The 269,989-nt window shown below is 47.8% G+C and overlaps 4 protein-coding genes across 5 annotated transcripts; 2 read left to right on the top strand and 2 right to left on the bottom strand.

Moving 5' to 3' along the window:
• Positions 1-17,502: 17,502 nt before the first annotated feature.
• Positions 17,503-45,774, bottom strand: KCNJ5 (potassium inwardly rectifying channel subfamily J member 5). The gene is made up of 3 exons (XM_006072384.4): positions 45,512-45,774; positions 25,258-26,196; positions 17,503-21,849 (listed from the first exon to the last, which is right to left on the bottom strand). The coding sequence occupies exons 2-3, from the start codon at positions 26,192-26,194 to the stop codon at positions 21,527-21,529; spliced, it is 1,260 nt and encodes a 419-aa protein (XP_006072446.1). The 5' UTR covers positions 26,195-26,196; positions 45,512-45,774; the 3' UTR covers positions 17,503-21,526.
• A 17,552-nt stretch (positions 45,775-63,326) lies between these two features.
• Positions 63,327-95,582, top strand: KCNJ1 (potassium inwardly rectifying channel subfamily J member 1). Its single transcript, XM_006072382.4, has 3 exons — positions 63,327-63,565; positions 76,267-76,419; positions 92,689-95,582. The coding sequence occupies exon 3, from the start codon at positions 92,710-92,712 to the stop codon at positions 93,826-93,828; it is 1,119 nt and encodes a 372-aa protein (XP_006072444.1). The 5' UTR covers positions 63,327-63,565; positions 76,267-76,419; positions 92,689-92,709; the 3' UTR covers positions 93,829-95,582.
• A 28,290-nt stretch (positions 95,583-123,872) lies between these two features.
• FLI1 (Fli-1 proto-oncogene, ETS transcription factor) lies at positions 123,873-257,700 on the bottom strand. 2 transcript variants are annotated; one of them, XM_006072380.4, is made up of 9 exons: positions 257,396-257,700; positions 187,641-187,852; positions 178,554-178,708; positions 174,382-174,585; positions 165,437-165,502; positions 133,463-133,528; positions 131,713-131,772; positions 127,113-127,160; positions 123,873-125,863 (listed from the first exon to the last, which is right to left on the bottom strand). In XM_006072380.4, the coding sequence occupies exons 1-9, from the start codon at positions 257,411-257,413 to the stop codon at positions 125,334-125,336; spliced, it is 1,359 nt and encodes a 452-aa protein (XP_006072442.1). In that variant the 5' UTR covers positions 257,414-257,700; the 3' UTR covers positions 123,873-125,333. The 2 variants fall into 2 exon arrangements, with proteins under 2 accessions (XP_006072442.1, XP_025142186.1); XM_025286401.3 differs by lacking the exons at positions 133,463-133,528; positions 257,396-257,700 and adding an exon at positions 222,666-223,613.
• Positions 257,701-257,793: 93 nt separating this feature from the next.
• LOC102390379 (translation initiation factor IF-2) lies at positions 257,794-260,053 on the top strand. The gene is made up of 2 exons (XM_006072378.3): positions 257,794-259,056; positions 259,603-260,053. Exon 1 carries the CDS (start codon positions 257,912-257,914, stop codon positions 258,671-258,673), a length of 762 nt encoding a protein of 253 aa, XP_006072440.3. The 5' UTR covers positions 257,794-257,911; the 3' UTR covers positions 258,674-259,056; positions 259,603-260,053.
• Positions 260,054-269,989: the final 9,936 nt, after the last annotated feature.

Here is a 269,989-nt window from a genome sequence, read left to right as displayed (position 1 = left end):
AGCCATGGTTTATGGGACTTCCCTGGTGGTCCAGTGGTTAAGACTCTGCTCTGCCACTGCAAGGGGCACAAGTTCAATCCCTGGTTAGGAAATTAAGATCCCACATGCAGCACAGCTCAGCTGAAAAACACAGCAACAACGAAACACCAAAGTCTGCTGATTTAAATGTCAGTTTCATAAAAAACAGCCTCACAGAAACTTCCAGAATAATGTTTGACCCAATATCTGGGAGCCTTAGCCCAACCAAGTTAATATATAAATTCACCATTGCAGAGACTTATGGGGGAGATTTCTAGAGTGAAGGGCCTGCGTTCGTTAAAGACCATCCTTTCCATGGAGAGAACACGCCTCCTCCTTTGCGAATTCCTGATGGGCTCAGGAGATTTCACAATAGTCTCTTCTGTAATCTCCACAACAATCCTGCACAGTAGGCCAGAATAACTTCATTTTTCAAGTGAAAAAGAATCTAAGGCTAAGTGTCTTATTAGTGGATACCTCTGGGATACTAGAAGTTGCCTCATTCAAGCCAGGTTTCTCTGACTCTAGCTCTTGCTTGTCAAGGGTTCTAGCAGTGTTTACTGCTTGCTATTGCATTATTATATGAAACACCAATGCTTACTTTGTTTCAGACACTGTTCTAAGCACTTTACATCTATTAACTTTCTAAATTAACTCAATTTCCTAATCTGCTCCTAGAATTCCGAAGATGGATGTGACAAACAAGTCATCTGGAGGTGAGAAACGCCTGCTGCCAGCATTGCCTGGGCATGGCCAGGGGAGGGCTCTTTGCTTCCTGGGGCTAGTTATCTCTCTCCCTCCTGCCAAGCTTCTTTCCTGCTATTTTCACTGAGCAACTGATTAATGCCTGTGCAGGGCAGGCATGCCTACTCCATGGTGTTCTCACCTCATCCCTTCTTTGCACCTTCTAATGGCTCCTGAGATTAGCTCCTATCTTAGTTTGCCACATTTAATGAGGAGTGGGGACGTTGACAGGAACCAGGGATGCCGTCAACATCCCTGGGTCTCCAAGGGCCACCATCCTGCTCTCTAGTTTTGCACTTTTTTTTTTGGTGGTGTTGTGTGGCTTATAGGATCTTAGTTTCCTGACCAGGGATTGAACCTGTGCCCTTGGCAGTGAAAGCGTGGATTCCTAACCACTGGACCACTAGGGGAATTTCTGCACTTCTTAATTGCCAGTAGCTCAGCCCTACCATCCTTCTGAGAAATGAGGACCTTGTTTGCAGGACCTCCATCTCTGAGCATCACTTAAGGGCTGGAGCCCTGTTGTGCATAGGGGAGCTGTGAGGTGTTCTCCTTACCTTGACTTCTATATGGGTTCATTTCTGCCATAAAACCCCTTTATCTTTCACATCAGACCAGAGTTTTGTGTTGAGGGAATCACAATAAAGGAGAAGATGCCTTGATGGACAGGCCAGCTGGTAGATATTCAGCACATCCAGAGAACAAAGTCATCATTTGGTGTGAGTGATGAGTGCCACACTCACGTAAAAGCCCCTGGCCATTACTTGGGATGAGGAGGATGGAGGTCTGGTTTGGGAGAAAAAAAAAAAAAAAAGGAAATTGCCCTTCATCTGGGCAATGAAGGATGAACAAGATTTTACAGGGGCGAAGGCAAGGGAGAAGAAGGCAATGGGAAAAATCTGGGAAGAGTCAAATGTCCTGTGAAGAGGGCTTCCCCACTGTACGAAGCATCCTGCTGCTGCTGCTAAGTCGCGTCAGTCGTGTCCGACTCTGTGACCCCATAGACGGCAGCCCACCAGGCTCCCCTGTCCCTGGGATTCTCTAGGCAAGAACACTGGAGTGTGTTGCCATTTCCTTCTCCAATGCATGAAAGTGAAAAGGGAAAGTGAAGTCGCCCAGTCGTGATCGACTCTTCGTGACCCCATGGACTGCAGCCTACCAGGCTCCTCAGTCCATGGGATTTTCCAGGCAAGAGTACTGGAGTGGGGTGCCATTGCCTTCTCCGACTAAGCATCCTGCTGCTGCTAAGTCGCTTCAGTCATGTCCGACTCTGTGCAACCCCATAGACAGCAGTCCACCAGGCTCCCCCGTCCCTGGGATTCTCCAGGCAAGAACACTGGAGTGGGTTGCCATTTCCTTCTCCAATGCATGAAAGTGAAAAGTGAAAGTGAAGTCGCTCAGTCATGTCTGACTCTTAGCGACCCCATGGACTGCAGCCTTCCAGGCTTCTCTGTCCATGGGATTTTCCAGGCAAGAGTACTGGAGTGGGGTGCCATTGCCTTCTCTGACTAAGCATCCTACCCTCCCCTTTTTTTCTGGGGTCCTCTGACGATCCCTTCAATGGTGGGCGTCCTCTGCTTTCTCTTCTTTGGTTGATGTTTCTCATCAGCATTTAAGCATGCTGAGTCTCTATTATCTTTAAAACAGCAGCACACAAATCAAAACTCTTAAACTGTCTCCCTCCACTCCTTTTCTCTCCAGACACCCACTGCCCTAGTTACCACTTTCATCCAGTAGCTCAAGCCCCAAAAGAGGGAGTCAGTCTTTACATCCCTCACTAGTCTGTCCACTTCTCTCATTCCTTACCAAGTCCTGCCAATTTAACTCTTAAATATCACTGGAAGCTGTCCACTTTTTATGGTGATGGTTAATTTTGTGTGTCCACTTGCCTAGCTACAGAAAGTCCAGATTAAGCATTGTTTCTGGGTATGAAATTGGCATGTGAACTACCAGACTCCATAACGTAGACTGCCGTCCCCAGTGTGAACGGACATCCTCCAGTCCAGTGAGGGCTTGAATAGAGCAAAAGGCAGAGACAGGAGGAATCTACCCATTTTCCCTGCCTCATGGATGACCTGGGACCTCCCACATCATCCTCTCCTGCTGTGGGACTGGGGTTGATGCCACTGGCTCCCTTGGCTTCCCCAACAGTGGACTCAGACCGAATCATATTAATATCACCAGCAGATGGCAGCTCATGGAGCTGCTCAGCCTTCATAATCACATGAGCCAATTACACGCACACACACGCACACACGCACGCACACACACACACACACGCAAGCACACACACACACACACGTCCCCTGCTGGGTCTATTCCTCTGGAGAACCCTGACTAATACAGATGTGGGTACTGCCAGTGGTGGTAAAGAAACAGTTTGAAGGATGGGTTTTCTGAATTGGTTGTGGGTTTCTGGAATTGGTTCTCTAATTTGATTAGAATTTAAAATGCTAATCACTCTACTTCCAGAAGTAGAGAGACAGCATCATGAGAGTTCATGATATGAGCTGTTTACAAAGATGTGCAAAGCATCTGCATTGGATACTCCTAGTCACTGGCTCAGACCATAAAGAATCCACCTGCAATGAGGGAGACCTGGGTTGGGAAGTTCCCCGGGTTGGGAAGATGCCCTGGAGAAGGGGATGACAACCCACTCCAGTATTTTTGCCTGGAGAATCCCCATGGAGAGGGCTACAGTCCATGGGGTCGCAAAGGGTCAGACACAACTGAGCGAATAAGCACAGCACAGTCGAGTAAGATACAGGATACTGTGTCTATGACACTTTTGAACATTTTTGGAAAACATTCTGGAAATGAATATAATAACCTTATCTGGCTGCTCTTAACATCGCTGGACAAAGAGGAAAAAGAAAAGGATGAGCTCAGGGCTTTGAATTCCCAGCTTCAGTGCCACAGGTAAACCTGAGAGTGTGTGGGTGTGCCCTGATGAGACCCTCAGCTCCTGGAGCTGCAGGGCAGAGACAGCTGGGAGTCCAATTCAGATCTTGTTCTGCTGACTTACTCCCTAAGCTGAACTCCCAGCCTCCTGGGAGTGTCTGCTATCAAGGTAAGGGTGTTGGTCGGGGAAGAATAGGATCAGGAGTTGGAGTGGAGGAGGTCTTCGTGAAGCCGGGACTTCAGGTCATCTTTACCAGTGAAAGAGAACTCCCCACCCCCAGCGGCAGTAGAATCCTCATCCCCCGGGTGTCAGTCTTTCTACTCCCATCTGAGGGGAGTCACCCTGCATTGCTTGGAGGAAGTGTGATGGCCTCCCCTGAGGCATTTGTCTTGCAAGACAATATGATCCTCTTCCTTCAACCCAGCCCCGCCGCATATACACACAACACACAAAGTATGTTGCATTAGTATATTTACAATATATTGTATATAGGTGTATATATGTGCATGTGCTCAGTAGCTGAGTCCTGTCCAACTCTGCAGCCCCATGGACTGTAACACACCAGGCTTCTCTACCCATGAGATTTTCCAGGCAAGAGTGCTGGAATGGGATGCCACTTCCGACTCCAGGGGATCTTCCCGACCCAGGGATCGAAACTGTGTCTCTTGCATCTCCTGCATTAACAGGCGGATTCTTTACCACTCGAGCCACCTGGGAAGCCCTGTGTGTGTGTGTGTGTGTGTGTGTGTGTGTACACACGCCTTCTGCATTCGCCCTCTGGCTGCCCTGTCCAAGTGGTAGGGTAGGGGACCCTTCCCCTCCAAGATCAACTGATGGTGGTGGCTGAACTAGCAAGGAGGTTGGACGGACCCAATGGGGCTCTGAGCATGGCTGGCCTCTGAATTAATCTGAACTGTAGAAACTGAGCCCTCCCTTGGACCTGTTGCCCTGTGCTCAGGAGCAAAGGGGACCTGAACCCTGTCGACCAGGAGGGGCCCCTGCCTGGCTGCCCTATGCCAGAGCATGGGTATGAAGCACGGCTGGATTGTGTTTCCTAACCCCACCCCAAACCCTGAGCAAAGACCTTGCACAGTGCCGGGCATGTGCTCCGTACATCCAAGGAGAATTAAGGAGTGAAGAAAAGCTTGAGATCAGTTGCCAAGAAGGAGGAAGCAGACAGGGGAGGTGGAAGGCCCTCACAGTCAGGGACAGCCCTGCTCAGAGAGACAGCCATGAAACAAGGCCCTCAGGTGCAGAAGCCAAAGGTACCTTGGCCCAAGAGGTTCTTGAAAGGCCAGTTATTGGGTGGAGAACACTGGGATGGGGAAGTAAAGGAAGAGGAAAGAGAAGGGAGTGAGTGAAAGGTGGGGGAGGCTAGGATGGGAGGCTAGCTCAAAGGAGGGCAAACCGGAGGGGACAGGAAGGTGGACAAAGAAGGTTCCCTTCTCTGCAGCTGGCCTGTGATTTCCAGGGAGAGGAGCCAGTCTTTACAGAGATGCCACTTTGAATGAGGCCCTTCCCAGGAAATCTCATAGAATTCTGTGACATTCCAGGAGGTGGTTATCGCTCTTCTCCAGCAGGGAAAGAGATGTGGAGACTTAATCTGGATGAAAAGGCTTTTCTCTTCCCAGGATGGTAGGCACACTCCAAGTTCAGACAGATATGCTTCCTGCATTCGCACCTCCTGCTCCTCGGCCGTGTGGCATTTAAAGATAATGGTGAGGTATTAATGCAACCACAGGATATTAACGTTTGTGCATGGCTTTTTTTCTATTTATAGCTCTCACTGGAATCAGTGAGTAAGGCGATGCTTATTATAATCAACTCAGAGGTCAGGAAGGAAAAAGTGAGCCAAAGAATTATGGCTGCAGATCTTGGAGGGGTGTATGTTTTGTGGATCTGTGTTGTAAATGGTGAGTGAAAAAGTCACCATTGTGGACTTGAAAAAATATCGACAACCTAAGAGTTGAGAGTTACGTTTTACTAGGTGGGGAATTTTTAGGACCTTAAGCCTGGGAGACAGCATCTCAAGTGACCCACTCCGAGGAGAGGAGGAGAGGAGCCAGTTGATATAAAAGTTTTGCAACAAAAGGCAGGTAATCTGAACAACAAAAGATTGTTAATTAAAAAAAACCGGATAACCCAAGGTAAGGAATTTAGCGTTTTTCTATGTATGGGAAGATGCAAGAGTCTGGGCTCACTGAAATTGTTCCCTTGATATGCACCTCATCCATCTAGGGCCAGTATCCTGTGTTTCCTCAGCACTCGACGTAGGGAGTGGCTGAAGTCTGATGGCCACTAGATGGCAGGTATTCTTCTTCCTCCTAAGTCCCCTCCGGGCTCACCAGCTCACCTTCTGTGGTGGCTGCAATCACCATGACTGTGACGTCCTCGTTCAGGATGGCGGGGAATATTCCATTTCTCACTACCTACTGGGATTTTTCCTAAAATATGCCTGAAGGATTTTGCTACAGAAATTTGAAGCACAAATGTCATGGAAATGGAAGTGTAATGATGGGTGGTCACCCTGGAAATGAAAAGCGTGACTCATGACACAAGAAGACCATCTTTAACTGAATAAAACAAATAAAATGGAACTCTTTGGGACAGTTCATTGAATTGCAACCAAGGGTTCTTCGGGTTTAACCTTCCAGAGTAGGCTATTCTAGGTATAGTGATTATAAATTAAGAGATGGGGTAAAATGAGGCGCAGTAATGTAGGAATCGAATTTTAGATGATGTATTGATCAAGTTCTCCGCCCCTAGTTAATTTCTTAGGTTTTCTTCCCTGAGGTCTCAGACTGCAAGAGAAGCCCATTGTTTCATTCCATGCACCTTTCGGCCTACCAGCTATTTCAAAGAATTCAAGGATCTTTTCTCCAGTTGATGTGAAAAATGCAAATCTGTAAGGAGAATATGGAAATTCACTCTTTTAAGCTAGCTACGTGTCAGACATCACAATAGAAAGCAGAGAGGTGACATGGAGCTTAAAAGGATGCTTCAAAAATGAAAATAGGGCATTTAAATGGGCAGTGGAAGTCAAAAGAAGTTGCAAAGCTATAGTGTGAAGAAGAAGTAATTAGGAGAGAAATTCAGAGCAATCTAGATCATGTGACACACAAGAAAGAAAGAATAACAGGCCAGATTCAGAGGGAAAAGAAGAGGTTATCAGCTTTGCAAACACATCATTTGTACCATTTTCCTAGATTCCACATATATGTGTTAATATACAATATTTGTTTTTCTCTTTCTGACTTACTTCACCTGTGTGACAGTCTCTAGATGCATCCATGTGGATGGATCTGCAAATGGCATAATTTTGTTCCTTTTTAATAGCTGAGTAATATTCCACTGTATATATGTGTCACATCTATATCCACACCTCTGAAAAAAAGAGGGAAAATATAGGAGTTTGGGAACAAAGCGTAGGTAGTCAAGAACATCAAAAGATTACCATTAATCAAAGAAACCAGATATGTCAAGTTAGGAAATTTAGCATTTTTCTATGTATGGGAAGATGTAAGAGTCTCTGTGTGTGTGCACGCACACTCAGCTGTGTACAACTCTTTGTGACCCCATAAACTGTAGCCCTTCAGGCTTCCCTGACCATGGGAGTTTCCATGCAAGAATACTGGAATGGGTTGCCATTTCCTATTCCAGGGGATCTTCCCAACCCAGGGATCGAACTCGCATCACTTGAGTCTCCTGCATTGGCAGACAGATTCTTACCACTAGTGCCACCTGGGGTTGGACCATCTGAGTCTGGGCTCATTGAAATCATTCGTTTGATATGCACCTCACCTATCTGGGGCCAATATTCTGAGTTTCCTCAGGGTTCACCAGCTCACACAGATAACTGTGGTATCCTTGTTTACTGCTATGGCAGGAAATATTTCATTTCTCAGTCCCATCTAAAACCATTTGGCATGGACCCTATGTGCTCATGAATATTTAGATAAGACTGAACTTTAAGGACCTTCTGGTATGACCAAATGGCTCATGGGGATTTTCGACAGGATGCAAAGTCCTGCAAGGACTTTGCTTCCATCTGCTTTTCTACCTCTTCTTGCTTCAAGGACAATCTCATCTGTGAACTCAGCTCCAACTCCCACATTTATGCTGACAGAATCTACTGTTCTGTCCTCTGGGCTCCAAACGTATATGTTCAAATGGCTAATTTTAGTGTCCTCAAACATGCCTTGAACTTCCCTGTAGCTCAAACAGTAAAGAATGTGCCTGCAATGCAGGAGACCAGGGTTCGATCCCTGGGTTGGGAAGATCCTCTGGAGAAGGGAATGGCAATCCACTCCAGTATTCTTTCCTGGAGAATTCCATGACAGAGAAGCCTGGCGGGCTATAGTTCATGGGGTTGCAAAGAGTTGGATGTGGCTGAGTGAATAACACACACAAATGTGTCTCAAAAAAGGCAAAGGCACAAATGTAGTGGTTTGGTCTTAAACTAAACTCCTATTCATCTGTCCCTTTCCACCACTACCCAGGTTAGTCGACTCTGAAAGCCAGAGGCCTGGGGCTCCTTCCTAACCTCCGTCTCCCCAGGGTCCCAGCCTTCTGTTCACTATTTCTCTTGTATTTTCTCAAGTCCACTTACATTGTTTCAGATCCTCCGCTGCCTTGTTAGTTCAAGGCGCCATCATTTCTCACCCCACTGGCTTCCTACTACATCCTCTTGCTACTCTCCACTCTTAATCAAGAGTAATTACTCTAAAACTGATCATCTTTTGATAGTGTTGTTATGGAGTCCAAGTTCACTCTGCTCACTACATGACAATGAATTGGAGATGAGGTGTTGAGGCAAGGAATATGACTCTATTCTCAGAGCCAGCTGACTGAGAAGATGGCAGACAAATGTCTCAAAATAGCCATCTTATTGGGGTCTTGATGCCAGGTTCTTTTGTAGATCAGACAGTTCAGTTCAGTCGCTTAGTCATCTCCAACTCTTTGTGACCCCATGGACTACAGCACGCCAGGCCTCCTGAAAATCACCAACTTCCAGAGCTTACTCAAACTCATGTCCATCGAGTCGGTAAGGCCATCCAATCATCTCATCCTCTGTCATCTCCTTCTCTTCCCTTCTTCAAGCTTTCCCATTATCAGGGTCTTTTCTAATGAGTCAGCTCTTCGCATCAGGTGGCCAAAGTATTGGAGCTTCAGCTTCAAATTCAGTCCTTCCAATGAATATTCAGGACTGATTTCCTTTAGGATTGACTGATTGGCTCTCCTTGCAGTCCAACTTCTCCTTGAGAAGACTCTCAAGAGTCTTCTCCAACACCGCTGTTCAAAAGCATCAATTCTTCAGTACTCAGCTTTCTTTACAGTCCAACTCTCACATCCATACATGGCTACTGGAAAAACCATAGCTTTGACTAGACGGATCTTTGTTGACAAAGTAATGTCTTTGCTTTTTAATATGCTATCTAGGTTGGTCATAACTTTTCTCCCAAAGAGCAAGCATCTTTTAATTTCATGGCTGCACTCACCATCTGCAGTGATTTTGGAGCCCCCCAAAAATAGTCTCTCACTGTTTCCATTGTTTCCCCATCTATTTGCCATGAGTGATGGGACCAGATGCTATGATCTTTGCTTTCTGAATGTTGAGTTTTAAACCAACTTTTTCACTCTCCTCTTTCACTTTCATCAAGAGGCTCTTTAGTTCTTCTTCACTTTCTGCCATGAGGGTGGTGTCATCCACATATCTGAGGTTATTGATATTTCTCCTGGCAATCTTGATTCCAGCTTGTGCTTCATCCAGCCGGCATTTTGCATGATGTACTCTGCATATAAGTTAAATAGGCAGGGTGACAATATACAGCCTTTAACGTACTCCTTTCCCAATTTGGAGACAGTCTGTTGTTCCACGTCCAGTTCTAACTGTTGCTTCTTGACCTACATACAGATTTCTCAGGAGGCAGGTCAGGTGGTCTGGTATTCCCATCTCTTTCAGAATTTTCCACAGTTTGTTGTGATCCACATAGTCAAAGACTTCTGCATAGTCAATAAAGCAGAAGTACATATGTTTCTGGAACTCTCTTGCTTTTTCGATGATCCAACGGATGTTGGTAATTTGATCTCTGTTTCCTCTGCCTTTTCTAATCCAGCTTGAACATCTGGACGTTCTCGGTTCACGTACTATTGAAGCCTGGCTTGGAGAATTTTGAGCATTACTTTGCTAACGTGTGAAATAAGCACAATTGTGCGATAGTTTGAACATTCTTTGGCATTGACTTTCTTTGGGATTGGAATGAAAACTGACCTTTTCCAGTCCTGTGGCCACTGCTGAGTTTTCCAAATTTGCTGGCATATTGAGTGCAGCACTTTCACAGCATCATCTTTTAGGATTTGAAATAGCTCAACTGGAATTCCAGCACCTCCACTAGCTTTGTTCATAGTGGTGTTTCCTAAGGACCACTTGACTTTGCATTCCAGGATGTCTGGCTCTAGGTAAGGGATCACACCATGGTGGATATCTGGGTCATGAAGGTCTTTTTTGTATAGTTCTTCTGTGTATTCTTGCTACCTCTTCTTAATATCTTCTGCTTCTGTTAGGTCCATGCCATTTCTGTCCTTTATTGTGCCTATCTTTGCATGAAATGTTCCCTTGGAATCTCTAATTTTCTTTAAGAGATCTCTGGTCTTTCCCATTCTATTGTTTTCCTCTATTTCTTTGCATTGATTATGTATGGTTATACTAACAACAGCAACAAAAAAGCAAGTCAAAGAAACAGTTCCAACTGTTTGGAGTCAGAATTGGCTTTTCCCAGCAACACTGTTATCTGCATCACCATGGAGCCTTGTTCAGCCCAGATTCTGCCACCCTCCAGCTGCCGACTCCCAGCACCTTCCCTCTGCCCCAGACAGTGCCCTCCGCCTTCCCTTTAGGTCTTCCAGAACATTTTTCTCTCTTCACAGTGTGAGTCTCCCTCAAAGCAATCCCGCCCTGAGGGCTTTTCTTCACTGACTCTTCCTGATTAAGTCCTTCTCATGCTTCAGATCTCAGCTCAAATGCTGCTTCTGCCAACCAGAGAAGATCCCCTGGCATATGTTTTTATTATTTGATTGTAGCATATACACAGGACAGACAAAAGATTCACACTTTGTGTGAACTCATTGGATGAGTGCCTGCCTCTCCGCTGGAATGGAAGCTCCTTGAAGACAAAAGTTGTGTCTCTTGCACAGTGTGGAGACTCCAGCCTTGAGTGCCATGCTGGGTCCACGGTGTCCTCAGTGCCTGGTACGGGTGCTCAGTGGAGTTTGCTCAAGTCTGGGTGTGTGCGAGGACTGGCTCCCTCTGTGGCCTTGAGGTTCCTGCTGGGAAACACTGCCTCCCTCTGGCCGCCCTCGGGGATGTGAAGGAGAGGCTGCAAGGCAGGGAGCAGGGTGGCCAGAGCTTTTCCTGGTCTGTAGAGGAAAGGCTGTCATTCCTGTTTTCACTTGTAGAATCAAAAACAACCTAGAAACTGTGCTCACAATCATAACATCAGAAAAAGAGGTGCATGGATCCAGTCCATGCCAATGTGTTAGCCTGGCGGAAGCCAAGAAAAATCCCAATACTCAGACTTGTTCCTTATAGAATAAACTGAAGACAGTGACCATGATCTGAAAGTGATCGGTGTGGAGGGTATGAAGGTTTGGCATGGAATGCCTTTTAATAGCATATTCTACATGTGCTAAATCATTAATACTCATTTAATGGCAAATCACTTATTTTATAGCCAACGCCTGCATTTGGAGTCTTTCGATAATTTTTCATGAATGTGTTCATGTATTTCACCTCGTCCTTTCCTCTAGTCACCAACATGGGCATTTCTGTTGGTCTCAAATCTCTAAACAGATTTGAGATGAGTGGTCAGTGAGATGAATCTGAGAGCAACTTCCGCTTAACTTGGCTGTGGGTTTCTAAAGGGCAGGAGCTAGTTACTGGCAGGATGCTCAGAACATAGGAGATGCTCATAGGAGGAAGTGATTATGAATTGTGTCTGGCCTGAAAGGATGCCTAGAAAGACTTCTGGGGACATCCGAATTCCACTCGTACAGAAGCATCTCCTAAACCCTTTCATCTGTAAAGGTTTCAGTTTAGTTGCTGTTTTAAATGCAAAGTTATCGGGATCATCATATGCAGAGAAGGAAGTAAGTTTAAGCTGGGGGCTAATATCCTTGGAGGAGCCTTTAGAGAAACAAATCTAGGGAGCAACTATGGAAGGGGGTGGGGAGGGTGGGCAGAGGGTGGGCGTCTCTGTATTCAGGTTTGAAACTGGGGAGGGAGAGCCTGCAGAGGGGAGGGATCTGGAGAGAGTGAGAGCCAGGTTTCTGTGGGCGTCACACATGCCAGTTTCTGAGGTGTTGCACGCATTTCATGCACGCGAGCAGCCCTTTACAGAATGAAATTTCCTTCTTTAAAGTGGAAACTAAAGGCTTTGAAAAGAGGCAAGTTTTCCCTTTCGGATGCTATCTGCAAATGTTGCAGAGAAGAGAGCCTGCTGTGTGCGTGAGGTGAATGGGAAGAGCTCAAGGACAGGGCCATGCAGGAGGACGGCTTTCTTCATGTTCTCTTTTTTCAAAAATTATTTATTTTTTTTTAATGTTTGGCTGTGCTGGGTCTTCGATGCTGCGCGCGAGCTTTCTGTAGTTGAGAGGAGCAGGGCTGACTCTCTAGCTGTGGTGCTCCTCTTGTGGGCCAAGGGCTCTAGGGGTGGGCTCAGTGGTTGTAGTGCATGGGCTGGGCTTAGTTGTCCTGTGGTAGCCACGTTCCGGGAAACAAACTCACTCAGAAAGACAATAAAGATAATGGAGTGTAGTTTATTACACCCGTGGGCCGAGGCAGAGTCTCCTCTTAGCCCAGGACCCCAACCAGTTTTTGTGAAAACCTTTTATATACCCTCAGTGTACGTGCTCAAACCCACCTCCCCAAATTCCTTGAAACTAGTCTGGACAAGGTAAAAGAGAAATACAATCAACGTTAACCCATGATTCATGTGTCATAAGCCTAGATGGTTAAACAGTGGACATTTATCAATAAGCCTGTGGTCATCTTCCGATAAACATAATGGAATTTATGACTTTGTTCTGTTACAGAGGTAATTAGCATATTCTTTTAGGCGACAGAGAGTCCAAGTACAAGTCCTGAGGCTCTTTTATCTAGGGGGGTCTGGTTTTCCATTGATATGCCATTTCTGTAGACACCGGGCACAAAATTCAGAGTCCATTGGGATGATGACTATGCGTGTAGCCTAATGTTCACAGCCTGGCCTAAAATGGAGTCCAGTTCTGTCTGTTTCCTCCTTCAGTCCCTCGGTATGTGGGATCTTTCCCGGCCCAGGGATCCAACGTGTGTGTCTGGCATTGGCAGGAGGATTCTTTACCACTGAGCCACCAGAGAAGCCCTGATGCATAGTTTTTAACCTCTAACCAATGAGATGGTGTTGGAATGCCTAGCACACCTCCACGGAGCCTGGAGGGAGTGGTCAGGATGGACCTGGGTCCAGATTTTCCTGCTCTTGTGGACCCACTGGTACTCTGGGAGGCTTGTGGAGAAGAACAGCTCCTCCACGGGATTCTCTTCTTTCCTAGTGGAAAGGCCACTGGGACCCCTGAAGGTAGGGCATGTCCACAAGGCAGAGTTCTCATCTGGCACTTACCCTGAAGAGAAGGAGGCTGAACCCGCGCTGTCCCTGAATGGGAGCCGCAGGCAGGTAAGCAGCCACGTTTCTGCCCATCAGGTACATCTGCGTTCGGCAAACATCCTTCCCCTGGTTCCCATCTGTCTCCGTGGGCCAGACCCAGCTGGACTCCTCCCCTGTGAGCAGACAGATGGTGGGTGAATTCCTAAATGACCACGGCTGATTGCCTCCTCAGCTTAGGAGAAAAAGCGGTCACTGCTGAGAAGGGTCACATCACACAGGGCTGACTGCATCTATGAGTGGGGTTAATACTTTTTATTTTTAAATTTTTTTTAACTTTCCTTTTTTTAAAAAAAATTTACTGGCATATAGTCGATCTACAATGTGGTGTTAGTTTCAAGTGTACAGCAAAGTGAATCAGTTATACATATCCATATCTCCACTCTTTTTAAGATTCTTTTCCCATTTAGGTCATTACAGAGTATTGAGCAGAGTTCCCTGTGCTATATAGTAGGTCCTTATTAGCTCTCTATTTTTATATATGTAGTGTTAATCACTCAGTCATCCCCGACTCTTTGCAACCCCATGGACTACAGCTCACCAGGGTCCTCTGTCCATGGGATTTTCCAGGCAAGGATACTGGAGTGGTTTGCCATTTCCTTCACCAGGAGATATTCCCGACCCAGGGATCGAATCCAGGTCTCCTGCACTGCAGGCAGATTCTTTGCCAACTGAGCTACCAAGGAAGCCGTATTTTGCATATAGTAGTGTGTAAATGCCAAAAGATGCTCCACATGGCTAATTATTAGAAAAATGCAAATCAAAACTACAATGAAGTATCACTTCACTGGTCAGAATGACCAAAAAGTCTACCAACAAGTGATCTAGTGGTTAGGGTTTGGCACTTTCACTGCTATGGCCCTGGGTTCAACCCCTGGTCAGGGAACTGAGATCCCATAAGCCATGGAGCATGGCAGCCAAAAAAAAAAAAAAATGTGAAAAAATAATCTACAAACAAATGTTGGTGACGGTGTAGAGAAAAGGGGACCCTCCTACACTGTTGGTGCAAATGTAAACTGGTAGAGCCACTATGGAGAATGGTGTGGAAGTTCCTTTGAAAACTAAAAATAGAACTGCCACATGATCCACGAGCATGGTTATTTAAGAGGAGATTTGGAATATGAACACGACATTTGGAGTGTGCCTGCAAAGGGATCCTTAATGCATGTACTTATCAACCACGTTCTTACGACCAGCAGCCTCACCCGTCATCCCTGGATTTCTCCACTTACATTGTTGCACTGGATAGACCAGTGATGCTCCAAGTACCATGTACCCAACCCTCATTAATTCCTCCCTTGAGATTTCCGATGTTTGTCTCCTCTAAGGGAATCCATGTTATTATACCAGCATCTTCTCAGTAAAAGTGAAATAGTTCCTAAAAGAAAAAGTCTTTTCTCTCAGTTCCTTAGAGAAAAATGTTTCTGTTTCTGAAACTCCTTCCTTGACACTGATCTGCCGTCAGGAAGCCAGAACCCTTTATGGCTGGCCTAAGGGACTAAAGGGATGCGCGGGCACACATCGCACGATGCTGCTCTGACTGGTACAAGCAAAGCCTGGACCTTCTAGACAAAGGTGAGTTTTTGGAGCATAATGTTCAGATTTTTGCTTTTTATTAGAAACAGGTGTGTAGTCCTCCTTCCCCAAATTGTAATCCAAGCTGTGAGTGGCAAACATGTCTGTCTACTGAGGGTTCTTGCCCCCCTAACTTGGAGTTTTTAAATTATTTATTTTGGGCTGTGCTGCTTTTGCTCAGGGTTTTCTCTACTTGCGGTGAGTGGGGGCTGTTCTCTTGCTGCGATGCGTGGGCTTCTCATCGTGGCGGCTTCTTTTCTTATGGAGCACATGTTCTAGGGATTTTGGGCATGTGGAATCATCCTGGGCCAGGGATCAAACCTGCATCCCCTGCATTGGCAGGCAGATTCTTATCCACTGAGCCACCAGGGAAGTCCTGCAGTTTCCCTTCTGATGCTGAACAATATTTACAGTACGATCCCCAGTGAAGAGGCATCCCCACAGGCCAACAGCCAATGGTTCCCAGGTCTTCCTGACCTGTGTGTGTGTTTTGTGTCACACCATCACCATGAGGCCGTCTCAGCCTCAGTCTCACCGGGTGCTTTTACCCAGGGCTAATTTAGAGGCCCTGCAATTGCTTTTGCCTCGGTCACATGCACTCATTTGCTTGTGCTTTGTTACAGACTGAATAGCTGTGTCCACTCCAGATTCATATGTTGCAATCCTAACCCTTAATGTGACGGTGCTAGGAAGTAGGGCCTTTGGACCTGACTAGGTCATGAGGGTCCATAAAGAAGCAAGAGCACCAAAGAATTGATGCCTTTGAATTGTGGTGCTGGAGAAGACTCCTGAGAGTCCCTTGGACAGCAAGGAGATAAAACCAGTCAATCCTAAGGGAAATCAACACTGAATACTCATTGGAAGGATGGATGCTGAAGCTGAAGCTCCAGTGTTTTGGTCATCTGACTCATTGGAAAAGACCCTGATGCTGGGGAAGATTGAGAGCAGAAGGAGAAGAGGGCAACAGAGGATGAGATGGCTGGATAGCATCACAGATGCAATGGACATGAACTTTGGACATGGCAAACTTCAGGAGATGGTGAGGGACAGGGAGGCCTGGCCTGCTGCAGTCCATGGGCTCACAGAGTTGGACACGAATGGGCGACTGAACAACAGGTCATGAGGGTGAAACCCTCAGTAATGACACAAATGCTCTTATCAAAGAGACCCTGAGGAGCACCCTCACCCCTTCCCCCATGAGAAGATACACTGAGAACACAGCTGTCTGTGAACCAGGAAGCAGCCTCTCACCGGACACCAAATCTGCTGGAGCCTTGATCTTGGACTCCCCAGACTACAAAACTGTGAGAAATAAATGTTTGTTGTTTAAGCCACCCAGTCCGTGGTATGTCTGTCAGAGCAGCTGGACCAGCCTAAGTCATGCCTGATCACCACAGGCAGGCCACAGAGTCAGACCAGCGAGATGCCTCTACACATCAGGGTTGCCCTGGCTCCCGCAATTTAAAATACTGTTTCTTGTCTTAAATCAAAGCCCCAGAGAGCGGTTTTTATCCTTTTGGAATGGTTTAAGTGAGGAATCTTTTTGTTAACCTCCTTTGTAGATCTGAGCTGTTCAGCTGCCATCCAGGGGACTGGAGCAGAAGAGAAGGCAATTCTAAATCCTCTAATGACATCCTCAGCAGAAACTGTTTCCTTCACTTGAAAATCCTGAAGTCCTTTGCCCATAAGACACATCCCAGCTTCCCCCGTCCTTCCCCCATCATTCAGTGATATCAGTCTGTGCTAATTAATGCCGTGAATGCAGACAGTCAGCGCAGGGACTCTCTAAGGTCGATACTTCACATTGTTGCTTAGTTGCTAAGTCGTGCATGACTTTCGCGACCCCATGGACTGTAGGCTGCCAGGCTCCTCTGTATCCATGGGATTTCTTTTACACACTCATTATTTAGGTAGTGTAGTCTGAATATTTAATGTAAAAACATGTGTGAGAATGATGTGGGGGATGGAATGAATGATCTAATAGGAGAAGGCACATAGCTTGCATGCTCTGGGTGATGGCGACCTCGCCCTGCTCTGTGTCTGGAGGTTGAGCCCTGATTCCTGTCTCCTCCTCCCCACTTTGCTCAGACTATCACCTCCACTCCAGTTAAGATACTGATATCCCTGGAGAAGGGCATGGCAACCCATTCCAGTATTCTTGCCTAGAGAATCCCATGGACAGAGAAACCTGGTGGGCCCATAGGGTTGCAAAGAGTAGGACACGATTGACGCAACTTGACATGCACACACTCAGTGTTTCTAGGGGCTTCCCTGATGGCTCAGCAGGTAAAGAATACACCTGAAATGCAGGAGACACAGAAGATGTGGGTTTGATCTCTGGGTCAGGAAGATCCTCTGGAGGAGGAAAATGGCAACACATTCTAGTATTCTTGCCTGGAGTATCCCATGAACAGAGGAGCCTGGAGGGCTACAGTCCAAAGAGTTGGCTCAAAGGGTCGGGCATGGCAGTGCACGCACTAGTGAAAACAAGAAGGACAAGTTTGCTTAAACTGGCAGTGAATTGAACGGCAACCAACGGCTATCTACTTAAAATGAGAAAGAGTTCTGTAAGATCAAATCCACTTTATTGGATGAATTTTCAGCAGTGCAATGCTGTTCTTTTTAATGAGAAGATTGACAAGTCTTACACAGGGAGGAAGAGATTTGACATAGGAGTTTAAGAAGATGTGTTTAGCAAAAACCAAGTTGAGCAGAATAAGTGGCTTCTTCCCCAAAGCAATAATTCCCCATCTAATCTCTTTTCACAGCTCATTAATTCCCTTGGAATCAGAAAAAGGTGTTTCCCAATTATCCTGCCGTGGGAGAACATTGCTGGTGGATGGAAGCTGACGTCTACAGCACAGCACACAGGGGTGGCCAGGAGAGGTGGGGCTGTCTTCCTTCCTTCCTTCCAGGGAGCTCAGGCACTGCCCTGGGGGCAAGGGGTTTATGCAGGATGATGGCCCGTCTGTGTTTGGGAGGCTCTGCTCTGGGCCCCATGGTCCTGTGACTATCTATGGCCTTGAGCAACAGAATTAACATCTCTGAACCTCAGTTATCTCTTTGGCAGCAATGGGTTCCTAAGCGTTTCTCAGCAGGCTTTTGAGAATCACGCAGCATCTTCCGGGCAAGGACCTAACCCACGGGCACAAAGCCGGTGCACAGTAGAGGGTGTTTACCCAAAGATGTGTTCAGGGCATATTTTTAGGTGACAGCAGGCAACTTAAGAGGGAGGGGGAGTTGTTTTAGTTTGGGGCAACTTCAATACAGAAATTTCAAGTGTCTGTGGCTTTCAACTCTTGGAAGACCCAGGGCTGAGGCCTGTATGGAAGGCAGGCATGGGGCCAGAGTGTGACAGAAGGTGCTGGCTATTACCGATCACGAGCAGGAGAGCTCTCCCAGATGGATGAGGGCTCCTTCTCCTCCGTTAAGGCCAGCTGCTGCAGCTAGGACCTCGACCAGCAGAAGGAAATGACAGGAAGTGGGCTGACTGCACAGGGAGGGTGGCGTCTGGAGGGGAGAGTCATGGGCAAAGCTTGTTCAACCTGACCTGGGAACGGGTGTCTTTGGGCAAGGCCATGGAGACCTAGCAGGTGTCAGATGGATGCTGCGAGGATGAATGGAGAGGACTTACCTTCTTCTGAGCTCCTGGAGGCTTCACCCTTACAGGGGACGGTTCCAGAGCACACAGAAGTTGAAGCAAGAAGTTAGCTCCCAAGGCTTTAGGGTCTGACCGATGAGAATGTTCTTTGGGATTTTGGAAATGCTGAGGCTTGTGACTAGCCACCTCACAGCCAGCCTGGCTCACCTCTCTGTGACCCATCAGAGGTGATATGTGGGCTAAGAACCATGTGGCTAGGGGCTTGGACTCATAGGTGGCTTGTGGGTAGATTCAGTGTTTTTAAAGTGATCCACTGAGGTTCCAACCTTCATCAGACTCTACATTGAGTGAGTCCATGTTGATAGAAGAACTATCAGAAAATTACTTGTGGAGTGTTTCAGACTTTAGTTTGATCAGTTGGTCGCCAAGAAGGATTGCCTAGGGATACAAAAGGCAGCCTTCTTGCCTTTGAATTTTCTTGAGAAACAGCAGCTAAGGTGCACAGTGGGATTGCTACCCAGTTCACACCAGTGCAGAGGGCTCTGGCCCCTCTGGGGGCTTTTCAAGAGGATGGTGCCGGTCTCTTCTTTTCTGAGGCTCCACCATGTCTGCAGTTGGCTGAAACATGATGTGGCCTGGATTTGTGGGGGCTACCACAGAGCTAGGACACAGGGGAGTGACTCACGTGGCCACCTGGGGTTGCTAGGTGCAGGCAGGTGTGAAATAGCCCAGGACCCAGCCCGGCTGCAAGGCCTGCTTCTCCTGTAGTTTTCCCATCCTTGCTAACCTGCCTCAGTGAGCGCTCTAAACCTGCAGGCACTGACGGGTTTTGACGAAGGCAGCATTTAGATCTGGTTGGGTGGAGGGGAGGGGAACAAAACAGTCCTGCAGTGCAAGCCTTGGATCTCATGGGCTGAGGATGGGCACGCACTTCACAGTTCCAGCTATAGCTCAAGACCCCCAAGGCATCTAGTCTTAGTGTGCCAGGCTGCCCGCTCTCCTTTCCCTGGAGGACAGGATTCCAGCCCATTCCTGGTTCCCTCCACGACCTGCTTCATTACAGAGGGATGCCTGCCTGGAGTCAGGACTCAGTGCCAACCTGTAGGAACACCCTGCTCCTCCCTGCTTCCCGGCCCCACCTCTCCAGATCCAGCCCCTTGCCTGAGAACTGGGTCCCCTCCCCTGAGTGTGGCCGCCTGCCTCCTCTTCTTTGCAGCCCCAGCACCTGGAAAACCCAGTCTGCAATCCAAACCCAGTCCACCTGGCTCAGCCTTAACGTCCTACTCTGACTCCCTGGGGAGGTGCTTTGCATCCGGGGCAGAAAGAGGCTTCCCTTTTCAAAGGTCAGCCGAGAGCTCTGCCATGGTGGTGGGGAGGCCTCCACAGCTCTGTGGCCGGAACTTCTGACATCTCTCCAGGTCTAGGTCAGCTGACTGGAAGCCTGTCAGCCTCCACACACCAGATGTGCCCCATCACCATGACAGCTGCAGCGTCTGTCCGTCCTCTTCCTGCGCCTCCTGGCTGAAAGGGAAAGCCTTCTGCCATTGTTGGTTTTTTTGGCAGCACCACTTGGCCTGTGGGATTCTAGTTCCCCACCAAGCGGGATCCAGCCCTCAGCAGTGAAAGCGCAGAGTCCTAACCACTGGGCCATTAGGGAAGTCCCATGCCTTGCTGTTTTTAAGGCTCTTCTCCATTCAGCGCTCTCTTAATGTCCACCCCTTCTCTGATTCTCCGCATTTGCAAGGTGAGGATGGCACCCACCCCCCTTTTCTGGCCATCCTTCCTGCCCTCCCAGTCCAGCCACCTCATTAGACCCCCACCTGTCGGAGAGGAGACCCAGGGCAGCAGCACCAGCTCAGAGTCCCCCACCTCGGCTGGAAGGTGGCACCAGCCCTGCAGGCGCTTCTCCCTGGGCTTCACGTCCCTGCTTCACCTGGTAGCAAAGCTTGAAGTCAGCGATCTTGGTGACAGCTGGTGCCACTGCTCATTTTAAAATTCAGGTTTTGTTTGCCTTTCTCTGTGTGTCTTCCCTCCCCCTCCCTGCTTCAGCACCGACTGGCTCATCTTGCCCTCTGGCCACAGCGTTCTCCCTGGATGGATCACATCATGGGCTCCGAGACTGTGCGGGAAACCACAGTGAAGGTGAGAAGCACTTTGAGATTCTTGGGGCCAGATGTCCTAGCACAGGTCCAGCTGCTGGGGTTCTCTCTTTGGTGGGAGGTGCAGGCACGGTATGGCTGGGGCGGCCAGGAAGTGACCTCCGACTAAACATCACCCTAAGGAGAGCAGTGGTCTGCAGGCTACATTGGACCCACAGAACACAGCAGGGAAAGCACACACTTCACAGGTAATGCTGAGATCCAGCGGTGAGGGCCTTAGCGCTCTGAGTGGTCACTGGTGGCAGATTTGCAAGGAATTCTAGACCCAAACCACCGAGGTCTGTGAGCTCCCCTGGGAACCAGGGATTGGAGCCTCCAGATTGGAGGAGTCTCCCACCCTGAATCCACAACAGGCTCCATGATGGCTGGAATGAGGGGAAGGGGGCAGCAGCCTTCTCTAGGTGTCAGCCCTCGGCGGGAGGGGGCTGCCGCTTGGTCCGTGAAACCCCAAGAGGAAGGTGATCCGGGCCAGTTGGCAGAGAGAGGTGTGAGGACAAAGGTCACCTGGGTGTTTCACTGTGAGACAAGCCCTCCTGGTCTGGCCCTTAGCCCGTGTGACAGAGGCCAGGGAGGAGAGACAGCACTGCCGTGGGGACCAGCTGGAAGCCACCTGCTCCAGTAGATCCTGGGCTGGGAGGTGCCAGGACTCGGTTACTACTCCTCCCTACAGAGCCTTAAAGGCTCCTGGCCACCCCCACCCCCCAAACAGCACACTCAGCACATTCACACAACCCAGCCCACTCAGCCCTTCAACCCCAGCCCCGCAGCCTCTGTGCTTGTGAGAAGGGAGCACAGAGGGGAATGAGGGGAGGTCACGGGGAGAGTGCCGTCCTCACGCAGAGCCCTTGGTCTCCTGGGACCCACTCAGACCCTCAGGCTCTTCCTCTCCTTCCTGCTCCGCCTCTGCACCCAGCTCTGCTCCAACGCAACCCCCCGGCAGTGGGGGGCTGGGGTGGTACTGCAGGAGCCGGCCTTCCCGCTTCATTTCTGCCAGCTCCTTGGCACAGCAGCTGGGCGTGTTGGTTTCATAGGTGTCGTGGAAGGTGTTGTAGTCCACCTCATAGAAGCCCTTTTCCAAGGTGAGGACTGGTGTGAACCGGTGGCCCCAGAGCACCTCGGTATCCATGTAGGAGCTCCGTGCTTGGCAAGTCATGCCTGGGTGCACAGAGGGCACATGTATTAGGAGTGGCCACAGCCTTCCATCCATTATCCATCCATCAGCCCATCATCCATCATCCTTCTATCCATCCATTCAACATCTTTCATCCATCTGTGCATCTATCCATCATCTATCCATTCATCCAGCCATCCATCCATCATCTTTCATCATCCATCCATTCATCCACCCATCCATTCATTCATTACTGATCCATCAATCCACCCACCCAATTATCCACCCAATCATTCATCAACCATATGTTGAATATCAGCTTTGTGCTAAGCACGATGGAGACATAAAGCTGAATAAGATACAACCCTTGCCCTAAAGAGCTCAAGGTGTGATGGAGGCAGAAAATTAGAAATTAACAATGCAAGATTGTGGAGTAGGTGCCTAGAGACGGGAGTGAATAATTCAGGAATGGACATGGTTCCTGAACATGCATTAAGTTCTAGAAGACCGAGACAAGAAAAGATGAGGAAAGTTTGAACAAAGATAAATTCAGAGTGGCTCAACCCAGAGAAGCTGACAGGCATTTAGAATACACAGGGTTGTTTGGGGTGGATCCATACGGGCAAAAGCCTACATGTGTGTACACACACACCCCCACGGATGTGTGTGCACACACACACACAGCATGGCTCCTTGGTTGGAGCATGCTCCAATGCCCCCATTCCCTGTCGGCTCAGCCCTGGCTTGCCTATGTTATTTTTAGGTGCTGCTTTCTCTCCAGAGAGGACAGCTTTGTTTATGGATGAGGACGCCTCTGTCCTCAGGGTCACAGGGAAGCAGTTTTCTGATATTTAATCTTTCGGCTGAGGAAGGTCCTGGCTTGTGCTCTTTGAAAACTGAAGGAAATGTCTGCTTAGCACCCCCTCTCCCCAGTTTAAATGTTCTCTGGCAGGGGTCTCATGCACCCCAGACCCACAGAGCGCCAGGTAACCCCAGTGGACCCCACGTGCTCTTGGCTCGCGGGGTTCCGTCTGCTCCAGATGTCTCCCCTCGGTCCTTGGACAACCCCCAGCTCAGCAGAGGTGTAGAAACCCATGCTGGGCACTGACCAGTGCAAACACAAGCCAAAGATCTGCAGGCTTGGGGAATTCAGGAAACACAGCGAGACTGGACCTCCGTGGACACTTTGGACCAAGCCTCCTGGGGTCTTCCTGCCCTTCTTCCGTCCCACCTCTTGGAAGGGGGCTGTTCTATGACTGGAAACCCACCAGTGTGCCTGGCAGTCAGCTTGCAATGCATTTGGAAAGGACAGAAGCCGCTCTGGGTGGCAGGCACTGTGCTTCACACACACCCCTCCGTTTCATCATTTAACCCCTTCCCTTGTGAGCCTCTGAGGTTTGTTATCTTCATCCTGCTGGTGAGTTGAGCAACCTGCCCAAACTCACATGTGCAGGCTGCACAGAGCTGCGCCAGTCAAACCTCGGCCTGAACTCATAGCCTGTGCTTGGTTCCATGAATGTGGCAACCAAGCTTCTAAAGTGGCTGAGATCAGAGCCCAACTGGGTGGCAGTCTCCCTCTCTTTCCTCCCTGCAGAACTAGAGTAACCCAGGCCATGGGAAGAGAGGAGGGCAACCAGATGGGGTAGGTCAACTGAGGGACCTGACTCTGAGGAGTCATGCTGGGAGAGGTCAGTGAGTGGCAGTGAAGGGCCGGCAGAGAGGAGAAGTATGGTAAGGCACTGCTTTCCTACCTGTCCCCACATTCCCGAGCTGACCTTTGTGGCCTCAAAATGGAGCTCTTTCCCCAGAATCTCAGCCCATGTTCTGGTCTGACCCTGGCTCCAAGGATGGCGTGACCTGCAAGCTCCCAGTGGTAGAAGGAGAGTCCACCCCCCTGTCCTGTCCCAAGGGTTCCCCGGCTGCCACCATATGCCGCCTGGCCAGCCTGGGTCCCCGGCAGATGGCTGAGCAGCTCCCCTTGCCTGGGTCCCTGGAGCCTGTTCACACCCCAGAGGTTTTGCTCCACTCGGGAAGGTCTGTCTGTGGCTGCCCTATCCGAGCCGCCCACCCAGCCCCCCGAGAGGCCAGGAAGGCTTGTTTGGCCACCTTTGCACCAGGCCCCCAAACTTATGGGGGGCAGTGTGGTGTGGCTGACAAACTCTAGATGCCTGAGTGACAGCCCCAAATACGACAGATCCTCCTGTCTGCATGAAGCAGCTTCCACATCTGTGAAACAGGGTCGCAGCCAGCCCTCCAGTGCCGTTGCCAGATTAGAAAAACATATATATTCTCAGCTCCAGTGAGTTTTCTATGAGTCATCCTTAGGGCCAGGCCAGGTGCTCAGATGCCTCTGTGAGTGAGAAAGGAGGGCAGGAAGAAGGGGGAAGCAGAGGAGGGCCCACAGTTAGCGGGGCTCCCTTGCCCAGGGAGTGTGGTGGGGATATGGGCTCCCCCAGGCCTTGGCTTCCCTGAGCCCCACACAGAGCTGGGAGGTGGGAAGCGCTCAGCTGCCATGAGTCAGTCGCTGGGCAGGGAGGTGCTGGCCGGACACGTGTGAGTGTGATACACTGTCTTCTGCACACACCCATGTTCACAGAGCCCCTTCCACAGGGAAGCTGAGGGACAGCCTGCCCCACAGGGGCCTAAGGGTGTGGGACTTGGGAGTCTCTCCCAGAAGAGGATTCTGTGACTTTGGGACTCACCCTGTCCTTGCCTCGGGTGGCGATTCACATGTAAAGACCTGCACATCCTCCTGTAAGAAGCCCGTTCACCTTTGTTCAATTCAGAGTTTCTCAAAGTTATGTGCTCACAGAACCCCCTTTGGATGACACCTCTGGGGAGGGAAGGACAGGTGGTGTAGCCTGTTGGAAACCAGGCTTTGGGTCACCTGGCTTTGGCCTGCATCCTGGTTCAGTGACTTAGGAGCACTTACCTCTCTCTGTCTCTGTTTCTACACCTGTACCTGAAGGAAAACCATCTCACTCAATAAGCTACTGTGCGCTTAGAGTCTAGACCATGCCCAGACATTGGGGGGGGGGGGGTTCAACACACATTTTGTGTGTGTGTGTGTGTGTGTGTGCGTGCATGCTTGGTTGTATCTGATTCTTTGCGACCCCATGGACTGTAACCCACCAGGCTCCTCTGTCCATGGATTTTTCAGGCAAGAATACTGGAATGGGTTGCCATTTCCTTTTCCAGGGGATCTTCCCAACCCAGGAATCAAACCCACACCTCCTGCATTGGCTTGGGTTCTTTGCCAGGGAGCCACCAGGAAGTCCTGACACACATTATCTGCTCTCATAATTCCATCCTGAAGATCACCATTTGTGGGGTGGGGCTGATTGAGCTGCCGCCTTCAGGCTGCACCTTCTGGAATCAGCAGGGGTCTGAACACCAGGGCCGGGGAGGGGATGGGGAGGGGCTGGGAAGGAGAAGGGGCTGGGGAGGCTCACCTGTGGCCTCCACCATCCCTTCCAGGATGACCACGACCTCGAACTCCTCCTGGGTCAGTTGGGCCCGTGACATCTCCCAGAAAGGGCTCTTCTCGTTGATCTCGTGACAGATGATGAGCGGGGAAACCAGGAAGAGGCGGTCGTCCCCCGTGTCGAAGCCCACGTTGATGTCGGTCTGGTTCAGGGGGATGAACTCGCCCTCCTTGGTCTGCCGGGACTTGATGAGCTTGGCGCGGATGGAGGCCTCCACAATGTGCGAGTTGCGAAGGTCGCCCACGCGGAACATGAGACAGAGCTTCTCGTCTCGAAGTGAGATGACGGCGTTGTTGGAAAACATGAGGGTCTCAGCTCTCTTCTTGGGCTGGCTGATCTTGACGAACATGCACCCCACCATGAAGGCGTTGACGATGGAGCCGAGGATGGCCTGGACCAGCAGGAGGACGATGCCCTCCGGACACTTCTCCGTGATCACCCGAAAGCCATACCCGATGGTGGTCTCCGTCTCGATGGAGAACAGGAAGGCAGACACGAAGCCGCTGAGGTTCTCTACACAAGGGATCCACTCCCGGTCCCCGACGTGGTCCAGGTCACCCCGGATGTAAGCAATGAGCCACCAGATGAACCCGAAGAACAGCCAGGTGATGGTGTAGACCATGGTGAAGACAAGCAGGTTGAAGCGCCACTTGAGGTCCACCAGGGTGGTGAAGAGGTCGCTCAGGTAGCGGTAGGTCTCCTGGACGTTGCCGTGATGGACGTTGCACTTGCCGCTCTTCTCCATGTAGCGCTGCCTCGGCTTCTTGCCCTCTGACAGGAGGCGCGTGCGGTCGGTGGCGATGGGGATGTAATCTCGGGCCTGTTTGGGAATCTTCTTAGGGTCCCTGGGAGTGACCCCAATCTCCATATCCTGGTTCATGGCATTCCTAGAATCACCAGCCATGACTGGGATGCATTGAATTTAAAAAGACATTGTCATATGGCCAATAAGCAATGAAAAGATGCTCAACGTTGCTAATTGTTAAAGACATGCAAATCAAATCTACAAAGAGGTACTACCTAACACCAGTCAGAATGGCCATTGCCAAAAAGTCCATAGATATTAATAATAAATGCTGGAGAGGATGTGGAGAAAAGGAAACCCTCCTACAAAGCTGTTGGTGGGAATGTGAATTGCAGCCACTATGAAAAACAGTATGGAATTTCCTCAAAAAACTAAACAAGGAGCTGTCATACGATCCAGCAATCCCATGCCTGGGCATATACCTGGACAAAACTAGAATTTGAAAAATTACATGCACCCCTATGCTCAAAGCAGCATTATTTACAATAGGCAAGATACAGAAACAACATAAATGTCCATCAATAGATGAATAAAGAAGATGTGATACACACACGCACACGCACACACACTCAGGAATATTACTCAGCCGTCAGGAGTGGAATACTCTTTTGCAGAGTGTAATACCATTTGCAGCAACATGGATGGACCTAGAGATTATCATACCAAGCAAAGTAAGTCATAAAGAGAATGACAAATACCATACCATATCACTTATATGTGAAATCTAAAATATGATACAAATGAACATATCTGAAACAAAACAGGGTGGTTGCCAAGGAGAGGGGGTGAGAGAGGGGTGGAGAGGGAGTTTGGGATTAGCAGATGCAAACTTATATATAGGATGGATAAACAACAAGGTCCTACTGTGTAGCACAGGGAAATATATTCAGTATCTAGTGACAAACCATAATGGAAAAGAATATATATGTATATAACTGAGTTACATAACTGAATATATATGTATATAACTGAGCTGTACAGAGGAAATTAGCACTCCATTGTAAATCAACTATACTTCAATAAAATTTTAAAAAGACATCCTCAGTGAAGTAGACTGTTCTCATTCACAGAAACCCTAAACTTCAAGGTCACTCTGCCTTTGTGTGCTCAAAGGGCTCCCCTCTACTATACACTGGACCAGTATATGTGGACCAGAGGCAGCCCGGGGAATGCTCAGGGCAGGGATCCTGTTTTCTGGATCCTATATTTGTTTTTATTCCAGGTGCCTAGTGCAGGTTTTACCATACAATGGAAGTTCGATAGTTATTTACTGAACAAATAAATGAACACATTCTAGATGCAAACTTCATGCTTACTGTTTAAAAGCTTTAAAGAAAGCTGGGAGAAATTATTTTATTTTATTAATATCTATTTATTTGGCTATGCTGGGTCTTAGTTGCGGCGTGCAGGATCTAGTTCCCTGACCAGGGATCGAACCTGGGTCCCTAGCTTTAGGAGCAAGGAGTCTTAGCCCCTGGACCACCAGGGAAGTCCCTGGGAGCAATTTTTTTTAAGAGTAATTGCAACACTTTATTAAACGCCTGCTGTGTTCCATGCTAGATAGGTACAGTCACTTGTTATCACCACGACAACCTGTTGAGAGCTTGTAATCTCCGTTATAGAAACACCACTCAGGCATCAAGTTTATTTCTAAGTCTGTCTCCCTCTTTAGAATGTGAGCTCCCCATGCCTCATGCTCAATTTGGGGCCTGTTTTGTTCCCTGATACATTCCAAGTACCCAGAGCACAGCCTGGCACGTATTAGACACTTAAAAAGTAGTTACTGAATAAATGGATGAACAACTAAGAACTATGAGTCCCAATAGTCCCATATAGCGAAGGACAGGGAAGCCTGGTATGCTTTGTGTCCATGGGGTCACAAAGAGTTGGACATGACTGAACGACTGAACAGCAAGAACAACATGAGTCCCAAACAGGAGAGGTGACATCTAGGTGGAAGAGCTGATATTTGGGTTCCAGCCGGTCGGGCCCAAAGCTGTGCTCTTTTATCCCTCCCTATTTCCGTTCTTTGGAGAAGGCAATGGCACCCCACTCCAGTACTATTGCCTGGAAAATCCCATGGACGGAGGAGCCTGGTAGGCTGCAGTCCATGGGGTCGCTAAGAGTCAGACACGACTGAGCGACTTCACTTTCACTTTTCATTTTCATGCATTGGAGAAGGCAGTGACAACCCACTCCAGTGTTCTTTCCTGGAGAATCCCAGGGACAGCGGAGCCTGGTGGGCTGCTGTCTATGGGGTCGCACAGAGTCGGACACAATTGAAGCGACTTAGCAGCAGCAGGATCTCCTTTCTCGTTATATGAGATCTTAGCAGAGGACAGAAAGGAAAAGGCAGCATGTGTCTGATTCACCCTGTGGTCACTCAAACCGTCTGAGCGGGAAGTCGGGCTGTCTGAGCACTTATTAATATAACAAATTGCTGTTTAGACTCGCCATTATAAATTCTGATACAGTAATTCCCTGCTCTATGAGAAATCGAGATAGGCAGGATGCTAATGCCCCAAGGCTTTCAAAAGGGTTGTAAAATATTTTTGGACTATATCTAGTGCTAAGTTGCTTCTGTCATGTCTGACTCTTTGTAACCCTATGCACTGTAGCCCACCAGGCTCCTCGGTCCAGGGGATTTTCCAGGCAAGAATATTGGAGTGGGTTACCACTTCCTACTCCAGGGGATTTTCCAGACCCAGGAGTTGAACCCAGGTCTCCTGCATTGGCTACCGGGTTCTTTACCAGTATGGTGCACCTAGAATCCTGTAGAACTCTATCTACAGTGTTTCTGATATGTTGCTCTCAGACATTAAAATGCTCTAACCCAGATGGGAAGGAAATCTAAAAGAGAGGGAATATATACATATGTAAAACTGATTCACTTTGCTGTACCGCAGAAACTAACCCAGTATTGTAGAGCAATCATACTCCAATAAAATCATACTCCATCTTATTTTAAAAGATGCTCAAAGATTCTGATGAACCTGGGCGGAACCATAAGACTCTGTAGCCAAGAGCAGCAGCTTCAGTTCCTGCCCAGTTCCTGCCCAGTCCTGAGCCAGTTATGAAATCAATATTGTTTGATTTCATTTAATCCTCACAATAGAGTCTCACACTAGTACTGTTATCATCCTCTGTTTTCAGACAAGGAAAAGGAATCGCAGGTGGTAAATGACCAACTTAGGTTTTGGATCTAGGTCTGTCTGGCTCTAGCCCAGGGGCTCACAGTACCCACCAAACAATGGCCTGCAGTCATTGAGAGTCTAAGGCTCTGGCTTAGACCAATGGGCTGTTCTTTCTAGAAAGTTCTAGGAGCTTCTAATTCTGGGGATATCATCACTCAGCCCTTCTTCTTTCTAAGCATGTTCTTGATTTTGCAGTAACTCTCCTTCCCAGAGAACCAGGTCCCCGATGGAACAACCTAGATGTATGTTCTATAAGCCATGAGCTAACTGCCTTGCTGACTGGTTGAGGAAGTTCTCACTGCTGCCTGGGTGGCTGCTGCAATTTCAAGATGACCTTTCAAATATCATATTGAAGGGTCCTCAGAAGTGCTGTTTGTCAGAGACATCCGCTGGCCATTTCCTATTCCGCACAGGCCACCTGCTCCCTGTCCTCTGTGTGGCAGTTACAGAGATAAATGAAACGAGAAAGAATGGTTGGTGCCGCTTTGCAAAAACCCAAGCATGATCTCACTCTGGCCCTTAGCTAGGAGACTGTTTACTAAGTCCCAACCAGAGGTGCCCAGAAACAAGGAGAAATGCTGCTGATGCTGAGGTTCCGGGTGCTCCTGGGGACCCCAGCTGCTGGAACCCAGATGGGGGGTCCACTGGGAGTGCTTCCTTTGGCTTCCCCAGCCTCTGACACTGGGCAGGGCGGGCTCAGTACCCACAAGAATGAGTCACGGACAAGAAAGCACACTCTCTGCCCTCAGCTCTTTCAGGAGGGCAGCCTGAAAACCACTGATTTTCTGCACTGTTTCCTTCTTTATTTTTAAACCTACTTTCATACGTTCTTGCAGGAGAAAGCCTTGTCTGTACTGGAAACAGAAAAAAATAAAAGGCTTTCTGGGACACCTCTACCCAGATCAGAAAACTTCTTGGGTCCAGCAGACAGGAAGAGTGGTCGATTTCTGATGTGATGCTGGCACCCATTCTCCAGGTGAGCGAGAATCATCACAGGAGGGATCACCCGCTCAACCCAGGGCGAGACCTGGATTCCAGCCTAACATCCAACACACCTGCTCTGGGATCCAAAGAGAAACAGCCTTAACTTTCTCTGCCTCAGTTTCTTTTTTAAAGTTGTTTATTTATTGTTGGCTGTGCTGGGTCTTCGTGCTGTGCACGGGTTTTTCTCTAGTTGCGGTGAGCCGGCTTCTCATTGTGCTGGCTTCCCTTGTTGCACAGCATGGGCTCTTGGGCTCTTGGGCTTCAGCAGTTGCAGCTCTCAAGCTCTAGAGTGCAGGCCGAGTAGTTATGGTGCACAGGCTTATTTGCTCCAGCGCATTTGGGATCTTCCCAGACCAGGGGTAGTACAAGTGCTCCCTGCACTGGCAGGTGGATTCTTTACCACTGAGACAACAGGAGAGCCCTGTTTGCCTCAGTTTGATCATGGACACTCAGGGAAAGAATATATGAAAAAAAAATAAATAAGTGTAAGCACAAACTTTCCTTGAATTGAAATTTAATGCAATTGCACAGTAACCTCATTTTATTTTATTTTTAAAGATTTTTTTTTAATATGGACCATTTTAAATGTCTTTATTGAATTTGCTACAATATTGTTTCTGTTATATGTTTTGTTTTTTTGGCTGCAAGGCATATGAGCTCTTAGCTCCGGGACCAGGGACTGAATCCATACCCCCGGCATTGGAAGGTGAAGTCTTAACCATGGACCACCAGGGAAGTCCCATACCCCATTTTAAAGAAGAGAGAGGCAGGGAGCATCTGAGTCTGATACTTTAAGGCCCCGTGTGCGATCTGTAGGGCAGGTGTCAGGCATGGAGCCTCAACTACCTGATTCCTACTTAGTGTTAGTGGCTAAGTCATGTCAGACTCTCTGCAACCCCATGGACCGTAGCCTGCCAGGATCCTCTGTCATGGGATTCTCCAGCAAGAATACTGGAGTGGGTAGCCATTCCCTTCTCTAGGGGATCTTCCTCACCCAGGGATCAAACCTGGGTTTCCTGCATTGCAGGCAGATTCTTTATCATCTAAGGCACCAGGGAAGCCCCAAATTACTTACAGTAAGCAAATTGCCCACAGTAGAAATCTCAGTCTCCAGTGCTGTGGGCTCAAGTCGAAAGGGTTTTCATGGACAATGAAGATTCTTTAATCAGATTTTCAAGATCCTCTGTATTAATTTATGCATTCACAGAACAAGCACTAATTGAAGAGCTATTTGAGTCCAACTCCTGCGCTCAGAGCTGGTAATAAAGCAGGAAGGTGAGTGCAGGCCCAGGCCTTGTATGCTTTGTATTCTAGCCTTGCCTCTTTGAACCCAGATGTCTGTGGAGAGAGAAGCAGGGAGAAAGCGTGGGCCTGGCCGAGGCGAGCCGAGTGTGGGCACTGCTTTCTTCAGGGCCAGGGAGAGGCCATGACGTGAGCAAATCCTATTCAATGTCATCAAGGCCAATATTGCTCTTCATCTTTCATCCTCTCCTACACCCTGAATGGAAAGTTGTGCCCAGACATGATTAAAGCTCCTGGGAGAGGCAGAGCTTCAAGTCCAGCAAACTGGTTTAGTCTCTTTGAAATAAAAACACAAGTGGAGAAAGAATCAAAAGAAGAAAACTCAAAGGAAGTTGTATTTCAGAGGATGCAGTCCTTAATCTGACATCCATTTAAATGCACCTCTGTATTAAGAATTTCAAAAAATATCTCCCACCCAACCCCCAGTGAAAGAAAACTCTGTGTCATTGGGTGCTTTAGGAAGTCGTGGACACAGCAGCTTGACAGAAACTGCAAGTGGGGACCAGCAGGGTATCCTGAAGACAGCTCTGGCCTGGGAGCCTTGTCTCAGACTCAGTTTCCGACTGTGAAACGGGCATAGCAGGTACCCTTAGCAATATCTTCCTTTCTCTCTTAGATGTGCTGGGTCAAAGTCTGAGTTCCCTCGGATTTGGGATGAGATTGGAGGAAGAATATTGGGGGTTTCCCAGGTGGTGCTAGTAGTAAAGAATCTGCCTGCCAATGTAGGAAATGCAAGAGACACGGGTTTGATCCCTGGATCGGGGAGATCCCCTGGAGAAGGGAATGGCTACCCACTCCAGTATTCTTGCCTGGGAAATCCCAGAGGAACCTGGAGGGCTACAGTCCATGGGGGGTCACAAAGAGTCGGACACAACTGAGTGAGCATTGGAGGAACAGTATTGGAGGGGAATATGTTCACTTCTCAGACCGAGATAACTGCATACTATGCTGTATTAATCTATACAGTTGTACTGCTTACTAAATATGAAAAGACTCCTAAATGGCTGATGAATAAGTTGCCCCAGTGCCCTCAAGGACCCTCAATGTAAGCAGGGAGAATAAAAAGTCTTATCAGCAGAGTACGCACTGGGAACAGAGAGGGCACATGAAAGCAGGCAGAATTCTGAGAGGGCCCCACGATTCCTGCCCCCAGACACTCCCGATGCATCCCCGGATGTGGGGACAGGATTCTCAGTCCAGTGATAGGGCTGTGTTCTGGTTCAGTTGACTCTAAGCAAGGAGGATCATCTGGGGTGGGCCAGACCTCATCAGATAAGCCCTTAAAAGGACTGGGCTCTTCCTGAAGCAGAAGCCTGAAAGCACAAGAAGAATTAGATGGACAGACATTCCCTTTGTGGCTGTAAAGATGGAGGAGGCCACATGGCAAGGAATGTAGGTGAACCCCAGAAGCTGAGTGCATCCCCTTGTTGGCAGCCAGCAAGGAAACAGGGACTTCAGTCTGACAACCACAAACAAGGAAATCTTGCCACAACCACAGGGGCTGGAAGAGAACCTGAGCTCCAGAGGAGATGCGCCTGCAGGCTGCCTGCCTGGAGCCTGGTGCAGAAACAGCAGTGAGACAGGCTGGGGCCAGCAGAGAGAAAAGTCCGGGGGAGCCTTGGAGGGGTTGAGGGGAAGGGTGGTGGTGGCGCTGGCTCAGAATCTGATGGTGGAGCCCTTCTTGGCCCGGAAGGAATCAGCCAGTGGTCCCAGCCAGTCAGAGCCTGGGCCCAAACTGCCCGGATGCGCTGGCTTCTCCCAGGGGGCCAGCCCTGGTTTCCCAGCTTTTGTAATTACTAACCTTAAAAGCAAAAAAAAAAAAAAAACAAACAAAAAACAAAGCTCTATTGAGTGCATTCTGAGACTTAATGGCAAAGAACTCAGAAGTAACACATCTTAAAAATACCCATCAGGTAATTTGTTTAAAAATCCTCTCATTTTGTAGCTATTTTTTTCTTATCAACTTAGGTGGGAGTCTATTTTTTATTTCCTGGATGCCTGGTGGTTTTACTCTTTGAGTCCACATTCAGAAAGTATCTGGGTGACAACATATGTGATACCACACGTGTGAAAGCCCATTGGAAACTGTGACGCACAAGATTCATTCATTCATTCATTTATTCGTTCAGTGAGTCGGTGACCCTCCACTGAGCATCACCTACAAATGCACATGATGGCTCAGGAGCAGAGGTTGTAGGGGATGTAGCAGCACATCACCCCTTTTCTTTGCTTTCCATGCACAAATGTTTTGTTAAAATGCAGATTCTGATACAGTAGGTCCGGGGTTCCTAGACTCTGCATTTTTTCCCAGCAGCTCCCAGTGACCTTGATGCTGCTGGTCCTCAGGCCAGTCTCCCTGGGTGCCCCCTGTGATCAACTGGGAGCTGGATGCCATGCTGACTGATGCCTGGAAACCCGACCCAGGCCATTCTAACGGGCAACAGAGACTAAGGACCCCTGCTCGATGTTCTGTCCTCGTGGAGCTTACGCACTGGTGGGGACTAACAGGCAAAAGATGCCGCAGAGAGTGACAGAGGGGCGAAGGCGGGGTTCCTGACTCAGCTCGGCCTGAGCGGCTGAGGAGGCTCAGGAAAGGCTTGGCGAAGAGGGTGCCCAGTGAGTGGAGTGAGGTGATCCTTCTTGACATGAGATAAAGGAGTGGGCAGTCACAAAAGCTCACTCACTGGGACTTCGCTGGTGGTCCAGTGGTTAGAACTCATGCCTCCAGTGCAAAGGGTATGCATTTGATCCCTGGTCAGGGAACTAAGATCCCACTTGCCATGTGGCATGGCTAAAGAATGAAAACAAAAAATTGGATCTTTAAGTAAAAATAAAACAAAAGGAAAAGAAAAGCTCACGTACTAAACATCCGTGACTGGCCATCTCTGTGCCGGGTGCCTTTTATGCAGAGTCTCATTTAATGCTCAAACACATCTATTAAGTCAGTTTTAGCAGCTTCATGTTCAGATCATAAAAGCAGAGTGATTAAGTAACTCGCTTAAGGCCGTTCAGTTATTAAGTGGCAGAATTGGGCACATTTGATTCCAAAGCCTCTAAACGGAGCTCTGAAACACCTGGCCGAGGAGGAAGCCGACGACACATCCTGATCCGTGCTTGGAAACCAGTTCATGATTTTGCCCAGGCTGCCGCGTAGAGCTGGGGCCAGCATCCCTCTCCTGCATCCACCCTCCGGCTTTTGTCCCCAGCTAAAAGCCCCCTGTTTGTGCTTACAGAGGCTCCTGGACTTTTTCTCACCACAGCAGTATCCGCTCACACAGGTCTCTAATTGCTCCAAGGAGACAGGGTGCCAGGCAACACATGGTATCCTGATACAGTCCCCGAGAGCTCCTTTGACTCCCAGAAGCATCTCTGTCTGGACTCCCTGGTCCCTTCCAGACCAGAGACCACGAGCTGGCAGTCACTGGTCTCACCTTGAACAACTCTGGCTGGATGGTACTTCATTTCAGGTGTGTCTGCCTCTGCCAGGAGGGGGGTGAATACCTGTCCCTCCTGAGTGAGGAGGGCACGCTGTGGTGACCAGAATCCAGGAGGCTGGTACCCAACTCTGCTGCCTCCAAAGGCAGGTGAGTGAGGTCAGTGAGATGAGCTGCTGCTTCTCTGACCACAGACACACTGCATGTGCATACTGACCAGACAACCCGCTTGCTCCTCATTGTTTTTGTCTCATCGTGTCTGACTCTTGTGACCCCACAGACTGTATGTAGCCTGAGGGTAGGGTCGTCTCCTTAGAAACCAAGAACTCCAAAGTCAGGGAGGATTCTTACTGTCTTGCGTGCATGCACGTGTGCTCAATCACTTCGTTCATATCCAACTCTTTTGAGACCCCATGGACTGTAGCCTGCTAGGCTCCTCTGCCCATGGGATTCTCCAGGCAAGAATACTGGAGTGGGTAGCCATTCCTTTCTCCAGGGGATCTTCCCAACCCAGGGATTGAATCTGGGTCTCCTGCATTGCAGGTGGATTCTTCACCATCTTAGCCACCAGGGAAGCCCATGGTAAATGCAATCACCAGGGAAAAACATGGTAAATGCAACCAAAACTTGCTCTGGGTTTTGGGGACACGATAGGGAGTGGTGGGGACTTCGGGGAGTACACATGCGCAGGGGGCAGCCTTACTCAGCTCCAGCTAATACTCTCGTGCAAGACTGCGGAGCTGCTGCTGCAAGATCTTCAACTTTCTTTTTCCAGAAAAGCTAGAAATGAAGACTTTTAAACAAGAAATCTGTTTTTCAATGTTGACAACTAATTGAACAATTTTTGAAACAGCAAGCGAGCCAAAGAAAATCCATCTGTGAGTCAGATTCAGTCTGTCAGCAGCCAATTCATACTCCTGGTTTCCCCATTCAGAGAGACTCCTCCCCATGTGGACACGTTGCCTTGAACTGAGTTAGGCTGATTGTGGTGTTAAGGGTTGTTGTGGTAATGCCAATAAATTCTCCTCCGAGCTCTCCTGTTTGCACTAAGGAGTCTGCCATGAACACAGCCTGTCAATCTTCAGTACAAAGGAGCCAGGAGGCCAACGCAGGTGTCACACGGGAGAAGTGGGAACTGGCTCAGTTCCCACCATTCCTAACCAGCCCCATCTCCCCGCCCACAGCTTTGTTCCTCCTCAGTCCCCTCTGTTACGCAGAGGGCTGCCATGGCCCTGCTCTTCTCACCATACATCCTCTGTCTACCTGCCTTCTCCTCCCAGTCACACATCTTGCAAATATGCTACAGGGAACAGGGACCCAGGGAGGCATGACATCCTCTGCTTCGCTGATGGCAAAAGTGGCTCCCAGTGGGAAGAGATCCTGACTATAGATGCTTCGAGAAGGTGGTGGGAGTGTCCTGGGAGGGTGCTATGGCGGTGGGGTATGAGGTAGTTTCTGGCTGGGCTGTAGTGGATGCTGATTACCAGCCACGAGGAGATCCTGGAATAGGAAGCCTGTAGGGCTCTGTGGGAGGAGTGGGGCAGACCTAGGGGCTGGTTTGTGCCTAGGATGTTCCTTGCTCTCTAGGGTTCACAGAAAGCGTACTCCTTTTAACCCTGCTCCAGGGGCTTCCCTGGTGGCTCAGTTGGTAAAGAGTCTGCCTGCAATGCAGGAGACCTGGGTTCGATCCTTGGGTTGGGAAGATTCCCTGGAGAAGGAAATGGTAACCCACTTCAGCATTCTTGCCTGGAGAATTCCATGGACAGAGGAGCCTAGTGGGCTACAGCCCATGGGGTCCCAGAGAGCTGAACCTGACTGAGCGACTAACATTCTCACTTTTCATTTTCAGGCCCAGTGCCCAGGAAAGAGGATGCCACAGCTCACTGGATGTTGGCACCCCTCTCTCTGGGATGCACAACTGTCCTGTGACTGCACGGGGGATGGGGCACGTGCCAGGAGAAAGGCGGGGGGCTCCCAGTGGGATAGGATGGAGGAAGAGGCCCTGCTGAATGGGACCCTTGGTCACTGCGATGACTTGCACATCGCAGTCCTGACTGCTGAGCTGCAGAGGCCACTGCAGAGGGGCTGCTGTGAAAGGTGGGGGCGCTCAGGTGGGGAGCACCCTGCTGCATCCCACTTTCAGGATGACCTTCCTTGGGTAGCTGTCGCAGACTCCCAGGTCCCACCTGCTCAGGCATCCCCGCCTCCCTCCCAGGGGAGCCCTTGCATCTGGCCCCTTAGCACGAGACTAAGGGGACTTAGCACGGGACTACCGTTTACAGCAAAGTCAAGGTGTGTGTGGTTGCAGGGTTGGGCTGCTCCCAGGGTAAGTCAACTGTCCCTAGGTTTGACTCGGACACACCCTGACCAGAGGCAGCTCCTTGAAGAGCATGTATCCTGTGTGGGCTGCTTCACCTATGCCCTTCATACTCATTTTGTTTTTGTTTTAAATATGTGTTCAATTTATTTCCTGCAGTGGGTTATACTGACTTGTTTCTCTGGGGACTCTCCCTGGAAGTTTATGTGTGTGTGCATGTACTCTTCTCTGAACCAGGAACCTTACATGTATGAACACACCTAATCATCTCCACAGCACTGTGGGGTAAGCACAATGCACCTGTTATACAGATAAGGAGACTGAGACTCAGAGAAAGTAGGGGACGTGCCCAAGGCCACATGGCTGGGAAGCTGTAGGACTCACACTCTCCCATTCTTCCACTTGATGTCCATCCAAGCCTGGAGCACCAGACAGAGTGCAATCTTGGTCCTGAATTATAATCCCAGCTCCCCTGGCCACACACCTTCCCTGAATTACACACTGTTTCATAGATCCCAACCCTGGGTCTCTTTCCTGTATGAGAAATGGAAATATCCTCAGGAATCATGACGTCAATGAAACACCTGCTATTTGACCAAGAAAACTGTACACCACCAAACACAGGTATAAGGGACTCGGTCCCCTAATCCAAACTGTAACTGGCTAAGGACAGGTACAGGCTTCCCAGGGGGCACTAGTGATAAAGAATCCACCTGCCAATGCAGGAGATGCAAGAGATGTGGGTTCCATCCCTGGGTCGGGAAGATCCCCTAGAGGAGGAAATGGCAACCTGCTCCAGTATTCTTGCTTGGGGATTGCAAAGAATCAGACACGACTGAGTGAGTGAGCAAGAGCAAAAAAGGGCAGGTATGAAGTATGAAATAATACCAGTATTGTTATTACATGGACTTATTATGGGATAATGATGGTAATAGGCATCTCCATGGGGCCTTTTCAGAACTCTTGGACTGGGCTCAAGAGAATCTAATGACTTTATTCCCACTTTGTGTTGGCTAATTGTCCAAGGACACACACCTGCTGGTTAAGTCACTCCCACGATGATGACGCTGTAGACTTGGAAATGGCCTGCAGTGTTTGGGGTAACACAGATGCTAGAAAGTTTAACAGTAGGTCTAGCAAGTGACCCTGGCTCTTGGCTGCACAGAGAAGGGGGTACTGGGTGCAAAATGGGTGAGCTGGACCCTCAGAACCTCAGGCAGCCCAGACTAGCATCTCATTCAGACTGTATCCTTGGTTTCGGGGTGGGGGAGGAGGGTGGGACTCCACGATTCCAAGGAAGAAATAAGCTTATGCATTAGTTTTGGGTAATTGGAGAGGAACATGTACCTGATTTGAAGCACAGTAGACTAATTCTAACTTAATTGGTCATTAAAGACACAAAAACACGAGGAGTTCATGATACAGATAATAATTAAAGAGAAAAAGATTAAATGGTGTTTCATTGAAGGGTTTTTAATGGAAGATGGAATTCTCATCTGAAACGAGAGTGGCATTTGAGTAAGGAGTTCAATCCTTTGGCAGAAATAGAGACAAAAATACATTCATTAATTTTTAAAAGGGCAAAAATCAGGACGAATTCGATGTATGGATTATGGATTTGAAAGGCTTAATCACATGTACCTCTCAAGCAATTTAACATTTTGTAAGTGCCTAACTGTTGGGCTGTGCATCTATGGAACTGGAGTTGTAACTGAGGTTCTTATTTGCTTAAGATGGAACATTTGAGCCTCCTTGGCTTGCTGCTGTGGGCCCTTGTGGGTCCTTGCATCTGTGTGTGCTAAGTTGCTTCAGTCATGACCGACTGTGACCCCACGGACTGTAGCCCGCCAGGCTCCTCTGTCCATGGGGAATCTCCAGGTAAGAATACTGGAGTGGGTTGCCATGTCCCCTTCGGGGGATCTTCCCAACCCAGGGATTGAACCTGCGTCTTACAGTGCGGGAGATCCTGCATTGGCAGGCAGGGTCTTCACAACTAGTGCCACCCAGGAAGCCCACCCTAACATCTATTCATCCTAATGCTCCGCCATGGCTCACTGGTCACAATCCAAATTCACCCTCCCAGCCCCCTGGAGTAGATGTATGAAAAGTCATAAATAAAAGCCATGAAAATCAAATTAATTGCTTTTACATTTTCCCCACATTTGTGTCTGTCCAGTACTTTCCCCTTTTAAGCTGGCTAGCTCTCTGAAAGTTAGCAGAATCGTGATAATACATCCTTTTCACCATAAACCTGCACTGTGAGGATACTGTCTGCATTAAATAATAAAGCAGATCAATAATTAAATCAAAATGAAAAGCCACTTGTTTCCTCTCAATAACCCCAGGGACAGATTTCCTGAGTTGGTGCCAATTTATCAGTGACGATCAGACAATGTGAGATACAGTCGGAGAAGACAGTATCAAGAAAGCAATATAATGTGAATACAAATAGACTTATATACAAGTGAAAAAGATGGGACCCTGACAGAAGGTGAGAGGACCACTGAGAAAGGACCAGAGACTCAGAGGGAGACAATAATAATCTTTGAATCCCACTGGGGGCGTATCGTGTACCAGATTGTATCCTAAATGCTGTGTGCTCTGTTGCTTAGCCTTGTCCAACTCTTTGTGACCCCATGGACTGTAGCCTGCCAGGCTCCTCCGTCCATGGGATTCTCCAGGCAAGAAAACTGGAGTGGGTTGTCGTGCCCTCCTCCCAGGGATCTTCCTGACCCAGTGATCAAACTCAAGTCTCTTACATCTCCTGCATTGGTAGGCAGGTTCTTAACCAGCTGAGCCACCTGGAAAGCCCTCTAAATGCTTTATACTCATTTAACCACTTCAGAAAAGATGTAACATAAGTCCTGCTTCCCCTGTTTATAAATGAAGAAATACAGGCATAGGGGAGAATGAATAAACTGCCTCAAAGCTAGTGTCATACATCTGGACGTGAATTCAGACTGACTGGCCATAGGATCACTTGTTATCTCTGAGGAAAGCAAGGAAAAGTGAGCTCTTACGTGATGCAATAAAGAGGAACAAGAAGAACATCACAGAAGGATTAGTGACCAGGAGAAGCGGCGAGAATAAGAGAGACAGAAAGTGCTGCAGAGTAAGGAGCTGAGCACAAAGGTGGCTAAGATCACAAAGGATGAAAGGAAAAGACGCAGTGATGAGATGAGAATGGGTGGGGGGCGGGCATCAGAACAAGAGTTGGGAAGAAGAAAAGAAAGAACAGAGAAGATAATCAGTCCCTGGGACATAAATCTGTCTTACTTGCTCTTTGCTATGTCATTATACCCATTTCACAGAAAGTAACATGAAGGTCTGAGTCACACAGTTAGTTGCTGGCAGATCAAAAAGAACTGTGTTAACTACAAAATGGGCTTCCCAGGTGGCGCTAGTGATAAAGAAACCACCTGCCAATGCGGATAGGTGTATGAGACACGAGTTTGATCCCTGGGTCGGGAAGATCCCCTGGAGGAGGGCACGGCAACCCACGCCAGTATTTTTGCCTGGAGAATCCCATGGACAGAGGAGCCTGGCAGACTATGGTCCATAGGGTCGCAAAGAGTTGGATGCAACTGAAGGGACTTAACACGCAGCATGCACAACTACAGAATACCAATGCAAGAAACCAAAGAACATCTTAAAAAAATGGAGACGCATCCAGTATTCACTGATGAAAAGACAACACAGTAAAGATGTCAATCCTCCTCAAGCTGACATATAGATTTCATGTCACTCTTAATCAACATCCCACAGATTTTTTTGTAGATACAGAGAAAATTATTCTGAAATTTAGACAGAAGAGTGAAGGAACTAGAATACAGAAAACAATTTTGAAAAAGAATAAAATGCAAGTAGCTAGTTTACTGAATTTCTCAACTTACTACGAAGGCACAGTGATCCAGACCATGTGGTTTGTGGAGCCCCTTGGAAAGCTATCCTTGGCCCTGTGGGCCCTCTTGGCCCCTGTATGTGTCTGGTGGTGCTTCCCCTTGTCCCCCTGCCCCGGTGCTGTGGCATGTCCACCTCCCCCAGTTAGTCCTGGGAGAGAGAGAGCTCTGGCCAGGGCAGGCAAATGAACCACTCTTCCATCACCAGTTCTTCACAAGGTCTGGCCTGTGACAGGAGCTCCATACACAGTTTTGCAGCAATCTATGACAGACTTTTTAAGTCCATACAATAAAGGGCACTTTCCGAAGTGACTGAAGCAACCTGACTTGGGGCTGGGGGGGTGGGGGTCTGTGTCCCTTGATGTCTGACAGGGTCATCTTCAATAGCCCAGGTGTGCCAGCTGTCATAGCCTTGCTTGTAAGATGTCTTGCACCTGGGCATCCGTGGACCTGATACCCCCGCTGGAGGGCAGCTTCCTTGGGCAGAGGCAGCACCTCGTCCCTGCTGGTCTTATGACTCTCCTCTCAGCTAGGCTCTGGCTATCAAGCACTCAACAGCCCAACCTCGGGAGAGGAGCAGAGTCTAAGCACAGGATGAGGGGCACGGGTTCAGCCCCGGATGGCACTTCTCCGCTCTTGACTTTCCCTCCCTTCATTGATGAGCAGCAAGAAATAACAGAGGATGGTAGCAGTAGGGTCTTCCTGAGTTTACAGCTGGGAACCTGAGATGCAAAAGAGGACACAAGGGCAGGCAGAACACGCAGCCCCAAACAAGCAAGACTCAGGGCGTGAGAACGGGAGCCTGAAAGCTTGTCCTTGCCACCATCGCTGTCTGAACCCCCACTAACCTCTCTGGCCACCATACGGGTTGCCCTTGTTGACCAGGAAGTGCTGTTGCCACCTGCCAGACCGATCAGACATCCCCAACCTCTGCCCCTCAGCCTGCTCTGGTCTGGAGTGACGATGGAACCTAACATGGATGCACAAGCCAGGATCTCCAGGGTCATGTGTTAAAGGTTTGGCTCTGACATTTAGCTCAGCACAGCCCTTGGCAAGTTTAACTGCCGTCCTGGGCTCTGTGGACTAGAATAGCTCACTTATCAGAATGTCAAGGTAGGAGGCACCAGATAAGCTGGGGTGCCCTGGCAGAGGCCAGTACCCAGTCCCTCAGCAGCCAGGGCTCAGCAAGGGGAAGCTGTCCCCTCTGTTTTAAAATTAGCCCAGAGAAAGCCACTCCACAGGTCTCTTAGAGAAATACATTCAGCTTTTTTTCTTTTCCAAATGTCTCCCTGCAATCCTTCACGTTTGAACTCCCCTTCTTCTAATCTTTAGGAAAAACAGAACAATTCCTTCATGGCTGACCAGTCTTCTAGACATCTGAGGATGGTCTCCCGGTTCTCAGCGACCCGACTGTAGCTCCGACATGGTGAAAATTTCATCTAAAAATGGCTCCTTCCAACCACCTAATGGTTTCCTGTGCCCCACCCTTCTCTCCATCACCCTCCCATCTGCAGCCTAAATATTCAACCAGGGTTGCTCAGAAAATGCAAACTTCTGCTAACATTCTCCTAAGTGGAAAGCACAACCCTTCCTGCCCCAAAGATCATTTTCCAAGGTTTTCAAAAATTAATTATTCCTGGCACATGCTAGGAGATCAAATCAATGGTTGCTGAACTGATTTAAAAACAAACAAACAAATAAAAAACAGACCTGGGTGCAGTTTTCAAGTATGTGAATGCATAAGATGTCGCTGATGGTTTTGACCACCTGAGTCACGGAGAGCCTGGCCATTTAGGGAGCAGACAGGAGGGAGGAAGACGGTGCCCCCACTGTCTGTGTTGCGCTCAGCATCCTCACGAGCCAGCTTGGCCCGCGTCTCCTGGACAGGAAACCCAGGCAGACGCAGGGAGAAAGCCCCAGAGGGTTCCCGCGGTACATCCTGCTGGTGACAGGACCACACTGATTCTGCTGGACCCACAGAAGAAAGAGCTCTGCCTGGCTCAGGATGTGCCCAAAGACTCAGGGGAGCCCAAGGTGGGGAGTCCCACTGGGATCTGACTCTGTGGTCAGAGAAGGCAGCAGGGGGCTCCCGGGATGCCCTGGGACAGTGCGGGGCCCTTCTCTCCCTCCCATTTCATCCTCACCTCCTCCTGCTGCTGCCAGCCGGAGCTCACCCATCTCTGCTTAATGCCGGCGGGCTGCTGTGCAGACAGGAGAGCCTGTATCTGAGTGATGCCCTCTCTGTCCAAGAGCCAGACAGGGAATCTAGAACACAGTTTGGGGAGGGTGGGAGCCCCGTGCTTTTGTGGAAAGCACAGACCATTTCTCCTTGGGATGCTTCCTCTTTCATCAGTGGCCCTGGTGCTGTTCTAATCGATACTGTTGTAACAATTTATTATCAATCTAGTGATTAATGAAGGGAGCCTGAGAAGTAGTGGACACTCGATAAAGCCCCCAAACATTCCTTCCCAGGTAAGAGAATGTTTGTCTTTTTTCTAGCCTTAGGTTCCAAGTGAAGTTAGTTTCAGATTGTGTGGGTTCAGAATGGTGGAGGGGGGTGGGATGCCATGAGGTCAGGGGAGGCTGGGAGGAATAGTGCGAAAAGCAATGAATGGAGAGAGAAAAACAGAACCTCATCATGCACCTAAAATGCTTCAGGTCACACAGGAAGTGTTCCAGACTCCCTGATATTATTGCCAAGAAGCATCCCCCACCTGCATCCCAGGACTTCCTCTGAGGTCCCTGCCTCGCGCCTCCACATTGGAGTGAGCCCATTTCAGGCTGGATCAATAGCTGAAAATCACAGTCAGGCCCACCAGGCTTCTCACATCAGAATCCAGCCAAGGGGCTTTCTCTCCAAGGCCCACTTCGTTCTCCCACCAGATTCTAGGAAGCCCCAGGGCCTCAGCCAGTCAGTTGATGGGATTTACTCCTGGGTTTTGAGAAAAGTGTGGATGCAGGAAGGCCAAACACCTTTCGGGCTTGGTGTTTGACAGTGGAAACCATCTGGATTTGAAGCCAGGGGACAAGCATCTAGAGGTTAACGGCTCTGCTACTTACTAGCGCTCCAAGCACTCGGTGCCTCAGTCTCTCCTCTAACACAGGTGAGATGAGCACATTAGCGGACTGGAGTCCAGGAGAATGCACAGGAGTCTGTCTAGCTCAGGACTTGGTTCCTAAATATTAGCGTCTTTTCACTGACTCCCTCCCACATGGAGAAGTACTTTGTGAAGCAAACCGCCCTACAGTGCATAGCTTAGTGATGAAATGGAGATACACGTTGGAGTCTCTCACCTGAAGGCATGTACCTTCGGTAAGCTACGCGGCCTCGCTAAGCTGCCTTTTCTCACCTGTAGGATGAGGATGTTAGTACCTGCTCCGTTAAAAGGCTCAGAAGAGGGCAGACAGCTGGGCACAGAGTGACATAAAGCCAACACCCAAGGGCCTGTGGATCTGCTGGCATTTAAAAGGACTCCCAGAGCAGGTGCTGGGCTGGCCTTGCCTGACCCAATGCCTGGCACAAGCCCTGGAACTTTGGGGGCCAGAGCTGGTCCAAGGGTCCAGCAGTGCATAGGCTGCCCCACAGGCCGGAGAGGAGAGCCCTGGTTGGTGGGGGTAGGGGATGCGCCACAGGTCTTCAGGGAGACACTCAGGGTTTGGGAGCACGGGAATAATGATGCCACTCTCTAGTCCCTAAACTTGACCTTGAAGCTTTGACCCCTGGCCTTTCTGAACAGTTTGAAAGATGTTTAAAAAGAGACAGGCAGGCACACGGGAAGTGACCAGGGTGGCAGGCGGGTAGAATCAGCAAGGCCCTGTTGCCAATTTGGCCAGAATTGAAAGAAAGCAAGATTAAGCCAAGGATCTAAGGCTGGGGGCTCACTGCCCCGCTGCGGGGACTCTTCACACCCCCACTTGAAGGCAGAGCTGCTCCCCGGGATGTGGGAGAGATGACCCCTTCCCACTGCCCCGGCCTCTCCCCTACCCAGCCGATGGGGGCTTTGGGAACCTGGGTATCGTGCTCTAGAACAGAACAGCCAAGTTCACAGCCCTCTGAGGGCTAAGTTGCCAGCCTAGGCTAGCCTGCCCGTTCTGGGGAGCTCAGCTCTCCTGGCTGAACTTTGGAGCCACCCAAAGCCCTTCCCAATCCCTGGAGCTGGCTCCCAGGACCACCAGGTGAGGGTGAAGCCAGCTTCTCCCCGCCAGTGGGCACCCTGGGAGCGTGCACCCCGCCTTCCAGAACCAGTGAGCTGGGGGAAAATGGAGGAAGAAAGAAGACAACTTACTTGTTGAGATTGGAGCTTCCAAGTCCCACTGATGCTAACTTCTAGGGTGTCCCTCCGAGGCGGTGCAGGGACGCTCAGGGCCCTGGAGGGGACCCTCCAGCACCAGCCATCACGGGCTGCCTCGGACTCTGCTGAGAGCCTCTCCCTGCGTGGGTCCTGTGGGCAGAGGCTTCTAAGCCATCCCGTCTCTCGCCAGCCCCCTCCAGTCTCAGCCACTAGTCACTCCCTTTCTCCAGCGACAGCGGCGGGAGGCGCTCAGTCTCTCTCCCTCCCTCCCTCCCTCCCTCTCTCCGTCCTTTCCCCCGTCCCTCCCCTCCGCCCTCTTCCCTCCGCGGCTCCTCCTCCCCTTCTGCCCCCTGTACAATGAATCTGTGTAACAATGTGTAATAACCTTTGTAAAGGACCACAGGCGACGCGGTGGGGGGTGGGAGGGCGCGGCAGGGCGGGAGTTCCCTGCGACGTGTTGGGGACACCATCAGTTCTGAATGAATCGGATGGGGAAGGCGGAGCGAGACCCGGGGCGGGGGGCGGCTGGCGGCTCTGCGCTCCGTTCCCCGCCGGCCCCTCTCCCTCCGTCCCCCCACCCCCGCCCCCCAGACTCCCGCCACCTCCCTGCCACCCCCACTGGTGGTACGGGGGCGGGGGAGCGGGATTGTGTTTCTGGTCGTGCAGGTGCCCAGGGCCGAGATCCGTGCGCGCGCGCAGGTGCGTGTGTGGGAGCGTGTGCACGCGTGAGAGCGCGCGTGTTTAGTGGGTGCGGTGCAGCAGACCGCAAGAAGGAAGAAACTAGGTGAGCAGAAATCTTGGTTCAGCTTTGGAGGGGCTGCTCTTTCACTCCCCGGTGCGTTGAGGGGGCAGCTGGCAAAATTTAGTCGCACTTCTTAGATGGGAACCTAGCAGGCCGGAGGCTTTCCTTGGGATGTTGGAGGGGCCAGAGTCCTTGGCGCAGCATCCACAGCCCGGAGACCTTGCTCCGGTGGGTGGAGTGAGGGTCCGGGGGTCCCCGTGACTCCACTGGAGATGGAGCGGGTCTAGAAACAGCAAACAGCCTGCTCATCCCTGGCAGTTCTCTCGCCCTCGCTGGAGGCAGGTGGCCTGTGGCCTGCTAGGAGTAGCAGGAAGTACAAAGTAGCCTTTCTTTGGAGCAGATAAGACGAAGAGCCATCACTTGATGGCCTCCTCCCTTCCCTCCCTTTTAGGTTTCTCCTCACCTTGGGGAAAGATGGGTCCCTGCCTTCTGTCTGTAACTTCTGTGAGTTGTTGGGAAGCCCCCTGGGAACCTCAGACCCCCTGGAAAGGGAGGGCTGCTGTCTGGGCAGGGGTGGCAGGCTTCTCTCAGGACTGGTCCATGGAGGTGGGGGGGTCCTCCCTGGCCCATCTCTGCCATTGCCCAGCCTTTGGGGACCCACGCCCCTGCCCTAGACCCTGAGAGTGTCTCCCCACCTTGGGGACAGGTGCACCCGACGGGGTGCATGAGACCAGCGTATACCAGGGCAGGGACTCTGTCCTGTGAACTCTGCTGTGACCCGCACCTCGGACAGCTCTTCCGTGAATATTTATCAAGTGAATACTGGCAAAAACAAGAAACCTATAAGGAGGTGACAAATGCTTGGGGCTGAATGCACCAAACCTGTCCCCTCTTGTAAGCATAGCAACACAGCAGCGGCTGGGCAGTTTAGTCTCACGATGGCAACCTGATGGGGGCTCCTCTTGCCCTGGATCAGTGTGCACACCGCCCAGGCACCCTCCCCAGGAACAGAGCTCAGAGCAGCCAGGTAGGTAGGTTTCCTGGACCTCCCTCTCCTCTCTCCTTACAGGGTCGTTATTGAGTGAGGCTGCAGTGGTTCTGACTAACCAGGAAATCTCATCCCTTAGCGGATGTAGCCTGTCTTCCTGCTCATCCATCACAGGTTGATCTTATGGTTTATCGCTCTGAGAAGAAAATTCTTCAGTCCTTCATTTTCTAGTTCTCTAAGAGGTCTTGGTGGTGCACTTCTGTGGACCACATGACACACACTTTAAGCATGTCCTGAGCCCAGGAGATGCTCTGTCCTGGGTTCAGCATAAAGACCATGGAATTTCTTCTGCCCTGATAGAGGAAGCCTGGCTGATTGTGAAGCAGAATGTAGGGTAATAACATGTTATTTTGTAAATGTTCTCACAGTGATAGACCTTGGGCCAGGAGGCAGAGAACCTGGGTCCAGTTCTCAGCCTAGACCTGAAAAAAGAGAAATAGGATTCTATTCCTGACTGCTTGTTACGGATTGAGGTGAACCTTGACTTTTTCATGCTCAAATCCTTCAAAGAGCACAGGTGACATTTGAGCACGGGGGACACAACTGAAGAACTACTCAGGGGGCTTGGAAGGTATAAGTGCATCCTTCATTGTCTGAAATTGATGAGGCCAGTGTTCAAAAGCAATGGAAAATTCTCGTGTGTCGTCATGGTAATTAGTGCACAGAACCACTGCCTCTGTGCACCCTTCCTTGCTTCTTACCTTCCTCCATCGAGCAATAGATGAATTCACAATTAAAGTTTTCTCTTCAGAGTATGACACACAGGAAATTATTTTTTCTCCTATTTATAGAAATTCCATTTGCATTTATGAGGCTGGTAATGTCTCATAAATATTTCCAGCCAGATAAAATATTAATTAAAAGAGTTTGTTGAGTTATACTCTGAAGTCCTAACTAAGACTCTTCTAAGACAAATATTTTAAGTATTTTTCTCTCACGTCAGGAGAATTCTTCGTGCATTAGTTGTACATCCAGCCCATCCACAAATAGCAGATATGTATCAGTCAATGATACGTCTCTTTCTCATGGTTTCTTTATGCTAAAACCACCACTCCCCATATATACATTTTATATGTGTGTGTGTGTGTGCGGGCGTACTTAGTCACTTCAGTCGCGTCCAACTCTTTGTGACCCTATGGAGCCCACCAGGCTCCTCTGTCCATTTTCTTTCTCCAGGCAAGAATAGTGGAGTGGGTTGCCATGCCCTCCTTCAGCAGATCTTCCCAACCCAGAGATCAAACCCAGGTCTCCCGCATTTCAGGCAGATTCTTTACTGACTGAGCCATGAGGGAAGCCAAGGAATACTGGAGTGGGTAGCCTATCCCTTCTCCAGGGGATCTTGCCAACCTAGGAATCGAACTGGGGTCTCCTGCATTGCAGGTGGATTCTCTACCAGCTTAGCTTCCAGGGAAGCCATATATATATATATATATATATATATATATATATATATAAATGCTTATATATATATATAATGCTTATATATATATATATATATTCAATGAATGAATATTGACTGTATGTAAGTTAAGGTCCATTTCATTTGGGAAACTTTGATAAGCACTAAAAAATATAATGATGAGCTTTGATCTAAAATACCTAACAATCTAATTGGGAGAGTCAGCCTATGTGCAGACAAATTAACAACTTGGGATTTTAATTCCCAGGTGCTAATTGATGGAATGGTGTGTAGAATTGATCGTAACTCTACCAGAGCCAGGGGGTGGAAGGCTCTCTGACTGCAGCGAGAAGTGGAGCACAAAGAAGACTAGAACTGGAATATGAGGAGGGGGCTTGAATGAAAAGAACCTCGGGGAGGTAAGTGCTTAGGGACCCTCAGCGAGGGAGCGATTGCTATCGGGATGAAGGGCAGGTGAAGTGTGGGAAGTGATGGCTGTAATCAACTGAGTGACTGCTATGTGCTAAGCTCTTCTGCTTCACAGAAGACAGTGCTTTTAAGCTTCTTAATAACCTCCTGAGGGGGGTAGTGTTATCATCATTCTCAGATGAGAAAAGGAGGCTCAAACAAGAGAAGTATCCTCTCATTGGCCCAGAATTTTTTTTTTTTAAAAGCAATATATTTTGTAAAGCCTTTATTGAGTTTGTTACAATATTGCTTTTGTTTTATGTTCTGGTTTGTTGGCCCTGAGGCATGTGGGATATTATCTACCCCACCAGGAATTGAACCTGCACCCCATGCATTGGAAGGCAAAGTCTTAACCACTGGACCACCAGGGAAGTCCCTCATTGGCACAGTTTTTAACAGTGAAGTTCAGAACCCAGTTTTGTCAGATTACGCCGTCATATTCCTAACTGCTAGGTGCTGAATTGTGTGTCTCTGCCCCAAATTCAGATGATGAAACCTTAAGCCCCAGTCCTGCAGACTGACTGTCTTTAGGAACAGGACGTTTGAAGAGGTGATTAAGTTAAAATGCATCTGTTGTAATAGGCCCCAATCCAGTGGGGGCCTGGATCTTTATAAAGAGAGGAAATTGACACACAGGGAGACACACAAGCATAGTCAAGGCTGTATGAAGACTCAGGGAGAAGACAGCTGTCTGCAAGCCAGGGAAAGAGGCCTCAGGAGAAACTGAACCTGCCCACACCTTGATCCTAGATTTCCAGCCTTCAGAACTGTGGGAAATTTCTATTGTTGAAGCCCCCAGATCTGGGGCGTTTTGTTAGAGGGACCCTAGCAAATTAATGCAGTAACATGATGGATGGAACGCTGCTTCTCACAAGAATGTTGCATGCCAAGCTATGGAATTTGAACTTTACTCCACAGATGGGAAGTATCTGTTGAAGATTTCTGAGTCACAGAGAATTATGAAAGCCATTTCTGTGAAGATTTTCCTGGAGGTGGTTTGCATATTATTCACTCATTCACTCATTCCAGTGAGCACCTATTTGGTGACCCCCACCATGGCAGAGACCACATTTGCCGGGGTCACCTCTGAGCACCACTGGTTCCCAAGCTTGCACAGCTTCTGGCACATAGACACTAAGAAACTAATAGCTGTCAAATGAAAGAAGCTTAGATTCTAAGAATAGGAAAAACAAAAAACACAAAAAGCACAGCAAGATAAACACAGAACTTGCCTTCAAATGGCTTCCAGTCTAGTGAGGAGAGCGGTATATAACTAGTTTCACAGTGTGATCAGTTTAGGTGGAGCAGAGATGAGACAGCATCATTCAATACAACTTTTGCAATGCAACTGATGTTGTGCATGTGTTCTGTTGACTCTGGCCCATGTTGAATGTGTAAGATGTGGTTACTGCAGATAAAAAACTGAATTTTTAATCTTACTCCATTTTCATTGAAATAAGCAGGATGGTTGGCGGCTACCATGTTGCACAGTCTAGGATAAGGGGCTGGAAGCGCATTTGTAGGCTCCACCCAGCTGCTGCCCTGTGGTGACAAGGGCAGTGGGTGATGGGACCTGAGGATGCACAGTGTGGTGCATAGTCCAGCCGCATCAGCACCACTCCCAGGACCCATGAAAGAAACGCAGAATCCCAGGCTCCACCCTAGTCTTGCTCTAAGAGAAGTTTCACTTTAACAAGATCCCCCGAGTGACTCCAGTATTTTTGCCTAGAGAATCCTATAGACAGAGGAGCCTGGCAGACTACAGTTCATGGGGTCGCAAAGAGTTGGACACGACTGAAGTGACTTAGCACGCAACCATACACACACACACAGACATACACACACCCCGAGGGACTCTCATGCACACTAGAGTTTGAGAGAGAGAGAAAGCTCTAGGTAGAAGATGCAGCCAAGAAAGATTCAGCAGACATCAGTGCCTATCAGGGGACCAGGGGGCAGAGCTGGGCTTGGAGCTGAGCCGGGCTAAGCTTCCTAGACTCTCTGGGGACCCTGAGACCTGCCTCTTCATGAGTGCACGGTACCCCTTCTACTCCCCTCCCTAAGGCTTTGATTACTGTCTGCTGGGGCTTCTGTTTCCTGGCTTTCCTCTCCACCTGCAACCTACAAGTTCCTTGTAGAGGTGGGGCGACCTTGCTTTTTCAAATCCTAGCAATCCCCAGTGCCCGGCATCCTCTCATTCAGCAAACGCTGAGTCTGCTGATGGGAATACTAAAGGCAAGAGGTGCAGGGTGCTTGGAAAGCATAGATACAGAGCGTGATTTCAGACCAAAGGCTGGGTGAGTTGTCCACTTGAAATTGTTGAGAAGAGGAGGGAGTGGGTGTCTGGGGTTGAGGGAGTTGGAGACAGAGGCATAGATTTTGGTATGCCATCTGTGGAGAGGAGCAGGGACTCTGAGGCCAGTTTAGACACCTGGAGCAGGGCAGAGAGGGAAAGAAGAAGTCAGACCTGGGACCGTGCTCATGGGGGTGGGGGAGGATGACTGGGTAGGGTTAATTTTAAATTCCCACTGGATCCGCTTCTGTGACTTTAACCCTTTTTTGTTATTATAATGCCCTGCCTCAGGGAGATAACCTGAGCCACCCACCTGTGAAGGACTGTAAGGAAGGGAAACTACTACATTCCCCTGCCATTCTAGGGGGCAGCTGCAAGGATCAAATAGTCTTTTTGCTTTGTTTCTTCACCTCCCCCACCTCTGATCCATAAAAGATCAGGGCAACCAGGTCTTGACATGATGGTTATTTTGAGGTGCTAGCCTGCCATCTTCTTAGTCAGGTGATTCCTAAATAAAGTCCCTCCCTGACCCTAACACCTCGTCTCAGATTCATTGACTTATCTTGTGGCGAGCCGAGAGAGCTTGGACTCAGTAATAGAAGGAGGCAGAGGTGGGTCCAGAACTGGACGGAGAGTTGTGATCAGAATGACCGGTGTGGTGGCCCCACCCTGAAAGGATGAGGGTGTCAAGAAATCAGAGTGGGCGCTGTACCCCATTCCATCTTTAATAAAGTATTTATTTAATGGTACTCATCTCATGCAAAGTGCTTGTGCTCAACACTGCAGGGGGATAAGAAACATGTGCCCACAGCTCCCTGCTTATGCAGAGCCAGAGAAATCAAGGACAGTGGAGCTGAGGGGAAAAGCCACTGCTCTGCCTACCAGACACACTAGTGACTCTGCAGGTCCTGCTGTGTGCCTCCTGCTCCTGCCTGATCACCAGGCCTGTGGCCCTGCTTCCCCAGGTAAGCACCCACCTGTTGGATAAGAATCCCAGGACACCTTTCATGGACTTTCATGGAATTCCAGTTGTAGCACAACCATAGCTTCAGCTTTTCCAACACCAGCTTCCCATTCCTGAATTTCCTACTCCTGAATCCAGGCCTAGGTGCCCCAGGTCAACATTTACCACAATTGGCTACACAGTCGATTTTATTGAACCAGCAGCTGTGCACCTAGGAGCCAGGGCACTCAACTGCCAGAGGAGTCTGGGTTTTGTACCCAGCATCCAGCTTTCAGTTACTGCAACACTAGGAGTGAATGATTTATTTTTCTCCTGCTCCATAAATAGGGATATTATTTGAAGATAAAAGAGAACAAACAACTTTACTTCTTTCTTAAGTTTATTGATCAAATCTCACTTTATTCTGTTTGGGGGAAAACCCAGTAGAATTACTGACCAGCAAGCCCTGGACGGGCACTGGCAAATTCCACAAGGGGCCAATAGCACCATCTAGTGGTTGAAAAGGATTTCTCGGTAGATAGAATACATTATTGCCTCATTGATCTCAAACGTTGGTTTTGGTTTTATTAAAGTTGCAGATACCTTTATTCAAAGCATCACATTGTTCTAACTAGTTTGATATGAAAAAGTCAGATTTCCTCCTCCCCCTTCTCCCAGAAGCTACCATCTTTCCTCTTTTTTGGTTATCTTTTCCCCGTGGTTTTACCCCTTGTGTAAGTGCTGCCTGCGTGCTCAGTTGCTAAGTCATGTCTGACTCTTTGGGACCCCATGGACTGTAGCCCACCAGGCTTTTCTGTCCATGGGGTTTTCCAGGCAAGAATACTGGAGTGGGCTGCCATTTCCTTTTCCAGGGGATCTTCCCAATCCAGGGATGGAACCCAAATCTCCTGTTTGGCAGGCGGATTCTTTACCACTGAGCCACTTGGAAAACCTAAGTGCTATGTCTGTAGTAATACTTAGATGCTTCTCTCTGAGAGACTGCCACTGGAGATGGAACTTTTGAATAGCTCTCTCCTCCCCATCCCTACCACCTGTGCACACTCTTCCCATCTTCCATGCTCCCAACAGGTATTTTTTCGATAAATACTCAGATTCAATGTTATCATGACTATACAATTCTACTCATAGCTGATCCATGCAGTAAATCAGATTACTTTTTATTTTCTGCACAACCTTTTGTTGGCATCACTAATTTTCTTGGTTTTCTTTGCTCTCATCATCAATATCAAGAAAACGTCTTCACCTACAGCTTCAGTCTCTTCTCAAAATGTCCAGTTATGTGCAGTGAAGTGAAAGTCAGTCATGTCTGACTCTTTGGGACCTGGGGGACTATAGCACGCCAGGCTCCTCTGTCCACGGAATTCTCCAGGCAAGAATAGTGGAGTGGGTTGCCATTTCCTCTTCCAGGGGATCTTCTCAACCCAGAGATCGAACCCAAGTCTCCTGCATTGCAGGCAGATTTTTTTATCGTCTGAGCCACTTTGTCTCTTGGAGAGATCTTGCCGGGAGCCATCCACTCCCTTTGGTCCAGATGGGTTACTCTCTGCTGGTGCACAGTTGGCCCCTGGCATCTTTTGTCCCTCAACCCCCCACCCTCCCACTGCCCCCACCCCCAACTGCATCCCCTGTTTCCTGTGTCTCCTGCATTTTTCTTTCTTGGTTCATGCTTCCACTTTGGAGGGACACATTCTGCAGCTGTTTCATGGGAAAGAAAGCATTCAAAGTGAATTTTTTGAGACTTTGCTTATGTGAAAATGACTCTGTTCTACTTGATTGACAGCTTGGCTACATATAGGACTCTAGATTGCAGATCGTTTTCCTTCAGAACATTTCACGGATGTCTTGGTTTCCTTTCACCTTTCTTGTTGAGATGTCCACAGCAGGATTCATGCCTGGACCTTTCACCCGTCCTCTCTTTCCTTTCTGAAAACAAGCGAGACCCTCCCTTTGTCCATGGTGTTCTGAAATTTCAGAGAAATGGGGCCTGGTTGGTGGAGAAATATTTATACCTGTTGTGCTAGACACGAAGCAGCTCTTTTCTTTTTTAAGTTTTTGGCTATTCTTCCTGGCATGTGGGATCTTGGTTCGCTCAGAACGGATCAAACCAGCGCCCCCCGCATTGAAAGCATAGGCTTAACCCCTGGGTCACCGGGGATGTCCCCGAGAGGCAGTTCTTTTCATCATCGCCTTGCATTCTGGGAAATGTTCTGGCCACATTTCTTTGATGGTTTCCTTCTTCCTGGTCCATTCCCTCACTCTGAAATTCCTCTCACTTAGAATTTGAAACTCAGAAAGCCCTCATTTCTTTATCTTTTCTCTCCCAATTTCATCTTTCTATGTTTTCATCTATGCTTCTGTAGATTTCCTCAACATTTTCTTTCACACTTTCTTCTGAGATTTTTGGTTTTGCTTTCCTATTTTTAATTTCTGAGAACCCCCGTCTCTGATTCTAAGTCTCACTATTTTGGCAGCATCCTTTCATTTGCAGTTTATTCTCCCTGTGTAGTCTCCGTTTCCTCCAAGATGCTTCGTCATAGCTATTTGTTTTATCTTCATGTCTATTTGTTTTCGCTCCTCAGACACCTGGTAACCTGGGCCCCGAGAATGGGGTCTGACAGCTCTCAGGCTCTCTGGAGGACGCTCTGTCTGGACCATTTCAGTGCAGGACCCCCTGTTAGTACTTTTTCCTTTTGGAGATATTCAGGTTCCTCAGGACCAACTCTCTCAGTCTCTGGTTTGGAAGGTCAAGTCCTGAGTGCTGGTCTCTGGAATCAAGTTGGGGACTAGATCTGGGGGCTTTGATATCTGGGTGTGTTTACTTAGCTTTGCTTTTCTCAGATATGAAAGCCCATCCCGATTGGTGTCATGTCAAGCCCTCTCCACCCAGAGGCACTTTGCTTTATCCTAGAGAATAAACCTTCAGTCTTGTGCCAGGGAAGCCAGGAGAGACTTCTTGCCTGGGGTCAAGTCAGGGAGAGGATCCTTCTTAAGCAGACTCAATCGATCCTCCTCCTTCTAGCTGCCTGTTCACCCTCTACCTCCAGTGGCGGACTGTGCACACTTTTTTGAATTCTGGTGTATGATTGTGCTGGTCCTGGATTCTTCCTGTCCGAGCATAGAATGAGTCCGTTTTCTGGTTTTCAAAAATATTGCTGCTATTGTCTCCTCTCTGGTTCTTTTTACTTTTGAGGGCTAACAACTGTTGAAGAACTGTTATTGGATTAGGATTTCAGATGAGAGTACAAGCAGAAGCATTTCTTTAAATCACTCTCTTTATACTCAAGTCATTCATTCATTTTTAATCATCCATCCTGCAGACATTGGTTGACCCCTTGCTCTGCAGCAGATACTGTGCCAGGTTCTGAATGTGCAGTGATGAAAAAGATCATAGCCCCTGCCCAGAGCGATATCTCCCCTTGTGGTAGCAGATAAATAAGTAGTGATGCAAGTTTATAGAGAAAGGGTACACGCTAATGGTGATGCTCGGGTGTCTCCATGGGTGTAAAGTCAACTGTCTTCCAAGAGACCCCAGAAAGTGACATCACTTACTAAGTGGTCCCCAACCTTTTTGGCACCAGAGACTGGTTTTATGGAAGATAATTTTTCCAAGGACTGGAGAGGGAGGATGGTTTGGGGATGATTTAAGTCGGTTACATTTATTATGCTCTTCATTTCTATTCATATTGTACCAGCTCCACCTCAGATAATCAGGCATTCGATCCTGGAGGTTGGAGATCCTGACTTAGAGCATTTGCCAAGACCCCCACTGCCAGTTCAGTCACCTGATTTTTGAGCACAACCATCTCCCAAGAACACTGGTTCAGGTCTGACTTCCTAATGTCTAGACCAGAACACTAACTCATTAATTTGCTGTGAGCACTCTGTGCTGGGAACTAGAAGTCACATGAAGTCAACACATCTCTCCCTACACACGGGGAGCCAGAAGGGAGGCCAGCTCGTGATGGGAACCTTGCTAGGTGAGCCTGGAATCCAGCAAAGGGCATGAATTGTAGATGAACTAGGTGATTATTGGTCTTGGCTGTTGAACAAGAAGCAGGTCATGGTCAGTGGACTGGAATGTGGGAGTCTATTGAATGAGCTTGCCCTTCCCTAGAAGGTGCATGCGTGACAGTGCACCTGGGGATGTTCTTTCATTCACATCCATCGGCTCACTCTTTGCATGAAGATTTTTCTCAAGGAGTTAAAATTCTCCCTGTACTCCTCCTCTCTCTGGCCGCACCTGCTCAAACTCTCCCCAGACACCCTGGCCACATGAGATTGTACTGAGCCAGGGAACCTCGTCCTTTGCTAGATGACAGGCTCTGAATGAGATGTCCTGAACCTCTCTGATGATGGTCACACCTTCTGTGGGATTGAAGAATCATGTAAGGGGCTGTTGAGCTGTCACAGAAAAAGACTGCTCTGCCTCCTTTTCTAGTGACCTCAGAAAACACCCACTGGGCACTTGTTGCCAGAAAATTCACCTCCCCTTATCCACAGAGAACCTGGCCATCATTTCGCTCCAGTGACTTTTTGTAAAAGAAGAAACCAAGCCCCGAAGCTGTTGGAGAGTGGTGGGTGGGACCTTTCTCCTCCACTGAGGATTTGCAAGTGAGGACTGGAGGGCACCTGGGGAGGGCACTCATGGCTTCTGGTGAGAGAGCCGGGGAGGAGGGGCAAGGTCAGGACGGGTTTGAGGAGGGGAGGCTTGCATAGATAGGGATGGTGATGAGAATAGACCACATCACCTCTATTCCAGGGCAGCTGCCGTATCGAGGACATGATTCTTAACTGGACACAGACGCGAGGCCAAGAACATCATTTGCCTTCTTCTGTAGCTACTTGCCCTTGTTTAAATGATCACACCAGGCCATGTTCACAAAAGTGCTTTGCAAAGGATCAAATTGAAAACAGGAGGCTACTGTGATGGTTGTTTTACAGGTAATGTGGAGATGCTTTTAAAGAGCAGAATTCATTGGGATTCTCTCTCTCTTTATTTTTTTTTTCATTTTATTAAGAAAGGGCAGAAATGGTATGGACCTAACAGAAACAGAAGATATTAAGAAGAGGTGGCAAGAATACACAGAAAAACTATACAAAAAGATCTTCGTGACCCACATCACCACGATGATGTGATCACTCACCTAGAGCCAGACATCCTGGAATATGAAGTCAAGTGGGCCTTAGGAAGCATCACTATGAACAAAGCTAGTGGAGGTTATGGAATTCCATTTGAACCATTTCAAATCCTAAAAGATGATGCTGTGAAAGTACTGCACTCAATATGCCAGCAAATTTGGAAAACTCCACAGTGGCCACAGGACTGGAAAAGGTCAGTTTTCATTCCAATCCCAAAGAAAGGCAACACCAAAGAATGTTCAAACTACCGCACAATTGCACTCATCTCACACACTAGTCAAGTAATGCTCAAAATTCTCCAAGCCAGGCCTCAATAGTATGTGAACTGTGAATTTCCAGATGTTCAAGCTGGTTTTAGAAAAGGCAGAGGAACCAGAGATCAAATTGCCATCATCTGTTGGATCATCAAAAAAGCAAGAGTTCCAGAAACACAACTACTTCTGCTTTATTGACTATGCCAAAGCCTTTGACTGTGTGGATCACAACAAATTGTGGAAAATTCTTAGAGATATGGGAACACCAGACCACCTGACCTGCCTCCTGAGAAAGCTGTAAGGAGATCAAGAAGCAACAGTTAGAACTGGACATGGAAAAACAGACTGGTTCAAAATCGGGAAAAAAGTACATCAAGGCTGTATATTGTCACCCTGCTTATTTAATTTATATGCAGAGTACATCATGCGAAATGCTGGGCTGGATGAAGCACAAGCTGGAATCAAGATTCCCAGGAGAAATATCAATAACCTCAAATATGCAGACGATACCACCCTTATGGCAGAAAGTGAAGAGGAACTAAAGAGCCTCTTGATGAAAGTGAAAGAGGAGAGTGAAAAAGTTGGCTTAAAACTCAACATTCAGGAAACAAAGATCATGACATCCAGTCCCATCACTTCATGGCAAATAGATGGGGAAATGATGGAAACAGTGACAGACTTTATTTTGGGGGGCTCCAAAATCACTGCAGATGGTGACTGCAGCCATGAAATTAAAGACGTTTGCTCCTTGAAAGAAAAGTTATGACCAACCTAGACAGCTTACTGAAAAGCAGAGACATTGCTTTGCCAACAAAGGTTCGTCTAGTCAAAGCTATGGTTTTTCCAGTAGTCATGTATGGATGTGAGAGTTGGACCATAAAGAAAGCTGAGTGCCAAAGAAAGCTTTTGAACTGTGATGTTGGAGAAGACTCTGGAGAGTCTCTCGGGCTGCTAGGAGATCTAACCAGTCAATCCTAAAGGAAATCAGTCCTGAATATTCATTGGAAGAACTGATGCTGAAGCTGAAATTCCAATACTTTGGCCACCTGATGCAAAGAACTGACTCATTGGAAAAGACCCTGATGCTGGGAAAGCTTGAAGGTGGGAGGAAGAAGGGACGACAGAGGATGAGATGGTTGGATGGCATCACCAAATCAATGGATATGAGTTTGAGTAAGCTCCGGGAGTTGGTGATGGAAAGGGAAGCCTGGCATACTGCGGTCCATGGGTTCACAAAGCGTTGGACACGACTGAGTGACTGAACTGAACTGAACTAACCATGCATCAGCATTCAGGTTACACAATTGTTCCCAAGCCTAGGTCAGGCCCTATCTGTGCTCTCTGTTCACTGATGAGTACCCCAGCCACCCAGCACCTCCATTCCCACAGCCCCTGAAGCCCCCCCAACCCCAGACCACCAGGGACAATGGTTTCTATTCACACTTCACAGTGTAGGGACCATGGCGTGACTTCTGCTGTGCATTCATTGGTGCAGGACTTAGAACTAAACCAGGATTCCTAGTTTCTCCTTCTATTTGATTTTAGTATTACACATAATGATGAAATAGTAAGCAGTGTTTATACAGCACTTAGCAATAACAAGGCACTTCCACTTGTAAGGTGAGTGCAATTTGTCTCTTTTTCAGATGAGGAAGCTGAAACTCCGCAAGGTTATGTAATCACCCTGATGTGACAGCCAACCTCAAATTCAGATTTTCTGATTCCAAGTTCAGTGTTTTTCCTACTACCTGAGCTCTCTGAGGCTGCACCTTGAACTTGAGGCTCTTATTCTAAGGCCCGTTTCGTCCTCCTGAATACAATCCTCATGACCTGGCACCCAAAGTTGCTGTGGGGCTGAGAGACAGCAAGGACCCAGGCTGGAAGGCCAGTGCCACCTGCTTTTTGGAATCCATATTTTTGAAGACTTCTCTGGCTGTCCAGTGGTTAGGACTCTGCGCTTTCACTGCCAAGGGCCTGGGTTCAATCCCTGGTGTGTGCATACTAAGTTGCTCAGTCATGTCCGACTCTTTGCGACCCCATGGACTGTAGCCTGCCAGGCTCTTCTGTCTGTGGGATTCTCCAGGCAAGAATACAGGAGTGGGTTGCCATTTTCTACCCCAGGGTCAATCCCTGGTGGGGGAATTAAAATCCCACAGGCTGCATGGCACAGTCAAAAAAAACACAGAAAAACAATGTTGGTGAGTGGAATCCAGGTTCTTTACATGCTGGGAGAGTTTGGGCTTCATGGTTTGTCCTGTAGGTACGACAGGTTCTGACAACCATGGACATGCATCGTGGGTGGATCTTTGAGCAATGAGGTGCAGGGCTGGTCACCCATGGTAGGAAATGATTGTCACATCCGCCACTTTGGCCACAAAGCCATCAACTTCAAGGTCGCTGGACTGGCACCTGTGCTGCATCACTGCAGAAGTCGGCAGTTTCCAGAGCCAGGGTTTGCGTGCCTGAGGCAAGAAGCTGACCCCCATAAATGTGCGAGCCTGGGAGAAAGTGCATGCCAAGTCCTGGCTTGAGGGGCATCTGCTCCCTGGGCAGCCCTCCCCGCCTACCCTGGGCATTCAACAAACACAGGGGTGACTGGCTGGGATCGTGTGAACTCATTTGTCTTGACTTCTGATTTTATGGCCACACGTGTGAGCAACTGAGAATCTGGAACAAAATGTCCAGGACACTGGACTGAAATCCTAGGAAACCTCAGGCCAGTGTTGCTGCCACATCGAATGAGGGGGTGTGTTGGGCCCTTCCCTCTGGGCTTCCAACAGATCTTGGAAGGACCCCTGGTCTTATGCCCACCCACATGCCCCCAACTCACCTTTGTTCTCCAGACTCCAAGCTACTTCTCCTTCATCCACTCCCTACCTTCCAAGACCACCTGGTATAATCCTACCCCTTCCCCTACCCAGTAGCATCCTGCTAAGCACCACCAGCTCTTGGAGGCTCCCTCAGCTAAAAGTAAAACTCTTCTTCCATTTATTCATGATGCTTCCCACGCATTTATGCCTTATTGTGCCCGTGATGTCTTTTCCTCTATAAAGCCTTAAACTCTTGAAGGCAGGCACCATGATTTATTCATGTTGTAACTCACCAAGTACCTGGTGCTGTGGCTTCTACAGAAAGGCCCTCAACAAGCCTTTAGTGAATGAAACAGAATTGTCAAAATTCTCCCTTTGTTCCATCCTTTATTTTTTTTTTTTTAATGTCCCTTGACCTGGTATTTCTCACAGGGCAGTGGATGTGCTACCCTCTTCAAAAGGCAGTCAGTGTTTCGGAGGAAAGCTTTTCATCTCTTGCACACAGGCTTCTCAAAACCATTCCTTGGGAAGCCCGTGTGACGGTGCTCTTGCCTTTTTGTCACCTCAGTGGGATAACCTACTTCTCTTCTGGGGCAGACATGTTCACATTGTACCATCTCTTTTACCAGACACTGGTTCTCTTAAAAGAAAAAAAAAAACCCAAGGCACAAAGATGAAAGAACATCTTCCAGCAGAAGTCCCTCTGTCCTCCCCACTCAGGAGCTGGAGGCTGGTCTGTGTTTGTTTGTTGTGGAATGGCCTTTCCTGCCCTTCCTGAATCAGAGGACGCCAGCCACATCTGTAGGAGGCAGTAGCCTGGGACACAGGGAATCCCCTCCCCATTATGTGCAAGGGAGACAGCTTGCAGGTTTATTGTTGCTGTTGTTTAGTCGCTCAGTCATGTCTGACTCTTTGAGACCCCACGGACTATAGCCTGCAAGGCTCCTCTGTCTATGGGATTCTCCAGGCAAGAATACTGGAGTGGGTTGCCATTTCCTCTTCCAGAGGATCTTCCCAACCCAGGGATCAAACCTGGGTCTCCTACATTGAAGGCAGATTCTTTTACCCACTGAGCCACCTGGGAAGTCCCTCCAAAGACCTACTGTTTATGTAAATTGCTCCCCTTGGAATATTAGTCATGAATGAAATAATATCTTTGCAATGCTCCAAATTTCTTTAAAGAAAAGGAAAAGAAAAGCAGTCCATGAGCTCTGGTCCCCCAGTTCAGGTGTGGAGGTTGGGGCTCCAGGCTGTGTTGGAGGAGTTAATTCCTATAAGCACCTGCAAAGTGGGACCTGGGTAAAGCCAGGGAGAAAGGCCCTCTGGTCACTGTCCCAGGCTGCTGGGCCAAGGAGGACTGTGTCTGTGACCACGGAGGTGGGAGAAGCAGCAGATGGTGGAGCTTCCCCCATGAAGGCAGGACGAGAGACTGAGAAAATGATCCATGTTGGTTCTATGGAAGATGCAATATTCCATCTAATTCACCTTCCCTAGCACATTATGACCAAGATGCCTGGAACTGGGAGAGTCAGCAGCCCTGCCCTCCTGGTTGCCTAGCAACACCCTCTTTCTAATTCCCAGCTGGTCCCCAGGGGCTGGTCTGAATGGGGGGCAAGGGGAGAGGGGGAACGGAGGTAAGATAGCTACCTGTTCTCCAAAATAATGAGATGCTCTGGCTCCATCCTGCAAGGGACCTGACTTGCAAATGAATGAGGCACTTAAGGAACCCTTTGTTTTCCTCATTTTGAGTGGTTCTGCACTGACTGGAGAATTAGCGTTTAGCTTTGCAAGAGGTGTGTGTTCGTGTTTTCAGTTATCTGGAGGCTGATTGGGAGAATGAAAGGCATCTCAGTGTGGCTCCTTGGCCTCCTGCTCTGAAATTGAAGATGAGAGCCCTGGTGCTGAATTGTGGAGGACAGAGGAGTCGGACAGGACTGAGTGACTGAACAACAACAACAGTCTTGTGAGGTGTTGAGTGGAGACCAGAGGGTGAAGGGTGCCTGTATTGACCTCCCAATACTCCATGAGTGCAGAGTGACAGTTTACTAGGGGGACCGCTTTCTGATGCTCCAGTGGTGACCAGCAGTGGAGTGAGTGAAGGCCCACAAAGACCACCAGGGCAGGGGGAGCACTGACCCCTGTGTCACACCCATAAGAGAGTATAAGACAAGATGTGTGAGCCAGAGTGAGATGACCCTCGAGGGTGGGATGGGAAGAAGGAAAGAAAGCAGACCCTGGGGTGTGTTGATTTCTGGAACATTTACTCAATGCCAAGTGCGTGCCAAGTCTGTCACCTCCATGACCTCACTCTCTACTCTAGACTCCAGGGAGAGAAGCTAGGACCTTGTCCCCAGGTGAACAGTTGGTGCTCTAGGGCTTCCTTCCCAGTCGGCTGCACTGTAAATCTTTGGCTACAGAGTTCTACACTGAACTGGAACTATGGTGGGAGATGATGGCCAAGGGATGGTCAGATCAGCCTGAGCTGTGACCACAGAGGAATCATGGAGCAGAAGCTTTGAAGGGCTCCTCCCCCACCCGGCAGCATCTAGCCTTCGTGCGTGTGTTTGTCTGGGACACTCAGACGCAGCACACTGGTTCCAGTACATTTCCATAAACAGATCCCTCATAATTAGCCCTGGCGGCTCAACACCTCTGCTGTATCCTGCCCACTTACCCGCCACGCCTCCTCTTGTTGGATCCGGTTCTAAGTAAGCTGTGTTCTTTGAGAGCCATTGCATACAGATGAGTTGGCAGCCAGTCTGAGCTGACCCACAGGCTCATAAAAACCAACAGGGCCCGGGGCCCCTCACCCATGCCATCCAAACTCTTAGGACAAAGGTGCAAGGACTCACTCACATCAAGGGCCTGGCTGCTCTCTCAGGACTGAGGAACTGAGCTTTTGTCTCTGCATTCATGCTGGCAATCCATGAGGTAAGCGGAGAAATGCCATACTGCCCCTTTGGGGAAAGAAGAAGTTAATTCTGGTGGAAATGTAATCTTCATTTCCCCATTTCAAATCTAGACAGGACTGTTCTCTGTTCCCAGATTATAATGGTGTGTTTTTAACTCCCTCACTTGATGCTGTGGGTCTTCTGTTTGCAAATAGATGATGAGCCATGAGCTCCGTTCTGGCCGCCCTTCGTGATTCCACAGCCCTGAGCATCATGCCTAGCTCTGCTGCCTCCTCATGGTGGTGGAGACCTGCATGGACTTGTGTCCCTGACAGCTTTAGCCCCTGCAAGGTGGACCTCTCTCTGCCTTTGCTGTCATTTTGGCAGAGGGTAAGGTGCTAGTCCTGGAGGAGGGCATGGCAACCCACTCCAGTATTCTTGCCTGGAGAAGCCCAAGGACAGCAGAGCCTGGCAGGTTACAGTCCATAGGACTGCAAAGAGTCGGACATGACTGAAGTGCCTTAGCATGCATGCACACAAAGGTGCTAGTGAGGTCCACTGTGGAAGAGGCTGAAGCCTTGTTTGAGTGGAACATGTTAGTATTAATAAGACGCTTGGCTTACCTGCACCCAAATGCCTTTCCTTCATTTGATGAAATGTTGCTTGATTCCAAGTAAGTCCTCTGGGACCCTCCAGGTTTGCTCAGCGTCGGCCGTATGGGCGCTCTGACAGTGTCCGACACCTGTTCCCCGTGCTCTGCTTTCTATGAGCCTGAGAATAAGCAGATCTGCAGTCCCCTTCTCCAAACAACCATGTTGTACAGATGCTGTGCATAGCGGCTCCAAAAATATTTGTCTTTAGCAATCGGCAAGGTTTAGGAAGAACGTGTTTGCTTTTTACTGTAGCTGGGCATGCAAATGGAGCCAGGCACAGTGACGGGAAGCACACTGTTTTTGACAAGGACTTAACTTAGTCCGCTGCATGATGCCCTTCGGTCGTGGGCTTAGCTTGTCTTGCCTTACTCTGGCCTGTTTTTTGAAAATGTATGCTCACTAAGTTAGCTTCAGTTTTTCCAAACACGGTGGGGGGCGGGGGAGGGGTGCTTTGTGAAGTAATGAACCATTAGAAAAAAAAAAATTATTTTAATACGTAAGGCACGAAGATGCTTCCTGCCCCCGTCTCTATCCCTCAGTAAGGAGGACCTCAAGTCAGCTCGGGTGCGGGCTGAATCTGCAGGTCAGCACAGGGAGCGGATGACTTGTAAATGATTCTCTGAGCTTTGATGCTGTTGGTGGCGTTTTTTCCTGTGTGTTTTTTGTTTTTTTTTAATATATAAGATGCTGTAATTGCCAAGAAATGCTCTGCAGAGCTGAGAGTCAGGATTTCTCATGCATGTCTTCTTTCCTTTTCCCAGCAATTCATTTTTTTCTGTGCCAGGTTACAAATCTACCCTGGACCTTTTCACAGCTCAGTGATTTCCCAAGGAATCAGCTTTGATCACATGCTTTGCCTCTTATTTGTCCCGTGGTTTCCATGGCGTGAATGCTTCTTAATTCTTCCTCTTCGAGTTCTCCCTGGGATTGCTTATAGGGCCTGAGTTTGACCCAAATCCTACTCCTCTTGGTTCTAAAATTCAAGATGCTCATCCTATTTTATTCTCTTCATTATTGCCCTCTTCATTACTATTAGTCTTAGACATACAGGTATTTTTTCCTCATTTGCCTTTTAACAAGCTTAGAATGAGCACCCATTGTGTTCTGGGAGCTCTGCAAAGTCCTGGGTATTATTGAATAGCCCTTGTTCTCACGGCAGTTACTGTTTAGGGCTTGTGTACATGGAGATAGACTGTTACACTTGAGTGGGGCAAGTGCCCAATGTAGTCATGATATAATCACTGCCTGTGTGGAAGGGTGGTCCTCAACTCCCTGTGTGGGCAGGATGGGACTGGTGGGGGCAAGAGGAAGGACATTCTTGAATACGAGGTAGTATTTACAAAAACACAGAGGCATGAGAAAATGTGACATCTTCAGGGGATGTGGGGCTAGTGTGGCTGGAGTGGGTGGACGGGGAGGGGAGAAGACAGACGAGGCTGCAGGGCGAGCACCCGTGATGAGGGACCTTGTGTATGATACCCACGAGAGCAGCACGGTCTTGAAGGCAGTGGGAAGCCACGTGAGGTCCTATTTACAACTTAAAAAAGCTGCTTTGTGTGCAAAGTGCCAGGTGAGTTGGGCTGGGATAAGACAATTTCTGGGAAACCAGTTGGGAAATTACTAAAAGGCAGAATGCACAAGATTTAGGGCACGCTGGCTGCAAGGATGAAGTATAGCCCTGGACATGGGAATCTGAGGGTTAGCTGGTCTCATTCTGGAAATTTCGCCAAAGTCCAAATGCTGAGCAAACTTTGAATAGAAAAAAAGCATTTTCTCTATACTTACCCTCAAGCACCCACCATGGCCTCTTGAACCCAGAGAAATAAGTTAACAGGCTTGGACCTCATGGGAGGTGGGCACTGTGTAGGCTAGGGGGCTGGCCTTTCAGGGACCCCCCACCTCAGAAGTGAAATCCCTGGTCATTTTTTTTCCTCCATCACCAAAATGAGCAACTGCCTGTCTGCCGAGAAAGCACGTCTTCAGCAAAGTGAGCCTGTGTTTCCTTCTCCTTGCCCCAAGTGCCCAGCCCTAGACAGGGCATTGCTCCAGGTCTCTGCTGAGCCCTGCTGTCAACCCTTAGGAGGCAGGGCAGAAAATGTGTCCCTCCCAACTGTGGAGCAAACAGCTGAGACAATATTAGAAATAATAACAGAATCACTGAGCATTAGAGGCCTCTGTAAAGGTTCTAAAAAGGTTACTCTATGCACCATTAATTGCTGCAAAGCACTCCCTACTCACACTGAGCAGATGCTGAAATGTCTTCCATGTGGGTTTTTCCTAGGCATACATGCATGCTAAGCCGCTTCAGTCGTGTCCACCTCTGTGTGATCCTATGGACTGCAACCCGCCAGGCTCCTCTGTCCATGGGATTTCCCAGGCAAGAATACTGGAGTGGGTTGCCATGCCCTCTTCCAAGGGATCTTGCTGACCCAGGGATCAAACCCATGTCTCTTATGTCTCCTGCTTTGGGCATCAGGTTTTTTAACCACTAGCGCCACCTGGGAAGCCCTATTCCTATGAGTCAGTCTATTTTCAGGCCCATTTTGCAGGGAAGTATGGACTTCCCTGGTAGTTCAGCTGGCAAAGAATCTGCTTGCAATGCAGGAGACCCTGGGTCGATTCCTGGGTCAGGAAGATCCCCTAGAGAAGGGATAGGCTACGTATTCCAGTATTCATGGGCTTCCCTGGTGGCTAAGATGGTAAAGACTCTGCCTGCAATGCAGGAGACCTGGATTCAATCCCTGGGTTGGGAAAATCCTCTGGAGAAGGGCATGACAACCTACTCCAGTATTCTTGCCTGGAGGATCCCCATGGGCAGAGGTGCCTGGTGGGCCACAGTCCATGGGGTCTCAAAGAGCTGGACACAACTAAGTGACTAGCACACAGCACAGCAAAATGATGGAGAGAAAGGGAGGGTAAGTGAAGTCAGAATTCCTGACTCTCTTTCCAACGGGCTACAGGGAACAGAATGACGCTGATAAGATGATTATCCCTTGCTGGGGTCAGTGGAGGCACTGACATCTCAGGCATGGTCACTCACTCTGGGCCCTCCTGGCCGTGAGGGGGACAGCATCTGAGTCCATGTGATCCCCATCCTATCACAGCATCTGAGATGCTCAGGGCTGGTCCCACAGGCAGTGAGTCCGTCTGACCCCAAGATCCACCAAACGTCCCTCCCCCTTCCACTCAACAGGCGGGTGACAGGCTGTGGAATACTGAGATCTCACGGCTCAAAATACCTGGAGGAAACAGCACCCTGGACTTTAAGTGTGGACGCACTCATGTCAGAGTAGCCACCTTCAGGGGCCCCTAGGACTTCTCTTCCTGGAGATGAAGTAACTCTTGGGGTCCCCACAAGGACTCAAAGTGTTTCAGCTTAGTTTCTGAGAGGCCTGAGAAGAAGACTATGCCAGAATATACTTTGTGTTGCAAGTTCAAGCCCAGTTGAATGAATTTATTTGCATAGAAATTAAAGTTTGCCCAATAGTTAACTGAGGATAGTTGACTATGTTAATCAGTTGTAACGGCTCTATTTGCCATCGTCACTTTTCTCCACATCAGCTCAGCCTTTTCAGAGGTGGAGGTGATGGTCAGCCTGATAAAGGCGTTAAGGAATAGCTCCAAGGGACCATCCATCTACCTTCATCTCAAGGCCAATAAGATCATTAAAATTATATAGGTTGAGAAGACAAAGTACCAGGCAGTGATGACTTAGTCTAAAGCCAAAAGTAAAAAGAAAGAACCAGGGACTTCCTGGGTGATCCAGTAGTTAAGATTCTTCCTTCCAGTGCAGGTGATGTGGGTTTGATCCCTGGTTGGGGAACATGCCAAGGGACAACTAAGCCTGCAAGCCACAAGAGAGTCAGTACCAGGAAAAAAAAAAATCTAAAAAAAGAGAGAAAAGGATCAGATCTTCCCAATCTGCTCAGTCTCCTGGATTATGTATGATTCATGAGTAATTCTAGCTCTGCTTCAGACAGCAAAAGTAATTTGGCTTGGTCAGGTATTAATAGTTCATAGTCTTCATGAACAAACAGGGAGCATATGTGGAAACTGGAAAAAAAATGGAATAAAAGCTGCTGCTACTGCTGCTAAATCGCTTCAGTCGTGTCCGACTCTGTGCAACCCCATAGATGGCAGTCCACCAGGCTCCCCCGTCCCTGGGATTCTCCAGGCAAGAACACTGGAGTGGGTTGCCATTTCCTTCTCCAATGCATGAAAGTGAAAAGTGAGAGTGAAGTCGTTCAGTCGTGTCCGACTCTTAGCGACCCCATGGACGTAGCCCATCAGGCTCCTCCATCCATGGGATTTTCCAGGCAAGAGTACAGGAGTGGGGTGTCATTGCAAAAGCAAATACCTTCAAAAAAAGAAAAGAAAAAAAAGATGAAGGAAAAATTCATGGGGAGACATGTAGGAGGTAGACCTAGAAAAGTTAACAAGAAACAAAACATAACCCAAGGTCATGGGGCTCAGAGAAGCCTATTCCCTGCTGCATATGGAGGGTCCTAAGCCATCCTTGCTGGCTTCGTGATGAAAGATGTTCAGAGAATTCTCCCCATCATTGCCGAGGCCTTGTCAGAATCCATGAGCAGACAATGGAAGGGAGGTCCTTATCCCTAAAAGTCCCTGGTTCTGTCTGAAGAACACAAAGAAGCCAAGAATAATGCAGACAATGGGCAAATTCAAGACCAACGAGCATCTAAAGATGATCCTATCAAGGAATAGTTCCTTCTCAAAAACTCTAAAAGGATTTTGGCTGTTATATAAAACCCAACTACTGCCATCCCATTAAAAAAAAAAAAAAAAATCATGGGAGCTAAAATTTTTTTCTTTTGGCAGATTTTTATTTTGTAGTGGTGTGTCGTTGATTCACAATGTTGTTCATTTTAGGTGTACAGCAAAGTAGTTTAGTTACACACATACACATATATAACTAATTTTAAAGAGTCATCCTAAGGGTTCAAATGCTCCAGCTCACTCATGGTAGGAAAGAAACTAAGGCCTAAAAGAGTCCAAGACTTTCTAGAACCCACAGGAAAAGCAGAAATCTGAATTCACCATACAGGGCTTTAGATTGATGACTTCCTCCCTCAAGGTAACCTGTCATTTTTTTCCTGCATTTGTTGCCCTGTGTGTGGTCTGCTCTGGTGGCCGTGTGTCTGCCCAGGCTCTAAGCTGCAGTTACCCAGACTCCTAAACACTCACAGAGGCAGGTCACCCCTTAGGCTTTAATAGAACATTCGTTTTGAGTACTCTGAAATACAAACCAGAAATTTTCATACATTCAGAATTTTCCGATGTCCATCTGCGGCCCCTCTCTCTTTTCTAACTGCACAACCATCGGCGTTTCTTGGCTCAGGGTGGGAATTTCATCTATGGGGGGCGGGGCGGTATATCCATGTGCTACTGTATCCCTAGGGGCAGATTTAAATATGCAACACACCACCACTGAAAGCAACAGGCTAAATCGTCTTTGCAGCTGGAACCAGCGCCGCTCTCTCAGGTGACTACCCTCGGGGGAGACTCATGCTCTGCTGCCCTTGATTAAATTCTTGGGAGCTTTCTGGCTCTGTCCAGATCTGCCACGCGTCCTTGAGGGGCTTGACAGAGCTCGGAAAGTATGAAGAACTGTTGCTAGCTTCTCACAGGAAAAGAATTCTGTGCGATGTGGCCTTTTGGAGTCCAAGTCACTGGTGAGATGCTGGGAGAGATAACAGTAATCCCAGTTTTGTGCTGGAAGGCATTCGACCAAGTCAGGGACCAGGGGATTCAGAGGCTGGCTGGGAAGGGTGGGACAGCTGATGAATCAAGCATGGAGTGGAGACAGTCAGAGATAAATCACAGGAGTGGTCAGAGGATCACCTAGGAAGACCTCTGGGGAATTCCACCATGTGCCCGACTTTTCCAAAGTGTGAGCACCCTGTCCCTTCCTTGCAGAAATCTCAGGCTCCTGGGAGTTCAGACAGGAAAGAACAAGGGAAGCATGAGTGGGGACACATTCTGTCTGAAGGGGCTGGGGTTTCCCCTCCCACCCAGTCTATTTCCTGGGCTCCCCAGTGAGGTGGGGGTGAGGGGGTCAAGGAGAGAAGGCTTATCCACTCTCCCAACTGCTCCATCCCTTTTGATGGAGTAGAGAGACATCTGATGTGAAGAGCTGACTCATAGAAAAGACCCTGATGCTGCAGGAGGAGAAGGGGGTGACAGAGGATGAGATGGTTGGATGGCATCAGCAACTCAATGGACCTGAGTCTGAGCAAAGTCTGGGAGATGGTGAAGGACAGGGAAGCCTGGTGTGGTGCAGTCCACAGGATTGCAAAGAGTCAGACATGACTGAGTGACTGAATAACAACAAAAGAGGGTACCTCTGAGAGATTCTAACTCAGAGTGCTTACCTGCACCCTTCTGAGCAACTCTTTGAGTCTAGGTTCTCAGACTCCTTTGTCCTAGACCACTGGGAGTGAGAGCTGTGCGGACGCTCACCACTGTCATGACAAGGACAAGATGAAGTCTCCTGGGGAAAGGGGCTGGCTGAGAAGTAGAAGTGTGTTGTAGGTTTGGATTTTATTTACCTTTTTATCGCACATGCCTTCCTCTGGCCTCTGAAGCTGTTTGTCGTTTGGATTTTTACAGACAAAGATGCTTCTTTAAGGAACTTGTGAGTGGGAGTGTGGGGAGGGGAGGGAAAAGGGCCCAGGCCAGGCTTGTGCCCAGAGCGATGTGAGCAGAGGGATTCATCACTCAGGGCATGGAGTGGGCAAATTCCTTCCAAAGGAGATGACTAGTGACAATGAAGGGAAGCTGAGAAACAGGCTGTCATTTGAGAAGGTCGATGAGAGATGTGGGCTAAAATTGCTTTCTAACATGGAGAGGGCTGGTTTTCTCACACCTGCTGAAGGTTAGGTGACAGTAGATTCAAATCTCAGCCTGAGGATGTGGGTTAGGCATCAGGAAGAAGCTGGGTGTCCAGGTGCTGAGCGGTAGGGATGGGTTTCAGAAGGAAGTATTTCTTTACACAGATAGGAACTCACACCTGGCTCTCAGGGGAGGGGTTCGGGGGCAGACCCCCTCCAGGTCCTGGGAGGGGGCAGTCATGAATCCCTCAGTCTTGATCTCATGTTCTTGCACCAGGTAGGTGAGTCCTCCACAATCCCGCTCTCTCTGATGTTTTGAAGGTGCAGCTATCTGCTTCTAAGTTTAAGCCTGGATCAGAGAGGAACAGCCACTTCTGACCATCTCCCTTGGCTTAGTTTTTCTTCAAGCAGCCTGGGTCTACCCCATAAATGAGCCACCTCAAAGCTTCCTTCCTGTCCTAGAGATCCCAGAGATGCTTTATCCCCTCACCAGCCCCTCACTGCCTTCTTACTGTTGTTGTCCAGTTGATCAGTCGTGTCCTACTCTGCGACCTCATGCACTGCAGCAACCAGGCTCCCCATCCTTCACTATCTCCTGAAGTTAGTGTGCTCAAACTCATATCCATTGAGTCGGTGATGTCATCCAGCCATCTCATCCTCTGTCGGCCCCTTCTCCTCCTGCCCTCAATCTTTCTCAGCATCAGGGTCTTTTCCAGTGAGGCTGCTCTTCACATCATCTAGCTGTTACTCTTGTTCTATTCCAAAGGCTCTGGGGCACTTCTCCCCAGGGTGCCAGCCCTGCAGACCCCACCCTTGCCTGGACCATCATCCCCCTCCTCAGCTCTCTGGGGATGCTGTTCTGGGAAGCAGGCCTCTTTAATCCCCTTGTCCACCTGCTTCACTCTGGACAGAGCTTGGGCGGGAGCTGACGGTGCAGTGGGTGCTGTCTTTGCCGGCTTAGCCCTGAGGATGAGGGGACTGCAGGGACACCAACAGCCAGACCACAGACAGGCTAATTTCCAAACGCAGACACTGTAAAGGCCATGCATATTTTGCTGGTGACTAGCGTCCAGATGCTGAACCATTTCCAGGCCCGGCTGTGATGGGGGACGGAGAGAAGGCAAGCACACACAGAAAGATGCTAGTCTTGCCTCTGCACTGTGGACACTCCCCAGTCCCCTGCCCTGGAGTTCATGAGAGTAACCCTGGGCAGTGGGGCTGTGGCGGGCGGGGTGGGGAGGGGCCCAGGCACATCTCCACGGGTCCTGTGTAACACCTGGTCCAATGGGCAATACCTTCACTGTTGCTCATATAGAACCTTCTAGAATCCCTGATGTACTACTAGCAAAGAGACTTCCTGATTTCTTTATGTTGCCTCTTCCTGCAAGTCATGTCTACACTGAAAAATTCTTCTGTTTCTTTGAAAGATTCTGCATTATTTTTATTAAAATTTTTAATTGAAATATATAGTTGATTTACAATGTTTTGTTAATTTCTGCAAAGTCTGTCAATTTCTGCAAAGTGATACAGTTACACACACATATATATATATATGTGTGTGTGTGTGTGCTCAGTTACTCAGCTGTGTCTGACTGTCTGGCACCTCATGGATTGTATCCTGCCAGGCTCCTCTGTCCATGGGATTTCCCAGGCAATATTACTGGAGTGGGTTGCCATTTCCTTCTTCAGGCAATCTTCCTGACAGAGGAGCCTGGCAGGCTACAGTCCATGGGGTCCCAAAGAGTCAGACACAACTTAGCAACTAAACAATAACAACATACATAAGAACATTTAAAAAGAAATATATATACATACATTTCTTTTTAAATATTCTTTTCCATTATAGTTTGTCACGGGATTTTGAATATAGTATACCATAGTATATTATACTATGTATAGTATGCTATACAGTAGGGCCTTGTTGTTTATCCAGTCTATATATAATAGCTTACACCTGCTAATTTGATTGCTTTTATTTTCAATGGTCCATACGGAAAAGATTCTTCATTGGAAACCTGATGCACATCGTATCACCCTTTCCATCAGAGCTCTTCTTGTGTCTAACTGAACCCTCCCTTACTACGATTCTAACTCTCATACAGCTCGTCACTCATCCACGTGGACTCTCTCAAACACTACATCATGTCGTTGCTATAATGGCCCGGGAGGTAGGTGTGCTATGATTGTCATTTGACAAACGGGAAGACTGAAGCTGGGTTGTGCCCATCCTGGAGTGGAGGTAGGCGAGGTCTCCTGGTTCTGCCTGAGATGTTAAAAGTCTCTGAGCAAAACCCTGGGCTGGAACCAGCAGGTGAGGTCAGCACCCCCCAGCCTGGGGAGGACCTGCACCCTCTCCTCTTGGCATTGCTACCCACACCATCTTGGGCTTTCAGTGGCCTTCTACTCGCTGCTAATGTCAAGGTCACCCCTTGTTGCCGCAGCTTTCTCAGCCCTTATCTCCATCTATAATGACCCTGTTTATTTAGTTCTTTTTGTTATCTGTCCTGCGCTCTCCACCTCCCTGAACACCAACCTTGTTGATGCTTTATCCCCACTCCCAGCCTGGAGCTGGGCATGTGATAGACTCTCAGTAGATATTTATTGACCGAAGGAAAACAAGGAAGGAATAAGCACAGGAAGAGCAAGCGAGGAAGGAAAGAGAGAGGGAAACGGAGGGTCTGTCTCTCCCCAAGCTCTCCTGCCTCTCCTTCCTGACCTTAGATCAGAACTCACTCAATCTTCATGGAACTTCCGGTAGGAGGATCCAGGAAGGCTTGGGTTCCCATCTCAGCTCTGCCCACCTGAGCTGTTTAACCTCTCCACATCTCAGTGTCCCCACCCTATAAAATAGGGACCATTATACCTATTTCATGGGGTTACTGTGAAGATCGAATGGACTAGTTTCTGCCAAGCCGCCACCGCAGGCTCTTACATGTGCAGACATGCAACAAGCATGTATTCTTTTCCCTCTGGGTTGGTTTCAACCTTCCCACCCCCATTCTGTAAAGCAAAGTCAAACCCTTCAGTGCGCCTCCAACCACATTAGAGAGGAGCGCTGCCTGGCTGGAATGGAGACCTTTTAGGGAATACACCGCCAGCTTTCCACCTGTGCAACAGAAAGTCACATTGAAAGAGATGCATTTTAATAAGTTTCTTCTAATTATTAAGTCAGTGGACACATATCACAACAGAGAAAGCTACAGTGAGCTGAATGCACACTTTCTAGGTCTGTGAACTCTGGTTTCCTCTGTGGCTCATTGTTAAAGAATCCACCTGCAATGCAGAAGAGTCAGAAGACATGGGTTTGATCCCTGGGTTGGGAGGATCCCCTGGAGGAGGGCACGGCAACCCACTCCAGTATTCTTGCCAGGAGAACCCCATGGACAGATGAACCCGACAGTCTATGGTCCATGGGGTGGCAAAAAGTCAGATACGACTGAAATGACTGAGCCCAGCACAGCTCTGTGAACTTGGGGTGATACCTTGGCTTCTCTGATCTTTTCCTCCTCTACCTGGGGAAAGGTGTCAGAGTGAGGAGAGAGAGAGACAGCAGGCTATTTCTATAGCTAAAGCAAGAGTGCTGGTGGTTTGGAGTACAGTGGGATTGGAGAAGATGGAGCCCAGAGAGCAGGGAGGTTCTGAATGTATTTTGTAGGAAGAGCAGAGAAGACTTGCCAATGGATTGACTGTGGGGATGAGAGAGAAGAATCAAGGTTGAATGAAGTTTTCCTTGATAGTTGTGCCATTGACAGAGCTGAGGAAGGCACAAATTCAACAAGATAAATATATAATAAGCTGTAGCTGGTGCTAAGAAAGAAAAGGGGATTCTAGAGACATTCTTTGGGAAGTGGAATGCCCAGTGGAGATGCACTCACATGCCCACCCGGGGGTCACAGGACTGACCCCCTGCTAAGAGTGTTCGGAAGAAGGACATGCCAGGCGTCAGTCACAGCCCTGCACCCCAGCTGCCTCTGCTTCTGGAAAGCTGGTCACGCTAACCTCAGAGGAAATTCAATTGGCCTGGCATAATTAGATCTTCGTGGTCTAATCTAATCTGATCGTTTTATGGGCAATGTTTTTCTTTTTGATCTTCAGTCCTTTCCCTCCAGCTTTGTTATTTTTCCCAAGCAGCCAAATAAACAAAGTCTTCTCCCTTTGGGCTTCTTGTGTACAAAAATGCTCCTTACAGGCCCCCTTAAAGCAACCCAGAGCCCACTGCCTCCTCCTCCCAGAGATTCTGAGGGGAGAGACTTCTTGAAGAGCCAGGGAAGACAGGGCTAGCAGAGGAAGAAGAACACTTCCCACGGCTGGCATCTCCCCCAGGCAGCACACCCTCCCGCCCCTGCATTTCCTCTGCAGCTCAAGGGGCCCTTCCGAGTCCGTCCTCGGGTCTGCAGGAGAGCCGGCCGCCTGCTCAAATTCAGACCTGGGAGTTCCAATTATTCCCCAAATGCCAAGTCAATCTCTGGCCGTCTCTTCGAGGAGGCTCCTCATCTCTGCCAGGCACGGAAGGAAGCTGACCTCATTGAGGTTTCCACGTTCTGGATCCGCTATGGGGTGCTCTTACCCTGGGTCTCATATCAGCCTGAGAAACAGGCGTTCTTAACTCCACATTCACGGAGAACACTCTGGTTCAGTGAAGCAAAGCCATTTATCCTGTTCACAAGTGGAAGGAGTAGGCTTTAAACCAAGTCCACATCACCTTGTAGCCTGACCTTCACTACCACAGGGACACCTGTTCATCTCCATCTTTGCTTTGCCAACCCCACCCGTTGGCCTTCTGCAGTGATGCTCTCAGTCTCAGCATTCACGGCTTGGGCCCCACGACCCCACAGACCCACAGCCTGCCAGGTGCCGGGGAGCTGGCATTCCGATCAGTGCTAAGCCCCTGGTCCATCTCTGGGCGATTCCTAGTGGCAGTCCTTCTGGCTGATCCCAGGGGCAGTGCAGGGGAACCCCAGTGAGGGGGACCAGACCAGAACTAAAATGATGTCATGAAAACCCATCGATGAAAAAGGATACAGCTCTTGGCAGTGTCATGGACAGGAAAAGTAAACCAGAAAACAGAGGCTTTGGCTCTGCAATTCAGGGCTAGACAGATCAGCAAGACAGAAAAAAAAAAGAAAAGAAAAGAAAGAGAGAAAGGAAGAGAGAAGCAAACATAGCTCACAGTAAGCCCCAGGGTCTGTATGGCTCCTAAACTTCTCTTAGTGACTTTCTGTTCTGTTTTTCTCCAGGTTTAATCGATTACCTTGGGAAATTCGCCCTGTAAAAGCACAAACAGTCGGCTCAGACAGGCATCCGGGCATCGCAGAGCTGGAACTCAAGTCTGACTCCAGATCCGGTGTTTCAAGCTCAGAGAGTCAGGGACACCTGCCTGTGCTCTCCAGGTAGACTGGCCCCCTTTTGGTTAGGAATTAGCATTCATCACAGGACAGGGGCTGTGCTTTAGTTTCTTTGCCCTCAAAACATCGTTTATTTATCGTGGTCCAGGCTTGGTCCTGATGGTACGTCATCAAAGAGGTCATTGCGATCTGTAGAGAGAGAAATGGCCCGTGTTCAGGAAGCATATAGGGAAATCCCACCTGGGGCCTGAGAAAGGGGCCAACCTCCAGGTCTCCACAGTAGGCGGTTTTCTGTCTCTTCCTTGAGAGGCCCCCTGAATTTGGACTCCACGCAGCTCTCCCCATAGCTGTCACCAAGAAAGCAGCCAAGAACCCCACCCATGCTTCAGCCCCCCTTCTCCACCCTCCTTCATGTGTGTGCGGGGCAGAGGGAAGGAATACTATGGGAATGTGGGGCCAGGAGGGGTTTATATGGTCCTGTGGGCTTCTGGCTAATCTGTGAGGTCGCCGCGTCTCCAGAGAGGTCAATCTAAGTAAGAATTTTATAGCTCAGGTTACTGACTCCAGGAACAGAGCAAGGACCATGGGCAAGGAAAAAAATTCCAGAAAACAATGAAGATTAAAAATGTACCAAGTGAAGGAGAGGGTGGGAAGGAATGGAGCTGAGTTCCTGTGAGTGTGAGAGAGAGGGTCAGGGAGTAGGGGCGGGCATGGCCTGCACGGTGGACCTCGGTGCAGCCTGACAAATTCAAGGCTCCATGCATCCCATCAGACAGCATCAGTCTGCGCCTTCCATGCTTCGAGGACAGCAGACCCCGCTACCAAGCCAAGTCCTTGGCTGGACTTCCAGCCCTGAGCTGTGCGGCAGAGTGGACAGAGCTGACGGGCTTCAGACTGAACTGCCAGGTCAGGGGCATGGTATGGGGAGCCCAGGTCAGGGTGGACGGTGGGGCGGTATCTCACTGTACCTAGGCTGCTCCAGTGGTCGCCACTGGCCGGGGTGGCAGGGGCCGAGGATTTGTTCCACACATGCTGGGAGAGGCGCGGTCCCTCTTTTTGCTGCCAGAGCCTGTGTTGAGGGGGAGGATCAGCAGAAGCATCTTTCTGTACCTCCAGGCTCTTGTGACCAAGGAAATATTTTGGGTGTGGTATCTCCAGAATCACCATGGCCACTTGCTGTAGGAGGAAGGGGCCAAATTCAGCCGAGGACCCATAAAGGCTCAGGGGGTGCTTTTGTCTGGTGCTGGAGGAGGGAGGAATGGGATTAAGAAATGGAGAGACAGGACATGGATGGTGGACAGTTTCCTGAGTCCCCGCCGAGCAAGAGGTCCTTGACGTGGATTTTTCCTGTACAAATTCTATTGAAATAATACAATAGGATGTGGTAGGATATGTTACGATACAATACAATACGATACGAATGCGTGCGTGCTCAGTCGCTTCAGTTGGGTCTGACTCTTTGCAACCCTATGGACTGTAGCCCACCAGGCTCCTCTGTCCATGGGATTCTCCAGGCAAGAATACTGGAGTGGGTAGCCATGCCCTCCTCCAGGAGATCTTCCTGACCAAGGGATCAAACACATGTAAGATGTAAGATGTCTCTTACATCTCCTGTATTGGCAGGCAGGTTCTTTACCACCTTGGAAAGCTGAGCAATACAATACAATACAATACAATATAATTCCCATACCATGCAATCCATCCATCTAAAGGGTTTCTGGTATATTCACAAAGTTGGGCAACCATCACCACCAACAATATTAGAACTTTTTCATCACCTCAAAAAGGAACAGGGTACCCATTAGCAATCACTCTCCACTTCCCTTCCCCAACCCTACTGAGAGCTACCAATCTAACTATCTCTGTGTCTAGATTTGTCTATTCTGGACATTTGTACAAAGGAAATAATACTATATCTGACTTCTTTCACTTAGTACTATGCTTTCAAGGTTTTTCTACATTGTAATATGTATCAGTAATTCATTCTCCTTTTATGGTTGAATAATATTTCACTGGGGGCTTCCCTGATGGCTCAGATGGTAAAAATCCTATCTGTAATGTGGGAGACCTGGGTTTGATCCCTGAGTTGGGAAGATCCCCTGGAGAAGGGAATGGCTACCCCTTCCCGTATTCTGGCCAGGAAAATTCCATGGACAGCAGAACCTGGCAGGCTACAGTCCATAGGGTCACAGAGATATGACTGAGTGACTTTCACTTTCACTTTTCAATATTTCATTGTATGGACAAACCTCATTTATTTATTGATTCATCAGTAGATGGACATTTGAGTTTAACTTTCTGGCTGAGACGAATAATGCCCGACCGACATTCGTGGAGTGGTTTTTGTATGGATGTGTGTATTTTCCAGTGAATCCCCTGGGCAACAAATAGGTGTTATAATCACCGATTTATTAGGAAAAGTTGCAGCTCAGAGTGGTTAAGTACCATTTCTGAGATGGAAAAGCTTCTTGTGATTGGGTTTGATTATGCTAGAAGGGCAAATAAGAGGAAGTAAGGTGGAATTTCACTTCACCTTTTGCAGGACATTATACACACCAGTGAGTGAAAAAACAAGAGAGGCCTGGGGGGATATGCATCAGCAGGGCTGCGTGGGCTCCTGACCTTCTGGGGGGCAGGTCTGGCCGGGCTCTGAGTCTGGGAGATGCTCTCCTCATTCTCTCATTCACCTTCTTGTTTTGGAGGCAGACTCTAGTCAAGAGCAGTTCAAAACAGCTGCCAGAGTTGCCTGGCAGTCTGTGAGGAGGCAGATGGGAGGTCTCTGTAGCCTCATCCCCACTCTGAGGGGGTCTCCTGGGGTGGGCCCTGCCCATGACAAGAAGAGCCCCAAAGAGAGGAATTCAGCAGGGGCCCAAGGGCGGTTCTAGGGCAGAGAGCACCCGGCTGCTGGCTCTGCTTCCCTCTGCCTCCAGGGCTTTCCCAGAAAGTTCCTGGACGTGGGAGGCTGGCATGCAGGCGTGCCGCCCCATTAATGCAACTCCTGTGCTTGGCGGAACCCAAGCCCGTGCTGGTAATCATTGACCCTCCAAGCTACCCCGGGCGGAGCCACGGCTTCCTATGGTAGAGCTTTGCCCTCCTCAGCGCCTTTTGGGAAGCGCACTGCTACTGCAGCAGGGATGCTGGGGCAGAGAAGCCCAGGGTTCAAGGCATCACGGATCATGATGCGTTGGATCTTTCGTTCAACATCTGGCTGTAACTTGAGAGAGAAATCGGAACTGGAGATCGCCTTCTTGAAGGTGTTAGTGGCTGGATCACTTTCCAAGTTCAAGGGCCGTCTGAGCTCTTTCTGTTCATCTGTAATAGACATGGATGGGCCCCTTTTTCAGATGAGGAAATTGACACACCGAGACGCTGGGTGGTACCCAGTGTTAGGGCCACAGAATGACTGACCAACTCCAGATTCAAACCCCACACACCCACCTCTTACATCCTGCCCGAAAGGCCCCTCCCCAGGGCTGTGACAGGAAACATAAGCTAGAATATGGGGCTGGAAGGCATCCAGATGCCCCCTCCAAACTCAGTTCTGTGCCTTCTCTTTGCGTGTTTCTTTGTGCAGGGCTGAACCCACGGGAAACCCTTCAACTGTGGTACCGCTTCATGACTACTAGTCCCGCAGGGCCAAGCTCTAGGCATCAGTTGAATTACTCCACTATTTTATAAGGCATTGAGGTTTGGGGTTCTATGTGTTTTCACAAAACCAAAGTGTACTTTCTTGATGCAGACACTCAGTAAAGCATGTTCAAGGCCCCTAGTCCACATAGAATCCATTCCTTTCTGGGCTGGAAAGACTGAATTGATGTGATACCAACCCAAACCATAGAGAACTAGAAGGATCAGACTAATAACAGGGTCTCTGGATACATAATAAATAGAACTCTTGGTAAACATTAAAATTCTTTTATTAAATGCCAGTGCCATTTGAGGTGGGTACTTGAGAGAGGTGACTTAAAAATCATTTTATCACAGATGCGTCTAGTTTTCAGACAAAACAAACTACACACCCCCACAACACACGGACTTGCACAAATCACATAAGTGAGAGGATGATGTTTTCATTTGCAAAAATGATTCTTTTCTTTATAAACTATTATATAATATAACATATGCTGCTGCTAAGTCACTTCAGTCATGTCCAACTCTGTGCGACCCCATAGACGGCAGCCCACCAGGCTCCTCCATCCCTGAGATTCTCCAGGCAAGAACACTGGAGTGGGTTGCCATTTCCTTCTCCAATTCATGAAAGTGAAAAGTGAAAGTGAAGTTGCTCCGTGTCCGACTAGTATATTATATATTAATATATAATATATTATATGATATATATAACTTATATAATGATATATATAATTATGGACAGAGGAGCCTGGTGGGCTACAGTCCATGGGATCTCAGAGTCAGACACAACTGAGCAACTAACACACATACATGTATAATAAAATATATTATAAAAACAAAATACATATATAATCATATAAATATAATGTATAATAATTCAGTAAAAGAGTCCTTAAAATGTCTAATATTCTCTGTAATGGCCTACATGGGAAAAGAATCTAAAAAAAAGCGTGGATGTATGTATACTTACAGCTGATTCATTTTGCTGTAAAACCGAAACTAACACAAAGTTGTAAATCAACTATAGTCCAGTAAAAAATTTTTTAAAATTCAAAGAAAAAAACAAACACATATCTATAGTATCCTAGTGCATATATCATATGTTACATGACTTACTATATGAAGCAATTTCTGTTCACATACTGTCTTTGTTTTTGACTGCTCAAAACATTTTGGGACATGTGGGACCTTACTTCCCTGACCTGGGATTGAATCTGTGCTTCCCCCTACAGTGGAAGTGCAGAGTCTTAACCACTGGCCCACCAGGGAAGTCCCTCACTATCTTTTGAGAACACCATCTATTGATTTTGGTTTCAGCAAAAGATTATATTGGTTTCCCAGGTGGCTCAGTGGTAAAGAATCCATCTGCAATGCGGGAGACTCCGGTTTGATCCCAGGGTCAGGAAGATCCCCCGGAGAAGGAAATGACAACTCACTCTAGTATTCTTGCCTGGAGAATCCTGTGGACAGAGGAGCCTGGTGGCCTACAGACCATAGGGTCGCAAAGAGTTGGATGTGACTGAGCAGGCACACACTCATGGGATTATATACCTAGACTTGTATAATGGTATTTTCATTGTAATGAGTTTCTTTTGAATAGTAATTAGAATAAAAGGCCATGAGACTAGAAATGCCTTTGGATCCTTGTGTTAACTTAATGTTCAGCTATAGGTTCACCAGAAACTAGAATCCAACATTTGGGACAGTGACTCTCAGGAGGTGTGGCCCGAGGGCATGAAGGAGGTCTGAGAACTGACCTTTTCACCCCGTTTGTCCCCTGTGGTTCTGGGACAGACTGAAGGGAATTTCACCTGGGATTCTCTAGGGACCCCTCCTCCCTCTAGACAATGACCATGCTTCTTGTGTGTTCAGTTCAGTTCATTAGCTCAGTAGTGTCTGACTCTTTGCGACCCCATGAAGAGCAGCACGCCAGGCCTCCCTGTCCAACACCAATTCCTGGAGTTCACCCAAACTCATGTCCATTGAGTCGGTGATGCCATCCAGCCGTCTCATCCTCTGTCATCCCCTTCTCCTCCTGCCCTCAATCTTTCCCAGCATCAGGGTCTTTTCAAATGAGTCAGTTCTTTGCATCAGGTGGCCATTGTATTGGAGTTTCAGCTTCAGCATCAGTCCTTCCAATGGACACCCAGGACTGATCTCCTTTAGGATGGACTGGTTGGATCTCCTTGTGTGTTACAAGGTATCTTCCCTACTGTGCTTTTACCCCCAGTCTGGAACCTGGCAAAGGCAACTTGGTGGATTCCAACTGGAATCCAAAACCAGCGACTCTTCAGTTCAGTTCACTTCAGTCATTCAGTCGTGTCCGACTCTTTGTGACCCCATGAATCGCAGCACGCCAGGCCTCCCTGTCCATCACCAACTCCCGGAGTTCACCCAGACTCACGTCCATCGAGTCAGTGATGCCATCCAGCCATCTCATCCTCTGTCGTCCCCTTCTCCTCTTGCCCCCCCCCCCCCCAGCAGCAGAGTCTTTTCCAATGAGTCAACTCTTCGCATGAGGTGGCCAAAGTACTGGAGTTTCAGCTTTAGCATCATCCCTTCCAAAGAAATCCCAGGGCTGATCTCCTTTAGGATGGACTGGTTGGATCTCCTTGCAGTCCAAGGGACTCTCAAGAGTCTTCTCCAACACCACAGTTCAAAAGCATCAATTCTTCGGCGCTCAGCCTTCTTCACAGTCCAACTCTCACGTCCATACATGACCACAGGAAAAACCATAGCCTTGACTAGACGAACCTTTGTTGGCAAAGTAATGTCTCTGCTTTTCAATATGCTATCTAGGTTGGTCATAACTTGCCTTCCAAGGAGTAAGCGCCTTTTAATGTCATGGCTGCACTCACCATCTGCAGTGATTTTGGAGACTCTTGGGTCACTGCAAATTCCCTTCACACATGAAGCTTTAAAATCACCTTCTGCAGTTCTTCAGACAGAGTCAAGTGGCTTCATGTCCACACAGGCTTCTCAGTAAACAAGCCAATTCAGGCTGCCCTGTGGGCTTCCTGACCCCAGAGGTTTCAGGGCACCGTTTTCATTGTGCTCTAGAGGGCGCTGTTTGCACGGGATGCCGATAGGAGTTCCTCCACCCAGTTCTTAATGGCCTTCGTGCACTCTGCAGAGGCTGTTCTCAGCCCTGGGCTTCTCTTCATTCATGTTGAACTGTGCATCCTCACTTCCCCCTCAGTTTATCCTCTTAACTCTGACTCAATCCACGCACACCCAGCAAAGCAATGCCTTCTCTGGGTAAAATGCAGAACTCCCTGAAGTTGAGAAGATAGACTAAGATAGACTACTTAGAAAATCTTTAGCATAAAAGGCAAGAAGACCCAACTCTGTGACTGTGAGTTCCATGAGTTCCTCTCATCCTCTAGGGCTCTCTTGCTCTGCAGTCAAAACTCCCCATAGCCCCCAGGGGTGTGTGTTTCCCTTCAAAACTCTGAGCCAGGCAGAGATGAAGCGAGCCCCTTTAGGTCTTTTTTTGCAGAGCTGAGACATGCTACCATTTCCAAAACACTTGAAAAAAATTTTTTTGAAGGACAGCAAAAAAAAAAAAACAAAATCAAAATTGCGCATAAAATTAGTGTCAGCTCCCAAAGTGCAGGTTTCTGACTCCACAGCAAAGGCAAGTTCCCACTGAAGATGGGAGAGACACCTGGCTTGGGGTGAGCCTAACAGACTCCCAGGATGGCTGGGAAATGTCACATCTCCTGATGCCTCCTGCTGGGTCCCCATCCAGGTGCCAGGAAGTGATGCAGGTCTTTGTGGGAAGAGCGGAATAATCTTAGGATGACCAACAGCCCTTATAAACTAGTTAGCTAGATAGAATTCAAAGCCTGAACTTGAACATTTGAACTCCTTTTAATAACTTTTTTTTTTTTTTTTTGCTGAGCCATGAGGCATAGGAGATCTTAGTTCCCTGACCAGAGATTGAACCTGTGCTCCTTGCTGTGGAAGTGCAGAGTCTTAACCACTGTCCCACCAGGGAAGTCCCTTAATGACTTTTCATATTTAAATTTGGTCCTTCATTTTCACATCCTGATACAAAAGCATGCACTGTGTACATATGTGAGTGTGACTTCTGGAAGCAGTAGAATGGAATCACTAATTGTTGTAAAAGTGGCTTTGTGACCTTCTCTTCTTGTGCTCTCCTGCCTTTGGGGGCATCAATGTCTTCCAGCCAAAGATCACCAGGCACACTGCAGTAGTTGAAAAGGTTGGCTTGTTGCAGCTAATGAGAACACACACCTCGAGGAATGGTGAGGAGCTCCGCGTGAAAGAGTTTTAGAAAGCACATAAATAGAATTTGGGCTTAATCTAGGTGATTTGGGAGAGTAAACGGAGCAATACTCTGCTCAGGATTCGATGTTAAGAAGTAGGGATAATTCCATGATTATGTTAATAAGTCTCATCAAGAAGGAGAGAAGAGTTGGTGTAGGGCTAACGCTGTTATTGGCAAAGAAGCAGTGATCACTCATAGTGCCAGGATGGGGGGGGACATTTGGTCGTTTTTGTAGTTTGGACCGTGTTCATGTTTCTGTGTGTTCAGACATGATTCTGATGTTGATGTCTTGTGAAGCTGTGTTCAACAGGAGAACACAAGACCCAGCTGTGAGCCCCAGGACAGCCCTCAGCAACAACCAGGCCGAGATGTAGTGCCAGGCTGGCTCCCATCTGTCAGGGGCTGCTTTCTCCTCTTTGACTGCATCTGTAGATTATCAGTGATACGATCGAATCCTAGCCAATGTCTGTGGTAAGAGAAGCAGAGCATCACCCCTGGTTGCACGCCTCTCTTCAACCCTGCCAAGGAAAATTCTCTCCCTCTCCTGTTCCCAAGGCTTCCCAGATGGCACAGTGGTTAAAAAAAAAAAATCAACCTGTCAATGCTGAAGACTAGAGTTCGATCCCTTGGTCGGGAAGATCCCCTGAAGGAGGAAATGGAAACCCACTCCAGTATTCCAGACTGGGAAATCCCATGGGCAGAGGAGCCTGGCGGACTACAGTCCATGGGGCCACCAAGAGATACAACTTAAACAGCTGAGCAACAACAATGACAACAATTGTGTCCTCACCTCTTCAGGATAATCTTCTGCCCTGATGATGGACAAATCCTTTATAGAAATGTTAGGTTTTCTATAGGTCTTCTGTTCCACAGGGCAGGACAGGTTCTGAAGTCAGGATGCTTCACAGACATTGTCATGTGGTCAGAACCTTTGCCACCCTCTCTCCCAGGAGCTTTGTGCCCCACCTGGCTGTCATCTCCCCCAAAACCACCCATTTGACTCTACAGAGCAGACCCTAAGTAGCCTGGGTTGGTGACCCCTGATTAAGCTGCTGTGCATGTTTAAATTTCCGAACCAGTAATAATGGTTGCTACTATTTATTACATAATTGCTGTGTTCTAGGAACTTTACATAAGGGATTGCATTTAAAACATATGACAGCCTTTGAGAATATTTTACAGCCATTTCACAGGCGAGGAAGTTGAGACTCAGTTAGCCCAAGTGGCTTGCTCAGGTTGCCTGGCCATCAAGTGACAGAACTGGGGTTCAAGTCCGTGTTTGCACTTCCCCGAGATGGATTTCCTCCTCTCTCCTGCTGCCTTTGGTTCTTCCCTGTGCCATGAACATCCTGCACCAGGGTTCCCACCCGCTCTTGATCCCCATGCGTGGCAGATCTCTGCAGTTGTTCAGGGAATGATGCTGGACTGGTAGGCCCCAGAGATGCCCATGGAAGGCGATGGGCCTTGAGAGTACCAACACTCCCAGACCCTGTGATTCCCTGGCTTTTGTTCCCAACCTTTCTTCTCTGGAAGGAACCAGGCGCCCCGAATAGTCTGTGCCGCATTCCCACTCTGAACACAGAGGATGAGGTGGTTGGATGGCATCACCAACCCAATGGACATGAGTTTGAGCAAACAGAATTGTGGCTTCACAGGGAAGAGGGTGTGTATTCCTCACACGGGAAAGGTGAAGTGCAGCCCCAAATCAGGCCTGGAAGAGTTCTGAGGCGCATGATCTTTCACATGCCTATGAGGCTGGAAAAATCATTTCCAATGGCCTCGCTAAGTTCTATGTAAGAACTCAGGCTGAGCCCAAGTGAGCAACCTGGTAGAACTAAAGATATCTGAAGTGACTTCTCTGGGAATACTGAACAGAAAGGCAACGATGCCCTCTGTCAACAATAGTTCTAGACGTCAGCATCCCGGGAGCTGGCTGACTGGACTCTCCTTAGGCACTGAAGGTTTGCAAATTTAGCTGGGTGGCCATCCTCCAACAGCTTGAGGCCGTTTTCATAGAAAACAGGAAGTTCTCTGCGGTACCAGTCAGATGCATTTTGTGCTGAAGAGTATAAACTTGACCTTTAGCCTCTTTTATCTGCTCTTTGGTGTCCTCAACCCCTTCAGGGCAGCAAAGGTGCTGCCCTGCAATGATTGGATAATGACTAAGTTACTCTGTATCCCTGAGCAACTTCACAGTCAGAACTGTTGCCTCTTTTGCTTCCTAGTGTAGCAACTGGCAAGTCCTGAGTTCAATCAGTGGAGAGTTTGCTTGATTTCATTAAGAAGGCAGAGACCTTGGCCCGTAATTCCTTTCCATGCCCTGCTACCCACAGGTCCTCAGGAAATGTTGGTTCATGTGGTTGACCGGCAGGCTGAATCCAGTGAGAAAGTTGCTCAGTCGTGTCCTACTCCTTGTGAACCCATGGACTGTAGCCCGCCAGGCTCCTCTGTCCATGGAATTTTCCTAGCAAGAATACTGGAGTGGGTAGCTGTTCCCTTCTTCAGGAGATCTTCTCAACTCAGGAATCGAACCCAGGTCTCCCACATTGCAGGTGGATTCTTTACTGTCTGAGCCACCAGGGAAGCCCAGCTGAATTCAAGCTGTCAATTTTCATGGAAGCTTGAATTTCTTCTCCAGCAACACTGCAAAGGGTCTACAGAAAGTCACTGGACTTCTGTTCTCAGGTGCCACAGCTTCTATTTTCTACCTCTAATAGATAATCTTGACTCTCAGGAATGTCCTGAGGGAACCCAGGCTGTGTGTGAGCTGTGAGTGGTTGGACGGAAAGGCAGGCAACGGTAGCTCTCTTTTCATCTACAGAGAGTAGTGATAGCCTTTGTAATTCTAAAGAATTCTATTGAATACAATAGAATTGTAATTCTACTATCATAGAAGCGATGTCTATTTTGCCATCTTCTCTCGGGTACAGTGGCTGCTGAGCCTGCTGGGGTGAGACAGAAGCAGCATTATATCAACCATGGGGAAACCCCCAGCTCCCAATGGCTTCTCCTTAGGGGGTTGCCTGCAAAAGAACAGCCTGGGTCCTGGCTCTTTGTCATCCAGGAGCCCAGAATGCAGGCACCTCACTTAGAAGGCAGAGGGATTTGGTGACCAGGGGTATTGTATGCAAATGAAACCTGCATTTCTATGGAGAAAAGGAGATGCTGGAGGAAAACGTGTTTATCTTCAAAAATTTGCAGGGTTGTTCCCCAGAAGAGAATGACACTTATTTAGAAATATCATGAGTGGTCCTTGAGGCAGAACTAGATCCGAGTTCTTGGTATCAGTTTCTCCTCTAGGTCTAGACGAGAATATCTCGCAAGGCACACGGGCGCTGAGTGCACTGGCCCTTGCTGTCGGCCAGCCAGGTGTCTCCCCCAGCTCTCTGTCACCTATATACCCAGCGATTCTTTCAGTTCCTCTGTGCCCCTGCCCTGGTCACAAACACAACTGCAGTTACAACGCACAGAGATGTCTCTTCCAAATTATGGTTGGAAGGGGAACCATGTGTGATGGCACATTCATCACCTTTGCATGCATTGCCTAACTGACTGAGTACCCTTCAACGAATGTAGAGTTCCTGCTATGTGTGACTGTAATGCCATGTCCAGGCTTTGAGTCTCCATGGCACTTCTCTGCCTTTCAAATAAGATGCTCCCAGAACATCTGCTACCCTGGCAGGTATCATACTGTTTTTGATGGTTTATCAGCTCATTTGTATCTCCCACCTCGACTAGAAGCTTCTTCCGGATGACAGGGACTGTACCTATTTGGTAAAGGATTGTCTGGCACACATGTTAGAATCCACACATCCCTGCTGCTTCGTTGTTGTTCAGTTGCTCAGTCGCATCTGACTGTTTGCGACCTCGTGGACTGCCTTATGCCAGACTTCCATGGCCTTCACTGTCTCCCGGAGTTTACTCAAACTCATGTCCATCGAGTCGGTGATACCATCCAACCAACTCATCCTCTGTCACCCCCTTCTCCTCCTGCCTTCAATCTTTCCCAGCATCAGGATCTTTTACAATGAGATAGCTCTTCCCATCAGATGGCCAAAGTATTGGAGCTTCAGTTTCAGCATCACTCCTCCCAATTAATATTCAGGGTTGATTCCTTTAGGACTGACTGGTTGGATCTCCTTGCAGTCCAAGGGACTCTCAAGAGTCTTCTCCAGCACCACAGTTCAAAAGCATCAGTTCTTCAGCGCTCAGCCTTCTTTATGGTCCAACTCACATCTGTACATGACTACTAGAAAAACCATAGCTTTGACTAGACGGACTTTGGTCAGATAAATCAATTAATGGACACAAAAGTGAGTTTTCTGTCGGTTGAGGTATTTTCGCAGGGCGTGGATGCTCATCTAGTACAGACCTTCAAGCAGAGATGAGCCCTCTGGTATTATAGAAACCACATGACCTTGTAATTGCTCATTTACTGAGCTCACTTCCCCCTTCGATTGTGAGCTCCTTGAGAACAAGAACAGATTTCTATTTGTTTTTGAAATCCTACACAATGAGCATACACTCAATGTTTGGAAAGTTCATACAAAGTCTGTTTTTTAAAAATGCACTGTTGACCAAAAAAGAATGCTGGAGCCCTGAAGAAAAAAAAAATGGCAATAATATAATCCACTTGCTTTGCCAGGCCATTAAGAAGACCTTGGTAAACATTAGCTAATGGACAGCCCTATGCTTGCTATTAAGATTTACTGATTTATTAGAAAGTAACCTAGAAACTGTGCATGTTGCATAATCTGGGGCCAATCTCTAATAACTCAATAGTTAAAAAAAACACATATTGGTTCTGTCTAGGGTGGGATTAAATGCCATTGTCTTCTCAAAGGAGGATGTGGGCTGTGTATAACGAGTCTGCCATGAGAAAGATGGGGTTGGTCAGAGGAAGAATTTATCCTGTATTCTCACATTCTCTAGGTATAATTCCTCTTACTGTTTGAATACGTAAATCAACAGCATTGACTAACTCAGTGCATATACAAACTACTTTCAGTAAATGCCAGATTTTACAAGATCAATCCAACAATAAAGCCGCTTTTAAATCTCAGTTTCTTACATAACAGTGAATGCTGTGTAGAGAGATTAACGGGGTATCTTGTTGCTTCCTGGTGTGATCTTATTTTTGTCTTACAAATCTGTACTTATCTTTGTCTATATTATCCGCCTGTATGTTTGTGAACACTTGGAAATCTCAGTATCCCAGTGTGTTTCTGAGATAGGCTGGGAGATTGACAATAACTGATTGTTTCTGGTGAAAGGCATCAGGCACAAGCTAGGAGAAAGAGCGAGAAGGCTACAGAGGGTGGCAAAGGAGAAGAGGGAAATGCTGGAACAGAATCCATGCCTGCTGCTCAAGGACCTTAGCTGGCAGCTTGTCATGTCTTAGCATGACGGTATTCAAGCCATGTGACATCTAGGAAAAAAACACATACCCATCTTGGGGCTTGGCCTGAGAACAACCAATTGCCTTAGTTTAAATCGCACAACTCCACTATCAAATTAACGTTTTAAGGCTAAAACAAATTATCATCTGTTCACTGGCCGAAGCATACAATAAATTAAGCTGGGTTTAGAAGAAATCAGCCTGCTTACGGAGACCAACTCCCAAATCTTCCTTGCTTTTCTCGGCAGTGGGTGCTTCGGGACGGAATATGTTTAAGATGATGTTGGTAAGTGCAGGCCATGTGGGGAAAGCTTTTTAAGATGGTTGCTTTTTGTCTGGCTCTTTGCATGGCCAGGCAGATAATATTTTTTTAGGAGGGCAAGCATGGAAACCCCAGCTTATCTGAGAGAGTAATCAAGGGGGATTCACTCACTCTACAGAAATACTCTCATCAAAATGAAAATGAATTTATGTGGACCGGGAGGACAGGAATGGTCAGGCAGAAAAACTCAGAGGTTGGTGTGTTAGGAGCTACCACTGGAATTATAATGCATGACAAAGAGGCTGTGGATTCGACTGATGAATGTTGACTTTAAAAGAAGTTATTGTTTTAGGTGAGATCTCAGACGGTAAAGCATCTGTCTGCAATGCAGGACACCCAGGTTCAATCCCTGGGTTGGGAAGATCCCCTGGAGAAGGAAATGGCAGCCCACTCCAGTATTCTTGCCTGGAAAATCCCATGGACCCAGAGCCTGGTAGGCTACCATCCATGGGGTCGCAAAGAGTTGGACACGACTGAGTTACTTCACTTCACTTCACCCTATGAAGAGCTTTTGGAAACAGTCTGAGCTTCCACAAACCTGGGAAAGGGAGAAAGTCCCCAGTGGACAGAAGCAAAATGAGATGAGATGTGTGCAGAGAAAGGGAAGGATTGAGGAAGAAAGAGACCATTTACCTGACTGAGTTACTCTTGGGACCATGTACTTGGGACTCTTTGGGGGCTTGAGGTCAATGAATATTGGGTGGGATGAGAGCAGGGCCCTCAGAGAGAGTGAACTTCTGTCTGCTCTCCTGGTAATATTTTCTTTTATTTATATATATTTGTTTTTTTCTCTTTACCACTTTTACTTGGGATATTCTTGTGTTTTCACATGGTTGAAGGCCATGGGCAAGACGCAGTAGAATATCACTTTTGTTTAACTTTTATCACTAAGTCGGTTTCGCTTCCTAGTTTGTATGAATAAACACATTTTTGAAGGGGGATTTTGAAATCTATTTTAGAAACGTGTTTGCATTTGATTAAAAATACCACGAAGACACTGCTAACCACAACAGGCACACCTTGGGAGTGGGGTGGGCACACCTAGGGGAGGGGGCCGTCTAGTGTTATGACCCCGGGATATTGAGCCGTGTTGGCTCTTTGGGGGAAATCCCTTCAGTGCTGTGCTGTAAAATGGAAGCTACAATTATGTTTTTAATGAGACCTTTGCCCACAGAGTATTTTGAAGCTCTTAATTCATTCACGGAATGATTCCATTGATGCTCATTGAATAAATAGTAAGCCCCCATGGTCTGTGCTAACAGCTAGGATAGAGGAGTGAATAAAACATGGTTCTACCTTATGTAGGATTCATTAAATCACAGTGCTCCGTCCGTCAGCTTGGGAGCAGGGAAGAAAGTGGGAGACACTGACAGTGACCGTCTTACTATTCCCTTTGGGAATCTTGGCATCCCAGGCTTGCGATCCATGGAGAAAGCGTCTCAGATCTTATGATAGGACTTGACTAAACAGTGCTGAGGAACTCTGTTTCAAGTAATGTTGAGCACAAAATAAGGAAGTTGACCAAAGCTTGTGTTAAAATGTTCTAGAGAAATCTCACTTTAGAATATAAACAAAGTAATAACTGAGACACAAGTGAAGTAGAGATTCCTCTGACCTGGAAGCAGAGAAACTCATGTTCTGGTTGTCATCCCACCACTGGTCAGGTTCCTGAATTTGTTGTTTTTAATTTTGATTGAATTATAGTTGACTTACAATGTTATGTTCATTTTTGCTAGGGTACCTGACTTTGGATATGTCACTGAAATTCTCTCAATTCCTTCATTAGATAAATGAGAGAACTGAATTGGATTATAATTTCTCTAGCTACAAGGTGATTTGGGTAATATGTTGTGAAACTTTTCCCCATGGTTATTTATTTCTATATATGAACCAAAAATGTAAATAGTGCATCAAGTTTCTGCTGTCACATATATTCTTGCTTAGCTTAAGGCTAAATTTATTAAAGAAAAAAGGAGAGTCAGTTTAAAGAATACTATCAAATAAATCAGAGTACAGGTCATAATTTGTTATCATAAACATTTTTAAATTTTTATTTTATTGAAGTAGTTGACTTACAATGTTGTGTTAATTTATATTTCACAGAAAAGTAATTCAGTTATACATAGATAGATAGATAGATAAATAGATGGATTCTTTTTTATTTTCTATGCCATTATGGTTTATCCCAAGATACTGAATAGTTCTCTGTGCTATTCAGTAGGATCTTGCTGCTTATCCATCATATATATACTAGTTTGCACCTACTAACCCCAAACTCCCTCTCCATCTTTCCCCCACCTCCCATCCCCTTGGCAACCACAAGTCTATTCTGTATGTCTGTGTTATAAGAAACATTTTTAAGGTTGGACATGACTAAGGTCAGAAAACACGTGGATATATATTCTCTTAGGTTCCTCTAAATGTCTATCTCCCTGTAATTAGTTTTCCTCTTTATCTTCAAGCCATATGGTCTTATAGTAGAGAGTTTTTTTTTTTACTGGAAATAGCATTGTGGGATCCAGAATAAAGTTGTCAGCTTGCCCAAGTGATCAGTCACACAGATTGTACTGAATGGCCTTTTCATAGACAGCTCTTCATGTGAGTCACTTAGCTCATTAGTGCAATACACATAATTTTCTTCCGTTTTGTCTTTCTTTGATGTGTTTTCAGATCAGTGTGTTGACAGAAAGAATGTTCAAGCATCTTCGGAAATGGTTTGTCACTCGCTTTTTTGGGCGTTCTCGGCGGAGAGCGAGGCTGGTCTCCAAAGATGGAAGGTGCAACATTGAATTTGGCAACGTGGAGGCACAGTCGAGGCTGATATTCTTTGTGGACATATGGACGACCGTGCTGGACCTCAAATGGAGATACAAAATGACCATCTTCATCACAGCCTTCTTGGGCAGCTGGTTCTTCTTTGGCCTCCTCTGGTATGTGGTTGCCTACATCCACAAAGACCTCCCTGAGTTCCATCCCCCTGCCAACCACACCCCTTGCGTGGAACACATTAATGGCCTGACCTCAGCTTTTCTGTTTTCTCTGGAAACGCAAGTGACCATTGGCTATGGATTCCGGTGTGTGACGGAGCAGTGCGGCACTGCCATCTTTCTGCTCATCTTCCAGTCTATACTTGGTGTCATCATCAATTCTTTCATGTGTGGTGCTATTTTAGCCAAGATCTCCAGGCCCAAAAAACGCGCCAAGACCATTACTTTCAGCAAGAATGCAGTGATCAGCAAGCGGGGTGGGAAGCTTTGTCTCCTGATCCGAGTGGCTAATCTTCGGAAGAGCCTCCTCATCGGCAGTCACATATACGGAAAGCTTCTGAGGACCACCATCACTCCTGAAGGAGAGACCATCATTTTGGACCAGATCAATATCAACTTTGTGGTTGACGCAGGGAATGAAAATTTATTCTTCATTTCCCCACTGACGATTTACCATGTCATTGATCACACCAGCCCCTTCTTCCACATGGCAGCGGAAACCCTTCCCCAGCAGGACTTTGAACTAGTCGTGTTTTTAGATGGCACGGTGGAGGCAACCAGTGCCACCTGCCAGGTCCGGACATCCTACGTCCCAGAAGAGGTGCTCTGGGGTTACCGTTTTGCTCCCATAGTGTCCAAGACCAAGGAAGGGAAATACCGAGTGGACTTCCATAACTTTAGCAAGACTGTGGAAGTGGAGACGCCTCACTGTGCCATGTGCCTTTATAATGAGAAAGACGCTCGAGCCAAGATGAAAAGAGGCTACGACAACCCCAACTTCGTCTTGTCAGAAGTCAATGAAACAGACGACACCAAAATGTAACGCTGAGTTTTCCACACGAGTAGAGTGAAATCTTGAAGATACCTAGTTGACTAGAAACATTATGAAACAATCAACAATTTGGGGTATGACAGTAGGAGGAGAGCCTTTGAAGTCTCACTACACAAAGCCCCTGAACCCCCAAACCATGATCCTATAAGACACACAGCTCTACACGTTAATTGCATGAGAACGTGAGATGGATTTACAGGAAATTGAAATATGGGAGCCATGTGCTCAGTTGCTCAGTTGTGTCCAACTCTGTGCAGAGCCCTCCAGGCTTCTCTGTCTATGGGATCTCCCAAAAAAGAGTACTGGTGTGGGCTGCCATTCCCTTTTCCAGGATGGGAGCCATAGGTGCTCACATAAACTCTCTAATAGGATTATTTGAAATCATGCAGTGTTGATTGGCACAGACAAAAATGACTGAAAGCCTCATGGACAGGCCAAATGTGATCTTTTTAAGAGTCTCCCTAAAGCAGTTATGAGCTTTATTGAAGATCAGGGGGAAACTATATTCTTACTTTGATTCTACTGATAAGAAAGAAATCACTTTTATTTGAACATTGGCTCTTAAAGGAAAAGTTGCCTCCTGAGTTGGGGGAGATGAACCAATCAATGACAGTGAGAAAAGACAGATGCCCTGTGAACATTTGTGAAGCTCTGATCTTCTCCAGCTCTGGCTGTTGGAGCTTTTGTATTAGTCTGGGTCATGCTGCTTTCCCAGAGCAGGGAAGACCCAGTCCATGGACCCCACATCTCTAAGTACCCAATGAGGAGAGGAGCGTGGGACACAGCCTGCTCCGCGGCATCCCGACATCCTGCAGTGAAGCCAGGGCTTTGGCCCATGTACTTTTAGACAGAAGCTAAAGCACCACTCTGGGATCTCAATGGACTCTCTCCTGTGAGAAAGGATGCTTGGTTTGAAAATAGGTTTGATATTTCTTCCCATTTGTGTTCAATGGGAGAAGGCGCTGGCTTCAAATCTGTTAAAACAGTACTTGCTGATCTTCCAAGAAGGCAATGAGGAGTCTGACAGTGGAAAGGCAGTTTAGAACGGAAAACACTGCTAACGCTTCCGAGAAAAACATGTCTTATGTTTTTTGCCTGAGGGTTTGTAACTGAAATGCTGTTTCAAAAGGAGAAGCATGGAAGGGTGGGGAATGGGATGTGACTTCCCCATAAGAAAAGTGCTAGGTCTTCCTGCCTCTGAAAGCCAACACCACATCTTCCTCAAAGAGACCACTGTGATATCCTTAAATTATGCGTGTGTTAGTCGCTCAGTCTGTGTCCAACACTTTGCCACTCCATGGACTGGAGCCCGCCTGGCTCCTCTGTCCATAGAATTCTCCAGGCAAGAGGAGTATTTTATTTTGCTCTGAAGGAGGGGATTTAACTGTGAATGTCTTGTTCAGTTCCCCACCCCCCACGTTATTTTGAATGTATTCTGGAGAGGACGGTACCCAAAACTGCGTAGGAATCAAAATGTTTTCAGTGTGTTGATTAACATATTAAATCTCTGACGTTGTGACGTCCTTTCCCCAAGTGTCAGTCATTGTGCATTAGTGTGAAAGACCAACCAGTGACAGTCTTCTTGGGGAGGGTGGGCTTTCTCCCGGGAGGTGTGAGGGGTGACCTGTTGTCTTGACTCCAGCGTCCCCAGGACATGACCTCGGGTGCAGACGTGCCCCCTTCCCTAGTGGCCCCTCAAAACTCTCCGTGTGAGTCTTGGCACAAAGTTGCAGGTACTGATGGCATTGTTTTCCCAGGCCTGGGGTGGAGTTTGTTCAGATGCACACACAGTCTCTGGTCCTTCTGACGAAGACGAGTGAGGAGTCTGCTAGGGTCAGAGTGGTGCACTTTGTCTGTGGCCATAATGGTGGACCCAACTGGTCCATCACTCCGTGACTGTAAGTGTGTGGCCTTGCCATTTAATCTGCTGACAGAGCAAAAGGAAATCAGGTGTAACAAGCTTGAGGAAGCTAGACTTCTCTGCTGACCCATTGCTATGAAGGTTTATGACTCCAGTGTTTCTATAGATTGGAGGGTCTGTTCTGCTCCTTAGCAGATGCTAGGGGATGCTGGCAGTGAATAGGTGATCAATAGGTCACCGTAGGCGATCCATTCCTCTTGATAGTTAGAAGAGCAGAACAACCAGAACCTTTGCGAATGACCTTTCTTTCCAGGTTATTTGATGGAAGACTGTCTGCTTCCAAGGACTCCTTCCTTAGGATTAAGGCATTCTACCACTTGAAGTCTACTTTTTAATGCAAATTCCCATTGAAACTTTTGTTGTGGTCGTTATTGTTTAGTTGTTAAGTTGTGGCTGACTCTTACAACCCCATGGACTGTAGCCCACCAGGCTCCTCTGTCCATGGGATTCTCCAGGCACAAATACTGGAGTGAGAGGCCATTTTCTACTCCAGGGGATCTTCCCAACCTAGGGATCGAACCCACAGCTCCTTCCACATTTCTTGCATTGCAGCTGGATTCTTTACTGCTGAGCCACCCTTGTAATCACATTGACTCTTTAGCAACTACTTACATGCAGATGAAACAAGCCCCTGAAGGCACTAAGGGGTGGCTGGAACCCCAAGCCAGCCTAAGAATTGTGGACATACGGAGAGAGAGAGTTATGACAGGCACAGGAGCCCAGTGAGTAAATAAAATGAATAGGAGACAGAATGATCCAGAGGGCCATCTTGCCCATAGTTTAATGCCAGTGTTAAAGGCATTAAACATTTATTCCAAGGTGGTAGCAGGGTTCCCAGCAAGGCCTGAACATAGAGGGACTGCTATTGCTACCCGTGTGCTCTATGGTTCTATTTACTGATTTATCCATTTTAAAAGGTGTTCAACATTTCTTAGTCCTTTCGAGAAAAACTGAACCGCATGGTGCATCACCATATTCAAAGTGTTTTATTGGCGGGGTGGGTGGGGACTGATTCCCCCTGAATGGCCTGCTTAGCTCTGCCGCCCTGTGGTTTTGACTTGCAGAGTCTGATCCTGGTTTAACCTTCCAGGTCTTAGGGTGGTTCAAGCTCCAATATTTAGAGTTAAGACGCGGGGGACTGTCTAAAATTGTATTCTTCAAGAGAGAAAAGGTGGAAGGAGAAGTTCCTCTCCAAGTTGCCAAATTTAAAGAGCAAGAGGCTTGGCCTGTCTGTTTCCATGGACAGCAGAGAACTTCCCTGGTGGATCACGGGGACAGCTGAGGAGGTGTCTTCCTTGGAGATTTTACATGAAACAGGAGACGGGTCCTCAACAGGGTGACTGTCACTAGCGCGGGTCCCGTCCCCTGTGCTCAGATGATCAGAATGCAAATAAGGCCTTGGCCCCGCCCCCGGGCCGTTGTCCTCCCCATTCCAGGAAGTGCATGTCAATCAAAGCTTGACAGGGGAGATAGAGCTTTTTATTTTGGAAGCCAGAAGTTTGAGAACAATGACTGGAATTTCCTCTTTCTGTCCAGCAAGGGCTGTTTGTCACTGGGGAGATAAAAGTCCAGGGGTAGGGAATAAAGGTTATCGGAATTTGCGCTGCACAGAGCCGCGTGGGGGGCGCCACACGAGGAGGGGTTACGGAGGAAATCTATTTCAATGCCTGTCATTAAGTTTCCATTAAAAGAACATTCAGTTAGGAATTCAAAAATAATTTAATCTCCCCAGCCAGATGCACCCAGCTGGACTCCTTGGAGCTGAGCCCTGCAGAGAGGGAGACTTGCAAGGGGGCTGAGGTTGGGGGGGCGCGAGGCGCGGTGAGGGCGGGTGCGGGTCCTTCCACAACTCCATTCCAAGCAACTTCCACAGCCCTGGGTGTTGTTGAGGCCAGAGCGTCTTTCAGGCGAGAGAGGAACCCCAAATATGTCTTGTGCTATAGTAGGAGAAGCTTAGTACAGGAGCTACTTCCTGAGTTCTTACTATGTCTGGGGTTCCGTTTAAAGCAGTTTGTACACACTATCTGGTCTTCGCTGGTGGCTCCGATGGAAAAGAGTCTGCCTGCAATGCAGGAGCCCCAGGTTCGATCCTGAGTTGGGAATATCCCCTGGAGAAGGAAATGGCTACCCACTCCAGTATTCTTGCCTGGGAAATTCCATGGACAGAGGAGCCTGGCAGGCTACAGTCCATGAGGTCTCAAAGAGTCAGACATGACTGAGCGACTAACACTTACTTACACACTATCTAACTTAAGTTTCCCGATGATCCAGTGAGGTACTATTATTCCCCCTATTTTCCACAAGAGGCAGCTCAGGTAAGGAACTTGTCCAGAGTCACTAGCTAGTCAATGGCAGAGCTGAGACCCAAACCCACATCTGTCTTGAAAGCCCATGGGTTTAAAATCACTCAAGTCTACATCCTCTAACGTGGGTCACCCTCTGGGAGGACCCGCCAGGGCTGCCAGACATCTACCTGGATCCAGTGGATAGTCAGCACCCGTTTCTGGTTCTGTCTCATGCTTTGGGAGAAATCCCACATTGCTTGGCACTGGATTGAGCCCCTGGCCAGTGCTTGACAAGCATCTCTGGACTTGGGTGTTCTAGGAATAGCAGTATCTCTTAGGTCTACATATACCCCAAGTATCTGTACTAACTACATATATGTTGGTTTATTTCAGTCTGTCAGTAATCCATCATTTGAGGTAGAAACAGATATTTTCATTTTGATCGATGGGGAAATGGAGCTTTGGATACCCCTGGAAGGCAGTGTTTATATTCCGTATTCACCTCTGTGTACCTATAGCAGCAACACATTGCCTCACGTGGTCAGTAAGGGGGTTTTGAATCAGTAAATGAATGAATGAATGATTTGCTCAAGACAACATGGGTAACGGTGGCTTTCATCCTACATCTGTCCAAAGAATTTTTGACCAAGCTACATTATTCATTTGCAGAGGGTCCTTGATAAATGACTTAGCTTCATTGAATCTCAGTTTCCTTATTAGTAAAAGTGAGCTTTGAAATAGGGTAAGGGGGAGGATTAGATGAAATAATAGATGGAAAAATTTTCTTTGTAAGAAGTAAATGACTACTGATGTGTATAGTCAGGTAGGAGCGTGGGTTTGAAGCTGGGAGCCCTGGTACCCGGGGTAGTCCCCTGGCCGCCTGATGCTTCATGGGCAAAGGATGCAGAGAGCTGAGTGGGGCTGTGACAAAGACCAGCGGCCTCCTGAACATGGCACAGGCTATGAGTTGGGGGAATTTGGTACCCTGGACTTCATTTCAACCCAACAGATGTTTGTTGAGGACCACTTGTGAGTCAGGCACTGGGGATGAGAGTGAGGATGTAAGGATGGTTTCTGTCACGGGGATAAAGGATCCTGAGGGGCTTAAACCAGCCTGGGGACCAGAGCTAAATGGGAGAAGTGCTGAGTGTGGAGAAAGTTTATTTTTTTGTCTTATGAAACATGCTTATGTTTCCCAAAAATGGTGTTGACGTTACTGCTAACAATAAGACTATTGATTATGGAACGTATAATTATTTGGAATTATAAAAAAATTCTTTACAATATATCCTACTGGGGATGTACAGTCAGCAAAGTGCTTGTAAACTCACTCGTGGGAGTTCTTTTCTCTGCGTGAGCATGCAACAATCTGACACAGAGTTAGGTCCTTTTGTTCAAGTTTATTTCTATTTATTATTGTTGTTATTTAACATTTTTTGGCTGCATGGTGTGTAGGATCTTAGCCCCCCAAGCAGGGGCGGAACTTTCATCCCCTACATTGGAAGTGCAGAGTCTCACCCACTGGACTTCCAGGGAAGTCCCTGCCTAAGCTTATTTCTGGAGATGAGAGCTTATGCATTGTTTTCCTCGATGGCTTTAACTGTTTTCTTTGATTAATCATGCAAAGACCGGTTCTATGGTTCCAAAATCATGGAACAGGATTTAGAACACTCACTTCTATTCCTGTGGCCTCTCTTTTCCTTGCCTCATATCAAGCTAACCATTCCTTTTTTTTATTATTATGCTGCTGTTTCTTTTTGAAAAATATAAGCGGTACACACATATCTATATCCCACTCCCATTCTTAAACAGAAAGGTAGCATTCTAAAAACACTGTTTACTTAATAATTCATCCTGCAGATTATTGTGTAAGGGCCATTGCTGATAGATAACACCAGCTCCTGTGGGCTCTCCCACCACCGCTCCCCTTCCCCCCACCCCCCTCCCCTCACTCCCCCCTCCTCCCCACCCTCCCCACCACTTGCCTTCACTGCTCTGCTGGGATCTTGCTCCAGAGGCCCCCTACTCTGCTGTTATGTGCCAGAGAGATTCTGGCTGTGCCTGTTTTGCATTCTTCTTCCATTGCAGAGTGCCTCCAGCTGCCTGGAAATGAGCTGGTCTCTTGGAACCAGGGTTCTCAGTGGAAGCCGATCTGCTTGGATGAGCAGCCCTTTAAGAATCAAAACTCCCACAATCTTTGGTTGGTGAAAAAGTCAGAACTGGTGTCCTCGAGAGAAAGAGCCTTGCTCCCATAGTACCTAATCTGGGGTCTCTGCTAGGACAAGGGGGGATTGTTTCCAGGGCTTCTGGGTCATCACCTTTTGATGAGGATCCAGGGACCCTGTAGGGGATAGAAGTTATGGAACCCATCACTGTATGTGAAATTTTGTTCATAGGTACTGAGTTCAATGAATGAAATAAATAAGATGCTACAGTGGAAGTATAAAGAACATGCCAAGGGAGACAGAGAAAGGGGAAGGCTTCCCAGAGGAGATGGCAGCTGACCTGAGCTTACTGGATGGGTAAGACTTAAAATAGGGAAAGGACGGGACAGAGAGCTGGGCACCAGCTGGGCACGTGTTCCAGACTAACAGAGCAGGATGCATGGTTGTCTGGGGCCCCTGGGAAGTGACATACTACTTCCATGGCCACAGCACAGGCACAGGAGGGCAGCATGACTCTATGGTCAAAGAAGGCTCGTCGTGTGACCTAAGTGTGCACCCTGGTTCTGCCAGTCCACCACTGGAGTCCTTGAAGGACAGTGACCTGATTGCATGGGTGTTTTAGGAATCTGTCTCTGGTGTTGATGTGCTGGGTAGAGTGGAGAAATTAGAGGCATAAATTAGCTTCTAGGGACTGGGAAGGGAAGTGTTAGCATTCGTTTTCCAGGAGGGGAAAACCTGCTCAGAGACCACACACCTAGGTCACTAGCCATGCAGGGGGAAGCAAGGGCAAGGGCCCTGGGCTTCTGCTTTCGAGTCATTTCAGGGCTCTTTCCTGGAGTCACCCATATACCTCATGCCTGGGGGGTCACCATTCTTGAAGGAAAACTCACCAGGAAGGTGGAAGCCAAGGTCAGGGGACTACTCAGCAGGACCAGAGGGAGTGAGTCTGAGGACTGGAGAGGCACATCCTTTAACTGCTTTCCTGGGGACAAGGAAGCCACATGCATCTACTTGGCACTGAGCAGCCAAGGAGCCTGAGAAGGTGAGTGGCTTGTCCACTTCACAGGGTGATGTGGAAAGTAAGTGGTCCACTGATGAGTGGGTTCTGCACCACCAGCCCATCTGGTTCTGGCTGCACTCTGAGTGGCAGTGAGAGGCCGCCATGATCCCAAGGGTTCTGTCACTTGCCCATGTTGGTAGTGGCGACCACACCCCACCTGAGCCTGGGGCCACCTCTGAAGGACATGCCTCGCTGATAGCATGGAAGAAAAGACAGAGGTGATGAAGAGGAGAGGTGAAGGCGGCAAGGCCGGTGTGAAGTTCAGAGGGTTGGAAGACAGACATGCTTGGTCAAACACAGCTTTCCCCATTGGCTGTGTTGTCTATAACTAGTTCTTTGTTGTTGCTGAGTCACTCAGTAGTGTCCGACTCTCTGTGACCTCATGGACTATAGCCCCCAGGCTCCTCTGTCATTGGGATTTCCCAGGCAAAAACCTGGAGTGGGTTGCCATTTTCTCCTCCAGGAGATCTTCTTGACCCAGGGATCAAACTCAGATCTCTTGCATTACAGGCAGATTCTGTACCACTGAGTCACCATGGAAGACCCAAACTAGATCTTAACCTTTCTGAACCACTTAAAAGTTTTTTTTTTAATTAATTTATACTGGAGTAGAGTTGATTTACATGATCCCCCATCTTAGAGGGTCCCTGTAAGGACAACTATATGAACTAATACATAATGAAATAGTATATAAAGTGTCCATCAAAGAGCCTGATACAGGCTCCCAGGAGATGGTAGCTTGAGTGATGCTGCAGCCGAGGTGATGATTCTGATGATGAAGGTAAGGTGTGCCTGGCCCTGTGGTTGGTCCCGCACTGTGCCTTACTCCTTTACCATGAGCATCACCACTGGCCTTTGCTTTCTTGGTCTTAACCCGAGACTAAAGAGCTCCCCTTCCTCCCATCACTGCTTCTGCTTCTACTGCAGACACACTAAATCCTAGAAGCTTAGTGGTGAAAAGACCCTATGAAAACTCTGCTCAACCCAGTCATACGTGGAGAGACTGAGGGTCACGGGAGACGGTGTGTCCAGTGTGTCTTGATGGACCTCAGAAAGCGTAGGTTTCTGACTCCACCTGTGTTTCAGACACTCTACCAGGTGGCCAGGGGAGTGGAAACAGGTGTTATTACAGACCTACCTGGAGAGGAAGGTTATAGGGAGGGGAGCATACACAGGAGGTCAGTGGGTCTGTTATAAGCAAGCCTGTACCTTCCAGTTAGTGCAGCGTGCTTCTGGCCAGCAGGTGGCGCCATCCACTTCCAGATCACAAAAGTGAAAGTGAAGTCCGCCTCCAACAGTCAGCCGGTGGAGGGAGGGCTTTGGCGGACTCAGAAAGCTCTTTAATAACCATTTTGTTGTTTAAACATTGAATAGAGAGACATAAAATATCTGGGTCATCTAATCATTATTGGGCTGTTAAAACGACTGTGCAAGCCTTTGAAAAAATAAATGTGATAAAGTAGAAGTTTATAACTCTAGGGAGGTTATGGTGGCAGAAAAGAAAGTCATCATTTATGAAGAGTCTCCTAGAGTCCAGTTGCTTTCCATTTTCTCTACAATAAATCTGTAATAATATTATTATCTCCGTCTTAAAGATAAGAAGACTGAGGCTCAAAGAGATCAAGATATTTGCCCAAGGTCCATAAGTGGCTAGTGAGGGCTGCTGCTGCTAAGTCGCTTCAGTCGTGTCCGACTCTGTGCGACCCCAGAGATGGCAGCCCACCAGGCTTCCCCGTCCCTGGGATTCTCCAGGCAAGAACACTGGAGTGGGTTGCCATTTCCTTCTCCAATGTAGGAAAGTGAAAAGTGAAAGTGAAGTCACTCAGTCATTCCCGACTCTTAGTGACCCCGTGGACTGCAGCCTACCAGGCTCCTCTGTCCATGGATTTTCCAGGCAAGAGTACTGGAGTGGGGTGCCATTGCCTTCTCCGGGCTAGTGAGGGCAGAGCTTGGTAAATATAAACACCTATGTCTATTTACTCATTTAATCCTCTTAGCAACACTGGGAGGTAGGAACAATCCAGCCATGCAAGCACAGGTCAAGTTGTGTCAAAATTCATGGCTTTCCTGTCTCCAGGATCCAATCCTGACCCTTCTGGTTGCTTTCCCATGAATTTGGCAAGTCACTCACCCTCTCCAGCCACACAAGGCTATGGAGATCAATGGGTATCTTCAGTGTTCATTATAAAGCATGAGTCTATTTTACGGGATCATTTTCCTGCAGGCATCTAATGGCTCAACTGACATAAAAACGCATACACAGACATTTGTCACAGAATTATTTGTAGTGATGAAAGGCCTCAACGTTCCACAACAGGGAGATGCTGTGTGGACCAGAATATGGTGAGATGCTAGCTGCTTTCAACAAACATCTGGGCACACAGCAGAACCCTGGGAACAGCTGGAAACAAAACACACTTGGAGCACTGTGCAGCTCAGAGTCCAGAGGCAGCAGACAGGAGACACAGTTGTCCAAGGGGAGACCAGACACAGGGGGTCCTAACCTTGTTGGGGGCACCAAAGAGAGCTGCCCGAGGAGCAGACACCAAGGTGGAGCCTGTGTGGTAAGGAAAAGGTAGTCAGGTGATGGGGGGGTGGGTGAGGAAGGATCATGGTGAGGGAGGGGATGCTCCAGGGATGCATCCAGAGTCCCAGATGTGACACCACACTTGTTACGAACCACATTTAACAAATGTAATCATTTTACACAATCTCTGAAAAATGTCCCATGAAAGAAGTTTTCATCAAAAATGATAAAATTAAATTTTATAAAAATTGATTCATTAAATTTAAAAAATTAGACTTGAAATACTTTTTAAAAAACATACAATTTTGGTTGCATATAGAGAGAGACATATACATATATATACACACACACATACATATGGGACTTATATGTAAATACGTGTTGCATGTTGCATATATATATGTTGGAGCTTCCCAAGTGGTGCTAACAGTAAAGATTCCACCTACCAATGCACAGAAATGGGAATTCAGTCCCTGGGTTGGGAAGATCGCCTGAAGGAGGGAATGGCTACCCACTCCAGTATTCTTACCTGGCAGGCCACAGTCCCTGGGGTCACAAAGAGACAGACATGACTGAAGTGACTTAGCACTGAGCACATACACATATGTGTACACACACATGAAGGTAGACTCAGAAATACCCACAGATTCTTCATTCACTCATTCGTTCACCAAATGTGCTCGGAAGGCCCGAAGTTCTGAGACTTTGAGGGTCGGGGGTGGGGTGGGATGCACAGCAAGGAAGATGATCACCGTCCTCACCTTTAGGGACTTACTTTCCAATGGAGGTAAGTGGAAAATGAACACTACATGCATTCCTTTAGGAAGATTCTGCATAATGATACAGGTCGCAGAGCACATTCAAGAGAGTCAGGATAGAGAATGACTGGATGGGAAGAAAGGGCTTTAATAGAGTGGGGACAAAGGCCTCTCCCAGAAGCCAACGCTGAGAAATGGCCAAAGGGAAGGAGCCAGTTAGGCAGAGATATGGGAGGAGAATAGTCAAGGCCAGTGGTCCTCAACCTGGGGCACTTGGCAGCATATGGGGAGCTTCAAAAAATACTAATGCTTGCCACTCCCAACCCCCAGATTCTGACTTAATGCCTTAAGGGTGCAGCTTGGGCATTAGGGTTTTTCACTTTCACAGTGATTTTTCTAAGCTTTCCTGGTGACGCTAATACCAGGAAAGGCTGAGGACCACTATCCAGGTGGCAGCAAGTGTATCTGACCATCTTTAGAAGGTAGCATAATGGTCATTTTTACTGTCATTTTTTAATATCCTGTACTCTACAGATTTTCTATTATAGCCATGCATTTCTCTCATAATAATTTGAAACAAAAGATAACTCAGACAATAAACAAATGAATATAACAAAAAAAGAAGCAGACTCACAGAGATAGAGAAGAAACTAGTGGTTACCAGTGGAGAGAGGGAGAGGGGAGGGGCAAGATAGGGGTGGGAGACTGAGACCCACAAGCTATTATGGATAAAATAAATACAGGGATATATGGTGGAGCACAGGGAATATAGCCAATATTTTATAAACATTCCAGTACTCTTGCCCCCCAAATCCCATGGACACAGGAGCTTGGAGGACTATAGTCCAGGGTGTCACAAAGAGTCGGACATGACTGAGAGACTGAGCATCTGAGCACACACACACACACACACAGATGGAGCATAACCTGTAAGAACTGTGTAGCACTCTATTGTACACCTATAACTTATATAATATCGTACATCAACTATACTTCAATTAAAAAAGGATAACTTAGAGGTAGTACATTGTAATGTCTAAGCTGCTGCTGAATGAATAGATAGCAGTACAATCTTGGGCAAATTCTGTTACCTCTCTGGGCCTCAGGTTTTGCTCATCTCTAGAATGAACTCTACAATTTCATGATTCTAGGAACTAGAGTTCTGGAGGAGGAAGAGCTAGCAGACACCTAAACAATTACAGACCCGACTTCATATACGTTAAAGTCTCCAAAAACAGCCAACTCCGAACCTTCAGAGTTTGGGAGAATCTCATCAACTGCTTCTTTTGTTCTTTCATGGAGTTTCCATTTGAACTTCGTTTCTGTTTTCTTTTTTTTTTAAATTACTTATTTGGCCACATCAAGTCTCAGCTGCAGCACACGGGGTCTTTGCGGCGGTACACAGACTCTTTATTGGACCACGGTTTAGTTGCTCCTTGACATGTGGGATCTCATCTCCCTAACCAGGGGCTGAACCTGAGTCCCCTGCATAGCAAGGTGGATTCTTACCACTGGACCACCAGGGAAGACCCTCTGCTGTTTTTTAGCTTGAAGGAAGCTCGAAAGGGTGAACTATACCCTTCTCTTCATTCTGTCTCTCCCAGCATGACCTCACTCTGCTGCCCACCCCTCACAACACCACCGGCAGTGCTTCTGAGGCCCTGGTCAGCATCATCTGAAGCCAGCTGGCAAAGTGCCTTCTATTCGGCTCCCATCTTTAGCAAGACTCTACCCACACTTCCCAGAATCACTGTCTTGCTTCTTTTGCTTTCCCCCCAAAGAACAGGATCCCCAGGAGTCGGGCACCCAGACTCTTCCCTGGCAACCCCACATTCTTAGGAACTTCATCATCACAAGGTGAAGAGGAAGGAAAGGCAGGAGGCGACACTGTTTGCTTCTTGTTCTGCTTCCTGGTTTCGTTCTGGCTGTGGTCAAAGGCACCAGGGTGTGAGGCTCACCCCAGGGCTATGTGGTCAAGATTTCTGCTGACTAAGGGGACAGCCAGGCTCTGCTGTGGGCAGAGCCCTGAAATCACATTCCTCTCCTGACTCCAGCCCCAAGGGGCCATCACTTCATTGCTGTGGGTCTCAGGGGAGGTCCAAGTGACAAGAGCCGATGGGGAGCATCTCTTCCCCGGCTCTGAGTTCAGAGTTTTCACGCTGGTCACCTGAAATCGGTCACATGAAGTCTTTATACTCTGGAGACCAGCAAATGCTATGCATCAGGGCCCCTGCCATCACCCCGCCTTCCAATGCAGGGATCCCTGGTCGGAGAGCTAAGATACAGTGTGCTGCAGGGCAACGAAGCCTGCAACTGGAGAAGTCTGCACACAGCAGTGAAGACTCAGCACAGTCAAAAAAAGAAAACACAAGTGCAGAATCATTGGACCACACTCCCCACCTCTGGAATCAGAACTTTTAGATGCCCCAGGTGATTCCAAACACCTGTACACTGGGGTTCTAGAATCCACAGATTACACATCCTTCGAGGTTATTTTTTAGCTCTAAAACAATCTGCTTCTGGTTTTCCCCTGTTCACAGACTGGAAACTGTGACTGCAAATATTAGACATGTCGACTATGCCATCTTTTTCTTGCAGTTCTGGAGGCTGCCTTGCCTCAGTGGCTGAGTCGTGGTGAGATCTCCACCTTGACCAGTAATTCCTGCTCGCTAGTCTTAAGTGGGTCTGATCCTGGGATGGGAGGACTTGTAACTAGCCTGTCCTCCTGAGGCTTAGAGGGGGAGCAGGAGAGGTTACCAGGATTTCCTTCAGAAGAGGCTTCCCAAGAGAAAGCTGAAGGAGCACAAGGCCCGGTGAGGCCCCCAGCATGTCCTCCAGGCCCTGGGAAGTGGTCCTAGCTCTATAGGGACTGATGCTGATGCCACGTTGGGCTTCAACGCAGTCCTTGCTGTGATCTGGGGAGCAGAGGGAATCAAAGACACACAGAGATGCCCTAGAGCAGACACCATTATATTGAAATTCTACATGAGCACTCATGGTGGCTCAGACGATAAAGAATCTGCCTGCAAAGCAGGAGACCCAGGTTCGATCCCTGGGTCAGGAAGATCCCCTGGTGAAGGAAATGGCAACCCACTCTCTTAGCATTCTTGCCCAGAGAATCCCATGGACAGAAGAGCTTTGTGGGCTACAGCCCATGGGGTCACAAAGAGTTGGACATGACTGAGTGACTAACTTAGCACACTCGAGCAAACAGACCATTAGCTGAACAGCAGCCCCCAGGAATGTATCCTTCATTGACACGAGGGGCTGCTTGGGTTAGGGAGGGGTCTATGGCTGAGCGGGAGGGTAGCAACGGGTCTGTACCCACCTCCATGGCTGTGGAGTTCTTTCTGGACCCCTTCTGGTCCCAGTCAGAACAGCAACCTGTCCTCCTGTGATCTGACCTTAACGGGAAAGCCTTACTGCATCTTATTTCTATGTCCTTAGGTTATGCCCTTATCTCTCTTTTTCTGCCCCTAGCTGTTCTATCCGCCCTCCAGATTCCTCTGAGTTAGGCTTTTCCTGCTTCCTATGGCCCATATTTTTTCCAGCCTCCAGCCCTCCATCCTTGGCTTTGGACAATGCCCTCTGGATGGCCAGGGGCACCTTCCCCAAAGCCTCTTCAAGATGCTGGTTATGGCCCCAGGCTCTGGTCTCCCTACACTAAGAAGTGGGACCCTCTCTGCTTGCTTTAAACTTCACCCACCCAACCACCCTTGACGTTGAGAAGCAGGGGAGGTTTGGGATCTGAAGATGAAGGTAAAGACTACTCAGAGCCAGGAGGAGCACTCCTGGTTGGGGTGGGGGGATGTCAACGCTGACCCTGGGCAGGATGCAGGGACCTCATTTGCCCAGAGAATGGGGAGAGGGGACCCAGTAAAGGTCAGACAAGGTTTCAGCTTCCTTCTGATCTATCCCCCAGGTTTCACCGCTATTCACCATCGTCTTTCCAAGAAAGCCACATTATCACTGCCAGGTCACATGAGGCGGGACCGGTGAGGGACTCAGAGTCCAGCCCAATCCCACCGGCCCCACCGGGCATGGGTGCAGCCTGGCACCCGCGCCTTGGCCGCGCCTCCCTGAGCGGCTCCAGCTGTCTGCGTGCCGCGCTCCAAGGCAGCGGGGTGGATGGCCAGCATGCAGCCCCAACCGGCAACTTGAAAATACAAATAAAACAGAGGGAAAAGAAATAAATAATAAGGAGCGCGCCAGAAAGCCAAAGAAAATACAGTTCCCAGGCTCAGGCAGGCTTGGGGCCTGCAGCCTGGCCCGGCCTCGAGCCTTTGGCACGGGAACCGGGGCCCTTTGTGCAGCCCTTGGCCACCCCCTGCGCGCCCCTTCCTAATTGCAGAAACACAATCCGGGTTTGCGCCCGACGCGCCCGGCGGCCGCGGGGCCGGAGGGGCCGGGAGCGCCCCGCCCGCAACAGGGCCCGGCTTGTTCTTTGTGCGGCAAATATTTATTTTGGTTCGAGTGGACCCCTTTCCACAAAGACCACCTGGTTGTGATCAATAACACCTATTTTCAGATAATCTGCCGCTCTCAAGGCAGAGCCCACGGAACTCACCCAAACAGAGACCTTTTCAAAGGGAATTGTAAATGGGCTGGATTCACAGCGGCCTGGAGGGGGGGCCGGGTGGGGGCCCCCGGGTGAGGGGAGGGGGAGCCCGCGGACCTGGGTGGTCAGGCCAGAGCCGGGTGAGGCTGCCAGGTGGCGGGCTCCTCTCAGGCCTGGCTCTCCACCCTGGGTAGGGGGATGGGGCTGCCCGGTGTGGGCGGGGACGGCTTCCTGGGACCTTTCTCAAAACAAATTGCAGACTTTTCTTTGGTGGTCAAATGTTACTAGGGAGGTAAACGTCTAGAAACTCTGAGAGCAGCTTCCTCTTCCACCCCCAAAGAGCATCTCACTTGTCAAATTAGGATTCAGGGTTGAGGTGGCTGTGGGACTTCCCACACTTAGGTGTTAAGTGGGCCTGGTCTCTCCAGACAGCCACTCATACAAAGATGCGTGCCCATCACCCAGGGGATCCCAGTAGTGCATCAGGGAACAAAACACAGAGACCCTGCCCTCATGGAGCTGACATTCCAGCGTGGCAGGCAAGTGGGCTTAGTCATTAAGTCGTGCCTGACTTTTCTACCCCATAGGCTGTAGCCCATCCCCCCCTCAGGTTCCCCAGTCCCCAGGATTTCCCAGAGAAGAAAACTGGAGTGGGTTGCCATTTCTGACCCAGGGATGGAACCCGAGTCTCCTGCATTGGCAGGTGGATTCTTTACCACCCAGCCACCTGGGAAGCCCTTCCAGTGTGGAGAGACAGACAAATCCACAGGTAAAATATTTGGTGATGCACAGGGAGAAGGAAGCTGGTGAACAGGTGTTTTGAAAACTATAAAGTCCTCTGTGTGTCCCCTCTAAGGTGGAGAAGGTGCTCCCTGCGGGCTAGCTGGTCCCCTCTGCAGGTGTCAGATGAGTTATGCAGATGAGTCCCAAGAAGACTCAGAAGGTGCTGCACACTCCTGATGTCTCAGGTAGTGGGCCCAGCAGGCCGGAGTCCAAGTCCAGCTACTAACAAATGAATTTCAGAACCTCTGAATCCTCAGGAGGGAATTGGGCTCAAGCCCGTCTCATGGAGTATTGTGAGGTGATATGAAAATTTAAATGAAAATCAATAGCACACCTCACTCAATGTTAGTTCCTCCCAGCCCCAAATGCCATGGTTCCGTTTGGGCCCCGTGGAGGTGCAGTCCCTTCTGTAATGTGACAGTATTAGAGTGTCTGGAACAGAATTTAAGATTTGGGGGGTACAGATTGGAGATCAAATAAGTCCTGGACACTGGGCCTTGGCATCCCTTCCACCGGAGATGCTATTTGAGGTGGTCCTACACTCGGGTCGTCATCACTCTGGCATTAGGGATGGCCCAGGCTGGCCCATCCAGTTGCCCGCTGTGCCCACAGCTCCACTCGCTTTGGGGAAGTCTGGGCTGCTGAAACAGGTGACTCTTCCCCTCCCCGTTGCCACCCTTGGGCCCTGAGCTGAGGACAGTCAATCCATAGACTTCAAGTGAACTGCGAGGGGTCAGAGTCAGGTGACGGTAATTTGCTTGGTAAGCCTTCTTTCTCAAACATTTTTTTAAAAAATGAAATTCTTTCTCTCCTTTTAAAAAAACAACATTTGTTTGTTTTTTAATTTTTGGCCAGAGCCTGTGGCATGTGGGAGCTTAGCTCCCTGACCAGGGATCAAACCCGCATTCACTGCACTGGAAGGTGGAGTCTTAACCCCTGGACCACCAGTGAAGTCCTTCTCTCAAACACTTCAACTTGGTTAAATGGAGAGGTTGAGGCCTGTGGTAGTGGGGTGACAGGTGGGAAGATGTGGGTAGGGCGTCTTAGTCATGGGGATGTAGGATGCTCTCTTTCACACCTATGGGACCCCAGTGACTTTCTTCTTGGGACTCTACGAGGCTGTCTGTCCACTTTTAGGAGGTCCCCATCACTCCCGTCACCGTGGATGTTCTACAGTCAATTTCCAGTTTTCCAGGAAGCTTGAGTGAGCGCCTGCCTCTTACAATGCACAGAGCTCACCTTCCCTGAAGTCTGTCTCAACAACACACAGATGCTCTTCAGCCCTTTGTGGCCAGGCTGGAGACAGGCAAGGGCAGACCAAGGGTATAATGATTGTGAACGACTGTGTTCAAACTGCAGCAGGTAAAACCGTTTCAAGAGTGTTCCTTCTTTGTAAGGGCCTCCATCTGTCAAGGGACCCGTGTAAAATTCTGAAAAATCACTTCTTGTATCCTAATGCTTTCTCCACTCTGGGAGATGGCTGGAAAGAGTAGGCAGCACTGACATATGTCATCTTTGTGCTGGTTGGGTCAGGCTGGGGCTACATTGATGTCACTGGTGACATCACGAATGTGGCCTTCTTGACGTACAGATGGCCAAGAGGCACATGAGAAGATGCTCACCATCACTAATTATTTGTCGCTGTTGTTTAGTCACTAAGTCATGTCTGACTCTTTTGGGACCCCATGGACTGTAGCCCACCAGGTGCCTTTGTCCTTGGGATTTTCCAGGCAAGAATGCTGGAGTGGGTTGCCAGTTCCTTCTCCAGGGGATCTTCTTGACCCAGGGATCAAACCCATGTCTTCTGCATTGGCAGGTGGATTCTTTGCCCCTGAGCCAGCAGGGAAGCAATACAAATCCAAACTATAATGAAGTATCACCTCACACTGGTCAGAATGGCCATCATCAAAAAAAAAATCTGTAAACGATAAATGCTGGAGAGTGTGTGGAGAAAAGGGAAAGCTCTTACACTGTTGGTTGGAATGCAAATCGATACAGCCACTATGGAGAATCGTATAGGTTCCTTAAAGAACTAAAAATAGAGCTACCATATGACCCAGCCATCCTACTTCTGGGTAGATACCTGAAAACTATAATTTCAAAAGATACATACAACCCGATGTTCAATGAAGCACTATTTACATTAGCCAAGACATGGAAGCAAGCTAAATGTCCATCAACAGAGGAATGAATAAAGAAGACGTGGTATGTATATACAATGAAATATTACTCAGCCATAAAAGGAATGAAATTTTGCCATTTGCAGAGACATGAATGGACCTAGAGACCATCAAAAAAGCAAAATGACTGTCTGGGGAGGCCTTACAAATAGCTGTGAAAAGAAGAGAAGCAAAAAGCAAAGGAGAAAAGGAAAGATATAAGCATCTGAATGCAGAGTTCCAAAGAATAGCAAGAAGAGATAAGAAAGCCTTCCTCAGTGATCAATGCAAAGAAATAGAGGAAAACAACAGAATGGGAAAGACTAGAGATCTCTTCAAGAAAATTAGAGATACCAAGGGAACATTTCATGCAAAGATGGGCTCGATAAAGGACAGAAAAGGTATGGACCTAACAGAAGCAGAAGATATCAAGCAGAGGTGGCAAGAATACACAAAAGAACTGTACAAAAAATATCTTCATGTCCCAGATAATCACGATGGTATGATCACTGACCTAGAGCCAGACATCCTGGAATGTGAAGTCAATGCTTAGAAATGCTTAGAATGCTTAGAATGCTTAGAAAGCATCACTACGAACAAAGCTAGTGGAGGTGATGGAATTCCAGTTGAGCTATTTCAAATCCTGAAAGATGATGCTGTGAAAGTGCTGCACTCAATATGCCAGCAAATTTGGAAAACTCAGCAGTGGCCACAGGACTGGAAAAGGGCAGTTTTCATTCCAATCCCAAAGAAAGGCAATGCCAAAGAATGCTCAAACTACCACACAATTGCACTCATCTCACATGCTAGTAAAGTAATCCTCAAAATTCTCCAAGCCAGGCTTCAGCAATATGTGAACCGTGAACTTCCTGATGTTCAAGCTGGTTTTAGAAAAGGCAGAGGAACCAGAGATCAAATTGCCAGCATCCACTGGATCATGGAAAAAGCGAGAGAGTTCCAGAAAACATCTATTTCTGCTTTAGTGACTATGCCAAAGCCTTTGATTGTGTGGATCACAATAAACTGTGGAAAATTCTGAAAGAGATGGGAATACCAGACCACCTGACCTGCCTCTTGAGAAATCTGTATGCAGGTCAGGAAGCAACAGTTAGAACTGGACATGGAACAACAGACTGGTTCCAAATAGGAAAAGGAGTTCATCAAGGCTGTATATTGTCACCCTGCTTACTTAACTTATATGCAGAGTACATCATGAGAAAGGCTGGACTGGAAGAAACACAAGCTGGAATCAAGATTGCTGGGAGAAATATCAATAACCTCAGCTATGCAGATGATACCACCCTTATGGCAGAAAGTGAAAAGGAACTAAAAATCCTCTTGATGAAAGTGAAAGTGGAGAGTGAAAAAGTTGGCTTAAGGCTCAACATTCAGAAAACGAAGATTCATGGCATCCGGTCCCATCACTTCATGGGAAATAGATGGGGAAATAGTGGAAACAGTGTCAGACTTTATTTTTTTGGGCTCCAAAATCACTGCAGATTGTGACTGCAGCCATGAAATTAAAAGACACTTACTCCTTGGAAGGAAAGTTATGTCCAGCCTAGATAGCATATTGAAAAGCAGAGACATTACTTTGCCAACAAAGGTTCATCCAGTCAAGGCTATGGTTTTTCCTATGGTCATGTATGGAAGTGAGAGTTGGACTGTGAAGAAGGCTGAGTGCTGAAGAATTGATTCTTTTGAACTGTGGTGTTGGAGAAGACTCTTGAGAGTCCCTTGGACTGCAAGGAGATCCAACCAGTCCATCCTAAAGGAGATCAGCCCTGGGTGTTCTTTGGAAGGAATGATGCTAAAGCTGAAACTCCCGTACTTTGGCCACCTCATGTGAAGAGTTGACTCATTGGAAAAGACTCTGATGCTGGGAGGGATTGGGGGCAAGAGGAGAAGGGGACGACAGAGGATGAGATGGCTGGATGGCATCACTGACTTGATGGACGTGAGTCTGAGTGAACTCCGGGAGTTGGTGATGGACAGGGAGGCCTGGCGTACTGCGATTCATGGGGTTGCAAACAGAAAGAGAAGAACAAATATTTATATTAACACATATATGTGAAATCTAGAAAAATGGTACAGATGAACCTAGTTGCAAAGCAGAAGGAGCAATAGACGTAGAGAACAAACATATGGACACCAAGGGGGGAAAGGGGCTGAACTGGGATGAATTGAATTGGGAGATTGGGATTGACATATATACACTACTATGTATAAAATAGACAACTAATGAGAACATACTGTATAGCACAGGGAATTCTACTCAATGCTCAGTGGTGACAAAGAGGCGATAAATGGATGCGTATGGCTGATTCACTTTGCTGTACAGCAGAAACTAACACAACATTGCAAAGCAACTAAACTCCAATTGAAAGAAAAAAATAAAAGAATGTGGCCTTCATCAGAGGGAGCTCTGATGAAATGTCCTCTCCTAGCTCTGAGTTTGCTGAGATTAAACTTGGGCTCAGACCAGCCAGTGGGGGTTGATGGCCCAGGAAGGATTATGATAAGCAAGGGGTTAGGGACAGGAAGGAGGGGGGTGTGTCGGAATTTGGGATAATTGAATTTGCTGTGCAGCCAGCACAATTATGACCAGGGTCATCTGCTGCTGCATCATTGATTGTAAATCCGCTAAGACCAGGAAATTCCACCATTAGGCCAATCTTTCCATTTTTTCTCAAGAGACCAAGAAGCTTGAAGATTTCACTAGGGATGGTTTTTATGTTCTAAAGATACAGACACTGTGTAAACTAAATGTTTTTACACTAAGCTTATTAAACTCATGTCCTGGAAACCAAGTGTTTGTCCCTCTATCTTTTTGTCTCAGTTTCTCCCAGGAAATCCAGCAGACACTCATAATTAAAGGACATCCACCCATCCACCATGATTACCCAAAATGTTGGAGTGGGGAAAGTCTTCCTCCAGGGAACTCCTCCGTGTGCCATAGTTTTGACTCCAGGTTCCCTTCCATAAGCAAGATATAACTTATATGCACATTGAATGCAAATATGATGTTTATGGCACCTTGAAAGTTTTCTGGAAACTCTGCAAATACTCAGGGTTTCCTTCTTGGACTTAGCCAGAACCCACAGAGGTGAAGAGCTTGTATCTTTAGGAATACCATCTTCTGAGGTTGAAGTTTCTTAGAAGAAAAGCTACAACAAACCTAGACAGAATATTAAAAGCAGAGACATCACTTTGCCAACAAAGGTCCATATAGTCAAAGAGATGGTTATTCCAGTAGTCATGTTCGGATGTAAGAGCTGGACCATAGAGAAGGCTGAACACTGAAGAACTGACACTTTCAAGTTGTGGTGCTGGAGAATACTCTCGAGAGTCTGTTGGATAGCGAGCAGATCAAACCAGTCAATCATAAAGGAAATCAACCCTGCATATTCACTGGAAGGACTGATGCTGAAGCTGAAGCTCCAATACTTTGGCCACTTGATGGGAAGAACTGACTCATTAGAAAAGACCTTGATGCTGGGAAAGATTGAAGGCAGGAGGAGAAGGGGGCGACAGAGGATGAGATGGTTGGATGGCATCACCGACTCAATCGATATGAGTTTGAGCAAACTGTGGGAGACAGTGAAGGACAGGTAAGCATGGCATGCTGCAGTCCATGGGGTCGCAAAGAGTCCGAAATGAGTTAGTGACTGAACAATAGCAATATATATACATATATGTGCATATATACATATATATATATTCCTTTACATATCCTTTTCCATTCTGGTTTATCACAGCATATTGAATGTAGTTCCCTGTGATATATAGTAGGACCTTGTAATTTATCCATCCTATATATACTAGCTTGCGTCTGCTAATCCCAACTCCCAATCCTTCCCTCTGCCACCCGCCTTCCCCTTGGCAACCACACATCTGTTCTCTATGTCTGTGGGTCTCTTTCTGTTTCATAGATATGTTCATTGGTGTCCTATTGTAAATTCCACATAGAAGTGATATCATATGGTATTTGTCTTTCCCTTTCTGACTGTATTTTCTTGGTTCTGTTTCTCTGGAGAAACCTGACTCACACAGCAAATGTACGTCTACAGAATTCTATGTGTGTGGACACGGTGTTTATGCATGTATACACACAGGCTTCCAAGTTCTGTCTATTAGAGAGGACCTGGAAGCAAAAACGCTGCAGTAGTATTGAGCAGATTCAGCACCCCGATATTGACTTCTGAATAGCATTTTCCGCTAAAAAGAGCCAGTGATCCTTGGAGAAGGTACTGACTCCAAAGCTGAAACTGGGAGCCCCAAATATGTGGTTGCTTGAGAAAGATTGAGAGGAACACATCAAGGAACACAGAGGCCAATGTGAATGGTGTCTTACTCAGACAATGTAATCATCAAAATAAATAGGAACTATCATACCCACTGAGTAAAATAGAAAACACCAGACTTTAGAGATACATGAGTGAATCCACTGATGTCTGATGATGAATGGCATATTTATGTAATTTCAAAGTACCTCCCCGCAAGATAGTTAATTACAAAGGGGGAAAGTGTAACTTTACAATGGAGAAGATTGGCAGACACCATCCCTTAGTCACATCATGGAAATGAACATCGTCAACCCTGGGGTAAATATCTGTGATGTCAGAGATGCCTAGGTTACATCTAATCATGAAGAAACGCCAGACAGCCCCAGATTGAGGACCATTCTGCAAAACAGCTGGCCTGTAATAGTCAAAGTTGTCAGAGTCCTGGAAGTTAAGGAAAGTTGGGAGTATCCCAGACTAAAGGTATGTGATAGCTAAATACAATATGTGATTTTTAAATTTAAAAAAAATTTTTATTATTGGAGTATAATCGCTTTACAATGTTGTGTTAGTTTCTGCTGTACAACAAAGTGAATCAGCTATATGTACACATATGTCCCCTCCCTCCCACTTCCCCATCCCCCCACCCCTCTAGGTCATCACAGAACAGACGCTTTCCAGCAGTTTCACACTAGCTCTCTGTGTTACACATGGTGGTGTGTATATATCAATGCTACTCTCCCAATGCAGTGTATAATTCGGAGGGAGATCCTTTTGCAAAGGACTAGACACTCTTAGATGGTTCCCTGAAAATGTTCTTTGCGCTGTCCCAGCTTATTTGTAAGTTAGTGACTGTTACAAACTTTTACTCTTTTATGGTTAAAAAAAGATATGCTTGTAACTGGTGAAAAAAAAGAGAGAGGTGTGATTTACCCCTCTGTCTTAGGATGGCAGAGAAGAGACCAGAGTTTTGAGTGACACAGGGGGACTGCTCATCAACCAAGACAGTATCTGGCATTTCTGTAGGTCTTTTCAACATACGGAGTATTTTCTGTTACTCATACTTAACTCTTATGATAACCTTGCGTGGCTGTGGCTATAATCATTGTACAGATGGAAGTCAGGCTCAAAGACAGTAGTTATAATTAGTGTGGTGGAAATGCTGGGTTTATGTCCAAATCTCCCGACTCCATCCCTGGTTTTTACATATTCACTCAGCATATAGTTAATGACCAATTGCCGTGTGGTCAGGAAGGCAGCAAACGAAACAGTCTCTTCTCAGGAGCTGAGAGGCTCTTTGGGTCTGCAAAAAAATCTGGATCCAAGCTTACTAGGAATGAAATCCCAGCTCCCAGCCTCTGTTTCTTAGCTCATTTGAAAACCCAACCCAGCATTTCTGACAAAGTGCATTTTTAGCATTCCTTCACAACAGTGTCAGCTTATTTGCAGCGTCCTGCCGCTTGGAAGCCTGGTGGGCTGACTGTAGGTGTACACGGAACCACTGAAAGGGGGAAGCCCACATGGGACGCGATGAGGACTGGGGATGAGAAAACCCGGTTTACTCCCACTTTTCATGCATTTGGACAATGCCTTTCTGACTGTAAAACAAAATCCATACTGTATAGAACTTCCTCCTAAACAGAGTGCTTACTGATTACCAAGGACTGAATAACAGTTCTTGGAAAAACATAACAAATACTAACAGATAACAGTGTCTATGTATCTGTATACATAAACAGTGTTTATGTATGTGTATATATACATATGTGTGTATGTATATAATATATTTTATATATATATATATATATATACAGTAAGTCCCCTAGATCCGAACCTTCAACTTGTGAACTTTCAAAGATGTGAAGGTGCATTTGCATGTCCAGTCTCGTAAGGTGATTCACATGCCTGCATCTTCTACAAGTGGTTGTGCTTTTGTGTATTCACTATAGAGTACTGTATGGAGCACAGTAGTACAGAGTCTTTATTTCAAGTCCACACTATAGAGTACTGTATGGAGCACAGTAGTACAGAGTCTTTATTTCAAGTCCAGGATGTTCAGAAGCAAGTGGAAAAAACGGTGGTATATAGCTGGTTGTGTTAGTTGGGTATCTAGGCTAACTCTCTTGTGCTTATGAAAAAAATTAGACTTAATGTGCTGTCAGCATGGAACTCATTTGGATATAGGGTACTTACTCTACTTTTTATATAAAATAATATTTAATAAAAATATTATATATATATATGATTATGGGCTTCTCAGGTGGCACTGTTGGTAAAGAACTGTCTGTCAGTGGAAAAGATACAAGGGACATAGGTTCAATCCCTGAGTCAGGACGATCCCTTGGAGGAGGGCCGGGCAAACCCACTCCAGTATTCTTGCCTGGAGAATCCCATGGACAAAGGAGACCGGTGGGCTACAGTCCATGGGGTCGCAAAGAATTGGACACAATTGAGCAACTTAGCAAGTATATCTATATCTATATCTATATCTATACACACACACACACACACACATACATTTTGTACAGTATTTTATAAAGGGTTTTTCATGTGTATCATCTAACACCTCACAGGAATTCTGGTGGGAGATATTACTTAGCTCTCCGATTCGTAGGTGGGGATAAGTTGCGTGGTAGGTAGAAGGGTCAGAATTTGAACCCAGGGCCTCTGGAGTTACATCCCTGGTCACTCATCTGCCTAAATCGCCTCTCTCCTCCCACTAACAAAACATACAAGGTAATGGTTAAAATCCAGAGTGCTAGTTGAGCAATGATAGGTGAGTGGTCTCTCTGGAAACTTTTTCAGCTTCCCCCTAGAGCTTGTAAGCAAAGTGTAAATTGACTATGTGCTTAGGAATTTACCAGCTCAGACAGACTGAAACAATTAGACAGGAGGCCAAGTAAGAGTGAGAGAGGGAGGCAGACCCCAGGCATGTGAGCTGAGCCGACATTCCTTTTAAAAGCTTCCCTTGGCCCCTTTCTCAATTGGCTGAAACCCTAGAGGGTTGACTGGCTAAACCACTTCCTCTCAGAAGTGTCTATCCTCCCCAAGGGAGCTTGGGATGTGTAGTCTTGAAATCAGCTGAACTTTCAGAATCCTTCAGCCAGACTCCCTGGGTGAAGAAGTGCAGACTGGATTTCAGTAGCTTTTCTGTATGATGAAGTGACCAGTGTGCTTTTTGCAAAACACAGAGTTCTTCGAGGCTAAGAGTTGAAGCCTCTGTTTATGGATCAGGATCCCTCCCCCTGTCCCCTATTTCAGTTCTTTATTATCTCCCCTCTCCTTCCAAAGACACTAAGCACCACTGACAGCCTCCTCGGTGCTGCTGATGGAGGCAGATCCCCTGACAGGCGTTCTCAGCAGCAGAGGAGCCTTGCCCAAGGGTTGCTCCCCAAAGCGGTACCTTTTCAGTCGTTTCTAAGGTGGCCTGTTTACATGATGGCTGTTAATAATAGATTTTAGAGGAAGTAAGAGTGCGAAACCAAGCCCACAGACCACTTACAGAAAGCACTGCATATGGTTTGGTTTGGTTTCTAATTTCCTCCCTCACTGTTGCCTTGGCCTGGCAGCTCCTTGGCTTAGGGCAGTCAGTTTTTGTTTTTTTTTTTTTTTTGCCTTGGCATTCTGAAACCTCATGCCCTCATTTGGTCTAAGCTAGTAACAACCCGAATGAACACTGTACACATGGATGGCTCAGGAGCGTGTAGATTTCATTGGTTGAATAAAATAGCAATCATCTTAGGTGTCTTTGAACTTCCCTGGTGGCTCAGATGGTAAAGCGTCTGCCTACAATGCAGGAGACCCGGGTTTGATCCCTGGGTCGGGAAGATCCTCTGGAGAAGGAAATGGCAATCCACTCCAGTACTCTTGCCTGGAAAATCCCATGGATGGAGGAGCATGGTAGGCTCCAGTCCTTGGGGCCCATGGGGTCGCAAAGAATCGGACACGACTGAGCAACTTCACTTGGACTAGGTGTCATTACATTTCTAGTGGTCACTGACCATTAAGAATGTTGCAAAACAACAGATATTGAAAATATAGCTTCCCTTGCATGGGAGTCAACAACATTTTTTGACACCCCCCCCCACACACACACAAAATGACTTTTTATTCGAAAGGGCTGTTGAGCAGCTTCTCAAACTATGGGGAAGACAGTTTCCATCGGAACTTCCCACAGGCTTGCCATGCTCCTCTCTGCTTGGCATGTGCTTTTGCCCCCTTTTAATTGCTTTCTTTTCTTTTTTCTGTTTTCCAATGTTGTGTTCGTTTCTGCTGTACAATGAAGAAAAGCAGCTATATCTACCCATATATCCCTTCCTTCTTGAGCCTCGCCATCCCTCCCACCTCTTTTGGTCACCACAGAGCACCGTGCTGAGCTCTCTGTGATGTACAGCAGCTTCCCACTAGCTATCTATTTTACAGATGGTGGTGTGTATGTGTCAAGGTTACTGTCCCAGTTCACCTCCCCCAACCCTGCCATGTCCACACATGCGTTCTCTAAGTCTGCCTCTATTCCTGTCCTGGAAATGGGTTCATCTGTACCATCTTTCTAGATTCCACATATCTGCACTGATAGACTCAAAGCACTTCATGACATCTGTACAGAACGGTTGAGTAGGGGAAAGGTTGGATTAGTAGCCAGGATGGTGAAGTTCCTGTTTGTCTTTCGTGTCAAATCAGCCAGCTCCCTTGTAGTAAGTTAGTAAATCGTAAATCTGAGCACTGCAGGGAATAAGTGCCAGCCCTCACTCCATACGAATGCTTCTAAGGAAATGGTGTCCTGGTCCTGTTATGAGTGGACCAGGTTTCCAAGTGTGGAATAAATGATTGGGAAACAAATTCTAGGGGCAATTGCCAAGTCGCTTCAGTCGTGTCCCACTCTGTGTGACCCCGTAGACGGCAGCCTACCAGGCTCCTCCGTCCTTGGGATTCTCCAGGCAAGAACGCTGGAGTGGGTTGCCATTTCCTTCTCCAGGGGCAATATTAGATCAAATTGTAAGACTTTGTAAAGGCGATGGACCTTAGCCAGTGCTTGAATAGCCAGGGCATATTAAGAAAACCTCTTACAAGGATGACCTCCAATGCCTCACCATCCCATCTTTCTCACAGAAGTCAGAAGTGTGTGCCTTGATTTTCCCTAATGAATACTTAGCAGATTTCAGAATTGGTGAGAAAACTGCTTGCCTGAGATGGAGATTTGCAAGAAAATCCAGCTAGACTATTCTTAAACATCCCTGGCCTTTATCATTTCTCTTTCTATGTTTAGGCCACTTATACTAAATTTTTATTTTCTTTCTTAGAAGTCCACTAGGAAATCCCTATAGAAGTATACATATAAACTTACTCCTCTAAAGACTAATATCCTTGTTGAGTATTGACAGTGGGAGAAATGCAATACAATGAGAATAGTAAGAAACAATTAGAATTTCATCTGCAATTTATTTTTCTATCACTCCTAAAATTTTTCTATTTTGTGTTTTATAAGCTAAATAACAACATAACAGCTTTATATATGCTTTATAAATTAATGTGCATATAATGAGAATGGTAACTCAGCTGGTTAAGAATCCACCTGTAATGCAGGCGACCTCGGTTCGATTCCTAGGTTGGGAAAATCCCTCTGGGGAAAGGATAGGCTACTCACTCCAGTATTCTTGGGCTTCCCTTGTGGCTCAGCTGGTGAAGAATCCGCCTGCAATGCAGGAGACCTGCGTTCAAACCCTGGGTTGGGAAGATCCTCTGGAGAAGGGAATGGTTGCCCACTCCAGTATTCTGGCCTGGAGAATTCCATGGACTGCATAGTCGATGGAGCTGCAAAGAGTCGGACACGACTGATTGACTTGCACTTTATATATACTTTACAAATTAATGTATATATAATGAGAATACTTAGATTTTTTAATGGTAGGGTACACATTAAAAAATTTAGACACATCACTTCTTAGCCTTTTGGCTAAGATCAAGTGTCAAAAATTTAGACACTAAAATTTGGAACATGTCTCCTTTCATTTTGTTGTTGCAGTTACTTAGTTGTGTCCAATTTTTTGTTACCCCATGGACTGCAGCACGCTAGACTTCCCTGTCCTTCTCTATCTTATGGAGTTTGCTCAAATTCATGTCCATTGAGTCAATGATGCCTTCCAACCATCTCGTCCTGTCACCCCCTTCTCTTCCTGCCCTCAATCCTTCTTTCCTTTCGTTTAAGTAGATAAGTTGTCTAGAAGGTACTCAGTGTCACCCTAGGAAGTCTACTGGGTGACCAAGGCTGTGAGTCTAATTTTTTCTCACAACATCAAGGACTTTCCAGGGCTCATTCATTTTCATTATGAAATAGAGGAAATGAAAATGAGCCAACTCACAGTGAAACGATTTGAGGCAAATTTCTTCCCTGGGAAGAAAAAAGATCTTAAAAATCTGCATGAGCCATAAACTCCTGGCACAGGACCAGAGGAGGCTGGACCATCTTATTCTCTGCTGGAGGATCGATTGGGGGAATGGCCACTTGGGTTGGAGATGCTCGGAGGATGCATGAGTGAAGTCCAAGGTATGAGGTCTACCCTGGATGAATCTGCTTGTATGAATATGTGTTCCTTGACACATATCCATGGCCTTGGCTGTCTTCTTTTAAAACCTTTTTAGGCTGGAGGAAGATTTAAAGAATATTTTAAAAAATCTCTGCAAGCATCATCAACAATGTAAAGGTTAATTTTAAGTATCAGTTTGACTGTGGCCAAGATTAAACAGTATTTCCGGTATGTAAGTGTGAATGTTTCTGAATGAGATTAGCACTGAATATGTGGACTCATTGAAGAGGACTCCTCTCCCCGATGCAGGCCAGAGGGCCCCCTCTAATCACGGAGGGTGTGAATAGAGCAAAAAGCAGAGGAAGGAGGAATTCACCCTCTGGGCTCCCTCCCTGCCTGCCCAAGCAGGACTTTTCTCCTGCCCTTGAACTGAGATCTACACCATCAGCCGGTGTCCCTGATTCCCCTGAATCACACACTACTGGTTTCCCTTGAGGGCTTCCAAGGTAGCGCAGTGGGTAAAGAATCTCGCTTCAGTGCAGGTGACACGAGTTCAATTCCTGGATTGGAAAGATCCCCTGGAGGAGGGCATGGCAACCTACTTCAGTATTCTTGCCTGGAGAATCCTTTGATGAGAGGAGCCTGGTGGGCTATAGTCCACAGGGTCGCAGAGTCAGACACGACTGAAGCAACCGAGCATATGCTACACATGGCTTCCCTAGTGACCAGCTTCAGACCAGGGGAATTCTTCAGCCCTCACAATTGCATGAGTCAAGTCCTCGTAATAAAGTTCCGTACATATATCCCCATTGGTTCTGTTTCTCTGGAGAGAGCTAATACAAACAACACTAAAACCCACATAATTCTATACTTTCTGCTGTATGTACATGTGAAAAAGTTTTCACGGTGCCAGAAGAGGTCAATAGGAAACTTTCCCTGGGAAAACCCTTGGACCTGGGGAGGGGGACAGGGGACAGAAGATTGGTTGTAAATAAGAAAACGTTCTCTTCAGTTCTGAGAGAAGAAGGCACAATTTATTTAGTCAAATTATTTTACAACATAGTCTTCACGGACAGTTGTCAACTTAACACTTAATATAGTTTAACAGAGTCAATGATTACCTGCAAAATTATATATATTTTAATATCTAAAAAATATATTGTATATATAAGGCAGAAAATCCCTCGTATCCACAAGGGAAAGTTTGGTTGCTGTTTTCCAAGTTGTTAAGATTGTAGTTCAGTTATTTACAAACATCTCCAAAGCAGTTAACGGTTTACAGGGGTTGTCTTGACTCGCTTCTGCTCATTTGTTAAATAATTACAGTGATTCTCTTTCAGGTAAGTCAGTGACTTCAAAGTCCTGTTCTCTTTTCTGCAACAAGTCACATTATGCTTTTTTAAAAACCAGCTATAAAAACGTACAAGCAGCCCAAATGTACAGATTGACAAAAAGATGTACAAATTACATTTAAAAAAAATAACGACTGATTTGATAAGAACACTGTATCTGTGACCGAGGTCAACTCGTTTCTTTACTCTTTTTCACTTTTTAATTATTTACTTTTAATACTGTGAGATATAGGAAAATAACTCTGCATAATTTATACAGTAAGTTTTCTTGTGGTTGGTGGACCCTGGACTGATCGTCTGACAAGCGCACAGCACTTGCGAATCTGTTTGTGTTTAGAAATCCCTAGGACTTTTCAAAGTACTGGGACCCATTGTCATTATGGTTTTTTTCAGTTATTTACTTCTCTGGCTTTTCAGGAATGTCTGTATTTGCATTAACATCTCTTAGTTCATATTTTGACTACTTCTAGACAGAATGGTCAGCCTAGCGCATATTTACTGCCCACTGAGAGGGATTCTGCAATGCCCGTGGCTTCTTAAATACACACTTGTTTCTTTCTGTTAAATTCCAGTTGGGTGAAAACTTCACTGGCCTTACAACCAATGTTCCAGTTGCCCTCCACTGAGTTAGGTCTTCCTAAGATAAGATGATAAGCTTCCTGCCTCTAGTTCACTAAGCCTCAAACCAGAGCATAACTGGTTAAGTCCATGATTCTTTATCCTACTGAACCCTTCAAGGTTCAAGATGAGACCCGTGTGTCTGTAAGAAACTGTTTTTGGTCCTAAAAATATAAATCTACATACAGTTTCTTTCCCAGAACCATGACACAACCATTCCAGTAATCTAAATATTCAACTCATAGGTTGACAGGAGATTGGGACTCCAAACTGGCATACTGGCCCATGGAATTATCCACCTCTTTGTTCAAGGTAGAGAAAAGCAGGAGTTACCAATGTTAAAAAAAAAAAAAAAGAAGAAGAGTTGTTTTTAAAGAACAGGTACAAAAGTTCTATCCAACAAGAAAGAGCATCCAGTTTTGTTTTCTTTCCAAGGCCACGTAAGTCCAAAGGGAGGTGTAAGGGAGGGGGCTTCAGCGAGAAGGCCACCGATGAGGAAGCGTCTAGTAGTAACTGCCTAAGTGTGAGGGCACGTGGGTGTTGGGATGGCGGGGGACGTTGGGGTTGGGGTAGATGCCCCCCGTGGGGGAGGTCCAGTATTGTGACGCCGCTCCGAAGAAGCTGGAGGACGTGACGGGCATGGAGGACGGGTGGGGAGGGACAAAGTTCACCTTCTGTTGGTGGGTGTGGTAGGAAGGCACGTAGGAGATGTCGGAAGGGTACTTGTACATGGACGACTCAGTGGGATGCGGCTGCAGAGCCTGGGCGATGCCGTGGAAGTCAAATTTGTAGGCATACCTCTTGCCATGCACTTTGGTCATAATGTTTTTATCGTAGTAGTATCGGAGGGCCCGGCTCAGCTTGTCATAATTCATGTTGGGTTTGCTCTTGCGCTCCCCCCAGCGCCGGGCCACCTCATCGGGGTCCGTCATTTTGAACTCTCCGTTGGTCCCCTCCCAGGTGATGCAGCTGGCGTTGGCGCTGTCCGAGAGCAACTCCAGGAGGAACTGCCACAGCTGGATCTGCCCGCTCCCTGCAGGAGAGAGAAAACAGGCTCCGCCTGAGAAATCAGAACCTGATCCCTAAGTGCAAGGGTCCACTCACCCCAGACAGGAACCCCAGGATCTCCTTCTACAGTCAGAATCCACTTCTCAACCAGACTGGCATAATCATCAAGGTTAGATCTTTAGATAAGCTGCCCCCAGCCTGGTGAAATTCACCCAGAGCCAGCTGTGTGGCGTGGGGCGAGGCACGCCCCATCCCTCTGGGGGAAGATGCTTGCCTCTCTTCTTCTGTAAAGGCCTGAACCACTGTCTACTCCTTATTCAGTGCTGGCCTCCCTCAGAGTCCCAGGGGAACATGTGACAGCACTTTAGGCTGAAGCAACCTGAACTGCTCCTTAGCCTTTGTGCTTGGCTCTTTGCTCTAAGTTCCACAGAGAACATGGGCAGAAAGAAAAAGAAAAAAAAAGAGGAGAGCGAGCTGGTGGCTTTCTCACCCTCTGAGCAGAAACGGCCTGGAGACAGGAGCAGTGGGACTTCCCTGGTGGGACGGTGCTGGCCTCGCAATTCCAAAGGGCCTATTAACTCACACAGGAGGTGAGCTTGGTTCAGAACTCGCTTGAGAGTTACCTGAATCACAAACCCTTAAAATACACTGTCGAGTTTATTTTATCTGCAACCTCTTACCTAGGAAGCCAAGTAATGCTGCAATACCATCTAAAGTGAATACTGAGACAGCTTTAGAATATGTATTCACCGAGAGCTTGTTCCTTGCCCTTCCCACACCTACCCCCTCCATCTTTCCCTGCTGAAACTTATCTCAACCTTAGTGCACATACATGGCGCTAAAATGTTTGTGGTCCAGAGGCATCTTCAGCTTATGGATATCATCACCGCCTAATGACAAGCCCTGTTCTCTCCTTGTGCACTAGAGAAACAGGAGTCAAACAGTTCAAGGAAAGGCATCCATGTCCCTCCCCGGTCAGGTGTCTGAACTGAGGACACCTTGAAGTGGAGTCGCTCAGTCGTGTCCGACTCTTTGCGACCCCATGGCCTGTAGCCTACCAGGCTCCTCTGTCCATGGGATTTTCCAGGCAATAGTCCTGGAGTAGATTGCCATTTCCTTCTCCAGGGGATCTTCCCAACCCAGGGATTGAACCCAGGTCTCCCGCATTGTAGACAGACGCTTTACGTCTGAGCCACCAGGGAAGCTTCCCTTAGTGATCTCATAAAACTATGGAACATTCTGGAACACAACCTCTCAGGCCAAAGTAAACTCACCAGGATTGGCTAGGCGACTGCTGGTTGGGCCCAGGATCTGATATGGATCTAAGGAGACAAGAAAGGAAATTTGCTTCACTGTTATGAAAAGAATAAAAACAACAGCATTAACAATAAGAATACCCCTAAGGGTTTCTACTTTTATTTTGAGATCATAGGAAAGCCTGATTTCAGAAAACTGCACTGCTTTTACTTGCAAACCTTAAAGATCATGATCAGAGTTATGGTCTATATCCCCGTTATTACAGAAACAACATGAAATTGTGATAGTATCATTTTTTCATATTTAGTGTCTACAATTTATAGATAATACCTACAACAGAATAATAAAAAACATTTGGAAAGGAGCTAGCTCATATCCAGTCACATGAATAAGGAGAAGTATGGCTTATTTAAAGAGCTTAAAGTCTAACAGTGTCTTTGTAAAGGTCTTACAACAGTCTTTGTAAAAATTTATTTCTTTATTCCTGACCATGCCATGCAGCCTATGGGATCTTAGTTCCCTGACGAGGGATTGAACCCATGGCCCTGCAGTGGAAATGCTGAGTCCACTGGACCACCAGGGAATTCCTTTGTTGCTGTTCAGTCATTCAGTTGTGTCTGACTCTGTGATTGCATGGACTGTAGCCTGCCAGGCTATTCTGTCCATGGGATTCTCCAGGCAAGAAAGCTTGAGTGGGTTGACACTTCCTTCTCCAGGGGATTCCTGACCCAGGGATCGAATCCATGTCTCCTGTGTCTCCTGCATTGGCAGGAGGACTCTTTATCACTGAACCACCTGGGAATCCCTGACTGGTCTTTAATAGCTCTAACTACTACTAACTATTACATGTCTCTCTTTTTCTGATGCAGCATAAAAGACACATGCCTGGAAATCAAGTAGCCTGGGTTCTAGCCCAACTAAATTATCAGCTAAATACCTCAGTGGACAATCTCTGGGTATTGCTTTTCTCCTCTGCAAAATGATAGGTTTGGCTCTTGGATTTTCCAGTTCCCTTCCAGTACAACGTTCTATGATTTTAAGCTTGGAACTGTTGACAGCAACCAACCACAATTTGTATTTTAGCCATAAAATGATTATATATTTATACACACACACACATATATATATTTGAATTTCTTTTTTTAAAATAACATCTCTTTATTTATTTATTTTGGCCTCACCATGTGGCATGTGTGATCTCAGTTCCCTGACCAGGAATCCAACCCCTGCCCCCTGCAGTGGAAGCATGGAGTCTTAACTACTGGGCTTCCACAGAAGTCCTTAAAATGATTATTCTTAATATCTCAGTTTACATAAAACTTATATGATAGTTTAGCCATAAAAGAAACCTCTACCTAAAGAAACTAAAGACCTATATATAGAAAACTATAAAACACTGGTGAAAGAAATCAAAGAGGACACTAATAGATGGAGAAATATACCATGTTCATGGATTGGAAGAATCAATATAGTGAAAATGAGTATACTACCCAAAGCAATTTATAGATTCAATGCAATCCCTATCAAGCTACCAACAGTATTCTTCACAGAGCTAGAACAAATAATTTCACAATTTGTATGGAAATACAAAAAACCTCGAATAGCCAAAGCTAGCTTGAGAAAGAAGATCGGAACTGGAGGAATCAATCTGCCTGACTTTAGGCTCTACTACAAAGCCACAGTCATCAAGACAGTATGGTACTGGCACAAAGACAGAAATATAGATCAATGGAACAAAATAGAAAGCCTAGAGATAAATCCACACAATATGGACACCTTATCTTTGACAAAGGAGGCAAGAATATAAAATGGATTAAAAACAATCTTTTTAACAAGTGGTGCTGGGAAAACTGGTCAACCACTTGTAAAAGAATGAAACTAGAGCACTTTCTAACACCATACACAAAAATAAACTCAAAATGGATTAAAGATCTAAATGTAAGACCAGAAACTATAAAACTCCTAGAGGAGAACATAGGCAAAACACTCTCCGACATACATCACAGCAGGATCCTCTATGACCCACCTCCCAGAATATTGGAAATAAAAGCAAAAATAAACAAATGGGACCTAATTAAACTTAAAAGCTTCTGTACAACAAAGGAAACTATAAGCAAGGTGAAAAGACAGCCTTCAGAATGGGAGAAAATAATAGCAAATGAAGCAACTGACAAACAACTAATCTCGAGAATATACAAGCAACTCTTACAGCTCAACTCCAGAAAAATAAATGACCCAATCAAAAAATGGGCCAAAAGACTAAACAGACATTTCTCCAAAGAAGACATACAGATGGCTAACAAACACATGAAAAGATGCTCAACATCACTCATTATCAGAGAAATGCAAATCAAAACCACTATGAGGTACCATTTCACACCAGTCAGAATGGCTGCGATCCTAAAGTCTACAAGCAATAAATGCTGGAGAGGGTGTGGAGAAAAGGGAACCCTCTTACACTGTTGGTGGGAATGCAAACTAGTACAGCCACTATGGAGAACAGTGTGGAGATTGCTTAAAAAACTGGAAATAGAACTGCCTTATGACCCAGCAATCCCACCGCTGGGCATACACACTGAGGAAACCAGAATTGAAAGAGACATGTGTATCCCAATATTTATTGCAGTACTGTTTATAATAGCCAGGACATGTAAGCAACCTAGATGTCCATCAGCAGATGAATGGATAAGAAAGCTGTGGTACATATACACAATGGAGTATTACTCAGCCATTAAAAAGAATACATTTGAATCAGTTCTAATGAGGTGGATGAAACTGGAGCCTATTATACAGAATGAAGCCAGAAAGAAAAACACCAATACAGTATACTAACGCATATATATGGAATTTAGAAAGATGGTAACAATAACCCTGTATATGAGACAGCAAAAGAGACACTGATGTATAGAACAGTCTTTTGGACTCTGTGGGAGAGGGAGAGGGTGGGATGATTTGGGAGAATGGCATCGAAATACGTATAATATCATATATGAAACAAGTCGCCAGTCCAGGTTCGATGTATGATACTGGATGCTTGGGGCTGGTGCACTGGGACGACCCAGAGGGATGGTACGGGGAGAGAGGAGGGAGGAGGATTCAGGATGGGGAACACATGTATACCTGTGGTGGATTCATTTCGATATTTGGCAAAACCAATACAATATTGTAAAGTTTAAAAATTTAAAAAAAAAAGAAACCTTTGCAATACTGACATAGTGAGGACTGTCTTCTTCTTTTCAGCTGAGATAGATCATGGTAGAGAGCTGGATCACAGCTTGGTGATGATGTCATATGTTTGATACAATTTTACAATTTCTATATAATTATAATTTTAAAAAATCAACATGATTTAGGGGTTTTTGCTCACAACCACAAATTAACTTGAAAAGTCCTTAAGACCTCTCAATCTACCCCTTTCTATCTATACAGTGACAAATATTTGGGGGAAGGTAATTTGGCCACCTGATGTAAAGAGCTGACTCATTGGAGAAGACCTTGATGCTGGGAAAGACTGAGGACAGGAGGAGAAGGGGGCAACAGAGGATGAGATGGTTAGATAACATCACTGACTGAATGGACATGAGTTTGAACAAACTCCCAGAGACAGTGAAGGACAGGGAAGCCTGGCGAGCTGCAGTCCATGGGGTCGCAAAAGTCAGACAGGACTGAGCAACTGAACAACAATGTCTAATTTTGTTGTTGGGGACTTTTTAAATCCTCCATTTCAAATCCTCTCTGACTTGTGTTTCACAGTCAGCAAGTTCTCAGCCTTCCTGAAGAAATGCAGGTCAACTTTCTACTGCTTATCTTCAATGGAAATGGAAAACCAAGTATGTTCACCCAAAGCAACAGCATGTTCAGAGCTTACTCTAAGCTGTGTCCCAAGAGAGACCGAGCTGGGCTTGGGAGGGCACAAATGGCTGTCTTCAGATTCATGAAGAACCTTCACAGAGAACAAGAGGAAGACCTTTCCACAGGGCAAACTGGGAAGCTTGAATGGAAGATACAGCATTGGGGGGACTTTGGCTCAAATGGTGGAACTGAGCCTGGTTAGGTATTGAGCTCCCATAGCTGTAAGTATTCAAGTGGGGATGATGCAGTCACAAGACTGAGATGTTACAGGATGTTGTAAACCTCCTGAGATGTTACAGGAGGATGTTGTAGACCTAGATGTCTCTAGGTTCCCTTGCCATACGAAGAGTCTCCAATTCCATGGTTTTCAAAGTTGCTCTGCCTTAATTGTTAAGGAGATTCATTACAGGGATGGAAGAAGGTGAAGCAACTTGGGGGTTTGGGATGATAGCTCTCATATTCCCCAAATCCAGCTATGTGGCTTCTGGCAAATCACTTCACCTCTTGAGATCTCGGTTTCTTTATTTTACAACATGAAACATGTTAATCTTGAGGTTCCTTTCACCTCTGATATGTCATGAGTCTCTCCACGTTCCAGGGCTAGGTGCACCATGGACAGATCTAGGACAGTGTCAAATATAGGATTCTATGAAGAAGAACAGTGATGACAAACACAAGATACTGTCTAAATCCTCCTCTGCTGACCACGTGGCACCAGTGGCCGCACAGGAAACAAAGGAGGACTCGAACATCATGGACAGGTACCTGGTTGGGGCCGCTGCTCAGTATTCTTACTCATCGTTTGTGCTCCAGCAAGAGGGGGACCTGCGGCAAGAAGAGAAATATGGTAAGTGGAGCCATTCTCCACGAAGGGGAGGGAATGTCTCGTCAAGCACATCCCCACCGAGCAGGACAATTGTGCTTTCCCATTCACTCCCTCACTCGGTCACTCTACTCATTTATTCATTTTATGTTATAAATATTTATCCAGAATCTATGTACTGGCACTGTTCTCGATGCTAAGGACCCAGCACTGAGCAAGGGGTTCCTGCCAGAGCTTACATTTTAATGGAGGAGACAATGATAAACAGCAATAAATACAGAGAAGGAGCATGTCTGATGGTACTGGGGCTGTGGATTTCATTTTTAAATAGAAAACTGAGAAAGGTCTTTAATGAGAAGGTGGCATTTGAGCGCCAGTCTCCTGCTCCTGTATTTCCACATCTTGTGAGCTCCCCTCTTTGTGGCATCTCTTAGTACACCCTTCCTGCTCCTGCCATCACGTCACATATCCACGTTAGAGCTGTGTTGCTTCTTGCACCGTCTTTGGCTTCATCTGACTGGCATCCTCACCACTCCTCTGTCTTCTCACTGACCCTTCAAATGCTATTTAGCCAGTTTAATCTCCATAAACCACTTCACTCCACCATCCAAAAACCTCAGTGACTCGATGTTGACTAAAGCACTGAGGTCTATGATCCGAGCATCTTTGAACCCCTTCCTCACCCTTCCAGACTTTTCTTTTCCTTTGTGCACCCTAAACTCCAGGAACCCAAGTCCTCCCTGACTCTCAGACATATTGACCTTGATGTCTTTCCCTGACCCCACCTCTCTTGGGAGGGCATCTTTCCCATCTCTCTGGGTCCAAATCCTGCCTCTCTTTCTAGAACCAACTCTTATGATTCCAGGTCCCCAAGGTGTTCCTGATGCCACCCGGAGAGAAAGGGTTTTGTGTGTGTGTGTGTGTGTGTGTGTGTGTGCTTGACTCCTCTCCCCTCCTGGAGAGACTGGTCCATGCGGGTTCACCATGTGAAACCCACACTGCCCAGGGCTGGAGGCAGAGTAAACAGATAATACATATTATTAAAAGGGCTTGTGGCTATTGCTTGGGCATTAATTTTCAGTCCTAACCTCTTTCTTGAAAGAATTCCCTTCACCATCCATTTCTGTGCTTGATATTTTATCTCCAAGAGACAGCAAGATTGACACGTTCTGGGTCAGGACTTTATGAATCATTCTTTCCCCTGCACTCTTCACAGGAGATTCTGGGTCAGATTTCAACACAAACTGATGTCATACCACTAGCATCTCCTCATCCGGTTACCACCCCACCTCAACTTTCCATGAAATGAGGTAGAGATGTTGGTAGGATTCTATCCTGACAATTAGGGAAGCAGGTGAAGTCATGGAGGGTCATTATTGAAACTTAAGTGGCAGAATCCAAATCCAGGGATTTTTCATTCATAAAGAAACTTGTCCTAAGAAACTTGACAACTTCAAACATTCTAAAGCCAAATGCAGTGAAACAAAACTCAAAGGTCTGAGTGAAAATCTCATTATCTTTCTGGGACGAGGTATCACTGACAGGTTCTACATTGGCAATTAATTTTGATGTCCATTCAAAAAGCAGAAAAAGAAAATGCTCACTCTTCTCTTCCTTTCGCTTATGACCCTGTTCTCCACCCCACCCCAGAAAAAGGTTTTCCTCCCAAAGAACAGAGTGACATTTACTTACTTTTGTTGAGGCCAGAATTCATGTTACTGCCCCAACCTCCTCTCCTGACTGAGTCATAGGAAGGGTCTAGTGGAAAAAGACAAATAGAGATACATCAGCCTCAATAGATGTGGATTTGAGCAAATGCCAGGAGATGGTGGACAGGACAGCCTGGCATGCTACAGTCCATGGGGTGGCAGAGTCGGACACAACTGAGTGACTGAACAACAACGAAAGCATCTTCTGCTCTTCAGAAAGGTTGCCTGAAGATTATCTTTTAGTGATCCAGAAAAATTAAATTAACTTAGCAATAACTTCAAGCATCACTAAATTCCAGAAGTGCATTTCCCTGGGGCAAATGGGGATGGGCGGAAGTAACACTGCCACACTGATTAGGAGTCAAAGGGGTGGAAGGAACCCTGAATTTGAAGTCACAGGGTTGGTTCAGGTTCTATCCTTCCACCATTTGTTGTGAGACCTTGGATGAATCCAGACATCCTTGGGCCTCAGCTTTTCAAAATATGTAATTAAGAGTCTTCCCTGGTGGTCCAGTGGATAAGACTTTGTGCTCCCAATGCAGAGGGCCTGGGTTCAGTCCCTGGTCAGGGAACTAGATCCCACATGCTACAGCTAAGAATTCACATGCTGCAACTGAAAAAAAAAAAAACAACAACAAAAAGACCATGTATGCTGAATCTGAAAGTAACCCTGCATGCCACAGTGAAGACTGAAGATCCCGTGTATTCCAACAAAGACACGGCAGTACCAAACACTTTTTTAAAAAAATATGGAAATAAGATTTTACACGATTTAATCTACCTTAAAGGGTGTGCAAATGTTATCAACTGCATATCTGTGTCCTCCTCAAACTCATATGCAGATGTCTAATCCCCAGTGTGATCGTAATAGGAGGTGGGGTTTGGGAGGTAATTGAGTCTTAACGGTGGGGCCATATGAAGAGGGTTAGTGCTCTTATAAGAAGAGGTCACAGAGGTAGCTTGCCTGCGTGCTTCCTGCCATATGAGGGCACAACAAGAAAGCAGCCATCTGCAATCCAGACGGGAGGGCCTCCAACACCTGACCATGCTGGCACATGACCTCAGACTTGCAATCTCCAGAACTGTCGGAAGTTAGTGTTGTGTATAAGCCTCCCAGCTTATCATTCTTTGTTACAGCAGCCCCAAGGGATGAAGACAGGTAATGATCAAATGAGGTAACACGTGTGAAGCATCTTATAAGGCATTCTACAAACATAATCTAGGTTTAGAAAGAAAAAAAGTGTCCAAAGCCTGTGTCCAAAAAAGTGTCCAAAACCCGTGTCCAAAAAAGTGTCCAAAACCCTTTAAGCAGCTCTGCGGAGATGGTCATGTCTAGATTAAAGGCTTGTGGACAAACTGTCTCATAGCCGTGCCTCGAGGCCCCAGCGGTGGTTTCAGCCTCTCATTCCAGCACATGTTTGGGCACATTCTGGACTCTCATTGGCCCCTCAGCTTTTCTGTTGATAGTGGAGAGCTGGGTGATGACCACAGCCAAAGGGAAAGGGGCAGAGGTGTGGCTGGACCAAGAAACAAGGGGCTGGAGAGACGCTTCCCACCTGGACTGCAGAGAGGCTTCCAAATCACCTTGGTGGACACTCTATTGAACCTGAACATTCATGATCCCAACCCTTTTCTTGAAAGAATCCACACACCTCCCTAACCCTGTGCAGAAACTGCTTAACCGACTGGCTGGAAACATCTTTTCCTTTCTCACGCTGTGAGTCCCGTGGAGACACGGAGCAGGAATAGCAGAAGAGCTTAAGGATATAGAATTATGACTTTCAAAGTCTTTCCATGGACAACAAAGAAACCATAAAAACCATCCGGACAAATGGAGTGCAAACCTCATCAAACAACTGTCAGACGGGGTGAAACACAAACCATCCCCCTCCACCCCTTCTGAGCCTCACAAACAAATTAGAATGAGAACTGTAAAGATGGGCTGGTTGGTCCCATGGCCTGTTTTGATTGTTTCTGGCTAAGAAGAACCAAACTACAGGAACAGATTTTTGGTGGAAAAATCCACGTGCACATGCACATTCCTCCTAGTTTTGGAAATTACAATCTTTAGCAATTGCCATGAAAAGCAAAACAGAAAGTGAGGGGATGGAGATGGGAAGAAGGGGAGGGAAGGGGGCAAAAGAGACAGACCTGGCTCATTTGAGTTGTCTGTTTTTATTTTTGACTCTTTTTTTCACAGTTCCATCTGCAAATAGATTCCTGTGCTTGCTTAAAAACAAAGCAGAACAGAAACAAACACAGAACCTAACTTGTTTACAGGCTGGGGTATGTGGTTGAAGGTTCTCATGGGTATTTTCTGGACTGTCTGGCAGGGGGCAACAGTGTGTACAAGGCTGGGGGACCTTTGAGGAAAGGCCAGGTTCTTCCAAACTTCTTCTTTGGGGTTGGGGTGCTGGTTAGGCCTCCAGGCATTTGTCTGGGACTGATTTCTGCAGTGGCTTGTGTATTTGGCTATAGAGTGCAAGTGAAAGAATATGAAACAAGTCCGCTATTCTTGCCTTTATTATTTTTATTATATTAATTAGTTAGCTAAAATTTTCATTGGAGTATGTTGTGTTAATTTCTGCTGTACAGCAAAATGGATCAGTCATGTGTATACATATATCCCCTCTTTTTTATATTTCCTTTCCGATTAGATCACCACAGAGCACTGAATAGAGTTCCCTGAGTTGTAGAATAGGTTCCCATTAGTTATCTATTTTATACATGTGTGTGCAATGGCACCCCACTCCAGTACTCTTGCCTGGAAAATCCCATGGACGGAGGAGCCTGGTAGGCTGCAGTCCATGGGGTCGCTAACAGTCAGACACGACTAAGCGACTTCACTTTCACTTTTCACTTTCATGCATTGGAGAAGGAAAGGGCAACCCACTCCAGTGTTCTCGCCTGGAGAATCCCAGGGATGGGGGAGCCTGGTGGGCTGCCGTCTATGGGGTCGCACAGAGTCGGACACGACTGAAGCGATGCAGCAGCAGCAGCAGCAGCTGTGTGCTTAGTCGTGCCTGACTCTTTGCGACCACATGGACTATAGCCCACCATGGGATTTTCCAGGCAAGAATACTGGAGTGGGTTGCCATTTCCTCCTCCAGGGGATCTTCCCTACCCAGGGATCAAACCCACATCTCCTGTGCCCTATACATTGGCAGGCAGGTTCTTTTACCACTGAGTCACCTGGGAAGCACCATTTTATATGTAGTAATGTATATATGTCAATTTCAATCTCTCAGTTCATCCCACCCCTCCTCCATCCCCCTTGTATATCCATACTTTTTTTGTTCTCTATATCTGTGTCTCTATTTCTGCTTTGTAAATAAATAAGATCATCTATACCAATCTTTTCAGATTCCACATATATGCATTAATATACAATATTTGTTTTTCTCTTTCTGACTTCACTCTGTATGAAAAAAACATGATTCAAAAAGACACATACATCGCAGTGTTCACTGAACTGTTCACAGTATCCAGGACATGGAAACAAAGTTGTCCATCAACAGAGGAAAGGATAAAGAAGATGTAGGACATATACACAATGGAATATTATTCAGCCATAAAAAGGAACACAAATGGGTCATTTGTAGATGACCCTGTCCTTGCCTTTAAATAGGAGAAGATAACAAATAGAAGACTGTGAGGCTGTACAGGTCATGTGCCAAAGGAGTGCTGGAGATCCTGGGGGTGAAGGAGGGAGAAGCCAGTCTAAGTGGGGCTGGGTGGCTTGAGTGAGGCCTCTTTGGAGAGAAGAGAGCATGCATCAGAGGTGGGCATGTGGCAGACGTGAGCAGTGAGATGTGAATGTGTTGGGTGGGAGACAACCACCTGTGGGTCTGCAGTTGGGGGGATGAGGTCAGGCTCAAGACCATGTCCACGGCCGATCAACAAGCTTAGTGGCCCTGGGTCACAGGCCACAGAAACCAGGAGAGGCCCCTTCTACTGCTGCTAAGTCACTTTAGTCGTGTCCAACTCTGTGCGACCCCATAGACAGCAGGGATTCTCCAGGCAAGAACACTGGAGTGGGTTGCCATTTCCTTCTCCAATGCATGAAAGTGAAAAGTGAAAGTGAAGTCGCTCAGTCGTGTCCGACCCTCAGCGACCCCATGGACTGCAGCCTACCGGGCTCCGGAGAGGCCCCTGGCAGGTGGCAATACCGTGAACACACGATGTGGTGGAGCAGACAGCCCGTGGTGGATGGATGCAGTGGGTACCGGGGGGACGAGAGGTGAACCTAACAGGAACGGAATAGAAAGTGGAATAGAAAGTGACAAATTCATGCAAAGAGAAATAACAAATCACCGAGTTCCAGGAATTGGTATGTGTTATCTGAAGTTTTGACTTGACTTGTGACTTACTCTGCACTGATAAGATCTCTGACTCAGAGTTTTCGAAGCAGTTTTTTTCTCGATCTTTAATTTACTGGAGGAATCAATCCATCCTCTCTGAAAGCTATGTTATATTCATTCAGAAGAAACTTTTTTTTTTTAAGGCCCACCTTAAGGCTTTGGCTATAGTTACCATCAACTTCTTACCAGCTATCCTCCTATTCTTTTTTTAATTTAAGGATGATGGCTTTACAGAATTTTGTTGTTTTTCTGTCAAACCTCAACATGAATCAGCCGTAAGTATACATATATCCCCTCCTATTCTTTTATTCTAACAGTCAGATCAGATCAGTCGCTCAGTCGTGTCCAACTCTTTGCGACCCCATGAATCACAGCACGCCAGGCCTCCCTGTCCATCACCAACTCCCGGAGTTCACTCAGACTCACGTCCATTGAGTCAGTGATGCCATCCAGCCATCTCATTCTCTGTCGTCCCCTTCTCCTCTTGCCCCCAATCCCTCCCAGCATCAGAGTCCTTTCCAATGAGTCAACTCTTTGCATGAGTGGCCAAAGTACTGGAGTTTCAGCTTTAGCATCATTCCTTCCAAAGGAATCCCAGGGCTGATCTCCTTCAGAATGGACTGGTTGGATCTCCTTGCAGTCCAAGGGACTCTCAAGAGTCTTCTCCAACACCACAGTTCAAAAGCATCAATTCTTTGGCGCTCAGCCTTCTTCACAGTCCAACTCTCACATCCATACATGACCACAGGAAAAACCGTAGCCTTGACTAGACGAACCTTTGTTGGCAAAGCAATGTCTCTGCTTTTGAATATGCTATCTAGGTTGGTCATTCTAACAGTAGAGGCATGCAAAAGTTACAGGACACCTGGATGAATTCCCTGTAACCAACAGAGGGCAGGTCGTGGCTGGATTTTTCTCTAGTGGTTGATACTCTATCAGAGGAGTGTCTGGCACCTCTGTCTTTTCCTGCAATGCCCTGGGGGTCTGGGGGAAGCCTGGTTGAGAGAACTTCTGAGGTCCCCACCAACCCTAAAGTCCTATACTGTTGCTGCTACTGCTAAGTCACTTCAGTCATGTTCGACTCTGTGCGACCCCATAGATGGCAGCCCACCGGGCTCCCCCATCCCTGGGATACTCCAGGCAAAAACACTGGAGTGGGTTGCCATTTCCTTCTCCAGTGCATGAAAGTGAAAAGTGAAAGTGAAGTCGCTCAGTCGTGTCCGACTCTTAGCGACCCCATGGACTGCAGCCTACCAGGCTCCTCCGTCCATGGGATTTTCCAGGCAAGAGTACTGGAGTGGGGTGCCATTGCCTTCTCCAAAAGTCCTTTAGTAGGTACCAAAAAAAAAGTGACAGAAACAGAAAGGCCACAAGCAATCAGCCTGAAGTGCCTCCTCCAGCGAAGGTAACAGAGCAATAAACAGCATCGGTCATGCCTACAGCCAAGGGTCCCGGAGCAGAGTGTGAAATCAGAGCAGCAAAGGCCACAAGGCTCCCTTCCCACATGCTCTTTCATTTCCACCCACTTGCCTGGAAAACCCCGCCCCTGGAATCTGAGTCCACAAAGGACACCTGGGTCCACTTACTGTCAGTGGGCACTGGGGTACGTGAGGGCACCTACTAAATGGAAGTTTGAAATGAAAGCCAGTGTTTTTGGATTAAGTCCTACTGCTAGGATAGAGCTGAAGATGGGGAAGGCCAAGATCAAGAGCTAAGATCTGGCATTCTGCCTTAGAGGTTGGAAGCACCAGGGCAGCCCTGCAGATTAAATGAGGTACCCAGGCAAACAGCTGGCACAGTGCCTAGCACAGAGTGAAACTCAGTGAACATTAGCAAGTAATATTATTGCAATTACTGCTATATTTGCATCATTAAATACCTTATGAATGTTCAAACTCAGAAACAGGTTGGCCAGCCCTACCAAATATACATTAACCCCCCTCTCTTTGCTTCCATCCATCTTACTTTGCTCTACTTATTTTTCCATGTATCGCCTAATTTAATCAAGTAGGCTATGGTTTTTCCAGTGGTCATGTATGGATGTGAGAGTTGGACTACTGGTCATGTATGGATGTGAGAGTTGGACTACAAAGAAAGCTGAGTGCTGAGGAATTTATGCTTTTGAACTGTGGTGCTGGAGAAGACTCTTGAGAGTCCCGGACTGCAAGGATATCCAACCAGTCCATCCTAGAGGAGATCAGTCCTGGGTGTTCATTGGTAGAACTGATTTTGAAGCTGAAACTCCAATACTTTGGCCACCTGATGTGAAGAGCTGACTCTTTTGAAAAGACCCTGATTCTGGGAAACATTGAGGGCAGGAGGAGAAGGGGATGACAGAGGATGAGATGGCTGGATGGCATCACCGATTCAATGGACATGGGTTTGGGTGGACTTTGGGAGTTGGTGATGCACAGGGAGGCCTGGCGTGCTGCGGTTCATGGGGTCGCAAAGAGTTGGACACAACTGAGCGACTGAACTGAACTGAATTCATGATGGTTATTGTCTGCATCTCCCACCTGAATGTCAGGTCCATTAGGGTCAGGACCCCTCTTTGGTTCTCTGATACAACAAAGCACCCAGCCCAGAGCACGCACACAATAAATATTCATTGAATGAATGAATGAATGCCCAGCCAACATTTTCTCCTTCTTGCTAAATAGACACACTTCCTCTTGTTGTTGACTATTTTCCTAGCTGATGGGCATTCTAAGCCTCTGCCCAGACTTCTCCCCACTAAATGAAGTCACCAGTGATTCCATTCTGGGTGTGTGCTAAGTCACTTCAGTCGTGTCTGACGCTTTGTGACCCCATGGACTACAGTCAGGCTCCTCTGTCCATAGGGCTCTTCAGGCAAGAATACTGGAGTGGGTTGTCATGCCGTCCTCCAGGGATGCCATGCCCTTCCTGACCCAGGGATTGAACCTGAGTCCCTTATGACTCCTGCATTGATAGGCAGGTTCTTTACCACCAGCGCCACCTGGGAAAACCCATTCCAGTCTGGGTGATGGGTGATATATGAGTGTACACAGTTAACCCGGGCTGCCCTCTGAGCAGAATGGCCTACAGTCCTCCTACAACAAAGCACAGGCAGAAAGCTGTCCCCACAGGAAGCCCAGGACTAGATGCCACTCATTCAGGTGACCTGCTGTGTATCTTATATATATTTTAACAATGTCAATGTTCAAATGAAGACTTGTTTTTTATTCCTAAAAGTCATACAAGTGAGAACTCAGCATGATGGTCAGTTCTGGTACCAGACACTCAAACAGAAATGTATCTACAACCAAAATGGAAAAGCCTGGACCCAGGAGCTACCCAACAACTCAGAGTCCTGCACACTCTGCCTCCCTGATACCCAGCTGCCCATCCGCATGTGGGCCATTCTCCTGTGGGGTATACCTGGCTCAGGAGGCGGCCTTGAGTGTCCCCTGGGCACTGCTGTCTGCTTTCTGAGAACTGACTTCTGAAAACACACTTAAGCAGGCGACCGAGGGTGCGTGTGTGTGCACCAAGTCGCTTCAGTCATGTCCGACCCTTTGTGACTCCATGGACTGTAGCCCGCCAGGCTCCTCTGTCCATGGGATTCTCCAGGCAGGAATACTGGAGTGGGCTGCCATGCCCTCCAGGGGATCTTCCTGACCCAGGGATCGAACCCACAGCTCATGTCTCCTGCATTGGCAGGTGGGGTCTTTACCTCTGGCGCCACCTGGGAAGCCCCTGACCAAGGGTACAACAGGTGAAAATGTGACTGTTAGGAGCCCTCAGAGTAGCTGGTCTCAGAACTTTAGGGTGGCAGCAGATGCTTGATCAAGAGAAAATCACTTTTTACTTCAGTGATGCCTTCTACCCCCGGCTTGATAATCAATCTTATTGTAATAAGCTTTTTCAGAGGATCTTCCCAGAAGGGCTCTGCCCGGAGCTTATCGTTTCAGGCAGTCCTGACATCCACTCTGGCCAAAGCTGAGAAAGACTGAGCCTCATTCTGGGCACTGCTAGGCATTGTGGATAATTCAGCTTCACGTATATAATGGTCTGAACAGTATCTTCATTATAGCATGTCTGGTGTGGCTGACTTGACCTTCAATGGTCTCTTAGATTCCAGGGGAGCCTCCTGGGGTGGAGAAATATGAGCATGGAGATTTTTTTTTTTTTTTCTGAAAACTCCTTGTGGGAAGGGGAAGACTTTCTCTGGACGTGACCTTCTCACAGACATCCCAGTGTTAACTCAGCTTCTGTGTGAAGCTGTTAAACGGGTCCTAGAAACCTGGCCAAACATCTCAGGAAAGCTTTCTTTCTGCTCTGATGCCGACGGTTCGCTGTCTGAAGGCCCAGTGTCCCAGGCAACACGCAGCTCCACATTCTGTCATGACCTCACCCGGGGGCCAGAGATGCAGGAGACGCGGGTACAAAAGCCTCTCTCTTCCTCCCTTCCGGCATGAGCCCGTGCTCTCGATTACTTGATGGAAAAAGATGAATATTCCCTGAAACTTCTCTTCGAGTTTCTGGTTGGCAGCACCTCACCCTGTTTATCCTTGGAAAGCCTGGCTTCTGAATGCAGACCTTTCAGCAGGACAGGCAAGGCGGCTCCAGCTCAAGGTAGAGGCTTCTCTCAGTCTGATCCAGACCTCCTTTCTTGGAAGAGCGAGGTTGCCCAAGGAGAAAAACTCTAAGAAAGGGAACCCCTAAGTCCAAAGCCCCAAGCTTCCCAAGAAAGAGCCAAACCCACCAGGAGGAAGACCCATTGCTCAAACTCCGCCATCTATAGGTAACATGTGTTTTTTGTTGTTGTTTTATTGTGGGGGGAGGGGGCTTCATGAGGCCTGTGGGATCTTAGTTCCCTGACCAGGGATCAAACCGGCACTCCCTGTGTTGGAAGGTGGATTCTTCATCACTGGACCACCAGGGAAGTCCCACATACAGGGAAGACTGTACATGAAGACAACATCCTTGCTGTTGGCAGAGGACTCAACGATATGGTCCTCCATAACCCCCATCCCTCTGAGGCCCTGGGGTATAAGAGGTCCAGCCTAAGTGGAGGAGCAGGTCTGGCTTGGCCACCAGTCCAGCTCTGCTTCTCTCTGGGCTCTTTCTTTTGCCCTGCCCAGCATGCCGAACCTTCCAGACTCAGGACCAGCCCTGTGCCAGCCACCATCGCCATACAGCCCCTGCCAGTCATCGTAGCAGACATCTGACCTGCTGGCCTGGCCTGCCACTTTCAAAGTTGTGCTAAGGCAATGGGCACCTGGGCTGTGCAAGGTCATACAGGGCGTGGGCCCCCTTGGGCAGACACCCTTTCTCTCCAGAAGGTCGGTGGTTATGCTTCAGATCCCAGCCCTGGCGAACGATCATCGTCAAAAGGTTACTCTGCCTTTTTGAACCCCATGTTCTGCTTCTCTAAAAATATTAGTAACAGATGCTGCATAGGATTGCTAGAAAGATTAAATAATGATTCGCTCAATGGCAATTTAAAAAATATACACAATATACACGTAGTCTATACAATCTTGCTTGCACCTCTAAGATGTTGGTCTTGGTGAAGTGAGGTTAGAAAGCTCACCAGGGAAAACCCTGAAAAAGAAGAGAAGCTGTAAAGGAGGAAGGAGAGTCCCATTCCTGTGCTCCGAGATCAGTGATTCCCAAACAGGAAGAAAGTCTCACTCTCTTTTAGAAGAATGGATGACAGCAAGTCTCCTACATATGAATGCGTTCCTTTCCGAGAGCGCGTTCGTAAGTCCAATCTGTTTGTAAGTCCAACACAGTTAGCCTAGGTACCCAACTAACACCATCGTTATCCTTCAGTGCATCTTAGCAGTACCGGCCACATCACTGCTCCTCTTACTCTTCTTTCTGGACATCCTGGGCTTGAAATAAAGATGTTGTACCACCATATTCTATACAAGACTGTAAAGAACATGAAAACACAATTACCTGTAGAGGATGCAGGCACGTGAACTAACTTATGTGACTTGAAGTACAAACGCACGTTCACATCTTTGAAAGGTCACAACTTGAAGGTTCGTATGTAGGGGACTTGCTGTATCCTGGATCCCAGTTTAGAATTGCTGGCCTAGAAGCTGGTGAGGGCCTCTGCCTCTGGCTGCCTGCTGGTCTACTACTAGCCTAGGTTTTACCCAGCATTCTTCCCGCTGCCCCCGACTGTCAGCTCCCTCAGCTCCCTGCCCAGCCAGCCCTGGAGCTCTGAGCTGGGTCCTCACCTCTTGGCAACCTCATCTACAAGGACAGCTCAGCCTTAGCCTTGGAGGCATCAGGGGGTCTTGGCTTCCACGGAGACCTCAAGAAGAGGGAAATATCTAGGCAAGGCTTGCCTCAAACTTGGAATGCATGGAGAAGAAAAAAGAACAAACATCCTGGATCAGATTTCTTTTGCTCAAGGATTTGTCCTGGAATCCAAACAGCCTCGGAGCCTCGGAGCCAGCCCTGCTGCGTGGAGGAGAGTGAAGCTACTGTTTCAGATATTTCACGTGAAGAAATATCTGAAAGGACACATGAGAGAAATGCTTAAAGAATGGTCGGCTTTCAAAGATGATGGCTAGAGAGGCCAGTGGTACCTTCTCTGCACAGCCTCACCCTGGTCCCACGAGGCTGGACCTGCTAAGGCCGGCCCCTCCCTGGCTCCGCTCCTCCCACGGGGCTCTGTGTCTGAATGACACACAAGCCTCAATGACCTCTTTATTTTGATAAGGCCTCCAAGTGGGATTTGGAGGCCAGCCTTGTGTGGAAAAGCAATTCATACTGACTCCATTAGTTGGGTGTTTGCCAGAACCCCCCTCTACGTTAGGCAGTGTAGACGCAACTAAATTGCAGACTTCTTGGGTCAAATCTGCCTCAGGTTTAAGACTATTCCAGGTCAGAACAAGAAAACCTAACCGGTTGCTCACTTAGGTAACAGGCTTGAGATGAATGAGTGGCCATCTGTGTTCAGCCCCCTGGGTCCCCTGAGAGCCGGGATCTGATGCGCTCCCGTCCACTTCCTAGGGGGGGTTGCCCTCACTCTACCTGATTATTCGGGACACAGTCCTACATATGATGCATGACTCAAATTTTGCATCTTTTCCTCCCAAAGTTCTGCAAAGGCTCACTGGTGAGGGTCTCATGGTATAACCCTCGTTTTGTTCAGCTTCCTGCTGTGATCCTTGGTGCACTTATGCCTCTTGCCTGGTGAGCATCTTTGGGAAGGGAGGGACTATCTTATCACCTGGTTTTCCTTTCCCACGCCCAGGTTCCTCTTCTCTTCCAGCATGAGCTATTGGGCCTCGCTGATATCTCATACTCCACAAACATTCATTCATTCAGCAACGTTTTAGTGAATGCGTATTATGGTGCTGGACCCTCTTCAGTGTGTGGAGAATGCATTGGTGGCCAAACACACAACCTTGCTCTGGGAGCTGACATTCAGAACACACAGTGCTGCGCTGTGCTTAGTCCCTCAGTCGTGTCTGACTCTTTGCGACCCCATGGGCTATAGCCCGCCAGGCTCCTCTGTTCATGGGATTTCCCAGCCAAGAATATTGGAGTGGATTGCCATTTCTTCCTCCAGGGGATCATCCCAACCCAGGGATTGAACCCAAGTCTCCTGTGTCTTCTGCACTGCAAGCAAATTCTTTACCCACTGAGCCATCAGTGAAGTGAAAGTCGCTCAGTCGTGTCCAACTCTTTGCGACCCCATGGACTATACAGTCCGTGGAATTCTCTGGGCCAGAATACTAGAGTGGGTAGCCTTTCCTTTCTCTGGGGGATCTTCCCAACCCAGGGATTGAACCTAGGTCTCCTGCATTGCAGGCAGATTCTTTACCAGCTGAGCCAAGGTTCAGTTCAGTTCAGTCACTCAGTCATGTCTGACTCTTTGAGACCCCATGAACCGCAGCACAACAGGCCTCCCTGCCCATCACCAACTCCCAGAGTCCACCCAATCCCATGTCCATCGAGTCGATGATGCCATCCAGCCATCTCATCCTCTGTCGTCCCCTTCTCCTCCTGCCTTCAATCTTTCCCAGCATCAGGGTCTTTTCAAATGAGTCAGCTCTTTGCATCAGCTGGCCAAAGTTTTGGAGTTTCAGGTTCAGCATCAGTCCTTCCAATGAACACCCAGGACCGATCTCCCTTAGGATGGACTGGTTGGATCTCCTTGCAATCCAAGGGACTCCCAACACCACAGTTTAAAAGCGTCAATTCTTCGGCGCTCAGCTTTCTTTATAGTCCAAGTCTCGCATCCATACATGACCACTGGAAAAACCATAGCCTTGACTAGACGGATCTTTGTTGGCAAAGTAATGTCTCTGCTTTTTAATATGCTGACTAGGTTGTTCATAACTTTCCTTCCAAGGAGTAGTGTCTTTTAATTTCATGGCTGCAATCACCATCTGCAGTGATTTTGGAGCCCAAAAAAATAAAGTCTGACACTGTTTCCACTGTTTCCCCATCTATCTGCCATGAAGTGATGGGACCAGATGCCATGATCTTAGTTTTCTGAATTGAGCTTTAAGCCAACTTTTTCACTCTCCTCTTTCACTTTCATCAAGAGGTTCTTTAGTTCTTCTTCACTTTCTGCCATAAGGGTGGTGTCATCTGCATATCTGAGGTGATTGATATTTCTCCCGGCAATCTTGATTCCAGCTTGTGTTTCCTCCAGCCCAGTGTTTCTCATGATGTACTCTGCATATAAGTTAAATAAGCAGGGTGACAATATACAGCCTTGATGTACTCCTTTTCCTATTTGGAACCAGTCTGTTGTTCCATGTCCAGTTCTAACTGTTGCTTCCTGACCTGTATACATGTTTCTCAAGAGGCAGGTCAGGTGGTCTGGTACGCCCATGTCTTTCAGAATTTTCCACAGTTTATTGTGATCCACACAGTCAAAGGCTTTGGCATAGTCAATAAAGCAGAAATAGATGTTTTTCAGGGAAGCTCCCAAAACACATAGTAAACTGCATTGTAAATTAGAAGCTGGTGAGTGCTATGAGAAAAAGAAAACGGGAAGGAGAGGGCCTCACTGATGACACAATTTTGAACAAAGACTTGGCCTGTCTAATGTTAGGAACATAAAACTCTCCATAGTGCCATGATTTTCCTTTGAAAAGTGACTGGGTCACCCTAATTGATCTCAAAGCCCTTCCACAAAGTTAATCCCTCAGTGTCAGTTCTTTAGATGGTGAGAATTATTTTATGATAGAAGATTAAAAAAAAAATTAGCTAAAAAACTCAATAGTATCTTTTGTATGTTTGGATGAGAGATAGTAAAAGGTGAAATAAGTCTGCTCTATTAGAGTCTGGCCACCTAATGTGAAGGGTCATTGGAAAAGACCCTGATGCTGGGAATGACTGAAGGCAAAAGAAGAAGGGGTTGGCAGAGAATGTGATGGCTATATAGCATCATTGACTCAACGGACATGAATTTGAGCAAACTCAGGGAGATAGTAAAGGACAGGAGAGCCTGGTGTGCTGCAGTCCATGGGGTTGCAAAGAGTCGGCCATGACTTAGCAACTGAACAATAACAACAACAATTAAAGAGTTCACCAATTTTTGCATATTTAGAATCAAGGTATTGTCAAATCTATGGTCCCAGACTCATATTGACATAGGAAAGCCATTTAAACGAAGAAACTTAAAATCCCACACTTCCTATGCCTTGCTTTTGAGCCACCTCTAAAGTGGACTACAGGAAAGGGCATTTCTCTGGGGTCACTGTGAATGAGAAATAGACAAGCGAGTTTTCCCCAGTCGAACACTCAATCTTTGCGGCCAGTGCATGAGCCCCAGAACACCCCCGCCTTTGTGTTCTGTGTTCACACATCAAAAGCACCGGGATTAGGGTATGCCTGGTGGTCCAGTGGCTGAGACTCCGAGCTTCCAATGCAGGGGTCATGGGTTCGAGCCCTGGTCAGGGAACTAGATCCCACATGCCACAACTAAGTGTTCGAATGCTGTAACTAAAAAAGATTCCGTGTGCTGCATATAAAAGTGGCAACTAAAGATCCGGCGTGCCACAACTAAGACCTGATGCAGCCAAACAAATAAATATTAAAGAAAAAAAAGCACAGGAGTTAAAGACAAAGAACCATGAGCAGGTGGAGTGTGGTCTCACTTACATAATAGAATCTGAGGCTTCTTTTCAGGCTGGAAGGGACTTCAGACATTATCTAAACCAGACATGCAAATTAGCACAGGCCTGGAGGCCCAAAGCCTGAGAGAAAGCATATGCGACCATATAAGAATTTTAATAGAAATTGAAAGTATGACTCACAGCAGAAAAAACTGCCTTTCTCTAAACTCCAGGATATTGGGCAGGACGGACCATTCTTTTTATAGGCAGGCCAAAGACTTTGGAAGCTCAAGGAGTTTTCAAAGTCAGAGTGAGAACAATTCTCATCTCTTTGGAAGAGGGATACCTAAATCTTATCGAGTCTAAGGTCACGTGTGATGTAATTAAGGACTCTTAGGGATTTTCACGGGAAGGAATTCCGTGATTCCTCTTTAATTCATTCCCATTAGGGAAATAGTTCATTGCCGTGGAAGGAACGCTACATGAGGCTTCAGAACTTCTCGGGTTGCTTTCCATCTCTGCCAGTTACCAGCTGTGTGAGCTCGCGCAGGTGACAATCTCTCTGAACCTCTCAGGCCACCTATCTGTAACAGGGGAAAAATGATTCTCCTAAAATTTAAGAATTTGGAGACGCAAATGGCTTATTTAATCCTCCCAGAGTTCTTTTGGGAATAAATGAGATCATGCATGTGAAAATGCTTTCTACACTCCAAAGTATCATTTAAGATTATAGCTGCTATTCTTTTCCAGAGTTTTATTCCATAGAAATAAGTTAATCTTTCCCATGTCAACCAAGGCTAATTTCTTCTGGTTCTTTGTTTAGGGAAGCAGAAGGATGGAGTATATATTTAATTAAATTGACAAACCAGATTTTCCCTCCCCAGTGAATCCATCGACTGTCAATGGTATTTACTGAATATCTACAGGGCTGGGAAAAGGGATACAGAACAAAACTCTTAGAGATGATAAAGTAATCTGTAGTTACCTTAGCATGGTAGTTAGGTCCACGTACGGCTTGTGAGTAAGGTAGGGTCCTGATAAGTGACTGCATGTAGTCTTTGTGAGTAAAGAAAAAGTTATCTTGAAGAGGATGGAACTTGAATTAGGCCTTGAAGGATGTGTTGGATTTTGATAAAGTAGTAACTCCATTTAATTTACCACTCGCTCTTTAGAATATGCCTAACACAAGAATTTGAACTTCATCAGCGGCATGTTAAACTTTGTATTGATCCTCACATGTGATTGCTTACAGATCCCTGAGGCTGGAGGGGAGACACTCACATGGGTCCTGGTTAGTGTTTCTAACTATAGCATTTCTTCCTCAAAGACGTTAACTTCTCCCAAAAGGCTGTTTCACGAGAAATAATTATTTATTATCTTAGACATGGACTTCTCTGAAGAGGGTTCGTTGTTACATCTTTAAAAATAATTTGGGAAAGTTTTTACAATAAAATAACAACTGATGCTATTTCGCCTTGGCTTTTCACTAGAAGATTTCCCAAGTCCCTTCACCTCTGTCTGGCATAAGAGAAGCTTCTTTTTTCCCCTATTTTTTAAAATTTAAATATTAAAAAAAATTGTTACAATGTTGTGTTGGTTAAGAAGCTTCTTTCTTGAGAGAGAGAAATTTGGTTTATGAGCAGGAGAATAAACAAGCGCCTTTTAAATACTTTTCGGCAACTACTGTCCCTCCAAACAACCGCTGCGATTTCTAAAATCAGTGTATTTTGCAAAACAAAGGCATTTGGAATGTTCTATGTGGAGGCGCACACCAGCGATTTATCTGGAGCACTTGTGGACCTAGCCTTTTCTTTCCAAAGTACCCCGTGACCAGACTCCTCAACAGAGCCAACAGTGGTCACTTCTAGTTTCTATTACAAACCAAGATTCCGTGGTCATGGAAATAGAGTGACATCAACGGAGGCCAATTTCATTTTGAGTCTTAGCTCTGCTATCTGGAATGGGATGACACGTCTGAGTCAAAGTGAAACCTGGTAGAGATGGGAGGTTTAAAATAGTAACAGTTAAGAGTCTGGAGATGAATTGTAAATGCAAAACCCAAACGGCCCATTCAGTAAGTGTGAACCGCCTGAGAAGTGGGCGGGGCTGGGTGGTGCTGCGCCCCGCCCACTGGGCACCCCGCCCGCAGGGGTGGGCGGAGCAGTTTTATGGCTGAGCCCAGTTGGAAGGGTGCTCCGGAGGTCAGTTCAGTTCAGTTCAGTCGCTCAGCTGTATCTGACTCTTTGCGACCCCATGAATCACAGCACGCTAGGCCTCCCTGTCCATCACCAACTCCCGGAGTTCACTCAAACTCATATCCATCGAGTCGGTGACGCCATCCAGCCATCTTATCCTCTGTCGTCCCCTTCTCCTCCTGCCCCCAATCCCTCCCAGCATCAGAGTCTTTTCCAATGAGTCAACTCTTCGCATGAGGTGGTCAAAGTATTGGAGCTTCAGCTTCAGCATCAGTCCTTCCAATGAACACCCAGAACTGATCTCCTTTAGGATGGACTGGTTGGATCTCCTTGCAGTCCAAGGGACTCTCAAGAGTCTTCTCCAACACCACAGTTCAAAAGCATCAATTCTTCAGTGCTCAGCTTTCTTCACAGTCCAACTCTCACATCTATACATGACCACTGGAAAAACCATAGCCTTGACTAGACGGACCTTTGTTGGCAAAGTAATATCTCTGCTTTTCAATATGCTATCTAGGTTAGTCATAACTTTCCTTCCAAGGAGTAAGCATCTTTTAATGTCATGGCTGCAATCACCATCTGCAGGGATTTTGGAGCCCAGAAAAATTAAGTCTGACACTGTTTCTACTGTTTCCCCATCTATTTCCCATGAAGTGATGGGACCAAATGCCATGATCTTCGTTTTCTGAATGTTGAGCTTTAAGCCAACTTTTTCACTCTCCTCTTTCACTTTCATCAAGAGGCTTTTTAGTTCCTCTTCACTTTCTGCCATAAAGGTGGTGTCATCTCCATATCTGAGGTTATTGATATTTCTCCTGGCAATCTTGATTCCAGCTTGTGCTTCTTCCAGCCCAGTGTTTCTCATGATGTACTCTGCATATAAGTTAAATAAGCAAGGGGACAATATACAGCCTTGATGTACTCCTTTTCCTATTTGGAACCAGTCTATTTGGAACCTTTCCTATTTGGAACCTGTCCTGCATACAGGTTTCTCAAGAGGAAGGTCAGGTGGTCTGGTATTCCCATCTCTTTCAGAATTTTCCACAGTTTATTGTGATCCACACAGTCAAAGGCTTTGGCATAGTCAATAAAGTAGAAATAGATGTTTTTCTGGAACTCTCTCGCTTTTTCCATGATCCAGCGGATGTTGGCAATTTGATCTCTGGTTCCTCACCTTTTCTAAAACCAGTTTGAACATCTGGAAGTTCACGGTTCACATATTGCTTAAGCCTGGCTTGGAGAATTTTGAGCATCACTTTACTAGCATGTAAGATGAGTGCAATTGTGTGGTAGTTTGAGCATTCTTTGGCATTGCCTTTCTTTGGGATTGGAATGAAAACTGACCTTTTCCAGTCCTGTAGCCACTGCTGAGTTTTCCAAGTTTGCTGGCATATTGAGTGCAGCACTTTCACAGCATCATCTTTCAGGATTTGAAAGAGCTCAACTGGAATTCCATCACCTCCACTAGCTTTGTTCACAGTGATGCTTTCCAAGGCCCACTTGACTTCACATTCCAGGATATCTGGCTCTAGGTGAGTGATCACACCATCATGATTATCTGGGTCATGAAGCTCTTTTTTGTACAGTTCTTCTGTGTATTCTTGCCACCTCTTCTTAATATCTTCTGCTTCTGTTAGGTCCATACCATTTCTGTCCTTTATTGAGCCCATCTTTGCATGAAATGTTCCCTTGGTATCTCTAATTTTCTTGAAGAGATCTCTAGTCTTTCCCATTCTGTTGTTTTCCTCTATTTCTTTGCATTGATCGCTGAGGAAAGCTTTCTTATCTCTCCTTGCTATTCTTTGGAACTCTGCATTCAGATGCTTATATCTTTCCTTTCCTCCCTTGCTTTTCGCTTCTCTTCTTTTCACAGCTATTTGTAAGGCCTCCCCAGACAGCCATTTTGCCTTTTTGCATTTCTTTTCCATGGGGATGGTCTTGATCCCTGTCTCCTGTACAATGTCACGAACCTCATTCCATAGTTCATCAGGCAGTCTGTCTATCAGATCTAGTCCCTTGAATCTATTTCTCACTTCCACTGTATAATCATAAGGGATTTGATTTAGGTTATACCTGAATGGTCTAGTGGTTTTCCCCACTTTCTTCAATTTCAGTCTTAATTTGGCAATAAGGAGTTCATGATCTAAGCCACAGTCAGCTCCTGGTCTTGTTTTTGCTGACTGTATAGAGCTTCTCCATCTTTGGCTGCAAAGAATATAATCAATCTGATTTTGGTGTTGACCATCTGGTGATGTCCATGTGTAGAGTCTTCTCTTGTGTTGTTGGAAGAGGGTGTTTGCTATGACCAGTGCATTCTCTTGGCAGAACTCTATTAGCCTTTGCCCTGCTTCATTCCTTACTCCAAGGCCAAATTTGCCTTTTACTCCAGGTGTTTCTTGACTTCCTACTTTTGCATTCCAGTCCCCTATAATGAAAAGGACATCTTTTTTGCATGTTAGTTCTAAAAGGTCTTGTAGGTCTTCATAGAACCGTTCAACTTCAGCTTCTTCAGCATTACTGGTTGGGGCATAGGCTTGGATTACCGTGATATTAAATGGTTTGCCTTGGAAACGAACAGAGATCATTCTGTCATTTTTGAGATTGCATCCAAGTACTGCATTTCGGACTCTTTTGTTGACCATGATGGCTACTCCATTTCTTCTAAGGGATTCCTGTCCACAGTAGTAGATATAATGGTCATCTGAGTTAAATTCACCCATTCCAGTCCATTTTAGTTCACTGATTCCTAGAATGTCAATGTTCACTCTTGCCATCTCCTGTTTGACCACTTCCAATTTGCCTTGATTCATGGACCTGATATTCCAGGTTCCTATACAATATTGCTCTGGAGGTCAAGGTGGCCCCAAATACCTTTCCCACAGCCTCACGCCTCGTTCCCTGTCCTGAGGTGTACTGAGAGCATTTTTCTTTATTAAAATGCATCAGGGCTCATGCCTTCACTGTCACCTTCACTCATGTTGCAGAGCAAGGTGGTGCCTATCAGATTCTCGATTTCTCCAGGAAGCATGTAGGAGCAGCTTTGAAAGACATGACTACAACAGATAAGCCCAAGCGGGGTGGGGGCAGGAAGGCCAAAGTGCACATTTCCAAGCAGCCCAGAATGGTATCAGGGGCTAGAATGCCTGCGGGCACAGGGATGAGGAGAAAACAACACTGCGGAATGATGCTGATACAGAGCAATGAAAACACGTTGCATCTCCATTAAGTATTCAAGTAAAGCCTGGGTTGGCGGTGGGGTGATGGAGGGGGAGAGGATTTGAGAAGCAGTGGGAACACTCAGCTCCAACCTTGCCCACCAAGGATGCCTATGGACTGAGAAGGGGGTGTGGTCTAGGATGCTGGGGCAGGTGGCTTGTCTTTAAAATGGTCCAGGTGATGCCGAAACCTTTCCTTCTCTTGGAGAGCCATGGGTCAAGGAAGCTGACCAAGGCAAGGCCTTGGTTAACTCCTTTAACTGAGGAAATCTCACAACTAGACTTATCAAACGAACTTCCACTATCCTTTTTTTTTTAAGTTTACTGCCCTCTTTCTTGATCAACAGAGTGTTACTCAAGATAGCGTGTAATTTTCTAAATCTCTTCTTTTCCTCTTTAATTAAAAAAAATTATTTTATTTAGTTTTTTTGGCTGTACTGGGTTTTTGTTGCTGTGGGAGGGCTTTCTCTCTAGTTGTAGTGCATGGGCTTCTCGTTGTGGCGGTTTCTAGTGCAGGCTATAGAGCTTGGGCTCGGTAGTTGAGGCACATGGGCTTAGTTGATCTGAGGTTTGTGGAATCTTCCTGGACCAGGGATCGAACCTGTGTCCCAGGCACTGGCAGGGGGATTCTCAATGACTGGACTACCAGGCAAGTCCTTCTCTCTGATTTTTAAAAATGTCATATTAAACACACATAAACTGTGTAATGGTGTGTAAATTATCAAGCACAGTAACGAAAAGAATATCTGTGAGGTCATCTAACACGCTTCTGGAAATGCAAGATCTGAGTACCCAAGTGAGGGTCCTAATTTGGTGGGGGGGCATAGTGGATATCAGTGAATCTCATCATATCATCTTAACAACTAGATGATGTCAGCTTCCTGAAAAATACGAGCCATTCTATGGGGTGGAGGCTGGAACAGGGAGACGCGGCCATAGAGCCTGTCACTGCTGGGTGGGGAGGGAACTGTGGAAACGGGCTCCAGTCTGCTTTAATTCCTACTAGGCTTTGTGATTTGGGCTTCATCTATCTGTGCCCCAGTTTCCTCATGTGCAAAATGGGAAGAATAATTGTGTGTGTGCTTGGTCCCTCAGTCGTGTCCAACTCTTTGTGACCTTTTGGACCGTAGTCTACCAGGCTCCTCTGTCCGTGGGATTTCCCAGTCAAGAAAACCGGAGTGGGTTGCTATTTCCTTCTCCAGGGGATCTTTCCAACCCAGGTGTTAAACCTATGTCTCCTACATTGCAGATGGATTCTTTACTCACTGGGTCATCAAAGAAGTCTTAATAATAATTGTACCAACTACATAAGGTGATTATGAAGTGTAAAGATGAAGTGAATAGAAGAGTTCTTAGCACAAGCCCTTGGTGAATGGCAGCTGTTATAGTTATGGGGCAAGGGGAGGGGTGATAATAAAGGTCAGGAAGGGAGGGCTGAATGAGCAGGAGTTAACCTTTCCTGCAACATGACTTTCCCTTGTTCTGGTTCTGCCCTTGGCCTCTTTCTCATCAGCACCTATAGCAAGAGGACCGAGATCTGAAGGGCCTCCAAGGGGAGTCTAAGCCAATAAAAAATGGGGCAAAAGGGTGACCTGGAACCATCACCTTGTGACTGAAATCGGTTCTCAGTAAGCTCTTCCCTCTACTTCTGCCTGGAAGGACTCATGGTGGAGTCAAATGAAGGGGAAATTATGGCAAACAGAGAAGGAAAGGCAGTCCTGAGTCGAGTTCTTCAGTGGCCGAGGCCAAAACCTGGCTCTTGTCTTTAGAAACATCACAAAGGGTGAGTTTTACAGTAAGTTCTTGGGGAGTAGTTTAAGGCACTTTGTCTACAATTTTCATCCATCTACCCATCCATCCATTCATCGATCCATCCATCCATCCACTCATCCATTCATCTATCCATCCATTCATCATTGATCCACTGATCCATCCATCCATCTAGCCAACGGCCTTTTCTAAGGCATAGTCCCTGCCTACAAGATGCTTCAAGACTTATAAGACCAAAAGATGTTGGATAGACTATCGGGATGCTGTCCTGGGAGGACAGTGGGCACAAGCAAGGTGCCATGGGGCAGGGTTGGCTGAGGAGACATCATCTGACCTGGACCATCAAGCGTGAGTGTAGCTCATAGAGTGTGGATTGGGTGGGGGTGAGACAACCAAGAAAAGTTTACCAGGCAAAGCGAGAACAGGAAACACTAAGTTCAGTTTGAAAATAGTCTAGACAGGAATCCATTCACATTTGAAGGATACAATGGGGGCAGGGGTGTCAGAACTTAAGCGTGCAAGACTTTTGCTGGCCAAGCTGTCATGCCCTGGACCCTGAATTGACTTTGGCCATATTAGATGATGCCTCTGGCCATCCTGCATGGCCGGACCCAGATGGCCTGCAAACATACACAGCCTGGAGAAGGTGGGGTTTGCCTCACAATCCGTCAGGCGACTGTGGCAAAGTCAACTGATGTGAGCGGCTGGCAGACACAGGACAGCGGTGGCTGCTGGGCTCCCGGTTATCCAGTTGTGCCTGCCTGGCTCCCCACCCCCAGGGCTCAGGGCTGACATGCTCCTACCTTGGAACTGTTCTCTGAGGTGAGAGAGACCCATGATGGTGGATTTCTTTAAAAGTCATCAATTAATCAATCAAACGGAAACGGAAGGGAATGTTCATCAGAAGGTATCTTTGTTTATATGTTCGTTTCAAAAAAAAAATCTTCAAAGGAATAAAATGTGCACAATTAGAATTATTCCTGAGATGGAGAAGCTCCTTCAAGTAAGTGGGTTCCTGCCTTAGCTGAAACTAAAAACGCCCCAGCGAAATCCATCTCTACCTGCCTCTCACAGCGATGGTGCGACATGGAAAGTTGCTTGCTTCATTATCCTGGAACAAATTTACACTTGTCTGAGGAAACGGGCTAAGTGTTTCCAATCATTTTAGAGAAAGCGTGTCCTCGTCGCTGTGGAACCCACACGTGCGATAAGAGAGCACACAGCACACCCACGGAACAAAAGAACAGTTCTTTCACTCAGAGAAAGGACGGGTAATGGTTACTTAGAAAGTGTCCCAGACAAGCTGTCAAACTGAATTCAGAGAGCTGGAGTCTGACTCCAGGACAGGGCTGGCTGGCTCAAGTCTCTGGGGACTGGGGTTTCCTGCCTGCTCCAGCTTACAGACAAAGATTCTTTGTTTCCAACCCTCTCTCTCTCTCCTTCTCCCTCTCTCAGTCTCTCTCTGGTGAACACACACACACACACATACAACATGCAGCTCTCCAAAGAGGGTCAGATCGAAAGTAGACAAAACATTAACTCTGGAATTTCAAAGGAAAACAATTAAAAAAAAATAAAACAGAGAGAGCAAGCTACCGTCTGTTCTAGAATCATAAATCTTGCCTTTGGACGCAGAAATAGCACACACTCACACACACTCACACACACACGCACTCAGCAATCATCCTTGCTAAAAATGGATTAGGCCTATTTCATCATAAAGGAAAACATATAATGACAAAGTTCTTAACAGGCCCTCCCGGGAGGCCTTGATACCCTCACGTTTTAAGTGCACGTTAGCGGACAGACGGAGCCTGTGGAGCCACATAACCTGCTCCATGAGAGATGTTATTTACTCCCTAAAAATAACAGGCCATTACCTCACAGCATTACTGGCCTTTTCCTTCAGGCACACGTGTTCCAGACCAACCTCGTGCAGGGCAATGCACACAGGCCTAAGGCCCCGCCAAACACACGCTCACCCCGCCTAGACTCTCACTCAGGATGCTGCCTCGACTCCACCCCCTACGCTGAACCCCTAACCTGCTACCCTTGTTCACGGCCACACACACAGGGCACGGGAATCAATATTCTGCATGCATCCACATCTTCTCCATCAAAGCAAAACTTCTTGCAGCATCTTTTAAATCATGGAAAATGTCAAAGATGTAGGAAAGCAGAGAGAAAGATGTATTGCACCGGAGAGGCCCTTCAGCTTTAACAGGCATGAACTCACGGCCAGCCTGACTTCAGCTCTCCCCCTCATCTACCCATGCCCCCTCTCCACCCCAACTACTTTGAAGCAAATCCCTAGTTCCTTTGCTAAGCTTCCTTCTCACAGAGTGAGACTGTACCTGTCTATTGGTTTCATGAACACCACCAAGAGTCCCCCACCGAGCCTCCCCTACCATGCACACGTCACAAAACCGGACCTCGGTGCTCCCACGGGGCACACTGAGGTGTACCAGGGGAGAGCACTGGGTCCTGTCCCCCAAACCCAGCCCATGCCCATGCAGCCCCCACACAGGACAGACCCAGATGCGGTGACTGGTGTCTTTGATGCCCACCTCCTCTTCTTCAATACCCATTTCCAGCGCCACCATGCTGGGTCCTTCCAGATCTTCTCCCATCTTTCACTACGATCTCTATCATTAAATCATCAAGGACAGCCCGTAGGGGCTGAAAATGCAGGGGAAAGTGGTGAGACGTGGTGTTGTATCAGCCATAAACAACACATAGCATTGACTTAGTGGCCCATCTGTCTCTGACTACAACCCCTTGAGGGCAGCTGGCTGGGTACCACATTTCTGAGGCTCAGTCTGGCATTCCATACATAGTGGGTTCTTAATAAATGAAGAGACCTGTGAATGGGCGGAGGAGGGCACGAGTCCCGACTAAGGTCTCGGGTGAAGCTCTTCACCCTCTGTGTGGTCGTGGGGGGACCCACGCCTTCTCTAGCCTCTCACTGCCTCTGACCCATGAAAGGTTCAGAGTGAATGGTCCACTTTAACACTGAATGATTTTCCAACTCTTCATTACTCTTAGGGAGCTTCTTGTAGGTCTCATGCAATTTTCCATTTGATCAAAGCAGTTTCATATTATTCCTTAATCGTTCCACATGTGAATATCCCTGCTGAGATTTTATTTTATTTTATTTTATTTTTTTTCCTGCTGAGATTTTAAACAACTTGTCCATCGCATCTACAGTGTTACCATGCCATCTTATATGTTGTCCTTCACAACCCTGGGCATTGTGTCAATATGTAGTAAACCGAGAAGAGTATTCTAATGATTTGGGGATAATACTACCAATTACTACTGTAATTCATGGAGCTAAGACACTGAACACTTACTGCTGTGTCAGACAGCTGGTAAGACATTTATGCAGATGATGTCACCCCTGAAGGGGCCTTAAGCCTGTCCTCATTCTACCTATGAGGAAACTGAGGTAGAAAAAAGTAAATGACTTGACCAAGTTCACCTAGCTTGAGCCCAGAGCCTGAGTTTTAAACCAATATGCTATAAGGCTGAAATATGAGATGAACACCTGCTTTGGGGAAATTGAAAGCATCAATTAAAGAAAGTTTAAAATGTCAGATGCTTGATGCCAACTATTACATAAAGAATGGATAACCAACAAGGTCCTTGCATACTGCATGGGGAACTATATTTAACATCCCATGATGAATAGTAATGGGAAAGATGAAAAAGATTGTATAAATGTGTATAACTGAGTCACTATGCTATATAGCAGAATTAACACAACACTGTAAATCAATGATACTTCAATAAAATAAATTTTTTAAAAAGACGCCAGATGCTTAAATGCTGAAATGAGAAGCAGACCAGAGGGAGGAAAGAACAATAGGGACGTGTGTTTGAGTCCTGGTCTGTCCCGAGACGTCAGTGACTTCAAGTAAACCCTGTAACCTCTCTGTGCCTAGTTTCCATGATCTGCAGATCCAGGGTGATAATAATACCAGCCCTGCCAGCTCACAGGGATGGAGGGTGAGAGGTGCAAATGAGACAACAGACCTGCAAATGCTCAGCAAACAATGAGGGTCTGCAGAATGATGGTGCTGGCTGTAACACAGACCCCACCATCTGGAAACCTCCTCGAGCCAGCAGGGCTCTCCTTAGCATGCTCTTCAACACTGGTTAGGCGTTTCACTCTGAAGGACACAGAAAGCTGGTTTCTCCCCCTCTCTCTCCCACTCTCAGCGTGCAAGCACACAGACTTTTTATCCATCAGCTCAGGTGACGGCAGGCCAGGGTTGTTCCGCAGGCCGCCAGCGACCCACATGGAGGAGGAGCAGTTTGCATTCCACAGCAGGTCCTGAAAGGCTTCCCGGGCTGAGGGTAGAGGCTCAGGCTCCACGGGCTGGGCTTATGGTTTATGAGTTCCAGGAGTTCATAAACAACGAGCTCAGTATCCTCCGACTTTCGGAGAGTCAGAGGCATTTAAATGGATCCGGCATGAGGAGCTGAGGACATGAGGTTTAGGATGCAAAGCAGCATTTCAGGAGTGTGCTGGAAGGGCCCAGGGCAGGGCTGCAATGACCTGCATTCAGGACGGTCACGCTCGCCCCTGGGTGTAGAGGTCAGAGGCTGAGGCTGAGTGAGCCCTTGGTCACTATGTGCTCGAAACAGCCATTTAACGTCCAGAACCCCAGTGCCCTCTTGATAAAAATCAGGTTGCCAACTCCAAGCCCAATTACTAATTTTTTTTAAAAAAAATTTTTGGCTGCGCTGTGTGGCAGGTGAGATCCTAGTTCCCCAACCAGGGATCGAACCCTCGCCTCCTGCATTGGAAGCATGAAGTCTAAAGCAATGGACCACCAGAGAAGTTTCCCAATTACTATTTAGATACACATGGTGAGAACATATAAGAAAGAGATTTCTGAGGGCTGAAGTGATGGACTCAGGTAAAGCTCAGGTCAAGATCAATAAAGATTAACCTCATCAATGACAAGGATGAAATAGAACAAATATTCCTATAATCAAGTCAACCTGTTCTTCCATAAGTACACCAGGAGGTCCTGCCCTTCCTTTTTGAGGCTGGTTTGGGGCCAGGAAAGATCAAGATCAACCATCCAACGTGTTTCCAAGAAAACCTGGGTGGCTAGGAGATGGGTCTCCCTTCCCTCTTTCTGGTTCATGTCTGCCCAGCAGGACAGCACTGCTCAATTGTGGCTGCAGGTTTAAGAGTAGCCTGGAGATCCTGAAAAAATTCCCAATCCCACCTGTCACCCCTAGAGATTCTGAATCAGTAAGTTGTGTTTGGGACCTGGGCATCAGTATTTTAAAACATTTTTTATGTTAACTTTTCCAGTATTTTTTTTCAGTTACATAATACATATTCAGATTATATACATACATATAGATATATATATATACATACATATATGTATAATTCATAGGCAAAGAAAACAAACTTATGGTTACCAAAGGAGAAGGGATAAATCAGGATTATTACACAGTAAATTCCTGTTGCTATTTTATACACAGTGGTTATGTATCTGTTAATTTCATACTCTTAGTTTATCCCTTTTCCCTTTGGTAACCACAAGTTTGTTTTCTATGCCGATGAATCTGTTTCTTTTTTGTAAATAGATTCAATTATATTATTTTTAGATTCTACATGTAACTGATATCATATAATATTTGTCTTTCTGTGACCGATTCACTTCACTTGGTTGGATAATCTCTAGGTCTATTCATGTCGCTGCAAATGACATTATTTCATTCTTTTTTAATAGCTAATATTCCATGGTATACATAACACATCTTTTTTATTCATTCATCTGTTGATGGGCACTTGGGTTGATTCCCTCTCTTGGCTATTGTAGATAGTGATGCTATGAACACTGGGGTATGCGCATCTTTTTGAATGCGTGTTCTTGTCTTTTCTGGGTTTATGCCCAGGAGTGGGATTGCTGGATCATATGGTAGCTCTGGATTTAGTTTTTAAGGAACCTACATACTGTTTTCCATAGCGGCTGCACCAATTTGTGTTCCCACCAACAGTGTCGGAGGGTTTCCTTGTCTCCACATCCCCTCCAGCAGACGTAGACTTTTTGATGATGACCACTCTGACTGTTGTGTGGTGGTACCTCACTGTGGTTTTGATATGCCTTGCTCTAATAATTAGCAACGCTGAACATCTTTTCATGTGTTTTTGCAGTTTTCATTGCGGTAAAACATACGTTACATAAAATTTACCATTTTGCTCATCTTTCAGTGTACATTCCAGTGGCATTAAGTACATTCACATTGTCCAACTATCATCACTATCAGAACTCTTTCATCTTTCCAAACTGAAACGCCGTGTGCCCATTAAACAATAACTCCCCATTCTTCCCTCCTTCCAGCCCCTGGCAACCACTCTGCTACTTCTCTAGTCTCTATGAATTTGTTGACTTAAAGTTCCTCCTGTGAGTGGAGTCATATAATATTTGTCCTAGGGCATCAGTTATTTTACGAAGTTCTCCAGCTCATTCTCTGCTCAGTTAGAACAAGGGAGTAAGCCAAGCGGGGGCTTTGTATGAAGTCACTTTTGGGAAGAGAGGACAATGCATGGATGTGGTTGGAGATGATAGTGAGAAAATTGCAGGGACAGAGAAACATAATGGAAACAATTCAAGTCTCCACCCACGCTACAGTTAGACAAGGTGTTGCTTTCATGAAAAGCCAGCTAGAAGGGAAATGCTGTGTATGTCAGGAGGACGATCTGAAGCAAGGGATTCTGAATCCTACAACTTGGGTTTGAATCCTCGTTCTGCTGTTAAATAGCTGTGTGTCTTTCAAGTAACCACTAACAGTCCTGGACCTCAGTTTCTCTGTCTGAAAAACAGGACTGATTCTGTCTACCTCGCGGGATGTTGCTAGACTTAGAAGCAGAGGCAAAGGTTGTGAGAGTGCCTGGGGCATTGCAGAGTCCTGTACAGGTGACAGCGGAGGCTGCTCTTGCCAACGGGTAAGAGCTGTTGCAGCTGTTCAGGAGCTACGTCATGTCCGACTCTTTGTGACCCCATGGATGCAGCATGCCAGGCTTCCCTGTCCTTCACTGTCTCCTGGAGTTTGCTCAGGTTCATCTCCATTGAGTCAGGGATGCTATCTAACCATCTCATCATCTCAACAATTGCTTCCATTATAATTTATTTTCTAAGAGCATTAGGCTTGGTAACAGGTAGAGAGAGGATAATTGTTCTAGCTGGGTCCAATCTGTGACCACAGAATATTTAATTTTAAAAAGCTTAGGGACTTCCCTGACGGTCCACTGGTTATGACTTTGCCTTCCAATGCAGGGGATGTAGGTTTGATCCCTGGTGGGGGAGCTAAGATCCCACATGCCTTGGGACCAAAAAACAAGAACATGAACAACAGAAGCAAAATTGTAACAAATTCGATAAAGACTTTACAAATGGTCCACATCAAAAAAAAAAAAAAAAAACTTAAAATAAACTTAAAGACTGTTACAAATTGATTTTTAAAAGCTAGTCGTACTTCCTGGGCACCAATAACCCTTAGAGAGTACAACGGTTTTCAAAAGACAAGCTGGAAGGGTGATTATGCCATTTTAAAGTAAAAAGGCATTCTCACTGGATAAGCACAGTGAAGATACATTCACAGAAGCGTTCACCTCCTCAACTTCTTTCTTTTGTGCTTGATGCCAGCACCTGTCCTTTGTGAAACACACACACACACACACACACACACACACACACACAGCTCCGGATCTCTTGAGGGGCTCTGGGTTTCTTTGGGGCTGTGCGTGTGCCTTATTCAAAGAAGGCGGAGCCAAGGTTGCACCATGCCTTCTCTTTATTTTTCCATTTAAAATTTTAAGAACTCAAGCTTGCTCTTAGAGAAAAGCAGAAGAGAGAGGGGTGGGGTGGAGGGTGAAAGGGAGGGAGCGAGGAGTGTGACTAGCTTTGTCTTGCTAATGTACTTTTGTTTTGTGGACCAAGGGCCGTTTAGACAGATCTGGACCACCTCTTGAGGGGGGAGCCGCTGGAGCAGCAAGACATCTCAAGTGGAAAGCTTTACGGGTGGACAAAAGATGCACCTGCAAAGCGCAGACGTCTCCGGAGACCAGGGCCAATGCTGGGAGATAAATGCCCGGTGGCACCTGACTGAGGGTCTGGCAGCGCTCGCTTGCCTGGAGGCTGCAGTTCATTCATTTCAGAAGAGGAGCAGCTCCTGCAGAAGCCCCAGAGAGCCCGGCACAGCACAGTACACACACAAAAGAACCCAGGAAAGGAAGGGGCGTAGTGCAGGTAGAGGACAGGCTGAGAGCTAAGACCCCTGAGGGAGTCATGAGTCAATAACCAGAGCAATAATAATTAGCCAATAATCAGTTCAACCCAGACACACTTGCTTCCTTACAGAAATCTGTATTTAAAGTCCAATGTCGGATACCCTCTCACCGCGCCCGCCCCACAGCCTCACTGCTTAGTCCTGTTGTCAGCAGCAGGTCTCAGCCTGTAGCCCTGCATGAGCTTCAGGGGTCTCCTGCCTGCCTTCTTTCACTCTTTCCTTCCTCCCTCTCTTCTTCCTTCCTTGCAAGAAGTGGATCCCTATCTGCAGGTGAAGTGAAAGCTCAGTAAGCAAACCAGATCAGAGCAGAGGGGGGACTCTGGATAGAAGCAGAGCCTCACCTGAGGCTGCAGGGTCATCTCCTTAAAACCCAAGAACTCCAAAGTCAGGGAGGATTCTTACTGGCTTCTGTGTGTGTGTACTCAGTTGCTTCAGTCATGTCCAACTGTTTTGAGACCCTATGAACCGTAGCCTGCTCTGTCCATGGGATTCTCCAGGCAAGAATACTAGAGTGGGTTGCCATTCCCTTCTCCAAGGGATTTTCCCAACCCAGGGATCGAATCCCAGTCTCCTGCATTGCAGACAGATTCTTTACCACTGAGCTACCAGGGAAGCCCTCTTCCTGGCTTAATTTGGCCCTTTTACTTGACAGGAAGTTGAGGTTCGGGGCATGAAGTGATTTCCCCAAAGTAAACCAGAGGTGTTCCAACCTCAGTCTAATGTGTTTGTCATTGTACCACATTTTTTCTTTCATGGATGTCTGCAGCGCAATGGTTAAGTGGGTCACCTAATAAAATGCAGCTTGGACTGTACAATGAGTCAATATGACTTCAGGTTTTTTATGGCAAAAGCCAGTAACTCTGATTTTGAAAGAAAACAGTAGCATAAATAGGACTGGCCCAAGGTGGGTAGGAGGTGAAGAAAGTTGCAGAAAACCAGGAAAGTTCACAAAACAGATTCATTATGTTGACTACTTCCTCCACAGAGCTGTCTGGTCATCATCTGATTATAAACTGTGAACAGGAAACAGGAAGTCTCATGTGATGGAAGGTGTGAACTTGGTCAAAACACCCAAGCTCACTGGGTCTCTGTTTCCTCCATGGCAATTTTGAACTAAATGGTCTCTAAGATTCTTCCCGTAGAAGAGCCTTATGTTTCTCTGCAATATTATGCTGTGCTAATTCCGTGTAACCAATATCGACAGCTTCTGCCTTCATTCATTCTATGTGGCAGGTGTGCATTAAAGAAAAAGTATTAAAGGAAGAGAGAGCCAAGAAGAGAGTGCTCATCGTACTCCTACTCATCCTTCAAGGCCCCACTCAAAATGCCCTTCCTCCACAAAATTTTTCTTTTGCCTCGGGCAGATATTTTTTCACTCACATTTTTTTCTCCCTTAAACCAGGTACTATGAATTATTCACTTGTTTAAATGCCCAGAATCTAACAGTATCTGAAGCAGGAAATCTCCACAACACTGTTTCACAAAGAGAGATGATAAGAAATGTATTATAACATTTGCTAAAACCCTCACCAGCAAAAACCATTTTCTGAGATGATTTTCTTTCTCTCTCTCAACCAAACCAAACCAAACCAAGCGAACTAGACCATATCCCCAAGTCAGCACTTTAAAAATGAATTGGTAGTGCTAAAATGTCTTACCAAAAAAAACCCCTGAAAATGTGACATTGCAAGAATCCTCGAAATCTTCACTTCGTTTTCTTCAACGGAGAAAGCCCCTACCTTTCAGCTTTGAAAGTGAGTAGCATGCATTTCCTTCAAAGAGCAACATGCTTTCTTTCATGGAGCAACAGCCTCAGGTCATATTTTTATGATATTATCACAAGGTATTTTACACCCCTGTCATGTTTTTGCAATGAGCAGCACAAAGGGGATCAGCTTAGGCTTCTAAAACAGCCGAGTGGGCAAGAGACTTGAGGCCCACACTTGAGGTTCCCCACCCCAGTCTTCCCATCACAGACAGTCCTGGACTGGTACAGGGGACACTTCAACTCTACATGCCTGAGAGAACACACTCACCTTCCTTGACGTTCAGCCGTGAGGACGGGTCCGTGTGGGAGGTTGTGTTATAGGCCAACAGTGAACCTGAAAGGCGAAGCAAAAACATCAGGTTGTGTCTCAGACTAACTTCCGAGATCAAGACCAGGAAATGGGATGAATGAGAATGAACAGGGGAGGGGAGGAGACAGGGAGAATGGAGGGACAGATGACTCCTTGAGAGAAGGGAAAAGTTAATGCCAGCCATTTGGGGGGCCAACATGCAAGACTGTCACGGGTTCCTGGGGTCCGAGGCAGCTAGGACAGAATGCTCGTGGGTGGGTCACACACAAGCCCTCGCAGTGGCCATGATTAAGGATCTGGAGTTCTTGGGTCCACACTACAACCCAGCAGAGGCACACGGCTGCAGCCAGTGTTCTGGTCCTGTGACCGACTCCCTGTGTGACGATGAATGAGGGACTTTACTGGTCTGCACCTTGATTTCTTCATCTTGAACTGCAAGAAGGACTGGCAAACGTTTTATCAAGACCAGATAGTAAATACTACCTCTGTGGAACATCTCTGTTTTGTCCACGGGCAAGTGCTAGCCAGATCCGGCTGCCGCTGGCACTGACTGCCATGCCCTGGAGGAGAGGCCTGGCCAGGTCCTTCCTGCTCTGATGTCCTTTGGGTTGACAGGTGGGTGAGGTACTTGGATGGTCACCTTGGTGGAGGGAGTGCTGGGAGCTGGGAATGGGGTCGGGGTGGTAGTGCTCCTCAGAGCAACTTTTGTCTCCCTTTACTCACGTCTCAGAGAACACAACTAGACATAAGCCGTAATACACTGAATTTCCTGTCATTGAAGGTTGCTGATATACAATCTTTTAAAATTAAATGTTCATGCAGAACTACTCTTAGCAAACACTAGTCTGGGCATTTTCTAGTTTTCTCTTATCTTGCATGTAAAAAAAATTCTGCCCTCTTTCTTAAAACCTAGGCTTCCCAGGTAGCACTAGTGGTAAAGAACCTGTCTGCCAATGCCGGAGAGGCAAGTTCGATGCCTGGGTCAGGAAGATCCCCTGGGGGAGGAAATGGCAACCCCCTCTAGTATCCTTCCCGGGGAAATCCCATGAACAGAGGAGCATGGAGGACTACAGTCCATGGGGTCACAAAGAGTTGGACACGACTGAGCAACTGAGCCCATTCCTAAAACTGGGCTTGTTCCTCTGTTTCCAGCAAGCTCAAGAGCTTTATTTTGGAAAATGTAGGCACTTTTGCCCTCCGCCTTGAGGCTCTGAAGTTTGATCCAGAGGGCTAGAATCTGTTTTTACAAAGGACGCGAGAGGCTGGACATGAGTGTTGGAGGCTAAAAAGTCTTTCTAAACAATCCTTTCCCTGATCCCTGGGACCAAGTGGACAGACTTAGGTGCCAGGCTCCGGAGCAGGGAATGGACTGCCAGACATTCCTATTTTTAGCCTCAAGTCACGGAAGGGACACGGAGTGGAGCGCCTGCCTCACCCAGCCGTGGGCGTTTGGTTATGTGCCTCAGAGAAGTAGTGGGCCCTTTCAGGCCGGGCGACCAAGAGAACTTTGGAAGAACCATCCAACTGGCTAGAATCACTGACTCTGGGCTTGGGCGACTATGCCTTTCAGCTCTGAAACAGTTCCAGGCAAAAAAAGAAAAAAAAAAAAAAAAAAAAAAAAACCAGTGCAGGGATGCTGGTGGGATTGAGATAGTTTTGTGCCAAAGTGCGGCTAGGTGGAGATACTTTTAGAAAGAAGGCAGTCACATGCCTGGAATATCCGAGAACCGGATGCATTTGGTTATTCCATTCTCCAAGAAGTCGAGCACAAAGTGATTTTTACACTTCATTTAATATAGATCTTTATGCGAATGAGAGTTCAGAGTCAGACCTGCCTCTCACCACTTGCCAGCCTGGTGACCTCCATCAATCTGCCTCATCTCTCCAAGCCACGGGCTCCTCTTCCATGAAACAGGATAATAATAACACCTACCTGATATGGTTGTTGTGAAGACTGAACACACACAACTGACTTAAGTAATACACACAACTGTTCACAACAGACCTTGGCTCACAATGAGCGTTCAAAGCACGCTAGGCACTACCACGATTATTTTTACATCCCTGCTTCTGCAGACACCACAATGACACACAATAAACTCTTTATAAAAGAGCTCACTGGGCATTTGTCTTGTCCTCTGGAATTAGAATTATGAATGAGTTCTGCTGCAATAAGAAGTAACCCTCTATGACTGGGAGGAGGTTCCAGAAAGGAAGCAAACGTTTCGAGGGAAGCGAAAACAGTCTCCGGAGTAAGACCAAGAATGTCTGCCTCTCTGTCCCTGACATTCTCTGCCTCGGGCGGAAACCTCATGGCTGGAGCAAATAAAGAAAAATGATGGTCTCAGAGGACTGAACTGCCTGAGTCATTAGCGCAGATGCAGCAGAGAGCACGAAGCTTAGATAAACCGCATTTATTAAATTCTCCCCTTGGTGAAAGTTCTTCTTTGGGCACACGTGAATTCCACAGGAAACTCCCAGAAAGCCTACAGAAAGGGTCATTTGACCTCGGCAAAGCCTGCGTGAAATACATATTTCATGGTAACCCCGGAGAAGGATTCTACCCTGAAGACTGTTCTTGGTTCAAGTTTCCCCCCTAGAAGAAGAGGCTGCCTGCCTGCCTGTGGAGGGCTGACTCGGGGAGTGTGACCTCCTTCCCAAGGGACCAACTTTTCCTTCTCTCCACCAGTTTATTTAGCCAGTTCCTCAGGCTACAGAGAGTGGCAAGGCACACTCTTTCCTTAAAGAAATTCATTTAGAGGCAGAAAGGTACCCCCTGGAGCCCGGCCTTTCACTCCGTGGCTTGGGACTGTCTCTCTCCTGCTTTCGGGTCCCTTCTGTGTGCGGTGAACGCCACCTGGTCAGAGGAAACAGGCTGTGCGGCGAGAAGGGAAGCCTACGCTCTGTTGTCCTCTGCCGGATGCTTTCTCTCTGTTTTCTCACTTAATCCTCATACAGATGAGGGAATCAACATTCAGAGAAGTCAAGCAATCTGCCCAGGGTCACACAGCCAGCAAGCCCAGGAAACAGGATATCCATTCTGGTCCACCTACAAAACCTGCTCTCAGTCCGCCTCCAGGCTACATCTAAGAGACAGGCAGCACTCACTTAGGGTGCTGGAATCAGGGCAGTGGTTGCTTTGGGGAAAGAAGGGGGGCGGGGTTGATGGAAAGGGGACACACGGGGGCTTCCAGCCTCCTCCCTGACCTGGGGGTGCTCATATGAGTGAGTGGCTTCACACTGTGATAATTCCTTGACTTGTGCATTTATGATTTTTGCACTTCTCTCTGTTCAATACTTTAATTAAAACGTTTGTTGCCTTCTCTGTTGATGTCTTTATGCATGCACGCGGGCATCCATGTTTATCTACGTACTGGGGGCCCTGGAAAGCGCAGAGGGGCTGCTAATGGAACAGGCTTCCCCACGTGAAAGCACCAGGACAAAATCACTTCCCATTGTCGAGTCCATCCGTCACTGGTACAGTATTTGGGATCTGAAAGAGGATGGAAATGAACAGAGGGAAGCTTGCAGGTGTGGGGAGCCCAACAATCGGGCTTTCTTCAGCCCTGTGCCCCCCACCCGCCGCCGACAACGGACCTGGTCTTCATCTGGGGCACCTGCAGCCAAGACAATGACCGTCTGAGCGCCAAAGGCTTTGTCTCCCGCCTTGCAGAGACCCCGCCAGCCCCGCCGCCAGCCTATTGAAGCTGGGCTCCCTTTTCTCTGCGTTGCCATCAATGGCTCTGGCTGGAGGGTGCAGGTGGGGAGGGAGGAGGAAGGAGGCTCTGTGCTCGAAACAGCCTGGCTGACGGCTGAGTCTGGGGAAACCCGGCCTTTTGTTCTCCTTCACCGGTCAGACCCGGCCTGGAAGGGGTAATACTTCACCCACTTAATTGCCGGGACCCATCACCTTTGCCCGAACATCTGAGGAGGCCGGTGGGAGCGCCACAACACACAAAATGTGTTTTCCATTAAGTTTAAATTAAAAATGGGAATCAAGATAGATACCTTTGCTGTGGTCTCTCTGTCACCCAATATATTTCATGTCTCTAGCGCTGCCACTATTTCAAAACGCGATTTCTTAGCCTGTTTCCCAGGTCAGACGCAGACAGACAGACAGAACACGACTTGCCGTAGAATGGAAAAAGGCTCTTCTTCTGCCTCCAGCCACCCCGCTGGGGACCCTTCAGGCCCAAACTCCCCCCAGTGGCCCTGGGTCTGAATTGCCATTGGGGACAGCTCCCACTTCCTTTGAGGTCCGTCCCAATCTTGCCGTATGACACCCAATCTCATTTCCCACAGCCCGAGACTGTAAATACGGCCTCTGCCAAACGAAGTATGCCTGTGAGAGATACTGATGGGGCCGCCTGGCGGGTCCAGGGTGTGGGGCACCCCGCGGAAGGCAGAGGGGCAGGGCTGGCACCCAGATAGGTTTGTCCTAAGTGGCCTCATTCCGGGAGGCCACAGGGAAGTTTTTCAGAAAGCATTTATCTCTAGGTACAAATGAAAACAGAAAATGCGGTGGGGAAAGTGGCCTAGCCCTCCAGGGGTGTGTCTGTGTGTGTGGCCAGGGCCTGAGGCTAACCCCACAGCAGGAGAGGGAAGACCAGGCGGCCCAGGTAAGCGGGCACTCTCTGTAAGGCCTGGCCTCTGACTTAGAGTGTGAGGTCTTGAGCCTGGCTGCAGCCTGGGACTCAGGAAACCTGGGTCTTAGATACCAAGCTGCTCTCTACAGGCTGGGTGCCTTTGAACCAATTTCTGAAGCACTCCAGGCCTCAGTGGCTTTGGCTTTAAAATGGGAATTTATAATCAGCTGTCCACGGTGTCCACAAGGGGGCATCTTGTCCCCGTAAAGTGGATGACACCTGGGCAGATGCGGTGTGAGCCCTGGTGTCCTCAGGGGACAGTAGAATGATCCCAAGCACTGTGGGCATCTCTCTAGACCTGTCCTCCTCCCATTTCAAGAGCAGGTGACATTACGGAGGGGCGGTATCAGGTACAAGCCACATCGCCCGGGCTGGCTGAAAAGCCAGGGTAAGGAGAATAGGAGCCTCTGGGCAGGCCAGGCACATCCTAGCATGCTAGCCAGTGCTTAGGACACTGATATTTCTTCTCCATCATGGAAAATACATTTTAATCTGAAACTTGGTTTTTTAAATTTGAAAGTATAGCTCCTCTCCCTGACCACCAAATAAATACTCAAGCACCTTTTGTGAAAGTGTAAATATTATGTCGTTGTTGCTTAGTTACTAAGTCCTGTCTGACCCCATGGACTGTAGCCCACCAGGCTCCTCTGTCCATGGAATTTCCCAGGCAAAATACTACAGTGGGTTGCCATTTCCTCCTTCAGAGGGTCTTCCCAATCCAGAGATCGAACCTACATCTCTTGCACTGGCAAGCGGATTTTTTGCCACTGAGTCACTGGGGAGCTTCTTAATTCAACCTTGTCTTTTTTTCCATTAAAGTTCAGAAAGCTCAGAGACTTCCGAGAGGTTCGACTGTTTTATAGTCTTCTGACCGAGGCTAAGTTACAAGGACTCTGACTCTCTTCCATCCACTTTCCTTAGCCCTGCAGTACTTCCTCCCTCTGTGTTGAGAAGCTCAGCTGTTTTCCTCCCACTTCCTCGCCAAAGTGGAACTGTCTGAACCTTATCCCCTCCTCCATGAAAGGACAGATGACAAAACACGAGGAATTAGCACCCATCTCCCGGCCTCTATTCGGCTGCCCAGGCCTCTCCCCTGAAGGCTGGCCTCCTTGCCTCCGCACAAAACATCCGCTGGAAACAAGTCTGGGAAAACAAAGCAGTGTTTGAAGGCAAGTTGCAGGGCCCTGGGGAGTTCCCCACAATACTAAAAGGGGACAGTCACCACAAACATGACCTCCTGCGGGGGTCTCAGTGGACCACCCACCACCAGGGGTCCCAGAGACTAGACACCAATGAAAAAGAGGCAAGAATCAAAAGTTATTTCCATGATAGGGGATCATTTTAAGCCTAAAGTCCTCAAAAGGCCTCCAGACTACAAGGCTATGCTGGGGCAAGTTTTTCTGAACCTTAATACAAGTATTTTAATTTTCACTTTTGCAGGCAGACGTGGTTTTCTATTTCTGCACAGACTCCTTTGTATTTTGCTGTTTCACCCAACATTATATCCTATCTGTGGTTTGTTCATCTCCACTCAGCTCTGGGAATTTGCTCTGCTCCTAAGTTCTTTTCTGGAAATTTCATATTTTTGTTGCTTTGGGGCTATCTTTTTTAATGTCTACAAATATTCTGAGAAGGAAAGAAGAAATCCATCCTTTTTCATGCCCCGCTACCTACAACCCCCAAACCAAACTGTCTGGCCTCCACTTCTCCTCAGGCTGCTCAGCCCTCTGCTCTTTGTTATCTGCTCTCCTCTGATAGGAAGCCTCCTGAACGGTTTATCCACGACCACCATGTTTAACTCCTGGGCCTTCTTAGCAGAGGCTGGTTTTGCTTCAGCGTCTGTGGCTTGGGTTCTTCTGTGAGAGGAAGTCCTAGCGAGGACCTGAGTATGTTCATGGACCCACCAGAAGGCAGGGGCTGGGATCACATGGCATGAATGGCATATCCCCACATCAGTCAGGCCTTCCCAGGTGGTACTCGTGGTAAAGAATCTGCCTGCCAATGTAGGAGACAGGAGAGACCTGGGTTTGATCCCTGGGTCAGGAAGATCCCCTGGAGGAGGGCAGGGCAACCCACTCCAGTATTCTTGCCTGGGAAAACCCAAGGATAGAGGAGCCTGGCAGGCCACAGTATAGGATCCCAAAGAGTCAAACACGACTGAAGTGACTTAAAACGCACAGCACTCGAGTTAGTCAGAATGTGCTTGAACACTCCCCATCAAGGGCATCTGATAATGGGCCCTTTAAGGGCCCCACAGTCACGGTCCTCACCTCTGTCCATCTCTTCCCCCACAAACAAAGAAAAGGGGCCAGCAATTCCTAGACCATCCGCTGTATGAGGCCAGGAGGTGCAGAAAGGCAGAATGGGTCAGTGTTTCTGTTTCGCTGGTGGTCTCTCTTCGTCACGCATCACGCTCAGCTTCCGTGTGCCCACTTCCACCCCCGCCCTGCCCCGCTAGCATCGCTGCAGGACTCTGTGCAAAGATCCTTTCTTAAAAAAAAAAAACCCTATTAACACTTACAGAAATACGGATTGTTAGAAAATGCTCATTCTCCAAAGCTCAGAAAGACTGGGTGGAAAATTGCCCCCTTTTTTGAAACGATCGTTTCTTGGGCTGACCTCATGTTGCAGCAAGACTCAGACATGAGGTAATTCCTCTGGTGTTAACATACACTGCATCACCCACACAACCCCACTGCCTACCAGACGCCTTGGAGGGGTGACCGGGGAGCCCGGAGGCACCAGTGGAAACTTCCGAAGGCATTTTAAAAGTTCTTCGTTTTTACAGCCAGTGTGTGTTGCCCCCCAGCCCACCCCGCAGAGTGCACTGGTGCAGAAGGAGATGGAAGCTTCCAGGAATGGCGAGCTGAAGACACACTGAACACGGAAAACAAACGAAGAACTAACCCACCCAGAGCCCAAGAGACCAGGGAAAGCGGCCTTTAAACGCTGTCCAAGGATTTCAGTTTTACAGGGGCTTTCAAATCACCAACCTCCTTCACTGTGAGGCTGAACTCCTGCAGCCTTGGCTACAGACAGGAAATCCTGCATCCTGAGGCTCCCGGTGGATCAGGCAGGGCTGACTGCTAGAAAACCCCTTGTAGAATGAACCACATCTGTTCTCCTGTAGCTTCTGCTTCCCCATCTTAGTACCATCTTTTCTGGTCACAGAACAATCCTTTGGTACTTGGGGTTATTGATGTTCCACCTGCTTGGGGCTTTCCTGGTGGCTTAGACGGTAAAGAATCTGCCTGCAATGCGGAAGACCCAGGTTCAATCCCTGGGTCGGGAAGATCCCCTGGAGAAGGGAATGGCTACCCACTCCAGTATTCTTGCCTGGAGAATTCCATGGACAGAGGAGCCTGGTGGGCTATAAAGTCCGATGGACTCACAAAGAGTTGGACACGACTGAATGACTTACACTTTTCTGGTAAAGAGTTAAGGCTGAGGTTATTAGTGGGTTTCAAAAATTCTGTTCCTATCTCTGTGTATATTTCATATCAGATGAAATTCATATCAAATTGACGGGGCTTGGTTTTAGAAAATCCTTGTATTGGATAAATCCTTTGGACAACTGTGCCTTTTCTTTTACACATTCTCCCTTTCCAAAGCTCTTTTCCTTCTCACTCGGCCAGGAGAGTCTCCAACAGATCCTAACCCATTCGTAGCATTTGCTACTCTTCCTGTTTAGCTGAGAAGGGTGTGTAGGTAACAGTGGACAGTGCCAGAGAAAATCCAAGAATAAGAAGAACTTCATGTGTAAATATTCAAAAACGTAAACCCGTGAATCTAGAATTTTGCAGGAACTTGAAATCATTGCTCAAGATAGAACCAGCCAGGCATCCATCTATTTATAATGTGGGGCAAAGTAGTTTCCAGAAAGGGATTCTCATGGGAAGGGTGCGACCTGCCTCCAGCACACCTGCCCTCAACACACACACACATGGCTGCAGTTCCCTAGTTTTTCTTCATGTTTTGTTTTCCTTCCTTTGACATGGCAGGACAGGGTCAGCCCCCTCGCAGGGTCCCTGGGAGCCAGTGTGACCTTGGCAACTTGACACCCAGAGGTGTCGCTCCTATAGCACCCACCCAGCATAAACGGAGGCAGGGACCCTGTCTCCTGGCCCTGGGCTGTCACTATGGGAGCCAGTCTGCATCCTGAGTGGCCAGGCAGAGTTCTCTCCAGCCCTGGGGACTTGGTGCTATAGCCTCTGGGGGTGTTTCGCTACCCAGAAATGGAAGGGACCGGGCACTTACTTTCCCTGAGGTAGGTGAGATGTGACAATAGCACTTCCGTGTTGTAGAGGGAGGTGGCTCGGAGGAAGTCCTCCTTGTTCAGTTTACACAGTTCCTTGCCGTCCATATTCTGAAAGAAAGACGTGTCGATCTCCATCAAGCCGTACTCCTTTATCGCCCACTCCAGCCACTGCCGCACATGCTCCTGTGTCCACAGCGTGGGGTCTGCAGGAGAGACAGGCTGTTAGCAAGGCTGCCAGAGGCAGGGCTCCTTCCCTTCTCTGTCTGTCTCTTCTCTCTCTCCCCACCTCCACCTTTCTCCTGTCTCCTCCCTCCTCTGTGCCCCTCCTACAGAGGGAAAGGGGTCCCCCTACCCCCGCCCCAGATGGTCCTCGCAGAACACGCATCTGGCTCCATCGCATCTGGTGCAGTCTGAAACCACTTAGCGCTCTGAAAAGGTTCTTAGACGCGTAACTATGCACCCAGATAGGACGTTCTCTTTCAAGTCTATGGAGGGCAACTGAAACCTCTGCCTGAGAAATCATGGCATCAGAATGAAAATAAGCCCAGTTTCCTAGAGCAGGGACCAATGGCTCTGGAAAGGGCCACCATCCATATCTTAAGAACATCAGTGAGTTCATGAAGCAACAGCAATCTCTTCTATGGCTGCAGAAAAGACGGGCCTGCACACTTAGACCGCAATTCCATCTGTGCAGGTGGAAAATCCAGTGGTGTTAAGTCTTCAGCTTAACTCCAACCTGGATTTTCTCCTTTTGGGGACAGTTGTATTAAAAGCTCTTTAAAATCATCCCCCCAGAGTTTTTAGGATATTTGAATCCCCAAAGAAGGGAAATGGTGTTGGAGGGAGAAAATGTTTTAATTCTTGAGGATAAATAATGTAAGGGCTGAGGTCCTAGAACCTCAAGGTATTAGATCTCCACTTGGGACCCTCAGACTCTTTCCTAAACAGGTGTGTGTGTGGCGGGGGGAAACATGTGTACTCTGAGTGCTGTGATGAGTTCTAGCAGGTTCCACAGTAGGTGGAACCCTTATATCTTGTCACATATCACAATTTGATAACCAGCTCTCTCCTTGGCACCTAATTATTAGAGATAATTAGCTAAACCAACAAATAGTTAAACATGCTCATCACAGGAAGACCCATGCCCAGGAAAACTCAGGCAGTAAAGCACAGAATTAAGCAACAGATTTTGGTGGTGGCAGTTTGAGGACTGGTCGGCAGAAGGGGTGACTGTGAATTTGCAATCATGGAAGGTTTCCTGGAGGAGGGGAGGAGACTTAATAGTAGCCTCTAGCTTCTACTGAACCTGTTTTATTAGCCTGCTATTTGGTAGGAATATCTGTGCTACCACCTCACTTTCTCATTCTAAGGGTCTGTTAAGGCTCTTGGTAAAAATGGGAGCAGGTTTGAATGATTAGGAAGGGCCGTGGGGAGAGAAGCAGGGTTCATACTAACCACCCAATGCCCAGAAACTTGTAACAGTCCAGACTTTGAACACTTCCTAGGTGCCCACTGCTTCAAGTGTGCTATTTTTTACTCATCAAGAATACCCTGAAAAATGGCTATTTTCATTTCGCAGGTGGGAAATGGAGTCCTGAAACATTAAGTCCTCAACTTGACCTTTAATCCTAGTATGAGCTGGGGTTCAACTGAAAGCCTCCCAGGACTGCACCTAGCTGAGGATCCCTGCACCCTAAGTCTCCTCCCCTCTCACCATCCTGTCTTAGTTCATTCAGGAGGTGCTTTGCCGTCACTTCCAAAAGCAGAGCTACTCAGGGCCACATTGTACAAGTCTGGATCTCTCTCCCTCTCTGAATCTCACATAAATTTCTTGCTTTGTTTCACTCTTTTACTCTCCAGGAACAATTAGGCATGGACCATTGGTAAATGGAAATGATTTTGCACCATTTCAGAATTCTAAAGGAAAATGTCCTGGGGGAACTTGGATTATGTCACATATTATTTCATCAGCTCGCCTCTGCTTCTCCTAATTTCTCACTTTGAATATCCAAGGCCTCCAATTGAATTTTACACTGTAGGTTTTATTTATTATTTCCGCCCTTGCTTTGGGCTCTATCACAATATTATTTCTCTCCCTTTACAGCACAATGAATTATAAATCTTCCACTCCGGAGCGTGCTAAGCTCTTCCAAATGTATTTCCTGGATGATTTAGTCCTAGTTTCTTCCCATCTGAACTTGGAACTGGTGATGAACTAGGGCCCTCGTTTATGCTTGTCTTCAAATCCCACCATAAATCCAATGGGTTGTTCCACCGATGTTTTATGGCCTTGATTTGTGAGACTTTCTCTTATGTCTAGGAGGCTGACCAGGAGGAAGCCAAAATGTGTGAGGATAATGCTGCAAGATCCCGCCAGGAGTAAAGTAATGAAGTGAAGCCCTGGCTAGCAGATCCATGACACGAAGTGCTTGGAACATTCTTTGATGGGAATTTATGCTATTTTCACTATTACTGCTCTGGTGACCTTGGCCCCCTAAGACTGCCACCTTGATTATCTTTTCAAAAGTACTTCAACACTACTTCAGAGTTGAAGGGTCAACCAGTCTGGTCATTCCCCTCCCTTCTTTCCCCTATCTTCTCCCCAAAGTGACTTCGGAAATGAAATGCTGTCAACATTTGGTTCAGAGACAACCTCTGGCCCCCTAACTCTTCTGTCCTCAAGATTTCCTCCCTATGTTGGCCACTGTTGAGAGAAGCGGGGGGCGGCGGGGGACGGGGGAGAGTTTGGTTCCAAGTGAGCAAAGGCTTGGAGAGGTTTGGCTCCAATGTGGGGAGTCCAGAAGTTTCTCTCCAGGCCAGTTTTAGTTCAGTTTCATTTCTGCCTTCTTTCTATGAGAAGGGAGAAGGCACAGTTCTCTTGGCTCTCACAGATGCACCTGAGCTAAACATTCTTAGCTGGTGTCCCGAGGGAGGGGAGATCAGATACAGATGCTTCTTTCTCGATGTTAGAGACAGAAGTAACATCACAAGGATGAAGCTGTTTGCACAGTGCCCAGTACCAGGAGGCACTCAGTATACGGAGCTATTCTTCCTCTTCCTCTGGGAGGCCACATGTTTATGGAAGAAGGAAATAAACATGCTTTATGAGCAGTTTTCAAGTCCTGCAGGGCACAGAGACGTTCCTGAGAGCCCAGCCCTCCCCTGTCTCCCCTGTCCCCACCCCTCCTGCCCCTGCCACCTGGAGTCTGGCCCGGAGCACAAGCATGTGTCTGCAGTCCTAGGAGATGGGGACACACAGCTTCCCATGGAAAGGAAATACAGAGGGCCGAGGACGGAGCGGCCTGTTACAGAACCACACCTTCTAGACCGACCCGCAAATTCCTCTGGATTACCTCAAAGGGACATCTAATCCTTGGCTCTCATTCACAACTGCATTTACACGTTCCCAAATGGAAGGGGTTTGCCTTTCGGGTAAACTTATTTTGGTAAGTCATTGACTGCCTCAAATTTGAACACTCTGGCTCCTTCTACCTGGCATGGACTCTACATGGGGTAGTTTCTCCTCCCTTTTCAAGCAGGCAGCTGAGCTCGCCAGCCGAGGCCAGTGTCCAGCCAGCACACAGAAGGCCTGAACAATGATTTTATTTTCTGTGACCAACAGCACCGATACCTAGGAAAAATAGCCTATTTTTACAGAATGACAAAGCGTGCTGCACACATGTTCAGGCACTCCTTTTGTTAAATATAGTTGTTTCTATTTTGGACCTGGAAGAGATGGCTGTAATTCTGGAAAGGTGGGACCCTGTGGATGCCAGGAAGTGCATGCCCGATGGACAGGACAGACCTCCGGGCCACTCTTGTCCTTAAAGGCAAGGGTGGGCACGTCTGGGTGTTCCCAGGATTCCTTTGGGGTTCAGAAGATCTTGCCTCTCCTCTCTCGGCAGGCCTTGTCCGTGGATCCAGGCACCGAGGGTAGAAACTGTGATGTGACCTGTTGAGGGCGGGGCTTCCCGAATCTGTGCGTCAGGGTTCCGGTGACATTTGGGAAACTGTCATGGAGGGTGGCCAGGGAAGAAGGTGCAGCTTTCCCAGGTAAGCATTTCCATAGAGAACAGGGTACCAGGTGAAGATGTAGATGCCCCTCCCCAGGACGACGAGCTCAGAAGACTGAGGACGTGGGTGGCACCCAGTGAAAGGATTCCCAAAGTACCTGCAGGGACGATGACCCTCCTCTCGTTGGTGGTCATGTTGGGGGGAGGGGGGCCGTTCTTCTCGTCCATGTAGCTGTTGTAGCTCATGGTGTTGGACTCGCCTCCGCCCACGAGCTTGCCGCATTTGCTGACGCTGCAGTCCACCGGAGACTCCCTGGAGCGAGAAGAGACAAAGCTCAGGGGAAGGCATCAGTGCCACTGTTGCCACTGCCACCCGAGCATCCGTGGGGCCTCTGCCCAGCCCTACCGGGTGGAACGAGGGCGACGGGGGTGCTGCTGACGCTGCCTTATTTCTATCCACACGGCCACTAGTTTTCTCCAAATCCCAGCCCAATCCTATAATTACGGTACTTACACACTTTCTGGCAGCCTCACTGCCCTCAGACCGGAGTCTGGACCTCTGAGTTCGGCTCTGCCTGCAGCTGACACTTTTAGCCTTGTTGCCAGGCGACCTACCCTCCCCAGGCGCAAGCACTGGACCTGGCTCCCAGACAGGCCTCTCCCCACTCCCACTGCACCCTGTTTCGGCCGTGGCTCTAGGATTTGTCACACTGTGGGATGGTTAGCCTGGCAGGTGCCCTTCCCCTGGCTGGATCGATGCCATGGCTTTTTTTTTTTTTTTTAACCCCAAGTATCCTGTAATAGTGGGCTTCCCTGGTGGCTCAGCAGTAAAGAATCTTCCTGCCAGTGCAGGAGACTCAGGTTCGATCTCTAGGTTGGGAAGATCCCCTGGAGAAGGAAATGGCAACCCTCTCCAGTATTCTTGCCTGGAGAATTCCATGGACAGAGCAGCCTGGCAGGCTACAGTCTATGGGGTTGCACAGTCAGACACATTTGAGCGACTAAACAACAGCAATCCTCTATCGTGCCTTCCAGAGGAGCTGAACAGTCACTGAGCCCTGAATCACTCATTACTATTGCATGTGTATCATTTCAACGTGCTTCTCATAGAGTGTTTGAATCTCCCCATCACCCTCCAGGTCAGACATGACAAAGGTTAACATCTCTTTCCTATGGTTAAGAAAACCAGAGAAGTACATGAGAAACCAGAGAAGCCCCTGCTATTTTGCAACATGGGAGCATAGGGCTTCAGTTCAGCAAGGAGCATCTATCTGTCTGGAGACGAAGCTGACATCTCCCTTGTGGCCACCTGGTGCCTCAGCAGGCTGGTAAAACACACCACCTACCCAGAGCCTGGGGTCACAGACTCTCCTGGTGTGCCTAGGGCAGTGCTATCCTGCCCTGCCACTTCCGCTCAGCCACTCCCCCAGTGCCAGGGCCGAAGGAGATGACTAGAGACCAAGGAGAGGCTGCAGCTTTCCCACCCCACCCTCCCGGTTGTCCAGAGCAGGAAGCATCAGTTCTGGCAACCTGGGAGACAGCCAGTCTTCACAAGAGCTCCAAAGCAGGCCCTCAGACCCAGGAGTTCAGATAAGGTTCAGATTACAGCCGGCCAACTCTGGGCTGCAGAACCTCGAACGGCTTTCCAGAGGTCTGGCGGCTGCCCTCCCTCTCTCTGCTGTGGGCAGGAACAGACCATGCTGAAGCCTAAAGGAGCAGGCGAGGAGCAGGGTTGTGCCAGATGGACCCGCCCATCCTGAAAAGGCAGCAAAACGGAGGGCAGGCAAGCAATGGTCCCTGAGCCCGAGAGGAGAGGCGAAGGAGGGTGGGGACACGGCAGGGGAGGGGGGAGGCCAGAGCACATTCAATAAAGAAAATTAAATGAATTTGTTTCTTAATCTGAAAGGAAAAAAATATTGAAGATCACTTATCATAGCTGGGAGATAAATGCTCCACTGAGATATTAGAAGTCAGACGGTAATTTTTTCCTGATGTCTTACAGAGGGGAACAAGAGCTGAAAATGAAAATAAGATGTATAACTTACACATGTTAGAATTTAAGGTTTTACTATTCGCCTACTGTTTTTCCAGGCAGAGAACCAAGAACCAGCCGTCGGAGCCCCAGATTGTTGAAGGTTTAATGTCCCCATGGCAGTCTGAGGGGCGGCAGTAGCACTTCGGGGCTTTGCACCAGGGTTTGGCCCTTTGGCTTCTGCTGGAGCAGGACTTGGCCTGAGATGAAGCAGTCCCGGAAAGACCCCGGTCCCGCGTCTGAGCTGAGCTCCGGTGGAGCTGGCCGGGTCCCCCCACCCTAGTCCAAGCAAACCGCAAGTGGGCGCATGCGCACACAGGCGCCGACGCCACCGGTGCGGGCACAGGCACACGGGCACATACGCTACCCGTGCAGGAGCGCACACACACATGCATGCATGCACAGGCCCGCACCCGCACACACACACACCACCTCCACCACGGCCTGGCAGCCTTCCCCAGCATACTTGTCCACTGTGAAACAACCCAATGCAGCTGAAGTTTGGAGGATTAAGTTGGCCTTTAACCAAGACAGCAACGTTTTCACTGGCTGGGAGAGGCCGTGCCGAGGGTGGGGCTGCCAGAGCACACGCTTCCCCCGGGCTGGGCAGACGAAGAGCACTTTTCTATGAGGGGGCGGTGTCTGGGGTGGGGGGCGGTGGGCGGGCGTGGCGGAAGGGGACTTGCCCTCCGTGGGCTGCATCTCTCTTTGGGAACATCGGAGAAATAGATGAGTTGTGAACATTCTTTTCCACCATCAGCTGGGCCTCTGGGGATTTCTTAGCCCAGAAGAGAACTCTGGCCACTCAGAGGCGAGAAGTCGAACCTCAGAAAGCATCGCACTGAAATGGCCCCTTATGCCATCGGCGCCGCAGGGCAGGGCCAGTCACTGGTATCAGGAGGAGAGAAAAATAAAATGTGGATAAAGGAATCGTTTAGTAAAAGCTGCCTGGTACCTCTCCCAGTAAGGAGTCTGAGCAGCGTGGTGAGAAAGGCGCCTGCTGGGTAGAGGGGGGCGGGGCGGGGTGGGGGCGGGCCTGGGGAGAACGTCTGAACAGCGTCAAGCCTGGCCCTTCCAGCTAGGGGCACCGCTGGGGTCGTCCAGTGGTGGGGCCTCTTCGTTTCGGGCCCACAGAAGCTCCCACGATTCTGTGCCCTCCTCTCTCTCCTGCTCCCGGGCAGGGCAAGGTGATCTGCTTGCCCGCCGCCCACCTGCTTGGGTGCTTGTCCTCTGGAACAAGGCTCTGTCTTTGATCCCAGACTCTGCAAAGGGGCACCCTAAGGGAGACGTCCTGGCCCTCACCCTGGACCTCTGCAGGTCCACAGGTCCACCTTGTGCAGGCCGGCCCTCCTCTGACTCCTAGGAGAGAAGGAAGGAAAGCCATGCCTTCCCCATCCACCTGCCCACCCCACCTCCACTCTGGGGTTGCGGGACTCTGCGCCTGGGCAGACAGCACAGGCCTCCGAAGAGCCGAGCCAGCTACTGGAAGGAGCCAGGAATACAGGTGAAGCACAGCATAAAGGCTGCTCTTAAACGAGGCAGCTGGTGCTTGTGGAGAGGACCGATGAAAACAAGGGGGGCACGTATGGAGGGGGGAGGCTTTGCCATTCAGCCCACCCACTCTGCTGCTGACTTGTATTGAGACCTGCGCTTACAGCTAATGGGGCTGGGGTCTGCAGGCAGCTGACAGCATTGGGACAGGTGACAGGAGGGCCAGGGGCTGCCACAACGGAGCGGGGAGGAGGTAGTGGCTCTGAAAGTGTAACTCAGAGCGTGTCCTGCTCAACCATGGCTCAGAAAGCCACACGTGGGAGGCCACAGCAAGGGCCACGTGGGCCCTGCAGCCTTGTCCTTTATTTTCACCAAAGGACATGAGGTCTTTGCTCCTCTGGTTTTATTTCTGTGTTCAGGGACCATTGCTTTAAAAAGATGGCTGCTGGTTTCCAAAAGTGCCTCACAGACTCTCAAGCGATTTAAAACACAATGAGAAATCTTGAGCATTTGGATAACAGGAGATTTCAAAGACCTTGCCTAAAGATTGTTGTTGTTGCTGCTCAGTCGCTAAGTCATGTCTGACTCTTTGTGACCCCATAGACCGTAGTCTGCCAGGTTCTTCTGTCCATGGGATTCTCCAGGCAAGAATACTAGAGTGGGCTCCCATTTCCTCTCCCAGGGGATCTTCCTCACCCAGGGATCAAGCCTGCGTCTCCTGTGGCTTCTGCATTGGCAGGCGGACTCTTTACCACTGAGCCACCAGGGAAGCCCAATTACCTGAAGATAATCCCATTCAAATATGTAAACATCTTTTCTACCTTCTGGTTCAACTGAGAGCAACTTTACTCAGAGTATGGGATCTAGACCCACAGGTCTGCAGCCCAGGCTTACAGTCGATGGATACCTAATGTCCACACAGCTAAAAGGAGGTCCCCAGGGCTATTGGAGCATTAGCAATATCTGGTGTGCCTTCCACATCACATGCATACTGCGGAAATTGCGCCAATCTGTGTTGTCTTTAGGATTTCTGTAGGAGCCATGCAGAGATGTGTGTATGTGACCTTTTTGCTTTTGAAAAGGAGATGCAAAAGCAAACTTCAAGAAATCACCCATAGTAAAGCTCTCACTCTAACCTGTACTTACCCCTCCCACTCAGCTTTCTGCCTGACAGGCTTCTCATTGCAAGGTGCAGAGTGCTAGGAGGCACTTTAGCACGGGACTGTGTAGTCAGAGGCAGAAGTAACAGGGTGTGTGAGGCTCGCCCTCCTGTGTGTGGATGTTAAGTCTGTAGGTGTCTAATAAGGGCATTGGATCCTGCTGGCCAGTCTAGGCAGCATCAGGGCAGACTAACAGTGAACTCTGGTCCAGCAACTCTGGCAAGCAAGTCTTTGCCATTCCCCTCCGTAAGTTGATACATTTTTTTTTCCTTCATGGGATGTTTTCCCCCAAACCCGTGGTTGAGACAGGATGCAGCTGAGAGTTAGTTGCAGACCACAGCTTGGATCATCTTGCTGAAGTCTACATCCAGCACAGAGCCTATGGGTCACACCGTTTGAAGAACAATTCATGGTAACAGATTCAACCACAAGCGGAAGGTAGGGAGAAAGGGGGCAAACCTGCCCCAACGTGGGCAAGATCGAATTTCTGTGAGCTCCTCGGATCTCGGTCTCTCCACCGGCCTGGATGACTTACTGGCAGCATCAGAAGCAAGAAGGACCTTGTAGCTTTAGGCGCAGAGAATACCTCCTCTAGAGACATAAATATCTGTAGGGTCTCTGATAAGCATCAAGTAACTCAGAATTCCAAGTTATCGAAGAATATGGAGAGAATTCACCATGAATCATGAAGAGGAGAGAGAAATACATCTTTGGGTACTTTGTTGATCTGCTAGGGCAGCTATAACAAAGTGCCACAAATGTGTTAGTGGCTCAGTCGTATTCAACTCTCTGTGACCCCATGGACTATAGCCCACCAGGCTCCTCAGTCCATGGAATTCTCCAGGCAAGAATACTAGAGTGGGTTGCCATGCCCTCCTCCAGGGGATCTTCCTGATCCAAGGATCGAACCAGGGTCTCCTGCATTTCAGGCAGCTTCTTTACAGTTTGAGCCACCAGGGAAGCCCTGAGTCGGTCCAAAACATTCTAGCCCAGCCCTGTCCAGTCGAAGGGGCCACACATATAATGTAACATTTTCTAGTGGCCACATATTTAAAATAAAAAAGGTAAAATTAATTTTAATAATATATTAAAATATATTAATTCAATACAGCCTGAAGATGATCATTTCAACATCATCAATATAAAAAAAATAATTAATGATGTATTTCACTTTTTTCCTACACTAAATCTCCTAAAGCCAGTGTATTAACACACACATCAAGCACATGCCCATTTTGGATAGGTCATATTTCAAGTGCTCCAAAGCAGCAACTGTGACCAGTGGCTACTGCCTTGGACAGCATAGATTCAGTGTATGAGCCAAGAAATCCCAAGTTTTATACTCTGTTTTTTTTTTTCATCTGAAGTTAGGAATTATCTTCTGCATTAAAAGCACATCATCAGTGGTACTGAGAGGACAGAAGCGCAGCGTGGCAGGTGAGAGATTTAATTAGGGAGGCATCTGCTTAATCACGCTGGTTCTTTGTTGCATGATCCAAGAATGTGATCTGACCGGGCTCCATCCTAAGCAAAGACATTTTTTTCTGAAAACCCTGGCTCCCTGCTGCCCACTCCAGCTTCCATGAGAGCGCTTAGGAAATGTTTATGAGGTGCTGGTGATGTCTAGACCTAGACTGCCTGATTCTCAAGGGTCCACTGCATCGTCTTGGTTTCCCAGGAGGGGCGAGGAGACATCAGTTTCTGAACCTATGCTGTCACCAGCTCCTGGCCCTGGTCAAGACCGGCAGATCAAAAGCAGGGGCTGCTTTGTGAAACCAGAGCCAGGTAGATACTACGTCTGGTCTCCGGGGTCTTCACGCAGCTCCCCTCCAGCTGGTGTCTGGTGTGATGGGAGGAGCCTTGATGGAGCTGGTGAGGGGGTTCTGAAAACTGATTTCTCTGGGCAGGGGGGGACCTCCTCTGCCCAGGATTCATATATGGCAGTGCTTGAGGCTTCCCTGCAGCATAAGCCATTAAAGGATTTTGAGCAAGAAAGGTAAATGTTTTGAAAAGAAGACTCAGGCTGCTGTCTGATGAGGAGACGTCAGAAAGGCAAGAGGAGGAAGGAGAAGAAGGAGGAGGCTCCCAAATGGCCTAGAAGGAGAGGTGCTGCTGGCAGTGATGGGTGGGCGGTGGAGGTGAGCAGGGGTTGGACTCAGGCTCCAGCTTGTCCAGCGGTGAGTCTGGACTGTCAACAAGCACTGGGAGTGCCATGGTCAGGCCCGTGTGGGAGGCCTTGCTGAATGCTGTCCACGTGTGGGGTGGGTGCAGGTGGGTGGGGAGGGGATAGAAAGAGTGGCCACGGGGCCAGGATCAGAGAGCTGGGATGCAAGGCCAGCTCTGCAACTTTGAAAAGGATTCACTGCACCTTTGAATCCTTAGGCAAGTCATTTACCCCCTCAAAGCCCAATATGCCTCTCTAGTTGTTCAGTCGCTAAGTTGTGTCCGACTCTTTGTGAGCACATGGACTGCAGCATGCCAGGCCTCTCTAGGTCAAGATGTAAATACAATATGGACCTCATGGGAGGCAGATAGAGAGCAAATGGTGATGTGGAAAGATTGACAAACTCTGACTTCCTTCCACAGAGAGTGAGTCAGTACCCTCGTTATCTCTGTGGAGGGACTCACCAGACAGGCTCCTGGCTCAGAACCCCTACTGCTAAGTCACTTCAGTCGTGTCTGACTCTGTGCGACGCCATAGACGGCAGCCCACCAGGCTCCCCTGTCCCTGGGATTCTCCAGGCAAGAACGTTGGAGTGGGCTGCCATTTCCTTCTCCAATGCATGAAAGTGAAGTCACTCAGTTGTGTCCGACTCTTTGCAACCCCATGGATTGCAGCCCACCAGGCTCCTCCACCCATGGGATTTTCCAGGCAAGAGTACTGGAGTGGGGTGCCATTGCCTTCTCCGAGAACCCCTAAGCCTCCCTGAAATCCTCTATGCCAGCAAGGTGGCTGTCCCAGGGGCTGGTGTTGGTTAGTGGGGTTGTAGTGTGGTGGGGCCAGGTGTATTCACAGGCAGCTCTGAGACCAGGACCTTCTGGGGGGGTGCCCACCACATGAGCACCCCCTTCTCCTGCTTTCTCTAGTCTTGTCTGCTCCTGGACCTCATCTGCCAGCACAGGTAGAACTCTGTAGTGATGATGCCCAGTCTAAATTCCAACTGCATCCCCTAGTAGTATCTGATCTGTTTCCAGTAACTCATAGACGTGTTTATCTGATGTCCTACTTACTGATGGCTCCTGATGCATCTCACAGGGTGCTGACATCCTTTCTCAAAGCTTTTCCTCCTCCCACCCCTCTGGGTGCCACTGGCACCGTCCTTCTTGGAAAACACCCAACCTTTGCTAATCTTCGATTCTTTCCTCGCACAAACCCCCTTCCCACCCCACCCCCTGCCCCCAGTGCAATATTTATCAACCTGAGTCCTGTTAATTATCCCCTTGATATGTCCCTCATGTGTCTTCCCCTTTTCGTTTCCACAATCAGTGCCATGACTCTAGTTCAGAATTTTGTAATTTTCTACCTGGAATATTTCACTAACTTCTTATCTTTCTGACTCTCCCCTCCCCACTCTCTGTATACAATGATGCCCAGCTTTCAAGTGTTCAGTCACAGGTCTGATGATGTTCAAATGTCATGTCAAATCGGCATCTGCAGGTGGAATAAATTCCCTGTTTTCTTAGCCAGCCAATCAGGGCTCCCTTGGTCTCTGTTTTTATCTCCCTGTGCTTGCCTGATGTTTCGTGAACTAGACTAACATTTTCTCAGCTTTCAAACTTCACTCGTGATAGTCACCCTCAGGATAGCCAGCACTTTCTGAGTCCTGGGATGGGTCACTTCCTAGGCCCTGCCCTGGGACACTTCTACAGTATCAGGGTCGACCCTCTTAACGAGCCTATGGGAAACTGATGCTCCAGCCGTGCAGAAAGGAGGCAGCTGGTCCTCAGAGGGAGCAGTGACTGGTCCACAGGCAGAGCCAGGACTCCAGCCTGGGCCCCCCGGCCCCCTGGTGTGCTCTCCCTCTCTGCGGTCCTCTCCTGTCCATCTCTATGATCAAAGTCTTACCAGCCCTGGGCAGCACCGAGTCCCAACCCACTTTCCAAGTGTGCCCTCCCTCGAACAGGGAGCCCTCAGATTTGTTCATCTTTGTCATCATCCTAGACTTTAAATCGAAGGATGGTTTGCTGATCTTTGCTCTGATGAGACCCACCCAGAGAGGTCAAGTATCTTCAACAAGAAACAGAAGAGTATCTTATTACTGAATTATCCCCAAGAGGGGCGGTGCCTGGGCCTGACATAAAGCAGGTGTTACAAAAGTGTCTGTTAGTGTCGTGGGCCTGAGGGCTGCTTTGGGGCCCAGAGAACCAGAGGCCTTCCTGGCTCTGTGCCGCCCCACCCCAAGGAGCCCTCTCACCCCAGCTCACTAAGCCTGGCTCAGTCGCCCGGCCCAGCACCAGAGCTCCGTCTGCCACAAACACACTTCCCGCCAGATCTCTGACTCAGCCCCAGGCCTCCAGCCTCCTCCGGCCCCATCCCGGCAGCACGGGTCCAGCGGGCTTACCTGGACCCGTTCATGTGGTCGTACTCGCGCTTGACGTTGACCCTCACCGGCTGGTTCATCCACTCCTGCTGTGGGGGGAGGGGGTTGATCTTGTGGGGCTGGCCGTAGTCGGGGCTCCCGGAGGCGGTCATGTCGGCCTTGGGGAGGTGGGCCGCCGCTCCGTACGCGGAGTCGAAGAGGGACTGGTCGTCGCTCACCACCGACAAAGCCTCCTGGAGGGCAGAGAAGGACACAGAGCCCCAGGTCACTCTTTAGCCAGTGTCACTCTTCACCACCCTCCCTGGGAACCGGCGGGCTGGCCCACAATTATGCAAGCTTGATGTGTTCTTTGCAGATGACCCTGGGTGAGGAGGGAGTCTGGGCCGTGGAATGGGGACCCCTAGGAGTGTGTTCCTCCGTTGGTTCTGTAGGCTGGGACCCCCAGAAAGGAGGGTGGGGAGGCTGAGGCCAAGAAGAATGGTTACACAGTACACACATGTCATGTTGGAGTGGTGCTTGAAACAGATAGATGGAAATGCCCCTTCCTGGCCAGGAAGCCGCCAAGCTACAGGGCATATGAGAGGGAGCATTGCTCTTATAGGTGAGGCCAGTGAGACCCACCCGGAGAGGTTAAGTATGTGGCTCAAGGTCACACAGGGGAAGGGTGGGGCCCCTCTCATTTCGGTTTCCTTCTCTGTAAACAGGCATAAGAATAGCTTTTTCAGAGGTGATGGGTGATTAAATGAGAAGACCTTGGTACAGGTGTCTAGCTTGTTTGTTTAGAGGTGCTCCAGGATGTGCTGAGCTTCTTACATATCAGAGATCCGGGTAGGGGACTGCCTGCTTCCCTGGCACAGAGTGCTTCATCATCCCTTCCTGTCTGACTCCTTGAGATGACAGTTTCCAGTCTTAAGTGGGATGATTCTGCCCACCCAAGAAAGAGGGTGGAGTCTCAGCTCTGTGGATGTTGTGGGGGGCGGCGTCAAGGCTGTACTTCCCACATGTGCTATCCCATCACCTGCTGGGACGGGGGAGATGACAGATGGAGAAAGGCAGCGTCGCACTTTCCAGACATCTACCAAGCAGAGCAGGGTAATGAAACTCTCCCCTCCATCCCGGTCACAGCAGATCACAGGGACCAGGTCATGGCCTGGGGTGTGGTGGTCACTAGGTCACACAGTTCCACCAAATTAAGTTGATCGCACTTCAGAAAAGGAGGTCACAGTCTATAATCTAGGATTAATTATAATCGATATCATCTGTAATTATGCAATCTGTAATCTTGGAGATGAGATGTAATATTATGGGAGAAATGCCCGGAACTGTCGCTGGTACATAGTGACACCCAATAAAGTTACCTTTGATGGTTATCAGTTTCAAATAAAGGTTCTCTTAGGCCAGCAGGTCTCTCTCAGATCTGATAAGGTCTGAACTGTTCCCTTAAAATTTGTATGTTGACACGCTAACCCCAGTTCCTAAGAACCTGTGTTTGGAGATAAGATGTTTAAAGAGATGACTGAGTTGAAACAAGGCCCTTTGGGTGGGTCCTAATTCAATATGGCTGGGAATGTAAATTGGTACAGTCACTATGGAGACCAGTATGGAGGTTCCTTAAAAAACTGAAAATAGCACTATCATGAAAATGAATGTGATGCAATCCTATTCCTGGGCATGTGTCTGGAGAAAAACATGATGCAAAAGGATACATGCACCTCAGTGTTCATTGCAGCACTGCTTACAATAGCAAGACATGGAAACAATCTAATGTCCATGGACAGAGGAATAGATAAGATGTGCTCCATATATACAATGGAATATTCCTCAGCCATTAAAAAGAAGGAAATAATGCCATTTGCAGCAACATGGATGGACCTAGAGAGTGTAATACTGAGTGAAATATCAGACAGAGAAGGAAAAATATCATATGACATCCCGTATATGTGAAATCTAAAAAGAAATGATACAAATGAACTTGCTTACAAAACAGAAAAGAGACTCGAAGACTTCGAAAACCAATTTATCATTGCCAGGTGGAAGGGATAGTTATGGAGTTTGGAAACATCACATACACACTGCTAAATTCAAAATGGGTAATGAACAAAGACCTACTGTATAGCACATGGAACTCTGCTCAATGTTATATGGCAGCCTAGATGGGAGGGGAATTTGGGGGAGAATGGATACATGTATATGTATGGCTGAGTCCCTTCACTGTTCACCTGAAACTATAATAACATTGTTAATCGGCCATACCCCAAAACAGAAAGTTTAAAGTTTGAAAAAAAATTTTTTTAATAAAAATTTTTTCTATGCAAATAAAAAAAAAAGAAGAAGAAGAGAGTATCTGGACACACAGGGGACACCGGGAATGGTAGGCACGGCAGGACCACCAAGTGGAGAAACAGCAAGAAGGCAGCCATCTGCAAGCCAAGGAGAGAGACCTCATAACCTGCCAGCACCCCAACTTGGGACTTTCAGCTTCCAGAACTGTGAGAAAAAAAATACATTGCTATTGCATGAACCCTGTCAGTGGCATTTTGCTGTGGCAGCCCTATGACACTTTTGCCCCCAGACCTATAAAATTACAATCCACTCTACCAGCTAACTTTCTCCCAGGGCCATTCTCAACCCCAGCAGGAGGATAGCCATACTTCAAAGGGAAAGGCTCTTCTGTGGCTGTTTCCGGCTGGGATCAGGGAAGAATTACTGGAACACAGTCCAGGAAGTCTGCTCCCGCACAGGAGGCTTTGCAGAGTATAGACATGGCCAGAGACGGCAGTTTCAAAGCTGAGCTGCTGGCAGAGTCTGGAAAGGACAAGGGGGTCCCTTGACTCAGACCTGAAATCAGCTGGGTTCCTTCAATTTCCACCAGCTGTCCTATGCCATGCTGTCTTCTCTTGCAACCTCTTTGCTGTGAACCCTGGTTTTGCCATCTGCTTTGTCTGCTGACTTGACAACCTGCTTCTCTCCTTCCTGACCTGCCCTCTGCAGGGATAATGATGCTTGTTGTCTTTTGGCCCTTACCAGAGCATCACGAGCCCTGGTCCTGCCTCCCAGGCCTCCTGGCTTCCATTATTTCTTCATCTTCTCCCCTAACCCAGAGGAAAGGAGATGGAACGAATGCTTTAATTGGAAACTCCTAGATTTGTGCATGATCAAGAATGCATGTGAGCCACTCTCCATGCAGACAAAGATACCTGGTTCCATGTTCAGAGGAAAGCTGTGCTTCTGTCTGTCAGCAACTATTTGTCTGTTGGTTATTTTATCCATTGTTCTTTTCAATTAAGGATCCGCCCTGACTGCACATCCCAAACCAGGGGTACGGATAGCCAAGCACATAGTGGTTCCAAGTTGAAAAGTGTGGCATTGTTATCTTGCAGAGGGCTGAGTGTGAGCCCATGAACTTCCTGGGGTTCTTTCTACACCAGAAGCCAGGATGCATTACCAGCTAGAAACTATAAATGCCCTTTTGGTGATAGAGGTGGTAAACATTCATTAGTTCTGCTACAGAAAGAGACTATATACCTAAGGAATCAGGCATTGTCTTTGGCCATGGAGAGTGGGTCACATGCATGCTTGATCATGCACAAATATAGGAGTTTCCAGTTAAAGCATTTCTTCCGTATCCTTTCCTCTGGGTTAGGGAGAAAATGAAGGAATAACAGAGGCCTGGGAGGCAGGACTGGCGATAGTGATGCTCTGGTAAAGGGCGAAAGACACCTAGCATCATTATCCCTGCAGAGGGCAGGTCAGGAAGCAGAGAAGCAGGGCTGTCAAGTCAGCAGACCAAGCAGATGGCAAAACCAGGATTCACAGCAAAGAGGTTGCAACAGAGGACAGATAAAACCAAGCCAGGGTTTCCACAGGCTGACCATGGACAGACCTCTCAAGTAGATGAGAAAGAATACTCTATAGAACAAAGTGCAGTGTGGTAAACGGTACAAAACTGGTTAAAACTCATTTTGGAATAGAAGTTTCCTTTAGTTCACAAAGAAAACTCCAGTCAAGGGGCCACATCATGGGAGGAGAGGACCCTGGTTTACTCCAGGACATATCTCCTGTCCTCTGTCCAGTCCTGCCAGCAATTTCCTCTGCTTTTCTCTTTCGGCCTCTTTCCTCTGTCAGCATATGCCCCCTCACCCAGTTCACCCTGCTCATTCCCCTGCCAGAGCCAGCTCCCTTTCAAGCTGTAGACAACCAGAGCTCAGAACCCTCCCAGAGCATCCGTGACATCAGTCATCACGAGTCTGTTCTTGTCTGCTGTGGTCCCAGCACTAGGGGTCGTCGCAGCTGCCCACCATCTGTGGTCCCCGCTCACGACTTCTGCACGCAGCCCCTGCCCCAGGCTCACTGTCCCCGCGGCTGCACTAAACAGGCCCTCAGTGCCCTCCTGTGTCTGACTCTGTGAGTCCTTGTGCTCGGAGCATCCTTTCTTTGCCCTCTTGGCCGGGCGCACATCCAATTCTACCCATTTTGTAGGTGAATGAAATCTTCCTTACTCTGTGAAACCTTCCCTGATAATAATGCCCTCTGACTCACTTGAACTTTTAAAGGCCTAGTGAGAATACAGCTTGGGTAGACGTACATGTGTGTGCGTGCACGTGTGTGCGTGTGCACACAAACACACACACACACCTGTTTGCAACCATTCATAGCGAAATGGCTTTTTTAAACAAATTTCATCACAGTGTGTAGAAAAGAATTGGTGACTGGGAGAAGCTGGGAGAGAGAGAAAATGCAGGAGAATGATTCCTTGCCTGGCCTGGACTGAATCAGAAAACCGAACACAAGCAGGGGGGGACATGAGGACCATCAATGCCAATCATACATGTGGGGAGACCAGGGCCCAGGCAAGCTGATTTGGGATTCAGGTGGAGCATGAGTGCTGGGGTGATCTGCGTCTGAAATAGCAGCGCTTTGCCACACGAGGCTGAGTGCAGGGGCTTCCTGGTGGTCCAGCGGTTAAGACTTTGCCTTCCATTGCAGAGGGCCTGAGTTCAATCTGTGGTCAAGGAGCTAAGATCCCTCAAACCTAGGGCCAAAAAACCAAAACATAAACAACAGAAGCAATATTGTAATAAATTCAATAGAGACTTTAAAATGGTCCACCTGGAAAAAAAAAATCTTAAAAGAAAATAAGCCTGAGCGCTTTGAGGGTGTCCAGAGACCACAGCCGCAGTACAGTCTCTGTGGCCAATGGCAGGTCTCCTCTAAACTGCTTTGGGGGTGGCAGGTGCATTTCGGGGAGACAGACATAGAACAGGAAGACACCACAGGGGCACAGTGTAGACTGAGGCTGCCATCGTATTGCGCTACAGCTTCATGTCCCCACTGGGGGTCCCAGAAGTCCCTGGGGGTGATCCGATGGGTGTGGGCACCAACGGGCTGCTTTTCTCAGCTGAGAAGGCAGACGGATCAATGACATGCTTGTAACTTATTACCTGTGTGTGGCTGTTGCTATTTTCTCCATGTCTTAGAAGCTGTTTTGTTTGTTTTTGTTGTTGCTTCTTGTATAGTCTCTCAGTCATGTCTGACTCTTTGTGACCACATGGGATATAGCCCCCCAGGCTCCCCTGTCCATGGAATTCTCCAGGCAAGAATACTGGAGTGGGTAGCCATTCCCTTCTCCAGCGGATCTTCCCAACCTAGGGACTGAACCTGCGTCTCTTATGTCTCCTACATTGGCACATGAGTTCTTTACCACTGAGCCGCCAGGGAAGCTCAGAAGCCATTTACTTTTACTTAAATACTTAAAGCTTATAAAAGTTTCAATGTGAAAGTCTTTGCTGTTGCTAAGTCGCTTCAGTCGTGTCCGACTCTCTGCGACCCCCGAGATGGCAGCCTACCAGGCTCCCCTGTCCCTGGGATTCTCCAGGCAAGAACGTTGGAGTGGGCTGCCATTTCCTTCTCCAATGCATGAAAGTGAAAAGTGAAAGTGAAGTCGCTCAGTCGTGTCCGACCCTTAGCAACCCCATGGACTGCAGCCTACCAGGCTCTTCCGTCCATGGGATTTTCCAGGCAAGAGTACTGGAGTGGGGTGCCATTGCCTTCTCCGGTGAAAGTCTTTACTAGTACTTAAAACTCTTTACAGGAATGAGTCCACAGTTGGTGTTCTGTTCTTTTATACTGAGGGATGGTTTCTAAATGTTTAACTCTGGGAGGATGGGCTGAATATAGAAAGAGTATCAGCATGAAAGTTCACACACTACTCTCAGAGTGGCTGGGTTCCTTCAGTTCTCCATTTGACCTTGGGAATGACACTGATCCCTTCATTCAGAGGGAGACAAGTGATTCTTCAAAGACTTGTTGAGTCTAGGTTGCCATAGAGCACCCTGCAGGGAAACTGCCTTTAGTGGGAAGGACAGAAGGCAGGGCCCTAATCCCAGGTGTGGCCTCAGTCTGAGGTCTCTCATGGTCCCCATCACTGTCCCTGCGAAGTCAGCCCTTAACTGCTTAGTAACTGGATTCTACGAAGCACATGCCTTCTCTCTGTAGCATGCTGGGAACAAAAAGCCTGTTCATCAGGATGCTCTGGCCCCTCACTACTGCATCCTAGAGCCAGAGGGAAGCACAGGGCTCTTGGACTCCAAATAGGGAAATAGTCGAGCACATCAGTATCCTACTTGACCCATTTACTAGGGCACTCAGGCAAGGGAAACGTCTTGGCGCGGCAGCTTGAGTTCCAAGCTAACAGGATGGTAATACTGGCTGTAAAAATGCTGACCAAACCATGTCAGCCTTCCTTCCCAGGATCTCCTGCTGGCTCTGGGAGCCTGCAGACATGCACAGCCAGGGGGCACTTGTCTTGCTGCAGATTCTCCTTTTTATCCAATTTGGGTAAGCTTGCCTTAAATACACATCACTTCTAATACATCTCATTACAGAAGAGAGATCAAAGTAGCAGACGATTATCGTATTATTTATTAAGTGCATGTTTCCTTGAGCGATCTAATTTAATTCTCCCTGCAATTCTATAGGGGATGTGCTGTTATCACCTCTGTTTTTTTCTGATGAGGAAATAGATACTCAGAGAAGTGAACTAACTAGCTCAGGTGACACAGCAACTGAATGTGACCTGGGATTCTAATTCAGATCTGCTGTCCGGGCACTGAACCACGACCATCCACCTCCCGGTTAGACTGTCACCTCTTTGAGGGTAACTCTTATGTTTGTTGAAACATACCTAGAGCCTGATCTCCCGAGTCAGAGATTTGAGTTCCAATCCAAGTTCCATCAATTACTCACCAATACACCACCCAGTGCAATTCATTTACAATTTACAAACGTCATTTTCTCATCTGTAGAATGGGGATAATAACAGTCCCTAAGCTGGCAGATTTAGAATAAGTATAAAATGAGATAATATAAATGAACTCCCTAAATCAAGTGTCTAAAGTTCTCCCAGGTGGCTCAGTAGTAAGGAATCCACCTGCCAAATACAGGAGACACGAGTTCAAATCCTGAGTCAAGAAGATCCCCTGGAAAAGGAAATAGCAACCCACTCTAGTATTCTTGCCTGGGAAATTCCATGGACAGAGGAGACTGTCAGGCTACAGTCTAAGGAGTTGCAAAAGAGTCAGACGCAACCGACATGTTACTAAAGTTCTTAGGACATAGCAAACAAACAAACAAAAAATGTTTTTAGGGACTTTCCTGGTGGTGCAATGGCTAAGACTCCACACTCCCAGTGCAGGTGATCCAGGTTCGATCACTGGTCAGGGAACTAGATCTTGCGTGCCACGACTAAAAGATCCCGCGTGCCATAACTAAGACCCCCGTACAGCCAAATAAATACAAATAAAATTTTTTAAAAATTCAAAAAGAAGTACAATGCTGAGAGATTCTATAGGAATGCCATGGGAACCTCTGGGTTGGAGATGCGGTTTGGAGAAGGGAGATAAAACCAGAGAGGTACCTCCTTCTCAAATGTGTTGGCTACTTAAAAGCAACCAAGTCTGTCTAAGGTTCAAAACGAGCAGGTTTGGAGATAACAGATTTGAAATGTGGATTCCACAGACTTCTAGAGAAGAGAGCGTACTTCTTACTCTGTGCTTCTGCTCCATGCAAACCATCAGATCGTTTCCTTGCAGCCTCAGTCTGCTCTCTCTTTCTAGTTTCTGAATTCAGGCCTCTAGGAGGCACAGACGAGGCTCAGAAATCATCCTGCGAAAGACAGGGGCAGTAGTAGCACCCACTCATCCCACTGTCCCTATATCAGTCCTACAGTAAGTATCAGAAGAATGCCGGCTGCATGACTGTGAATTCATAAATAAATAAACTTCCCTTATTTCGGAATTTGTCATGTATACATTTTGTTTCTTCTCTTTTCCTTTTTTTTTTTTTAAATACCAGCAGATGTGTCTCCCACCATTTGTTTTCCTTAGATTAAGTCCAGGCTTATTTTCCACGCTCACATCAGTTGAGTGATGGTGGGGGATGTGGTCAGAGCCTGGCCACATGACGGCCTGGCTGACATTAGTGATGAACTGAGGACTGCGTCCCCAGACAGCTTAGCAGAGATGGAGGCAGAGAGGGAAAAGCCTCTGGAGCAGCCAGCAAAGGCTGAAGAGGGTGATGTGAGATGTCCCCTATTCTCTGCAGGAGGGCAGGAAAGAAGTGTCTGCTATAGTCCATGTGCAGGAAGGACACACAGGAGCCACAGCGATGGGCCAGATGGAGTCAGAGAAGGAAGAGACCCTGATTCTTATAATGAGGCTGAGTGTTTATTTCTAGCACAGGGAATGACCCAAAAGACAGGGCCCCAGACCAACCAACCCTACACTGGTTCGCTGCCCACCTCTCCCCGGTGCTGCCCCAAGTCTTGTAAGGACAACTTTCGGTGGCCGATAAGCTGTGCTAGAGGCAATTTGAAAAGATGTCAAAATCAACCAGACTGACTTCCCTGCCGCTCGCTGCCTCTGCTCCAGGAGTCCAAGACTCCCAGACCAGGCCTCTGGAGAGCTAATCCCTGGGTCACCACAGGAAGCCACGAGTTGTGGCTTTTTATTACATTCTTTGCATAATGACATAAAGTCCCTTCTCCTGGCAGCCAGAGAGCATATACAATGCAGACAGGATTCCAGGGAGCAAAGTCCTCTGGCTTCTCTGTTTTTGGAAACCAGCAGGCTCTGCAGCAGTGTGTGTGGGGGCAGGGCAGGGCGGGGCTGGGGGTTGTGGGGGGGCCGTGGACGATGCTCAGCACAGTCACAGCTGACGTGTCAGGAGAGATGGCTCCTATGAGATTGCTCAAACCTTCGGCTTCCTCCTCCTTTTTAGCAGCCAGCCCTGTGCCTGATTCTAACTGATTTTTTTCCAATATAGGGAAGGCAGGTGCGAAAGGGAAGAGGAGGCACATGTTTGGCAATGATGGATCAGGAAGAAGGTGAAGACATCGATCAATCACTCAAATTGATCTGAAAGCTCTTTAGCACAGAGCAGTGCAGGTGCTCCCACTCAGGTCAGGAAGGTTGTCTTTGCCCCAAAACGGCCACAGCAGTATTTCCAATCTTGGCCACTCCCCACCAAGAGGCCATGTCTATTCCCCTCCCTAGGAACACAAAGGAAACTTTATGATACCTCCACAAGTGGAAGGTGGCAGGGAACTTCCCTGGTTGGTCCAGTGGTTAAGCATCCACCTTCCAATGCAGGGAATGTGGGTTCAATCCCTGGTTGGAGAATTAAGATCCCACATGTCACGAGGCAACTAAGCCCACACACCACAACTAGAGAGAAGTTCGCACACCACAGTGAAAAATGTTGCATGCTGCATCTAAGACCCAAGGCAGCTGAGTAAATTAACTATGATACGTATGCACGCGCGCTCAGTTGTGTCCGATTCTTTGCAACCCCAGCCAGGCTCCTCTGTCCATGGAATTTCCTGGGCAAGAATACTGGAGTGGGTTGCCATTTCCTTTTTTCAGGGGAATCTTCCCAACCCAGGGATCAAACCCACGTCTCTTGTGTCTCCTGCCTTGGCAGGCAGGTTCTTGACCACTAGCGCCACCTGGGAAGCCCGAGGATGTTAGGATCTTCCCATTATTGAAAAGAAACCCAAGTGTCCAGAGGCTCAGCGCTTGCCTTAGATCCTTCAACTAGCGATTCTCCAATCTGTAGCCCAACTGCAAAGCTCTTCCTCAAACTGTTCCCAGTTTGGCAACTCGGTCTCGCCCCATCCTGGGTTGTGTCGCATAGCCAAAATGCCCCTGGAAACTCAGAGTGCCAGGCTGATTTTTAAAGTAGCTTATTGAAATCTCTAATCCCATCCCTACCCCCATCTCCAGTCCTCCACCAGCCACCTTGTCACTTAAATCTTCACTAACTGGGGAAGTGGGGGCTTCTGCTATGACTGGCCCGGCGAAAGGCAGTCAGCCAAGTTCTTAGAAGATGGAATTGGAATCCTTTGCAGATGAAAGTACTTTATTTAATGGAGTTTAATAAATTAAGGGAATGAACCTAAGTGCGTTCAGAGGAGAGGGGCTCGGCGTTCCATACAGGCAGGCCACGTAACAGAATCCAGAGCCGGAGGCCCCTGTTAATCATAGTCTCCCATTAGAGGCTTTTCCACGTCTCCCGTGGGTCTCTACCTTTGCCTGTTGACATTGAGTTTTCACAGTCACTTTTTTGACCATAACCACATTTAAAGGGCATCTCTAAAGATCAAAGTGAAAATCTCCTCCCACGGAGAACGAGTCTACTGCTGAAAAGAAGAAAAGTGCTGAATGTGGAAACTAACAGGAAGGCGGATTGAAGGTTAGTCTGAGCTCCAAGAAGGGAACATTTTACAGTATGTTGACCTTTCTGTGTCTTTACAGTGGGTCTGGCCACACTTCAAGCTGCTTTTTCTCAATGACAATGGGGAGCTCGAAAAGGCCAGCCATGATCTGCTGTGTATAATTTGACAATCCAGGGACCACACCCCTCTCCAATAATAAAGAGTGACCTCATCACAGAGGTGGACCTCAACGTGTCCAAGGGGCAGGGCAGCATGAGGGTGGGATATGAGGGCTCACCCTGGTTGGAAAGCTTAGATGGAGCCCGTGAAATCAAGCCTGTGTTCTTCTGCCAGTTTTGATGGACTGGAAGGGTTAAATAAAGCCCTGCCAGGTACAAAGGGATGATGATGAAGAGGAAACTGGCAACCATCAAAACACAACCACAGAAGCCACGGGAGACGCTGGTAAGGAAGGCATTCGTCCTGGATAATGGACCAGACATAAGGTCCCAGTAGATTTCACTGCTCATCGCTTGCACTGGGACTGTATCCTGCCTGGCTGCACAGCGGTGGCTGCACTCGTCATTAACAATACTGGAAGCTTCCATATCGGTGGCTGAAGGCCACTGCTCTGACCTCTTCCTGCTCTCTTCTGCCCTGGGGATGAACTAAAAGGTCAGGATTGGCACAGCAGGTCCTCCAAGACTCAGCTCCAAGACAAGAGGTTGATGCCCTGGTGCCCCTATGGCACCACATGGGTGGTTATATATCAGAATGTTTTCCCTGCCCTGGAGTGCGTTTTTCTGACTGTGGAGGTGGTGGCACAAGAGGACAGTTGAGGATCTGGATGGGCTGGGAGCAGCCTTGTCCCCCAGAGGATCCCTGAGCAGGTTTGCTGCAGGAGAGGTCAGAGGTGAATGGGTAAAGGAAGCAAACCACTTCACCACTCTCTTCACTCCATAGTGTGATGCTGTAAAGTCTGTTTCAATAAAAGGCACAGTGTGCCAGCTGCGACAACGCGGGCTTTTATTGGCTGTGCAACTTCGGGCAAATTACCTAACCTCTTGGTTCCTGGAAAATTTTAACTGTCTTCCACTGAACGTTTAATGCTCTTTGACGATGATGAATGGCTGCAGTGCCCTGACCACAGAAAGCTGAAAGCTTGGAAGCAGCAGCCTGGTGGGGGTGGCTGCAGTATTTCCTCGAGGCGTCCGAATTCCCCCACCGTGGGGGTGATGGAACAGCCAGGGAGAAGGGACATGGTCCCCTTGGGCTTGGTCTTCGTGGCTCTGGCCTGGTAGCTGGACCAAGAGGATCTCAGTCTGGTCTGTGATGACCAGGGAAGAGGGGGCAGAGGCAGCTCTGATCTGAAACGATGGGCTCCCCCAGGGGGAAGCAGACTCTCAGTCTACCAGCGGTGATGACACTTTCTGCCATTGTTTGCAAACTCGGGGAGAGGAGGAAATGTAGGCAGTGTGTACCCTTAGGAGCTTTTCCAATTCTAGGAGTCCTGAGACCTTTCTCATCCTTTCTCTCAAAGACCAAGAGAAGCAGCCCAAAGAGAGAGACCACGTCTACCGTAATCACTGCTTGCATCTAGCAGCTTGCACAGTTCCTGGCACACCTAGTAGGTGTGCAAAAGATTTTTCGGATGGATAAGAACCCCAGAGCATGATGGGAACCCCAGAGCACGATGAAAAACACCGAGAGCCTCGCTCCCCACCGCCAGTGCCGCTGCCACCAGCCAGCCTTCCCACTCGCTCTTGGCCATGAGACATTAAGCCTTGCACCCAGGCTTGTCCATTTTTTCTAGCCAGCCACACCCCATGACCATTTCTTGTTCATGTTTAAACATGAAGCCACTGACCATTCCCCCAACCCGCCACCCCCGACAAGGACTTGAGGTCCTTTTCCTAGAAGCTGTGATATTATCCGCTGATGTCCTCATGTGATGGTTTCCATGGCAACGGGTGCCCTCATAATCACAGGAAGCCCAGGAGGAAACAAGCACACAGGGGCCCTTTGCTCTGTTCTTTCAGCTACACCCAGGGAGCGTCCTGGCAGGAGGACAAAAACAAAACCAGCCTCAAGGAGCAGGCTGTCAATGTCCATGAGCCCCGCTGGCCCTGTCCAGAGAGAGAGAGGAGTCCACTTCACCTTGATGGAGACCCGGGTCCTAGCACAAGACCCCTTTTGACTTCACTTCCCTCAGGGCACTGGGCAAAGAAGAGCCCGGATCCATTTCTTGGTTCTTCATGGCTGTTTCCTCTTGGTGACTCGTGCCCAGGAAGCCACACTGGGTGACCTTAGGCCTATCCCATCCTGACTGTGCAGGATCTCTAACTTTCACATCTGCATGGGTCACTCTACCCAAGGTGTCTAGTCCTTCTGTGGTCCCAGGGCATACGGTTACCAGGTTGCTGCAGGCACAGGAGAATGCAAGTGACCAGAGGAGGTGCCCACGGAGCCTGTCTTCTGGGCTGGCTCAGATGCCCCCGCCCTGTCTCTGCCCACCTCTTAGGTTGGCTATCCTCTGCTCCTCCACTCCATTTGTCCCCTCTATTCCTTCTTGCCTTTCTCATTTCTTTTGCTGCATTTTAATGTCCTTATTAAATGGTTTCTCTTCAAATAAGACCTCTTACCTGTTTCTTCCCAGCACTCTTGTCCTGTAGATGTCTCTATAATACACATTTCTGGATTGTTCTTTGGGTGTCTGCAAACATATGGGCTTTACAGGTGGCTCGTAAAGAATCCGCCTGCCAATGCAGGAGACATGGGTTTGATCGCTGGGCCGGGAAGATCCCCTAGAGAAGGAAATGGCAACCCACTCCAGTATTCTTGCCATGGGAAATCCCATGGACAGAAGAGCCTGGTGGGCTACAGTCCATGAGGTCGCCAAAGAGTAGGACACAACCGGGCAACTGAACAACAACAAAACACCTTTGTGAATACCAGCTTTCCTGTCCCTTTGCTCAATACAGACATCCCACAGAGCTGCCTTCCTCATCCCCTTTGGCTCACTGAATCTCAGCTCTTCACCAAACCTTTCTGGAGGACATACTCCATGCCAGCATTTGGTCCAGGGGATGCAAAGATAAATGAGCCCAAGGTGCTTAGTCTGGGGAGAAGGCTGATATGGGTACAGGGGCTCATGTCGGTGGGTAGGGGGCAGTGAGTAAAGGCTCAGGGGAGGCCCTCCTGGAACAGGTAGAGCCCAAGGTGGGTGGAGGGGACCTTCCAGAACACCTGGAGTTCCATCACCTCCTCTAGGAAGTTTCACCCTCCTGCAGTCCCCTGCAGTAAGCTCTCACTCTGCTGAAATTTGTAGTACTTTTTTTTTTTTTTTAAGATTTTTTTTAAGTGGATCATTTGTTACAATATTGCTTCTGCTTTATGCTTTGGTTTTTTGCCCAGAGGCATGTAGGATTTTAGCTCCCTGACCAGGGATCAAGCCCGAACCTCCTGCACTAGAAGGTGAAGTCTTAACCACTAGGCCACCAGGGAAGTCCCTGTAGTACTTTCTGACTCATCTCCGATTCAATACTTTATTCTAGACTGCCTTGTCACATCGATTTTATTTTTTTTTAACTCTTTCTGGATATGGTAGTTTTTCGTACGCTGATATTCCGTCTCTCCAGACAGCAAATCCCACGTGGATGGATTTTCTTCATGTTTTCTGTAGACGTTATTCAAGCTTTCAGACACCTTGGCTTCCTCACCCGTCAAATGAACACAATGACAGAAATGACTGCAAAGTGTCCGGCTGAGCACGAGTTGAGGTGAGGGGCTCCTCACTGTGTCCCTGCTCTGAGCAGAACCATGCCGTCCCCTTTGAGATTCGGTTTCTGACACCACTTGTCAGTCCTGAGATGCTGTTATTCAGTCACTAAGTTGTGTCTGACTCTTTGTGATCCCATGGACTGCAGCATGCCAGGCTCTGTCCTCCATTATTTCCCAGAAAGAAAGTGAAAGTCACTCAGTCATGTCCAACTCTTTGCAACTCCATGGATTGTAGCCTGCTAGGCTCCTCTGTCCATGAAATTCTCCAGGCCAGAACACTGGAGTGGGTACCTATCCCCTTCTCCAGGGGATCTTCCCAACCCAGGAATCAAACCCAGGTTTCCCGCATTGCAGGCAGATTATGTACCAACTGAGCCACCAGGGGAGCTCACTATTTCCCAGAGTTTGCTCAAATTCATGTCCATTGAGTCAGTGATGCCATCCAACCATTTCATCCTCTTTTGCCCCCTCCTCCTGCCCTCCGTTTTTCGCAGCATCAGCATCTTTTCCAATGAGTCAGCTCTTCACTTCAGGTGGTCAAAGTATTGGAGCTTCAGCTTCAGTCCTTCCAATGAATATTTAGGGTTGATTTCCTTTAGGATTGTCAGTCCTGTGACTTCAGGCAAATTCTTCCATCTCTCTTTGCCACAGTTTCTTTTTTGGTGAGATAGAGACGATGACAAGACATTCTAACTGATGCCTGGCACATTATAAGCACTCCCCAAGCTTAACCTTCTTATTCTAATTCACAGGTTCTAAGATAGGAAAAGCACTTCATTTCTCTAGGCCTGTTTCTTTTGTTTGTTCTTTAGTCGCTAAGTCGTATCCCACTCTTTTGTGACCCCATGGACTGTAGCCTGCCAGGCTCCTCTGTCCATGGGATTTCCCAGGCAAGAATACTGGAGTGGGTAGTCATTCCTTTCCCCAGGGGATCTTCCCAACCCAGTGATCGAACCCGGGTCTCCTGCATTGGCCAGCAAATTCTTTACTATGGAGCCACCAGGGAAGCCCTGTATCTTTATCAAAACACAGAAGACTGAACTAGGTAAGAGCAAGATGCCTATCATTGATTAGCAGATGGATCTGACTGCCCTGTTTGTCTGGGACTGTCCCAGTTGATGGCTTTTGTTCCAGAAAATGCTTAATAATGCCTCCTTTCACTCTCAAAATTATCGCGGTTTGGCTGATGCACTGTGGGGCCGCCCCACCTGCGAGTAACTCAGAGATGGCAATGTGTGCCTCAGCTCCATGGACCCTCTGCTCACCATCCCCACCGTCCCCTCTGAGATGAGGTGAGGGGATCCGAGGACAGCCTGCTCCCCACACAAGAAGCCAAGCATCGCCCCTCTCGGAGCTCAGACTCTGTCTCCGGTACACAGCTGGCCTCTCGGCTGGCAGCCACCCTCAATGCCGTCACCCACTGGGTTGGCCTTCATCCTCATGTGACTTGAGTGCCAAGCCCAGGCATTCTGGCCCCGGGCCTCCTGTCTCTCAGCGTCCATCTATAGGAAAAGCAGATATTTTGTGAACAAGTCCTGCCAAGGGCTTGCAATGAAAACATCTCCGTGGGGTTACGTGGTGGTATTTCCTTTGTCAGTCTCAGTAAAGCTGGTTGAGCAGAAACCCCAGCTGAAGCCCCCTGACAGTTCCTAGGGCCTTGGGACTGATTTGGTTACTCTCTCTATAAAAGGTACTTAGTGTTTGATTCTTGGAAGCTTCAGGAGGAACCAGCCTTACCCTGTAGGAGCCAGGCCTCTCTGTCTGTCCCAAGGACAGGAGTCATGATGGCTGTGAAGCTTAATCCTTGACGTTCCAAAACCTTACGGGAAATAGGAAACCACCCTCCAAGGTGGTGAAGCCATGAGGACGTGTCCAAACCTCATTAAAAAGCCTCTGGGCTCCTCTCCCTGCTTGGATCCCTTCACTCCAGGGTCCACTGTCGACAGCTGTCAGTTCTGGTGCTGTGACTTCAGCTTGGGTTTCTGCACCAATGGGGTGTCCCACGTTCTGTGGGGCTGGGTGATTCTTATGAAAAGGCTAAAGCCAGTGATGTCAACTTTGCCCTCCTTGGAACCTGTGGTCACCTTGCTCCTTCTAATCCTGAACCAACAAAGGTTTCAGGTCTTCTAGCCTGAGTGTGTTTTTCCTTTTATATATATATAAAACCACTTTTATGTCAACTTGTTCCCCCAAATTGTTTTTTCTCCCTTTTTTTGCCTGGTTTTAAACAATGCTGTTACAAATATTTACAGCATTTTCTTCTGGTAGACAAATATTCTTATAAACTGAAAAAGGGAATTTTATGAACAGACCACATAAAACACGAGACAATGTCCTGAAGGACTTTCTGAAAAGTGTTAAAGATTGTGGAAAGGAGCAATAGATACGTATGCTCTTCAACCTCAGTTTTGTGATAAACTCATAATTAAGAAACAGGGACTTCCCTGGTGGTCCAGTGGTTAAGAGCCCATCTTCCAATGCAAAGAACACAAGTTCGATCCCTGGTCCGGGAAGTAAGATCCCACAGGCCATGGGGCTACTAAATCTGCACAGCACAACTGCTGAGCCCATGTCCTCCAGGGCTGATACTCCTCAACAAGAGAAGCCCACACACCACAACGCAGACCCAGAACAGCCAAAATACAGTGTTCATAACATTCTAAAAAAAAGAATAATTAACAAACAAAGAGCATTTATATAAAACCTATGATCCTTCAATGTAGAAAGACATTGAACTCTTGCATTTGGTCCTTCAGACCAGCACTGTCTAGGAAAACTTTCCGCTACAGGAAACCATTCTCCAATCTACACTGCGCGATGCAGAAGCCACTAGCCCTGGGTGGCTACAAACTTTGGAAACGTGGCCTGTGTGACTGAGGAACTGACTTTTAAAATTTTAGTTCATTTTAGTTAATTTAAATTTACATAGCCACATTGGCTAGTGGTTACTATATTGACCAGCATAGGTTCTAGACATGCGTGCTTGGTGGCTGGACTATATGCTACTCAAACCATGTGACGGTCACTTTGGATATTTCTTGAACATGTCCTGTCTCATTATGGGATCATGAAACATATTTGTCACAAAAAGCATTCTTTCATTGAGGCATTCATTCATCTGACAGATACTGACTGGAAACATGCCTTGTACTAGGCACTGTGATAGAAGTCGAGAACGAGTCCATGGAAAATGGCAACAGAGAGTTTTAATAGCACTTGCTGATTACGGTGGAATTAGGAGATTGGTAGAAACTTTCCCCCACTGATCTGGTGTATCTCTGCAGTGAAGTAAATACTTGCAGGCGATTCTGTGAGCAGAGGGTCCCCTGACAAGCAAGCAGCCTCTCCAAGTTTGCTGTGGAAATCACTGCCGAGGGCGGGGGGAGTTGGTGGTAGGAGAGAGAGGAGGGAGGAAATCCTGAATTAAATAGGTAGAAATTACCGTATGTTGTGAGGATCGAATTAAAAAGGAACAAAGTCTGCAAAAGAAGTCTGGAAAGTGTAAAACACTGCCTTTCATACAACAATCCAAGCCAATGGCTTTCCCAGACACCCCAGTGTAGCATCCTCAAGAAAGTACTAGAACAGCGGAGGAGTGCCTCCTGAAAAGGTGGCAGCGCGTGAAGCAGAGAGATGGCCACTGCGGAGGCAGGGGGATTTCAGGGGAGGGGAGAGCAGTGAACTGAGCAGGAATGTGGTGAGGGGAGGGCGTTAACACTTCATTGCCTGTCAACAAATGTACAGCAGGGACTTTCCTGGTCACAAATAGCCAGCGAGGACCTCCCGAAAATAATTCATCTCGTGTCTAAAGAGCATGCTGCAGGGAGAAGGGGGTACAGACGCGGCACCCCCACCCCTGGGGGCTTCTTCCTAAGGATTTGGAAGGATACTGCCTCCCTTTAGTAGAAGGTGGTAGCTCCCACAGCAGGGTCCTCAAGCAACACTGAGATTTTGAGCACTCTGGAAGCGTGATGGGGAGATGCCGTGTATCCTGGCAGGTTGCTCAGCTCTGGAGCCCAAGTCCCAGTGGGCGGGTGACTGTGCTTTAAGCCAGAGCTTCACACTGTGCACTCTTGGCCCCAAGACATTTCACAGATGCTTCTCAAATGCTCAGCCTTTAGGAGAGCGGCAGCTCTGATGGGTGCAGCCTGGGACTCTGGGTGCCAGCTCTGCCTGGGAGTGCCTCTTCCCACAAAATCAACATTTGCATGAAAACAGGATCTCTGTAGCCACACCTTCTCTTCCTCCCTTCCTCCACTCCTCCTTTCTGGCCACCTTGTCCCCATCCCTCCCAGGCTGTGGCCCTACATCAGCTAAGCCACTATCCACCACCCCAACTTTAAGAGGTGGCCTGACCATTAGGACACCTACAGCGTGGATTCACCCCAGGTCCCCAACTGTTAACACAGTTCTAAGCTCATTGAGCAAGATTTGATCTAAAATATTCACTCTTGTAATCCAAAGAGATCTCTGAACTACAATTTGAGAGGGGTTTCCTCTTCCCTCTGAGCAGTTTGACCCTCTTAAGTATTTTTAACTTAGACAAATGTTTTTTTAAAAATGCATCCCTAAGCACATAGAGGACTTCCTTGATGGTTCAGTGGTAAAGAATCTGCCTGCCATGCAGGCGATGTGGGTTCAATCCCTGGGTCAGAAGATCCCCTAGAAAAGGAAATGGCAACCCACTCCGGTATTTTTGCCTGGGAAATCCCACGGACAGAGGAGCCTGGTAGACTACAATCCATGGGGTCACCAAAGAGTCGGATAGACATGACTTAGCAACTAAACGACAACAAAGCACACAGAAAGCTAAGCTGAGAAGGGGAAGAGCGGGGAGTGAAAGCAAGATGGGGCCACAGTCAGGCCAGCGGACAGGAAACCAGGTTGACCACATTCATGGGTCTTGGTCTTTGACAACCCAACAAAGTTCAAGGATTTCTGGACTTAACTTCAGGACGCCCAGTGAGCCAGTGCTCCTGTGAGCATCAAGCGTAAGCTCCAAGTGAAAAAGATAGGGAAGATACTGTCTTTAGACACCAGTATTGGAAAAGACCCTGACGCTGGGAAAGATTGAGGGCAGAAGAAGAAGGGGGTGACAGAGGATGAGGTGGGTGGATGGCATCACTGACTCAACGGACATGAATCTGAGCAAACTCCAGAAGACAGTGAAGGACAGGGAAACCTGCATGCTGCAGTCCCTGGGGTCACAAAGAGTCAGACACAACTTAGCGACTGAACAACAACAACAATTTGATATGATCACAGATTGTTACTCTTTCGGGACCTCTGTGGGTCGGTCCCTTGAGAGCTTTCTGAGCACACCTTTCAGATAGAGACCTCCGATCATGCCCTACTTGTATGTGTATGCACATTCTTGAGTATTTATTTCACTATCCAGTGGCTCTTCCCACTCCAGGTCAGAGGGTTTCTTGGGAGGTTACTCTCTGCACTGCTGGAGCACAAACACGCATAGAAGTCGATAGCAAGGACACCTCTACTTCCCTGTAACATCAGGGCAAGTGACTCAAAACCCACGTGTCCCTCACATGTGGGGACAAGAGGCGTAGCAGCCAGAGGGTCGGGCCAGACCTGATGCAGCTCAGACATGGCCCCTTGCTCCTGCAGCAGGAGGGAAATCCTGTCAAAATGGCTTAACGATCTTCTAATATTTCCATGCAATTAAGGCCACATCTGCCTCCCAGGCCCCCGCACTTCTCTGCCGGCTCACAGACATGAACCAAACAGTCTGTCTTGTCGATCTGGAAGGTAACAAAGAGCTCCATTCATAACTGGAGGCACTTTCACCATTTTTTTTTTCAAAGTAAAATAGAGTTTTCACTTTGAGAATAACCTGTGTGGCAAGCAAGCGAAGGATTTTTCCCCCCTAATAAATCAAATTCAACAGCCTAATAAAATGCTGCCTTCCCCTTCCCCCTCTCCCCCTCCTTCCCTCCCAGGGTCCCCCTCGGCTGACCACGGCTCTGCCTTGAGAGTAGTGGGCGCAGCCAAGGAGGTAGGGGATGGTGAGCTGGGAGCAGATGAAGGGAGTTAAAACACCTTTTGAAGGTGTGATGGGTTGTTTGGCAGATTAAGGGCTGGGGCGGGTGGGGGTGAGGTGGAGTTGCAGGGGTGGGGGGTGTCGGTAGGTGGAGGTAGCCTGCGTTCCCCTCCCCAGCTTTACCTACTTTTTCAGCCTTTCAGAGCTTGTTTAAAAATATTCCTTTTTTTACGCAGCTCCCTCTACCCCACTACCCATCCTCAAACATTGGGTAAACCCCCTGCTTCCTTCTTCTGCACTAGGAGGAACAAGAGAGCCGTGTTCCAAGGATGGAGCTAGGGCTGTGGAGCCACACCTGCAGCCCCAGCCCTGCAGGAGCTCGCCTTCCCTCAGAACAAGGCTGAGAGATCTCCCCACTGCTTTGAAGCCTCCAGAGAGTGAGTTTGCAAGAGATAAGTGCTGATAAACATCGGGTTGGGTGCTTATCCACAGCGAACACAATCTTTTGAGGTTCTCTCTGTGCTCACAGGCCATAGAGACGCTAATCAGAAAACAGAAGGGAAAATGCAAAACCCAGCAGTATTTGCTGCTGCTTTTTCTTCTTCTTTTTTGTTTTGCTTTGTTTGGTTTCAGTCTACTCACTGGAAAGCCCAACATAGATACTGTAACACAGGGGACTCCAGAGCAGAAACGCAGCCCTGGGGCTTGGCTTTGTTCAACGTGTTTTGTTCTGACATCAATGGAAGAAATATTTTCAGTCCTGGATATAAGAGGATGAGTCAAACGTTGATAATAATGGCAATCTATCTGCAGCATTTTCTTTTCCAAAGCGCTTTTACAGGCGCTGTGCTATCTGGCCCTCATGACAACCCTCTAAGGCAGGGCAGAGAGTTTGTGTGTAAAGTGGGCCTGTGCTGGGTTGTGTGGTTTGTCCAATGCCACACAACTTGAGGTGTAGGGGCAGGGGGAAAACCCAGGTTTTCTTTGGCTATCAAGCTGGGTTCTGTTCATTCCATCCCATGCAGTGGCTCAGTGGCTAGAAGATGTTCAGAAATTAGAATGGCCTTGAGCCTGGGCATAGCATCTGGAAGGATTTGGAAAGCTTGGGTAGTAGTGGATGAACCAGGGTAGAGGGGAACTCTGAACTTTGCAGCACTTGAGTAATGCAAAAAAGGTAGAGCCATCCTAGATTTCCATGTATTGGTAGTGGCTGACTTTTTAGTATCGGATGTTAGCAAGAAGCCCATATGGAAGATGTGGTGAGAGTAGAAGGAACCCTGGAAAAGGGGATCCAGAACTCTGGCCTCTGCTCTATCAGTGATCAGCTATGGTGGTCTTAGGCAAAGACCGCTCCTCTGATTTTCCACAACTCCTTTCATAAAATGAAGGAGTGGGTCAAGATGGTACCTAATGCAAGAAGGTAGAGGCTAGTGAGGGTAGCATGGAGCATGTTTGCTTCCTCATGAGCACATTCTCTTAAAAATTATACAACCACGTGATACAGTTGAACTTACTTACAAAACAGAAAGAGACTCACAGACTCAGAGAAACGGACTTGTGGTTTCTGGTGGGAGGGATGGGGGGGAAGGGATTGTTAGGGAGTTTGGGGTAGACATGGACACACTGCTATGTTTGAAATGGATAACCAACAAGGACCTACTGTATTTCACAGGGAACTCTGCTCAATGTTATGTGGCAGCCTGGATGGGAGAAGGGTTTGGTGGAGAATGGATACATGTATATGTTTGGCTGAGTCCCTTTGCTGTTCACCTGAAACTATCACAAAACTGTTAATTGGCTATACCACAATACAAAATAAAAAGTTTTTTTTTTTACAGAATTATACAACCACAATAACAACACTAGAGTAAAATACTGAGATGACTTACTAGGACTAAGATGGGAAGCACAATGGTAGAAGTTTGCCACCCATCCCAGCTCCCAAGTTCTAGGGTGCAGATGTCTTTTACTTAAGGAACTACAGATGGCTATCTACTTCCATAAAGATAATAAGTTATTTCCACGCAAACTTCAATTAAGCAGTTCTGCACCTGACTGCCAAGGCTTCAGCATTAGACATATAGTGTAGACCATCTGCATTTGGATAGAAAGTAAACTCTCCACAAAAGCCTCACAAGTCACATCACAGCAAAAGTAACTGGAACTCAGCCAAAAAGAAAGTTTCCTGCGGGAAAAAGTGATGCATCATTCAAACGATCTATCTTACGCCCTCAATAAACCCTCCATGGCCACTTCTAGGATGGGAAGTGAGACTGGGTGTGGTCTCACCTCAGAGTCAGGGGGCTCTGACTTTACCTCTATTTGACTTTTTTTTTTCCCAATAATGTATTTGTATTATTTATTTGACTAAAAATCAAATTGAAAAGAAGGGTTAAAAAAGGAAGATCTTGTTTATGGTTGACTTCATGGTTTGGAGACGGAGTGCTGGATGAGATTCCCATTTAGGACTGAGTAAGATCACTGACCCTGGAAGAAGCCCAGCGCAGAAGGCCAGTGAGCCGGCGTAGTGGGAGTCTGGAGAAATGCAAAATAGGCCCAGGTTATGTCTATCCTACCAATCTCACTCATGAATACTTGACTTTGTGCTTCATAGTCTGGTTTTTCAGCTCCAAGTTAAGACATGTGTGCATGTGCTAAGTTGCTTCAGTCTTGTGTGACTCTTTGCAACCCCACTGACTATAGCCCACCAGGCTCCTCTGTCCATGGGATTCTCCAGGCAAGAATACTAGAGTGGGTTGTCATGCCCTCCTTCAAGGGCTCTTCCTGACCCAGGAATTGAACCTGCGTCTCCTATGGCTCCTACATTTCAGGCAGATTCTTTACCACTGAGCCACCAGGGAAGCCCCAGTTCAGACAGACCTGAGGATAATGTTGGGAGGTGATCAGAGGGTCCCCTCCCTCTACAGATGCGGGGACAGAGCTGTGCTGGCCCCGGGCTCTTTCCTTCCCTTTGTCTCTATATCCTGCTCCCACTGAGACCCCATACCATCATCACTAAGAAACTGGCTAGATTCAACAAATTCAGTTAAGGGTTTTCAGAAGTCCTCATCTATTTAATGAATTAAGTGTGCACGTACAGTGCAGATGCCCATGTTCTTTACACTGATGGGTCCTTTAGAATATGTTTGTTTGGGGCTTGGAGAGGGACTCATCTGGTTAGTATCATCCTTTGGAACTCAGACTGGGCTGGACTGGTCTGGGGTGCTGAGTCAGGTTCTACCCCCAATGACGAGAAGCCCTTGTCTTTTTCACTGCCCCCCCACACACACACCTGCACACACTCAGATACCCACAAATTACAATGCATTTGGAAAACTACTAAAAATTGAGCTATAAATATTTAATGTATGCAAAATAGTGTTACAGAAGAAAGAATGCACATAGGCAACCATCTGTCTCTTCTAGAATTTTTTAAAAAAGCAAAACATTCTTTCTAGCTGTCTTTTGATCATACAGTATTTGCTGAACATTTGTCCCAGAAAGTCAGTAAACAGTTTACTGGTGGATGATTAGCCATAGGCTTCTGGTTTTAGATGAGGTAGCTTCAGAGCAGATTTTTATCTGGACCTGGCATGTTTTGGGAGTGTCTGAAATGGATGTGTCTCAAGAAGTCTCTCCAGGTTCCTGCCTCTCCAAAGTCAATCAAGTGACAAACCAATTTAGGATATCAAGTCAACGATCAGAACTTTAAATGTGATGTGCCCGCTACAAGTACGTGCCCCAAGAATTTCTAAATATCAAGAGCTGCTAATACCACCATCAAAAGCTGTAGCTTATCAATTCACAGGACCTCTTTGGTTGGAAGTTTCCTGAAGGCAAGATATCTGAGGATAAGAATTATGACCCAGTCTTCTTTTTTCTAACAACTTCTAACTGATTGCCCTGCATCTATGAAATGAATGTACATAGCTCATCAAAATGAATGGAAAGCAGAGAACAAAGTACTTATGCTGGGTGGGGTGGGGGTGGGGCCCAGGGGGGGCGGTTGCTTGTTCAGCTCAAGTGGTTTGCATTTCCTGTTTAGTGGGGTTGGGTGAAGGATTGAAGGAGGAAAGTCTCAGTCTTAATGCAGTCTCAGTGCGTAAACATATAGATGGCTTCCTTGGAGATGTATGAGGAACTGACATTTGGCCTCTGATACCAAATGGAGATTTTAGTATCAGGAATCTTCAGGATCAACCAGTCCCTAATTCTAGCTGCTTCTTTCAACTGGTCTTTGTCTTATTCCTCCCAAGGTCCTCCCTTTAAAGTGGGATTAAACAATTTCTCAGACCAGCACATGAGATCCTTAAAGGAAAATTTAAAAAAAATTATTCTCAATATTATTTTCTGTTTGTGGGAATCATATGAATTTCCAACAGGACCTAGCATATAAGGGAGGAGAAGACTCAGAAAGGCCTACGAAATTCATTAGCATTTCACAATTAATTCTCCAACCATAGCCAAATACAGTCTCCTGGTTCATCTAGCTACCTGTGTGCTCTATGCTAAGCCACTTCAGTTGTGTCAGACTCTTTGTGACCCCATTGAATGTAGCCCACGAGGCTCCTCTGTCCATGGGGATTCTCCAGGCAAGAATACTGGAGTGGGTTGTCATGCCCTCCTCCAGGGGATCTTGCCCACTCAGGGGTCAAGCCCGTGTCTCCTGCATTGGCAGGTGGATTCTTTACCACTGAGATACCAGGGAAACCCATCTAGCTACCTAGGAAATGACGATCACATACATGTCATAAGGACACCTTATATTTGCCTCTCTTACCTAGATATTTAATAATACTCATAATTACTATGATCATTTTTTAGTCATTAAATGGATCTCTATGGAATTTACACCACAAAATTTACAGTCACAAAATTCTCCTAAATTGAAGGTAGCTCCGTAAAATTAAAACCAAGTGATATCTTAGGAAGTACATGCTTTTCTTGGATTTCTTCAAATCTTAGACATGATAAGTTCATCTTAAATCTTTCAGTACAAATTGTAACCATGATTAGCTTTCAGTAGTGATACAGGAATTCCGAGCAAAGAATGATGGGGCCGGAACAGAGTCCTGGGCTGGTTTAATCCCTATACTCAGCTCAGTCTCTACTCCTCTCTCGCTTTTTAGGGGAAATGGCTGATGATGCATGTTCTAGACTGATTGCCCTCCATGCTGTTATTGTAGCAATAATAATAACTGAACTTTTAGACAATTTTATAGTATAAGGCATTTATCTTAATAGAAGCCTTCCCATACCTATTTATTGCTGTTTAATCCCTAAATTGTGTCTGACTCTTTATGACCCCATGGACTGTAGCCCACCTGGCTCCTCTGTCCATGGGATTTCCCAGGAAATAATACTAGAGAGGGTTGCCATTTCCTTCTCCAGGTTAATCTTCCTGACCCAGGGATCCAACCAGTGTCTCCTACATTGGTAGGTGAATTCTTTACCACTAAGCCACCTGGGAAGCTTCCCACACCTATAACCTTGTTTAATCACCAGAATAAATCAAACAGGTAGGTACTATTATCACCCCCCTCCCCATTTTGTTGATGAAGAAAGGGAGATACAGGAAGGCTCAGACCTCATTTCTGGTCACACAGACCATCAGTGAAAAAATGTGAACCCATGTTCTGGACCCCAGACGCCCTGCCCTCCCCATGGGCAGCCGTTTCTCTGACTCACGCTTTGCCCTAAAACGCTGTAGCAGTGAGTGCATTTAGTTTTTCTGTTGATCCCATCTTTCTCTCCCTTTTGATCATGCCCTCGGTTAGATGGTAGGCAGTCTTGAGGCAAGATCTTTGTCTGTGCGTTACTGTTTTAACTAGTAGCAGGCTCCTTGCAGGTCCAGAGACATTGCTGATTGATGGCAGGCACCGGACAGGAGGCTGCTGGCTTTGACATTTTAAAACTGCACACTTCCTGCACTGATACAGTGTGCCCGAGCGACCGGCCACACTGCCATTTTCACAAAACCAGGAAGCGAAACTGGCCTCCAAGAGCAAATGACCACCAGCCAAAGGATTAGTGCAAACCAAGCAAAACACACCAAAATGCAGAATGTGTGGGTCAGAAAGACAAGCAGTCAGTATGCAGTCATCTTGAAGGAAAGGTACTTCTCTCACTGTGGTTTCAGTCACAACCATCCTCAAGTTTTAACCTGGTTCTGTGTCTGTGTTCTCACACAAAACTCATCTTTAGACCTGCCTCACACAAAAGTTTTATATGTATGTGTGCGTGTGCTCAGTCATGTCTGACTCTTTGTGACCCCATGGACTGCAGCCTGCCAGGCTCCTCTGTCTTTGGGATTCTCCAGGCAAGAATACTGCAGTGGGTTGCCCTTCTTTCCTCCGGGGGATCTTCCCAACCCAGGGATCGAACCTGAGTCTCCTGTATTGGCAGGCGGATTCTTTACCACTGCACCAACCTGAGAAACCACACACAAGTACAGATTTCTCTAAATTTTTTCGGCTGCTTGCTCTGAGGACAAGGCAGGGCTATTAAATGTGCAGGAAAACACGATTTTTCTCACGTTTCTTTCTGCATCTCCTCTTCCCATCTCCAGGCTATCTTTTAACCAACTCAGATCACTGGCACATTGGTCTTTGGAATGCTTTCGGAGTGTAACACCGAATGAGTTTTCTGTCTGCAGCCGTGGAGTACTTGGAGCTCTGGTGGATGGGGGAGGGGAGTTACTGGGACCCAGGTGAGTAATCTGAACCTTGCCTCCTAGCAACAAGCCTTGTCTGATCACGTGCTTGGTCCCCCCACTCCTCTGGATGCTGAATGCAACCCAGATAGAAGGGGCCAGGGGATTCCACACCCTCTGCAAAGAGCCCATTTCTCCAGCCTGTTTCCTTCTGGTGGCCAGGATAGAAGGGAGAGAATAAAAGACACAAACTTCTGTGCGTATGAATGCATCCAGAAGGGTCTTTCTGAGTACCTGTGTTCCTTGGAAAGCAAGGGAGGTAGCTAAAGAGATGGAGCTAATCAGACAAAGGCAGGTGGGTATATGCTGCAGAAAAAAACTTCTGATGGACCCAGTATTTGCACAGCTTCAGGAATTTTTGATGCACAGCATCTCATACCACACATGATGCTCCTGCCAACTTGAGTCCAAATGACCATGGTGGCCTTTGTAACCCCACACGGGACACCCAGCAGATTCTAGACCAAGGGTCAATTTGCTGTCTGTGACTCATTTTACTTATTATTATTATTACTTTCAAAAAAGTCTATGCTGGGACTTCCCTGGTGGTCTAGTGGCTAAGACCCCGTACTCCCAATGCAGGGAGCATGCATTTGATCCCTGGTTGGGGAACTAGATCCCACAGGCCTCAACTAAGATTCAGCACAGCCAAATAAATAAATAAATGATTTTGTAAAAAGTCTATCCTGGCCCAATAACTTAGCTGTGTCCACTCAGCATGAACCAGGTTTAAAAGAACACAGGAGAGCCAGGTAGGCCAGTCATGGAAATGAGCAAAGATATGGAGATGCTCCGTGGAATTCTAGTCCTATTAGCTTTTCTTGAAGTATGGTTCCTGGATTTGCTGCCTCAAAATCTCTTGAGGTGTTGGTTAAAAAGGAAGCTAGCGAAGACCATTCTAGATGGAGAGAACCAGATTCTTGGTTTCGCCATCTGTTATTCTCCCCAAGAGGGTCTTAGGCAGAATCATATTTCAGAACCTGGTTAGGTGCTCATGGAAAAACTGTGCCACCATGACATATTTTTGGAAAACACAGCAGACTGTATCAGCCCTCTCCTCCCCTTAGAGATTCACGATCTATGTCAGCATGTGTAAGGTTATCTGATTAAGTCCTGAGACATGGGCCTCTGGATGTGTGCATAAGCCAGTGCTTCCCACACTAATTTGATCAGATTCCTGTTTGCATAAAGCACCTATGAACATCCCCCAGACTCACTCTGGAAGCAATCAGTGCCCTAAGAGAACCTTCATCATGAGTTACCAGTGGACCCTATGTCCCTGTGTTTCATTTTTTCCCTTTTGTCCTGCCATAAACCACCTCTACCACTGGGAGGAGGAGCCATGGTTCCCTCAATAAAGACAAATGCTCTTAAGCTCAAGACAGCAATCCACTCCCCCCACCCACCCCGCCCCACTTTTCTTCTTTTTGTGGTAACTAGTTGCTTCTTAGAATCATAACTGGCTTTGGTTTTGTGTTGAAAGACTGAGGATGCACGGTCCTTCTTTCCGTCTTTGTCATTTACGTGTAAATATCCTATCTTCAGAGGGTCTTGCTTTGAATCTTCAGACTAACTTACATCCAGCCTTGAGTTATTCTCTCCACCCTGTTGTCATCACACAAACCATATTTAGAAATACATGTGCAAAACTAAACTTTATCTGTTCAAAACTTGGATTAGTGTCTCCTCCACTAGAAAACTCTTTAAAGCAGAATCATTGGTCTCATCTGTTCACTTCTGTACCCAAGACTCAGCATCAAGCCCGCAGACAGTATGCACTCAATATTTGCTTACTGCCTTGATAAATTACAGTATTCTAGTTTAACAATTCATGTAGAACATGTCAGGTCAAGTGATTAAGACCCATGGTGATTCTGTCTGCACAACAGAATTTCCTGAAAATTTTTAAAATGCCAAACTTAAAAAATGACACTTTTGAAAAATGCCAGTTTCCATCCTGGACCTCCCACAAGAGGAGGGGGGCAGCACCTGGGAATGGGGTGGTGATCCCTGGCTTAGCAGATGGAAAACAGTGAGTCCTGGTGAATTTTACTCCAGTCTCTTCTCCTGACTTGCTCTAGGTGTGGGGCCAATCTCTGCATTTTTGGTGCCTACATTTCACTGCTGAGTAAAGTGGGACTCTGGTCTGCAAATCCAAAATTACACTGGGAGATGTCTACTCAAGCATTTTGAACTCCTAAGATGAGAGACCAGTCTGAGAGTCCAATCATGGTTGCTGTTCCTGGCATTGTGGGTTTCTAGCACATGGGATGTGAGCCTTAGGTTTCACCAAAATGATTTTTAATACAACCTCACTAAGGATTTTTTTATTATTTTATTTTACTGAAGCTGCCCCTTTAACAGAACAAGGGCCGCTCATCTGTTACCACCCTTTCTTCCCAGACCTCTGGTTCCGTGGTGCAGAAGTTACACAAGCAGTCCGTTAGACATGCATGCTGGCTGCTGGCTCTTCGGCGCTTTGTGCACTGACACCTCTCTGCACAGAGGCTGCTGGTACCCAGGGAGAATGGGAGTGCACCTCACAGACACAGACAGACACCCCAAGTCAGACCTCAGGGGCTCCCTGCCTGTGGGCAGCTCTGAGCAGTGCCAGGCTGGTCCCCCTAGGGCGATCAGCAGCACCGGAAGCAGAGGGCACAGCTAATGTACATGTCACCATGCGGCTTATGGCCGCAGCCTCACCCCACTTCGCTGTACAAGCTGCAGAGCAACAGGAAACGACCACAGTATATATATATATATAGCCACATTGTGTTTATCCAGAGGTGCTGTTTTGCACAGATTATTATGTGCTTTTTCACTGGGAGACGACTTGGCATTTGCGTTTTCCTCGGGGCCTCCCAGGTGCTTGTAAAACTAATCAGTCCACCTGAGAAGGAAGAGGGACCTTTTGCCTCTTTGGTTTCTTCATTTTCAAGGTGAACAGACCCATGCATTTTCTTTCCCAAGGGATTTCCGGATCCATTCAGCCGAGGCTTGGAAAGGATGGGAACCAGCGGTAGAAAAATGCAGGATTTCCAGGAGCCTCTAAATACAGCCCATCTGGGAAAATCATTGATTCCGTAGATTGAAACTCACTAATTAGGCTTTACTTCCCCTCACTCCCCACTGCATCCTCCTGGCAAATAACTAAGCACACTCCCCACCCGTCCCACTTCGTGGTGTATTCATCACACAGGCTTGGTCTAGTCCCCCTGAACTCTATCAGAGGCAGAGTCCAGACGGCAGCAGTGGTGTCAGGTCTCAGGGAGTCACCCCTGTCCTCACATGGGAGTGGCCAAAGGGAAGGAGAAAGGCCTCTCACCCTGGGTCTCTCCTCTGAGAAGAGCCCTTCTTCACCACTTTGGAAGTGGCTTCCTGGGAAGGCCAGCTTATTTATCAGCCTTCTAGTACATTCGAGGCTGTAGTCCATGGGGTCGCTAAGAGTCGGACACGACTGAGCGACTTCCCTTCCCTAGTACATTCTTGAATTGGGCCATGGCTTTAGTAGTGGTGGTCTGCCCTTTACCACACTCCTCTCTCCGCTGAATGAACACCGGATGAGTGTTAGGACAATGTATGTGTGTGTATGTGTGTGCGCATGCTTATGCTCAGCCGCTCAGTGGTATCTGACTCTTTTGCCATCCCATGGGCTGTAGCCTGCCAGGCTCCTCTGTCCATAGGATTCTCCAGGCAAGAATACTGGAGTGGGTTGCCATTTCCTCCTCCAGGGATCTTCCAAACCCAGGGATCGAACCCATGTCTTCTGCATTGGCAGGCGAATTCTTGATTGCTGAGCCACCAGGAAAACCCCATTAGGACAGTGGAGTGACTGAAATACTGTTTCCACAAAGCAAGAATGGAAGTACTTTGGTCTAATGTGTGCACTGGCAGACCTTGGGCAAGTTAGGAGACATTTCTGAGACCTGGGTTTTCATCTATAAGATGGGGATCATGAGGTGGTGAGGATTAGATGAACGAGGATGGGTGAAGTTTTCAGCACGGTCCCCACACAACCAAAGACATGCAAGGCAGGCAGAATGGAGATGGTGAGAGTAAGAATCAAGAGGGACTTCTGAGCAGGAAGAATCCTGCGGAGTACAGACCCTGATTCCAAGATCATCAAGGTTTCTATGACCCCTTATATCTAAAACTGACTTAGTTGGCTTGGCCAACACGAATGAACTCTGTGTTGGAAGATGAGAATAGCTTGGAGGTCAGTAGAGCAGAGAGCTCCCGAGCAGCGTGCCGCTCCATAAAGGGACCCCTGAACATCTTGATTCTGCCTGCTCTGAGAAGATGCTGAAGTTAATGATGCATTTTGGGGAAAAAAAGTGGGGGGCATCCCTTGAGTGCAGGCATTCTGAGAATGCTTACAAGTTGTTACAAGTTGTTTACAAGTTTACAAGTTGTCCTCATATCCCAGCCCTCCCAGCTAATGTTGGGGCATGCTCTCCAGCCAGTTCAGAAGAAACCAGCTTGAGAAGCAGAAGTGACTGCCTCTCGTTTCCATCCTTTAAACACAGGCGGTAGGGATGTGTTTCTCTTTTGTATACTTTCTCTTTGGTACAAGGAGGCCAAGGGTGTAAAAGAGACCTTGCTTGGACCGCAGCCAGTGTTCCTGCTTAGCAGGCCCGCATCTCCCACAGGAAGCCCCGCATCCCTCCAACCTCACCCATTTCTCTTCCCACCTCTTTAATTGTCCCGTGGCCCAAACCATTGTTCAGTCTCGTTACTGAAAGTCGAGCACACGGTGGCAGGGCCCAAGGCCTGCGGCTGTGTGTGCCTGAGATTAAGACTTTTATCTGATCTTCAACAACTTGCAAAGGAAATCCTGTTCCAAAACCCGGAGCCCCGAGCGAAAGGTTGCCAGCAGTTCCTCCCTCCCACCTGCGAGATGAATCAGGACACCTGAAATGTGAACATGGGCTCATTGTTTATAAATATAATAAGCTCACTTCCTGTCACTCTATTAATCCCTCCCCCTCCCTCTTTTCTTCTAAACTCAGAGCCTAATAAGGCCTCTGGGCAGAGCCCGGTCAGGCATCCTTTGTGTCCCCATCCACACCGGGTCACAGGGCGAGGGGCCCGGTGGAAGGCAGGTGCTCGCTGCAGTAAGCGGCAACGCGGCCCGTCTCTAGTGCACTAGGATCCCCCAGGAGTCCAGCCAGCTGCTTATAGACCTAGACGGGCACCAGCAGCTCTGCGTCACTGTGGAGCCCAGCTTGGGTCACCTCGAGGAATGAGAGAGCCGCAGGCAGAAGGCGTGGCTCTGGTGGTTGGAACAGAGGTTTGGGGAGTCGTGGGTTTTCCCCTCAGCCCACTCCCCAGCTAGGGAGCTCACTGACTGTGGTTGGTTTCACATGGCATGCTGTATCCCTCAGCATGGTGTAGGTGGTGCAGACCCACCTGATATCCAGGTGAAGTTGGTGATGCCCACTGGGGTAAACAGGGAGTAGAAACAAGATATTAATATTTCTCGTAACTGAAGGAGGGAATCCAAAGATGGAATTTGCCAGGGGAGGTGCCCCGATTCCTTTTCCCACCACTCCTGTCAGTTCCTTCATTGCAAATAGGAGCAGATCTATTCATCAGTTAGTCCAGCGGTTTGCCCAGCGCTGTGCTGGGTGCCTGTGGGGAACACACAAAGAAGAGAAGGCTTGCCCGAGGGAGTTCACACCCGCAGGGACCACAGGAATGAGGAAGAAATGGTTGAGGAAAATGTGTGCACATCAGCACAGCCCAGAAAGGGAGCGGGGGGTACAGACCTGCCCCATCTGAGGGGCTCGCCCCCGTCCGACCCTCACGGCAGTCAGTGGGCACCCAGACCATCCCTAAGATCTCCTGCAGCTCCATAAGCCTGTGCTGGATGCTGCTGGATAATTCAGAGGAAGAAGGCAGATGGTGCAGGCACTTCCCAAAGGACGTGAAGCCTCATCTGCTCCAGGGTGGCCACTCCACCTCGGAAGGACCGCAGCTCCCAGAACGAGGGTGGTAGAACTGGGGGCTGCACCTGCTGGTCTTTCTTAAAGCAGAGCTGGAGAGAGCCCTCAGTTTGTTTTGTCCTGTTTCGGCTTGTGAGCAAAGTGAACTTGCTAGTCAGGATGGAAGTGGCCCAAGGGGAAGTGGGTCCTGGGAGGCAATCTTTACTTCTACCCAGGGGAGGATGGAGGAGACGGCAGGGATGCTCTCTTCCTTTAACGCTCACCCTCAACAAACAAACAAGAAGCAAAACCAGGCTGGCCCGGAGGACGGGCGTCCTTCTCCGCGTCTGGACGGAGCCACGGGAGGCGGCAGACGCTGGTCCAGGGTTACGAGGGGAGACCTCACCGCACATGCCTTTTCCCAGCCCCAGATTCAGGTTCAGTATCACTGGCAGCTTCCAGTTGGCCACTGTGGCAGTGTTTATACCAGGGAAACAGGTTACGAACATCAGAGAGCTGGTTGTTAAACAGTTAGAAAGGCTTCCAAGGTGGCTCAGGGGTAAAGAATCTGCCTGCCAATGCAGGAGACACAGGAGATGTGGGTTTGACCCCTGGGTCGGGAACACCCTTAGAGAAGGAAATGATAACCCACTCCAGTATTCTTGCCTGGGAAATCCCATGGACAGGGGAGCCTGGTGGGCTACAATCCACGGAGTCGCAGAGTCAGACGCGACTGAGCATGCGTGCAGGTGGGTGGGTGTGCCTACTTCTCAATCAGACGGGACTTGAACCCATGCCTCGAGGCCTCTGGCTGCAGCAGGCCAATGTTCGAAGCTGATGGGTCAGCCCTGTCCACAACCACTGCCGTGGACCCAGCACCCAAAGCTTGGCTGACTTCATCCCACTCAAGGATGACACAGGCCTGACCTGCTGAGACGCGACGTCAAGAATCTGAAAGCCTGACACTCTAGGGACATTAAACAGTTTTCGGTGGCTGCCTTGCTAAACTGTAAGCTATAAAATATATACTACTGACCACTATCGATTTAGGAGCTGCTCTTGGCCAAGTACAGAACAAAGCACTTTGTGTAAGTTATTTCATCTCATTTCATTGTTGCCAATTTCCTCATTTTATAGTTCAGGAAGGTGAAGCTTGGGAGGTTCCCCAGCTTATCAGCAGCAGAGCTATGGTGTGAACCCAGATCTGTCTGATGCTAAAATGTGCTTCTTCCCAAGTCTACGTCTTTGCCACTACACAGCATGCCTGTTATAAATCTTATTCTTCCTCCTTAAGAATACAACCAAATGGGACTTCCCTGGTGGTCCAGTGGTTAAGATTTCGCCTTCCAAATGCAGGGGGTGCAGGTTCATTCCCTGGTGGGGAGCTAAGATTCCACATATGCATACGTACTTAGTCACTCAGCTGTGTCCGACTTTTGCAATCCTATAGCCCGCTCAGGGATCGAACCCACATGTCCTGAGTCTCCTGCACTGGTAGGTGGATTCTTCACCACTGAGCCACCTGGGAAACCAAGATCCCATATGACTTGTGGCCAAAAAACCAAAACGTAAAACACAAGCAATACTGTAATAAACGCAACAGACTTCAAGAATGGTCCATAAAAAAAAATATATATATATATATCCAAATGATATCAACTCTAAGTGGGACCACCAAGTGGTCCAACTCTAAGTGGCCCAGCTCCCAGGGCCAGCAGGAGAGCACATTCACCCTTCCCAAAGGCCAGCCCCTCCCCCCACAGGACACACTTCCTCTTCCCCCTCCTCTGGCCCAGCCGTTGTCCCTCCCCTCCTTCAACCTCTACTCAGAACTTACTTCCTCCTTGAAGCTTTCTGTCATTAACCCCACCCAGTGCTGATCACTTCGCCAACTTTGCTTCTCAAATACTGACACACTTACCCTAGATTCCTCTGCCTTGCTTTCACAACCGGAGTCCACTGGGCTCTTGTGCATTGAGCTGTGTCTTGTCCTCCCTCTTTTGTCTTTCCCCACAGGGTTTGGCAACAGGTGTGCTCCACGAGGGCCTCTTGGGGTGGCCTCTGTGGTCTCTGTCTGTAGGTCTATGAGTGGCCTGCCTGGCCATCCACAGATCTCCCAACGATCTGGCCGAATGACCTGAGCATCCTCTGTGTTCTGGTCAAAGGTGATAGTCATGTAGAGTTTGGGCAGGAGAAGTAGCCCAGGCCTGTCAAGCTCACTCAAGGAGCTCTCCTGTCCAGCCTGAAACTTCTGAGGACTTCTTTTTTCAAACCTGGGCCAGACCAGGACTCAGTTTCCTCCAAGAACGTCTGAGGATCTCCTGTCAGGTCCTTCCTACTTCTTACCTTGAGTGGCAGGCTGAAACTAGCAACAGAGTCAGAGTTTGAGGCTGGGTTAGGGGAGGTCCCAAAAGGTGTGAACACACTGGTGAGTGTGAGTGGGTGTTAGCTGGGGACAAGGGGACTCAGGATGCAGGTACAGGTGCTTCCCCAGCTCCCGAGTGGACCCAGGATAGAGGTCAGACCTTGGGTTTTCGGGAGGAAGACGCCAGTGATGTGGTGGTGACAGCGGGTGTGATTTGCATCCGGGAAGCCAGACTGTTTCAAACATCTCCTCCAAGGGAGACAGTCATTCCTGACAGGCTCCCAGCCTGCGTGGAGTCCACCCTCCTTCAGGGGCCTCTCTTGCCTTGTCCCCCATGCCCCCGGGCCCGGGACATGCTGCAAGTCCTGCCTCAGTGCAGACCCAGTCGTGATCCCCATACCCTGGCGGCTAACACGTGAGCAGGCTCTCCTCCCGCACGGCCTGCCGCTTTTAGACTGGCACACACGGTTTTCACAAGACGGGTTTTTGTGGTTTGGTGTTTTTTTTTTTTTTCCTTCATAAGTTTGCAGCTGCTAGTTTTGAAACCACCAGCGCTGAGGCAACTCAGTCAGAAAGAGAGCAAGAAGAGAAAAAAAAAAAAGAAAAGGAGGGCAAACACATAAAGGGAGGACAAGCTATCTTTCTATAAACCGGGCACTGCAATAGCTAGGTCTGGGCTCAGGCTGGGCCTTGCTCTGCCAGCCCCGCAGGCTTCTCTTCAGACAGTCCCCTGGAGGCATGCGCAGGGTAGATTTGAGGAAGTGAGTCTGAATCCCCTGCCTCTGCCTGCCTGTGGTCACAGGTGAGTGTGAGGGGCCGAGATGTGGGTTATGATCTGAAGGGGACCGGCCAGCCCCCTGGTATTGCTTGAAGACACGAGAGGGTGTGGATATGGCATGGTGTGCAAGCTGGGATTAGAAGGGGAAGGAGGAGGAGGAAGGCACAGGAAGACCCTGATTGAGTTTCCCAGGAGGGGATGCTATTCAAGCCTACCTAGGGGGTTACTTTGCATATGCAAACTGAAGGATTTAGCTGAACACAGACTCCAGACCAGAAGAGCCAGAAATAAAGGAACCCAGAAACAACTACTCACATTTAAGTCTTCCCATCCCCCCTCCCACATCCACCAGCATTTGTGGCAGCTAATTATAGTTTTTATCTAAACCAAACACCTCGAGTCACAGCCTGGAGTCATAGCCCTGGCCACTTGTACTGAGTGGCTTTGGGGAGTCCCCCATTTGCTGACAGTCCGACCTGAACCCCACAGTTCCTTCTGGGGTTAATAAATGAAGTTTTCCTGGAGGAAAGAGGGTGAGTCTTGGGGATAATTACCAAGGAAAGAAATGAGAAATGGTAGAATCTCCGAATCGGGCCTGAGTGGGGTTCTGGGGATCTCTGCCTCCATGAACCTCTGTGCTTCTTCCTCAACAATCTTCCATTAGTTGTTTGTGGTCTTTTCCTCACTGTCTCCATTGCTCCTCCCCAGATTTAGGGGGTCCCTGGGGGCTAGGAATACCCAGCCCAGTGTACGTTTTGCTTGTAGTAGGTGCCCTATAAATGCATAGTTAATGGAATTGAATGAATATTGCTGATCCGACTCCCTTACAAAAACAAGTATTGATTTTTTTGTTGGCCACAACATAAAATTCAAATTCTCTAGAATCTGATATGAAAGTGATAGCTTTGGGGTTCAAGCCCAAGCTCCTTTCCAGCTTCCCCGCCCGCTGCCCTGTAAATGTGGCACACTTACTGACATCCTTCTTCCCTTCATGCTCCCTCATCCTGGAATATGTGTGTGTGTGTGTGTGCGCGTGCTCAGTCATGTCTGACCCTTTGCGACCCCATAGACTGTAGCCCGCCAGGTTCGTCTATCCATGGGATTTCCCAGAAAGAATACTAGAATGGGTTGCCATTTCTTTCTCCACAGGGTTTTCCCAACCCAGGGATCGAACCAGTGTCCTGGAATATCCTGCCGGGTAAATCCGAAGTCACTTGAAAAAGCCAACTCCATCATGAGCTGCCCTCCACGAAGCCCTCCCCAACTCTCCCAGCTATTTCCAGCAGAGTTGGTTGTTTCTTCAGTTGATCTCTTGTGACATTTAGTACACAGTATTGTGAAAGAAAGCACTTGCTTTCCTTCAGAGTCTGCCCGTGTCCATCAGGACACTGTGAATTTATCAAAGACAGGAAGCACACCTTACACATCACCGCATTCACAATGCTGCACGGTGCTCAGTACACCTCTGATGATGAATCTAATGAAAGAAAGAATGGGCTCCATCCACACCTTCCTTGGAAATCTCCAGCAGTCTTCCTGTACCCATTCTCCTTCCTTCCTTCGCTTTCCCCCACCATGCCCGCTCCTGGTGCTCAGCACATAGATGGCACCAGGAACACAATTCTTTTATTTCCACCTCTGAAATATCTCTACCCTTGTGCACAAGCTCCATAGAATCACCCACAGCCATTGCTACTCACCATTGCTCACAGGCCGCCAACGCTTGTAAAGACATTGATTCCGGCCTTTTATTTTCCAATGATGTGGACAGTCATGAAGATGAACCTTTCTGGATCACAACACACCTCCTCCAGGAAGCCCTCTTGCACTAGTCTGAACCCACAGGGACTTTCCTTTTCTTCTGTTTTCTTTTTGGCTTATCCACATACACTGTCTCATCCCCCACTCATTCCTCTGTTCCCTTTCATGGTTCCACTGTTACTTTGAACTTGTATGCAGTTGTCAGCAGATATGTTTTTATCCTGGTTCTTCAGAGACTTCCGCCACCATGGTTCACAATACCTAATACACGATCAAAATGCAAAATAATGCTCCTGTATTGACTTTGTGCATTGGCATTCACATTCCCTGGACTATGGGTTTTCCCAAGGGAACTTTACCTGGTCCAACTAGCCGCTGGTCAGGAAGCAGTAACCAGCAATATCTCAATGACTGTAAGTTCTGCGATGGAATAAATCTTCAATAACTGACTACCTTTTGCAAAGAGCCGACTCACTGGAAAAGATCCTGATGCTGGGAAAGACTGGGGGCAGGAGGAGAAGAGGGTGACAAGAGGATGAGATGGTTGGATGGCATCACTGACTCAATGGACATGAGTTTGAGTAGACTCTTGAGAGATGGTGAAGGACAGAGAAGCCTGTAGCGTGCCATCCATGGGGTCACAAAGAGTCAGACACGACTTAGCGACTGAAGAAGGAACAACAACAACTCATACAGTTGGACTTTCATATGTAAAGCCACACTACTTAGTCCCTTGGTTCAAATATTGATAAAACTGTGAAATCTTTCCCAGCAGAGAAAGCGCTTCTCCCAGAAGCTTCATCAGGTACAGCTCTGCAAGGTGTGCTGGAGTCTAGGGGCCACAGAGAAGAGATAGAATGTCCCAAATGAGGGCCACCTGTAGCCAGGTGGGTCATGGGGCTTTCTGGAGTCTACACTCAATCAAACTGGTGTCCCTAGACTGTTATGCTCCGTGTCTGAATATCCCCATCCTGCGCTCCCTTCTCTGGGTTGGGCTTCTCTGAGAAGCATCCTGGACATCATCTCCTGTCCTGCCCTCCCCCACGCCCTGTCAAAACTTGCCAGATTTGCCATATTCACAGGACCTTGCTAAGGTTGGCTCAGACAGTCATGTCAATGAGTAAGTTGCATTTTGACACGAGCTTCCCAGGGCTCAAAGGAATCAGCTCATGGTGATCATTTCAGGCAGATGGGATGCTGGGGCTGGATCTTTCAGAGCATCCCAGCTAAGCTACTTGGGATACCCGCTTCTAACGCCAGCTGTGGACAGGGGAAAGGTCCCCCCACCCCATGCTCCCTCTAAGATGATCAGGGAGTCTCTGACCTGAAGGCCACTTGGCAGGAGTTCAGTTTGGAAGGGTTGGAAAGGAGCACCCCCCCCCAACCACACCCCCAATAAATACCTAGTCTGAGTCATCTGATTTGGAACTCAGGGTTTGGAAAGTCACCCGAACGCCTCATTCCCAAATCTGACCTTCTAGAGAGTCTGGAGCTGGCAAGTTTCAGATTCATTTGCGTCAACATGTTGTTTGGTTAGTGCAGCTGAGCATCTAAGCCCATTTTCTTAGAAACAGGAAATCCCAGTGTGCCAAGAGTAAACAGATCCCAGCCCCCAAAGTTCGAGTTCATTTAGGAACTCTCTGACCACAAGGGTCTGTGGGGCTGTGTGCTCAAGCCAGGCTCCTTTCCTGCCCATAACTGATCTTACCCAAAGCAATGGTCTCTCTACAGCTCAGCGGCTGGAAGAGCTGTGTGCTCAGGAGAGGCTGGGGCTGGACTAAGGGCAGGATTCCACTGTCAAACCTAAGACACGAGTATCAAGGGTCTTACTTAGGAGGTATCTCCCCCGAGACTCCCACCATCGACTCTTCGACTCTAGTCGCTTCCCTTTATATTTTGTGTGTCTTCCATGAGAGCAGGGATGTTAGCTGTTTTATCCTCCATCCCATCATTAGCCCTGCAGTGTGCTGCGTGCCTGCTAAGTCACCTCAGTTGTGTCCGACTCTTTGTGACCCCGTGGATTGTAGCCCACCAGGCTCTTCTGTCCATGGGATTCTCCAGGCAAGAATACTAGAGTGGGCAGCCATGCCCTCCTCCAGGGAATCTTCCCGACCCAGGGATGGAACCTGTGTCCCTTATGTCTCCTGCATTGGCAGGCAGGTTCTTTACCACTAGCGCCACCTGGGAAGTCTAATCCTGCAACAGGAGGCACTAAATACCTATTAATGGAATGAATGAATGATTGACAAAGCAGACCATGTGAGTTCAGGCTTTGATGAAGGGTTTGACTGACTCAACTCTGCAAGGTATCATGCCGGGATAAACGGCACAGCTGCTGGTCCTCCCAGAAAATTCTCCCTCACAGACTTGCCAGCACTCAGTTGGGAAGGACAGATTCTCTCAAAGCTACCAGGACGTTCCAGCTTCTCAAGGCTGGCCAAGTGAGCTCTGGTTCATGGGGGCTGGAGGAGAAGAAGGTCATCAGCTGGGTGGAGGGGGACAGGCAGGGGGTGGCCAGAGGGGCTCCCGATGCAGAGAGGTTTGGCTCCCTTGCCAGACAAAGAGCCCTCAGAAGTCTACCTCCCCCACCTCCAGCACACACGGGGTGGGCAGGGAGGCTTGGCCTCTTTCTGACAAGCAGACCGGCTGACCCTGCTGCTGGGAGGGCAGAGGTGTGGCAGACAGCCGCCGCCCCAGACGCCAAGTCGCTGAGCAGCCACGGCTGGGCCTGACGACGGAAGAGGCAGCGCTTCTGTTATTAGTGGCTGCTTTCCACGTCTGTGCAAGTCAAACAGCCTATGCAAAAACGAAGCCTTGTGGTAGCAGCAGACTCAGAGATGTAGCTGTCCTGGTGCTATCAGACTGGGCCCTGGACTGGCCTGCAAGTCCTCAATCCCATCTCCCTCTGGGTGACCCAAAGGGGTGAACCCAGGCCCCTGTGCCTCCCGATTTCGGACAGAAGGGGGATCCTGTAGCTGCTTCAACATCCCTTTTTCAGCACTTCATGTGAGATCATTTCTAAAGCCCATAAAGGATATTTTATTAAAATAGAAAAGAAAGAATTCTAGCCCTGTTGGGCTTCCCTAGTGGCTCAGACGGTAAAGAATCTGCCTGCAATGCCAGAGACCTAGATTCGATCCCTGAGTCAGGAAGATACCCTGGAGGAGGAAATGGTTACCAACTCCAATATTCTTGCCTGGAGAATCCCATGGACAGAGGGAGGCTGACAAGGTACAGTCCACAGGGTCACAAAGAGTTGGACATGACTGAGCCACTAACACTTTTCTAGCCCTGTTATAAAACACCATCCCAGCTCCAGAAGTTGAAGAGTAGCAAGATGACACATACTGTCCAAAAACGCGGCACTTAACATTCATGGAGGGTTTATCTGTCAGTCCCTAAGACACAGTGACCTACCACAATGCCTGATGATACAGGGAAACAGCCATAATTAAATACAAAGACAATAAAAGGAGATTGCAAAACAATACGATTCTGGTTATACAAAAACCAGACGTGGATGTCTGTATATCTGCATTAAAAAGATTGGAAGGAAATGCACCCGAATATTAATAGGTTGTTTTCTGGGTTGCTAGACTACAGGCGCTTTGGCATTTCCCCAGGTTTTTCCATATTTTTTAAATTTTATACAAAGATAATGTAGTACTTTGGAAATTGCTATTAAAAAAATACTTAAAAATAAGCAATAGATTTAATGAGTAAAAGAAAAATGTAAGCCAAAAAACAGAGAAGCAAAGAAGTCACAGTCTGTGTATGCAGTGTAGGGAATGTGCCCAGGGAATGGATTAACAGTATAGGGTGGGTTAATGCACCTCTCATTCTGGTCCCTGCCTCTTTGTGTCTCTCCTCTCATTTCACACCCCCACCCACCTCTGCTCCTTCCAGTCAATGCCTGGGCAGGCCTCTGCTCACACCTTGCTTTCCTACTGCACCCGCCAGCCTGGCATTCCTGCTAGCTTATTGCAGGAGAGCGAGAGACCCTAGAAGCAAAAGAGGATGTGAGGAACATAACTCAGCTCCCAAAGTGCAAGGTAAGTCTCGCTTCTTGTTCTACACCACCTGAGATTTCTCCAGCCTCACAGAGTCTCATCCTTTCTGCATGCAGAACCCTCGGTGCCTGTGTGTGAGGTGCCACTGGACAGTCAATCAGGGAGATTTCACTGACCTCTACATGCAGCTTCTGTCAGAAACTGGCTGCCCTAGATCCCCAGGGGAACATATTCAAGGTAAACATTAATAATACATAAACATACATGCACACACACCTCTATTTGGTATGTGTGGGTGCAGAGATAAGTATGCACCATACAGACATATATGCACACATCACACACAAGTACATGAGCAAAGAAGGGAGAGTTTGAGAGCGCGCACACACACACACACACACAGAATTCTGTCCTCACAACATTATGAAATGGTATATTTTCTTCATCCAACTGATGAAGAAACTAAGCATCCAAGAGGTTAAGTCACGGCCGGAAGTGGCAGGGCTACAATTTGAACACCGATCTCCCCAACCTGGACCCTTCAGCAGAGGGCCCTTCCCCCTCCTCTATGGAAGTCCTGGCAGGCTCTTGTGGTGTTAGTGAGCCCAAAAGCTCCATAATTACCGGGTTGGACTTGGCCTCCAGAATAACCATGACAAAATTTGTGGAAATGTTCACAACAGCTCTTCACTTCCAGGTTCTGAGATCAGAAACGGAAGTTTCAAAATACCGAAAGTTCGTTTATGTTGAACATACTGCTTGGGCGAAAAGCAGGAAGTCCAAGAAAGCCTGATCTCATGAGATTTTTCAGCCCAATTTGGATCCACATCTGCACTTCTGGATTTTCCACTGAGTCCAACCTCAGCTGCTCTGCAGCTTCTCCCATTTCACTGACTCTTCACCTACGGGGATACAGATAAATAACACAGTCTGTGGCCACTAACTAAGATTTATCCAGCAATTGGCCAGTGGCGAGGTGGTCAGCTGGGCCGGGCAGCAGACAACAATTGAAATTTGAAAAATCTGCACAATTCTTTCTGTAAAGGTTTCTTAAAAACCAAACCAAAACAAACAAAAGCTCTAAACAATAAGTCATCCAAATAATGGCCTCTGTGCTTGTTTCCAGGTGCAGGAAACAAGTGGAAAGGAATCTTGCCACCTACTCCTTCCCGCAGACCTGGCCTCCCCATGGGTCAGACCCTGGCCGGGCTGGGAGAGGATGGGAAGGAAGCGGACCAACAGCGGGCCTGGGTCGCCAGCTTTGGGGGAGCCTCAAAAGATGGGGGGAGAATCATTACTGTATCCCATTTAGTTGATGGTGGGAACTGGGATTAGAATCCAGTGGATGGCTTCTGGCTGCCTCTCTTTCTAGCTGTGTTAGCTGCCCTGGCCACCTCTCTGCATTCAGATGAGTTCACAGCATCACAGAGTTTCTAAGTGACTGGGTATAAAGTGAACGTTAGCTGTTACAGTGTTTACAGAAGGGTGGTTACTACAGCTGATGCTATTTTTAATTGGAGTCCCCTTCCATTCCTGAGTTCCCTGGGCAAGTCAGTATCTATGAGGCTTCCCTGCCAGAGGATTTAGAGGGTCCCAGGGACACCCCACTCCCACCATCCCTGCACCACCTTAGATGCCCCCACATCAACATCTGGAAGATTTCTGCAAAGCAAGAATCTGCAGCACCCTGTGGTCTGGCTCCTCTACTCAAAGACTAGAGCACGCTCTCTTGCAGGGCAGCTTTGAATCAGCCACACCCAACTGAAACAGTCCAGGAGAAGGGCAGACCGCACCTTGCAGACCCCTCCTTCACCCTCTTTTCACTCTGAGGAGCTCAGGCACGTGGGTTCCTGCCTCGCCTTGTGAATCTGTGCACACTGTGCAAAGGAGGTGTAGCCGCTGTGTGGCCTTGAGTGAATCACTGAACACCTCTGGGCCTCAGTCTCCCCCTCATAAAAGCTAAAGACAACATCTGACTCGTGGGTGGGTGTGGGCCCAATAGGGACGTTTCTATAAAGCGCCAGGGCATATGTAGGCGCAGGCACTTCCGGCCTGCCCTGTGGTCCAAACCTGCCCTTTGAGGGGTAAACCCTGGGGTCCTAAATGTCTTAGAAGCAGGCCCTCTGAGCTCCAGAAGAACGGCCAGAGTCTAGAAGCACAAATCCTCAAATCTGCAGTGCAATTTTCAGGGGAGGGCAGCGGAATTTCTTACACTTAACAGTCATTAAATAAATGCCACCTTAGAGCAGAACCTTAAATGAGATGGCTCTTCCATTCGAGACGGCCTTCTGGGCATTGCTTCATCCTGACACAGGTCCTGCTCTGTTTCCTTGGCCACCCTGCAGGTGCACATGCTTTGCTGGGTACCCTGGCTGGGGTGCACTTGGAGCAAGCCCCCCCCCCCTCATTGCTGGAAGCTGCAGCAGGAGGACACGGGGCCTTTCATGTGGCAGGGGCGGGCGTTTGTGCCCCGGAAGCCAAGCTGGTGGGCAGAGGCCACGGCCGCCGCCGCTTCCTCCCCACCTTGGAAAATTACACAGAGTGCCGCTCTGCCCACTGGCTGCCAGGAGATGCCCTGCTGGGTTCTGAAACGATCCCACCTCCTTAGATTGAAAAACAATAATGTGCCCGCAGTGGCCAGCTTGCCCTTTCCTCCCCCTCTTCCTCCCTGCCCTGGAAAAAGTACAGGATCTGTAAACAAGTCATTAGATTCGAGATCCTGCCCAATTTAGACCTTTGTCTCAGTTTTCTCCAGAGTAAACTCGTGGTCACACCCACCCAAACCAAGCAAAGCCCAAAAGGAATGCAGAGTCCTGCGGCCAGGCTAACCACAGCTGACCCCACCATGCTCAGGGCTCGGCGCGCTCCTGGGGCTGGGAGGGGACCGAGGGAAGGCCCAGCACTGGCCTCCATCAGGGCCAACGGCTAAAAGCTCTGTCTCTGGGTTCAATTCCCCAAAGCAGTTTTCATTTTGCAAATGCCTCCCCAAACTATCAGAAAACCAAAAGTCCACCTCCTTTGAAGTCTGGCAAGAACCCCCCACCCCCACCCCCACCCCAGATCAGCTTCTCTTTATTCCTGTACTTCCCGTACAGGCAGGCTTCTAGAAAACAGAGGTTGGAGAAAATGAAAGTCAATGCCAAATACTAACCAGACAGAAGAATAACTGCTTTCCCCCACAGCCCCGCACCCCCAGCTCTGGCATTACGGGCTGGGGGACTGGGCCCCTCTCCTGCCGCCGTAGATCTGTTTATTCTGCACTCCATAAAGGGAAACCAGGCCCTTCGCTGACATTTTGGCTTGGAGGGGGTGGGGAGAGAAGGAGGTCCAGAATTTAAACTCAAAACCAGATCAGCTTCGCTAAATCTCCTAGTGCTTTTTTCTGTGATTCCTCAATGGGCCACATTGTACGATTCGGGCTTTTAACTCTCCCAGCCTGCATGCCCCCATCACTAACAGTCTGGCTCTGAGCTGCGACGAATGCCATAAACTGCAATGACCCCTTTTTGACTTCCAACCCCGCCAGTGCTCCCCAGATGAAATTAGGGAGCAGCAGGCACGCGAGGGGCTGGGCTGCTCCCCATTCCCACCGCACTCCTGGCTTTTCTCTGCCTCTTCTATCCCCACGGCAGAGAAATCTGTGTCTATGCCCCAAACCTGGCTCTCCTGAGTGGACCGGGGCTTCCTTTAAACAATGAAACAGGGAATTTCCTTTGTCCTGGAAATGTTCCGCTTGTCATCCATGTTATCCTTATCAGCAGACCACAGTGCACCGAGCAGAGGCCCCTCCATGCTTGGGACCCAGGGGGTATCATTGCAAAATGTTTTCTTCGCTTTTTCCTCTGCCTCGAATTCAAAGCCTGACCTTTATGGGCGGAATTCAATCAGGTCATCGCTCAGATTCCCCAGTGGGGAAATAAAAGTAGCACAGGCAAATCCTATTGTTTCCATTTCAAGAAGGTTAGAAATGCGTTCTCCTCCGTAGCATCCAACGAAACGGGATGGGGTGGGGGATAGAGGAGGTAATAAAAAGACCCTCAGAAACAGTTTAAGATCGTGGGAACAAAGTGTAGACTAGAATCCCCCACTCTCTATTTATACAGTCTGTTCTTCAGCACTGCTTTTGCTAGTTTTCAGGCAGTTCGTTTGTACTTGAACAAGTTCGGAAAATATTTTTCCCCTTTAAACAAGAGAAGAGCGTACAGGCGTACCTTGCTTATTGGGCTTCGTAGATGTCGCATTTTTGACACATTGAAGGTCTGTGGCCACCCTATGTCAAGCACGTCTCTTCGTGCCATTTTTCCAATAGCGTTTTGTGTCTCTGTGTCACGGTGGCAATTTTCACAATATTTCAAACTGTTTCATCATTATCATATTTGTCACTGGGATCTGTGATCAGTGATCTTTGATGTTGCTTCTACAACTTGCTGAAGGCTCAGATCCTGGTTAGCATTTTTTAGCAATAAAATATTTTTTAATGAAGGGTTTCAGACGCAATACAGTTGCACACTTAATAGACTAAAGTATAAACGCAACTTTTCCTAAGAAAAATTGAAAAATCTTGTGACGTGCTTTACGCTGATGCTGGCTTTACGCACCTCAGAGGTCTGCTCGAATAGTTAGGAAGAGGGGTGGAGGCGTGTGGGAACGCCAGAGGCCAAAGGAATTGCAAAAATCAACTGCTAATGTTAACACTCTTGTATTCTGGGACAGAAATAATTAATTGTATATGTTTAGTCACTTAGCAACCCTGAGCCCTTATTCTGAAAAGTTCAGAATATTTCACATATGTAGGGAGTAAAGTCTCTGAAATCAGACAGACCCTATGAGTTGCATACACTTTGACAAGAAATTTGGGTTTTCTGCACTTGGTTCCTCTTAGGTAAAATCTAATGACAGATGTAACCCATGGGCTGTGGTAGAAATGAAGTGCTAACGTGCATTGAAGGGCTCAGGGCAGTGCCTGGCTCATCTATAACTACTCAATTAATATTATTATTATTGTCATCATCATCTTTTTTTAGTTGCAGCATGCGAACTGTCAGTTGCGAATGCAGGATCTAGTTCCCTGACCAGGAATCGAACCTGGGTCCCCTGCACTGGGAGTGCTGAGTCTTGGCCACTGGACCACCAGGGAAGATCCCACCATCATTTCTGACATTACTGAAACCTCCTGCAAAGTTGTTTTAAAGTAAATAAATAGGTAGAGGACACAGCCACTCCAGAAAAGACCTTAAAAGCCAATCCCAGTCTTAACCTCTGTAAAGTTTTAGACCAGATGGCTTTCTCTGAAATTCTAGCAAACACTCGATGCGTCTTCAGCAGGGGTTTTTATTTTCTTCTTTTTGTTTTTGATCTTACAAAATGCACTTACACCCATTTTTATTACAACATCACTTCGAGGTAAAATTATCATTGGCAGAATCTCTTTGCTCTGAAGTTGAGGAAACCAAAGCATGAAGAGGTCCAGGACCTGCTGAAGGGCTGAGGGCAGCTCACACCAAGACCAGTGAGCATGACTTCCAGAGCCCTGTGTGCCCAACAGCAGCCTTACTCTGCCAGTGAGGAGGTCTGCCAGGCTGAGAACAAGTCCAACCCATATGCTGTAGAAATCATCAAAGATGGAAAGAAGCCTTAGAGAATCTTCCTGCCCTTGACATTTCTGGATGCACTGCATATTCAAAACATATCAATCCTCCACTTACATACACTTTTTAAATAAAGTCTATAAACCAATACAAAGGAACTCTTATGTGCTCAGTCAACTACTACTCTGATCATGTCTTTGAAACCTTGAAAGTCATTGTCCTCTTGGGATATTCTTTATTCACTTACTTGCCTTTATTGAAGAAAATGGCTTACAGACCCACAGACAGTGCCTAGAGGCACTAAATGTAGCAGAGCGGCAGGAAGGCAGCATTTCATTCATTCATTCCGCGAACACTTCTTGAAGGCCTGTTCTCCTTCATGCCTACTTGTGCTTATCTTTCAGGGTTCAGCCTAAATGTCACTTCCTTGGGGAAACCTTTGACCTCTGAGACTGGTTAGGTCCCCATAGTACACTCTCCTGAAGCATCTTCTACTTCCTTTTTCACAGAACTCTTTGCCCTTATAACAACACACTCAGTATCTCTTTTCCCATCTTGACTGCAATTTCTGTACCAAAACTGCCTTGCCTGTCTTTTTTCTAACCACTGTATCCCAGGACCTGGCACACAGAAAGTGCTCAATAAATACACAAATATCACTACCATATTTAAAATGGATAACCAACAAAGACCTACTGTACAGCACAAGGAACTCTGTGCAATGTTATGTGGCAGCCTGGATGGGAGGGGAGTTGGGCTGAGAATGGATACATATGACTGAGTTCTCTGTTGTCCACCTGATACTATCATTACATTGTTAATTGGCTATACTCCAATATAAAATAAAAAGTTATAAAAAAATAAATAAATATGCAATTATGTGCAGGGAGCTGAGGTCTCAAAGACAAACTGGTGGGGTGTCTGCCCTCAAGAAGCTGACAGTAAACACTGAAAACCCACAATTCAGTGCTTGCCATGATGTACCAGGAGTCACTGAACTATCACCATCACAGAAGTATATTCTGCACACACATCCTTACTTTATTCCAGATGCAATCTGAAAAGAACAAGGATGGAAGATTTCAAACTGCAGAGATTTTTCTGAAAATGCATGAGCCATAGAAATACCAGACTCTTGATGGATTCTATACATAATCAGCATGAGATGATCCAAGACTTGAATTGGGCACTCACAGGTGCCCAGGAGTTGATTTGTACTTTCTCCTTTCTACAGGGCAAGTGTAAGAAAGAAGCAGAACCACAGTGGTTCATCACCCCTAAAACCATCATGTAGTTAGTTAGCCTGCAGGGAGCTCTGCTCTATTTTCTCTGTAACATCTGTCCATCTTGATTTTAAACAATTCAGCTCAGAAATGCACGTCACTGATTCAGGGGTAGACAGGATGAACCTTCTCAGTGATTCCAGTTGAAGACTTCCAAAGCAAAAGCTACCACAGCTCTGCTCATGAAGAGGCCTTAGGGGGACTTCCCTGGCAGTCCAGTGGTTAAGAATTCTCCTTCCAATGCAGGAGGTGTGGGTTCGATCCCTGGTGCAGGGCACTAAAGATCCCACAAGTTTCAAGGCAACTAAGCCTGCCAGACACAACGAGAGAGCCCACACAGCCAAAAAAAAAAAAAAAAAAAAAATCAGGCCTTAGGAAGGAGGTCAGATCTCCCCAGAGAAGAACTAGGCATTTATTCCTCACGGTCATTCCAAATCCACAGCAGGTAGAGCATGTCATATGATTGATTTTCCACGGGTCAGGGTCATGAAGGAGGGAGAGAAATTGCTCCATGCCTTGGACAGATCAAGCACGTGGGTCCTGGTCACTGAGAATAACACAAAGCAGTGGAAGTCCAGGGAACACGCACTGGAGGGACACTGGGGTTCAAAGTCACTATTCTACCTACCCGTTTGCTAAATAAGTTGTTTTGCTCACATTTAAACTTAAGAAGAAATCTACTTACAATGAATTAAAGGGATCTTGGAACTCAGAAAGCCAAGTCTCTGTTAAAAGGATGGAATCTACTACCAGAGAAAATCATATATTCATGGAAGGACACAGCATTAGAACTGAAAATGACCTTAAAAACAATTGATCATCATGCCAGCATTTTACAAATGAGGAAAATGAAATCACCTTGTTCTGGAGGATTCCCTGTGGCTGAGGTCATTTTCAGTGAAAAGGTCTACAGGAAAAGCCCACACCGTTCTTTGACAAGCCTGATACACATTTAATCATCTTTTCTGAATATCCTGGTGACAGATTCCGAGTGCACCCATTTTATAGATGGGAAAAGACAGCATTATACTCTTAAAGGCCAGTGTAGAATTGGCAATGAAGCTGAAAGACTAGATGGCAGCCTTAATTCCAGGCCCAGGCCAGCATTGGTAATATTTGGGTAAAGATGGATATCCACATTTCCTTTGATTTTGCTTTAATGTCAGTTATAAGAATCAATGGAAATGTTACTCTATATGTGGACCACACATTGCTGACTCAAATAAAAATAATCCACATAAATATACTCTCCAACTGAATTCAGATTTTAAGACCATTTTTGACCTGAAATACACAGACTTGCATGGTCTAACACGGGAGCCACTAGCCACATGTGAATTAAATGTAGATTAACTAGAAGGAAATAGAATGAAATTAAAAACTTAGTTCTTCTTTGCACCAGCCACATTTCAAGGCCTTAGAAGCTACCTCAATAGCTAGGTTAGTGGCTACTATAGTGGATGGTGTGGAATAGGGCATTTCCCTCCTTTGTAGAAATTTCTACTGGACATCCCAGATGAAGACAGTTTGCTTAATCTTCCACTTTGCCTTTAAGATCAGGTTAAGAAAGCTGAGAAGTATTAATGAAGTTTCCCAAATCTCTTATCCTAAAAGTTCTATAAAAACCACATCTCTCATGAGGTTTCCAATGAATTAGTCTTTTCCAAAACCAGATGTTTAAGCTTTCTACAGACCAGGAAAATATCACTCTCCCTTGCACTCAAATAAATTTAAAACCAGAATGTTAAGAGTTACTTGAAAAAGATGAGGATGTGTTAATAAGCGATTTCCAAATCTGTAACATCTTCAGGCAAGACACTGGACGTAGCTAAGACGGTAAAATATTAAGTATGTCTAGAAAACCTTTATACAATCTAACCACCCAAAGATAGATACCACTGTCAAAACGAATTTTCTACAAGGCTGAGTTAATTTCCATGTGTGAGATGTTCTCCATAGTTTGAAATATATATTTGAGATGCTCTCTAATCTCTTTACCTTTACTCTGTGGTTTCGGTGTAGAAAAAACACAGAATACTCCTTCAATACAGCCTACAGATCTTGGTGGTCATTTGCTTTCATGGAGAAAGAAACGGTGGGGTTGATCTTAGCTGGACTGCTGTTCCTGAAGAACTAATAGATAAACGTCTGAGGAGCTCAGTGTCCACCCTGTGGACTTTGAAATCCCAATTCTGTTGGCGAAGAAGAAAGCCCTAATATCTGTTCAGAAAAAGATGTCAGGAGAAGCTTTTCATCAGAATCCTAAATGTCTGGACGAGCCTTTTAAAATGAAAAGAGCCAACTTCATTTTCCTTTTTTGTGTGTGTCTCATTATCACTTAGCTGCTTCAGTGTGGGTATAACGGTGGTAAACATTCTTCCCCTTCATTCCACCTCTGGTCACACAGTCATACTGGTTGTGTAGTGTAGCACGGAGAGAGACAAGCTTTCCTAAAATGTTACTGATACAGGATGAGAACAAAGACACAGCTTGCCTGTTGAGTCTCCATGCCTGGGGGAAGAGACACCATCATCTCTGCCCTCTGCTCCAGCAGAGGACCATCTTCAAAGTAGATGACCTCTTCCACATAGTCACCCCTTCACTCACACTCAAGTCAGCTTAAGTTTTCAGTTACTTCACATCCCAAACCAATCCAGATTCCTTGATCAGGAGCGTTCAGTCCTACAGTTCCTCCGAGGCTGGAAGACTCTTCTTTTTGGAAGTGGAAGGTAAATCAGAGCCTATGGAAGGACTGAAATGTCAGCTCCCACTGAGTCAACCCACTTCAGGCCTGGTCCTGTGTTCCCACAAGGACAGGGAGGAGACAGAGGAGGTGGTACAAGTGGTGGGGGCAGTGGTTGCTCACTAGATGAGCATCGAAAAACCATTCGCAAGGGGAAGTGGTACAAGATACATGGCTTATATTCTAGGATGGTTTTTGATTCTTGAAAGGCAGAGACAAAAGTTAAAAAACAAAACCTGAGTAGCATAGTTTGGACAAGGGAATTTTGTTTCACTGGTGTTTTCAGTTGGACACAACTCTTTATCAGCAGCACAAGCCTGGAATTCCTGAAGCTACACTCACATCCTGCCATCGGGTTTTACGTAAAACCCCCATTGATGGGGATGGGAGTTTCACGAGGAGAACAATGGCCGGACATGAGGGAGGGGAGAGGAGGAATAAGGGATGTTTGGTCTGTTCTGGTGCATTCGTAGGGGAGAGTGTCTCTACTGGCAAAGAGATATGAATAAATAGCTGACGAATTTCACCAAATGCAAGTAAGTCTTGGGAACCATGAAAGTCAGAAAAAAGTAACCCATGGACTCCATTTAAGCAACACTTATTATCTGTTAAGGCTTCCCTAGTGGCTCAGATAGTAAAGAATCTGCCTATAATGTAGGAGACATGGGTTCCATCCCTGAGTAGGGAAGATACCCTGGAGAAGAGAATGGCAACCCACTCCACTATTCTTGCCTGGAGAATTCCATGGACTGAGGAGCCTGTTGTATTCAAACATCCTGGATGAGAATAATAACTAAGATAATAATAACTAGTATTTACATTGCTGTTTACTCACTAAGTCATGTCTGACTCTTCGCAATCTCATGGACTGTAGCCCACCAGGCTTCTCTGTCCATGGGATTTCCCAGACAAGAATACTGGAATGGGTTGCCATTTCCTTCTCCAGAGGATCTTCCCAACCCAGAGAATAAACCCATGTCTCCTGCTAGGCAGGCAGATTCTTTACCACTGAGCCCCCTGGGAAGCCCATAGCTCTTTATAAAGTGTTTTTTCTTCCACTTACTTTGATTCTTATTATTGGTCAGTATGGCAGTAGAAAACTTCATATTACTTATGACTGGTTTTATTTTACAGACAGGAAGGGAGGAGATGAGAGACTATCTAGCCCAAGATCACACAGCTAATCAGCTGCTTTCAAACCTAGATTTTCACACTTTGAATTGCACAGGAGCCATTCTGCCAGCATCACGGTAACCTGCAAAACACTATAGCATCTCACTGCCCACCAGAATAAAGGTTTCTGTCACCTTTCTCAGCCAAGAAGCCCCACACTGCATCCCCACATGACACTGTGCGAACATGAATTTATACTGTGTAACTCCGGCTTAATAGGGCTAACCAGCCCATAACAATAAAGAGAGAAGAGTAAGTTGTCCAAATAAGACTCAGAATTGGAAATGATGCTTGCTTTACAATTGACAATAAGAAGCACCATCTAAGGAGTCACTGAGTTGCTTGGCAAATGGCAGTAATTAATTAATGCTTTTCTTCAAGAAATTCAAAGCAATCTAGCAGGCCAGATTTTCACCAAAGTCAAGAGAGAAGAGGACTGACTATTCTTCTTCTTTATCCTTTTGGGTGGATGGAGAAGAGAAGTTAAGAAAAGGGGAGAAACTTGTCCAGTGTCACCCAACCAGCCAAAGGCAAAGCCAGGAGCAGAAATCAGATTACCAGATGCCCCGTGCCCTTGTGAGCACTTCAGAGGGACCGGTACACAGGCAGAGCCTGGGACTGCTTCCACAGGTCCCAGGGGGCCTGCTGCATCGGTCTCTTTTTCATTTACTGCAGAGGTGTGTGCAGGTAGGTTCATCAAGGCTTTTTATCGAGTATGAAGAAGGAGGCAAGGGATGCACTTGCTGTCACTGCAGACAACGGACTGTCTCCAATCAGAGGGACCAGCATTAGCATTGGAACACCAGTCCACCTGGTCCATCTCTGATGAGACTGACCATCCCATGGATAGGCTGTTGATGCTGACTGGCTACATTAAGAGGGACTCCTGTGTTCCTGTAACATGCCCTTGACCATTCTGGAGGAACTGAGCTCAGAGCACCCTGCCCTCCCAGCAGTGGGGACACCAAGTTGTCCACCTTCCGTCATATTCTTTATTTTCCCATAAGAGTCACCTTCACCAAGGCATCTGGCTCATAAATATCCTCGTTTTGTGCACATACAGTAAATGGTCTCTCCTGTTTCCAATTATTTTAAACAATTAAGCATGCAAATGCCTGAGTAACATTTATTAAACTTTTTTGAGGAGGAAAAAGAAAAAAAAAGGTCAACCAACAAGAATCTGAATCATCAAAGCACTCTTACAAAACCAGCATTTTGAGCCTTTAATTGGAAGTGAATCAAAAACAGGCGTGTGAAATTTTCCATGAAATACACACAGGGCCTAAATAGTTTTTTAAAAAGGTGCTCTGGGCAGAACAGAATCTAGGTCCTGCCCAGTTCAAACTGCTGAGAAGAAATGATTAATTTCAAGGTGATCCAAACCCAGCCCCACTGACTGATTGTGACTTGCCTGTAACACCTTGCAGGGCAAACTCTGAGAAGGCAGAGAAGGAGGACTGCGATTTCCCTTTACAACAGTACAGATCAGAAAGTAGATAGGGAACCACAGATCTGCAGAACCAAGGACTTTAGAGGCCCTGGTGCCCAGAGCGGCAAGTCTGTATGCCTCGATGCCTCTTCCATGAGGCACCCTGGGAAAATTCTCTGCACACCAAATTTCCTGAAGCACGTTTCCAGACAAGCAGTCTGCCCTTTTTCTCTCCTCTTTCTTGAAAAGTGCAGAAAGTACAGGTGTCCCTCGAGTCCTTGACTTCAAAAGAAGTCCTGTGTTGCAGCAAAGACCTTATTTGATCAAGACTGGCTGTACTTGTTGCCCCCAATATGCTCTTATGGTAGAGAAAACCAAGGTCAGTACAGTCTGCCCCTTGTTTGCAAGGGTTCCTCATCCCTATATGCAACTGATCGCGGACGTATTATAATAGTATTTCTGATCTGTGGTGGGTTGAATCTGCCGAATGGAGAAGTTGAGGATATGGACAGCAAAGTGTAAGGGACTTGAGCATCTGCTGATTTTGGAATCCTGGAGCCAATGCACAGGGTGGTACCAGAGGTGGACTGTACGTATATGGTTTTCTACAGATAGCATTTTGGGGACTGAGAGAGATAATGCATGGGTCTTTGTTCTCTAAGATTCCTGACTGGTCACAGAGGTAGGTACAAGACTGGTGGCAGAGCTGGGAAAAGAAAAGATCTCATGTTTTTCCGTATCAGTGCAGAAAATTTAGCCCTTTTCTCCTGGCATCCTCAAAGCAGGTTATTTGAGGCTTAGTATCTTCACTGAGCCCTTACCTACCCTCACACACTCACCTCACACCATACAGTTTCTGAGTGACTTTTTTCTCGAGATCACCCCTTTTCAAAGCATTTACATCTAGAAATGATTACACTGAGGATTGGGTTGGGAAAAATCGATGTGAATTATCCATGATAATTCCTGTTGTCTGAAAAATACATCTTTTGCCAGGGGAGCTACATTGCAGTTTCAACTGTTTTCCATTTCAAATCAGTGAGTGATCTTTGTAAAGAGAAAGGCTGCATTTGAGTGGCTGCATGACTGCTTAGATGCCTGGGCGGTTCCTATGGAAAGTGCCCTGTTTGACCCCACAGGAGAATTATACAATGGCCAGGAAATAAGACTGAAAGGCAAAGAAAGCAGGTTCACCTGTGGATCCGATGAGGCTTGATATCTTTACTTGTGGAAACACTCTAATCGTGAAATGTAGGGAATGGATACCTGCGTTCCGCTGTCCAGTTCTCATCTTTAGACACATCACACCTTGAAACCTAGATACTTCTTTGGTATGATGGCCTCTTGTCTTCTAACAGTCTCAGGGGTGGGTACTCAGTTAGCAACGTGCGATGTCTGCCTTGGGCAATATGACAAATACAAGCAATGTTTTTTAACTTGACTGTTTTGTGCAGCCTGTGGGATCTTAGTTCCCTGACCAAGGATAGAACTGGGGCCTGTGCCTTGGAAGCACAGAGTCTTAGCCACTGTATCACCAGAACATCCCCAGGCAGCTCTCTTAGTAGTGTTCTCAAAGTTATGACCAACCTAGATAGCATATTCAAAAGCAGAGACATTTCTTTGCCAACAAAGGTCCGTCTAGTCAAGGCTATGGTTTTTCCAGTAGTCATGTATGGATGTGAGAGTTGGACTGTGAAGAAAGCTGAGCACCGAAGAATTGATGCTTTTGAACTGTGGTGTTGGAGAAGACTCTTGAGAGGCCCTTGGACTGCAAGGAGATCCACCCAGTCCATCCTAAAGGAGATCAGTCCTGAGTGTTCATTGGAAGGACTGATGTTGAAGCTTGAAACTCAATACTTTGGCCACCTCATGCGAAGAGTTGACTCACTGGAAAAGACTCTGATGCTGGGAGGGATTGGGGACAGGAGGAGAAGGGGACGGCAGAGGATGAGATGGTTGGATGGCATCACTGACTCGATGGACGTGAGTCTGAGTGAACTCCGGGAGTTGGTGATGGACAGGGAGACCTGGCGTGCTGCGATTCATGGGGTCTCAAAGAGTTGGACATGACTGAGCGACTGAACTGAACTGAACTGAACTGCTTACCGGGAATTAAGCTAAAGCCCTTTCAGAAATAAGGTGTAGAGTAGGAGGTGAAACCAAGTGGTAATGGGTAATATGGAGTCCTCTAAGCGAAAGAGGAAAGAAACGCCTTTATCCCAATTTCTGGAATTTCCTCTTCAGTTAACACCAGTGATCCTTGGGATACAATTTGAAGTTTCTTTTCTTATATGCATGTTTCTAGAGTTAGAACTTCAAACAAAGATAAGCTGACATCTCTAAATAAGAGATTCTTTGCTGACAGATTATGTTGAATTAGGGTGACAAAAACATAAACCCTATACACAGAGGTCTTCATGTGACTCCTGGAGGTATATGTGTGTATGGGGTGGAGGAGGTGCTCAGGAGGAGAATGGGTTAATTTTCCCTCTTGGAGTAAAATCAAACTACAACTACGATGAGTTTGAGTGCCTCCCTGACCCCTGAGAGTTGCACCCGAGGTCCACCGTGAGGACATACACAGGGCAGGGGGGTACACCACAGGCGGTAAAAAACCCAAAGCCAAGCACACGGCCTCCACATTGAGAATAAAACATTTTAAATAATAGGTTTGTGCTAAATGATGTTTGGTTCCAAGGATCCTTGGAGCTATGGTTTTCTTTGTTCTGCCAAAGGAAAAAGGAAATACATCAGGAAGCTGGGCCAGTCCACAGGAAGTCTCACTTGAGCTGATAAAAGGAATTGATGTGAGGTGGCTGGGGATGCAGTTATAAGTCAATCAGCCTTGAAATAACAAGAAATGCTATTCGGGAGAAACTGGAGCCTGAAGTTAACCTTTCTTGACGACTCCCTTTTAACCTTGCAAAATGTCCCCTTCTTTGTCTTTCGTAGAAACACATCCCTCCATCAGATTTTTTTTTAAGTGTGTGTAATTTAAGTGTGTGTGTAAGTGAAAGAGAATGAAAAAGAGAGCCAGAGTTAGAGCCAGAGAGGAGAAGAGAAAGCATAAAATTGTATAAGAGGAAGCATCATTGAGTCAAAGAATATGCTATTCTCTACTGAGCTACAAGAGCTTTTTTTTTTTTTTTTTTTTTACATCAAATCATCTTGACAGCTCGTAGAGGGTGGGACGATCTGAGAGAGTGGCACTGACATATAGGCACCGCCACGTGTAAGATGGAGAGCTGGTGGGAGCCTGCCATACAGCACAGGGAGCTCAGCTTGTGCTCTCTGAGGACCTGAGGACCTAGAGGGGTGGGTTGGGAGTGGGCTGGAGGGAGGCTCAAGAGGAGGAGATATATGTATACATATAGCTGATTCAGTTGTTGTACAGCAGAAACAAACACACATTGTAAAGCAACTAAACTCCAAGAAAAACAAACTTAAAAAGTAAAATGGAACTTGCCCGACTGCTACCCAGTCCATCTGCCAGCAGAGTCAGGCAGGGACTCTTAACCTGGGGAACAGAGGGCTGAACCCTTCTTAAGGACAGGATGTGGAGGATAGAGCGAGACCACAGACCCGTCTAGAGCAGAGGGGTCACGTAGACAAACACTACTGCCTGCGTGCTCAGTTGCTCAGTTGTGTCCAGTTCTTTGTGACCCCATGGACTGTAGCCCACCAGGCTCCTCTGTCCAGGGGATTTCTCAGGTAAAAACACTGTAGTGGGTTGCCATTTCCTACTCCAGGGGACCTTCCTAAGCCAGGAATCGAACCCAGGTATCCTGCATTGGCAGGTGGACTCTTTACCAGTGAGCCACTTGGGAAGCCCACCACCACCTGCAAGGCCTCCATAGATGGACTGAGTTTGGAGCTTCAGTTTTATGGATGTGCATGTGTCAAACTGGCAACGGATCACACAGGCTAAACTCTATGAACTTCGGAGGCAAACAGGATAAGGTTCAAATCATTGCCTTTCCACTTTCTGTCCTCTTGGCCTTGGATAAGTTACTTCACCTCTCCAAAATGAAAACAGTACATACAGCATAGGGTCGTTACAAGGATCAAAAGGGACTATGTCCTAGAGACCAGACTTGTGGTTGCCAAGCGGAGGGATGGATTGGGAGTTTGGGATTAGCAGATGCAAATTATTACATAGAGAATGGATAAACAAGGTCCTATTGTATAGCACAGGGAACTATATTCCATATCCTGTGATAGACCAAAATGGAGAATATGAAAAAGCATGTACATATATGTATAACTGAATGACTTTGCTCTACAGCAGAAATGAACTATCCTTGCATAAAATAAATTTTTTTAAAAAGTGAGCATGCCCATAAAGGCAAAAACAGCTATTGTTACACAGTCAGAGCTCAATAAATTGCTCCTTCTCTTCCTTCTCCTGATTCTGATCGTCTGCCCTCCATACTCTTCCCCTCGGGTGGAAGGTGAGTGTGTCTGTTGCTCTCAGGTGAGGAGTAGGAAAAGAAAGGCCTTAGTAAGGGCCATTGGGGCTCATGCAAAATGGTGGCTGATATGGTTTCAAACTGAATTGGGGCTTTTCAGGGTTGACTGTGTTTGCCCAAAGCCTAGCACCACTTCCTGTTTTAAGAAGAAGGAAAAAAAAAGCCTCCCAGAAAACTCATTTAAGAGGCTCAAAATCCTTCCTGGACATCAAATATGTCCTCAAAAAAAATTTTTTTTAAGAGTTAAGTGTAAATGAATCAAAACCAGACAAATTCAATTTCCCTTCAATTAAACAGAATTTTTTTTTTTTAATCCAAGGAAAAGGCACTTGGGACCAAATGTGTTTTGGGTTTTAAATGAGACCAAATTTTGGGAAAGAGCCTAAGACCCCAAAACAGAGTCAGGCCCTATTCTTCGTTTACATTAACGCAAAAGGATTAACACAGCTCCAGTGTCGCTTGGTAATAAAAACACCAGCTCCCAGAAATTCATGAAGGCCCTCGTAAGACCCAGCCCCTCTCCGCCCAGCCTCCAACCGGCTCCCAGATCATTCTATGAATTATCCTTGGATTATGAAGAAGAATCACATGGGCTAGACAGAACTTCTGTGAGAGCTTCAGTCATCCAAGCCCTCAAATGAGAAATGCTTTTAAAGTCTGCCTGGGATTAGAGTCCTATAAACATGGGAGGTGAAAGGGACCTTTGAAATCATACCTTCATTTTATACATGAGAAAACCTTTACCACGAGGAAATTTACACAAATACTGATGCAGGGAAATGCCTTGTCTAAGCTCCCAGAACTCCTTTGGGGTAGAGCTGGGGCTACAATTCAGGTCCCCAGAACCTTGGCTGGACAGTTTTTCTCTGTATTTTACTGCGAAATGGAATCCCAGAGTCTCTGAGAGCAACACATTGGGGATAGAATGACAGTGTTCAGCTTATTCTTTTTTACAAATCTATTTCTAGTCCCTCTTTTACATCAGTTTTTAAAAGGATAAGAGTAATATATACTAGTGATTTAAAAAGTCAAATACTGCATGTTTATAGTGTGAAAAGTAAAAGTCCTGCCCATAAGTAGCCACTGTTAAAGTCAAAACACAAACACACACACACACACATCTATCTAATATGATTATTTATGCATAGACAACTTCTGGAAAAGTATATCCATAAATAAATAAATAAGCCTTTATCTTTTTCTATAGAAATGGAACCACACATTTTGTAATGTTTTTTTCCATGTATTAAGATACTTTGGAGAATTTTCTAAGTCAGTGTGTATACACAATTGATTTTATGCCACTTAACGACTACATATTTTTTTACCTGAGTCTTCTAAAGTCAATTTGTCTAGTACCCTATTGATGGATATTTAGAGTTTTCCCAATTCTTGCCCTTACCAACAAAAGACATCTTGTACATTTATCTTTGGTATTTGACTGAATATGTCTGATAAATTTTTAGAATTGGAATTATCATCAAATTTGTATATAAACACTTAACATCTCAATAAATGTTTCCAAATTGCCTCCTAGAGTGAGTGTACCAAGTTAGAGTCCCACTAGCAGGAATAGTGAGAGACATTTCCCTTTACTCTTTCTGCCATGAGGCAATAGTAAGCTGTTTTCATCTTTGCTATCCTCATGGGTGATAAATGTTGGAATTTCATTCATTTCATTTGAATATATAGATGCCTGAGATTATTTTCATATGCTTTCTGACCATTTATATTTCTTTTTCTAGCATTTATTTATAGCATTTTTGGTCTATTTTTCTGCTGTGTGGTCTACCTTTTTCTTATTTATTTGTAAACAGTCTTTATTATTATTTTTTAATTAACTTTTATTGGAGTATGATTGCTTTACAGTGTTGTCTTAATTTCTGTTGTTGTTTAGTTGGTAAGTCGTGTCTGACTCTTGGCGACCTCACAGACTGCAGCCTGCCAGGCTTGGGATTTCCCAGGCAAGAATACTGGAGTGGGTTGCCATTTCCTTCTCCAGGGGATCCTCCCGACCCAGGGATCGAAACTGCGTCTCCTGCATTGGCAGGCAGATTCTTTACCACTGAGCCACCAGGGAAGCCCTGTATCAGTTTATATATACACACACATATATCCCCTCTTTTTTGGATTTCCTTTCCATTCAGGTCAGCACAGTGCTTGAGTGGAGTTCCCTGTGCTACACAGTTGGTTCTCATTAGTTAATGTATTCCACACACAGTGTCAATGATGTATATATGTCAATCCCAATCTCCCAATTCATCCCACCCCACTTCCCCTTTGGTATGTTTGATCTTTATGTCTGTGTCTCTACTTCTGCTTTGTAAATAAGAGCATCTATACCATTTTTCTAGATTCCACATAATCTTTGTGTTTTAAGACATGTGCCCTCTGCTTGATGGATGGGAAATAGTCTTTCTCGGTTTCTCATTTGTCTTTTCACTTTACTTATGGTATTTTTCTTGATGTCAATATACAAAAGGAGGAACTACAGCTGAGACAGGGAGAATAAGAAGAAGAAAGAGTTTCCTTGGCTGAAACCCTGGATTTCCAAAAATGTCCATTCCAGGACTAGTATCACCCAGAGTAAAAGGGCAATTAAAAAATTATAGGCTGGGTGTTATCCTTGGGAAAATGTGCCTACACTTCCTTGTAATACAAAGCCATGGATAAAGAGGCCCCTAGTGAGTACTGCTTCTTTTGGAAACTTTAAAATCAGTGAGCAGAGAAACCTCTACCCTCTAGATGCCTAGAAGAAGCAGTAAAGACATCCGGCTCTTGTTCGTTTATATAAAGCTTTGTGCCTGGCAATAGTTTTCAGTGTTTAGTTGAATGAGTAAATGCATGAGTAAGAATTAAGTGATAAATCCCTAAAGACAAAAGAACTCTTCAGGCATAAGAATTTCAACCTAGGGAACTTCTCTGGTGCTCCAGTGGCTAAGATTCCATGGTCCCAGAGCAGGGGGCCTTGGTTTGATCCCCAGTCAGGGAACTAGATCCCATACGCTGCAACTAAGAGTTCGCAAGCCACAACTAAAGATCCCGCATGCGGCAACTAAGACCCAACACAGTCAAATAAACAAAAATTTTAAAAATAATTCCCTCTAAATACATGCATCGATATACATTGTAACAGCGTTGACAACTCACAAACTGGGTAATTTTATAATATCAACCTGTTTGTTTTCACATTTCTTCTACAATACTGCAAAACTGTTCACTCTCAGACTCCTTCTCATGGAAAAGCAATGAATTCCCATGTATGAGACCTAAAAAGTCTCTTCTTGGATTGTTAGATTCCAGTAGACACCTGAAAGCCACGGCGGTCTAGAAATGCAGAGTGGAAGCTCCCATGGTACCTGTCACACTGCTCACCTACTCGTGCACACTGGGCTGTGACACACGCTCTTTCGTTCCCGGGGACACACGTGGCCATCTGAGAAAATGGGCCCTGCCGTGGGGAATGCATTTCAAGTCTGCATTCTCTTGGAAGTGAAAACTTACATACTCTGGAATTTTGATCATGACCTAAACAGCAGGCACACTGTTCCCCAAAGAGGGAAAATATCTCAAATATTCAGTATTTTGGTTCATTTTTGTGGGTAGAAGCCATTTTGAAGCTGTTGTGAAGTAGATCTGAAGGATCTGAAAAGGCGTCTGAGCACCTGATTTCTGGTTGTCCTTGGAAAAATAGTGATAAGTCACATAGGTTTTGGTTTGCGCGGGAGAAATGTCAGTATTTCAAAGTGAGATGATGGGCCCGGCCAGTCTATGAAAGTATGTCAGATCTGTCTGAATTTCCATAGAAATTGGATTTGCATTTCAGGAAACAGCTTTTCCTTTTGTCTCTTCTCATTTACTATCTGCTGACTCATTCTAAAAAGGAACTAAGTTGGTAGCCCAGGATGGATGGCCTGGTTGAAAAGACAGCTTGTGGCGAAGTCTCTAGAACACTGTGAAAGAAGACACAATCAGAGAAGGGAAGGAGAATCATATTTGTATCGGATCTGGTGAAATAGAGTTTCTCCTCTCTGCCTTGACTCCATATTTAATAATCAAACAGCTGACAACATAGTCTGGTGCCCTGAATCTATGACTGGTTGTCTAATCCTTTCTGCTACTTAATTCTTGCGGCCTCTGATAAGTGATAGAGCCACTTCCATCTCCATTTCTTTTTCGTTTTTGTTTTCCATCTCCTAAGGAGCAGGATGAGACTAGGATGAGATTCCATTCCTGACAAATTTTTAGAGTTATATAGATCAGCCCTCTACTAAAAATTTTGTGATTCCTCCTTTCCACATGTTTTGCAAGACCCAAATCCTCTCTTACAGTATTTAAGATCATCCATAATCTATTCCATCCAATATTTCCACTTTACCTTCTCCTTCATATGCCCCACCCCCACAGTATTCTACTTTCCTAGAAAGCCCTTGACCCATATCTTCCTGTGCAAGTCCTACCCATCTTTCAAAGTCAAGGTCTACCTGGGCCAAGAGGCCTTGCGGCTGGTGTGAAGAAAAACAAACAAGCATTCTGGACACAGAAACACACTGGGCTTGAAAACCAAGTATGTCACCTATTCGCTGTCATCTTAGGGTTACTTAACCTCTCTGAACTTTCATTTCTCCCTGATAAAACAGAGATGTGACGATACTACCTCCCAAAGGGTTGTTGTGAACATTAAATGCAAGGATGAACATGAAAATGCTTTGTAAACAGAAAGAGGCAAACACATGACTACTTCTGTCTTTTCTGTGTCTCTCCAGTTGAAATTGCTCTTTCCTTCTTCTACTGCACACACACTACTGCATTCTGCTGGGTGTGCATGCACACACACACACAGCTTCTCCTCCTGCTGTGTCTCTAGGGCAGGAGCCCTTTTGCCACCAGCCTGGTGTCTTGATAGCATTTAGTACCTAGTTCAGCCCCTGCCTCACAGCCATGCAGCAGACCTCCTGACCTGCACCAACACAGGTGGCATCAGCTTATGATGCCCATGAGACCAAGGTGACAAGTTCCCATAAGACCAGCTCACTCTGCGCAGAAAAGGGTTAGTCCATAGACTGTCTAATTCTGTCAAATGTCCAAGACATCTGTTAAGATGTCCCTAAGGGTGACAATATGGGGATAGACAAACCCCATCCATTGCCTCTAGGGGAATATCTCAAAGTCTGGGCCACTGACATTGGGTCTATCAGGTCAGTAGAAAAAGTAGAGTGATATCATTTAGCAAAACTGTCCCACTGTTTTGCTTTCCTGTGAATGGGAAATATAGATAAACATAAAATGCATCCCATGAATGGGATGAACACCATAGATAAATATTATTGAAGTAACAGAAAATGAAACAGGGCGTAGTTTTCTGCAGAGAGAAAGACACCTGCATAGCTCTGAGATTTCAAAAAAACCTATTATGGCTGGTTGAAGATTTTGTGAGACTGTGTGTGTGTGTGTGTGTGAGTGTGTGTGTGTGTGTAGGTAGAGGCCAATGTCCTTTAGTCTCCATTTGTCACAAAGCAACAAACAAAAGATAAGGCTTAGAAAAACTGTTTCAAGATAGGCCAAAAAAGAAAGACTTGTTATTCAAAACAAAACAAAAACATTATTCTCTACCTACATAATGCAACTGCTTGTCTCAAATAAATGAAAATAGTAGATGTTTTTCATTCCAACCCTAAATAGTTAGGTCCTAATCTGAAAATCTTTTTATCAAGCTTCAAGCAGGGTAAGACTTTTCCCAAGAAGACAAGGACCTTGCTGAGGGCCTGAGTGTTGACTTACAACATAGGGATATTTTCTGATATTTGAGGGATGATAAAGGCCTCAGACCATTAGAAATCCAGCCTGGTGGTTCATCATTATAAAAAATTTTCCAACTTTTTCTTTTGCTGGGGCAACTCAATGCTAACATTTGTCTAACGTTGCATTTCTTTAAAAAAAAAAAAAAAAAGATTTGGTTTAAATGAACCACTTTTTAAAGCCAGTGCCAAGTTAACTGTTTGACCCCAAATAAAAAGAGACATTGAAATTCTAAATCTTATATAATGCAGCTGTTATTAAAAGATCTACTTACTACACAGACTAGAAGGTAGACCCATAAGATACATTCTAATGCATCTGAATACATTCTATTTCAATAGTCAAATATTCAATTATTAAAAGAACTGAAATAGTAATTCAGCCCACCTGTCCCTGGCCTGTAAAGGGGCCTATTTAAGTAAAATGCTCTATTTCTTTTTGTCTCGTGGTAGTGGAGACCTTGTTTGTCTACAGAAAGAGGAGGATTTGTTTTGGAGAACAGTTATGTAAAAATCCTATACAAACATTTGAGATTTTTTTCTGAAGTATGGAAATACAATTCTATTAAATAAGAGAAATAGTCTTTAGTCCAAACTGTCAAGATTCTCCATAATTTTTTTAATGGCTTATCTGCCTCTGTCTCTCTTTCTCACACATACACACCACTTCCAGGATCCTACAATTCATAATAATGTAATGAAAGCAAATGAAATGTTCCTAGGAAGTGGAAAGAACACTGGCCCGAGGGTAAGGACCCTGCATTCTCACCCTGACTCTGTCACTAGTCAGCTGTGTGATCTTGGATAATTCAGCAAACACCTCTGGGCCTCAGTTTCCCTCCCATAAAACAAGGATATGGAGCTAAATAACCACTAAAGCTCTAAAGTTGCAGTCCTGAAAGCCTAAAGTGGAACAACAGCAGACGTGGGAGGAAGCTTTTTTGGTAGAAATTATTCAGGAACAAAACAGGATTCACTGCTTGGTGACTCCCCAAGGGAGGCAATTCTCTGTGGTCACCAGACAGAGACACAGCTTGAGGTGCCCTGAGTTTTCGTGAGTCCAGGTGCTATGAAGGTTAATTAAAGGCACAGGTGGGGGAACGGTTCACTCCCAGAGTGAAGGCAGCGTCCATCTTTAAGGACAGAAGTAAAGTCTTTGTTCCCAGGTACCCCTCACTCTCGGAGAAGGCAATGGCAACCCACTCCAGTACCCTTGCCTGGAAAATCCCATGGATGGAGGAGCCTGTTGCTTTCTTCCAGCGGGCTCATCCTGAAGTTTTCCAACTGGACACACAGTGTCCGTGGTGACTTGCCGCCTGGGCCAGTATGGCTTATGGACTCTGATGGTTTTCAAAGCCCAGCTGACACTTCAGCCCTCCTTTCCCATTTTGTTCTCCCCACATGTACTGTTGTGTGGTGCGGTGCTTTCCCGAGGTAAATGATGAAAACTGACTGTATTTCGGCTCACCTGGGACTCTGTTGGAAGCACCCTCCTGACCATCCTGGCTATCTAACCACATCCCTGTCTATTCCCTAATCCGCTTTATTGTTCTTCAGAAGACGTATCAGGTTGGACACACAATTATTTATGTATGTGTCTGTCTCCTCCGCCAGAGCATAACTTCCAGCACGGTTTTGATTCCTATCTTGGTGGCTCAGACGGTAAAGAATCTGCCTGCAATCCAAGAGATGCAGGTTCAGTCCCTGGGTCAGGAAGATTCCCTGGAGGAGGGCACGGCAACCCACTCTAGTATTCTTGTCTAGAGAATCCCATGGACAGAGGGGCTGGCGGGCTTCAGTCCATAGGGTCGCAAAGAATCAGACGTGACTGAGCAACTAACACTTTCACTTTTCACTTTAGCCTCAACACATAAAGCAGAGCTTTGGAACATAAGAGACACCTAATTAATATTTGTAGAATTAATGAAAGATGTATATAATAAATCCAGACCTATGAACTAATTTTCTGGCCAATTGATCCCCACAAGTCCTGTCCCCAAGCAGAAAGTCAACTAACATACAGTCAATGAAGGTACCAAACTTTATTGAATCCTTACTGTGACTTATGGCAAGAAGGTACTTTGGCTCCACTTTACAGATGACAAAACTGAGTCTCCCAGAATGGAGATTGAGCCTGGGTTCTCTGACTCCAAGTTCCCAGTTCATTTCCCTATTTCATTCATCACATCTAAATTTTCTCTGATTGTTTCCCCATCTTTAATGGTAGCATATGCACTGACCGAATCAAGCTTCCACAGATGATATAAGCAGATTCAATTGAAGACTTCCTAGATATAAGATGCAGTATTTGAAACCAGGTCATTCTTAAAGCAGCAACCAGCATCACGTGCTTTTCAACAACTGATAACATCACTGTGGGGGAGCAGGGCGGGGTAAGGTGTTGTTTAATATTTAGACGGACTTGCCTGTGGCAAATGAAGAGCGGAAGGGCTCCAAGCAAATGTTGGTGCTCCCAACGTGATGTGCAGAGCCTTCCCAGGAGACTTTATTGGCGAGAAGAGAGCAGAATACAGAAGGACTTATTATAACAAGAGTGATGAGGTTGAGGTTTTGTAATCACAAAATAAAAAGCTTCTGCAAAAAACTTCCCTGGCAAACTGGACCAAAAAGCTTCCCCAGTGATGAGATCCAGAGGTATTCTGAAATATCAACATGCTTTATAGATGAAGAAGAAATACGCAGGTGCATAAAAATCACATCCCCAAATCAGTCAAAGATGATGTGTCAAGGCCATTCAAACTGCAAACACACATTCTGGATTTGTGTCTACAAATTCCACATGGTACGTGCTGTCTTCTGAGCTCTCTCAGTCTAGAACTGGATTTCCTGAACTTGGAGTTCCATGTTCTTGCAAGAGCATGTGAGCAAGATATCCTAGGAACTGAAAGGATTGGAAAGATACTATTGCAGAGGTAATTCAGTCCCACTGTTTCACTTTTACAGAGTCTGAAGCTCAAACTGGCTTCGTGGACTGTGCATCCTCACACAGACACCAGAAGTCCCGGGGCCTCTCCTTGTCCATGTCCTCTCCACACAGAGTGTTGGAACCCCTGTGGGAGTGGGGTCTGGGAACCCCAAGACCCGAAGGTCACACATGAACAGGAAACTGTGGCTTTCACACAATTTAAATACCAAAGTATACACTAAAGACTCAGTCCTTCAGAACGCTGGGCAGTTCTGAACGCTGGGCAGAAGATGACGACTTGAAAAGCCACTGCTCTGCTGGTCGGTCTCATATTCAGGCAAGCTGGATGGGAGATGGAAGGTGCCCCAGGGGAAGGTCTGGACGGACTGACGGGCTTCCATCACCCCTGCAGCAAAGAAGCCTGTCACGCCCCACCAGGGTCCTGGCCTAAGCTTGCTCTCACTGCTGGCCATGCCAATCCCTGCGTGTGCATCTACAGAGGTTAGCACATTCTGGGTACACAGACCACAGCTTCCTCCCTACCCTCAGGGCCTGTGCTGAGAGGTCTGAGCACTGGGGAGACATTGCTTCACTTCTCCTTAGGGTGTCCACATCAAGACCCTGGAGCCATCTTACCATCCTTCCGGGTCAGAGGGGGGCCTTCTGGGCCAGTGGCAAGTGTCCTGGTGAGGGGAGTTTTCTAGACTGGAGCATCTTATTACTAAACCAGACATACCAAGACACTTGCACACACCCACCAAAAGAAGAGAGAGAGACATTAAATGACCAGTGACAGGACCCCCATCTACTGGTTCCCCCCTACAGCAACCTCATCTCCTCAACTGACACCTCACCCACACACTTTAAACTGGAGGAACCCAGACTCACAGAGGCTCCTTTTAACCCAATACAATCAGTAATCTCATCTCCAGATTTTCAAGTTCCTGCTGTTGGTGCCTTTTACTTAAGTCAGCATATTTCAAACTCTCAGAAGAAAAAAAAAAAAAACTTAGAAAATAAAACCACTACCCCACCCAAATGATAAAAATCTCTTGAATTCTCCAAGCCCAACATCTGAGCCTCCTCTTACTCAACCCTGAGCAAAGATTTGATTCCTTTGAGTTCGGGGAATGGTGGGCTCTGCCAGTCCCCTCCTCACCAGCCTAATAGATTTTCCAGACCGGCTCGGGCTTGCAGTTGTGGGATAGCCTCGCAGCCAACTCCTGGTCCCATTCATTCCTCTCGGTCCTCTAAGGCCCGTCACATTAGGGGCTGTCCCTCCTCTCTGCTCCTGACCCCACTTCCCCCTTCCAGAGGGAGCAGGCAGTGAACCCTCCTTAAGTCTGCGGTGAAACCCAGACCCTGACCCGTCCCCCTGGGCTGCACTTGGCAAGCTGGACCCGGGCGCGAGACGAGGGTAGGGGTGGGAATAGGAAGGATCTGGCCACCTGGCAGCCCCCAGGGCGGCTCAGGGCTGCTCCCTTTAGGAGGAGCGGCTCCGCAGGAGAGGGACCCTCCTCGAGAGGCGGGAGGGAGTCCTGCCCCGGAGCTGGCGCAGCCGGGGCGCGGAGTGCCGGAGCCGGGCGTGCGGAGAGCCGCGCGAGCCGTCCGGGAAAGGGATGCCGGGCGGAGGAAAGGCAAGGAGAGTCCGGCCCGTTAGTCCCGGGGAGTCGGCAGCTCCCAAGCGCCAAGAACCCGGCAAGAGAAGTACCAAGAGGAAGGGAAACCGGCCCGCGCTGACATGTAAACAGGGCTTCCACCCGGAGGAGCCCTCGCACACAGATCCCCGGACACACTCACTCGCACCCCGATCCGCCTGCAACCAATCCACTTGCCCGCCCCTGGGCCCACCAGGCAGGAGACCCGGCGGCTGGCGGCTGCGCGCCCGCCCCCGCCGCCTTCTGCCTCGGGGGAGAGGAAGCCGCCGGCCGCCGGGCGGGTGCCCAGAACCGGGACCGGGGTGCCCGGCTCGCCGGGTGGGAGTGGGGGCCCGGGAGGTCTCCGGTCCCCGGCTGCGATGGGCGCCCGGCTCCCGGGGTTTCACGCAGCCGGCCCCACCCGCACGCAGTCCGGCCGGCAGCGCCGTGGGAGGGGGCCGGGCTTCGCTCGGGGGCAAGGGGTGCGGGGGAGATCGCTCTCTCCGCGGAGCCCGGCGGGTCGCCCCCGCCTGCGAGACTCGCCACCGGAGCGCGGGAGGAGACGGCGCGAAGCCGGGGTGCGGAAGGAAGGGAGAGTGGCCACGTCTTCCGGGACCCCGGCGCCCCGCGCCCAGCCTGCCCGCCGCCTCGGCGCCCCAACCGGCTCCGCGCCCACCGACCGGTCGCTTACCTTAATAGTCCCGTCCATTTGGCCAAGTCTGCAGCCGAGCCCCCCAATATTCCACACATTGACCCGGTTACAGCCTGACCTCGCAGCCCCTTCGGATTAGCCCGGCGCGGCCTCTCTGGCGCCCTGGGCCCTCCCTGCGTGCCCCCCGCGAGCGCCCTGCCCTCGCTCCCCGGTGCACGTTTGTTGTTGTAGCGGAGCGAAAAAGAGACAGTTAACCGGATGAAACTTTTTTTTAGCTAATTTTGGGAAGTGACTTCACTTTGCGAATGGGGAGGAAGTCCTATCTCTCTCTCTCTCTCTCTCTCTGTCTCGCGCTCTCCTCTCTTCTCTTCTCTCCCCTCTGCTCTCCCTCGTCTTCCCTCCCCCCACACCCCCTCTTCGCCCCCCCCCCTCCGCCGCCGCTCCTGCTTTTCGCATCACACACACTATATAAATATACGCGGAGATGCCCAGATACATTCATGCGCTGCGTACACAGGATACTTGTTCCCGGGAGATAAGGGCGAGCTGGGAACAATGCCGGGGTCCACGCCCGGTGCTCGCGCCCTGATTCCCAAAGTCTGCACGAACCCACCCCGCCGCCCCCCTCCCCAACCTTCCCCCCAAGTCCAAGACCGAACGCCTTTGGCCTCCTTCCTTTTCCCGGGGCCGTTGGCCGAAGGTGGCCCTCCTGACTCATTCACTTTCCGTTTCTTCCCACAGATACGTTCATTAATGTCTTTTCCAGCCGGAGTCAAACTTTTTTGGGGGGGCGGGGGGCGGAAGAGTTTACTGGGGCTAAGGATAACCTGGAGCCTACCGCCCGGGAAGATCCGGACGCAGACCGAAGCCGACAGACCATTCGAAAGTGCATCCAATGGGAAGTTTTCCACTCCGGGCCCTCGGCTGCGGAGTCGCACAGACTCGCGGAGCACCCGCTCACCCAGCGACGCGGACGCCGGGCCGTTTCGGACCGACCCCGGCCGTCGGGGGCGTGGACTCGGCTCCGAGCGCTGCGAGCTGAGGGACGTCCTCGGGGCGGCGCGCCTCTGCTCTGGGCTACTGGAGAGCTCCCGGCGCCCGCCGAGGGCCGGTCCCTGCGGCACCCCAGGCCACCCCTCCGCGCCTTCTAGGTCAACCCCCTGGCGCATACCCCCGACCCGATGGCCCAAGCCCTGGAGCCCGGGTCTGAGCCGTCCAGGCAATGCCACCTTGGGCCCCAAGAAACCTACGCAACGACGAGATGATCAGTCCAGGCTGGCCGGCGGGTCTGCAAAGCCCAGCAGGCAGCATCCATGAAACGCCCCAGACTTCTCGCGGGGAGACCCCCGGGGCCGATGCTCCAGACCGTCACCCCATCCAGTTCTGAGGCCAGCCTCCCCTCGGCCCGCCCTGCAGGGCCCTGCGACCCGGAGGCCTCCCGGGTCCCCCAGCACTGCCCCTCTCCCGCTCTAGCTGGGGCACGGAGGGGACCCTCGGGTACTCTCGGCCTGACTCCTCCGCTTCTTTCTCCCCGACTTCCGAAACAGGTTACCTTGTCCACGCTCTCCAGACCACGCTTTGGACTTTCCCACTTTTATTTAAGAGTCCATCCGGAGAAGGAGGGGGAAAAAAAATCCAGAGGAGATCCGAGTCAATTGGAAAGAAAAAATTTCAAAAGGGTGTCCACAGCGGCGAAAAAGGTGACTTATTAATTCTTTATTTCTTCAGGAGCACTTGAGCCCGAGAGCTCGTTGGCCTCCCTCCCTCCCTCCCCCCACCCCCCTCTCGAAATTAGTCTCATCAATTCAGCTCCAATTTTGGGTTCGAATACAGACACGGGTCTGAACGTGACCAGACCTGGAGTGGCGGGTGCAGCTTGCCAGCAATTGAGACTTGGTGTGTGTAAGGGGGAGTGGGGTGGGGGGATGCGGTGGGGGTTGGATGGGGGCCGGGCCGGCCCCCCCACCTCCTGTCTGCTTCTCAATCCAGGGGTCTGCTCGGGGGCTCCCCTGGGACCGCCACATCTGGTTACCGCTAGCGGGGTCAGTACCCCCCTTGCCTGGGGCCACCAGTTCTGGAGTTCAATTAAAAGAAATCAGGCTTAACCCTTTCCTCCCCTCGGCCCCACCGCCCGCCCTCTCACTCTTCTCTTCAGCGTTTCCACATGCTTTCCAGAGAGGAAAGAGGTTAAAGGGAAAGGAAGAATGAATTACATCCTTTCAAACCCCAAATTGTTTCCTTTTCAGCCCAGACTCTGCCGACCTTCAAACGACAACAAGGCTTTCAGGAGGGCGCGGGGAGACCGCTTCCCACCCAGATCCGACCAGAAACCCGGCACCCTCGGCCACATTCCCCCTCTTGCAGGCAGAGAGAACTCCACTCTACCACTGGAGGCCCCCTTCCTGGAGCTGGGCAAACACTCAGACCCTTAATGGCCACCGCAGGCCAGCCAGCGGCTCCCCTTTCTACACCCAGTCCTCCCCCCAGTACTTGAGAAGCTACCCCTGTGGCAAAACATTGGCCAGGCAGCTCTTCCCAGCTCCCATCCCAACAGCTAATAACAGACTGCATTCACTGCTCTGGTCAGTAAGTCACCCCAACATTCCTCGTACCCCCTTAACTCCTTTTAGCAGAAGCTGCCTCTCCCCTTGGGAGAACTCAATGGGGGACGAGATTAAAATGAAGACTTGCCCTCCAGACTGAGCTGTGCAACTCAACAGCACTTTCTTTTTCTGCCTATAAAACCAAAGCTTCTGGCAATTTCATAATTTTGAAGGCGGCGGGGAGGGGGAAGAGGCTGGCACTGGCATAGCTGTCATCCTTTAGTGAGTCACTGACTGGCACTGATGCCCTGGCTTTTGGTATTTACCAGCCCCTCCATGAGGAGCTCCTGTCGGTTCACAAGCTAGTCTTCCCAGAAAGAAGAGTCCCCACCCCAACTCTGAACAGCCGTCTGAAAGAATCTGAGCCTCCTTGCAACCCTTGTTGGCATGGTGGTGGGCAAAGCTGCCCACTTATGTAACTCTGGGTTTGAAGTCCCACTCCATGGCTGCTGCTGCTTTTTTAAATCCCGAAGGGGGAAAGAAGCCCTAACCAAACACAACAGTAAACAAGTCTGCCCTGTTTAATGTGGTTACCACCAGACATCTGGAAAGATGGTTTGATCCTGGCAGCTCACATTGTTTTCACGAGCAGCCAAAGAGAATATTTCGAATGTTTGCATTGAGACAAATTGATAGAGAGCCTGTGGTGAGGCGGCTGCAGATGAAAACTGTCTTGGAGCTAGGCAGGGGGGAACCTCTCCCCTTCTCTTGGCTCTCCCCACCCCTTCTCTATTTTGACCCCCTCTTTTGCCCTCTCCCCTTTCCCTCTCCTCTCCTTCCTCCAGGCCCAGCTAGGGGCTGGTTGGTTATCCCAGCCCACACACTTGCTCACATCCTTTTCCTGGCTCACCAGAGACTGCCCTGCCTCTCCCTTTTCCAGACTGGGCAGGGTTGGTGAGCAGCACCTGGTGCCCGCTACCATCCTGCCCACCCCACCAGCCCCACTGGCTTTCAAGTCCGAGGAAGCTCACAGCCGAGGGAGCCCTGGACCAGCGCTTAAAACAAAAACTATCCACTGGGGGAGCGGGGGGAGTGGACTAACCAACAAACAGCCCATTACATGGTTCTAAGGTCAGTTGCAGAAAGCATGCCCGGGGTGGGGGGGGGGGGCGTATATTCTGGAAACCTTAGGACTTGGGACATTTTTCACTGCAACTGTGGTGGGGTGACTTGCCTCTAACCATCCGCACGCACTTGACAATATTTTCAAAGATGCGGAAGTCCTGCTTCCCCCGGGAGGGGAGCGGCGGGGGTGAAACGTGTCTTGGCTCGCTCAATGTCAGCCCTTTTGACCCGGTCAAGACTTTTCCAGACGAAGCTTCCCCGGGTTTCTTCGGCCCCGGCCCGGGTTGGGGGTGGGAGGACGCGACAACCGGAGCCGGGTCCCTGGGGTGCCTCCAGACCTCGGGACGGCCGGTCACTTGAAACCCCTGAAAGATGCCAGGCTTGGCAGAGCGTGTGGGGCGGGTCCTTCCCCCTCCGGCCTCCCTCCTCGCGGCCCCTCCCGTCCGGCCGCCTCGGCGGGTATTCGAACGGGCAAGGCGGGTGGGGGAGGGGGACGCGGGGGAGGGATGGGTGAGCGAGCGCCAAAACTCCAGACTGCACAACTGCAGCTTCAAGTGTCTGGCCCCTCGCTCGAGGCCATAATTAATTTGAGATTTATTTTTATTGGAGAACTCGAGTCTCGTCTGACCTTAGCCAAACAAGGCAGCTCGAGCCGCCCCCTGGACGCGCTTGAATGCCGGGGAATATTTCTGCAGGAAGGCTCTGCAGGCGCGCCTGCTTTGAATTTGTTTCTCAGACTTCATCTACTCACAGATTGAAGGAAGATTTAGAGCCTCTGCCGGCCCGGCCCGCTCCCCACGCTCGTTCTTGCCTTAGCGCCAAGAGGGTTCAAAACGCTACGTGGGAGGCCGCGGCGGCTGGAGGGCCCGGAGGGGGAGGGTCTCTGCGCCCCGAGCCCGTGGCGCTCCCGGGCCGGGTCCCCAGACCACGCGGCGTCGAGGAGGAAATCCCAAGGGAGTCGGAGACTGACCAGAGAGCGCAGGCTGACAAGAGGTGGAGACCAGCCAGGTGCCGGGACCCTCACCCGGTGGCGGCGCCTAGATGGGGGGCTTGGGGGAGGGGAGAATTCGGCCTCTCCCAACCTCCAGCCGCCAGCCTCCTGGCCACTCCAAACAGCGTTCAAAGTACAGACCTGTGTCCTTGAAGCGCCGTTTCAGGACCTGCCAGCCAGATGCTGCCCCTGGGCCGTGCCGCGGCGAACATTCTGGGGCTACCAGCCTCCTCTCCTCTGATTGGGGGGGGGTGTCTCCCCCAGAATGCGGGGTGGGCTGAACCAGCAGGCGAGTTGGTGGGGGAGCGAAAACTAGGAGTTTGAGATGGAACGTGGAGGACCCTGCCAGTCTCGAGTGGGGCGGCTTGGGGCCTTCAGGGATGGGCTCCCTGCGCTCGGACTCACAAGTGCCTTGTCCCTTGCGGGCACCTCTCGAGGACCGGGTCCGGGTTACTCCACTGGGTCTCCTGCCCCTCCCCGCTATCAGCAAGTGGAACGTCCTGCTTGGACGTTCGCACTGGGAAACCCGGCTCTGTGGGGTTTGTATTCTGGCTGTGCACTTACCCGCTCTGTGGCCTTGAACTGGTTGCCTAACCTCTCTGTGCCTCAGCGTCTTCGTCTGAGGCATTGTAAGAGGATCTACCTCAAAGGGCTGTTGTAAAGCTGAAGTGAGTGTTTAGACCTCGACTAGCAGTCAGCACAACTTTGCCCTCCTTGTTTGTATCTTGGCTCTGTCCCTTGCAACCCATGTCACAGTCACCTCCCAATGCCTCAATTTCTCATTTGCAAAATGGACCACCTCCTAGGGTTGTTATTACTATTCAACAAGTTAGTACAGATACAATGCTGTCCCCCTTTCCCTTGCTCTTTCCAGCCTCAAGCCCGCAGCACTCTCCTGCGCGGTCTTCCTTGAGCACTTGGAATCTAGATTGCTGCCCGGGTGCAGCGGACACCCTTGGTTCCCCAGGGCCCGGCTCGTGTCCTGACTCCTGGAGCCCGGGCGCCTGGACCCCCGGGGTTTGTCAACAAGCTCGGAGCCGAGTGCCTGAAGCGGAATGGCAGGGGCTTGGCAGCCGGGGACTGTTTGTGCCCCTCTGGCGAATGGCAGGCGTAGGGAGCCTGCGGAACAGACTCAAGATTGTCCGTGCTACGCGGACCTCTCGCACTCATCAATGCACCCCTTTGTGCAACAATACAAACTTTGTGGCTGCTGAAATATCCATTTTTTCCCCTTGAAAAGAGCTCCTGCGGCGAGCGGCTACCCTGGCGGCCAGAACTCATAGACTGCCGCCCCCAACCCCTCCCCAGCGGCCGGGCCCGTTTGCTGTCTCTCTGACTCTTGGCCCGGGGTCAGGCTCCCGGGGTCCCTGAGGTTTTGGGTCCCCGGGTGTTTGCACACTCGAGGGGTCCCAGAGGATGGGAGAGAGACGACAGCTGCCCGCCCCGGGGCTCTTTGCAGCCTTCGGGGCAGAGCCGGGAATGAGAGCTGGATCAGCCGTGCCCCGCATCCCGGGATCGGCGGGCTGGGAGGGGTGACCGCGTCCTTAACCTCTCGGGAAAGCTGGCGAACCCAGCACGCGGTAGTCTAAGTATGCTCTGCCACCTCCTGGGAGACACCGGTCCACCCAGCCGTAGCATCCACTGATTCAGTCTTTCATTCATTCATCACGGAGAGATTAAACACCCCTTCCCCGCCAAGGCTCCACAACCTGGCTTCCCCAAAGTGCCTAGAGACACCTTCAGACCGCAGGCGGGGAAGACGCTACTTGGTGTGAACGGATTTCCCTTAAGAGAAACAGAAACAGCGATGGACGCATAACTGGAGCCCCCGGATGAGACCCGAGAGTGCCCACGCCATGGAGGTTCCGGATTCCTTCGAACGGTCACTCCACGGGCATTAGCGGACGCTGGACGCAGAACCGGGCGGGGTAGGGGGGCGGCGAGGGTGGAAACTCTAGGGGCGGGGCCGAGACCCAAGAAGCTGGGAGTACTTTTGACGAACCGCAGTGGTCCTTCCTTTTCCTAGTAGGGGAGGCTCTGGGCCGCTACCTGGAAGGCGGGAGGTCGCGCCTGGGCGGCGAGAGGACCTCCCCGCGGTCCCCACCCCGGGCGGGTCCTCACCCTCGGCCCCGCCCCGCCGGCGAATTTTCACTAAACGTGTAACCCAGATGTCCTGGCCTCGGTTTGTTTACATTCTTGGGAACTGTTGTGGAAAAGGAAAAAAAAAAACCTAACTCCCTTCGACATACTGTCAAATATAGGAATGTGAGCTTTCGACAGGCCGGGGGTGGGGGGTGGGGGGGCCAGGGAAGCTGGCTTGAGGACTGGGGGCTATCGAGCTCGTAGGAGGAGCGCGCCGCGGTCACTCGCCTGCATCCGCACGCACACAAGGGCACGCCCACACCCTCACACTCGCGTCCGCGCACACCCTCGACTGGGGGAAACTGCTGTGCGCGGCGCGGCGTGGGGCGCACTACCTACAGGGGCCGGACGCTGGCCCGCGGGTCCCCGTGCGGGTCTGGGCTTCCCTGCAGGGCCCTCGCACACCATTCTCCCAACCGAAGAGGCCAAGAGTCTTAGTCCTCAACCAGGGATCCCCTATCCGATTTAGTTAGGGCCCCTAGTCTAGACACACCTGCAGAGAGAGAGCTGTCCGTGGCCCCCACCTCTTTAACCGGAAAAGGAGAAAGGGACTCTAGGTCTGGGCAGAAGGTGGAGGGCGGGCTGGGGTGGGGGTGGGGGGTCATTACCTGTTTAAAGACGCTGTCATGTCTTACCTTGACGTAAGACGACGTGTCAGGGACTGTCTGAAACATCCTGGGTTGGTGAGGAAGGGTCAGGAAGGCCCAAGAACCAACCTGTGTGGAAAGAACCTCAGTCACTGTCGAGTGGAGCAGGGTGAGTCCGTGGGAGGTATGAAGGGAGAAGGAAAAAAGAGGACAGGAAAGCTGCTGGGTAGGGGAGTGTGACTCCAATCCCCCTGGACCTGCGAGGGAGGGTGGGACGCAGGTACCCTTGCCCTTCCTATGCGTCTATCCCCCAGGCTGCATGCTAAGGCGTGTCTCTTTCCTGCAGTCCTGTAACCTTGTCCTATGGGCAATTGTAGACACCCTTCTCCCCCAGGACCTTCCTAGTTTGGTACCTGGAGGTGCAGAGAGGTGGGGGGGTGCCTTGGCCAGAGAAGAGGTGGCAGCTAGTATAGGGGGAGACCTCCTCACCAGTGCCACTGAAGGCCCCAGGAAACAGATATTTATAGAGTTGCCAACCCTGGGGCCCTGGGAGCACAGATCGTCTGCTTGACCTACCACCCTTAGGGCTCCATCAGTGACCCTCTGTCTCCCTCTTCCCTGCTGGGGGGCCACTTAGAAAGGTACCCTGGCTAAGCTTCCAGAGGTCTACAGAGGCCCCTTTCCCAGAGTGACTCCCCCCATCACTTTCAGAAAGAAAATAGGGTTTCCTGCAGAGACAAAGACAATGAATGAGGGGGCCTTGTTTCTAGTGGCAGGGGAGGTGCTGTCTGAGGCTTGAATATTTGGACTGAAGGGAGTGAAAACTGCTCTCGGGTGCCAGGTGCCTCTGTGTGAGTCTCTCTCTTCTTGGCCAAGTCTGGCCGCTGTCTGTCTCCTCTTTCTTCCCTTCCTTTCCTAAACCATCTCTAACGTGGCAGGGTGCAGCTTCTACGGCAGCCAATATGTTTCTGATAAAACACTTTTCTCCCCACTAACCAATTCCAGCTTTTTGGCTCCTGAAGCCACAACAGACATAGGCGTTCAGGGACCAGGTACGTCTCTCTAGGCTCCTACATTCCCATCCACGGTTCTCTCCCACTGCCCTCGCTCCAGATTCGCCCCATTTTCTTTGAAAGTTGGAGTGAAATCTGCAAGAAGAGAGAGCAGGAGAGGGGAAATGACAGAAAAGAAAACCCGGGAGATAATGAGAGAAAGAAAGAGCCCAGAAAGCCTCTTGGCTGCAACTCGAGCAGGCAGCTGGGATGCTGCATGGCCCCCAGAGATCCCGAACCAACAGACACCCACCTTCGATACCTCTTCCTGCTCCCCTTCCTGCTCTGCCAGCAGGAGTCTGACTCTGGCAACTCCAGGGTGTTCAAGTTCTTGGTGCGAATCCTCTGCCCCTAGACTCCAGACCCTTGGCAGAGTGAAATTAAATCTGCTGACTGTGACTTGTGCCTTTATTTCCAGCATACCCAGACAGGCGCCCTCAACCCCAGCACATCCTCGGGGCTTCAGGAACCACTCAAGTCTATGCGTCTCCTCCCCTCCAGCCTCTCTCCAGCTCTCGTGGTCCCACTCCTGCTTCCTCTCTCTTTTCCGTCTTTTAATTTGATTTCCGTTTTCTTATCAATATCTCAACTGCTATCTGATGAATTGTTCTAATGGACAGCCACCCATCTGCCCCCAGCTGCTTTTCCAGAGACCCCCACTGTGTTACTTGGAAATGTCCAGGATCACCATAAACCATCATGTTTCAAAAATGTAGAGACACACAGCTGAGTCCAGCAATGAGGGGAGGTGGAAACCAGGACCTTCTTTAAGCTGGCTATTTACTTTCAAGTGATTGCAATGCAAAGAATTAGTCTTTACATTTAAACCAGACGAATGACCTCTATTTTGGTTTTTCAAGCCCTTAGTTACTTCTTTCTCTTGTTTGGTCCTCCCTAGATATATCCCTCCTGATTCACATTTTCTAGGCGGCATCTCTAAGAGCAAAGTGGACTGTGTTAGGGAACCAAGGCTATTATGGGATTTTGATTTTAAAATACACATTTTAAAACACTCTTGCTCTAGCACAACATTGTAAATCAACTATACTTTAATAAATAAATAAATAAAAGATACTCTGGTTAAGGAGTGGTTTCTGGGTCCTTAGATTTGTGTTTCCTTGAAATTTGAAGGTTGTTCAATCCTTGCCTTCCAGTTGTAGACCTGGGGGTCAGATTTGTGGGTTCATGCTCACAGAGCATTTCAGTTGCCCCATTCCGGGGCCACTCTCCACAGACCTGGCCTGGCTGATGGTCCCCTCCAGCCTGGGCCATTTTCCACATCCTGGGCTCCTCTCTCCAGAGCCTCCTGTAAAAGGGAACACAGCTCACCCGGCCCCAGACCAGAACCTTGGGGTGGGGGTGCGCGTTTCAAAGAAGGGAGTAGAGGTGACAGGTAAGAGTAGAGACTGTGTCAATTTGTAACAGCAAAACCTCCAGCTCTGTGCACCTCTGAGAATTAGTTTCTTCAGCCTTCCTCTCCTCTTCCTTCCTGGGGTATCCAGATCCCAGGTACCGGGATCCCAGCTACTTCGGTACACTGGACACTGAAATTTTGTTTAGTACTCGCTCCCTTGTCTCCGCCTCCCCGCTTCCCCCAACTGACTCTGGAAATTTCTGACCAAAAGGTAATGGCTTGGATTCCGTTTCTGGAGAAAGCACGCTTATCACCCAGATCTCCCCATGTGGGGGGTATGGACACCGGCGGCAGGGTTATTCATTATTTCCTTCTCAACAATATCCTGATTTTTCTCTCCATCCCTCCCCCAAAGCTCAACATATTGAAACATTTTGCTGCTTAATAAGAGCGGCCGGGGAGAGCTGGGAGGTGAAAGGCCAACCCTGGACCGTGACTGGGGCTGCTGGGTCTGCCGGGCTCTGCGCTGACGGCTGGGCTGCCCCCGCCCAGCACATTCCTGGCCACGGCTTAGGAAAACATGACAGCGCTGGGGAGGGGAAGGGGCTGAAGTACCAGGGCCATGGCCCCGTGCTTTGGTTCTTGGGATTCTTGGAGAGCTCGTCTTCCCTTGCAAAGGGAATAAACACTACTGCACACAGCCATGAATAAAACAGAAGGTGCTTCGTTAGATAATAATTCTACACTGATGTCATGCATTTTAAGGTAAGTTCTTTTTAGGAAAGTTAGAGATTTGAAAATGAAGAATGAAGACTTCTGCTGTCATAGAGGAGATGAAAATCTAAACAGATTGTCTAACTAATGCCTCACCACCCAGGTTAGGTTTTTCCATCGTTGGTCCTTCCTTTACTTTCTTTTTCCCTCCCTCCCACTCTTTCTCCTTCTACCTTCCTTTTCTTGAAGGTGATTTCTAAGAGATCCCTTGAGTACCTGCCCCTAGATTTTTAGCCCTTTCTTCTTTATGTTTTCACCGTTGGCGTTACATCTTTATTTGTAAAGATCCTCTGGAGTAGGAAATGGCAACCTGCTCCAGTAGTCTTGCCTGGAAAATCCCATTGACAGTGGAGCCTGGAGGGCTACAGTCTATCGGGCTGCAAAGAAGCAGACACCACTGAGCAACTGAGCATATACATACACACATACTATCTAAGATTTGCTCCCTTCATTAGACTATAAGTTCCCTGAAGGCAGGAATTGAGTCTGTTTGGATACTCAGTTTCCATACTGCAATTGACCAGCAGAGAAGTAGAACAATTATTTAGCTCATGCAAGCTCAGTAGCTCAGTCGTGTCTGACTCTTAGCAACCCCATGGACTGTGGTCTGCCAGGGTCCTCTGTCCATGGGATTTTCCAGGCAAGAATACTGGAATGAGTTGTCATTTCCTACTCCAGGGGATCTTCCCAAGCCAGGCATCAAACCCATATCTGCTGTGTCTCCTGCATCAGCAGGTGGATTCTTTACCACTGAGCCACCTGGGAAGCCCAATTTTTTTAGCTACAATCCTCCTTTCTGACCAAAAACTAAAGAACAAATGCAAAACAAACAAATGAAATCATCACATTGTTATTAAGGAAAAACTAACAGGAAAATTATACCTGAGTGAGCAATCCTGATTCATTTTCTGCTTTGCAGGGTTACATGAAATCAATGCTCATGTATTGGTTTCATTTTTATATAAATGGCTTAACCAAGGAGCATGTGATCATCCCTTTCCCCAAGCGATTTGTGTATGGTCAACTGGTGGAAGTATCCCATCTCTGGGTTTGGTACCAAACTCATCAGGGTTGTGTGTGTGCATGGAGGGTAGGGATAAGGAGGTGCATACTCATGGCTTGAGCATGTTGTCCTATTTTCTACTTTTCTGGTAATTTTAAGAGCCAACAATGGGCATTCATCCCAAGGGTCATGCAAATAATAAAATCTTTTTGGTCCTGGGGAAAGAGATGAATTGAGAACAAAGTGAAGAATAATCTGGAATCCCTTTCAGGAAGGGTTTCAGGGCTGGACGTAGACCTGGAAGCCTGCCTTGTTTGTGCAGGTATGGGGGTGGGATGGGGAGGGTTCGGGATGCCCAGAGAGGAAGTGCCTATGGCCCTAACCATGCAGTCTGGGAGCAGAGGTGGAATGGAAGTAGACCCAGGTTCCCTTATCTTCCTGGAGGACATGACCAACTCCCTTTGTCACTTGAAGCCTTCGACTGGCCAGAAGAAAATTGCTGAAATGGGTAACAGCTGCCTTAAGAAGCCATGAATGAGAGGAGGATGAGGGGGAAGAGGCAGGAAGACTCAAGAACGCCCTTATCCTTTCAACTGTTTTCAAAGGAGAAGGGGTGGGAACTTTCTTGCTCCAGGTACCAGCCTGCACCAAGCTGCTTCCTTGGGCTGTAGATTTGCAATCCAGAGCTTTGGTGGCGCGTGACTCTGGTGTGGAATTGAGAGATCAGGCCTACCACACTGGGCCATCCATGGGTTGTTAGCAAGACAATTCAGACCAGCTTTCTTATTTGGCAAATAAGAAGGATACGATTAGATCATCACCCGATGCCTTCCAATCAGAGCATGCTATAATTCTGTGAGATAATTTAACCCGGGAAAGGCTGTGAATCAAAGGCAAATTCACACACTAGGGTTAAAAAGTCAGTTCCAGTCCTGGGTCTGCTCCTGAAGACTGGTGTTAGGAGCTGAATGGTGTTCCCTTAAAATTAATATGCTAACACTCTAATTACTTTTCAGAATGTGACCGTATTTGAAGATGGGGCCTTTAAAGAGGTGAATAAGG

This window comes from Bubalus bubalis, chromosome 5 (assembly GCF_019923935.1).
Source record: "Bubalus bubalis isolate 160015118507 breed Murrah chromosome 5, NDDB_SH_1, whole genome shotgun sequence".
Lineage (NCBI taxonomy): Eukaryota > Metazoa > Chordata > Mammalia > Artiodactyla > Bovidae > Bubalus > Bubalus bubalis.
This window is presented reverse-complemented; position numbering and strand designations above follow the sequence as displayed.

Excerpts from the sequence above, each read along its gene's own strand:
- KCNJ5 (XM_006072384.4), bottom strand. The coding sequence starts at position 26,194 with ATGGCTGGTGATTCTAGGAATGCCATGAACCAGGATATGGAGATTGGG. Across the intron at positions 21,850-25,257 it reads AGGGATGGTGGAGGCCACAG|GCATGACTTGCCAAGCACGG; the intron begins GTGAGCCTCCCC and ends CTGTGCACCCAG.
- KCNJ1 (XM_006072382.4), top strand. The coding sequence starts at position 92,710 with ATGTTCAAGCATCTTCGGAAATGGTTTGTCACTCGCTTTTTTGGGCGT.
- FLI1 (XM_025286401.3), bottom strand. The coding sequence starts at position 222,920 with ATGACTATCACCTTTGACCAGAACACAGAGGATGCTCAGGTCATTCGG. Across the intron at positions 178,709-187,640 it reads GACCACATGAACGGGTCCAG|GGAGTCTCCGGTGGACTGCA; the intron begins GTAAGCCCGCTG and ends TTCTCGCTCCAG. Across the intron at positions 127,161-131,712 it reads TGAGCAGCGGCCCCAACCAG|ATCCATATCAGATCCTGGGC; the intron begins GTACCTGTCCAT and ends TTGTCTCCTTAG.
- LOC102390379 (XM_006072378.3), top strand. The coding sequence starts at position 257,912 with ATGCCGGGGTCCACGCCCGGTGCTCGCGCCCTGATTCCCAAAGTCTGC.